Source organism: Oncorhynchus mykiss, chromosome 12, assembly GCF_057628025.1.
Source record: "Oncorhynchus mykiss isolate SJ-2025 chromosome 12, ASM5762802v1, whole genome shotgun sequence".
In the NCBI taxonomy this organism is placed as follows: domain Eukaryota; kingdom Metazoa; phylum Chordata; class Actinopteri; order Salmoniformes; family Salmonidae; genus Oncorhynchus; species Oncorhynchus mykiss.
In genome coordinates this window covers 78,272,489-78,522,888 of record NC_143033.1, presented here as the reverse complement: position 1 = coordinate 78,522,888, position 250,400 = coordinate 78,272,489, and the positions used below count along the sequence as shown (strand labels likewise).

The 250,400-nt window shown below is 43.8% G+C and overlaps 6 protein-coding genes and 1 long non-coding RNA gene across 10 annotated transcripts in view; 4 read left to right on the top strand and 3 right to left on the bottom strand.

Annotated features, from left to right (window-relative positions):
* The first annotated feature begins 6,975 nt into the window (after positions 1-6,975).
* Positions 6,976-15,749, top strand: LOC110538389 (transmembrane ascorbate-dependent reductase CYB561). Of its 2 annotated transcripts, none has more exons than XM_021625181.3 (6): positions 6,976-7,406; positions 8,359-8,576; positions 10,349-10,447; positions 12,527-12,630; positions 12,834-12,991; positions 13,918-15,749. In XM_021625181.3, the coding sequence occupies exons 2-6, from the start codon at positions 8,366-8,368 to the stop codon at positions 14,111-14,113; spliced, it is 768 nt and encodes a 255-aa protein (XP_021480856.3). In that variant the 5' UTR covers positions 6,976-7,406; positions 8,359-8,365; the 3' UTR covers positions 14,114-15,749. The 2 variants fall into 2 exon arrangements, with proteins under 2 accessions (XP_021480856.3, XP_021480857.3); XM_021625182.3 differs by having other exon boundaries at positions 7,044-7,406; positions 8,363-8,576.
* Positions 15,750-15,841: 92 nt separating this feature from the next.
* On the bottom strand, positions 15,842-161,649 carry LOC110538388 (protein TANC2). Of its 3 annotated transcripts, XM_036938417.2 has the most exons (29): positions 161,251-161,649; positions 123,197-123,297; positions 92,905-93,001; positions 62,133-62,315; positions 44,224-44,372; positions 41,138-41,333; positions 40,509-40,766; positions 34,026-34,151; positions 32,633-32,668; positions 31,923-32,204; positions 30,951-31,072; positions 28,948-29,179; positions 28,503-28,753; positions 28,101-28,298; positions 27,606-27,937; positions 27,307-27,415; positions 27,056-27,178; positions 25,091-25,327; positions 24,686-24,871; positions 24,506-24,599; positions 24,276-24,409; positions 23,989-24,112; positions 23,576-23,751; positions 23,222-23,354; positions 22,561-22,590; positions 21,630-21,721; positions 21,364-21,510; positions 20,278-20,378; positions 15,842-19,766 (listed from the first exon to the last, which is right to left on the bottom strand). In XM_036938417.2, exons 3-29 carry the CDS (start codon positions 92,966-92,968, stop codon positions 17,813-17,815), a joined length of 6,069 nt encoding a protein of 2,022 aa, XP_036794312.2. In that variant the 5' UTR covers positions 92,969-93,001; positions 123,197-123,297; positions 161,251-161,649; the 3' UTR covers positions 15,842-17,812. The 3 variants fall into 3 exon arrangements, with proteins under 3 accessions (XP_036794312.2, XP_036794313.2, XP_036794315.2); XM_036938418.2 differs by lacking the exon at positions 22,561-22,590; XM_036938420.2 differs by lacking the exons at positions 22,561-22,590; positions 32,633-32,668.
* LOC149979385 (uncharacterized) lies at positions 144,454-167,865 on the top strand. The gene is made up of 3 exons (XR_016485290.1): positions 144,454-144,592; positions 144,961-145,022; positions 167,754-167,865. It is a non-coding gene; the product is annotated as an uncharacterized LOC149979385 (long non-coding RNA).
* Positions 167,866-175,850: 7,985 nt separating this feature from the next.
* On the bottom strand, positions 175,851-176,905 carry LOC110538391 (gamma-crystallin M3-like). Its single transcript, XM_021625183.3, has 3 exons — positions 176,737-176,905; positions 176,321-176,560; positions 175,851-176,170 (listed from the first exon to the last, which is right to left on the bottom strand). Exons 1-3 carry the CDS (start codon positions 176,761-176,763, stop codon positions 175,895-175,897), a joined length of 543 nt encoding a protein of 180 aa, XP_021480858.1. The 5' UTR covers positions 176,764-176,905; the 3' UTR covers positions 175,851-175,894.
* Positions 176,906-178,148: 1,243 nt separating this feature from the next.
* LOC110538392 (gamma-crystallin M3-like) lies at positions 178,149-179,111 on the top strand. Its single transcript, XM_021625184.3, has 3 exons — positions 178,149-178,232; positions 178,404-178,643; positions 178,794-179,111. Exons 1-3 carry the CDS (start codon positions 178,206-178,208, stop codon positions 179,067-179,069), a joined length of 543 nt encoding a protein of 180 aa, XP_021480859.1. The 5' UTR covers positions 178,149-178,205; the 3' UTR covers positions 179,070-179,111.
* Positions 179,112-182,608: 3,497 nt separating this feature from the next.
* LOC110538393 (E3 SUMO-protein ligase ZBED1) lies at positions 182,609-187,507 on the bottom strand. Its single transcript, XM_021625185.3, has 3 exons — positions 187,164-187,507; positions 186,260-186,604; positions 182,609-186,142 (listed from the first exon to the last, which is right to left on the bottom strand). The coding sequence occupies exons 2-3, from the start codon at positions 186,594-186,596 to the stop codon at positions 184,533-184,535; spliced, it is 1,947 nt and encodes a 648-aa protein (XP_021480860.2). The 5' UTR covers positions 186,597-186,604; positions 187,164-187,507; the 3' UTR covers positions 182,609-184,532.
* A 12,073-nt stretch (positions 187,508-199,580) lies between these two features.
* LOC110538394 (serine/threonine-protein kinase WNK4) overlaps positions 199,581-250,400 on the top strand; it is an 89,896-nt gene continuing 39,076 nt past the window's right edge. Inside the window, exons 1-5 of the mRNA XM_036938415.2 lie at positions 199,581-199,864; positions 200,139-200,827; positions 237,319-237,491; positions 238,211-238,431; positions 239,774-239,931. Of these exons, the coding sequence (XP_036794310.1) occupies positions 200,192-200,827; positions 237,319-237,491; positions 238,211-238,431; positions 239,774-239,931 (1,188 nt within the window). The 5' untranslated portion in view covers positions 199,581-199,864; positions 200,139-200,191. The remainder of the gene's footprint in view (positions 199,865-200,138; positions 200,828-237,318; positions 237,492-238,210; positions 238,432-239,773; positions 239,932-250,400) is intronic.

The window sequence follows — 250,400 nt, the reverse complement described above, 5'->3', positions numbered from 1 at the left end:
AGTCCCATTGTAAATAAGAATTTGTTCTTAACTGACTTGCCTAGAAAAATAAAGGTTAATAGGCGTCCCGCTAGCAGGACACAAGCCGACAACATCTGGTGAAATTGGAGGGCGCGCAATTCAAATAAATAATTGTAACATAAAAGTATCTTATATCATTTAAAAGCTTAAATTCCTGTTAATCTAACTGTGTTGTCTGATTTCAAATAGGCTTTACGACGAAAGCATACCATGCGATTGTCTGAGGACGGCGCCCCACATCAACATATTTCTCAACCAGCACAGGCTTCATAAAATCACAAATAGCGATTCAATAAATCACTTACTTTTGAAGATCTTCCTCTGTTTGCAATCCCAAGGCTCCCAGCTACAACACGAATTATTGTTTGTTAGATAAAATCCATCTTTATATCCCAAAAAGTCTGTTTAGTTGGCGCCATCGATTTCAGCAATCCACTCGTTCAACATGCAGACAAAGGAGTCCAAAAAGCTACCGCTATACTTCGTCCAAACAAGTCAAACAACGTTTCTATCTAATCCTCAGGTACTCTAAAATGTAAATAAACTATATTATTTCATACGGAAAGTAGTATGTTCAATAGGAAAGGAACATTAGTAAGTGCGCACGAGGGAGTGATATTGTTCTGGTGTTCTTCTCACCAAAACTCACCAAAACTCAAAACTCAAAAAACAAGCCTGAAACCTTGAATAAAGACTGTTGACATCTAGTGGAAGCCATAGGAATTGCAATCTGGGAGACGGATTTACATAGAAACAATAGGTTTCCATTATAAGAGCCTGGGAGCTCAACAAACAAAAACATTTCTGGTTGGATTTTCTTTGGATTTTCGCCTGACATATAAATTCTGTTATAGTCTCAGACATTATGTTAACAGTTTTAGAAATGTCAAAGTGTTTCTATCAAATGCTACCAATTATATGCCTATTCTGGCTTCTGGGCCTGAGTAACAGGCAATTTACTTTGGGCACGTCAGTCATCCGAACTTCGGAATACTGCCCCCAAGCCTTAAGAAATTAAGCTGCCTCTGCATCTTCTCCACCACCTCCAGGACTCTGGTGTTGACCTGCTGGGAGACTGCTCTCTTACCTGAGAGGATATCCTCACTGCTGAGCCTAGTTTTGATCATCTGCAGTATTGCACTTAGGACTCTCCTGTCCTGGGCCGACACGGTTGTCAGGTGTGTTTAGGTCAGGGGAGGACATGCTCTGTGATGCAGCATTCGATGAGTTACTGGCACGGTCATCGTCATTTCGAATGACTATGTTTACCATGATCATATCAAGTATTTCATCAGAGTAGCTTCCCAAAGCCTGTTGTGGTAAACAGAGGATGACCTCCAAGGAGTTTTCAGAGAGTTTCAGAGTCACTGCCAACCGGCCTAACTGACACACAGCGTGGTGGGTTCTGACTGAAAGAGGTGGACTAATTAGAAGAATGGTCATCCTGTTCCTCATCCAACAGAGTTGAGGATAAAGTCCCCTGAAATCTCAACACAGAGATGACATTTTCAAATGTTGAATCCACCATATCTTCTCCAAGACGGCTGGTCCTGGAGTGGCTGACAAAAAGCTTGATGGAAGATAGTCTTTAGAGGAAGTAGGGGAGCCACAACACTCATAGGGGGAGATACATCCAGTGATTCTGCTTGACTGAAGCACAATGACACCCTCTCCACAGCTGTCTGAAGCTCCTGCATAGGGATGCTATGGTCTGAACAAGCAGCTGCAATGGAGCCACCAATACGGGAACCAGGAATTTGTATCTAATTTCTACTGTCTGAAAGTTTGGGAGGTTCTGCTGGTTGAACTATGGCTAAGAGGTATGGCCATTGCTAGATCCTCACTGGAAATCAGGGAGGCTCTGCTGCTTAAGCCCTGGTGGGAGGACTTTTTACAGGAGATGAAAGATGTTTGACTGTTTGAATGGCTGGAATTCTGTTTAAGGGAGACCAGAGAGGTTCTGCTGGTTGTGCCTTGGCTGGAGGGCTCTTTTACAGACCAGAGAGGTTCTGCTGGTTGTGCCTTGGCTGGAGGGCTTTTTTTTTACAGATCAAGGAGATTCTGCTGGTTGAACCACGACTAGAGGGCTCTTTTACAGACCAGGGAGGTTCTGCTGGTTGAACCACAACTAGAGGGCTATTTTACAGAGACTAGAGAGGTGTGGCTGTTTGAATGGCTAGAGTTCTGTTTAAGGGAGACTAGAGAGGTTCTGCTGGAGAGTCATGGCTGGAAGGCTATTTTACAGAGACCAGGGAGGTTCTGCTCGTTGAACCATGGCTGGAGCCTGGGAAAATGTAATATCAATCTCATTCCTGTGTGCAGGGAGATGTGACTAGAGCCCTTACTGAGAAGGGGGACATGGCTAGTTCCTCGCTAGAATTACTGGCAGGGTTCTTGAGCAAAGGGAGAGATACATCTGGTGACTCTGCTAAAATGTTCCCTTTCTGTCTGTTTTCAGACGGACTGAGGCGGAATGAAGCCCCGTCACAGCATGCAGTATGTGCATGTTCATTCTACACCTTTCTCTCATTTTCATTCCATTACAAGTAAAAAAGTTCAAACAGGAACCAAATGGCTATTAGTTAATTTACTGATGTTTGTCTCTTTATCAGTTTTTTTCGGCATCATGGTGGTAGTGCCTTCATCCACACACCTAATAAGAGAGAGAGCAATCTTCAATTGAAATATGAAATGTGCCCCACTTACAATATAAAGTAAAATGATGTCATAAGTCAAACATTGGCCTAGACACATCAAATGGAGTTTCAGTAAGGCAAAAGTTGGCTATATTTGTACCTCCCCATTTATGACTATCTACGCTACAGTACATGATACGGTCAGCAAATATAGTTTTTTAGAACAATCGACAGAGTGTGGGAATGATCAGTTTGTCTGTCTGTCTTCACACTAGCCTACTAAAGAGGGAGATCAACCATAGAGTGCAACCTTATACATAGGCTACAATGGTTAGTTCCCTGTGACGCAATATCACTTCTCTGATACCTGACCCAATAGGTCCAATGAACCCAACGTGCTACTCAAATTTTTGGGACTTGAACCTTGGCTCCTGTGGTAGCATACAGAGGCAAGTTTCTAACGGACTATGCCAGAATAACCCAGACCTCTGGACAAGAGCAGCAGGGCCGGCTCCAGGAATAAGCGACATAAGCAATTGCTTACCAGAAAATAACTCTTACAAAAAACATTTTACTACGTAGGGGTCTTAACCTACAGTTACAATAGTAGAATACACAAAGTGCAATTTAGAAATTTGGTTCTGTTCTGGATATAAAAATGAGTCTAGCCAGCTATCTAAACTTGTAGTAACCATGACTGAATACCGAACGGGCAGGCAGGGCATGTGACTAGGGGCCCTGACTTTAAGGAGCCCCCATTCATTTTGTCATTCACTCTCACTCAGATATCATTAACATGGCATGCATCTTGGCAAAATGTGTAGAATTGCAGGAAATTGGCTTTAAGACTGCAAACATTTCTCTCCACCCCATGGCAAAAGGGTTTAAATTGCAGGATATTTGCTGTAAAACTGCAAAAAAAATATCTCTGCCCCATGGCAAAATGAGTACACAGCAAATTCCACAGTGTTAAATCAACACTGACAGTGTCTGTATGGGTCATCATTTTTCAGTGTTAAATTACTTACTTACTTAGTGTAAAGCCTTATTTGTATATTTCCCAGAGTGCCTTGCCTTTCGAGTAACTTGTAGAGTTACCACCCATGACTGTATTTGTTAGTGACAGAGACATGGATTAATGCAACATAATTGTTGTATTCATCCATTTTCAGTCCTGTAGCCTTCACCAAGTGAGATTCTAAGTTAATATGTTGTCATTAAAATGAAAATGATTTAATAACGCAATACAAGTTTTTAATGAGTCCTTATTTTGAGGGCATTGTTTTACTCTAATACAGCTGCCTGAAACTCAAGGTTCAGGCCTGCAAGTCACATTATGATGATTTGCAAAGTGATGTGTAATTCCTATTGTAATCCAGCCAGAGCAGGGATATCCAACATTTTGATTGACTGCTGGGTTTCGAAGACTAAGATATGAGACTACCTAAACCATCTAAACTGGAACAACAATTTCAGTCACCGGTGCAATAAATCCACGTAACAGATTGGATTAGTTTAGAAAAATGTATGTTATTGATATTTGAGTAGTATAAAATAAATTAATCTATGTATATACAAAAACATGGATATTTAAAACAAAACAAAAACAAATCTACCTGCAATAGAGCATGCTGGAAAATATGATAATGATGGGTGTAGTTTTGGTTTAACACTGGTTATTAACACCAAAACTGGGAATATTTACACTATTAATTATACACTTAATAACACCTGAATCAACACTGAAAAAGCAATACTAGGTAACACTGGCAAATTTGCTGTCCTTCAGAAAGTGAACACTTACTACAAAACTTTGAAAGTGTCTGCTTCTATAGTAGCCTATTCGGGAAATCACATTAGGGCTACGGCAAATTGCCTTACGTAAACTATCAAGCGTAACGCGGCCTTTGGTCACGAAGTCTTGAAGTCTTTGTCTCCCTCTTAAGGATAATTTGGGGAAGTGGTATATTCACAAGCGGAGCTTCTGCCATCAAGTGTTTTGCTGAGATGTGTGATTTAAAGGTAGACTCAGCTATATGACGTAGATGCAGAAAGTAAACAGCATAGTGGGTCAATTTCCACAACAAATAAGAGCGCGAGGCTCAACTTCTCCACTGTTTTGGTGCCTTGGCGAATCAGGCTGTGAAGAGCTTGAAGCAAACGCTTACAACATTTGCAGATACTGTGTGTGACAGCGTGAGAGAGAAGTCTTGCATCTCGCTCATCTCAATATCTGTGGTGTTCCTCGTGGCAACATCATTTCGCTGAGTCTACCTTTAATTAACAAAATGTCCTAATTTCATATTATGCAACCAGACAAAATATTTTTTAGACCGATTTGTGTGCTAAACCAAGATTTTCAACATTAAACCCAGCAGATTAAGTTGCCAAACTATTCAGATAAAGTCATGTCCATAATTATTGGCACCCTTGATAAAGATGAGCAACGAATACTGAGCTAGGCTGTATTGTATGCTCAAAACATTTTGGAAATCATATTAATTTATAATAAATAATACAGTTGCTCAGAGACAAAAAATGTGTTTAACAAGTATCATAATCTAAAAAAGATAGGAGTCATAATTATTGGCACCCCTGTTTTCAATACTCTTGTACCCTCCCCTTGCGAGGATAATGACACTGAGCCTTTTTCTAAAATGTTTTATGATATTGGAGAACATGTTGGGAGGGATCTTAGACCATTCCTCCATACAGAATCTTTCCAGATCCTTGATATCCTTCCTCTACGCTTATGGACTGCCCTCTTCAATTCAAACCACAGGTTTTCAATGGGGTTCAAGCCCGGAGACTGAGATGGCCATTGCAAAATGTTGATTTTGTTGTCAATTAACCATTTCTTTGTGGATTTTGATTAGTGCTTGGGGTTATTGTCTTGCTGGATTGTCCACTTGGCCTCTACCTAGCAGAGGCAACCAGGTTTTTGGCTAAAATGTCCTGGTACTTGGTCAAGTTCATGATGCCGTTGACCTTAACAAGGGCCACAGGTCCTGTGGAAGCAAAACAGCCCAATAACATTAAAGATCTACCACCATATTTTACCATATGTTTATAGCCTCAGGATGTAGGGATGCTGAGGGTGCTACAGCACCACCTTAAAAGTCATAATAATAATACAATTAAAACATGTATATCTAAAAATTTATTTTTTGGATGCATTTTTTTCTAATAAAAGTAGGCCTTTAATAGTCATGTATTAGCAGACGGATATAGTCACATGCAGCGTGGGCAAAAACTTACTTTGAAATATTAGTAATTACTTTGAAATAATAGCCTACTTTAATTAAATAAACTGTTCTTTCCTGCATCTTTATTGTTCAACACAAACATCCAAAGCTGGGCTATCTCTCTTTCCACTGGGATTCTCTGCCTCTAACCCTATTACAGGGGCTGTGTCACTGGCTTACTAGGGCTCTTTCATACCGTCCCTGGGAGGGGTGCGTCACTTGAGTGGGTTGAGTCACTGATGTGATCTTCCTGTCTGGGTTGCCCCTGTCTGGGTTGCAGTAGTTTGTGTCGGGGGGCTAGGGTCAGTTTGTTATATCTGGAGTACTTCTCCTGTCCTGTGTGAATTTAAGTATGCTCTCTCTAATTCTCTCTTTCTCTCTTTCTTTCTCTCTCTCGGAGGACCACGCCTCAGGACTACCTGACATGATGACTCCTTGCTGTCCCCAGTCCACCTGGCTGTGCTGCTGCTCCAGTTTCAACTGTTCTGCCTGTGATTATTATTTTTTGACCATGCTGGTCATTTATGAACATTTGAACATCTTGGCCATGTTCTGTTCTAATCTCCACCCGGCACAGCCAGAAGAGGACTGGCCACCCCTCAGCCTGGTTCCTCTCTAGGTTTCTTCCTAGGTTTTGGCCTTTCTAGGGAGTTTTTCCTAGCCACCGTGCTTCTACACCTGCATTGCTTGCTGTTTGGGGTTTTAGGCTGGGTTTCTGTACAGCACTTTGAGATATCAGCTGATGTACGAAGGGCTATATAAATACATTTGATTTGATTTTGATTTGATTTAGGATGCGTTTACACAGGCAGACCAATTCTGATAGTTTCTTCCACTAATTGATCTTTTGACCAATCACATCCGATCTTTTCACGTCAACTCTTTTTTTCAAAAGACCAATTAGCTTAAACAGTTCAGAATTGTGCTGTCAGTCTAAACGAGCAGAGAAGATCGCACAGCCCATCTTTATCCAATATGCATCAGTATCAATTAAAGCAGTCAACTAATTGGTCATTATGCCTTTTTAATGAATTGCTTTGATTCAATGCCGGGTCTGCATCTGCAAGAACGCCCTGAGTAGCCAAGGTAATAGACCTTTGGACATTTTCGTCAGTGCGGTGCCAGACGTCATCCTCTCTGAAGGCTGTTTGTGCTCCTCCCTCCTATATGTTTGGTGCTAATTGAAGGGAGAGAGGGAGTGTATAACGTATTTCTCTGTCAACTCAACATTTAGCTGCGCCACTGTTTCTGTCACGACTAGTCGACAGATCCACCCACCCGCGACGTTTTTGTGAAGCGCGCGTGAGGAGTAAGAAAGCGTATTGTAAAATATTTAGTGGCAAGCTTAGGCTATAGGACTTTATTGCATTTCTTAAGTAATGAGATTACTACGAAAATTGTAGGCGTATCTAGGAATCCTTCCAAAACACACAAAAGGAGCGGAACAAGGATATCCACTCCCTCTCAGACTTGCTGGGAAAGCAGGTTATTTGAGGACCAAACGGTAAGTGGAACATGTCCTACCATACGGATGTTTGCGCTTGAAGTTGTATGATAGGATAGAGCTCCTAGACGTGTGGTATCCAACATTATAGTCGAGGATAGCCTATAAATAGTGTTTTGTTTGTCAATAGTTTGAGTACATTTAATCACAACATGCGCAATATTTGGTTCTTGTTTCTGACCTGCATCCGTCTCAAATCCAATCAGTAGCCAAAAATAAGGGTTTTGACGTTTCGTAGCAGGTTAGGAGAGCTTATTAGTTAACTATTTTCTTAACCTAATTATTCTAACCTGCTAGGTTAATTCTCCTAACTTGCTGCATAAGTTATCCTTACCTACGAAAGTAACTTTCCTCTGTAGCTGTATACAATCTAGTAAAAAAACAAGGTGGTGTAGGCTAAGCTAAGCAACACAATGTTAACTGAATACACATACTTTGAATAAAAACGCTGTCATACTCCTATAACAAATATTCAACTGAATACACAATCACGTTGAATAAACAGTCATACTCATAGCCTATAACAAACTGTTATTCAACTGAAGAGCAGACACCCAGCCATGTAAGTGTTTTTCACATGGATGTGTGTTTCCCCAGTGTAGCGCTCTGCAGTCAAACACGCACATCATCACATGAGCCTAGAAGCAGCGCAGGAAGAGGACGCTTCTGTTTATCTCAATCCCAGAGACATGACTAGACTGATCCAATATTTGGTTATTTCTCTGACTCCTTTAGGGTGGTGACTGGTAAGAGACTAGGTAAAGATTCAGATCACAGGTTTTGTTCATGAGTCCAAGGTCTTTTCAGAAAGCTATAGGTGGGTCTTGACATGGGCCTGGAGGTTTTCCTGGTTGGTTCAGTCAGGAAACTAGTCATCATAACACATACCTTTTTGAACCACTGGACTAAACCATCATTCTCCCCCTCTCTTTCTATCTGTCCCCCCTCCAAGACAGACCATGGAAGATAGCCCTCAGCGGGCCATGCAAGGCCTGGGCTCCTTCCCGTGGTACGTGGGGGGGACTCAGGTTCTGGGCCTGGCCTGTGTGGTGATCACGGGCGTGTGGATGGGCAGCTATCACGGAGGCTACGCCTGGGACGGTTCGGGACAGGAGTTCAATGTACATCCCCTCTGCATGGTCCTGGGCCTGGTCTTTCTCTATGGAGATGGTAAGGCAGAATTAAACCAACTAAAATTTGAATTAAATCAATTCCTCCAGGAATTTAACCTCTTTTTATAAATCGCCTCAATTAATGGCTCATTGTCCCAGTGATCGAACTGGTAATGTAGAGTAATGAAGTAGCTCTCCATTGCTGCTGCCCTATGTATATAGACATGGAACACTGGTCACTTTTAATAATGTTGACATACTGTTTTACCTACTTCATATGTATATACTGTATTCTAGTCAAGGCCTATCCTATTTAACTATTGCTGTAAATATACTATTAATATCAATGTATTCTTCAGATATACTATTTATTCTATCCATATGCTGTCTACACATCCCATCATACATATATACAATGTCGAGTCCGGTGTATATGTATCTCACACACACCGGACTCGACATTGCTCGTCCTAATAGTTCTTATTTTACTTTTAGTTTCGTGTGTATTGTTAGATACTATTGCACTGTTGGAGCTAGGAACACAAGCATTTTGCTACACCTGCAGTAACATCTGCTAAATATGTGAATGCAACCAATACAATTTGTTTTACTGGTAGCATGGAGCGATGGAGGTAGATGAACAAAGGGAAGCTGAAGCCACAGTGTCTCTTCTTTGAGCCACAATGGCAGTTGTCTTCTCTGATGTCTGCTCTGTTAGCCTAGGGGTCTTCTGACCTATTGCATTAGTGTGATGCTAATGCTACACAGGGCACAGGCCTAAAGGCACACTGCAACAGGAATACATTCCTAATGCTATTAGGGTGGGAGGAGCCGGGACTTTATTTTGTTTGTTTCTAGGCCGTTGTGTTTCTCCCCCTCTGTGTGAGAGATATTAGTAATGCAGGGATTTGTTCCCATAAATAGTACTATGATAAACACTTACTGGAAAACAGTTGCAATGAAAGCAAACGTTTTCAAAGGGTCTTCCATTGGTCCCTGAATCATGATTGTAATGAGAAAAACAAGTTATTCAGCCATTGACAATGTAAATAAAGTCTCCTTTGTGGTGTAAAATAAAACAGCTGCTTGTTATTAAGTCAGCTATAGCCTCCTTTATTCCTAACCTTGCTACAACAATTTAATTAGGACATTAAACTGTAAAGGTCACTTACACCTTAATGTGAGCGGTCAGTCCAAATGGAGCTGGGATGAAAACACCCTCCAGGGGAACCAGCTGTCCTTAGTGGGATCAGGAGACAGACAGCAAATACAATTGCCTGGAACATTGTTTCTGTAAGGTTAATATAATTTCTTTATAATTGTAATAATACAAGAACTCAGTTGAACAGTTTGTTCTCATAGCATTTCTGTAACATTTTTTATGCTAACCAACCCTATGTGCTGCTGAGACCTTGGTGGCAGCTACTTGTCAAGTGTTTGTGAAAATGCATTATAGTGGTCTTGTTGAATGACTTCTGCCCCACTCAAAGCCTCACCTTACTTAACCTTCACCTCAAGCTCACTGGGACTAAAACACCCCCATAACTACCCGGATTCACCCTTTCTTTTGTAGCCTCATACCTGTTATTGCCCTTGGTGCCATGTTGGGTGTGATTATGGTACTATGACAAAAGTAATGACTAACCTTTTAAATGGTTACAGCAGATTAAGGTGCAAAAGCAGTGTTTGAAGGTGAACAGTTTTATTTTATTGTGTTAAGTCGGACCACTGTATATTTAGACAGGCTTGACTTTATTATCATCTTCTTGTGGAAATTATTCTATTTGATTAGTCTTATGTGAATGTTAACCAGAATTGTTTCTCTCACAGCGATCCTGGTGTACAGAGTATTTAGAAATGAAAGCAAACGCAACGTCAAGATTCTCCATGCTGTGCTCCACCTTCTCGCCCTCATTATCAGCATAGTGGGTAAGGCCTGTGTGGGTGTCTATGGACAAGACTTGTTGTTTTGGCCCTTTCCCCTTGAACCCAAACATTCTAAACTAATCTAAAGTTGTAGCTACTGTGTATATAAAATGCCTAAGCTAGCTAGTTGAATATATGCGTGTGTGTGTGTATAGACAGACATGTTTGTCCCACCACGCAAGACAAGTGGGCTTAACTATTGGAGGGTCATAAATAAGTTCTCTAGGGCCAGATCAGTCATTCAGACTAGAGGTCTACCGATTAATCGGCTTGGCCAATTAATTAGGGCAGATTACCAATTGTTATGAACTTGAAATCAGCCTTTTTGGACTCCTATTGCATTGCAATCCGAGAGGAGACTGCGTGACAGGCTGACCACCTGTTACGTGAGTGCAGCATCAAAAGGACCTTGTGGCTGCAAGGAGCCAAGCTAAGTTGCTAGTTAACATTGTTTATTTACAAGATAAGTTTAGTCTTCACATAACCACTAGTTAACTACACATTGTTAATGATATTACTAGGTTAACTAGCTTGTTCTGCGTTGCATATAATCAATGCAATGCCTGTTAATTTATCATCGAATCACAGCCTTCAACTTCGCCAAACGGGTGATTTAATAAAAGCGCATTTGCGAAATAAGCACAAATGTACCTAACCTTAAACATCAATGCCCTTCTTAAAATCAATACACAAGTGTTTTTTAAAATATTTTTAAACATGCATATGTAGTTAAAAGAAATCATGTTGCAGGCAATATTAACTAGGGAAATTGTCACTTCTCTTGCATTCAGTGCAAGCAGAGCCAGGGTATATGCAGCAGTTTGGGCCACCTGGCTCTTTGCGAACTGTGAAGACAATTTCTTAACAAAGACCGTAATTATGACATAACATTGAAGGTTGTGCAATATTTAGACTTAGAGTTGCCACCTGTTCGATAAAATATGGAACGGTTCCGTATTTCACTGAAAGAATAAACATTTTGTTTTCAAAATTAGTTTCCAGATTTGACTATTAATGACCAACGGTTCGTATTTCTGTGTTTTTATTATAATTAAGTCTATGATTTGATAGAGCAGTCTGAGCGGTGGTAGGCAGCAGCGGGCTCGTAAGCATTCATTCAAACTTGACTGCATTTGCCATCAGCACTTAGCAATGCTTCATGCACAGTGCTGTTTGACTTCAAGCCTATCAACTCCTGATATTAGGCTGGCAATACTATAGTGCCTATAAAACATCCAATAGTCAAAGGTAAATGAAATACAAATGGTATAGAGAGGAATAGTCCTATAATAACTACAACCTAAAACTTCTTACCTGGGAATATTGAAGACTCGTGTTAAAAGTAACCACCAGCTTTCATATGTTCCCGAGCAAGGAACTTAAATGTTAGCTTTTTTTACATGGCACATATTGCACTTTTACTTTCTCCAACACTATTTTTGCATTATTTAAACCAAATTGAACATTTTCTTTATGTATTATATTAAAATAAGTGTTCATTAAGTATTGTTGTAATTGTCATCACCATCTCTAGCTAACTTGAACTCACAAAATAATGATTTGTGTGTTTGAATTTGGTCGACCGATTAGGATTTTGCAATGCCAATACCGATTGGAGGACCTAAAAAAAAAAGAAGTATTTTTTTCATTCTTTTGTGAGTTCAAGTTAGCTAGAGATGGTGAGGCTCCCAGGGAACTGGCAAAGTCAAAAAAGTCAAAAATGTTTTACAAACGTAGTAGGTTATGAACACAGGTAAGATGAGACTGCGCATGCTAACCACGAATCAGTGGTGCGGCATGGGCGTCTAAAGCTGAATCGCAGTAGCCTGCGTCATGTACTGAGGTCTGGAGTAGTCATGGAAACAGGCAGGTGTATCCAAACCGGTCGTCAGTTTAAACGCTGAAATCGGGCTTCAGGCAATCCTTACTGACTCGAGAAACATTTGGTTTGCAAGCAGTGTCATCATGTAAATAATACCCATATATCCATACTTGGAGGCAGGTAAATTCATAATTGATCAACATTGTTCTATACAAAATTAATGGGAAAGATTGACCGCATGTATCATTGTATCTCCTCAGGTATCGTGGCTGTGTTTGACTTCCATAATCATAACAAGATCCCCAACATGTACTCCCTCCACAGCTGGTGTGGCATGCTCACCTTTGTTCTCTTCTGTGTACAGGTCAGCCCTCGCCTCCTTCTGTGCACACATGCAGTCACGTGCACGCACACAAATCAAGCTAATAATTTAAACTTTTTCCTTGTATCAGAATTCCAATTAATGTACTGTTTGCACTGAGAACCTAGCTGTATACAGGCAGTAGCTCTCATATTACATTCTAATAGGCATAATCGTTTAATAACATTGGTCCTCTACTCCCTCAGTGGCTGATGGGGCTTGGTTTCTTCCTCTTCCCTGGGACGTTAATGGCGCTGCGGAGCTGGTACCTGCCACTACATGTCTTCTTTGGGCTGGCCATGCTCGCTATGTCCCTAGCCACCTGCCTACTGGGCATTTCAGAGAAATTGTTCTTCAGTATCCAGTGAGTATTACTATGCAGGGGCTCAGTTCCAATATACTACCACCACGTACAATGAAGAAATGTATGAAAATGGCATGCTAAAATACACAAATGCACATAATTATTGGGTGAAAAGTAGTTTGGTGGGCCTCCCGAGTGGTGCAAGATACTGCATCGCAGTGCCACTAGAGATTCTGGGTTCGAGTCCAGGGTCTGTTGCAGCCGTCCGCGACTGGGAGACCCATGGGGCGGCGCACAATTGGCCCAGCGTAGTCCGGCAGGGATGTTCCTGTCCCATCGTGCACAAGTAACTCCTGTGGCGGGCCAGGTGCAGTGCACACTGACACTGTTGCCAGGTGTGCAGTGTTTCCTCTGACCCATTGGTGCTGCTGGCTTCCGAGGGGTAAGCGGCTGTTGTGTCAAGAAGCAGTGTGGCTTGGTTGGGTTGTGTTTCGGGGGACGCACTGCTCTCGACCTTCGCCTCTCCCGAGTCCATATGGGAGTTGCAGCGACGAGACGACTAACTACCAATTGGATATCATGAAAACGGTTTAAAAAAAAGTCATATGGTAAGAGACGTGCCAGATGTTCAAGTCAGTGGTGTGTTTGTCACTGGATGATGTTGAAGTGCTACTACTTTACCCAGCTCTACCCTGCTAAATCATAGGGCAGTTAATTATTGTACAGGGTATGTTTGGGGAAAGCTGGGATTTTGCTGTCTGGGCCATCTTTATGACAATGTGGTCAGACATGGATTTGAATTGAGTCTTTGCACATTATGAATCATTCTCCTGTTTGGTGCCATATGTTATGCTTAAGGCCATCTTGATGAGTCGCACAGAAATATTATAACTAATGATTCTTTACAAATGTTAATTCACATTAGGCTGTACTGTATCACAACAGAAACTCCATTGATATAACACAGACATACTTTTTCTTCCCAGGGACACATATTCACAGTTCGTCCCAGAGGGGATCCTTGGTAACATGCTGGGACTGCTGCTAGTAGCATTTGGGATTCTGGTAGGCTACGTGGTGACACGGGAGGACTTCAGGAGACCCCCACACCCAGAGGAGGAGGCCTTATCTGTACATTTTAAGACCCTGACTGAGGGGGGAGGGAGCCCCACCTCGCCTTAAACCAGGAAACACTCTGGTCTGAAAAGCTACTGTGTGCTCAGGCTTTTATTTAAAACAAATCTGGTATGGAACAAAAGCCTGCACACCCAGTATCTCTCCAGATCCAGCTGGAGATCTGGCTGATATGTTGTCTCTATTTCATGTCACATCAAGAGCAGTTCTACACCCTCCTTGTGGTGAAATGGAGGTATGACAGGACTGATTTGACCAATGTATTTGATTGCTGCCACAGATTAGCCATCACAAAAGTGCCATATTAGGTCTCTTAAAAACAAAATAGCCTTTGCTAAGTGTTCAGTGAGGACAAAGCCATGTGTCCAAGCCAATTAGTTGTGCCTTCATCTAGGGCAGCAGGGTTATACTGGAAGTTACTCCTTTTTTAACAAACAACTTCCATGACTTTCAAGCTTGTGATAAATTTAGAAGTTGCAGTTCATTCAGGGATGTTCATTGTGACAAAATAATATTGAATTTATGATAAAGGACCAAAAGTATGCACAAAGTTGTGACTGAACGATGCCTGGATTTTTGGGGTTGAATTCTAAATGACCCCTAGGTACTCTTGAAGCAGCTTCTTCACCATTCCTTATATTTGGCTGGGTTGAATTTTCACCATTGATTCAGGTTTTCCCCAACAGTCTCCCCGGACACACCCAGATGTTATATATTTTAGTTTTAACCCTAAAGCAATTAGTCAAAGGCTCCATGGTTACCTGACTAATTGAATCAGGTGTGCCAGTTAAAACAAATGTGAAACGTTACCTCCTAGGAGAGGGTTGGGAAACCTATCCAATAGTTTCAGGGCCCAGTTCTTCTGATCAGATTAAATCTTAGCATTGGGTAATTTTCTGTCTTGAAATACCCAATCAAATTCTCAAGACTCAAAGGTAGTGATTAGGCTTAGTGCTTTGGATAAAAAGCATCTGCTAAATGGCAAATTTTCACAATCTTGATCACACGTGGATTTAGAAAGGTGAAAGGCACTACAACCAAGGTGGGGAGGTTTAAACATTCTTACATTAAATCGATGCAGTATAGGTATGTGGTCAGTTATATTGAGGTGTCCAATAAATGCATGTTCTTTTGTGATATGCAGACAATTAATCTTAGTTACTTTAATGTGTTTCACTATGACAGTGTAGTAGTAGTTATGACCTGTCCAGTAGAGGGCAAGGTGTAGGCCCACTCAACATTAAATCCAGATTCTGTGATCTTAATATTGTAGGATCTGATCCTTTTAAAATAAAGGCTCAATTGATCTGATCTTATTTGCAAAATATGGGGTTACAGAATCGGGATCATTTATCTGGGATAAGGGGTCGATTCAGTAAATATCTTTATGCTTCTGTGATAAGTGTAAAATGCTCAGAGCTACTGTAATAGAAGGGCGTTATAGTATGTGTGCCAAACTGGATTTAATTGTACAATATGCTGCATCCATGTTTGTCTGTTATGTATTGTTCGAAGCATCTACTTGTCCTCACATGTAATCAGTTTAAAGCATAATGTAAAGATTAGATTAAATATCGCTACCTCTATTTTCACTTGTGGAAACTTGTTCTATACAATAGGTACTGCTGACTGACTTATTAAAACCTATTGCCTTCCTATAACTTATTAAAGATGCATGACTCAATAGGTGTTTTGGGGTGTGCTTTGTTTGATATAGTCTGTGTGAACGTGTTTTAAGAGACGTCGCTACTGATGATGGTGTGAACAAGCTAAAAGTAAAGGAGCCGACCCACATTTATTTTCCTTGAAGTGGTAACCATTTTTAAATAAGTACATTTTAAATCGCTTAACTGGGTTAAAAACGCATGTTTCTTATTACCTTCTCGTTTCAAAACGCCACAACTCACATATACAGACAATTTACAGAACTCTGCTCAGCAAGCCCAAGAGAAAAAAGATGGCTGTTCCCCCACCCTGTACTCTGCCTCCCTCTCCAAATATTGATAAACTGCTATACAAACATATTACATGTTTATATCAGCATGGGAGTAAGCAGAGAACAAACATGCATTTCTATGCAGCACAGCATGTACAATTATTTACACAAACTATATATATATAAAAAAAAAAAAAGTTTCTTGAAAATAAATGTTATTTTGGGTGTTAGACTGAGGGCATTGACAAGTCCCTCCTGCAACAGGCTCAGATTTAGGGTTAACCTTTGATATTAACAAGAGGTGCATCCAATCAACTAGCTCATTAATTTCCTTCAACGTCCTGGTTGGAGTGTTTATGAACCGATCGGAGAACCTCCACCTATTACCAAACATAATCAAGCACACCAATACACATAACTGTTTAAGTGACAAAAATGTAAACTTCACAGATTCATATGTTCTTGTAAGAGAAGTATCTGTTTTCAGCTGATTGTTGTTCATACTAAGTGCCAGTAGAGGATAAAGGGTGTAACCAAACTGGTGGGTAAACTGCACTGTAATTGTGTTGCATTGACTTGCATCAAATCAACGGTATTAAATCCATCACAATTGACAACCTTGTGTAGATAGATCATAATCTAGTCCAACCATGTAATGTAGCCTAGTCTTGACACCACTTTCTTCAGTGTATTGTTTCATGAAAGTGTAACCAAAATGGATGGTTTTGTACGTTTCTGAATATATAGGCTGACCACAACAATTGATAACTCGGTTTACATCCTTAACCTAAATATTAGCTTTGGACCCATTTCTGTTCTATATTGAAGACAACGTCTGACCACCTAATTTCCATTGTTCCATTTTGTGGACAGATAAAACTAGTCCTTCAATGACCACTTGGGTCATTTAAAGTCGTGTGCATGCTGCCAACATCTTTGACCCTTTAGTGGCTAAAACTGTATGTAGTACAGTGTTATGTTTGAATAACTGCAGATTGGGCTGGTAGAGATAATTCAACTGTAAAAGGAAACATTCAAGTTATTGGAAAAGAAGAAATGCCCGTTTCCCAAAAGCTTCACAAAGCCTGCTGCATGTCACTTCTTGAGCAAAACAAAACAAAAGCAAAGAAAATACAATCCAATGGAAATAATGTATTTTACAAACATAACTTAAATGATAAATATTACATTTTTTTTGTTGCTTTTCCTATGTACAAGTATGTTGAAGCCTCTTTTCAGTCACATTTACAGCAGAGAACATGGTCATCTTAGTGAAGGGCGGCCTTCTATTGAGTTGTTCTGAAGAAGGCATTGAGAGTTTGGACTTCAACAGGTGAAGCAGGGAAGTGCCCATGGCTTGAGTGTGACCATCCCAGGACAGGCATTCAGGGGCAGGGAGAAAACGGCAGGCAGCAGTCTCCCCTGCTTGAGATCTGGAGGTTTCCAGGTCAGGGTGTGTGGTATTAGTCCTACATGCTTTTCCAACAGACTCCAGTTCCTAAAGTTGTGGATCATCCCTGTCCCCTCCACTGACTATACAAACTACTCTGCAAACAGAAGGCCAACATATTCTGGAGTACTGGAGGTTTTGGATTCACCTGGCAAACTGCAGTTTTAGGCTTTCTTGTATTCATCCATAGTAAATGGCTGTGAAGGACAGGGGCAAAGAAGATGCATGGGAGGAGAGTTTAAATGTGTTTGTCTGCAGTAGTGTTGCCTTCCCAGTCTCATCACATACCCTTGGGGTTGTCTCTAAGTCACTGCAAATCAAAATATCTGCAGGCTTATCAGTCATCTCCCTCAGTCCCTCCCTACACGTTTGACTCCACGAAAGGTCTCTTTGGTTTGATAGGGGACGTGGGGCCCTGCCTGTCCCTGGAGTGCTGCATGTACTCGCTGTCCTGGTAGGCCTGGGCCACAGGCAGCGTCCGGGCCACCTTGACGTCTGGGTAGGTGGGCGCCTGGCTCACGCGGCCCATACCGTCTGCCCTGCCGTCCCGTGAGCTGTTAGCTGGCGGCTGGTAGTAGTCATCGTCCAGGAGGTGTCCGTTGTGGGCATTGTTGGTGCGGTTGTAGTAGGCTATGTGTCCCAGGCTGGGCTGTTGGCTGTAGCCATGCTGAGGGCCAATGTTCCCTGGAGACGTGGCGGAGCTTGTCACCACCGTGTCCAGGGAAGAGATGGCCCAGGAGCGCCCTATTGTCTGCGGTTGCGGTGGCAGGTACTGGTGAGTCCGCGCCGTCTTGTCGACAACGCCCATGAAAGGTGTGTTTCTGGAGCGGAGGGCCTTGTCTGGGTACGTCCCTCCCACCACCCTTATGTCGCTGCCCTGCGGAGGAGACACAGGTGAGAGGTCGTCGCAGTAGACGTTACCATCCTCGTAGGACAGCTGTAGAGGGATTTCCATCTGCTGGGCTGAGGTGGAGCCCCGGAAGCCTGGGGCTAGATTAGCTGCAGAGACCCCACCCAGGCTTGTGTTGGAGGGGGAGAAGCGGAGGCCTACGCTCTGGGAGTGCATGAGGGGCCGGGGAGTGGGTGCGTGTGGCTTTGGCTCTGTGCTGGTGGCACTGACAGGTCGGCGCAGGCCGTGGGGGTTCTCCGGTGATCCCAGCGCCGCCTGGTGCTCCATCTCTAACTCCATCTCCATCTGAGGTGAGACAGGGTAGTACGCTGCCGACTGGCTGCGGCTGATCTGGGGGGCCTGGCCGTAGCGCGGACCTCCAGGCCGGTAAGCTGAGGAGGGCCGCTGGGGGAGCTCGTCCTCCATTGGGACCATCTGGATCCCACCATGTTGGTACAGTGCTCCTGCACTGAGGCTGGCCTGCACCTGCAGCGTGGGCCTCCCTTCCAGGGCACTGGGGTATATATTCACCCCGTCCCCCAGCTCAGCCAGGTCGGGGGGGAGGCGGGTGCTCATGGAGTGGGCCATTTGGCTGTAGGCACTGGTGCCCAGCACAGCACTGGAGTGCACAGCGGAGCTGGGCTGGTTGGTGCGTACGATCTGAGCCTTGGCAGGCTGCAGCCACTGGCCCTGCTGGGGAGGTTGCTGCTGGGAGAGCAGCTGGAAGGAGCGCTGGCTGCTCATCTTAGACAGCGGAGACTTCGGCCGGCCAGGTATCTGCTCCGACTGGTAGCGGGCTGAGGCCGACTGTGGCCGGTACAGACCTCCTCCGCTCTCTGAGGTGGGGCTGGCGCGGTACTGAGGCCCCCGGCGGAGAGGCGAAGGTGGTGGGCTGAAGTTGTACGGCGTAGCGGAAGCCTGGTGTGCTGGGGAGGTGTGCGGAGGGCTGGGCCGGTAGTGGGAGCTCTGGTGTGTCGGGGAAAGTGACGGGGAGGTGGACTGGTAGCCTTGGCGCGTGGGGGAGGACATGGAAGGGGGGCTGGGGGGCAGCTCGAAAGCCTGGACCATGGAGGGGCCTCCGGAGAGGTAGGGTGAGTTGCGGTGGCACGGAGAGGGGGGCAGGCTCTGGATGAGGGGCAGGCCAGAGGGGCTTGAGCGGGGCTCAGGAGTCATGCCCATGGGGAGGTTCTCCAGGTCCTGCTCCAGGTAGTCCTCGTCCTCTTCAAACAGGTCCTGCACTGGCTCCAGGGACTGGGGAGGGGGCGCGGCCTGCTCTCTGGGAGGGGATGGGGGAGGGTCCAGCTCCTGTTGCTCCTCGAACTGAAGACACTCCTCCTCCACCCTCTGCAGCAGGCGCTGGATCTCCCGGTTGTTAGGGCAAAGGAGGGTGGCCTCATTCAGGTCCTCCAGGGCTGCGTGGAACTGCCTGAGGTGGATACACGAGGGGGTGAAGAGGGGAATATCAAGAGAGAAAAGAGGGAGATTGAGAAAGCATTAATGAGAGAGGAGAAGGAGAGGTGGAGGGGGTACAGATGAACATGACAAAGCATGAAACCAAAGACCGTGAGGGAGTAGCATGTGGTCAAAATGACAACACCACAACTGCTCAAACGACTTGCCCTCACATAGTAGTCAAAGTACACTCTTACGCTAAAACATAAAAAAATGAGCCATGACAATGAGCAAGAGAATGAACAAGTCATAGGGCTAAGGGGATACAGGATGTGTAAGCAGACATAAAAACCACTGAACATGACATAGGGTGAAAAACATGGCCAAAATGCTCATGAACTCTATTATGTCCCCCTGTAGTCATCTGTCTACAGTGCATTGGGAATCTGGTGATCATGTGACATGAGAGGGCCCAATTGGATCCTAAGGCTGAGCTCACTCTGTGCTAGGCACCGCCTCCCTGTTCTCCCCATCGCTACGGTTACCTGCTGCTGCGCTTGGCGCGGGCTCTGGCGTAAAAGGCCTCGTACGATTTGGATTTCAACTCTAGCGCCTTGGTAGCAAACTCCTCAGCCATCCCAAAGTCCTGCAAGCAACAACAGCAACAGGGCCGACAGTCATTCACAGAGCCACGCGTGGAGCGGTACATGAGTCAGAAATGAGTCAGAGGTGAGTCAAGAGATTAATGGAAAAAAGGTTATAGATGAGACGTACATAGAACCATGTACAGAGTCAAACATGAGTCATATGAGAGTCATTCAGGAGTCTTGTATCAGTCATACATATAACCATACAGAGTAATACAGAAGTGAATAACTGAGTCAATGAGATCGATGGAAACTTGGGTTCAGATAGACACCCAAGAAAAAAATAACTGAAAGACAAATGGGCGACACTGACAAATAAAAAATAATACACGAGTCCATGACGATACCATGTAAATTGAGCAATTAAAAACATTGATATGAACACACATATGACACAGACTTTCAGAGACATACAAACACAAAAGACAAACACACATTCACACACACACAGAAACCGCTGTTGCACTGCTCTGTCATTAGAACCTCAGCTGGCCACTATGGCCCTGACCCAAACCAACCTCCACTAGCACCTCCTCTAAAGTTACCAGAGCTACAAACACAAACCAAAACCAAGCAAACTATAAGAGGGAATGGAAGATGCAGGGATATGGGCCTAGGTTAGATGAGGCTAGAGTTGAGGGAGATTTACCTTCAGCTATTATGTTGAAGTCTGATCTACTGTACCATTTTGCACAATGATATTGCCGTCATCAACCTTTTGAAACCAATATTTTTACACTGCTTAAATCCATGTGCGGTTTTATAATCTATCAGAGGAGCTACATATCTTTGTTTGGGTCGTTGTATTGTAAGCACAATGAACAAGCATACATCCCAATGAGGGATAATAAAGTTGTTTTGTATTGTAATGTCTTGGTAAACCTTGCAGATGGTAATGCTGTTGAGTGTAAGCAAAAAAAGCAGCTCCAGTCACAGCCAGGTGGGGTGAGGGGATAGAGGAGGGCGCAGTGGAGTGTCACTCACATTCATTTTCCTCCGACAGCGGGACAGGTTGAGGAGGAGGGACACCTTGAGCTCTCTGAAGGTCTTGAGGTCCTCGCTGAAGCCCTCGCGGGGGAACTTCTTTAAGGCATACTGGTACCGCTGGGCCGCCTCCTTCACTTTACCTTTCTACAGGACGGGTAGAATAAAAAACCCTCAGAAAGGTGAGAGACTAGCACGGTTTGGCACCACAACAGTAGCCCTCAATGACAGCTGTGCTATATTGCTATATTCTAGGAAGGGCTGACCTTGTAGAAGCCATCTCCTTCCTCTATCAGCTTGCTGAGCAGGACGATCATTATGTCGGGTTTGGAGGTGGCCATGGCCCAGGTGGCCGGACCTGGTGGAAGACAGCAGGGGGCATGATGGGTAACGGGGAGTGGCCGGAGGAGAGTGGCAATGACAGGAAGAGGGGGCGTGTCTCAGAGTAAAAGGACCGACAATGAGAAGGACGAGAGAAGGAGCAGGGTGAAGTTGCCCCTAGACGCTGATCTGGTCTGTTTTGTTCATCCCCTCCAGTAATGGTTGAAGTTAGCATTTGGAGAGAGCAAACTGATCCTAGATCTGTAGGTAGGGGCAACTTCACCTCGGAGTGTAGCGAAACCAGTTGACAGGTTGAGATGATGATGAAGCTCTACCCAAGATAAATATGGCGTGACTTACTGAGACAGACAGGTTTGGGGTTTCTTTGCCCCTGCATGTGCCATTTAAGCGCTCAGCTAACAGGTGGATTCATAGATATTGATGTCATACCTGGTGCAGGAAGGATCTGACTCAAGCACAGAATCAGTAACTTAATCTCTAGTAAAGCCACTGGGAAAACGATCAACTTATTTATGTTCCAATGCCAATCTCACCCAACATGAATACACAATAATATGTCATTATTAGTTATTCTGTGTTATTCTGCATGCTGTGTAGGGGGGGACAGGCAAGCACAAGCCATGCCAGAGCAGAGGGGGATCACACATGCATTTATGGCTTCCCAACACCAGGGGGAATGCATGGACTGTGGGCCTTGTTGTGGTGTTTGTGTCATAATCTCTTATTGGGCAGTGGATGACTTGGGTGTTTAGCTTACTTCACAAAGCCACATATAAAGAGTAAGGAGGGTAAAAAAAATAGAGGACGAGATAGTAAGAGCAGAGATGTATATAGAGAGAGGGCAAACTGTGTTACCTCGGGGTCGACTGGGAAGAGTCTGATATCCTGATTACGGAGAGGGGGCGGAGCCAGGGTTATGAGTGACAGGTTAGAGAAGGGAGTTAGGTGGGTGAAATGAGAGGAAACATAATGGAACCAACCCAATAAGCAGAACCAAGAGAGTGAGTGTGTGTGTGTGTGTGTGTGTGAGAGAGAGAAAGTGAGCGAGAGAAAGTGAAGTGAGTGAGTAGAGGGAGTGAGTGAGATGAAGAAAAGAACAGAGAGGCAGAAGTGAGAAGCTGTGGCCAAAAAAGTGTCAGCAAAAGAAAAAGGTGCAACAGCAATGTCAGCAGCAGTAGGAGCAGAGGGAGGGGCCTCACATCCACCATTATAAACATGGTGGAAACAGAGGAGGGGGGTTAGTGGTGACTGGGGAGGAAGGCATGGCGAAGCCTTGGTGAGCACCAAACCACATAGGGAAGAGATTCAGGCAGTAGTTGACAACATTCTAGGAGTCAATGGCCACTATAGTCCTACCGAGGGGAAACACCAGTATACTAAATAGAACTATAACTGACTAAAGTTGTAGCTAAACCACTGAAGCTAATGTAGAACAATATTGCAAAATTAGAAGACAGTCCTATATACCAGTGTTTTTAAATCTGTGTGTGACTAGTGACCTCTAGTCAGTTCGTACCCATCTTGGCTCCCTTCTTGAGCAGAGCCACCACCACAGAGGTGTTCCTGCAGCCCACGGCCCGGTCCAGAGGTCGCATCCCACTGTAGTCCACATGCTCTATCATCGCCCCGTGGTCCACCAGATACTGCACCTAGAGACAGACGGGCGGGCGGACGGACGGGGAATAAGAGAGGGAAGATGGGAGTTTAAAGGATGAAGAAAATTTGAGGGGGAAAATGAAGAGGAGGAGGAGAGAAAGAACAGAATAGCATTCTACCTTCAGGTACTTATTCCAATCAACAACAGTGAAAACTTTCTCCGTGCTGCACTGCCATGGGGAGGTCATCAACGTGGCGACCAGCGACCACTTACCACTTCTGAGTCTCCGTAGAACGAGGCCAGGTCCAGGGGGGTGCGTCCACTCTTATCGGCGTGGGCGGTGGCCGCGCCTCTCTCAACCAGGCAGCGCACCAATGGCATGTGGCCCTTCAGACACGCCCAGCTCAGAGCAGTCAGACCCTCCTTGTCCATCAGGGCCAGAGACGCACCTGCAAGAGGGGGTTAAAGGTCACGTTTTCATGGCAGCCAGGGTCATAACATGGCCACTTGGCAGCTGTTTTGTCCATTACTAAATACTACACATACTTTATGTCTGCTATATGTTGCCCATGTGGAAGTCAAACCTACACTTTGCAGTTGCCTTTGCACTTTTACACTAGGTACTCTGAACCAATGAGATTAGTAGAGTGGGTGGTGGTGATGTTGAGGGTGAACTGAACTCTGACCTTGTGCCAGTAGGAACTCTGCTGTGCCGAGGTGGCCCTCTGAGGAGGTCATCATGAGGGGCGTGCGGCCCTGCTTGTCTGCCATGTTGACGTCAGCTCCATGGTTCAACAGCAGGTCCACTATCTGATGAGCAAGAAACCAAATAGTATGTAGCTAAGTTAGTATTTTTTGTCACCATTGTTCTCTATCATTGCCAGTAGTGTATTTGAATATTTCCAATTTAAGTTGTATGGCTTTGTGACTTGAAATAATGAATGGGTATGAAATTCAAAAAGTGCCCACCCACCTGCCAATGTCCCTGGCGCACAGCGCTGAAGAGAGGCACGATGCCCCGGCGGTTAGGCTGTCCAACCGCTGCCCCTTGTTCCAACAGCAGCCTGCACACATCCAGCTTCCCCCTGCCTGCTGCTGCAGTCAGAGCTACAGTGGGAGAGGGGGAAGCCAGGGTCAGTGTGGGTAAAAGCATTCGACAGACTTTGATACAGTCATACACAAACAAACTAATATAACACGTACCAGTCTCTCCCCAGAGTGTGTCAAAGTTGTTGATCTGTGCTCGCTCCTCCTCCTCCTCATCCTTCTCTGGCAGGTCCAATAGGTAAGAGGCGATCTGTACAGGAGACAACATTCAGACTTAGTGTGTGTACGGTGGGTGTGTGTTTGTGTGTGTGTGTGTGTGTGCACATGCGTGTGTACCTCTGTGTATCCCATGCTGGCCCCTGCTATAAGGGCCTGCTGGACAGCGTGACTCTTGGTGAAGGCTCCTTGGGGCTGTCCGTCAGGGTTCCAGTCACTCTGCATCAGGAACTTGACCACCTGCAGGTGTCCTCGCAGTGCAGCGTGCACCAGCGCACACTGACCGTTCCTGTCCAGGTGGTCCACCTACACACAGGGAGAGATAGGGTCATTATACACATGCACACACACAGAAGTCACATGCAGACACTGTTCAAAAATACCTATTGGTACATTTTGCCCAGTAGGTTCCAACATGGCTGCCAGAGAGTTATATCGTGTTGTGCAAATGCATCATAATGCTGTTGTAATAAACCTCAATTGCCAAAGTGACAGTATGCACAGTAGTGGTGGTTGGTCCCTGACCTTAGCCTTGCAGGCGCAGAGCGCAGTGACGATGGACAGGTGTCCAGCGGCGGCGGCATAGCCCAGCGGGGTGAGGCCGCTGTCGGACTCCCCGTCTACGTGCGCTCCGTTCTCCAGCAGCAGGCCGGCTGTCTCCGTGTAGCCCAGGTGGGCGTGGACACACAGCAATGGGGCATTGTTCAGAACCTCAGAACGGTAGTTAACGTTGGCGCCGCCTAGGACCAACAAACGACTCACCTAGAGGGAGGAGTGTCAGACATATACAGTGCCTTGCGAAAGTATTCGGCCCCCTTGAACTTTGCGACCTTTTGCCACATTTCAGGCTTCAAACATAAATATATAAAACTGTATTTTTGTGTGAAGAATCAACAACAAGTGGGACACAATCATGAAGTGGAACGACATTTATTGGATATTTCAAACTTTTTTAACAAATCAAAAACTGAAAAATTGGGCGTGCAAAATTATTCAGCCCCTTTACTTTCAGTGCAGCAAACTCTCTCCAGAAGTTCAGTGAGGATCTCTGAATGATCCAATGTTGACCTAAATGACTAATGATGATAAATACAATCCACCTGTGTGTAATCAAGTCTCCGTATAAATGCACCTGCACTGTGATAGTCTCAGAGGTTCGTTAAAAGCGCAGAGAGCATCATGAAGGACAAGGAACACACCAGGCAGGTCCGAGATACTGTTGTGAAGAAGTTTAAAGCCGGATTTGGATACAAAAAGATTTCCCAAGCTTTAAACATCCCAAGGAGCACTGTGCAAGCAATAATATTGAAATGGAAGGAGTATCAGACCACGGCAAATCTACCAAGACCTGGCCGTCCCTCTAAACTTTCAGCTCATACAAGGAGAAGACTGATCAGAGATGCAGCCAAGAGGCCCATGATCACTCTGGATGAACTGCAGAGATCTACAGCTGAGGTGGGAGACTCTGTCCATAGGACAACAATCAGTCGTATATTGCACAAATCTGGCCTTTATGGAAGAGTGGCAAGAAGAAAGCCATTTCTTAAAGATATCCATAAAAAGTGTTGTTTAAAGTTTGCCACAAGCCACCTGGGAGACACACCAAACATGTGGAAGAAGGTGCTCTGGTCAGATGAAACCAGAATTGAACTTTTTGGCAACAATGCAAAACGTTATGTTTGGCCTAAAAGCAACACAGCTCATCACCCTGAACACACCATACCCACTGTCAAACATGGTGGTGGCAGCATCATGGTTTGGGCCTGCTTTTCTTCAGCAGGGACAGGGAAGATGGTTAAAATTTATGGGAAGATGGATGGAGCCAAATACAGGACCATTCTGGAAGAAAACCTGATGGAGTCTGCAAAAGACCTGAGACTGGGACGGAGATTTGTCTTCCAACAAGACAATGATCCAAAACATAAAGCAAAATCTACAATGGAATGGTTCAAAAATAAATATATCCAGGTGTTAGAATGGCCAAGTCAAAGTCCAAACCTGAATCCAATCGAGAATCTGTGGAAAGAACTGAAAACTGCTGTTCACAAATGCTCTCCATCCAACCTCACTGAGCTCGAGCTGTTTTGCAAGGAGGAATGGGAAAAAATGTCAGTCTCTCGATGTGCAAAACTGATAGAGACATACCAAAAGCGACTTACAGCTGTAATCGCAGCAAAAGGTGGAGCTACAAAGTATTAACTTAAGGGGGCTAAATAATTTTGCACGCCCAATTTTTCAGTTTTTGATTTGTTAAATAAGTTTGAAATATCCAATAAATGTCGTTCCACTTCATGATTGTGTCCCACTTGTTGTTGATTCTTCACAAAAAAATACAGTTTTATATCTTTATGTTTGAAGCCTGAAATGTGGCAAAAGGTCGCAAAGTTCAAGGGGGCCGAATACTTTCGCAAGGCACTGTAACCAATACACCAAACATGTAATGCAATAGTGCTTTGGTTAGGCCATTGCTGGTGAGAGTGTGTCCAGTACCTTGATGTTGGGTGTGTAAAGGTTCCTCAGTGAGGCCAGAGCAGTGGAGAGCCCCTCTGTGCTGTAAGAGACCCAGAGCCCCTGCAGGACTGACGAGGAGACCCCAACCTTCTTACTCAGGCCCTGTGGAGAAGATAACAGTAATATCAACAGCAGTGTTACTGCACAGTGGGTAGAAGCCATTGACTCAGATGTTGGAGGTGTGTTAGCGTGCTGTAGTGATGTGTTGTGTGGTGGTGGTGTGCCGTTACCTTGAAGATGTGTGCTTTGAGGATGTGGTGGCCCAGGTCTATGGTCTGCTGCCGGTTCAGTTTGCCCTCCTGACGTGAGAACCAGAAGGCCAGGAGAGTGTGGCCACTCCTACAGCCAGAGAGAGATGGAGAAGGGAGGAAGAAAATAGTGAAAGTTGATAAAGATAGATGTAGAGAGAGGGAGAGAAATTAAGAACAGAAAGCTCCACAAATTCCAGCTGTAAATATTGATGTTCCAGGTACACGCTGGCTTTGCAGAGGGTCTGTTGGTTCCTCTCAGTGGACCAGTGTCTCCCTACCTCGGGTCACAGAGGAACTTGGTCTTCTCCCCGTCCTCCCTCCAGATGAGCCACTCCCTGAAGGAGGGGTGTGTGAACATACGTGTTCCGTCCCTCCTCCGCACCAGGAAGGGCGATAGCAGCTCCAGTCTCCCCTGGAAGTCTTCCCAGTCCAGGGCAGGGCCTTGCACGGTGCCAGCGTTCACTGCCCCGTATGCCTGCTCGTCCGTGAGGGGGTGGAGGGAGGCCACGGCCACGTTGAGCAGGGGGAGGGCACGCTCGAAGGACGACTGGGTGGGGAAACGCATGTTGAGCTGCAGCAGGTACACCTCAGCCAGGCTCACCGGCACCACCTGGGGGGAGACATGGAGAAACACCTCGGGTCAGTTTTGTAAGGAAACATCATATGAACTTTTACAGAGAGAGATAAACACACAAACAGGCAGAGTATGGAACACAAGCAAAAACCTTGAGTGACATACAGTATATAGCTCCAGGACTGAGACACAGACTCACCTTGAAGCTGGAGCTCTTGAGCACCAGGTAGCCCTTCTCGATGAGGTCCAGCGTCAGTTTCAGGTAGAGGTAGGAGCCACGGCTCAGGGCCTTAAGGTGGGTGCTCAGCTTGGCGAAGGCTGCGTTGTCCAGACGCCCGTTGAGAGACACGTTGCTCTGGATCTCAGCACTGCCCTGGATCCGCTGCAGCAGGTAGCCCTGCAGGTTGGGAAGACAAAGGAGTTCAGCATCATGATAACTCGGTAATACTATCACCATGACTGCTTTTATCACAATAGTTGACGATAATTGTTTTAAATCACGATCGACTACTTTTACTACAATGATTGAGGTTGAAGTGAGAGATGACTATCAGAGAGTAAAGATGTCAGACAGATGGTTTGGTGTAAACCTGAACCCTACCTGCAGGTCCTGGTCTATGGCATCATTCTCCTCCAGGCGGTCAAGAGAGATACGGTGGAACGAAAGGGGATGTGTGATCTCCTGTAGGGAGGTCCTGACGGTGACCACCAGTTTGAGCCAGGGAGGAAAGCGTTCCATGGTCTTACACAAGAAGGAGGTGATGGTGTCGCCGTAGTCCGGCTTGTGGAACTCTGCCTCATTCAGCCCGTCTACCAGAATGATTAGGTCCTCCTCACATGCTATCTTCCTCTCTGATGAACACAAAGACAACAAGGTTGTTTATCAGGACAAGAAGTGGAAATAACTAACTATTAGCTACTGAGATGGGACATTTAGTTCTTTTTTGGAAAACATGAATGGAGTTGGCCCAAACCCTGAGAGGAAATAACAAGTTATCAAATGACCAGCTCCTATGCAGTTCCATAAAACCTTGAACACCCCTGACCTCTGTGCAGGATGTCGAGGGGCTCCAGCACGCCCCTCCTGAAGGCATTGAGGGGGTCCTGGACACAGGAGCGCAGACTGAGGGTGCTCTGCAGGTGGGGCTCCCGCAGAAGCTGCTCCCTGTAGGCCATGAGCTGGGGTGCCCGGCACAGCAGAGCCGCCACGTTGTGGACAAACTCTGGCACCAGGCACGTGTAGGCGTTGTCTGCCTGGCAGTAGTGGTATGCCACCACCTGGGGGCGATAGAGAGTGGAAGTGAGTGGGGTGGGGGAGATTTCCAAAAAATATATGACTTTTATATAGGTAATCCCATTGAAATTGAAAATATATTTTATATTTTATCTCGATATCTCTGATTATCACACTTTATTTTTCCAAAGAGAGAGGTACATTTAACAATCCACAAGCATTTCCCTACACACGCAATAACATCTGCTAAACACGTGTATGTGACCAAAATAATTTGATTTGAAGAGGGCGCAAATCAAGCCACACAAATATATTCCGTCTTGAATCTTCAGCACGTAACAATCAAATAAAACACGAACCAAACAGGCCTAGGTGACATTCTGTGCCAACTAACCACTATTATCTTTATGACACAAGAGAGTTAACGCAGACTGAAGCACAGCTACAGATTGAGGCTTCATTAAAACAATGTCGAAAAACAATACCATGTTACATTATTCATTGAAGAGTGATGACTGCTGTGTAGCTTGTTGTGACTGTCAGGTTTTTGTCTCTAGTGTGTCAGAGGAGTTGACTGGCACTAAGACCCTGGGGGTGGTGAAATGGTCCAGGATCAGATTATTTTTAACCCCCTTGTTGGATAAGGTTAGGTAGTCTGATCCAAGATCTGTAGATTAATGTATGGTATAATACAGCGCCGCCTTGGATAGATTGGACTTGGAGTGCTGAGGAAAGCCAGTTGTCTTCAGACTGGCTCCAATTTAAAGCTTCGCTCAGGATTATTTCAGACCAGACCAGAGCACTTCACTCAGGTCATACACATATTCATAGCCATATGCTTCTGGCCACTGACATCCACAGGGATGTCTGTAGTATTTGTGATGCTTGTGTGTGCTAGTGTTGTGTGTAGTGTGGGTGTGTGTGTGTAAAGTGTGAGTGTAAAGTATGTGTAGAAAGTGTATGTGCGTGGGTCAACCACTGGAGCAGGCTATCATTAAGAATGCATGTGGCCGCTAAGGGGATCTAATGGCTCGGCTGGAACACTGCTCCCTGGGCCTATGCATATTTCATTAGGTCATAGCACAGAGACAGAGGAAACAAGAGAGAGACAGCAAGAGAGAGAGGGGGGGGAGTGAGAGCTTCCCTTTGTTTTTCTGCTGTGTCTGCACAACACCACCAGTCATGAAAATGGAATGGAAAGAGATAGACAGAGAGAAAAAAAAGAGAGACGGAATGAAGAGCTAGATTGGATAGCAGGAGTTGACAGTGGATGGAGGAAGAGGGAGAGTGCTAAGTGAATAAAGGAAGACATTAGCATCAGTGTTGCTAGACAGGATGGGTTAAGGACATAGGGAGAGAGCATGGCGAGAGAAAAGGATGTAGAACGAACGGAATGCAGATAATGGAGAGAATGAGAGAAGAGCGGCAGCGGATAGAGAGAATGAATAATAGAGTGAGAAGGGAGAGGACAAGGCCACAAGGAGGTCAGAGGGCAGAGACAGCCTCTAGACCAGAGACACTGTAGGAAAGAGCTGCTGACACTGAAGAACAAAGGAGCAGATGTGCAGGCTTTGATTTCAGACCAGTATCAACACACCTTCCCCCTTAGCAATGTCTCAATGACCAGTTAATTAGTTGAATCCGGGCCACGTTCAGTAAGGCACACCGTTGTAGAACGTTTAAATAAAAATAGAACATAGTGTAAACCAGACATGTACCTCTGAGCAAGGATTCACCCAGCTGGTCAGGTGGTCTTGAATGGTACTTAAGACTACTGAGATGCAGCCGTGGTGTGGTGGTGTAGTAGTACTGTACCTGTGAGGCGAGCCGCCGTAAAGCCTCCTCCTGGCGTCTCCTCATCTCGGGGGTGCCAGGGCAGCTGCCCCCCAGGGTGCCATGGGAGTGCTGGGGCTGGGTGAGGGGCAGGGTCTCCCCATCTGTGTGTGTGAGTGAGTGAGTGAGTGAGTGAGTGAGTGAGTGAGTGAGTGAGTGAGTGAGTGAGTGAGAGAGAGAGAAGTACGTTTATAGATCAAGTTGAGTGCATCTACTGTGTGCATTATTTACACAGACACAAGGATGCTTTTTACACGCATCTTAAGACCCAGTACCAGTGGTATAAAATACTTCAGTATCATTTTTAAGTATTTTTGGGGGGTATCTGTACTTTACTATTTATATTTTGGACAACTTTTACTTACACTACATTCCCCCCCAAAAAGGAATGTACTTTTTACTCCATACATTTTCCCTGCCATCAAAAAGTACTCATTACATGCCGAGTGCTTCACAGGACAGGAAAATTGTCAAATTCACACGCTTATCAAGAGAACACATGGTCATCCCTATTGTCTCTGATCTGGCAGATTCACTAAACGCAGATGCATAGTTTGTATCCATCTCAGTGATGGAGTGTACCCCTGGCTATCCATACATTATAAAAACAAGAAAATGGTGCCATATGCTTTGCTTAATATTATGAATTTGGTACTTAAGTATATTTGACCAATTCCATTTACTTTTGATACTTAAGTATATTTAGAACCAAATACTTTTACTCAAGTAGTATTTTACTGGGTGACTTTCACCTAAGTAACTTTCTATTAAGGTACTTTTACTCAAGTATGACAATTGGGTACTTTTTCCACCATTGCCCAGTACAACAGGCCCTTCTAGCTGCAGCCAGCATGGATCATTGCCACACACACACACACACACACACACACACACACACTCACTCACTCACTCACTCACTCACTCACTCACTCCTGTATGACAGTATAAGCGTACGTTTGGGCGAGGCGTGAGGGCTGTCCGAGGCGATCTGCCTCATGCGGTTGCCGTGGCAGCTGAGTGCCACCAGGCGGGAGATGATGGCAGTCTTGCCGAAGCCCACGTTGCCCACGACAACCACACCTCGATTGGCTGCCGAGTCGTCGCCGTGAAGACGGGCGTCCACTTCGTGGAAGAGCCACTCCCTCCCGGTGAAGAGCGAATCAGCTGTCAGGCTGGGCACCTCGAACAGAAGGGGCTTGAGGGCGATATCCGGGGGGCGGTAGGGGGCAAAGCGTACTGGAGAGAGAGAGGAAGGGGACAGATTACAGGTGAGGGAAAAGACACAGGACTTGATGTGTAGAGTCCACTGCACTGTCATTGTCATTTCCTCAGTGCAACGTCAGCTTGTCACCCATAGAGGGGGATGTTCATCAAAATAACACACACCATGGGTGAACGCCACCATTGGGCTTCATACTAAGAACTACATAATGAAACAGAATTACTAAGTGTATGGGTAGATACTGCCTGTATATAACAAGTACATATTGTTAGCAGAGCGGGGTGCAGGGGATTAGATAACATATTGTAGTAGAGGGATACTGTACTCCTACTAATGCAGCACCACTAGTTTAATAAGCACATCATTATAACGTGGCATTAACTGATGTAGAACAGTATAATGCCTTATAATGGGAGAAGAGAAAGAGAGGAGCATCACTTACGTGAATTAGATTGCCAGGCATGGCTGTAAGCAGAAGCTGAGGCAGAGGACAGAGGAGAGAGACAACGCAAGAGAGGAGAGAGAGACAAAGCATGAGAAAGAGAGAGAGAGAGAGAGAGAGAGAGAGAGAGAGAGAGAGAGAGAGAGAGAGAGAGAGAGAGAGAGAGAGAAAGAGAGAGAGAGAGAGAGATGGAAGGTAAGGGGAAGGGGAGGAGAAAGGGGAAGATGGATGGGAGGGTTGGTGCATCTAGCTAGCAGAGGAGAGGGGATGGTGAGAGGGAGGGAGGGAGCAGGGTGGTGGGGAGCCACACCCAATGTTTCATCCCTGATCCTAGGATGAAGCCTCAGACACATACAAATATCGTTTGAGCATATTTCTTGTTCTTGGAGACCATGTTTTCTGTATATGCCTCAGAGCCGAGGTTGTGAGAGTGTGTGCATCCAGTAGTTCTGTACTGAGGAGTAAGAAAGGCAAAGGTAAGGCGATATCTCTGTATGAGTTTTCATTCCCGGTGTGGTCTGATCTTAGGGAGAAAGTGCAGTGGTAAGCATGATAGTGTGACAGACAGGGGGCTAAAAATACAGTCAGCGAGAGGGTAGGGAATAGAGAGGGAGGAATAGAGGGAGAGGTATAGAGAATTGGAGAAAGATAGGGTGTGTGTATTTGTGTGTATACATCTGAATATCTGTGTGTGTGTGTGCATGTGCAAGTCTCTTTGTGTGTGTGTTTGTTGGTGTTCAATGTGTGTTCAGTGTGTGTGTCTTTGCTAGTGTGAGTGTGATTTAAGCCTTATAAAGCCTTGGCCATGAGTGATGGGACCTCAGACAGGACCCCTGCAGTGACAGATGAGCCAGGGAGTGGTGAGGAGGAAAGTCAATAACATTGATCTGGGAGGGGAGACGGATTAAGGTGTACCAGGATGTGTGTGTTCGGTGTACCAGGCCCAAAGGGAGGGTTGCATCACCCAATACCAGGCAGGGATAGGGGTTTAGAGGGTGCACCAAGTATGTCTACACAGATATACACTCACTCACAAATCATACTTACTAACATACTGACTTACATGTATACTCAAAGACACACACAATCTCTCTCTCAAACACACACACCTTGACAGATTTTGGGCGTGGTCAAGGTAGAATGGGAGTAAATAGGAAGATGAAGCAGATTTAGCACACACTACAAAATTACCCCTCACAACCACAGTCCCTAAATCACCCTACCTCCACTCCCTGACCCACACCCCAAAATGGCCCCACCCCCATTTCCTCATCCATCAGTATCCCACACTCAGATCCTAAACCTGCCGACTCAGATCCTAAACCTGCCCACTCAGATCCTAAACCTGCCCACTTATTAACCACACCCCCACCAAGAGAGATATGAAGCGTACCTCTAAGGTCATGTCCGGAGCGCCCGGACCCAGAGTTCTGACGGGGCATCCTGAGGGAGGTCCTCAGGGGAGTGTGTCTCTGCTCATCCAGGTAGGCCAGGTCCTCCAGGTGGGCCGAACTCGTGGCTAATGTGTGTGTGTGTGTGTGTGGTTAATGGTTGCAACAGATGAGAGAGAAGAAAGTTAGTCAAACAAAGCCATGAATCACTGAACCGCCTAAACCTGAATGCTAAATTGCTAATGCTAACGACAGACACCCTTGGAAATAGACAAACATAACAGTTCCATACCTCCCCATTGAGATCCACTACGAACCAGACCCATTTGAAATCCATCTCCAAGCAAACAGAAGTGGTTTAAACTGGTCAGTGTCCAAGACTAATGTGAACTAATGTGTGTAGCTATAGCGTGGTAGAGTGTATGTGTGTGTGAGCCTGTGTGAAAGTGTGCGACCTCATACACATTTCCTTCCTCGGACGACCCCTTTTCCAGATAGTTTGTTTAGTTGTTCCCCTCTCTGATAACAATATTCCCAAGTCTGGAGCTCTTCCAGTTGTCCCAAAAAACCCTGTCTCTCAATAGGGAGAAAAAGAAGAGTAGGAAGATAATGCAGTGAAGAGTTTTTATCTTTAGGATAAGAGCTTTATGGAGAATGACAGAGATAACCTTGTGCTACAGGAAGGGACTGACAACGCAACTCCTTCCTTCCTGCGAGGAAAAGAGTGTAATCCTGTTTTTTTTAATGGGCTTCAATAAAACCCTGCATACCCACATAGCACAAAGTTGTGAACCACTGGGCTAGCTGGCGCTAACAACAATTAAATGGAGGAAAATAAGTTCTATCCACCACTCACCTAAACTGCAACCCGTGATCTGTTTTACCTATGGCAGGGATCCCTCCCAGACTACTACCTTTCCACTGCAATACAGCTAAAACTGTAGCAGGTATGTGGCGAGTAGGATCTCAGATTTACGGTGGTTTGCGGGGACCTTGGTGTGGGAAAGCAGCTATATTAATTAGACTTAGATTTTAGATTAGTTTATTAGTCACATGCGCTCCAACAGTGCAGGTCAAAAATACAAGTGAATGAAACAATAATAAAAATAATAATACATGATTCTCTGGGTCTTCCTTTCCTGTGGTGGACCTCATGAGAGCTAGTTTCATCATAGCGCTTGATGGTTTTTGTGACTACACTTGAAGAAATGTTCAAATTTTCCAGATTGACTGACCTTCATGTCTTAAAAGTAATGATGGACTGTCGTTTGGCTTTGCTTATTTGAGCTGTTCTTGTCATAATATGGACTTGGTCTTTTACCAAATAGGGATTTCTTCTGTATACCACCCCTACCTTGTCACAACACAACTGATTGGCTCAAATGCATTAAGAAGGAAAGAAATTCCACAAATTAACTTAACAAGGCACACATGTTAATTGAAATGCATTCCAGGTGACTGGTTGAGAGAATGCCAAGAGTGTGCAATCTGTCATCAAGGCAAAGGGTGGCTATTTGAAGAATCTCAAATATAAAATATATTTTGATTTGTTTAACACTTTTTTGGTTAATATATGATTCCATACGTGTTATGTCATAGTTTTGATGTCTTCACGCTTATTCTACAATGTAGAAAATAGTAAAAATAAAGAAAAACCCTTGAATGAGTAGGTGTTTCCAATCTTTTGACTGGTACTGTACACATTTAAAACATAATCAATGATAAATGTCCATGGGGTAGCCACTGCCATAGCTCATAGGGCTTGACGTGGAGCTATGGGGACATTTTCACACACTACCACATTGCTTAGGTGGAGTTGGGTTTGTGTTTTATGTATTTTTAATAGTCATTGCTATGTGAGATATGTGCTGGGAGAGAGAGAGAGAGTGAGAGAGAGAGAGAAGGAAAGTGGGAGGAAGGCGTGCGTTTCTGCAGAACATAATGTCAAGGCTCATAAGGTAGCCTCTCTGTCAGTTGGAGTAATCTAGTGCATTTGAACCAGGAGATCAGAGTCATTTTGAAAGTGAGCTTGACTACATAGGATGAAAGAGAGCAGACGGAGATGAGAGAGGCAGGAGGTAGAGATGGAGGAGGAGGTGGTTGGAAGAGGAGGGAAAGAGAGAGGAGAGGTGAGGAGAGAAATAGACAAGCTAGAGGGAAAGGGGAGGGAGCGAGGTAGAGGTAAAGAAAGAGAGGATATATGGAGTGAGAGCAGAGAGCTTCTCGTTCAGAGCCCAGTGTGGGTGGCTGCCCCTGCTCTGCTCCTGAGGCGTGTAGAAGGACAGCAGACCAGAACATCCCTACCTACTGCTCCCCCTGAGCAATGACCCTCACTGAATCACTCCTCTCCTCTCAGTGGCATGTGTGTGATGATCAAAGCTCTCTATACAGTTATTCAATCTACCATTTCACAATGTCCCCAGTTTACAAGATGCCACAGACTAGGGCTGTATTTATAAGCTGACATACTGTTATATTTGACATGACAGTTGTCCCATTATCACTTCCAGGCTTGCAACTGGACTGAGTTATGTTGGGCAGAACATAATCACAACAATCATCTAACCCTACATGAAGTTTGGTGACATCCAACAGAACACTGTCTCTAATTGGATGAGGAACTGTGGCGGCCTATTGCCCAGCTACAACCACAAAGTCCCGAAGGCCAAAGGATTGTAGGTCATATTATTTCCTATACTCCCACACTAAACAGAGAGAATGCTCTCCCTCGCCCTCCATTTGGCAAATCGGACCATAATTCTATCCTCCTGATTTCCGCTTACAAGCAAAAATTAAAGCAGGAAGCACCAGTGACTTGATCAATAAAAAGTGGTCAGATGAAGCAGATGCTAGGCTACAGGACTGTTTTGCTAGCACAGGCTGGAATATGTTCTGTGATTCCTCCGATGGCATTGAGGAGTACACCACATCAGTCATTGGCTTCATCAATAAGTGCATCGATGACGTCAGTACGTCCATACCCCAACCAGAAGCCATGGATTACAGGCAACATCCACACTGAGCTAAAGGCTAGAGCTGCAGCTTTCAAGGAGCGGGACTCTAACCCGGAAAATTGTAAGAAATCCCGCAAATACAGGACTAAGATCGAATCGTACTACACCGGCTCTGACGCTCATTGGATGTGGCAGGGCTTGCAAACCATTACAGACTACAAGGGAAAGCACAGTCAAGAGCTGCCCAGTGACACGAGCCTACCAGACGAGCTAAAATACTTCTATGCTAGCTTTGAGGCAAATAACACTGAAACATGCATGAGAGCACCAGCTGTTCCGGAAGATTGTATGATCACGCTCTCCACAGACGATATGAGTAAGACCTTTAAACAGGTCAACATTCACAAGGCCGCAGGACCCGACGGATTACCAAGACGTGTACTGCGAGCATGCACTGACCAACTGGCAAGTATCTTCACTGTCATTTTCAATCTCTCCATGTCCGAGTCTGTAATACCAACATCTTAAGCAGACCACCATAGTCCCTGTGCCCAAGAACACTAAGCTAACCTGCCTAAATGACTACCGACCCGTATCACTCACGTCTGCAGCCATGAAGTGCTTTGAAAGGCTGGTCATGGCTCACAACACCATTATCCCAGAAACCCTAGACCCACTCCAATTTGCATACCGCCCTAACAGATCCACAGATGATGCAATGCCTATTACACTCCACACTGTCCTTTCCCACCTGGCCAAAAGGAAAACCTATGTGAGAATGCTATTCATTGACTACAGCTCAGCGTTTAACACCATAGTGCCCTCAAAGCTCATCAATAAGCTAAGGACCCTGGGACTAAACACCTCCCTCTGTAATTGGATCCTGGACTTCCTGACGGGCTGCCCCCAGGTGGTAAGGGTAGGTTACAACACATCCGCCACGCTGATCCTCAACACAGGGGACCCTCAGGGGTGTGTGCTCAGTCCCGTCCTGTATTCCCTGTTCACCCACGACTGCATGGCCAGGCACGACTCCAACACCATCATTAAGTTTGCCGATGACCCAACAGTGGTAGGCCTGATCACCGACCACGACGAGACAGCCTATAGGGAGGTCAGAGACCTGGCCGTGTGGAGCCAGGAAAACAACGTCTCCCTCAACGTGATCAAGACAAAGGAGATGATTGTGGATGACAGGAAAAAGTGGACCGAGCACGCCCCCATTCTCATTGATGGGGCTGCAGTGGAGCAGGTTGAGAGCTTCAAATTCCTTGGTGTCCAGCAACAAACTAACTTTAAAAAATATATATATATTATTACCTTTATTTAACTACGCAAGTCAGATTAGAACAAATTATTATTTACAATGATGGCCTAGGAACAGTGGGTTAACTGCCTTGTTCAGGGGCAGAACAACAGATTTTTACCTTGTCAGCTCGGGGATTCTATCTAGCAACCTTTCGGTTACTGGCCCAATACTCTAACCACTAGGCTACCTGCCTGGTCCAAGCACACCAAGACAGTCGTGAAGAGGGCAAGACCAAACCTATTCCCCCTCAGGAGAATGAAAATATTTGGCATGGGTCCTCAGATCCTCAAAAGGTTCTACTGCTGCACCATCTTGAGCATCCTGACAGGTTGCATCACTGCCTGGTATGGCAACTGCTCGGCCTCCGACCGCAAGGCACTACAGAGGGTAGCGCATACGGCCCAGTACATCACTGGGGCCAATCTTCCTGCCATCCAGGACCTCTATACCAGGCGGTGTCAGAGGAAGGCCCTATAAATTGCCAAAGACTCCAGCCAACCTATTTATAGACTGTTCTCTCTGCTACCGCATGGAAAGCGGTACCAGAGTGCCAAGTCTAGATCCAAGAGGCTTCTAAACAGCTTCTACCCCCGAGCCATAAAACTCCTGAACATCTAATCAAATGGCCACCCAGAATATTTGCATCCACCCCCCTTTACACCGCTACTACTCTCTGTTGTTATCATCTAGGCATAGTCCCTTTAATAATGCTACCTACATGTACATATTACCTCAACTAACCGGTGACCCCGCACATTGACTCTGTACCGGTACCCCCCTGTATATAGTCTTGCTATTGTTATTTTACTGCTGCTCTTTAATTACTTGTTACTTTTATTTCTTATTCTTATTTGTATTCTTTTTTTTAAACTGCATTGTTGGTTAGGGGCTCGTAAGTAAGCATTTCACTGTAAGGTCTACACCTGTTGTATTCGGCGCCTGTGACTAATACAATTTGAATACTGCAGTGGTGGACTTGGGGAGCTGCACTCGTTCTCTCCAACATTCACACTTTATCTCGCTCCGCTCCCTCGTTACCAGGGTGCCTCCCTCCTATCTTTCTTTTTCTCTCTGTGTGATTCTCTCGCTCCATCTCCCCCTCCGTCTCTCTCCCCAGTCACCAGAGGGACTATGCCCATGGCTTTGATGTTTCAGTGCTGCCTGGGCCAAGCCTCTCCATGCCCAGTTTATCCTCCCTCCTTTTCTTCTCTCTATCCATCTTTCTTACGCAGACTCCCCTCTCTCTCTACTAAACTAATGTTGCTCATTCCTTCCATCTTACTGTCCTGATGACTGGAATCTATGCCACACATTCTCCCCTTCTCTCCTGTATCTGTTTGACTTTTTTCCTTTTATCAGTGTCCCCCCCTACTGTATATCCTTTCTCTCTTTATTCCTCTATCAGTTTGTCTCCCTCTCTTTACATCTCTATTCCTTTCCCTTTCTCTCTTCTATATCAGTCTCCTCCCCCATTCTCCCACCATGCCCAGCTTTCTTCCCTGACTCTTCAATAAGCTTTGTTTGCACAGTGGCCTCTTAGAGGGCATGTGTCAGAAGTCAAAAGAAAAAGGCCAAACAACGTAAACCCCTGCATGATCGATCCCTTAAACACTGCTAGCCCAGCTCCATTCATCCCACTGGATAGGCCAAGTCAGAGGTGAGGAGCTACAGGCTTTTTAGAACCAGCTTGCTATGCTGCTTTTATATGCCCCGACATAGAGAGGACATTGAAAACACATGTTTGAACACTTTTTTTGAACACACAGGGGAATCTGTGGGGCTTTCCTCACCCTGAAGGAATGTTTTACCCTGGCATCCATGGTATTCACCCCCCATCCTCAGGTACTGTGAGAACATTAACGTTCCCTATTCCTTTAAAGTTAATGTCGGAGGGGCACAGGGGGTTAAATAAGAGCACCTAAATGAGGTGGGAACACTCAGGCAGTCTCAGATGCTGAGAAGGGGGTCAATTACAACTTGGTAACTAGATATTACACATTTATGAAAGTAATATAGCCAAACCCTATAAGGATTTTCAATTAATTCTGAGTTTCAGGTCATTGTCTGAATGGAAATTGATATAGAACAGACCCAAACTTCCAACGGGTAATGAATCTCCTACCTTTAGCGGCACATTCACTTGTGTGCCACTTTGGCGTAAAAGTGTGCAATGAAATGTGGTAAACAAATAGACAAGAGGTGTGGCTGGCACAGTGACTCACCTGCCACAGAGTTGGGCCGGGGCATGAGGTAGAGGGGGATGGAGTGGGCAGAGTGGGAGGAGTGGGCCGTCTCCAGGCTCCTCTCTGGGATCTTGTTCAGGCTGTAGGTGGAGGCAGCCATGTTCTCATCCACGCGGTACAGGAACGAGTCTGTGCCCAAACACTTCTGGGTCTGCCACAGCTTCAGGCTACCCCGCGAGCCCTCCCCATGCTTCCCCCCACCCCGGTCAGCATTCTCAGAGTAGCTGGTCAGTGTGGCTGGCAGATAAAAGGTAGTTTAGACAAATATATGCAGTGTTGCAGTTCTTTAGAGACTCTGCTTAGTTTAAAACTGATTAAGGCCCATGGAGCAAGGCGAGTTTACTCGTCATTCAATTACACGCCTCAAAGTCAATGTTATAACAATAACAAAATCTCCCAAAAGTAGAGCCCATAAGGATATAAAGCAAACATATTTAAAAATGCAGCTAACCCCATCACCTGGCTTTTCCAAAATGTAAAGAATTAAAACATGAGTATATCAAATTGTTACAGAAAACATGGCTTTCAGTGTAAACGTTTGGCATGCCAGGAAATACATGGGAAACATTACATAACTTCCATAAAATAAGTGAGTGTCTGTCCCTCACCGATGATGCCGCTGTCCCTGCTCTCCAGGGTGGAGGTGGGGCTGGTGATGGAACCATAGGCGCAGTCTCCGGAAGCGTGTTTCCCGGGGGCCCCTCCTGGGGGCAGCGTGGAGCAGGGGCTGCTTGCAGGGGGAGAGGCTGTGCTGCTGGCCAGGCTGGAGCAGGGGCTGATCCGCTGGGTCACTGACATCATGCCCTGGTAGGGAGGGAGGAAGGGTCAGGTCAATACTGAAGTACAGTGATACACTGGACTGCATCAACCCATGAGAAATGATCAGGTAAATTAGCCATGATTAAATTATGATAAGGCACAGCCAGTTGACATATCACATGTACAAAGTAGCCTACACACACACACGTGCACCCACATGCACACGCACACCATAGACCGACAAGATGATTGCTGATCCTAGCATTCTTTCTCATTGATACAGTCCTTGCCGGTCATATTATTCCAGTGCATGTGTAACCGTAGAGTCATCTCTTTTTAATATCTTTTGATGACTCATGCAATTATTTTCATGAGTGAACTATTTTTTGCAATATAATGAATTCTAATTCAGTAGAATATCAATACGTTTAGTGAGCCACGCAAGTAGAATAGATCCAGTTATACTTTGATCTATTGAGCAGGGGCAGGGAGAGAGAGAGGCAGGCCCACCTCCGGGCATGCTGGATTCTTATTCCAGACAATCTGTTCATCAATTATCCATGGCCCTGGCTCTAAACGAAAAACAAATTGATTTAGACAGTCATTTGAAAATAAATCGGGAGATTAATCAGAATAGCATAGAAATACACAGAAGTGGCCGGGAGACCAGGATATGAGCAGAGTTGTGAGTGACTTCTTAGGGAAGGTTTGGCGCAAGACAGAGGGCCTCCAAGTGTGGAATGCTCCTTGGTCATGTTAACAACTCTGTTGTGATTCGGATGTGTTAAGGGAGGCGACGTAGACATGAATATAGAACGGGAGGTTCCCGCCTACCTAGCCTACCCAGACTGCATCTGCTTGCGCGGGAGTGGCAGGCATCTAAACTGAGACTAGAGAAAACCAGGGCTGGCTTTTGTTACCACTGCAGTTTGGCACGAAGGACCGAACCAAAGGCATACTGCTGAGCTGTGCAGAACAAGGGGTGTACTCAATAGTCTAAACAAGCTCTCCTCTCCTCATGTCCTTCCACTCACCTCAACAGATCACAAAGACCGATAAAGGCAAAATGAGCCAGAGTCAGATCATTGCTTAAGATGCACCCACGCAGTGGTTAAGGGCGCTGTACTGCAGCGCCAGCTGTGCCATCAGAGTCCCTGGGTTCGCGCCCAGGCTCTGTCGTAACCGGCTGCGACCGGGAGGTCCGTGGGGCGAAGCACAATTGGCCTAGCGTCGTCCGGGTTTGGTCGGTAGGGATGTCCTTGTCTCATCGCGCACAAGCGACTCCTGTGGCGGGCCGGGCGCAGTGCACGCTAACCAAGGTTGCCAGGTGCACGGTGTAGCCTCCGACTCATTGGTGCGGCTGGCTTCCGGGTTGGATGCGCGCTGTGTTAAGAAGCAGTGCGGCTTGGTTGGGTTGTGTATCGGAGGACGCATGACTTTCAACCTTCGTCTCTCCCGAGCCCGTACGGGAGTTGTAGCGATGAGACAAGATAGTAGCTACTACAACAATTGGATACCCCGAAATTGGGGAGAAAAAGGGGTAAAAATTCAACAACAACAAAAAAATAAAAAAAATAAAGATGCACCCAATGTGTGAAGTTTGGAAAAGTGGGTCAGGATTTAAGGGGGAGTCGCTCCAGCACCATTGGATAGGCCTCTGTGGAGGCACACTGCTTAGACAAGAGAATGTGGCATGCGGCGACCGAGGTAGCGGGTTACCTTCCCCTGGTTACCTTCCCCTGCCCTGTGTCACGGTCTGTTGGTTCTGCTCTGCAGGAGTGAAGGAGAGCCTAGAGTCCCTCACTCAGAGCTAGGTTATCCGTAACTCACAGGATTGATCTTTACAAACAGGCCAGATCTTCACAAACATTTTCTGAGCCAGCGCATACTGGTGTCAGGGGCCATTGAGTTTGCCGTAAACAAGTGACGTAATCTACAAAATGGTCCACTTGGTTCCGATGCTTAAGAGGCCTTGGAAAGTGATCTGCACATCCCACTGATTTGGGGTGTGCTTCTATAGCTGTGGGGCCCTTATAAGCTGGACCACATTGTGTGTTGACCACCTACAGTAGTGACTACTCATCTAGGAGAAAGCCTGCACTTTGTATCCTGATGCCATGATGGGTCTTTAAAGACTCCAAAGTATTGACAAACTAATAATAATATACTGTAACTGCATGACAAAAGGGTGTGTAACCTACCTGTCCGTGGTCGTGTTCGTCCATGCTCTTACTGTACTCTAGTGTGTGTGTAGTGTGCGTGTGTGTAACCTACCTGTCCGTGGTCGTGTTCGTCCATGCTCTTACTGTACTCTAGTGTGTGTGTAGTGTGCGTGTGTGTAACCTACCTGGCCGTCGTCGTGTTCGTCCATGCTCTTACTGTACTCTAGTGTGTGTGTAGTGTGCGTGTGTGTAACCTACCTGTCCGTGGTCGTGTTCGTCCATGCTCTTACTGTACTCTAGTGTGTGTGTAGTGTGCGTGTGTGTAACCTACCTGTCCGTGGTCGTGTTCGTCCATGCTCTTACTGTACTCTAGTGTGTGTGTAGTGTGCGTGTGTGTAACCTACCTGTCCGTGGTCGTGTTCGTCCATGCTCTTACTGTACTCTAGTGTGTGTGTAGTGTGCGTGTGTGTAACCTACCTGTCCGTGGTCGTGTTCGTCCATGCTCTTACTGTACTCTAGTGTGTGTGTAGTGTGCGTGTGTGTAACCTACCTGTCCGTGGTCGTGTTCGTCCATGCTCTTACTGTACTCTAGTGTGTGTGTAGTGTGCGTGTGTGTAACCTACCTGGCCGTCGTCGTGGTCGTCCATGCTCTTACTGTACTCTAGTGTGTGTGTAGTGTGCGTGTGTGTAACCTACCTGGCTGTCGTCGTGGTCGTCCATGCTCTTACTGTACTCTAGTGTGTGTGTAGTGTGCGTGTGTGTGTGTAACCTACCTGGCTGTCATCGTGGTTGTCCATGTCGTACTGTGAGCCCGACTGTCCCTCGTTCATCTTGTCTCCCAGGAGGAAGCCCAGGCGCGTCATCAGGGTGTTGGCTGCCTCGTCCACAGAGGGAGGGGGGCCCAGCTCCTGGCTCTCCTCACCTGGAAGGATGGAGGGAGAGATGGAGATGGGGAGGGAGGGAGAGCAAGAAAGGATTCAGATCAACACCACAGTACAGCGATACAGATACCAGGAGAAATATGTATGGATCTGCAGCAAATTAAGCCTGAGGGGATCAATTCTCAATCCGGAACCATAATGAGGCAACCCCTTAATCTAGTCTAGTTGGCTGGCTCTCACTCTCAGTTTAGTTGAATTGAAAGAATCATGTGCACTGCTCTACCACCAAAAACAACCACCAAATCTCTCACCACAACACACACATAACTTAGAGAATAATCTATAGAGCTCATAACAATTCCCCCAGACACAACAACACTACAGTTCCTACAACAAATCCCCTTGGAGGAAGTTACTGTCCCTTACACACCCTGGCTATCAATCTGTCCTTCACAAAAAATGTAAGCTATCCCACAATCCCCTGCGGCAGGACGTCGGGTAGACTGTACATCGATCCTACAGTATGTGAGAAGCAGAGGGATGGAGTGAGGGAAGCACAGCGTTGGGGAGAGCAAACTGGCTCTGGGACACTGAGGAAGACCGGAATAAACAGGGGAGGGCTCGGAAGTATTAAGAACACATTTAAAAAAATGTGTTCTTAAAAAAAAAAAAGACTTAATTTCGCCTCACTGTTAAGGTTGTGTCATGAGCTTTCCAAGCACAATTTCTGCCACGTTTTAGTAGCTTGTGTTCAAGTAGGAGCTGTCCCTGCTTAAATATCCCCCTCTTTCACAAGGACGTCTCTTAATGCTAAGGACAATCTGGCTAATCTTCTTCATTAAACAGCATGTTCATATTACATCAGGCAATCAAGTTAATCAAGCTACTGGAATGCTCTGAGCATGTGCTTAATCCTCTGTGATGTTATTGAACTAGCTAACAGTTGTATTAGCCAATAGAAGACCCTAGAATGGCTCTCATCATCACCACGTGTTTAGCACCCAAACGAGGCAGCAGTCAGTCCAACACAAAGACGGCAGATGGGAGAGGACCAACGCCCCATCTCGTTGAAGGAGTGGAGCGGAGAGAAAGAAGGAAGAGAAAGAGGAGTAGGCTAGGTGACACTTTCTGCTCCTCTGACAGACATGTTGTTGGTCCTATGGGCAGGTCAAAGGAAGTAACGGAAACCAATAAAAACAGGAGACGGCCATCTGGACGACTGGTTACCGCCCCTACACCACCACAGACCATACATTTGTATCAATGTCGACTACTCGGTGTCAAAATAAGACTGCTCAACAATGGGCACACATGGCAATTGACCACACCCCCATAGACAAACAGAGACACAGACAGACAGAGAGAGACAGACACTTGTTTCTTCTAAAGGCTCCAAAAAATAAATCAAATAAATACACCACCAGTGCACATTCTAGAGAGGTGGGAGTGTTATTTACTTAACACATCATAGTACTGTCACTGTTGGAACACACACCTACACTGGCTATAAAACGGCTGATTAGTCACCTATGCCTAAGAGAGAGGGAGATGGCACCACAGCTGAGAAAAGAGACTGCAAAGAATCATTGAGCTTCATTTTAATGTATTCTCTCGACCTAAATATGCCAACTACAAGCACATAGAAAATAGAACAGCTCTGTAGAGATCATCTTTTCTTTCAGAACACGTGAGCCTAAAAATGGCACAGAATGTTTATAATAAACACATAGAAATCCGGACACTACTGTATGATCACAGCTATCGTTCACCAGGATGAAATATATGGACCTGAAAAAGAAGCACGTACATTACAGTGCTCTGGTGGTTCTCCTTTCTCTCCCTCACGCCACAGAATCTCACCCTGCTGAAGGAGTACAATAACGCAGATGGTCGTCATGGCAACAATCAGTGCACTACGGAATGTGCTCCTGGTTGCTCGAGGGCGTCTCACTCTTTCTTTCCATCTCTAGCCCTTTCGCACCGGCTCTCAAGATCTCTTTTCTTTGTCTTTCTTCCACTGGTGGACTATAATTACTGCTGGATCCACTGACACCATTATGACAGTAAATCTCTACAAGGCACATGGCTGTTGTTGTTCATCAAACATGTCTGTTCAGAGGTTTCTCAAGCAGTATCAGGCACTAACAATGACATTCTTTATAGCTGAATAGCGTTGGATCCTTACTAGAACAGAAACGAGCACAAGCATAAGAGTTGACACTTAATGTCCCCCCCCCTAGAACAGAAGAGACACACACATGAACACACATCTATACTAGAGTGAGCAGTTAACCCCTCCTGGAGAGAGATGTAGACAGTGGCCATTAAATAGGTCAGACTGGCTGCAGGGGGCTGGAGACTGACAGGGGTTAGAGGTGGGGGGGTAATTTCAGCAATATGAATTTTAACAGGAGAGCAGGGGAGGTGGATGGATTTATGACCAACAGGTTATTCCTGTTTGAATGACCCCTGTTGCATTCATCTGTCAAGGAAAACACAGTTACAGTGGTCCCGAGAACACAATGCAGACTGGAACTAGCTTGTTCTGGGCAGTTTAGGCCAAGCTTGGGTCACTGCAAGAAACCTCAAATGGCAATCTAGTGCATTGTCAGACAGAACACATCCTCGTGAGCTGCCCAACATTGTGCTAACTAGTGACTGATGTCTGAAGTAGGGGGAGTTGGACAGTGGAGGGTCACAACAGCTAAATTAACTATGTTTTGTTGGTCTGCCATGACACCCACCTTTTCCTCACTAGTTAATCCAAACAATAACAGTAGTAGCGTCTCCTCAGCTCAGATGTTAAAGTCATTCCACTCTGGGATACAAGACCCATGGGGACCCCTCGTAAACATACCAAAGTACCTTGGTCCCCGCCTCCTCCGTCTCCCAGCAAGCTCTACTCTAACCGAGCGTGGTTCCTGTAAGAGACACCGTTAATTACTTGTGTTTACGACAGAAAAAAAAACATCAGTCAGGTTGAGGAAACCTCATGCTTTCTCTCTCGGCAGCTGTAATGCGCAACGGTCTCAAAACATGAGAGGTGACAGCAATTGGCTAAGTGGTTTTTGAGTGACGGCATATTAACCAATGACTGATTTGATCGCATAGCTGGCAGAGGTGGTCAGGCTACATCCTACACATTTGAATGGCAAAGTAAGACCCCTCCTTCCAAGGCCAGTAGTGACAAAGCCTTTTGAAACAGCATGTGAAAAAAAGCTTACGTTGCACTGAAATAGAACGCCCCACCACACAGCAGTGCATTTAATAGCTACAGAACGCTGACTGAACCCTTAATCTAATAATTTTATTATCATTCCAATGGCCCTGACACATTGTTTCCAACTCCTCTGGAGTAGGTTCCCAATGCTTAGAAATCATTACTGTACTTCTACAAATCACAACTATCTTGTAACGCAACTGAAGAAATGTTTTTTTGTTGTTGTATTGAAAATAAAATGCCATCATAGGCAGCAGTTTGAGTGGCGGGTCATCTTAACAACACATACTGAACTTGTTGGCAGGTCACCCATTTTTTGGATTACAATTTTGGTGGCGAGTCGGAGTTGGATCTTTTATTTTTAAGACAGACAGACGCAGACAGAGAGAGACAGACACAGACCTATAGGGGAGGTAAGATCACAATGCCCGTAAGCGCTACGCTCAGAAAGTACATGTCCGAAAATAAGTCAGCAAGCTGGTTTGAGTTAGTGGAGCTGCACAGAGTGGAGTGGCTTCAGAGGTTCTGGGGGTGGGTGGTGGAAGAGATGCAAGGCTGGGAGATGAATGAGATGGGTCTATCTGTATGGAGATCCAGGAATAAATACCCTCAACATATGCTGGAGACAGTATTAGAAACAGTTGTGGAGATAGTAACTTGAGCAATTAAACAATTAAATGCTGCACTTCCTGTGCCAGCAAGAAACACCTATCATTTGTTTACAGTCATCTATGTTACAGTTAAACTGTGTACTCAATATCTCACAAATGAACTGAAATTACATAAAACCTCAGTTCAATACAATATTATTATTTCTCTAGAGACACTATCCGAATTTACACCTCTCTCTCTCTGAACACCATTTATGCTGTGATCTCCCTCCTTTTGTGTCTCCACATCTCCAACTAAATCTCCCTTAATCGAGACGGACGATACCTCAGCCATGCCTCTGGTCCATCTCTCTTCGTGACACACACTCCACACAGAGGCATTCTAATGGATCAAATGTAATGAGCTGACAGAGGCAATAATGCAGGTCAAATATATATAATTATCACAGGGTTTATTACAGACAGATGCCATGCCTCATCATCATCATCCACACCCTCCCGTCTCTCATTCATACCTTGCTCTGGTGAGGGGAGGAACGAGGCCTATGAACTACAGTACACAGTGAGAGGTTATTAGTCAAACGTGCTGTCAATCATTGAGTATTACTATGGATCGTCTAATGGAGTCAGGTGGGGAGAGAGAGAAAGAAGAGCTTTGAATGAGCTGCGATGGACAATTAGACAGCGATTGTCCGCATTCAATAACTCCCCTCCTCTTCTCCTTTCTCTACTTCTTCCCTCTATTCTCACCTCCTCCTTCTCCATCCATTTCTTGTCCATCACTTCCTTCAGTGTGGCCTGTCTCAATGCGAGGTAGCTCTGAGGTGTGCCCATGGGACAAACAGCAGATATCCAACAACAATCTCCGGAGTAACGAGGAGGCATGACCGACTCCTGCTGCCATAGCGTCACCTCCACAACCCTGTTCCCGGCGCCCCTGCAAACACCTTTGTCGCGAACACCTCACCCCTGTGCGGACACACGTCTTCCTCATTGATACGGAGTAATCCATGATAGGTAAGAGTGTTGTACCCCCACAATGAGCGCAACAGCAGCCCTTGCTAAAATGGGTTCCAGTAGTCTGATGTAAAATGAGCTGGGCTGCTTTGTCCTGGTTCTTTTTTCCTACATTGGAGCTGGGATGGGACAGTGGAGGGGGGAGGCGAGGCCTGCGCTGGCGGTTTGGTTGTTCTGTAAGGCTTCAGAGAATACCACTGGCTGAGACTTCAACAGAAACCATAAGGAGTCTGAAAGGGTTGGAGTCCAAACACCACAGAGCAAGGGAAGAAAGGAGGGAGAGAGAGAGGGAGGGAGGCCAGCGAGAAACCACCAAACTCATTCAGCGAGCTCAGCATTGCTCTCTGCCTTTCTTTATGAAAAAGTGCTGTTAAAGTTGGGAGAAACGTCACACACACACGCTCTCTCTCACTCAGACAGATCAGGTCCTGACAGACCGAAGGGGTCAGGCTTACCGGAACAGTGCATATCCAGGTCAGTATTCTTGGCACAGGGAGAGGTTAACGTAGGGAGGGAAAGCTCCAATTCTGGAATGGGAGGACCCCCCCTCCAAAAATGGTCCCACAAGCACACACATACATTCACAGAGAAAGAAAGACAGACATAAAAAGGGCAGGGAGCCACAGAGAGGAGGAGAGAGGGAACCACTAACCAGACAGAGACAGAGAAAGAGAGAGAGGGCTGGCTTGTGAAGAGGAAGACCAGAGCACAGATGGTAATGCTTATGGGAAGTGTGTCAACCCAGGCTGTGTAGGGGGAGGGTAGTTACTCTGTTGTTGGGTCACGGGACGGGGATGGTCAAACGAGGGGCCCAGGGTCATCACCCCTTTGACCTTGCCTCCCCGAGAGCCGTCGGCAGCGGACAAGGGGGTGTCGGAGTCAGGGTGGGTCATGTGTCACTGCTTTTAAGAGACGGCCAATCTGTCATCCCTGCATGTCTGGTAGGGTCAGTGGATGGCCTTGTCTTGTTTATGCACCAAGATACCATACCTGCTGTTTGTTATCTTTACCAAGACATCTACATCCAGCCACAACAGCTGCACTTACAGTAAGCACTGGGTGTCGTCTGATGGAGTTTGCGTATGTGTATAAGTTAACACACAACACATAAGTACGGTAACTATAAAATGTTGTTGCAACAAGCCTAGAGACAACTCTTGAAAACAAGTATAAAATTAGTAGGAACAGACACGGAATTCAAACAAAAATATGTTGTTCCCCGGGGTGGGAATACAAAGGGAGTAATTAGGAAACATGAAACTCATAAAGAGAAAAGTTTAAGACATATTTTGGTGGCAATTCAAGCACACATTCCATTAATTGTGCTTTGAAAAACAAAAGAAACCAACTAAAGCATGTCTGTGTCTTTGACATGTAAAAAGAAAGGGGAATGCCCACAAACTGTTAAGAATAGATGCTCCCTGAGTTTTAATGTAGCAGTATTCTGACCACAACAGGTTTTTGTCCGGCTTTCACAATGTGAGAACAGTGGGAATATTTATAGATGGGACAAGTGATTACAAAGTCAGTCCTTCCACAGTTTGTTTCTTGACAAGCAGATGTGAAGACTATGCGAGTTCACCAGGCAGCTTTTGGAGATGCCAGCCAGTGCACCAAATCGTGGCCTACTATGTGGAGCTGGAGAGAGTTGAGAGACTTATAAGATAATCACACTCTGGGCTGTGGGGAAGCTGTTTCAGATGAGAGTGTCATTCGGAGCAAGAGCCATATCTTCATGACAAACACAACTCCCTAAGAATTTTTTTAAATGGATGAGGGAATAAAATAGACAGGAATATCAGCTAATGGTCAAAGCCCACTCTCCTTTAAGCTTCCAGTGGGCAACAGTTAGGAGGAGACATCATCCTCTCCAGAATGATACTACAAGACAAAAGTACTCCAGCTGTGCTATTGCAGTCCTTTCTTATCTCTCTTTTTAAGGTAACTGTCCAACTTTTCCAGATTTCTATGAAATATGACCTATAATAATTAATTACAATGAGTGAAATAGTTTTCCTTCCTAAATGTTTTAATAAAGTTTGTTAAAAAGCAGCTTTTCTGTGTTGGATGTGGGTGTACGCCGACAACAGAACGGTGTGGTCATGAGTAGACCGCCGAACGGCCAGCTAATCCTCCTCTATGAGGAAATAGTGAGCATTTTTGAAACTGTCTGTTTGAGATACAAGCTTGGAGGTGGGGTTTTTCTAATGTTTTATTTTTTGTTTTGGCCACAAATATGGGTATAGGATGAGTTAACAACATTATTTGGGTATACAGTGCAATTGGAAAATATTCAGACCCCTTGACTTTTTCTCCCCACAAATACATTACAGCCTTATTCTAAAATGGATTAAATAAATGTTTCCCTCATCAATCTACACACAACACCCCATAATGACAAAGAAAAAAAGAGATTTATTTTGTTTTGTTGCAAATGTATTAAAAAATGTAAACAGAAATACCTTATTTACATAAGTATTCAGACCCTTTGCTATGAGACTCGAATTGATCTCAGGTGCATCCTGTTTCCATTGGTCATCATTGAGATGTTTCTACAACTTGGAGTCCACCCTGTGGTAAATTCAATTGATTGGACATGATTTGGAAAGGCCCTGCCAAGCCGCACTGCTTCTTGACTCACTGCTCACTTAAACTGGAAGGCAGCCGCACAAACGTGTCGAGGGAAACACCGTACAACTGACGACCAAATTCAGCATGCATGCGCCCGGCCCGTCACAGGAGTCGCTAGAGCGCAATGGGAGAAGGACATCCTAGCCGACCAAATCCTTCCCTAACCCGGACGACGCTGAGCCAATTGTGCGCCGCCTCATGGGTCTCATAGTCGCGGCTGGCTGCGACACAGCCCGGGATCGAACCTGCATCTGTAGTAACGCCTCTAGCATTGCGATGCAGTGCCTTAGACCGCTGCGTCATTCGCGAGGCTCCGAATGCACTGTAAGTTAACAGAATATTAACTTTTAAAAGTGAGATTTTCACTGGACAATTACTTTAAGATGTGGACGGTACGAATCCCTGAAAAGTGACAGCGGAGTTGATGAGCTGCTCTTGGGTATATAACATTTCTCAAACCGTCTGTCTGCTGGGACAAGCTGTCATTCGTTACATGAGAGAACACCGCAATATGGTTTACCGGGCGAAACTTCAAAGTGTTCAGAGCTCATATACTTCCATCATCCTTAGGCCAGAAAAAAAACTGTGAAATCTGTCATGAGAGCTACAGTAGTTGTCTGGGCAAGAGTAGCCACACTCCTCAAAAGCTAACAAAGAACTATGTGCTGTTTCAAGGTCTCTTGCTTGAGTTTAGCTGGAGTTCAACTCCTTCCTGGGGTTTAAGGAGAGGTTCTGTGAGGTAAACGTTGCCAGAAAACTGATTGCAGCTTGAAGACAACATTAGTCCTGTCATGTAAAAACACTACTCTTGGAGTGGGTGAGACAATTCTCCTCAGGATCCACTAAAAAGTGATACCTCCCCTCGCTTTTGAACCAACCAATGTGTTTACTGAGAGGACTGTGAAAAGGGTTACTTGTTGTCTAAGGAAGTGTCATTCTAGGATTAAAATCGTTCCTGAGGTTAGAACAGCATGGAGACGTCTTCCTGGCGGATTGGCACATGCCTCCATGCTCCACTCTAACCAACACATTTCAAGGTGACAAATCCGGTCTGTCATCTTTGCTCTCTCCTAGCTTCAAGGTCTGGCAACGACATGTGAGAAATCTGTTTAACACTCCCAAGATAACATATTTAGTGTCTATTCTCTGCAATAGCACTACCTCTTCATGGCTGAAGAGCTGAACAATCACAAAAAAGGAGATCTGAATGCCAGATGTTGCATTTCTATTTATAATGGTGAGATATTTAGAGACAGAGAATTGGGTTAAGAACCACTTTCTGGCATGCAACAACAATTTACATAAACCCGCCGAACAGCGAATACACTGGTGCAGGGCACAAAGAGTTGAACCAGTAAACACTGGGCCGCATCGCAGGCACTACTACAAAAACAACTGCTAACAATGCTATGTCCTTGTTCTCTCCTGGCTGCTCCTCATTGGATGGAGATGCTAACTCTGCCCGCCAGCTGTCAAGCCCAGAGAGAACCTCCCCATTGCCCCAGAATGCCAAAGGACACACCTTCCATTAAAGCTTATGCTTACCATTCCCTTTGGTCTCCTCCTGGAGCGCTCAAAGGAAGCCAATGAGAGGAAAGGAGGAGTGTGTAGGTTAGCGGATGGGGGCAATACGAGGGGAATTAATAAAATGGTGTAAGTGCATCATGGGCGTAGAAAATCCCTCCAGGGACAGATGTGACATTTCTCAGCGGCAGCACTTTCCAGGAAGAGAAGGGGCTTTACAATACCCTCCTCTACAGGGGGCTGGGCTGTCACTATGATGGATTCATAAATCCTGCTAACGAGATTACAGAGTACGAAAATATGTCAGTGAGCGAGCGGTCTGCACAGCACGCACAGGCCGGCCGAGAAGCGGGTCACGTGTGCAATCGTACGTGTGCAGCACTCGTTTGTGTGTGAGAGTAGGATATTCCTTATTTGTGACTTCTATAGTCAAGACATAGTTGAGAGATGGATTAAAAAACCAGTGTCCCTGAATAAATATGTCAGCATAGGTACATGTAGCCCAGCACATACTTTGTCATATGTCGTGCATCTCTTCAATATAGCTGGAAGAGCGTGTGTTGAATCCATAATACACCCTAGGAGTAAGAGTCTTGTCTTGATCATTCATTAACAGGAGCTGGTGGGGTTGAATAGATTGCACAATTAGAACCTGCCATCTGCACTGGGCTACAGGATCAAATTAACCACGAGACATGCTGAACGCCAAACCCAATGTCTTGAATCCTAAGAAACAACACTATGACAAAAACAAAGCGCTTCATGAAAGCAGACGTGATGCTACTGTACCGCAAAAGCAACTCCACTTCTTTGATCTAGCATTGCTCATTCACAATGGCAGCTGAAAAAAAATGGCAGTGGTGGCCAGCGAATCTATCACAATCCCATCTACACACCTCCGCTGTCACACACTGACCCATCATCTCCGAGAGGCCTGGGATGTGAGCCGCGGTAACACATGCCCCACATTCCATTACTGAGCCATTAGAGGGCGAATTGTCACACGTGAGGTGGCTACGAGGTGAAGCCTCCTGCATTGGGTCATCCATCAGGCTAGTTGACTGAGGGTCACTGCCATATTGTGTACTGGACTGCACAACGCCATAATGGCCTTTGTAAATGCAGTATAAACTCGCTCACTAGCATACATGCTACAGTACGAGAGCAGCGCTAACAAGCGAGTAGTCACTAGCGCCTGCTCGGTGATAGATGGCAAGTGCAGACAATTAGTCCACTGCTATTGTTGCGGTTATTATCCAATTAGCTGGCATGCTTAGCCAGGTTGACTTACAAGAGCAATTTTCACCAGCATAAGACATTCAGCGGGAATAGCTCTGGTAGGTCATATTACAAAAACAATAATGATGACAGGTCATGTTGAACAGCCCCGGGCTGGTACAATGAGTCATCATTTATGGGGTATTGCAGGGCTATGTAAACAGAACACAACGATAACAATAAGAAACAGATGCTGTGACAATGACATAGACGCTCACTTAAATAGCAATAATGTTTACAGGAAACAAAGAGGAAGAAAACCTACTGACTTTTATGATTGGGCCTAAATAGCGCACTGTATGACTTCAATAGGACTTTAGAGGCCCGTTTCTATGGTTTTCTATCTCCAATAGGGTCGCTGGGAAAGCAAGAGTAAATAGTTTCAAGTTTAAATACCAGAATATCTACTGTACTGTGCATTTTACAGATTTAGTTTCTACAGTGAGAAGACCAATTGAAGACTACGAGACCCTTATGGATCAAAGCAATAAGGTGAAAATTAGGCAATACTCCAGAATATAAAAAGATGAAAGATGAAATTGTGATTAGACCCCAGTTGGGTATGACCTCCACAGTGGCAAAATGACCAACACTAGCTAGGTTTCCATCCAATAGGCGACAGATTTTCATGCAAATATTATAAACTCGGCATAAAAACAATATGCGCATTTTCCCACCAGAGATGTTAACATCAAATTGACTTGTTGCAGATAAAAGGCTGTGCGTGATGACGTAGTGCACATACAAATAACTTGTGCAGTTAAATTCACATGTACCCAATAAAAAATACAAGTCAAATGGGGTTTTATTGCATTTTCAACATTACTGATGCGTTTCCTAAAATGTGTTATATAGCGAATGTTCCCACGTGCGCGCTAGCCAACAGCTTGCAGATACAGTGCGGGTATAGCCTACAGGATGAGATTATTATGGACCAAAGAGCTTGGTTATTTTTATTTGTCAAATAGCAACCAAGCATCGATGATCATGTCACCAGAATATGACCCTCAATATTTATTGGAAAGAAGCATCAAGCTCATCATCTTGCACTTTCACCACCCTGTCAAGTTCATCATAATTTAACTCATCTGTTGCCTAATAAATTGCAGAGTCGTAGTGGGAGGACCACAACATATCATTTGAGAATCCAAGTTTACTTCGATATGATGGTTATTATATAAAAATCTGGACATGAAAATGTGTTTCATCCTCCATTTCTCGCGTAATTAACTTTAGACATAAAAAGATCCCAGTTTGTCTAGCGTATTTTGTTTTGCCGACATTTGGAAAGTTTACCGACAAATTTCTTTTCACGACATGTACTTAACTTGCATAAAAAAGGTTGGATGTAAGGCCGTCATTGAAAATAAGAATTTGTTCTTAACTGACTTGGAAAAGGAAAAATAAAAACGGTCTGCATGTTGTTCTGTAGAGCACATTTCTTTCTTCGGGAAAGTCTTCTTTACATTTGGACATCTGGTCAGTCCATTGCTGCCAGTAGTATGTGTCACTGTTGATACATCTGAGATGTAGTGATGGAGATGGTGTAGCGTGATTAGTCTCCCCAACGAGGACTGACTGTTCCTTTACGTGTGTGAAAGAGTGACAGCTGCCCGTGTCCCTGAGGGTGCCACTGACTTCCTTCCTCCGCGTGGGTTCTTCTTATGTAAGCGGTTTCCTTGACGACCGAGAGGTGCCTCAGAGTGTGTCCTGAGTTGCCATGACCGCCCACACCGGTTCTGATTGGCTTCGGCTTGGCTATAGGATTTCCCAGGGGAATACACCTGTGGGTTGAGGTGGTGGCTTCTCCGAATGTCTACTGGCTACAGTACATTATCTTGCAAAGGCCCAGACACAAGTTTGATTTCTTTAAAACACACAAGTACACACAGTCAGAGAAATATACATAAGACATGCAACAAACTAACATGCAATTATAACATATTCAAATAAAAATCACGGCATCTCCTCACACACTGCCCTCCAGAGTAAGAGAGAGATAGAACGAGAAGAGAAAAGCAGACTTATTGGAAGGGTTCTCACCATTTAACTAAATCCTTCCCTCAGTAAAGCTTGAGAAAATAAAACCCACATTTCTTCCGTTCTGCATGAATTGTTGACAAACAACCCCGGGAGAGGAGGATAATCAACTTTCTATTCAAACCAATCCTCAGCTCTGAGCAGAGTCTTTCCTCTGCTCTCAAACTGAAGCCTAATTCTGTGTCCCTTCACAGATGACGTGTGACGTGGACACAGAGGGGGTGAATGAGAGAGCGGGAGAGAGAGATAGCGAAGTACAGCATGTTTAATGGCAATCACCTGACAGGGGAGGCGAGGGAGGAAGTGAGGCAGTAGCATCCCTCCAATCACGTCATACCCCCCAGGCTCCCCAGCCGGTGATGGAGGGAAAGGTGGGGGTAGAAAGGAACTCGTCCTCTAAACATTCCTTTATTTCCAGAGCCTGCTGTCATTAGTGTGGTGGTTAGTGTGGTGGTGGTTAAAGAGTGTGTGTTTGTACAGGGCATGGATAAATGAGGGAGAGACAATCAACAAGTATACAGAGCCTTCTGAAAGTATTTATTCCACGTTGTGTTACAGCTCGAATTCAAAATGGATTAAATCGTTTTTCCCCCCTCACCCATCTACACACAATACCCCATAATGACGAAGTGAAAACATGTTTATACATTTTTGCAAATGTATTGAAAATTAAATACAGAAATCGAATTTACATAAGTATATACACCCCAGTCAAAACACCTTGGCGGTGATTACAGCTGCGACTCTGAGTAAGTCTCTAGGAGCTTTGCACACCTGGATTGTATAATATTTGCACTCAATAGGCCACTCAGGAACAGTCAATGTCATCTTGGTAAGCAACTCCAGTGTTTATTTGGCCTTGGTGGTTTAGGTTATAGTCCTGCTGAAAATGTGAATTTGTCTCCCACTCTGTTGGAAAGCAGACTGAGACAGGTTTTCCTCTAGGATTATGCCTATGCTTAGTTCTATTCTGTTTATTTTTATCATAAAAAACTCCCAAGTCCTTGCCGATGACAAGCATGCCCATAACATGATGCAGCCTAGTTAAATAAAGGTAAAATAAAAAAAATGTGTTTGCACCAGACAAAGTTTTGTATTCAGAACATAAAGTTAATTTCTTTTCCACATTTTTTTGCAGTTTTACTTTAGTGCCTTATTGCAAACAGGACTCCTGAACTTATTTAGACTTGCCATAACAAAGGGGTTAAATACTTAGATTCAAGACATTTAAGTTTGACATTGTTGATTAATTTTTAAAAACATTTCTAAAAACATCATTCCACTTTGACATTATTGGGTATTGTGTGTAGGCCAGTGACAGTCTCAACGTAATACATGTTTTATTCAAGCTGTAACACAACAACATGTGGAAAAAGGGGTATGAATACTTTGACGGAACTGGATGTCTAAATCCAGCAAAATAAGTGTGCGTTGAACTTCTGTTGTCACAGTAACAATGTGGGAGGCAGAAGAGTAAAGGACAACAATTAGAGAGTAAACAATGCTGAAAGCTATAGCCAATGGCAGGCACAAGAAGGAAGGTGGGAAGAGAGAGCCGGGCAAAGATAGTTAACTAGAGAGGCTAATGTGGTTACCAGGGGAACATGACACCCCTCTTTTCTCAGTCTCTCTCGTCATTCACTTTCCTCAAGCACATAATCAGTCTCATAGCAATAGGTTATCTTTAGGGATTATTCCTAATAGAGCACCACTGAGTCGAGAACATTCAAGGCAAAATCCCAATACCATTTTTCCTTAGGTGGATGGCAACAGGAAAATGGGGACAACAGCATAGCTACATGCGGAGGCTCGCCCCACCTAAATTAGACTAAGGGGAAACACTGCCGCGCTCTGGGCATCCAGGCCTGTGTTGGGTGTGGTCTGGCAGCTTCCAGGGGAGTAGAATGGCTAGGCTACACCATAGTGACTGACTGCCACCAACAGCGAGAGCACTCAAGCGGTCTGCGCCGCATGCCTATTGACTGGCTGCCAGGCTCATAATTGAAATCTCCAGCCCTTATTCCGTTCAGACACTGTTGGATTAGCTAACCCGGCCGCTCCACTAATGGTGTCCGGGAGAGTAGTTCTCCCTGTCTCCTCATCTCTCTCCACCCACTATCTCTGTACCTCACACTCGCTACATGTCTTTCTTTGTGCTCGCATTTCTCTCTCTTGAGCTCTTTTAGATACATCCATCGTTCTTCTCTAGCTTGAAGTAATCAAACATGAAGTAGAAATGAGATTCAGCTTGGTTTTCACTGATTCCAGTCATGTCAGGTGAGATAAGATAATTCATGGAAGGGAGGTAAGAAGAATATTTTTTTTTATAGTCAAAACAATGCTGTTTTATCTCAGTTCTTTCTCCTCTATCTGTGTGCATCTCTGTGTCAAAACAGAACCACAGACAAAGCCTTTAATTCAATCAATGGGGTCAACTTCAGGGGCTAAGAAGTCAAAAGCCAATATTCAGTCCCTGGCAGGAGGCATCTTTCCCATTGATTGCCATCATTAGCGTGTCTGAGCACGCCATATAGCCAACCCTTTTTGTTTCCAAGGTGAAAAATGCGGGAATAATGCCTCGAAAACATTTCAGTGTGAGACGGATAGGAAATCCAATTGGCTATCAGGATCCATCCATCTCAGCTGCCTGCTGGTGTCCAGTGAGAGCTGCTCCACTTAAAACCTAAATCAGTAATCACTGTTTAATTCCCTCCCTAACAGGCCTGACCCAGGACAAAGACATTAAGAGATGATATTATCTTAAGTCCACCAGAGCATATTGGACACGCATGAGAGAATAAAGCTAGATTAGATATGGACGCATGGGAGGTAGTTTGAGATAATACGCTTTGAGAGTTTTATGTTTGTCAAACACAGAAAGCCGTGGACAGATAAACAGACCTTGAAAACAAGGCAAAATGAAACCCCTAACAAAGGCTAGGGCACATAGGATCATTGTCCTCAGTTTAGCCTAACAAGACCATTTCAAAACATTCCAAACGTCAACAATCCCTATAGATACAGGATAGTATATGTACAACAAAACGACCTGAACAAATAAATACCAGATGAAATGAACGATATCTGTGACTGAGCTATCAGGTCACATACTGTATGTTTATTAAACAATCAAATATCCATTAGTCGGCAGAGAAGGCCTTCCAAGCCATAACTATCCTAAAACAGTTCATATCAGTTATGATTCAGGCAGCAACCATTTCACACACACACTCACACTAGCAGACGAGTGGGAAAAGGCTACAAGCAACACACAATATCACGCAATTGTATTTTTTATTTAACTAGACAAATCAGTTAAGAACAAATTCTTATTTACAATAACGGTTTACCCCCGGCCAAACCCTAACCCGGACGACGCTGGGTCAATTGTGCACCGCCCAATGGGACTCCCAATCACGGCCGGTTGTGATACAGTCTGGAATCGAACCAGGGTCTGTAGTTACACCTCTAGCACTGAGATGCAGTGCCTTAGACTGCTGCGCCACTCGGGAGCCCCCATGACGTTTACAAAACATAATTGAAAACAAGTCATTGTAAAGAGGGAGAGTGTTTATGGGGGAAAGCCCAACAGAAACAACAGTTTGGAGTGGAACAATGAGTCTTGATAAGAGGTCAGGAAAAAATTCAGATGTTGGGTGCCTGCCAATACCAGGTGGATTCAGAGGAAGCGGAACAGGGGGAGAGAAAGATAAGAGAGCTAGAGAGAGAGAATGTTGAAATTAAAGACATATATCCTGTATATTAATATTCAAATATGTGTCCTGCTCCACTTCCTCCAAATACACGTCACACCCTTCTGTAACACTCTCGCACATTTGTTTGTGACCTCTATGAGCATGGTGAAAACCCTGACCAATCACTTCATAAGGTGGACAATTAAGAGTGCTTGCAACATTCCCACCACATAATGATCCACTGGCTGTCTCGCCCTCTCTGAGGATGGATGGAAGAGGGAAAAGGGAGAGTGATAAAGAAAAAAGAGAAAACCCAGACTAGTACACCCTGGTGGCCTGAACAGAGAACTACACTGTGAGCTCCATCATATCTTGGTGGAGAAGCTGTATTGAAAATAACTATCCAATTAGAGCCTTTCATCTTCACAAGCCTGTTGTGGTCCTCGCCTTATTTGATGGCCAGCTTGTGAAATGGTGGCCTGTTGCCATCTATGGGGCAGATTTCAGAGATACGCCTTGTTATGTTATCTGGGCTAGACAGTGTCGAGGAGCGATGTCACAGTCGGCTTACCAGCCTCTTTAACAGCCACAGCTTCCCGCCGAGATGTAACATTATGCGTTTCCCACAATGCACCCTGAACTAACCGGGGGTGGGGTAAGTGATTTAGGGTTATGGGGGCTAAAAGGGAGATGTGCCTACTCCACCCTCATTACGGTGAACGCTTATTTGTGAGAAGGATGGAGGATTTGACATGGATAACTTTTGGGCTTCTTGAAAGCCTCTTAACTATGGCATTGCAGGGAGATGAATAATACTGAGGAAAACAAGAACTAACAAGAACTTCTCATGGAAATCCCTCACTTGAAATACCTGCACATGAAAAACCAACACATTGCTATAATAATAATAATAATAATAATGATAATTATAATAGGTACTTTTATAGTGCTTTTCAAGGACCCAATATGCCAGTCTCTTTGTCACACACTTTCCCACCTTTCAGTCATATTACGATGCACCCTGCATAGACAAATACTCTCACGTCACACATTCACATGACATGCCATCAAAAACATGCCATTCCAATCTCTCTCTCTCTCGCACACACACACTTCCATTTTCTCATGCACTCCTATCTCTCGTCTACCTCGGAATTACACACAGCTGCTCCCCTATCGCAAACACCCTGGCATTAACCATCCTGGTGGGTGGGGGGTATGAGTTTACCCCAGTGGAATGGTAAAGCAGTGGGGTGCTCAGCGAGGGGGTGACAGGTCCTCGTTCACCCATTGGGCCTTATCTCAGGACCATAATGAGGAGTCAGCAGGGAGGTAAAACCAGCCTTATGAGGACAGGCGTCGTACTGTATTGTGGGGACAATTCTCAGATAATATGAAAGTGTTGTGATATAAGCAGAGCAGCCCTCTGTGAATCTAATTGGTTCATCTTCAAAGGGGCCGGGAGCCACAGTGAGCTACTTGAATAGGATGAACTGGCCAGAAATGTAATTCAGTTCATTGTGACATGTCTGACTCCTGAGACCCTGAAAACAGTTCAAATGGAGTTAGAATCAAGTGGGAGATGTCGTCAGCGTTAAGCAACCATCTTTTCACCTTCAATACCAAATCTACATGCAGCAGGCACAAAACAAGGCTCCCTGATACTTCTCGCTTTGTCCACGCAGTAGTACTGAACTAAGGACAGCAGGAAGTTTGTTTATGCCAAACCTCCCCTAGTGAGTCTACAGACCAAAACTGAACTAGGACCAGTGGTTGAGTAACTACCTGGGAGCCTTTTGGTGGGCTGCAGTCTCATGTTGAGGGCCTGGTGGGAGAGTAGGGGGGAGGAGGGCAGCGAGCGTGACACACCCTCCATGATACGGATGTGCTGCATGCCCTCGGTCACCGGGAGAGGAGGCCCCCCGTAGTCGCCCTCAAATAGCCCGTCACCCTCTGTGGAGCTGCCGCCTAGGAAGGAGAGACAGAGAGGTGTCATATAGTCATTTATACTACATTCCCACACACCGACAGAATTTGTCATTTGAAATCAACTACTGTTCACAAGAGACCTAAAACCAACACACTGACATATTACATTATTACCACTCACAATATAGTGCAGACACACAGACACACACATCGCTCGCTGACACATTTCATTAACAGCACACTCAGTATCATCTCCGACCGTGTCAACACCTCCAGTTTTAGACACGGTTGAGGCTGCAGTTTCACCGTACAAGCTGGTAAACCTCTGCAACTGTCATCCTAGTGTTAAAGGATGGGTCCATTTTGTTTCTCTCTCAGACAAGCACCTGCCTGTTGTCTGGTAGTGAAACAGCAGGCTAATTAGGATAGGGTAGGATAGCACAGCCACTAGGGATGCTGGAATGTCAGAAAATGTGGAATGAAAATGTCAGCTGGAACATTCAATAGCTCTGACTGTGCCAGATATCCAAATATAGCAGAAACTGATGATCAATAACAATGTATCCAATTGATCAAGAATAAAGGCAAAGACAATGTGGCATTACTCTATCCTCCCTCTCCTTTCTACAGCACACTAAACGTTTCCCCTGGCAAGAGCAGGTAGCCTAGTGGAAAGGTCGCTGGTTCGAATCCCCGAGCCGGCAAGGTGGAAAAATCTGCTGTTCTGCCCTTGTGCAAGACAGTTAACCCCCCAACAACAAATACTCCTCGGGCACCGATGACGTGGACGTGGATTAAGGCAGCTCCCCCCGCACCACTCTGATTAAAAGGGGTTGGGTTAAATGCGGAGCACACATTTCGGTTGAATGCATTCAGATGCGCAACTGACTAGGTATTCCCCTTTCCCTAACGTACTCACAGTACTCTTCAGTCAATCTTCAGTCAAGAAGCACCTGAGTGCCACCGTGTCAGGTGACAGGCACCTCAGACAGGGACACTGGCTGATGACACCAGCATCAGTGTGTCACTGGCAACCCATGTAACACAGCACAAGGCCACACTAATGAACATGTATTAGTAGACAGGGAGAGGGGAAGGTGGGTAGCAAGGTGAAAACAGGTTGTCACAGACAATTCTACACACAGAGGAACCGCAGTTTGATTGGAATACACAGTACAGACACACACGCCCCGCTTGGATTATGTTTTAGCAATTTGCTTCTGTTGATGTTTTAATTGTGTGTGATGTGACTAAGTGTGTGTTCACCCGTGTGTCTGTGTTCGACTGTGCTAGATGTCTTTTCAGACTTTGTATGAGTCATCCTGCGTACAGCATCAACAACCTGCCACTCCCTTCCCAGCAGCCTTAATGCCTTTCACCTTCTCAATCTATGGCTGGATCTGTGCCTATTGGCCAACTCTAATCCAACTGCTTCTACATCACTAGGAGGAGTGGGTATGGTGAGGGGGGCTGAGAGAAAGGGGGTAGGGGTGGTGTTAAGGGGGTGAAATGCCTTTCTGGGTATTTCAATTCACAGCCAATTAAACTGATAATGTTATTACTGTGCTGCTGTAACGAGATATTACAGCAGTATATTTAAGCACAACAGGCCTCCCGTTACGTGTCCCCACCTAGCCCTCTGGCCCCTCAGAGACAGTATATCAGTCCCTGTGCCCGAGGCCTGAGGCAGAGGAGGGGGAATAAGATAGGGATAATGCCGCTGCGCCCTTCAATGTCATGAAAGGTAATCTGCCAGCCAGGGGAATTTGCAGTGCTGCGAAAGTGTAATAAAGAGCATAGCTTTAACCCTATGGGAGCCAAGTGTATCTTACCGGTATGTAACAGCAATGACAGTCTCTCTAGGGTGATGGAGTTAAAGGTATGGAGACATCACACAGATATGGGCGATGACTGTATGTACACTACACCATGCTGAATGTCCATGTTGACAGCACTACATAACCACCAGATGAATTGATACAATAGACCACACCATCACAGAGATACAACGATGAGCTCCACAAGTTGTTTTCTTTGAGATCATACTGTAGATTATGAGCAGAGTGAGCCATGTGTCTCAAATGCACAGTGAACAGGGGAGGGTTACGACCCTGACAGAGAGCGAGAGAGAGAGAAAGAAAGAAAAAGAGGGAGAGAGCGAGAACTGTCTTATTGTTTGAGCTCCGGTTGCACTCCTCCGGTTATGAAACAGTAGATGGAAAGGAAAGGAGGAGTGGAAGAGCGGAGGAGAGGAGAGGGAGTTGTGGCCATCATGTTCTGGTATTTAAGGCTGCTACTACTATAGATCTCTTCAGTACATCTGCATGGGAAGGTAAAGTAAAAGGGACCACATGCACACACACACGTGCATCAGATGGCGTCAGACAGGAAGCTGGCCTGTTGTGTTGAACTCGTCTACTGAACGGCTCGGCCTCCAAACAACAGATGGACCGAGCGGACGGATGGCCAGTTACACAAGAGGGAGGGAGGGTCATGTGGTGTGTGTGTGTGTGTGTGTCTCTGTGTGAGAGTGAGTGACTGAAGTGAGAGAGACATAGAAAGAGATGGGGGGAGATGGAGACCACCATTTTCACCATATGCCCATGTCCGCAATTAATATAATCACTCTCTAACTTTACTGCGGAGGTAAAATGTCACACCCTTTGGCTCCACATGGAAATGCCTTCTGGAGCATCTCTCACAATGTGGAAGAAGAGCCTTAACCACCCGAATGGATGAATGCAGAGACATGATAGGAAATGCACCCCGTCACTAAATGACTTCAGAGTCCCAGGCAGGCAGCTCTAAGCCTGGGAGAGCGAGGAGGGAGCAGACTAATCACCAGTGAGAATTGCCACGAGGGAAGGAGGTAAAAAGTGTCACCGGAGCGGAACCGCAACCGACTTTGTGAAGGAATTCATACGTTGCTTTGATCAAAAACCCACCACACAAACGGCAAAGGATGTCAGGGGAAATCGGATTTGCGGTATGACAGAGTGTTAAAACACTAGCTGTGACTGAGGTGTTTTCTGTCCCCTCAGCGAGATCAAAGGGACTCTAGAGTGGTGTGGCAGGAGAGCTTTCCCCCTAACAAATGGTCCAGTATCAGCTATATTATAATGTCCCTAATGGTTAGGGGTAAGATTTGAGGTTGTTTTATCTGATCCTAACTAGATAAGTGATTATGGGGAAACATTTATTTTGAGTGAATTTTATAAAGGTGACAGTGGAAAGGACATTCAGTCACCCTGACAAAATACATACTGTACTGAACAGTGGTCACAGTTCGGAAGCAGTCAAAAAAACGAGGCAAAGGACAGCAAAGAGTGAGCAGTTGAAAGCAGGGGAAAGGAGGCTAGTTTGTGAGTGTTTGTTCATGCATTTGATCATTTGGTTGCCTGTTTGTGCTGTGTAGCCTAAGCATTGCCACACATTTCCTCTTTTAGTATTGGTTTTGTCAGATGAATGTATGTATTAGAATTAGGCCTAGCTGACCTCTGTGTAATAGCATGAGGAGGACTACCAAGGCCCATAATGCACTGTTTTCCACACACACACTTCGGTGAAATGTAAGGACATTTTGGCGTCATATTATTTTCCCTAACCTAACCCTAACATGAATCTCAAAACCACTAACCCTAAACCTAAGCCCAAAACCTAACCTGTAAGCTTAGCATAGCATTTGAACAAATTCAGGACCTGACTTTTCAAGACATTAAGGTGAAGTGTTAGGACATTGCGGTCTTGAAAATGTAGGAAAACATGTGCGCACACACACAATACCCTGAAAATAATGACTCCACAGGATGGGGGAGTAAGTTAGTGATAGAGAGCGGCAGAGATCTCAATTTATGTACAGTGTGTAAAGCGACTGCTCACCTAATGAAAAAATCACTCCACTAAATCTGAGTACCGATCTGCCTAGTGTCCTTGAGTCTGAAATGGAGCGCAGGACAGGGGTTACAGCATCATCCCACACCATTCTCTCCCTCTCTCTTTATCTTCCTCCCTCTCTTTGCTCTATTACCATAGCAGGAGGAGAGCAGTATTGTGAGGCAGAGGACAGGGAAAGAGAACAAGGGAAAAAGTAAAGATGAAGAAAATAAAGAAATGTTGATCCTATAATTTTTGTTAACCTAAACCTCACAGTTTAACAAATATTTCCCTGTCGTCTATGGACAAGTTAAATAGATTATCTAGGCTAATTACCTCTACAATATGGGTTGACTGGAAAGGTTCCATACAAATTTCTCCTGTAGGCTTGATTATATCAGGTCCAGCATGTTGAAAAGCAATTGTTCTAGTACATTACCTACCCCCCACGCAAAACCCAGCAGCTTGGGTACTAAGCCCAAAGCATGGCCTAAATCTGCTCTGTGTGGCACTGCCCAAAGTCCTATTTCATGGGAACAGCCTCCCCAACACCAGCTGGGATGATTTGGGGGGGGGGGGGGGGGGGGCTATCATGCTAACATCATAGTATAACACCATGGCATGGTAATGATAGCATGCTAACACCATAGCCAACAGTAGGACCACAGAGAGCTATTGGCAGAAAGTGGAGCGCCATACAGTGCTCTGGCATTAAGCCATGTACATGACGCAGCTCTCCATAGTCACACACACACACAGCGTAGAGGGGGCGGTTACGACAGCTGCTTGTGTCATGGGAACACATGTTCCATCCTGTGTTGTCATGTAGCCTTCCCTAAAGGCTGTTGCCTATAACCAACCGACGTGCCTGGGAGCACTACCCTATGGCAGCCTTTCCCACATGGTGTGTCCCAACCAATTACACTGGGTTGCAAGCTTAAGACTGGGCTGTGGCAGAAATAATTGTTTGGTAACACCATTTTTCAGCTGGCACCTAGTAGTTTATTTACACACGTATAGTGGGGTATCAATGGTTACTTTCTGGCACTTCGAATAATTCAACATGCCCGGTGCCTCTTCACATCATTTAGGCTAGCTTAATATTCAGAGACATTCTCTAGTTCTCTCCACTGTGTCTGGTGAGACACACCACATGGATCAATAAGAGAGCAGCTCTGACATCCACGAAGCAGACACTTTACACTGACGGGGTGTTCACTCACATCACTTAATTAGGCAATAAAGGGGCTCTGGGCCCTGTGGAAGCCTTATGTATGACGTATTTACAAGACGGATGGGATTCAATAACTGTAAATGTGATACTAGTAAACTGCAGGTAGTCTCTATTTGAAATAGGTGAACCCAACATTTGCATGAATTCCTCTAAGAATATGCACATTAGGAGTGAACCTATACTTATTTGAAAAGGGCCAGAGACCCCTGATGAAGACAAATGTCTGCTCTGACCTTGGTCTACTCTGAGCTGAAGGTGACCAGCTGTGTTCCTCCAGTTCCAAATCAATCCAATACTTTTTCACATGCTTCATAAACAACAGGTGTAGACTAACAGTGAAATGCTTACTTACGGGTCCTTTTCCAACAATGCAGAGTTGAAGATTAAAACATTTAGGAGGAATAAATACACATTGACTAACAAACAATAAAAAGGAGTAAAAGTAACATGGCTATATACAGGGAGAACCAGTACTGAGTTGATATGCAGGGGTACGAGGTAATTGATGTAGCTATGTACTGTGCATATAGGTGGTGGTAAAGTGACGAGGCAACAGGATAGATAAAACAGTAGCAGCAGCGTATGTGGTGAGTGTGAAAGCGCGTGCGGCGTCAGCATGCATGTGTGCGCGTGTTGTGTGTGTGTGGGCAAACAGTATGTAGTGTGTTGTGGTGTGTGTGTGTGTGTTGGGGTGTTAGTGTAAGTACTGTATGTGTGAGTGCGTGTCCATAGAGTCAGTGCAAGAGAGTTTGTGCCAAAAAGGGCCAATACAGGTAGTCATTTGATTAGCTATTTAGCGGTCTTGTTTGCAGTCCCTCTGAGTGGGACACAGAGACAACAGACCAGACTTCACCAATAGGGCCGGGAATGTTTCCTAGCCCAGGGTTAGCTACACCATCTTTAATCATTGTATTAGAGGTACCGTACTATAACCTTACTTGCCAGGCTTATTTTGTTACTACAAATTATTTTTCTCCACATAGAATTATACATGGGGGAAACAAGACCTGAGGTACCATACCTAAACATACAATTCCAATCCTCTGCTGTTTTCTCTTTGCTGTGGGGAATATTGGCCTGCTTGTTTGGAGCATGTGAGGAGCTAAATGTGCCACATGGTTCCAGATGTTAAAGCCTTGTACAGCCTAGCAAACATTATAAACATGCACTTCCAGTTGTAACGTGTGACGTGCTAAGGGATGCTAGTTAAGGTGTGTGTGCGTGTGTGTGTGTGTGTGTGTGTGTGTGTCTCTGGCCTGGAGAAAGAAGCAATGCTTGGGCGTAGTCTTGCGTTGTTGAATAATTCAGCTTTCTGGCTGGTCAAGGGGAGGGCTGTGTGTGAGCGAGAGCATGAGGGAGTGGGTTAGCCAGCGAGAGGAGGAGAAAATAGAGGAGAGGAGACAAGACAAAACCCCGGGCTGTGAGCCACCACTCCTCCACTCCTGTTTTCTATCGGTTCTGTTTTGTTCCTCCTCTCTGTCCGTCTGTCTCTCATCAAGTGCGCCACTGGGCTCTCTCTCACTCTCCAAACAAAGCATGCTAAAGTTCATCTAGTGGCGTCTGCTACAAGCTAGGCTTTGCTAGCAGAGCACTGTTTATCCCACTTCAATGAAAACGACAAGGTTATAATAGGGCTCAGAGGTTTTCCCAACGACCTGACCTGTTCCTAAAAATACACTGAGAGGGAAGTAACCAGACATTCAGTTTAAATCGAAGGCATCTGTTAGCAGCAGGCTAAAGCTAATGGCAGTGGTGTAGACGATGGCATCAGGCAGTGTCATAATATGGTTTCCTCAATGGACACTACAACATGTTGATGAGAAACAATGTGAGAACATCAAAGCAAAGTTGTGACAACATTATCAACCAGATGATAAGATAAGGGACATGGACACAGTATCAGAGTGTAACAGAAGATAACTCCTCACAAAACCCAGACATAATATACTCTCTGCTAGTTCTAAATGATGGCCCATTTAATACAGAGACATTGCCACAGTAGGCAAGGTAACCAATCCAGCCCTCCTCTTACTCATTGCACATCCAGTAAATCACCAGCAGAATCAATTTTCATATTCACTCTGTTGGTAATGCTTACATATTGGATCCTAACTCTAAAAGTAGGAGAGATCCCACTCTGGAACTTTGAAAGCCCGTAGAATATATTATGTTCAACAATATATAGCAATCAAATGTTGAAATCAAAATACTACTCATATTACAGAGCAAGCGGTAACACCTCATATGAATCCTACAGACGAAGAACCATATATGTCACAATTTTTCAATTTTAAGATAATCAGTTATTTTTATATTATTAATTGTGTGTACCACATGAGGTGTTTTATGGTTGACAAATAATTCACCATACCCATATCTTCCAATAATTGATATTTTTTTGTTATTTCAAAAAAATATTTTTTTTTATTGTCGTTTAAATATTTAGAATGTGGAAGAACAGTATATCTCCAGTGATGATTTCAGTTTGTGGAAGAACAGTATATCTCCAGTGATGATCTCAGTTTGTGGAAGAACAGTATATCTCCAGTGATGATTTCAGTTTGTGGAAGAACAGTATATCTCCAGTGATGATCTCAGTTTGTGGAAGAACAGTATATCTCCAGTGATGATCTCAGTTTGTGGAAGAACAGTATATCTCCAGTGATGATCTCAGTTTGTGGAAGAACAGTATATCTCCAGTGATGATCTCAGTTTGTGGAAGAACAGTATATCTCCAGTGATGATCTCAGTTTGTGGAAGAACAGTATATCTCCAGTGATGATTTCAGTTTGTGGAAGAACAGTATATCTCCAGTGATGATCTCAGTTTGTGGAAGAACAGTATATCTCCAGTGATGATCTCAGTTTGTGGAAGAACAGTATATCTCCAGTGATGATCTCAGTTTGTGGAAGAACAGTATATCTCCAGTGATGATTTCAGTTTGTGGAAGAACAGTATATCTCCAGTGATGATCTCAGTTTGTGGAAGAACAGTATATCTCCAGTGATGATTTCAGTTTGTGGAAGAACAGTATATATGACATTTTGCATGACTCTTGTAAGATGTCCTTTTTTAACACCTGATATATTTTAAGTACATATGCCCTTCATGTAAATAACTTAAATGCAATATGTAGTTAATTCATTTGTATGGAGGTTCATTTAAAGGTGGTCTATCAACTTCAGCACTGATGACTTTTCTTAAAAAGTTGAGTCATGAAATCTTAGTCTCATTTAAAATAAAGCCCTCAATGTGAACATACCATAGAACTACCAAAATAGAATACAATTAAATTAATTCAATCAAAACAAGCACAACTTGTAAATATCAAATATGGATCAATGTGATGTGCCAATATGCATGTCCATTATGCAGGTCCCCAAGGCCAATATTACAAAACGTTCAGAAAACCATTCTCTTTGCGTTTAACACTATGATCAGCAATTAAGTTTTGAATTGCGTTAAACCCATGCTAAAGGCAAGACATGTCCTTCTGTACTGAGGTGACAGCAGTAAATAAGTATTAACTGCTTAGAGTTAATGCTAAATGTGGTGACAGAGAGACGTACCGTATATTGTAATGAATAAAAAAAGGGAATCAAGATCAAATGAATACTCACATACTGTATGTGATGACTTATTTGTTTTTAATTCATTCAGATTTAAAAAAGGTTCAAATTAAAAAAGGTTCACACAAAATAATTCTCAACAGAACACATTGTACATAACATTTTATACACTAGGAACCATCTTAAAATTAAATTAATTCAATATATTGTGCTGGTTCAAATCATGCACAAATTGATTCACATAGAAAACACCTACTTACTATACATTTAATTTCCTACAATAGGGGTGACATGTCTACTGAAATGTATTCAGATTCAATATACTATACAGGTTCAGGGGATCATAAACTCACAGAAAAAACTGTTAATTATGTAGCTTGGTTTAACAACAAATTGTTCACTCTGCAGTGATTTATAAAAAGAGCGTGTAGCAGCTGGCAAGTAGTTGAGCAGGTCATCAGATCTTGGTACTTGTTTTTTTTTGATGGGCAGAGGACTCTCATATGCTCTAGGGTAGTGGCTTGCAAAATAGGGAGGTTGAGGTGTAGCTCCTTGTTTTGATTTGGAGATCAGCCACGATTTCCATCCTTCGAATAGACTGTGGCTCTGTCTGGTGTACAGATTCCAAGGATCCTCAACTGAAATTAGAACAGAAACATTTTAAGTTCCTGACATCAATAAACAACTTTCACAGTCAAGCATTAGGATATTTTATTGTTAGAACAACATGTTGCATGTCGATGGGATGTTAGTAAACTATTCTCTGTGCAATACCTGTGACTTTTAACCACCTCACTGAGGTCATCTGTAGTCCAGCTGGTCGCTTGAGGACAGAATCTGGGAGGTGCCTGAAGTCTTCACATTGCATCCTCATTACCTTGAAGCACAACCAGCAAAACCATTCAAGTATCATCTTTGAAACATCATCGCCTCTTCTCGATGGTGGCAAAAGATCGATCACAAGGAAGAAAAGAATGACCAGAGACCGTGAACTTCTTTAAAAAAAATGTTTTTTCCCTTTTCTTCCCAATTTCATGGTGTTCATTGCTACAACTCCCGTACAGGCTCGGGAGAGACGAAGGTCGAAAGCCATGCGTCCTCCGAAACACAACCCAACCAGCCGCACTGCTTCTTAACACGGCGCGCATCCAACCTGGAAGCCAGCCGCGCCAATGTGTCGGAGGAAACACTGTGCACCTGGAGACCCCGGTCGCTGGTGCGCGATGAGACAAGGATATCCCTACTGGCCAAACCCTCCCTAACCCGGACGACGCTAGGCCAATTGTGCGTCGTCCCACGGACCTCCCGGTCGTGGCCTGGGCGCGAACCCAGAGTCTCTGGTGGCACAGCTAGCGCTGCAGTGCTCTAGACCACTGCGCCACCCAGGAGCCCGACCATAAACTTCTGCTCAACTTGGGTAAAGTAACCCATAGAGACGGGCATCGACATCAGATTGAGCATCCGCCAGTTGTTATTCTGCCCACAGCATCCGTCACTGAAGGTAATCAACTTGCGCACCTCTGGTGAGTGCCGTGAATTTTGTCTTCACCCACTTCAATCTGAAGCTTGCCACCTCAATGGACCCTCGGTGTGCAATCCCTGCAGGATACAGTGTAATGTTACATACAACTAGCTAGCTACTGTAGCCATGTCGAATCATCCGGTGGATGGAGAAAAAGTAGCTAGCTATGTTTCTTCTATAATCTAGCAATAACTTTTGTAACAATAATGTACAAGTTAGTAGCCAACGAACTTCAGCTAATATGTGTTCTCTATAGTTACAAATTAGACAACCCAGAACATTAATGTTAGTTACTGTACTCTATAAATAGCTAGTTTGATTGTTTGATATACGGTTCTTCCACATACCTCTTTTGGGCAGCTTTTCTAGACCCTTACAACTTGTATAGGGTTTTCCCACATCCCGTAAGATCTTACTTGGCCTGTCTTTACATTTTTAGTATTGTTTTATGTCCCTTTCCCACATTTCGGCGATTTTCATCAGCAACAGAAAAGTTGTGCGCTTGTCCGTCCATTCTGAGTGGTGCACATAAAAAAGTTATTCCACGAGAGCCTAATTTAAAATGATTGTTAATTAGCACGTGGAAAGCTTGTGAAACCGATTCACTATAGAAAAGGGGTGTCCAATATAGATTTTTCATGTACAGTGCCTTGCGAAAGTATTCGGCCCCCTTGAACTTTGCGACCTTTTGCCACATTTCAGGCTTCAAACAAAGATATAAAACTGTATTTTTTGTGTGAAGAATCAACAACAAGTGGGACACAATCATGAAGTGGAACGACATTTATTGGATATTTCAAACTTTTTTAACAAATCAAAAACTGAAAAATTGGGCGTGCAAAATTATTCAGCCCCTTTACTTTCAGTGCAGCAAACTCTCTCCAGAAGTTCAGTGAGGATCTCTGAATGATCCAATGTTGACCTAAATGACTAATGATGATAAATACAATCCACCTGTGTGTAATCAAGTCTCCGTATAAATGCACCTGCACTGTGATAGTCTCAGAGGTCCGTTAAAAGCGCAGAGAGCATCATGAAGAACAAGGAACACACCAGGCTGGTCCGAGATACTGTTGTGAAGAAGTTTAAAGCCAGATTTGGATACAAAAAGATTTCCCAAGCTTTAAACATCCCAAGGAGCACTGTGCAAGCGATAATATTGAAATGGAAGGAGTATCAGACCACTGCAAATCTACCAAGACCTGGCCGTCCCTCTAAACTTTCAGCTCATACAAGGAGAAGACTGATCAGAGATGCAGCCAAGAGGCCCATGATCACTCTGGATGAACTGCAGAGATCTACAGCTGAGGTGGGAGACTCTGTCCATAGGACAACAATCAGTCGTATATTGCACAAATCTGGCCTTTATGGAAGAGTGGCAAGAAGATTGCCATTTCTTAAAGATATCCATAAAAAGTGTTGTTTAAAGTTTGCCACAAGCCACCTGGGAGACACACCAAACATATGGAAGAAGGTGCTCTGGTCAGATGAAACCAAAATTGAACTTTTTGGCAACAATGCAAAACGTTATGTTTGGCGTAAAAGCAACACAGCTGAACACACCATCCCCACTGTCAAACATGGTGGTGGCAGCATCATGGTTTGGGCCTGCTTTTCTTCAGCAGGGACAGGGAAGATGGTTAAAATTGATGGGAAGATGGATGGAGTCAAATACAGGACCATTCTGGAAGAAAACCTGATGGAGTCTGCAGAAGACCTGAGACTGGGACGGAGATTTGTCTTCCAACAAGACAATGATCCAAAACATAAAGCAAAATCTACAATGGAATGGTTCAAAAATAAACATATCCAGGTGTTAGAATGGCCAAGTCAAAGTCCAGACCTAAATCCAATCGAGAATCTGTGGAAAGAACTGAAAACTGCTGTTCACAAATGCTCTCCATCCAACCTCACTGAGCTCGAGCTGTTTTGCAAGGAGGAATGGGAAAAATGTTCAGTCTCTCGATGTGCAAAACTGATAGAGACATACCCCAAGCGACTTACAGCTGTAATCACAGCAAAAGGTGGCGCTACAAAGTATTAACTTAAGGGGGCTGAATAATTTTGCACGCCCAATTTTTCAGTTTTTGATTTGTTAAAAAAGTTTGAAATATCCAATAAATGTCGTTCCACTTCATGATTGTGTCCCACTTGTTGTTGATTCTTCACAAAAAAATACAGTTTTATATCTTTATGTTTGAAGCCTGAAATGTGGCAAAAGGTCGCAAAGTTCAAGGGGGCCGAATACTTTCGCAAGGCACTGTAAGTATTTGATACATCAGAAAAGCAGAACTGAATTTTTGGTACAGAAACCTTTGTTTGCAATTACAGAGATCATATGTTTCCTGTAGTTCTTGACCAGGTTTGCACACACTGCAGCAGGGATTTTGGCCCACTCCCCCATACAGACCTTCTCCAGATCCTTTAGGTTTCGGGGCTGTCGCTGGGCAATACGGACTTTCAGCTCCCTCCAAAGATTTTCTATTGGGTTCAGGTCTGGAGACTGGCTAGGCCACTCCAGGACCTTGAGATGCTTCTTATGGAGCCACTCCTTAGTTGCCCTGGCTGTGTGTTTCGGGTCATTGTCATGCTGGAAGACCCAGCCACGACCCACCTTCAATGCTCTTACTGAGGGAAGGAGGTTGTTGGCCAAGATCTCAGGATTGGCCCCATCCATCCTCCCCTCAATACCGTGCAGTCATCCAGTCCCCTTTGCAGAAAAGCGTCACCAAAGAATGATGTTTCCACCTCCATGCTTCACAGTTGGGATGGTGTTCTTGGGGTTCTACTCATCTTTCTTCTTCCTCCAAACACGGCGAGTGGAGTTTAGACCAAAAAGCTATATTTTTGTCTCATCAGAATACATGACCTTCTCCCATTCCTCCTCTGGATCATCCAGATGGTCATTGGCAAACTTCAGACGGGCCTGGACATGCGCTGGCTTGAGCAGGGGCACCTTGCAAGCACTGCAGGATTTTAATCCATGACGTCATAGTGTGTTACTAATGGTTATCTTTGAGACTGTTGTCCCAGCTCTCTTCAGGTCATTGACCAGGTCCTGCCATGTAGTTCTGGGCTGATCCCTCACCTTCCTCATGATCATTGATGCCCCACGAGGTAAGATCTTGCATGGAGCCCCAGACCGAGGGTGATTGACCGTCATCTACAACGTCTTCCATTTTCTAATAATTGCGCCAACAGTTGTTCACTTCTGCTTGCAAGCTGCTTGCCTATTGTCCTGTAGCCCATCCCAGCCTTGTGCAGGTCTACAATTTTAACCCTGATGTCCTTACACAACTCCCTGGTCTTGGCCATTGTGGAGAGGTTGGAGTCTGTTTGATTGAGTGTGTGGACAGGTGTCTTTTATACAGGTAACAAGTTCAAACAGGTGCAGTTAACACAGGTAATGAGTGGAGAACAGGGGGGCTTCTTAAAGAAAAACTAACAGGTCTGTGAGAGCCGGAATTCTTACTGGTTGGTAGGTGATCATATACTTATGTCATGCAATAAAATGCAAATGAATTACTTAAAAATCATACAATGTGATTTTCTGGATTTTTGTTTTAGATTCCGTCTCTCACAGTTGAAGTGTACCTATGATAAAAAATTACAGACCTTTACATGCTTTGTAAGTAGGAAAACCTGCAAAATCGGCAGTGTATCAAATACTTGTTCCCCCCACTGTATATGGTTCTTCGTCTGTAGGATTCATATGACACCAATGTTTGCTTTGTAGCAACTACAGATGAAACACTATGGAGTCTGGGTACTGCCTTAATGTCATAAACATGTCAACTTTGATCAATGTCTCAATTATGTCAAATATACAGTACCGTTCAAAAGTTTGGGGTCACTTAGAAATGTACTTGTTTATGAAAACATACATGAAATGAGTTGCAAAATGAATAGGAAAGACATTGACAAGGATATAAATAATTTAAATAATTGTGTCCTTTGCTTTCTTCAAAGAATCCTCCAATTGCAGCAATTACAGCCTTGCAGACCTTTGGCATTCTAGTTGTCAATTTGTTGAGGTAATCTGAAGAGATTTCACCCCATGCTTCCTGAAGCACCTCCCACAAATTGGATTGGCTTGGATGGGCACTTCTTACGTACCTGCTCCCACAACAGCTCAATAGGGTTGAGATCCGATGACTAGTGGTGTGGCCAGCACAGAATACCAGCTGACTGCTTCTTCCCTAAATAGTTCAGAGCTGTGCTTTGGGTCATTGTCCTGCTGTAGGAGGAAATTGGCTCCAATTAAGCACTGTCCACAGGGTACGGCATGGCGTTGCAAAATGGAGTGACAGCCTTCCTTCTTCAAGATCCCTTTTACCCTGGACAAATCTCCCACTTTACCACCACCAAAGCACCCCCAGACCATCACATTGCCTCCAGCACGCTTGACAGGTGGCGTCAAGCACTACTCCAGCATCTTTTCATTTTTTCTGCATCTCACGAACGTTCTTCTTTGTGATCCAAACACCTCAAACTTAGATTTGTCTGTCCATAACACTTTTCCCCCCCAATCTTCCTCTGTCCAGTGCCTGTGTTATTTTGCCCATCTTAATCTTTTATTTTTATTGGCCAGTCTGAGATGTGGCTTTTTCTTTGCAACTCTGCCTAGAAGACCAGCATCCCGGAGTCGCCTCTTCACTGTTGACGTTGAGACTTGTGTTTTGCAGGTACTATTTAATGAAGCTGCCAGTTGAGGACTTGTGAGGCATCTGTTTCTCAAACTAGACACACTAATGTACTTGTCCTCTTGCTCAGTTGTGCACTGGGGCCTCCCACTCCTCTTTCTATTCTGGCTAGAGCCAGTTAGCGCTGTTCTGTGAAGGGAGTTATACAGGGCGTTGTACGAGATCTTCAGTTTCTTGGCAATTTCTTCTCGCATGGAATAGCCTTCATTTCTCAGAACAAGAATAGACTGACACGTTTCAGAAGAACGTTTTTTGTTTCTGGCCATTTTGAGCCTGTAATCGAACCCACAAATGATGATGATCCAGATACTCAACTAGTTTAAAGAAGGACAGTTTTCTTGCTTCTTTAATCAGAACAGCTTTCAGCTGTACTAACATAATTGCAAGGGTTTTCTAATTATCAATTAGCCCTTTAAAATTATAAACTTGGATTAGCTAACACAACGTGCCATTGGAACACAGGAGTGATGGTTGCTGATAATGGGCCTCTGTACGCCTATGTAGATATCCCATTAAAAAAAATCAGCCGTTTCCAGCTACAATAGTCACTTACAACATTAACAATGTCTACACTGTATTTCTGATCAATTTGATGTTATTTTAAAATGGACAAAAAAATGGCTTTTCTTTCAAAAACAAGGTCACTTAGAAATGTCCCCAAACTTTTGAACGGTAGTGTATGTCAACAATCTTTCCTCCAAAGCACTATTCTATGGCTTACATTTCATGAAAATCCCCCAAATCATGGTCTTTTTTTGTCTGTGTTTCGTGAAGAATCACACAGAAATGTTGTGGGAGTGCAAGCGCAAGAACAGTTTGGGAATGTAATGTTTCTGCTGAGCCATTGTACTGTGTGGTGGGCACTTATCTAACCAGCCGCCCCCAGCAAACACTCAACCATGCCCACCTTCACCAGCCACCCACTATACTCATTACCCACATACTCTACACACTCATACTGGGCTATGGATTGGCCAGAAGAGAACAATACCATTAGCTGTTTTTTCTCTCTGGGTGGTTAATGATGTGAGGATTTTAAAGCAAGTCATTTCCTCTCTATTCAGAAGCCATCAGTGCTTCCCTGCTGCTAGGCATTAGAGCAGAGTTAAAGCAGAATAAGAAGAAGAGCAGCAGAGAAACTTCACAGGCAGAGCAACCTGATCCCACTGTGCCCTGCCTCTCTCTCTCCCTCTCGAGAACCCAGAGTGGGCGAGAGATACTGACAGTGGAGGGATGTGTGTGTGTGTTTAGGAGGGGAGAGGCAGAAAAGGAGAGGGTGAATATGGGTAAGAATGAGAGTGTGTGACTGTGCATCGGAGGGTGAGGGGTGTGTGTGAGTGAATGTGTTCCTGTGTAAAAGAGAAAAAAATAATGCATGTTGATGGGATGAGTGCGTGTACGTGATTGGATGCGTGTCAGACAGTAATTGTATACCTTCCTAATATTGAGTTGCACCCTTCCCCCTTCCCTCAGAGCAGCCTCAATTCGTCAGGGCATGGACTCTACAAGGTGTCGAAAGCATTCCACAGGGATGCTGGCCCATGTTGACCCCAATGCTTCCCACAGTTGTGTCAAGTGGCTGGATGTCCTTTGGGTGGTGGACCATTCTTGATACACACAGGAAACTGTTGAACGTGAAAAACCCAGCAGCATTTCAGTTCTTGACACAGACCAGTGTGCCTGGCACCTACTACCATACCCTGTTCAAAGGCACACAATCTCAAATGCCTCAAGGCTTAAAAATCGTTCGTTAAATCTGTCTCCTCCAAGTGACCAAGGGATCATAGCTTTTACCTAGATTCACCTGGTCAGTCTATGCCACGGAAAGAGCAGGTGTCCTTAATGCTTTGTATACTCAGTATGTGTGAGTGTGTGTGTGTGTAACGTGTGCAAGTAACGTGTGTGAAACGCATCTGTGTGTAACGTGTCTGTGTGTATCGTGTTTAACGCGTCTGCATGTAACGTGTGTAACGTGTGTGTGTGTATCGTGCGTGTGTAACGCGTGTGAGTAACGCATCTGCGTGTAAAGTTTGTGTGTAACGCGTATGTGTGTAACATGTGTAAAGCGTATGTGTGTAACGCGTACGTGTGTGTAACTCGTATGTGTAACGTGTGTAATGTGTGTGTAACGCGTATGTAACATGTGTAGTGTGTGTGTAACATGTGTAACGCGTGTGTGTGTGTAACATGTGTAACGCGTGTGTGTGTGTAACATGTGTAACGCGTGTGTGTGTGTAACATGTGTAACGCGTGTGTGTGTGTAACATGTGTAACGCGTGTGTGTGTGTAACATGTGTAACGCGTGTGTGTGTGACATGTGTAACGCGTGTGTGTGTGTAACATGTGTAACGCGTGTGTGTGTAACGTGGCTGTGCCTTTATCTGCAGGAGCCCTGTGCTGCTAGGAGGGAAGGAAACGGCTACTTCGCATCATTATGCTGCCTGTGCCTGCGACTCGTCAGAGAAAGAAATCATACATGCAGCGCACATAACTCTGTGAGAGAGGCTCCATGTTCTCCACACCCCAGCCCCTTCCCCGCTCATAACCTGTCACACCAGAGAGAGAGGGGAAGGAGGCGCATAATGGGCTGGAGAGAGAAAGCCAGAGTAGTACATGAGGCAGAATCAGAAACCGAGAGAGAAGAATTTCATAGCATAGAATCACACCGAAAAGATCAGAACTGGCAGTCATCCTGATTGACATCCAGTGGGCAGTGCTAGACTAGCTAGCTAGTACTCCGAGGTGTGTGCATCACAGAGCACCTAAAGGACAGTCATCCCAGCAGTCTCAGCAGTAAACACGTACTTCTCTGAACCCGACCACAACTACCTGTCCCTTCTCTATGGCCCCTAGACTCCCCCCACCCCTAGATTCCACCCTCCTATGTAAGTACCCTAGCCAGGTAAAGCTTGAGTCAGTCTCACCTTAGTTAGTAGAAAAGAGCTGCGTCTCCAGCTAGTAAAATCCTGTACCATGGTAAACTACTTGAAGGACGTGGCATAGAGATATGGCAATAGAGGCACACAAATTATGAGGAATAAAAAAGGAGAGGGAAGAGGAGGAGAGGAGTAAGAGAAAGAGATGGAGAGCTGTAGACAGAGTGAGCTCTGCAGTGTTGAAAGCAAGTGCCAGGTATTGGCGCACGCGCAGGAACACATACAAGGACAGACACACAGGAACAGACAGGCGGGCGGGCGGACTCGCCCTCCTCTCTCCATCTCCCACTCGATAGCGGCAAGTTAGCGCTCTCCCTCTTCCCCTCTCCCAGACACAGAAAACACTCGGAAGCTCTAAAAAGGCACACTGACTGCAATGTCCTTCTTGAACAACCACATAAAAGCATCACACTCACAAAACACACAGAAATCCTAATGATTGTATAGACAATAGTACAGACACATACTTGATCCATGCATCCTTATGTAAGCCCACTCCGATACATAGATAGACCCACCCACACAAGCATAATCAAGTAAACATGATTATTCACAAAACAACTCGTCACATCAAAGAGAACGGTGTTTGTGAACACAACATTCAATCCAAGTGAGGGCACATTCAGAATAGCCGTGAATAGGAATTAGAGGTTGACCGATTAATCGGCATGTTAGATTAATTAGGGCCGATTTCAAGTTTTCATAACAATTGGTAATTGGCATTTTTGGACACCGATTACATTGCATTCCACAAGAAAATTGTGTGGCAGGGTGACCACCTGCTATGCGAGGGCAGCAAGGCACCAAATTAAGTTGCTAGCTAGCATTAAACTTATAAAAAAAAGCAATCAATCTTCACATAATCACTAGTTAACTACACATGGTTGATGATATTACTAGGTTAACTAGCTTGTCCTGCATTGCATATAATCAATGCGGTGCCTGTTAATTCATCATCGATTCACAGCTTACTTCGCCAAACGGGGGAGGATTTAAGCGCATACGCGAAAAATGCACAACCGTTGCACAAATGTACCTAACCATTAACATCAATGCCCTTCTTAAAATCAATACACAGAAGTAGATATTTTTAAACCTGCAAATTTAGTTAAAAGAAACTCATGTTAGCAGGTAATATTAACTAGAGAAATTGTGTCACTTCTCTTGCGTTCATTGCACGCAGAGTCAGTTTATATGCAACAGTTTGGGCCGCCTGGCTCGTTGCAAACTAATTTGCCAGAATTGTACATAATTATGACATAACATTGAAGGTTGTGCAATTTAACAGCAATATTCAGACTTAGGGTTGCCGCCCGTTCGATAAAATATGGAACAGTTCGGTATTTAAATGAAATAAAACGTTTTTGTTTTTGAAATGAAAGTTTCCGGATTTGACCACATTATTGACCAACGGCTCGAATTTCTGTGTTTATTATATAATTAAGTCTATGATTTGATAGAGCAGTCTGACTGATGGTAGGCAGCAGCAGGCTCATAAGCATTCATTCAAACTTTACTGTGTTTTCCAGCAGCTCTTAGCAATGCTTGCTTTACAGCACTGTTTATGACTCAAGCCTATCAACTCCTGAGATTGGGCTGGCAATACTAAAGTGCCTATTAGAACATCCAATAGTCAAAGGTATATGAAATACAAAAATGGTATATAGAGAGAAATAGTCAACGTGTCAAAATTCCTATAATAACTACATCCTAAAACTTCTTAACTGGGAATATTGAAGAACTGGGAATATTGAAGCACCAGCTTTCATATGTTCTGAGCAAGGAACTTAAATGTTAGCCTTTTTACATGGCACATATTACACTTTTACTTTCTTTTTTTACTGTGTTTTTGCATTATTTAAACCAAATTGAGCATGTTTAATTATTTATTTGAGACTGAATAGATTTTATGTATTATATTAAGTTAAAATAAAAGTGTTCATTGTTCATTCAGTACTGTTGTAATTGTCATTACTACAAATATATATATATATATATATATATAAAATAATATACAGTGCCTTGCGAAAGTATTCGGCCCCCTTGAACTTTGCGACCTTTTGCCACATTTCAGGCTGCAAACATTAAGATATAAAACTATTTTTTTGTGAAGAATCAACAACAAGTGGGACACAATCATGAAGTGGAACGACATTTATTGGATATTTCAAACTTTTTTAACAAATCAAAAACTGAAAAATTGGGCGTGCAAAATTATTCAGCCCCCTTAAGTTAATACTTTGTAGCGCCACTTTTTGCTGTGATTACAGCTGTAAGTCGCTTGGGGTATGTCTCTATCAGTTTTGCACATCGAGAGACTGGAATTTTTTCTCATTCCTCCTTGCAAAACAGCTCGAGCTCAGTGAGGTTGGATGGAGAGCATTTGTGAACAGCAGTTTTCAGTTCTTTCCACAGATTCTCGATTGGATTCAGGTCTGGACTTTGACTTGGCCATTCTAACACCTGGATATGTTTATTTTTGAACCATTCCATTGTAGATTTTGCTTTATGTTTTGGATCATTGTCTTGTTGGAAGACAAATCTCCGTCCCAGTCTCAGGTCTTTTGCAGACTCCATCAGGTTTTCTTCCAGAATGGTCCTGTATTTGACTCCATCCATCTTCCCATCAATTTGAACCATCTTCCCTGTCCCTGCTGAAGAAAAGCAGGCCCAAACCATGATGCTGCCACCACCATGTTTGACAGTGGGGATGGTGTGTTCAGCTGTGTTGCTTTTACGCCAAACATAACGTTTTGCATTGTTGCCAAAAAGTTCAATTTTGGTTTCATCTGACCAGAGCACCTTCTTCCACATGCTTGATGTGTCTCCCAGGTGGCTTGTGGCAAACTTTAAACACTTTTTATGGATATCTTTAAGAAATGGCTTTATTCTTGCCACTCTTCCATAAAGACCAGATTTGTGCAATATACGACTGATTGTTGTCCTATGGACAGAGTCTCCAACCTCAGCTGTAGATATCTGCAGTTCATCCAGAGTGATCATGGGCCTCTTGGCTGCATCTCTGATCAGTCTTCTCCTTGTATGAGCTGAAAGTTTAGAGGGACGGCCAGGTCTTGGTAGATTTGCAGTGGTCTGATACTCCTTCCATTTCAATATTATCGCTTGCACAGTGCTCCTTGGGATGTTTAAAGCTTGGGAAATCTTTTTGTATCCAAATCCGGCTTTAAACTTCTTCACAACAGTATCTCGGACCTGCCTGGTGTGTTCCTTGTTCTTCATGATGCTCTCTGCGCTTTTAACGGACCTCTGAGACTATCACAGTGCAGGTGCATTTATACGGAGACTTGATTACACACAGGTGGATTGTATTTATCATCATTAGTCATTTAGGTCAACATTGGATCATTCAGAGATCCTCACTGAACTTCTGGAGAGAGTTTGCTGCACTGAAAGTAAAGGGGCTGAATAATTTTGCACGCCCAATTTTTCAGTTTTTGATTTGTTAAAAAAGTTTGAAATATCCAATAAATGTCGTTCCACTTCATGATTGTGTCCCACTTGTTGTTGATTCTTCACAAAAAAATACAGTTTTATATCTTTATGTTTGAAGCCTGAAATGTGGCAAAAGGTCGCAAAGTTCAAGGGGGCCGAATACTTTCGCAAGGCACTGTACATAATTTTAAAAAAAACAACGGCCGATCTATCTGTATCGGATTTTTTTGGTCCTCCAATAAATTGGTATCGCCGTTGAAAAATCATAATCGGCCGTTGGATTGGCTAATAGGAATACAGTTCTACTGAACTACGGAGTGGTAGCAGGTCAATAAACATATTTCCGGGTATTCAGAGGTGTTGAGATGAAATGCTATTTTAAAATGTGAAGCCTTTCCTTCCTCTCCAGCTTGCTCTTCCTCTGAACTAGAGATGTTTCTGTACAGGCACAATGGTGATAAACACACACACAGAGTATGTCTGCTGTGAACTTTATACATTGAATGAGAGTATAAATGACAGTTCCCTTGCTTAAAGTTTGCATATGTGTGTGTCTCTTTGATTGTGTGTGTGTGTGTGTGTGTGTGTGTGTGCATGTAATAACATGTGTATTAGAGGTCAACCGATATATACTTCTGTGTATTGATTTTAAGAAAGGCATTGGTGTTTATGGTTAGGTACAGTCGTGCAACGATTGTGCTTTTTTCGCAAATGTGCTTTTGTTAAATCATCCCCCACTGTTGCATCGATTATATGCAACGCAGGACACGCTAGATAAACTAGTAATATCATCAACCATGTGTAGTTAACTAGTGATTATGATTGATTGATTTTTATAAGGTAAGTTTAATGCTAGCTAGCAACTTACCTCGGCTTCTACTGCATTCGCGTAACAGGCAGGCTCCTCGTGGAGTGCAATGAGAGGCAGGTGGTTAGAGCGTTGGACGAGTTAACCGTAAGGTTGCAAGATTGAATCCCAGAGCTGACAAGGTAAAAATCTGTCGTTCTGCCCCTGAACAAGGCAGTGAACCCACCGGTCCTAAGTTGTCATTGAAAATAAGAATGTGTTCTTAACTGACTTGCCTAGTTAAATAAAGGTGTAAAAAATAAAAATTAAATAAATATTTTTAAAATTAAAATCGGCGACCAAAAATAGAGATTTCCGATTGTTATGAAAACTTGAAAATCGGCCCTAATTAAATCGGCCATTGCGATTAATCGTTTCGACCTCTAATGTGTACGTGCACAAAGTGAATATGGATTGCATACGTATCCATCCGTAACTCCAAGAAGAGTTCCATCCGATAATCTGAGGTGACACTTTCCCACGGGGCTGAATTCCAAAGAGGACAGGTTCACACACACACAAGCGGATGGTGGAGCTTTGTAATGCTGTAAACAACCCTACAAATCTGCAATGCATCAACACCACACCAAAACTGAGACGCTACTTGTGTAGTCTGGCCATGCGTAACCTACTGAAAACTATAGGCATTCTAACGGACCACAATATTACAATGGTAGGTAGTCGGCATCAGAGTCAATACTACAACAGCAAAGTAAAATGCCAACCAAAAGGACTCAATCCTCCTAATCTGATCCTAGATCTGTGGATAAGGGCAACATCTACCTTTACCAATAGAGAAGGGGAATAACACTTTTACAACAGCAGCTCGTCTGGTCTTTACATACTGAATCATCTACTATACAAGTTTGAATCACTTACACATAAATCATGGAGACAGATCTGAATCATCTACTACACAAGTGTGAATCACCTATGCATGAATCATGGAGACAGATCTGAAACACAAATCTACAGGGGTACCAGTCGGTCAATTTTTGTGAGGGCTTACGACCCCTTTGCTACTGGCTGGGTGTGAGGAGGATAGGGTTGACGACATTGATAAACCAGTGAGCTAAGCGAGACTGGGCAAGATCGTATGCAGCCTCGGAGTCACGTGATACTGTGTAAAGCCTCGGCTGGGGAAAGGAAGGAGAGATGAGGTCTCTAATGACTATCAGTCACATGGAGGGCTGGGTGTAACATCAGTCACACACTGGGCCTCCTGGTGCAGAGTTCCATGCCAGAGTCTAGTGTCTGTTACTACTGAATTGGTTTAGAAGGGGAGACTCCTGGTGCAGGCTCTTTGGTGCAAGATTGTATCAGGGTGGAGACTGCTCAGAGAGGGTATTGTTAGCAGGGGAATAAGCTGTACTTAGTCCTCCCATTTTATGTAGCTTGCACTGACTCTCATGAAACCCATTATTTTACAATATAGTTTCTCTCTGTTGTAAACTGACTGCAGTGAGCAGTGCACTCCTATGTCCTCTCCTGTAGCTTGCTCATTTGGGGATTTGAGTGAGCTGTGCTATGATGACCTGCCAAGTTACATAAGGTGATACCTGTGTTGAAGCAACACCTGGTGTTTGAGAAGCATTCAGCTCCTATAATCCCCATACTCCTCTACGTTGTCACTCATCATTCCAAGGGATCTATAGGTTCTACACACAAAGGTGGAAGGAAGGGTTCCCTAGCGAGAGACTGATGTGACGGATGGGAGAAGAGGAAGAGTAGTGAGGTTGTCTTACAGCTGAGCCCCTCAGTAGTGTTGCAGGCAGCCGCACAGTAGCCCCCATCTTCCTGGCCTTGTTCCAGGGATGCTTTCTCTCCACAGGCAGCAGGGACTCTGGGGGGGGGGGGGGGAAATTATGGGCAGTGGGCCAGAGCCTGTCAGCGGGCATGGGCAGGGAGACGGAGAGAGGGAACCATGGAGAGATGCAGATCAGGGAGGTGGAGAGAGGGAGAAGGGGAAGTGGAAGGAGGAGTGTGGACTGATAAGAGTGGTAGATAAAAGCATTAGTGCCAGAGATTTGGCAGAGCAAATAAATAAAATAAAATGTCCCATAGTCTTACTACTCTGGTGGGTAGTAACACTGAATTACAAAAATCAACTCCATTAGCACAATCATTTAGAGGAGGATACGTCTTTGGATAAAAAATTGTGTGTTTGATTCAGACAATGTTAACATGATGCATCTCCTCAATAACAGAAACAATTAGTAGAGCTGCATGTCTTGGTTGTAAATCATACCTGACAAGCTGCCGGCTTCAGCACCATCACTCCCAAAAGTGCTATTTAAAGAGGTAAACTAAATTCTGAGGAAAATAACCTCATAACCAAACAAAACAGGAAGTAATGAATGAACATGGTGAGGATGATGGGAGGGGACAGCCTGCCTAGTAACTAAGGTCCACAGCTGCAATGAAAATCTCTAATTTTGTCAATGTGCACAGCTTCCTTACATAACGCGTGGCTCTGCGCCTGATTGGTCTCGGTTGCATGAGCCTCTAAATTTGATTGGATTTCATTGACGCTGCTGACAAAAAAAGCTTGCAATTAGCAGGCGGTGCTGGGACAGACACAACGGTCTTGGCTGGCAATGACAGTCACCAGAGCCATTGAGCGGCGTTAGCCAGCAAACTTAGATTGCTGCAGCCGACACACACATCCCCTGGTCCCTTTCCATCATCCGCTTTCAAGGCTGCATCCATACAAGCTGCTTAGCCATAGCACACCGCGTGTCCCAGTGCTGTAGTCGTATGCTGCATTTTTGGAGAGGAATATATACAGTTGAAGTCAGAAGTTTACATACACTTAGGTTGGAGTCATTAAAACTCGTTTTTCAACCACTCCACAAATTTCATTGTAACAAACTATAGTTTTGGCAAATCGGTTAAGACATCTACTTTGTGCATGACACAAGTCATTTTTCCAACAATTGTTTCACTTATAATTCACTGTATCACAATTCCAGTGGGTCAGAAGTTTACATACACTAAGTTGACTGTGTCTTTAAACAGCTTGGCAAATTACAGAAAATGATGTCATGGCTTTAGAAGCTTCTGATAGGCTAATTGACATCATTAGTGTCAAATGGATGGTGTCAAATGGAGGTGTACCTGTGGATGTATTTCAAGGCCTACCTTCAATCTCAGTGCCTTTTTGCTTGGCATCATGGGAAAATCAAAAGAAATCAGCCAAGAACTCAGAAAAACAATTGTAGACCTCCACTGGGAGCAATGTTCAAACGCCTGAAGGTACCACGTTCATCTGTACAAACAATAGTACGCAAGTATAAACACCATGGACCCACTCAGCCGTCATACTGCTCAGGAAGGAGACTAGTTCTGTCTCCTAGAGATGTACTTTGGTTCAAAAAGTGCAAATCAATCCCAGAACAGCAAAGGACCTTGTGAAGATGCTGGAGGAAACAGGTACAAAAGTATCTATATCCACAGTAAAACGAGTCCTATATCAACATAACCTGAAAGGCCGCTCAGCAAGAAAGAAGCCACTGCTCCAAAACCGCCATAAAAAAGCCAGACTACGGTTTGCAACTGCACATGGGGACAAAGATCGTACTTTTTGGAGAAATGTCATCTGGTCTCATGAAACAAAAATAGAACTGTTTGGCCACAACGACCATTGTTATGTTTGGAGGAAAAGGGGGAGGCTTGCAAGCCAAAGAACACCATCCCAACCGTGAAGCACAGGGGTGGCAGCATCATGTTGTGCGGGTGCTTTGCTGCACGAGGGACTGGTGCACTTCACAAAATAGATGGCATCATGAGGGTGGAAAATTATGTGGATATATTGAAGCAACATCTCAAGACAGTCAGGAAGTTAAAGCTTGGTCGCAAATGGGTCTTCCAAATGGACAATGACCCCAAGTACTTCCAAAGTTGTGGCACAAAGACCTAAGGCCAACAAAGTCAAGGTATTGGAGTGGCCATCACAAAGCCCTGACCTCAATCCTATAGAAAATGTGTGGGCAGAACTGAAAAAGAGTGTGTGAGCAAGGAGGCCTACAAACCGGACTCAGTTACACCAGCTCTGTCAGGAGGAATGAGCCAACATTCACCCAACTTATTGTGGGAAGCTTGTGGAAGGCTACCCGAAACGTTTGACCCAAGTTAAACAATTTAAAGGCAATGTTAACTAATTGAGTGTATGTAAACTGCTGACCCACTGGGAATGTGAAGAAATAAATCAAAGCTGAAATCACTCTACTATTATTCTGACATTTCACATTCTTAAAATAAAAGTGGTGATCCTAACTGATCTAAGACAGATAATTTTTACTAGGATTAAATGTCAGGAATTGTGAAAAACTGAGTTTAAATGTATTTGGCTAAGGTGTATGTAAAATTCCGACTTCAACTGTAGTGGTATATAGTGAGTGACCAAACCTCTTCTGAATGGGTAGCGGAGGTGAGGCAGTTATTGTCTGACTCTTAACTTGAACACTGAGCTCTACAGCAGTGTAGAAATAGTAACTGAATACAGAACTGCCTTGGCTTGTTCCAGGAAACCCCGGGGATCTGCCTTAAAATCTACACGTGTTATGACATGTTCTAAATGTTTACCGCAGTCTGTTCAGGGTTGGAAGATTATGTTTTTTTTCCCTCGCTCTGCACACAATATCGCACAGTGTTGCAGTTGGCTGTCGCTAACGTCAGCTTTGATTGTTATCCAAGAGGTTGAGGAATCTGGAGGCAAGTAACCATCAATCCCAAGGTGACATCATGTGTTTTCCAGTGTCGCGAGATCGTTCATGTTTACTTGGCAAGTTGCTGGTGGCTTGGATTTCATTTATGCCAAACATATGCTGAGGATATCGAAAGGTTGCTGGATCGAATCACCAAGCAGACAACGTAAAAATCTGTCTTTCTGCCCCTGAGCAAGGCCGTTAACCCACTGTTCCCCGGCCGCCGATGACGTGGATGTCGATTAAGGTAGCCCCCCTGCACCTCTCTGATTCAGAGGGGTTGGGTTAAATGCAGAAGACATATCAGTTGAATGCATTCAGTTGTACAACTGACTAGGTATTTCCCTTTCCCTTTCATTTGTGTACAGGTTGAAGGACAAAAAATATGTATTTGAAACCAACAAAATAACAAGGACATGGGAAGAGAGAATGCTAGTCATAAATGGTTTGCCAGAACTAGTGGGGGGGTATTTTATATAAATAACAAGAGAAAAGCAGCAACTGCATCCCAGGGAAATTTGAAACAGGCCATCCTTGGAGAGAAAAAGACTGCTTTACCAACTGTTGTGGTAGTTTGGTGTCACGTTAGATACTGTGTCACATAACAATCTTGTATTATAAATGCTCTTCGATGTTGGTAGCAGTACAGCATTAGGGTAAACAGCTGGCTATGATTGAGCCCCTAACATCTCAAGAGGGAAAATGATTAGACAGGAGTGCACCTCATCAACCCCAGGCTTGGTACAGAGCCCAAACACCTCTGGCTCTGTGTCCCCCCCACCTCATCGCCCCCTGCCTGCTACCCTCTGCCAGCCCACGACAAAACCACAGTGCATTGCCTTCTTCTGTTTGAATTGGATTCTGCGATCTCTCTCTATTTCAACAGTATTCCAAAAGTATTTTCTGCCTTAAGAGTAAAGCCAGTGACTTCATTTTCAGGCCATTCAACATGAGACTTCTGTGGTACACAGTCATAGTATCTTGTGACCCCTAATAACCGTGTACTACCCTAATTAGCCCTCTATGGCCTTTCATAACTATCTGTGGTCTGACAAGACAAGTAACTGAGGAAATACAAAAATGTATTTCCGGTAAAAAAGATACCACAGGCTTTTAGCGCAATTACCATAACTACCCTGGATAAAGGGAGAGGTTATGAAACATGAAAACCATTTGTTCAGATTTAGAGTCTGGACTACACTTGCTGCTCTGAATGGACTAGCCCGTTTGCTGAATCACGTTTCTCATTCTGTTTGGATGGAATGGAGGAGCTCTTAACACACTGGGGTGGCACTGTTCCGAGGGTAAACATAGCGTAGAGCCGGACACTTTCCTCTCAGCGCTGGCTTTAGGAAGAAAAACATATACACCCGACGAGTAGTGGCCAAGATCTACCACACCTCCCCACTGAGGTGCAGAACACAGTCATGACTGAGGCTGCACGTTGCCACGAAGACAGCCTTTGCTATTAGCAACTTCAACAACTTACAGGGACATGGGATTAAATGTGAGGTACTATCGCTGGCTGGACCCCTGCCTTGAAAACCTTTCTGGCCCTTTAAATGGTGTTTATTAGCAACCTTTCAGCTCAATTGAAATAACAAAGTGTCAAGAGTGGACACAGTGTGGGCTTGTGTGGAACAGAGGGTCTCTTGACACTGTGGCATAGTTTAAAACACTTTGTTACTGTGTGTTTGGTTGGCTCAGGTTCTCTCAGGTCATTTTTATGAGCCTACAGAGCCTACTGCTACACTGTAGCAGAAATATACACCAGTGAATCTCGAGTCTTGAGGAAAGGCAACTCAGTTGATGAGAAAATAGTTCAAAAGTCCAATGGTGGTACAACTTTATTCCTTAAGCCATTGACAGTACGTTCCAACCTAGAGCACAATGTAACACATTTTACAAGTGATGCCTTTTAAGCATTCTAATACAGTTAAATAGTTAACACACACACACATGGACACAGCGGTCTAAGGCACTGCATCTCAGTGCAAGAGGCTTCACTACAGTCCCTGGTTCGAATCCAGGCTGTATCACATTCGGCCGTGATTGGGAGTCCCATAGCGAGGCGCACAATTGGCCCAGCGTCATCCGGGGTAGGCCGTCATTGTAAATAAAAATGTGTTCTTAACTGACTTGCCTAGTTAAATAAAGGTCACACAGACAAAATGTATTTTGTTGGCATTTACGCATGTCCCCATTACCAGTAAAACATCATCAAAACCTATTTATTTCACTTACTTGCTGTTTCGTTGTTAATTTGTTCCGTTGTTTCACTCTCAACCAGGATGTCATCATACATGTCAAGCAGTGACGTTTCAGCTCTGTCTGTCCATGGCCTGTCTTCCTTGGTGCGCACTGTCACTGTGTCCGTTTCCATCTTGTCCAGCTGTGTATGTAACATTTTACATAAACCCTGTTTCTTGTCTGCATCGAAGTAGCAGTCCATGTACATAGCATTGAGCATGGGGGCGACACTGTAAAGAGAGAATGCCACCGAATCGCTGGTTCACAGCCTGTCGGCAGTTTTGTTGAGCAGGCATTTTAATGCCATGAGAGAGGGTATTTCTTGAAGCTAATTGCAGTGACGCTATTACGGTGTAATTCCGGTAGGGCAACATCTGAAAAATAGCGCACTTAGTAGTGTGTACCGGTGCTCGACCAGTCAACGAAAGCCAACATTACCCACAACAGAGAATGGTTGATTGTCAAGGGCAATTAATTCCATTATCTTGGCATTAATGGATTTCGCCTTTGAGTTGTCTCTCTGAAATGTCTTACTTTTTCAAATGACTGCTCACATCGTTGACTGCTCGATCCACACAGCAGACATTGTGGGCTAGGTTAGGAATGCTGTGTTGCACGTGTAGTACAACATTTTACGTGGCGTCATCACGTCCTGTACCTATGTTATATAGGTATGCACGTCAGCTTTGACATCGGTTTTGCACAGACGTTAAACTAGACAGAGCCGATAGCGATGTTGGCATCTTTAGCTAATATCGTCCGATTCCGATATGTTCACCGATATATTGTGCATCCCTAATTTTTACGTTGCTAACATTTTGAGCCTGTAGGAACTACTGTAATGAAACTGCAAAACTAAATTCACTATGCTGCAAAACATGTCCTTGGTCAGACAGTAATAGAATTGTGTAACTTACATTCATATAAAGTTTCTTCAAGTTAAAAGGAACTAATGATGGAAAACAACCCGTCTCCAGTTTCATGGGGACTGAAACCCTTTGCGAATGACCTCAAACCTTCGTTTCCGGGAGATGAGTAACTTGAGTAAGGGAAGAGAGTGTTTGGTGTGTACTGTATTGCTGACTCTGCACCGATTTTTAGAGACGTGAACATAACCAGCTACATTCCAAAGACTTACTTTACCAAGCTTGACACGTCTCTACTGATCGTGTGGCACGCTCCACTCCAAGTCCCTGGAGAGGGTGCCATGGCTGTGTAGTCACAGGTATCTCGCTCTGAACTCAGCAGCAGCGCAATGCCTCCTGTACTGCGAGTCACGTTTTATCAACGTAAAAAAAGCTAGGCAGACGCCAACTTGTGAAAAGAGGCAAGTATAAGTGCTTAGGTTAATGACTTGGTTTATAGTGGCAAAAAAAGACATCACTGGTAGATCTCAGTGACTTCAATAGCAGGCGATAACCACAGTAAGTCATATGTTGTATTATTGAAGCACATAGTTAAAACTGTGGGTGAGCAAGCTTTACACACATACAGACAGACACACCACATACACAACACTGGTCAGACTGACTTACCACTGTTGCGATTTTTGCGGTTGGACTTGCCGCCAAGCAGCATCTTCAAGCTGTTCCTGAACATGACTGCACCGGTCTGCAGCGGCTATAGAGAAATCTGCAGAAGAAAAAGTGAGTGTTTTTAATGTAATGTAGGCTATATTTACTGATGTTGATTATTATTTGTTGTCAGCAGTATTCACTTGGCATCTGCAGCTGGGACCGAGAGACTGAGAAATAGCTTCCATCTCAAGGCCATCAGACTGTTAAACAGCCACCACTAACAGAGGCGCTGCTGCCTACATACAGACTTGAAATCATTGGCCACTTTAATAAATGGATCACTAGTCACTTTAATAATGTTTACATATCTTGCATTACTCATCTCATATGTTTACACTGTATTTTATACCATCTATTGCATCTTGCCTATACTGCTCAGTCATTGCTCATCCATATATTTATATGTATATATTCTTATTCCATTCCTTTACTTAGATTTGTGTGTATTAGGTATTTGTTGTGGAATTGTTTGATTACTTGTTAGATAATGATGCTCTGTCGGCACTAGAAGCACAAGCATTTCGCTACACTCGCAATAACATCTGCTAACCATATGTATGTGACCAATAACATTTGATTTGATTTAAATTGCAAGTGGTGGGATAGTGCAAGGGGCAGATGAGGTAAAGATATTGCAAATTCCAGAAAGATCACCACAGAACACCACAACGGTACAGAAGGTAATTGTACTATTGTCACCTAGGAAATGGTTTTACAGAATTCAGGTTCTTAACAGAAATTTCTCACAGGTAAACTATTAATCCTCTTATACATACCAATGACACATTCGTAGTCTCTATGAGGAAAAGGTGAGTATTACATTAGCAGCCTGGTAGGGGGATCTTGTTCCTTCCTGTGTGTTATAATAACTCTTTCATGAGATCTGTCATTCTTCACTGAATTACTTGAGGAATATTTTAGTACCTACGTCAAACAGCATTCACACCCATACGACTGATAATTACTGGTGTGAACGTATAGGTGTAAGTTTGCTCAACAGAATTTGAAATCATGTTCCTTTGTAATGTGCAAAGTAGTATCAGTGCATATGTATGTTTCTGAGCTTCTTTTTAGCTTGCATCCATCCGGGTGCTTTTGTGTGAGTATATGAGAGAAAGACCAAGAGAGATAAAATGAAAGAGAAAAAGATTGTGTCCTCCTGCCTTTCTTTTCTCTTGCTGCCACGCTGCATAACAATTAAGCAGGAAAAAGAGACAGTTGTGGACTGAGTGGAAACATTGGCTCTCCTCAACGCAAATAGAGGAGGCCTAAAATGCCGCCTGAGCTTCGAACAGCAATCCCTTTACTAAGTATCGAGTAGACCCACGCGTTTAGTGTCTTGGGAATCTTTGGTACCACGCTGTTAAAATCTTCCTCTGCCTTCTTCGGTCACATTACAGCTTCTAGAAAGAGCCGACTGTGGTTCCCTCTCATACTTATCCTCTTCAACTTCATCTTTAGAAAGTTTGGATTAGCCATTTTGGCTTTTCAGGTATTCTCTCGTGTTTGACTAATGTCATACATTTTTCACACAAGGTGTCAAACATTGAGAACGTCGACCACGCCTACTCCAGGTCGAGGCTGAAGACGAGGCGCTTTTTGAGCCGGCACTAGGCTTGGGCGGTATCCAAATTGTCATACCTTCATAATGACCTTGCGCAATCCCTGGATATTTCGGTAATACCGGCACTGAACAAGGGGCGCTGTTTTCAAACCCCACTGAGACTCTGTACTCCAAAAGGTTAGCAATGCTAACAAGTACATGTAACATCCCATAAAGAATGCTAACGAGTGCATTGCTAACATTTTATACAGTCTCTTGACTGTATAGGGGATTCTCTGCTGTTACTAAGCAAAGCTTAATTTTGGAAGAAGCTAACCACTAGATACTGTAGCTAACTAGCTATTAAATTAGCAAACCAAATGCACAACTGCAGAGCATTCAGCAAATTCTAGACAGTTAACTTAATAGTTATAAGACATCTAACTGGCAAACACTTAGTTGTGAATTCCATATTGTAACTACATCACCTGGCGCAATGCTGTACAACAGTGAGTGACTCACAAGGCTCCGGTCTCTCGTCGTTGTGTGCTTGTAAACAAACACCACGTGACTGGGGACTACCGGTAAGCTTCATAATGAAAAATTATGTGACAGGTGAAATGAAGAACGCAATCTTCTTTATTTCCTAAAGTACTGCACAGTTAACTGCAGGTATTTACTTAAAAAGTAGCAACAAATATTGAAATGTCTAAAAATAAAAAAATCTAAAGAAATAGTTAACGGTATTGAAAAATACCCTGGTATACGCTGTATGGACTAAGCCTATCCGACACACAACCAGTCCTGAGCTGAGCGCACACCAAATTGAGGCAATCAGCAGCAGGAGTGTTCCTGATATTTGAGGAAAACCAGAGACCTTTAAAAACTCTTTCAACTGGTGTCAGCCAGTCAGTGCCATAGAGGCAAAGGGAGAGGACTCTTTTTCAGTTTGGCTTGGTGCTTTTGTGTTGTACGGGGAGGGGAGGGGGGGGGGAGTAACTGTACAGTAACAGATGTTCCATGTTAAAGCTGGGGAATGACTCAGCGAGACACTGGGCCCTGTGGCTTCTTCTGGCAGCCCCCAATGCCAAACAACATCAACAAAGACGAGCCAGCGTGAAGCTCCCCCGACCTCGTCTCTCCTACCCTATCCTGTTCTTTTCTTCCTCCACACCCCCACCTGTAGCCTCTCTTTTCCAATGTTTTCATCAAATCGTCATTTCCCCCCCGTTTCTCACGCCAGTCAATCCTCTTCCTCTGTTCAATCTCTAGTGTCTAGTTTGTTCTAGACACAGTCTATTCATCTCCTCTCTTTTTATCCTCCATTCCGCACTCTTTCTCCATGTTTGCTAACAGTACATGTCCATATGTCTGTATTCCAACTGTAACTCAGACCCCCCTCCCTTTGCCTCTCTCTCGCTCTCTCCCACAGGGGGTCTGTGGCCGTGGTCTGACCACAGTCAGCTCTCCCTGGTGCCATTTCCTGGAAGCCTCTGCTTCGCCCCTCTACTTTACCACCACCCCCATGACTGTAGCAGCATGACATGGCAGAAGAAATAAAAACCAACAACCTCCTTCACTTTGGCTCCTTTAATCTGTTCGATACAATCCAGAGCTCCTCTGTTTCACTCTCTCTCGATGTCTAAAAAACAACCCACACAGCGAGCCAGATCGGACTTAAAGCACAGCGAGGGTGGCTGGCTTAAACAAAGGCAGCAATTCTGAGCCGAACAGACTTCCTTTAACGGGCAGAGATACATCTTCAATCGCTGCCGGGAAGTGTCAGTTCTAGCAGGTGCCAGGTATTGGAGGGAACTCACAACGAGTAAACTTTTTTTTTCCCTACACATGTTCAATTGAACGAGCAAAGTTAATAGGAAGTACATACTGTAGTGTGTGTGTATGCATACATACGCACACACACACGTGTGCGTATGTATATATACACACGTGTGTGTGTATATATACACATACGCACACACGTGTGTGCGTGTGTATGCATACGCACACACGTGTGTGCGTATGCATACACACACACGTGTGTGCGTATGTATATATACACACACGTGTGTGCGTATGCATACACACACGTGTGTGCGTATGTATATATACACACGTGTGTGTGTGTGTGTGTGTGTGTATATATATATATATACACACACACACACGTGTGTGCGTATGTATATATACACACGTGTGTGTGTGTGTGTGTGTGTGTGTGTGTGTGTGTGTGTGTGTGTGTGTGTGTGTGATATATATATATATATGGCCTGATTCTGGCAGAAGCCCAGCAAATACAAAACAGATGGGTTGGTGGGTGGTAGGTAGAGAGAGGGAATATCTACACATTTTTGTAGTAAATCAAACCATTTTTCTCATACAATAATCCAATGACCCAGCCCTGCTTCCCAATTTCACAGGGGAAGAGTGGGGAGAAAGGAGGCAAATTCCTTGGCACACTCCAAAAGAAGCACACTGCTTGAAGTCATTCAGAAGCACTTTCACACAATCCTCCCGTTACAAGAACACTATCTGGTGCCCTACAGGACAAGCACACCGACACCTCCAAGCGCCTTCTAGGCTTTAAGTCAACTGCCATGTGATGTCATGGTCCTCCTAGCCATGTCTATGCCGTATGTGTTGCCTTCTCTCTCCTCTTGACGTTGTGCTCTTCATGTGGGAAAGGAAAAGGGTGCCCGGGTGCCCACTGGAGCGTGGTACTGTGTAATTAATGAGCCGCACCGTGGTGGCGCAGCCCTCCACCATGACCTTACACAGCAGCTTCGCGGCTTACAATAACAGCGTCAGCAGAAAAACAGGCCCGGCATCAGAGCCTGTCAGAGACGTGCACCGTCGTCGACAAGGCTACAGGGACAAGAAATGAGAGCTGACGCTGAATACAGATTAGGACATGGGGTGACCTTATCCAAATGGCATAGCATCCGAGAAGAGAAGAAAAGGGGCTAGTTTGACAATCTGTCCCAACAAGTGAAAAGTTAACAGTGATGCATTTGGGCGAGTGAAAATGAGTGACTGGTAATTTACATGCAAGGAGAGTAGCAATCCAAGACCATAACCAGCCTGCTTGGTTGTTTGGTAGCTTGAACACATAGGTGTGTTTATGTGTCTGTTTGCGGTACAGAAATAAGCATCTTCCCTGAAAGCTCAGCAACATGCAATCAGCATCCCATCCTTCCCTCCCCTTGGAGGCCTGATCACAGATGCTAGGCATATGTTCTGGAAAATGGCGATTGGAGGCTGAACCTTCATCAATGCTATTGTGTGTTCACTCAGACAACAACCCATCCACACAGCCCATTCTGAGGGGCACAGTGCATCCTTGGTAGAGGTCGACCGATTAATCGGAAAGGCCGATTAATTAGGGCCGATTTCAAGTGTTCATAACAATCGGAAATCGGTATTTTTGGACGCCGATTTAAAATAAATATATTCTACAATTTTATTTAAGGCAAGTCAGTTAAGAACACATTCTTATTTTCAATGATGGCCTAGGAACGGTGGGTTAACTGCCTTGTTCAGGGGCAGAACGGCAGATTTTTACCATGTCAGCTCAGGGATTCAATCTTGCAATCTTATGGTTAACTAGTCCAACGCTCTAACCACCTGCCTCTCATTGCACTCCACGAGGAGTTACGCAAATGCAGTAAGAAGCCAAGGTAAGTTGCTAGCTAGCATTAAACTTATCTTATAAAAAACAATCAATCATAATTGAGGACTGTCGTTGCTCCAACGTGTACCTAACCATAAACACCAATGCCTTTCTTAAAATCAATAAACAGAAGTAGATATTTTTAAACCTGCATATTTAGCTAAAAGAAAAGTTATCAGGCAATATTAACCAGGTGAAATTGTGTCACTTCTCTTGCGTTCATTGCGCAGAGTCAGGGTATATGCAACAGTTTGGGCAGCCTAGCTCATTGCGAACTAATTTGCCAGAATTCTATGTAATTACGACATAACATTGAGGGTTGTGCAATGTATCAGCAATATTTAGACTTAGGGATGCCATCCGTTAGATAAAATACAGAACAGTTCCGTATTCACTGAAATAAACGTTTTCGAAATTATAGTTTCCGGATTCGACCATATTAATGACCTAAGGCTCGTATTTCTGTGTGTTATTATGTTGTAATTAAGTCTATGATTTGATAGAGCAGTCTGACTGAGCGCTGGTTGGCAGCAGCGGGCTCGTAAGCATTCATTCAAACAGCACTTTCGTGCGTTTTGCAAGCAGCTCTTCGCAATGCTTCAAGCATTGCGCTGTTTATGACTTCAAGCCTATCAACTCTCGAGATTAGGCTGGTGTAACCGATGTGAAATGGCTAGCTAGTTAACGGGGTGCGCGCTAATAGCGTTTCAAACGTCACTCGCTGAGACTTAAGAGTGGTTGTTCCCCTTGCTCTGCATGGGTAACGCTGCTTCGAGTGTGGTTGTTGTCGATGTGTTCCTGGTTCGAGCCCAGGTAGCGGCGAGGAGAGGGATGGAAGCTATACTGTTACACTGGCAATACTAAAGTGCCTATAAGAACATCCAATAGTCAAAGGTTAATGAAATACAAATCATATAGAGAGAAATAGTCATATAATTCCTATAATAACTACAACCTAAAACTTCTTACCTAGGAATATTGAAGACATGTTAAAAGGAACCACCAGCTTTCATATGTTCTCATGTTCTGAGCAAGGAAGTTAAACGTTAGCTTTCTTACATAGCACATATTGCACTTTTACTTTCTTCTCCAACACTTTGTTTTTGCATTATTTAAACCAAATTGAACATGTTTCATTATTTTCTTGAGGCTAAATTTATTTATGTATTATATTAAGTTAAAATAAGTGTTCATTCAGTATTGTTGTAATTGTCATTATTAAAAAACGTTTTTTTTTTTTTTTTTTTTAAATGGCAGATTAAATCGGTATCGGCCTTTTTTTTCCCACTGCTGCTCCATAGTGCAATCGCTACTGTTATTCTTTAGGATTTGCTGCTGCCACAAAACAGGGCTGATATGAGTGTGAAAAGTGAAGGGAGGGAGAGGAGTACAGTAATACCACATTGGTTGAAAGGGTACATATTTGAACGTTTTAACAGGCCTCTGTAGAAAACTAAGGGGGGAGGTTTTAGAAGTGGTCATAATTATCCCTGTTATCCTTACAATTACACGCTACAACATCAACATCCACTAATCACGCTCAGAGGCCCATCGGAACTGTCCGTTTAGGCAGTTATTAACGTTAGTCATTGTTGGTTTTTCAACGTATCTGCTCCTTTACGACATCAAAGGCCACGGCAAAACCATCAAATAACCTGTATGATTGAACATAGTTGTAGGGCATTGTGTCCACCTGCAACCATTTTCGAATGATAATCAAGGGACATCACATATGCTCAACATACACTACTAACATGTTTACCTAAAAGATAATCAGATATTTCAAAAAAAGTGTTTCAGCAGCAAAATCACCCCTAGTTCCAGACTAGACCCCCACAACAAAGAAACAAAAACAACCCATCCAAGTCTGTTGTAAAATCCCCCACTTTAATGGACAAGCAGAAGGGGGGTGGTGGGAGGGATGGGGCTAAACCTACATAGGGTCCGTCCCTAAGCTGCCACGCACAGTGGCAACCGCTCAGATGCCCATTTCAGTCACGCCGCTGCACCTCTTTAGCATTCTGGAGACCCTGCCCAGAGGGACTGGGGGGGGTAGATTTTCGCCTCACACGGCCTCTTAGATTAGGCTTAACTCACGTCACTTCTTTCCCACTCTATACCTGATTATGGAATTCACTGTTCCTCTCACACTAATAGGAAAGCGCTTTAGAGTCTAGCTGAGGGCCAGACAATGATTCGCCTGACACCACCTATCTCTCCCCCATGGAGAGCTAGTGGTCGATACCACTGCCTGGTTTGAACAGTTGGCTTACTGGCTCACCGATCATTACCTGCCTTCCAGTCAAGCATCGCGAGCTCTACTGCACTCAAGGGAAGAGGTGAGGGAAGAGAAAACAAGCTTTAAACTTGACGCAGGGACTTTGAAGTAAACTAAAGTAATGGAATGGATGGTATTGCACAATGAGTTCACATCAGACTCAATATAGTACGTTTTTCAGTAAGGCTTTAGTTTTGGAGAATAGTAATCATTTTTGAACAGGGTATAAAACATGTCATACATAGAGAAGGTTTTACAACCCTGAGACAGGATCCCCTATCTCTCATTTTAAAAAGTTAGTCCTGCCCCGCTTTCTTTGAATACACTGGATGACTTGATGCTGAACTCTCAGAATGTCCTAAAAATATGATTCTTTCCAGTTTCTGAGGAGACTAGTATATCCAAAACTAACAAGAATAAGAAGAAGCACAGGGAGTCTGCACAAAAGCCAGTGTGCTGTGAAGTGCACACACACATTTGCTTCCTCCCATCAGAGTGGGCTACATCTCTGATAACACCACATTTGTACAGGGCACATTAGTGGTGACTAACAATCACCTCTAATCGATGGGATGTAAGACTTTGGTTTCAATGCTGCAATTGCTCATGAGAGAAAATTAGTTTCAGCTCAAGGATTCCATTTTCCAAAACTCTATATAGCTCTTATCTCAGAGTTGGGAGGCACTGAATAAGACCTATATACTCCAAACTCAAATCTGACTTCTATAACAGACTGTGGAGTATTGTTGTGTTTATCGGTCTACAAGAGCTGAGAAGCATTTATGATAATCCGCTATCATGGATCAGGGGCTAATGTGAATATATATGATATTATCAAAATGAATGGGTCCTCCCTGGTTGAAGAGGAAGTTTTAAGCCATGTGATTTTACTCCTGGAGATGATCCCTGAAAGCCTATTTTTGTGGTTGAGTGCTACATACTGTTGTCTCAGTTAAACATATAGGCTAATTTAGCTTAGTTTGTGATTAGCTGGATCCCAGGGACTCTGAAAATATAACAAGAAATGATCAGGCCAGTATGCTGCCTGCATCACAACCTTGCATATTTATTTGACTATCTATGCTCTTGTAGTAGTCAGTGCAGTACTCCCTTTTAAATCACATTTCCTAAACAGATAGCTAGCTAATTAGGCTATATAGTTAGATAGCTTACCTGTCCTAAAACTGTACCATACAAGCATAGCCAAGTGAAGTGATTCAGAGAGACTGTGACAGCAGTAGGGGAGAGAGTCAGTGTGTGTTGCAGTACCCAGCTGCTGTCTCAGCATGACCGTCTCACACTGCCAATCCACTTCCCACGGCAGAACATAGGGAGTACAACAGGAGTGTTACAGCAATCTCAAGTTGTTTGTTTTCAACAGACCGGGAGAGAAGCACCGACTCATAACATTAAAAGAGGTGGAGGAGGTAGTGCAGCTAGAGTACGAAGCTTTACAGGAGGCTTGGTAGAAAGCCAAGAAAGAGAACCAGTATTAAATCAACTTAATACACTTGCTCTCCTCGTCCCTCCTCTATAAGAATATGTTCATTATAAATGCAAGTTATGAAAATAAATTCCCTCCATCTTAATGGTGTTAAATTAGTTCATTGTGAAGGAAATTCAAACAGTAAATGGTTTAGTGTTACAACAGAGAGGACTAGTTCAGGATAAAGGAAGTAACAAAGGACAGCCTCCACAGTGTGCTGTAAGTAGAGGGAGAGCGGGTCAAGGCCGTGTGTCAGGTTGTGATATCAGAGATCCCCATGACAACAGCCTGGCACTGACACCATTAATTTCTCTCTCCAATGGGGGCCTTTTTGAGCTCTGAAAACAAGATGTCACTGTTGACCTCTCGCCCCATGAAACGGCGGGTCATTGTTACGCCCAGGAGGCACTGTGGTGTGTCGCATGATCTGTTCCCTTTGGAGGGTCTCACATGTCGCAATATGACGCCGTTTGCTTTTTGAGCTCATGGGTTATTCTGTTTCTATGCACTGAATGGGGTGGGTGTCATCAGGGGGGTGTACGGACACCAGTGCAAAAGTTCAGATATTGTACAAATGGGGTAATGCTGCCTCTTCTCCTTTACCTGGCGTCTTTGACTTGTGCACACAACCAAACACGGATGATGAAGTCATCTTATCGTTATCCCAACGTAAATACCATTGAATACAGAATCAATGTGCTGACGTTCACACTAGAATGCAATTTAAAATCTCACCTTAACCTCACTGTAGCAGTTACTATACACATCTTTGCGGTGAGACATGACAGCAGAGCGGCCTCAACTTGCATAAACTATTCTACAGTACAGGGCTCCCCGACTAGGTGGGGGACTGGGGGTGTTGTCTCTGTAGACTAGAGCACACTGAGTTGTGCAGGCTTAATGGAGAGCATGCGATCAAAGGGTTCACTTTTCAAAAATAACTGTGTGCTTGTTCCGTTAGGTTTCAAAGAGCTCCACATCTCACTTCTCTACCCCTTTTGATTTTTGTGCATTTCACATAATTGCATTCCTGTGTCCAGCCCAGCCGCTGTATAACATAGGTGTGCAAAGTTTCAGTTTGATCTGTATTGCTGAGGACCATCATAAAAACAAGGTTGTCAATTAACCAAAGTAATGACAACAATAGCAGTAAGGACGTGTCTACATATAACTTGCTTCATCTAATTAGAGGACGCTCTCCTGCATCTTTTCGGATATTTATGGTCTTTTTGATGACGGCTCTGAAGAATGCAGACATTTTCCATTGTACCAACAATAGCTGAAGCGAAACATATTACCGTGCCACACTGGATTTGAATGCTTTATTCTTTTTAGAGGAGAAAGGAGCCTGAACAGATTGAGCTTCAGCCTCATCGTGTCATCAGGTTTCACACTTCCACCTTTGAAGCCACTAGGTGGTGAATGAGAACCCACAGGCTTGAGGAACACACTGGAACAACAAATGGCCCTCTACTGTTATTCTGGGGGAACCTCAAACAATAAATCAGCTGCGGGTGCAGAGTCCAGGGAAATGGGAGGGGAAACGAAGAGGGGTAAAATGTACAGTACTGGTCATAGCACCGTTTCCTGTGTTTGGTTTTTGAATGAGCTCTGGGGAGGATCGAGGTGCGCAGGGATTTGGGCCCTGATCCAGTGAGCAACAGTAAAGCTGATAGGAGAGTGTCATTTTAGAGGGACCTCAAGTTGCTAACGGCAATCAGTTTCTGCAATCTCATGTTGATTGTCTGGTAAGTAGTCATGTGTAGTCTGAATTAGGAATGTGACAAATGGAAAATGTTTCTTAACATCTAAACAGCCATTTATTTGATCAGTTTGCCGTTAAAACAATACGACATTTATAAAATTCCATGCGAATTCACAATGCAGCTGCACTGCTGCCAGCAACAGTTTGGGTTTCACAGTGCATCCCCTTCAGATGGTTAAACATTGCACCTGTCCTACCATTAATGTACCTCAGTTCCACCTCGCAAAGTTTGCATTTCTTTCTCATTTAACTTCTCAAAGTATTCCCATACTTCGCTGCTGTCGCTTGCCTTTCTCTGCCATTTTTCCAAATGTTAACGACGATGACGTAGTGGAGAGTCAACGGCAAAATAATTGATTCCTCGACTCTTGCACGTTGACGACTCCCATTTATAAGTGTCAAGATTGGATTCCAATAGTAATCGACTCCTAAGATGTTATTTTTGAAACGGAGGAGACTGAGTAGCTGCCGTACTTCCAAGAACAAACACTTGCATCTTTAATAGCGAGTTAGCGAGGGACATGAGAGAAAGGGGATGGCACAGCATAGGCAGGTCGGCCATCAGGCAGACAGTCAGAACCGTGTACTAGGCCCATCTATCGGCAATCAAAAACTGTATGTTGCAATGGTACAGATGCAACACTTAGCTCTCACAGTCACACACAGCATCTGCGCGCATCTATGGGTTCACTTCATGCTGTTCACAGCGTGGTAGCCAGGGTACCAAAACCCTGGAGAAGTTGACCTTGCACTTCAACACTCTTAGTTGTTGTGGAAATTTACCCACTATGAGGTTTACTTTCTACATCGACTTCATATCGTTGAGTGAGTCTACTTTTACATTACACAACTTTCCTCAGGCCTTTATAGCCTATCGTCTAGTTAGGCTATGACAGAAAATATTTTTTGTGATAACTGCACTGCGATTTTAATTTTGTAGGGGGGGAAAAAAACTAAACTGTTTTTCGGTTAGGGATTTTTATTAACATTAACAAAAAAATTCACACCCCTCGTCTCAATGCCTTCTAGCCAGGTAATAATGTTAGTACAAGACCAAGGACTTAGAATAGGCAGTTTATCACATCCTTCCCCAAAGCAAAGGGTATTGGTGAGGATTGTCTAGACTACAGAAAACAAAAGGAGGACTGGGAAAAATGTCAGCAATATCGGACATTCCAGCTCCTGACGCTCCAACAGGAAGAACTCTCGTAATCCTCCTGCTGTTGTGATTAACTCATACTCTGGTAGATGACGTATGACAGATGTAATGACATTACCTTCCTGCCGAAGCGTTTCATGTGACATGTCAAACCCATGCTTTACTCACAGGGACACGTCATGTCAGCACGTAGCTTTCTGACACCATCGTTCTCTCAGTGACAGCATTGTGCCCCTCATGCCCCCTGAGTCCTGACACGGTAGCAGCTGACTACTGTAGCAGGCGGAGGGGAGCTGCTTTTTGCTCCCCGACCTTGTGAGGTCTCAGAGTGATCAGTTACAATGGCAGGAGAGCAAGCCTCTATGCCAAACAAAATGGCAGGGGGTGGAAACCGAGAATGTCTTGGTTTAATACATTTTGATGGGTTTGTTCTGCGCTGCGGTTTTCACCACGTGAAGGTTCCTGTTGAGACGATGCCCCGCCGTGAATACATTTCCCACTGTGGAGACATTTCATGACAACCCCAAAAAACGTATCTTTATCCCATCCTTGTGATAGGTTTCTCACTCCACAAAATATTGTATTGTCCTCTCTTTTCCTTGCAATGTGAAAGCAGTGCATGTCTGACAGAGCATGAGCTGGTGCATTTCTACAAAGCAGTGGATAGCAGTAGATGTAGATGGGCAGAAGGGGGGCAGGGTGTGTTCATAACACGCTTACCGTGGAAAGCAACCGTGGCAAAACCTTTCGGCAGAATACAAATATGCCAGCCAAGGCAATTCCAGGAGAAGATAACAATTGTATTCAAATTGAAACTCTAATTAATGCATCAGTTAGCGACGGTGGATGGTTGCATAGCAACAGCGGTACCAGCCTGCTCTAAAATGGAGGGAGATACAGGCTACACTGTGTATGAATGTGTGTCCATGTCAGTGACAGGTTTGTCTAGCAAGAGTAAACACACCAGATGAGAATCAGAGCCATATAGAATCCCCCCCCCCCAAAAAAAAATACATAAAAATAAAATACCTTAAGCTGGAGACTCATATCTCCCTCACTAACTTTAATCATCAGCTAATTGAGCAGCTTACCGATCATTGCAGCTGTCCACAGCCCATCTGTAAATAGCCCATCCAACTACCTACCTCATCCCCATATTGTTATTTACTTACCTTTTTTGCACACCAGTATCTCTACTTGCACATCATCATCTGCACATCTATCACTCCAGTGTTAATTTGCAAAATTGTAATTACTTCACTACTATGGCCTATTTATTGCCTTACCTCCTTATGCCATTTGCACACAATGTATATAGATTTTTTCTATTGTGTTATTGACTGTACGAGGCCAGGTCGCAGTTGTAAATGAGAACTTGTTCTCAACTGGCCTACCTGGTTAAATAAAGGCGGAATAAATAAATAAATAAATAAATAAATATATATATTCCGCCTTTATATATTAAATAGAGTTAGGCCAACTTTTAGAATTTTGAATGTTGGACTATTTCAACACATTCAGTGACATAGCATTGTTGAAATATTCCCCATGTAATGTTAATGGGGCGCTAACATGGCTGCCATAGAATGTTGAAGTGTAATGTAAATGCATCATAATGAAGAAACCACAGTGGCCCAACTTCCTATATGGCTCTGATAAACTATATTTTCCATTACTAGGATAAGAACTTACATTTATTCGTGCCTATATGTATGTGTTCATCTATCCATGTTTCAGGTTCTGAACCGCTGAACTTGTGACCGACAAACAATTAAAGCCATTTGAAGTAGCTAATGAAGTGTAGGCACTTTTTCAAGAAGTCTCATTCCTTCTCTTTATGTGTGGTGTACTCTTTCACTTGTACACTTTTGTCTCTCTCTCTCCCTCTCTGTGTTTGTTTCAAATCCACACAAGTTAGTTCCATTATCCCTGGGCATCCATCTGAATCCTGAGTGCTGCTCTTTAGAGGGGAGTAATTCCTCTGACGTGCTCCTGTCCTCCGCTTTGCATGACAAAGGACTGCAAAATCAACCTTGGGATTATGAAAGGGAGTGGACAGTGTTTTATATAGGTGTGTGTGGCTGGGCCGAGGGGCTGGGAATGTATTGAAACGGACTGATGAGAGATTCTGCAGCGCAATCGTTTTTTTGGGATGGCGCAGATCACTTTAATACTCCCCCCCCACACAGCTGTGTGTGCACTGCACACTCACACACATTGGCACATTAAAGTGCAAATCGATCCACACACAATGCACTATCGTGCCTAAAGTATCAGGTTAAAAACACACAGACCAGACCATCCTCAAAACCCCAATGCGACATGCTACCTTGCAACACTCAACATCGATATAACCTTTGATTTCCAGGATGGGGAAAGCCATTTAAAAAGCTTAGTCTGTACCACCCAGACAAGATTGTTGCTGTGCATCATTGTCTTCTAAGCCAAGCACAAAGCTAAAGCGAGTTTGAGGAATTATACCATTACACATTACACGCTGTCAGGATGGTGCAGCGATACGCTTAAACCGACCATCACCACAACAAGGGTGAAAATCAGAGATCTATCAATCGTACCGGAAGAAATTCAGATACTTTTATGAGTGCAATTAACAGATACAACACGGCGCCCACAACTAATGTCGTTGGCAGAGGAGGCTGAGGGTTTTAGACACTATAATCCTGACATAATGCATTCAGAATTGAGCCTAAGTGGGTGAAGGCCTGGCGCTGAATCAAACTGCTGTGTGTGTTTTCTTTACCTTTCACACTGCTAAGACCCGGCACAGCTGTCTCTTTGATGATGCCATTCCTTTAACACATAAGGACAGGATATCCTTGAGGAGAGTGGGAGTATGGCGGTGTGTATGTGAATGCATGGGGGGTCTGGGAGTCTTTTGCACTCCCTTTTACTACAGTTGGTCGAGCGGATGTAGAACATGGAAGTAAAGACCACGTCCTAAAACCAAATCAGGAAACACTTGACGGTTGAAGGTTCCCCGTACTCTGATCTCACAAATACAATAGTGGTGTAGTGAACCCCTGGATTAGACACAGTATTACTGTATAACAGTAATGAGACAGAAAGCATTAAATGGCTCGCAGTAATTTACCAGTACTAGATTGTAATGTAGCTCTAAGAAAACAAAGAAAGTAAAAATGTAATTGTTTAGTCAACGAGGATGTTAGTTTTGTGAGGACGCAAGCAGGTTTATAGGCCGTCAGTGGCCTCAAGGTGATGTGTGTAATAACTAACCTGGAGTAACAACCCCCACCCCCCGTGGCTAATGACTGTAAATGGACAGTCACCAGAATCAATGCATCATTTTCTGAAACCTGACCTTCTTTCTTTTCTTCATGGAAACCAGCAGATCCAGGGCTATCGATAATACGGTCTTGATTCATTACACCAGAACAAAAAATATATATTTTCCCCAAGACAGCCAGGGGTTTGGAATAAAATGTGGAATGGGCCTTTTATCATCTGGGTTGATGTATAATGTGATTTGGTCTAGCAAGATAAATGGGCAGCAGTGTGCTGTAGTGACTAGGGAGAGGTAAACAAAAAGCTGCATTTTACGTTATGCTGGATCAGCACATTCCCAGAGGGAAAAACTGGATTGAAATAATGTAATTCCAAACTGTATCTACTGGGATACTAGTCAGTAGGGGTGGTGATGTTGGGAGGCAGTACAAACAGGTCCTTTTAGCCAGGCTGTCTGGATTGACAAGCCCCTGATAGACAGGAGACAGGTAGAGAACCTCATTGGATCTGACCATAGCGGCAGTAGATGTCTGCTCCCTTTCAGACCCCCCAAGTGTCACTTGCTTTATCCTCAATGTGAAGGTGTGTTTTGGTGGCTTAGCTGTGATCTATTTAGCGGATTGACTTGTTGAGCCAACATCCTGTTCCAGCTAAGCTAGTAGACCCACCCAAGCAAGGGAAGGCCAACAGCACTGGCCAGAACAAGATAATAATATCATGAGCTGTTATCAAAGAATGGCTCGACTTAGAACACACTTTGTGCAATATAACTCCATTTAGTACTGTATGGTTTTTAGTATTCCTCCGTTTAGATCTTTATCTGTAAGGCGAGACGGAGCACGGCAGGGGAAATTCTGTGCCATATGTTCAGAACTCTAAGCAGTCTGCTGGTAACACAAAGTGTCTTGAACCACTAAAGTCTCGTCAAGCCGTCAACACAAAACCACTACCACAGAATGTGCTATAAAATGCCTTATTCCAGCATATGACAAAATAGGTTGATAAAGCACCCTGGAGTCTGGCACCATCCAGTCTAGCACCCTTTGGCAAAGCACAGCACTATCAGATACAGTAGCAGAGTAAAAAACACCTTCACTGCGCACATTACAGTGCTATGGTGTGTATTGCATTGACAGCTTGTAAAGCCATTTGGCAACATCTTTACCCCTGTCAGAGTGTCCCTACAGATCAACAGATCTGCAGTAGCCGAGGCCTGTACTGTAAAAAGAGAGTGACCTTGATTGCTGCACTGGGTCTCATTAAACAAGATCCAGGATAATACGTTGTGTGTCACTCACTATATGTCCCTCACAACCACACCATAACTCCTGTGGGGCTTCTAGAATCCCATCATGGAATGCTATAATGTCACCAACAATGAGGTGCAGATGAAATGTGTCATCGCCATGGAGATGTCTCAGAAGTGTGCAGATAATAGAACATTTCATTTTCAGCCAGAATAGTTGTTGTCAAGCGCGACATTAAAGACAGGGGGTGTAGGCCCTGTTATTACAGGCTTAGCAGTCTACACTCGAAGTACAAAGAACCGTAGTTGGATTTGAAACAGAGAGAGAGACAGAGAGAGAGCTGCTCTGTGTATAACCCATAAGATTCTAAGACCTGTCTAAGCTGGGGGTACTACTAAGCTATATGGAATTGTTGCTATTTGATTTGGAATTTTAAGACCCCTTGAAGTAACCCAAAAAATATATTTAAAAAAAAATACTTGGCCTTACTACTATTAGCCCATACAAATGCATTGAATAATAGATTCTCTACATGGAACAGCAGATTTTTTGGGGGGACTAAAGGAAGTTTGTTCTGAAGTGTTATAAAAAAGATCAGGAAACATAGTTTTAATTTTATTTTTTTACATGTATTTAACCCCTTATTTTGGCACTAAACAAACTCTATATATACCTCAGATGAGTCTTGTGGGCCCCATGGATGTCCTAAACTGATGTGTTCGTGAGAGTCTCACCTTTCCACAGATGGTTCATATTAGTGTGTAGGCTAAACTGTTCAGACGATTTTGTGAGAACACCGATTGTAGGGATGTCTCATGGTCAGACAAACACCGCTCTAGCTCTGTCACCTTCCACCGCAGTTGCGGAAGTGCGACATCGGCGGATGTGGTAGATTTGAGATGCATCCAATGCAAAAAGAACAGATTTCTAGCTTAAACTGACCATTTTTTATTACGCTAATTATATTTCCATGGGGGAGCGCGGACATCAACCTTAGGGGGATAACCTACCATCCACAATGCCTGTAAGATCGCCCCAAAAAGATTCCCATAACACTTGACAAACTAGGTGCATAGCAGTGTTAGACCCTCGTGCTATACTGTATACCAGAATATGGACTGATATACAAGAATGTAAAACAAAACTTTAAATTAATACCGTATCAAAGGGAACCAATTTGACGCAGTTTGTGTGCCATTATAGCCTGATTTCATGTCATTTTTCATAGAGTAGTGAACTCACATTCAACCAAATTAGATTAGGTAAATTGTGAAAAGCTATGTGAAATCTGATGTCTTAAGGGAGCAGGCCTATATAAAACACCACTGATGGCAACAACATCCCAGGGGGGGGGGGGGTTTAGTACACACAAGCAGTTAATCAATCACATGGGCCGGACGGCATGTCTCTCAAGGCTCTGACAGACACACAAACCCACATCTCACAGACATGAATGTGACGATGCTGAGATAGAGGGAGTGTGTGTGTGTATGTGTGTATGTGTGATATATATATATATATATATATATACATACATACATATACACAGTGCCTTGCGAAAGTATTCGGCCCCCTTGAACTTTGCGACCTTTTGCCACATTTCAGGCTTCAAACAAAGATATAAAACTGTATTTTTTTGTGAAGAATCAACAACAAGTGGGACACAGTCATGAAGTGGAACGACATTTATTGGATATTTCAAACCTTTTAAACAAATCAAAAACTGAAAAATTGGGCGTGCAAATTTATTCAGCCCCTTTACTTTCAGTGCAGCAAACTCTCTCCAGAAGTTCAGTGAGGATCTCTGAATGATCCAATGTTGACCTAAATGACTAATGATGATAAATACAATCCACCTGTGTGTAATCAAGTCTCCGTATAAATGCACCTGCACTGTGATAGTCTCAGAGGTCCGTTAAAAGCGCAGAGAGCATCATGAAGAACAACGAACACACCAGGCAGGTCCGAGATACTGTTGTGAAGAAGTTTAAAGCCGGATTTGGATACAAAAAGATTTCCCAAGCTTTAAACATCCCAAGGAGCACTGTGCAAGCGATAATATTGAAATGGAAGGAGTATCAGACCACTGCAAATCTACCAAGACCTGGCCGTCCCTCTGAACTTTCAGCTCATACAAGGAGAAGACTGATCAGAGATGCAGCCAAGAGGCCCATGATCACTCTGGATGAACTGCAGAGATCTACAGCTGAGGTGGGAGACTCTGTCCATAGGACAACAATCAGTCGTATATTGCACAAATCTGGCCTTTATGGAAGAGTGGCAAGAAGAAAGCCATTTCTTAAAGATATCCATAAAAAGTGTCGTTTAAAGTTTGCCACAAGCCACCTGGGAGACACACCAAACATGTGGAAGAAGGTGCTCTGGTCAGATGAAACCAAAATTGAACTTTTTGGCAACAATGCAAAACGTTATGTTTGGCGTAAAAGCAACACAGCTGAACACACCATCCCCACTGTCAAACATGGTGGTGGCAGCATCATGGTTTGGGCCTGCTTTTATTCAGCAGGGACAGGGAAGATGGTTAAAATGGATGGGAAGATGGATGGAGCCAAATACAGGACCATTCTGGAAGAAAACCTGATGGAGTCTGCAAAAGACCTGAGACTGGGACGGAGATTTGTCTTCCAACAAGACAATGATCCAAAACATAAAGCAAAATCTACAATGGAATGGTTCAAAAATAAACATATCCAGGTGTTAGAATGGCCAAGTCAAAGTCCAGACCTGAATCCAATCGAGAATCTGTGGAAAGAACTGAAAACTGCTGTTCACAAATGCTCTCCATCCAACCTCACTGAGCTCGAGCTGTTTTGCAAGGAGGAATGGGAAAAAAATTCAGTCTCTCGATGTGCAAAACTGATAGAGACATACCCCAAGCGACTTACAGCTGTAATCGCAGCAAAAGGTGGCGCTACAAAGTATTAACTTAAGGGGGCTGAATAATTTTACACGCCCAATTTTTCAGTTTTTGATTTGTTAAAAAAGTTTGAAATATCCAATAAATGTCGTTCCACTTCATGATTGTGTCCCACTTGTTGTTGATTCTTCACAAAAAAATAGTTTTATATCTTTATGTTTGAAGCCTGAAATGTGGCAAAAGGTCGCAAAGTTCAAGGGGGCCGAATACTTTCGCAAGGCACTGTATATATTTTTTTTAAAGAGTGAACAAGAAAATGGCAAAATAAAAATGAAAGGTTTGAGGCAAGTGTTGTCGATAATGTACAGATCGAGAGCTTTGGAATACAGAGGATCTTTCTCATCACTGCGGTGTGTTATTACGGTGACGATGGAATCTGTCAAATGTTCAGATGCTAGGCTATTTGCTAATTATAACATTGGAAATATTGTAATGTCTCGTCTCATTTGAGGATGACTTGGCATAGAATTTCTTCACTAGCCGTACTGTAATCAGAGAACAACGGATGCATAATTTAGATGCAAGTCAGTCTGATGTGCTTCTCCATCAGGCCTTGATCCAAAGAAGAAATGCAATGGTAGAGAAGGGTCTGTAGATGGTTCCTGCAGCCTGGTAAAAGGTCGTGTCCATTCCCTGAGAGACATGTCAAACCCTATCAGGAGGATGAGTCTTCTCTACGTGAGACAGCCTCCGCTTAGGCTATAGGCAAAACCCTTGAACCCGATGGCAGTGAGCTCTGGAGAAGTTGTGGTTGCGAGGTGAACCCTGGTTAAATATGAACTATTACAGACATCCCAGAGGTGAAGTAGGAGACCGAACCTTCAGCCTGATTGCAGCAGAACCACATGAGTGTGTGTATTTCAGCAGTTTAGATAAATTACAGTATGGGATAAGGACCGTCATCGCTGCACGTACTATGGTTGTGGCCTACCAACAAGAATGGTTTGAAGTCAAAAGCAAATAGGTTCCTTTCTTTCTGAGAGGGGCAGGTTGATGGTGAGGAGACTTTGTTGTGTGCAAGGTGTAATTGTAGCCCCGACAAACTGCAGCATTAAAGTCTGGGGGCCTCTGTCGTAAACTCTATTGACTTTCCACATCCTTGCCCCTGGGGCGAAAGACCTAGGCATTCATACAGCAATTAGTGAGGGGTCTGCTTTGAACACTGCTGCTCAAGCGAGTGACACCCATGTTTACAAGATGTATGTGTGGAGCAACAAGCAGGCCACTGACATGATGAGAAGAGTGGGGCTGCAAGTGAAGCCGTTCTTCAAGGATCTCTGAAAGCAGAGCAGGGGTGAAATTAGTTTCCAAAAGCAATCCCCCATTCCGTCCTCTGTCCAGTAGCCCAGCAAACACACTAAGCACAGTCCTTTGGAGCTCAGGAAATGGAAAGAAAAAAAATGTCTGTCCACAGGCAAACCATCAACTGCTACGACTATAACCCCAGCTTTCCCGCTCTTGTGTTTCTCTGAAACAGAATTAGCTTTTCTGCTTAGGAAACTGCATTTAACTTGCTTAAATACTATATATATATATATATATATATATAATTACATTTGCAGTCAGACAAGGTAACCATGGTTCAGAGTTGAGGGAGCAACCATCCAAAACAGATTAACACACCCCCACATACCGTAGTTTGAAGGGTTTATTGACTGAGAATTTGACTATTTCCTCTACAGGCCTAACATGGGCGCAGGTTTGTGTGGATACAAGCAATAGGCTAACCACAAACACATTCAAAACATGAGGCAGAGGGATAATAAGAGGGAGAGGAAGAAGGCGGCCATGTTGTTTGCATGTAAAACGCCTCGCACCCTTTCACTGCTGCTCCAATATTGCTATTAGAGACCTGGCTCTGTCTGGCTGTGTGACAGAGGAGTGACTGAGTGGAACCAGACGAGGCCAGCCAGCACCTCTAATTAAAGTTAAGCAGCACTAAAACATTAAGCTCGTTGAAAAGAAGAGGCAGCGAGGTACAGAAAGGGCCTTGCTTTTTGGTCGATCACTCAAGAGTGGGTGTTCCTGGTAACATATCATTATAGTGAGGTTTCAAATCTGAGGTTAACGCAAAGCTAATTAGCCATCAATGAATTAGCCTTAAGCATAAGATCCAGAAGCTATTTGGGGTAAGGGAATAAGAAATACTATGTTAATAAATGCTTACCCAGTGGACAAAAAGATGAACAGGGAGAAATTGGCACAATTTCCAAAATCAACTTCACTAATGAGCTTCTAAGCACTAAATACATGCTACATTGTTTACAAAGTACCCTACTCAAAAGTGTTAACGACAACACTGGGAGGGGGACTAATTACTTTTAATGTTATAACTTACAACGTGCAAATACCAACCAGAAACCTTCACAAATGACTTATTTTCTAATCTGAAAAAGGAAAAGGAGTTTAGATTTTGGAACAACTGATTGTACAGAATTGTGTGTCTCCATCTGGACAAAGCAACTAGGCCACCTGACAGCCAAGCTATCTTCATTTGGTGATAAACAACCTTGCTTGACATGTGCACTTCTGGACCTCCTAATGGAAACCATGTGTTGATCCGAAAATGAAGTGTCCTTGGCAGGAATAGACACAGTGAGCCAAAAACCACACAGATACAAGGACTGTTTGGATTCCTAGCTAGCCTAAATATTATTTGACAACAAACAGATTACTTTTACCACTGTGATGTGGAACTAAACAAAGGTTCTGTACCTAGCAAGAGCTTCACAGGATCCTCTAGCTGCCATCGTGTGTCCTTTGATGTGAAGTCAATGCCTTTCTACCTGGTAAAATGTGTTCCTTCTCCCCCTGCGAGTACATCTATACGAGCTGGTCAACAGCCACAAACTCCCTGTGGTCACCGAGAGGACCAATAGGAAGACCAATAGGGAGACAACCCTGACCAAGATAAAGGGTTAGAGGCAGTGCTTCATTTAAAACAGGATCCGTCACCTCTCGGATTTGACTTTGTTCCGGCACCTATTTGCCCGAGTCCGGTACCTCATGATTTATTAATTGTTTGCACTGCAGACATTCTAATGAAAGCAATCAGCGTTAAATCAAGTTGCCTTCTAATTATTTATCCCGCCCCCAGAAAGACCATGTAAAAGCACAGTGATCCTATCCTTCTGTGTAATCATCCTCCCCTAACACACTGATTTCAGACCTGCTCTCTTATTTGTACATAGAGGTTATGGGGAGGGCTGGTTGGGTATTTAACTGATCTTGATAGAGCAGGTCTTGGTGGTCAACTAGTGAAGAGTTCCCTACGTAATCACGTTATGTAGCCAAGGCTAGTCGTCTCTCTACTGAATTTGAATCATGGGAAAGCCAAATTAAAAACGGATAAGAAAAGGCAATCGAGCTTAATTACATTTTTGTAGTCCAAAAATCCTGAAAAAGGTTAAAACGAACCCAGAACGAGCCAGAGTACTGTCAGTGCCAGAGGAGAGGAGCATCACCACTGGAAATGACTGGAGGGATTGAACTAGCAAGAGTGGGTGGAATGTACAGTAAATAAAACAAAAAAACAAAGAGCCCTCAGAAAATAGTTTTTTGGACATGCCCGAACCAAGGTGCATTTGGTGGCGACGAGGCTAAAGAGACACCCAGGTTATAGTTAACGCTACATCCAGAGTCTTCAGAACAGCCGTAGAAGGAGGCTAAACGTCACAGCCACTGGTCCAATCATGGCTTTGCGCAAGAAATTGACCCTCAGGAGTTAAATGGACTTAAATGGGAGAGTTAAATGGGAGAGTTATTGTGGGAGGTTTTGAAAACTAAGGTAGGAATTTTTTTTTCCTGTACATGTGAAGGTAATCTGAGGCAGGAAGCCAATATGTGTGTTCTGCTGTAGCCTATATTGATTTATTTTAATTTTAAGTTCTATTCCGAAATTGTGATTTGTTCTACTGCTACATTGAGGTCTTGAAAATGATATGAAAGTCAGGTCTTGTTGTATGCATATGGCAGGTGTTCAGGTGTTCTGCAGTGTTGTCTAAAAATGTTGCTGTACATTGAAGTCTCGAAAATTAGGATAAGAAATTCGGACATGAGTATAGCTGCTGGGTTTACACAAGTATGTGAGCATGCATACTGCAGTGACGTCTAAAATGCTTTGAATTAATCAGCACCTTGGAGAGTGCTGTCCGTTTCACTACCGCATACAGTCGGCTACTTGGCTGTTTACTCTGTCTGCTGCGCTGCTACGGTACCTCAAAGTCCCCAGGATAATCAACACTATGTGTTCCGGGACCTCCCGATTTACAAATAAAGCACTGGTTACAGGGGTTAAGTAGTGGCACTGAAACATGACTAAAATGACACGGAGGCAGATCAAGTTAGTGGGAGTCACTGAGGTACTGGACACTCCATTGAGAGGTCTTTGAGGAGTACTAGATGGGCTGTTGGAATGCATGTCAAGTCTGTCAGTAAGACTTGACTATCAACACCAGCCACTGGCTGATTCAATCCGCTGCGACACAAGGGCATTAGAAGGAAATACAAAAAATATCTGACAGCTAGGGTTCTATTTTTAGTTTAAATTATTCATAGATTTCGATTCTTCCTCTGCGCTGCTGGAGTTTATGTTTTCAGGTGGAGGAGGGTTTAGGGGCTCAGTGGGTTGTCAAATCAGAAATTTCTGTACCCATACACTGGTAGAGAGCAGAGAGTATATTCATCATAATCCCCCATCATCATCATCAATAACAAATGTTATCAACATCAACATTATCCACATTATCATCATCAGACCCATTCAACCCGTAACAGAATGCCCAGGTTCTCAGAAAATAATCTGTCATCTGCAGCCTGGCAGATCATCTCTCAGTACAGTTGTGTTCTGGAGATTACAGGCAATGTGGGAGGACCAGAAGCCAAGGTTTCAGATTACGTAGCCGGTCAGAATGATGCATGACGACAAGATGAGGTAAGGTGAAAAACAGAAGGAGAGATGTGTGTGTGGGGGGGGGGGGGGGGGGGGGGCAGAAAGAAGCAGAAGAAGAGACCTAGAATAGTGACGGATCTTGGACAACTATGAAGTAGAGAAAGTACATTCTTTGTGAGCACTGAACTCAAGGGAAAGATGTACAATGAGATGAGGGAACTCAGGGGATTACTATACCTCCTCTAGTGGCCTATAGATGCATAAGGGCTGTGGGTGTGAAGGGTGATGAGGGGGTTTGAATAGAGTAGTAGTAGGATTACATTGGCTTCATCACTCAAGCGATCAAACAGGAGGGGGAAACGGCATCCATTTGGAAATGTGCCGGTGTGGAGGGGGGGCTTTGTCTATGGTGTGTATATTTCGTGGGAGTGTACTACTACACACCTGAGTGGATAAACCTCCTGACAGTACATATGTCTAACCCATCAACTAAACAGTCACGTCAACAATGTGAAAGAACACCACTGACAGATCTGCTGCAGTCTGCATCAGATGAGACCCCCGCCGAGCGAACGCCCACTCCTACTTCCACTGTGTATCCGACTGCCTCGAAAACAAATCTGCTTCGTGCCGCGGCTCTCCGTACACAAAGCCGGTTGACTGTTATTGCTGTACTCAGACACTCAGTCCACCTGACCATGAAAAACAAGGTGCTCTGTAATTACGCCAATCTTATGTTCGTTCTCCCTCTCCGCACTTCCCCTCCATCATCTCTCCTCACTTGTGTCTGTGCTGTTATGTTCAGTGATTGGGTGAAGAGAAGAGTGTAAGGGAGGATATTAAAAGATAAATAAAAAGGGAATGAGAGAACAGAAACCGAGAACTAGCGAGTTACAGCATGAGAAGTTGCGTGAGAGATGGAAGGAGGTGAGAGCGAATACCGAGAAAGATGTGTGAGAAAGAGAAGGAGGGCTGTGACTATGTCAACGGCCATGATGGCTCGAATTGTCAGACAAAATGTCCACCATGAGCTCCTATCCCTGAGGGCAGATGTAGGGAGCGAGAGTTGTAATTAGAGGTCGACCGATTAATCGGAATAGCCGATTAATTAGGGCTAATTTCAAGTTTTCATAACAAATCGGAAAACGGTATTTTTGGGTGCTGATTAAAAAAAAATGCTTTATATCTTTAATTAACTAGGCAAGTCAGTTAAGAACACATTCTTATTTTCAATGACGGCCTAGGAACGGTGGGTTAACTGCCTTGTTCAGTGGTAGAACGACAGATTTTCACCTTGTCAGCTCGGGGGATCCAATCTTGCAACCTTACAGTTAACGCTCTAACCACCTGCCTGCCTCTCATTGCACTCCACGAGGAGCCTGCCTGTTACGCGAATGCAGTAGAGGCCAAGGTAAGTTGCTAGCTAGCATTAAACTTATCTTATAAAAACAATCAATCATAATCACTAGTTATAACTACACATGGTTGATGATATTACTAGTTTATCTAGCGTGTCCTGCGTTCGTGCAACGCTGGGGGATGATTTAACAAAAGCGCATTTGCGAGAAAAGCACAATCGTTGGACGACTGTACCTAACCATAAACACCAATGCCTTTCTTAAAATCAATACACAGAAGTATATATTTTTAAACCTGCATATTTAGCTAAAAGAAATCCAGGTTAGCAGGCAATATTAACCAGGTGAAATTGTGTCACTTTTCTTGGGTTCATTGCACGCAGAGTCAGGGTATATGCAACAGTTTGGGCAGCCTGGCTCATTGCGAACTAATTTGCCAGAATTTTACATAATTATGACATAACATTGGAGGTTGTGCAATGTAACAAGAACATTTAGACTTAGGGATGCCACCCGTTAAGATAAAATACCGAACGGTTCCGTATTTCATTGACATAATAAACATTTCATTTTCGAAATGATAGTTTCCGGATTCGACCATATTAATGACCAAAGGCTCGTATTTCTGTGTGTTATGTTATGATTAAGTCTATGATTTGATAGAGCAGACTGACTGAGCGATGGTAGGCAGCAGCAGGCTCGTAAGCATTCATTCAAACAGCACTTTCGTGCGTTTGCCAGCAGCTCTTCGCAAGCACAGCGCTGTTTATGACTTCAAGCCTATTAGCCTAATGGCTGGTGTAACCGATGTGAAATGGCTAGCTAGTTAGCGGGGTGTGCGCTAATAGCGTTTCAAACGTCACTCGCTCTGAGACTTGGAGTAGTTATTCCCCTTGCTCTGCAAGGTCCGCGGCTTTTGTGGAGCGTTGGGTAACGCTGCTTCGAGTGTGGCTGTTGTCGATGAGTTCCTGGTTCGAGCCCAGGTAGGGGCGAGGAGAGGGACGGAAGCTACACTGTTACACTGGCAATACTATAGTGCCTGTAAGAACATCCAAAGGTTAATGAAATACAAATGGTATAGAGAGAAATAGTCCTATAAATACTATATTAACTACAACCTAAAACCTCTTACCTTGGAATATTGAAGTCTCATGTTAAAAGGAACCACCAACTTTCATATGTTCTCATGTTCTGAGCAAGGAACACAAACGATAGCTTTTTTACATGGCACATATTGCACTTTTACTTCTCCAACACTTTGTTTTTGCATTATTTAAACCAAATTGAACACGTTTCATTATTTATGAGGCTAAATAGATTTTTATTGATGTATTATATTAAGTTAAAATAAGTGTTCATTCAGTATTGTTGTAATTCTCATTATTACAAATAAATAAATCAATAAATAAATAGGCCGATTAATTGGTATCGGCTTTTTTTAGTCCTCCAATAATCGTATCGGCGTTGAAAAATCATAATCGGTCGACCTCTAGTTGTAATGTGCCTGCTGTATGAAGCGAGAGGCAGGGGGTTTAACAGCGGCTTGGCCTGCTCTGATTTGCAACTAAAAGAATATGATAATTGCTCATGTTGCTGCCGGCCCGATAAGTGACATCTCACCAATCCTGGACCTGGAAAGATTGTCTAATCTTGAGTGGCAGTGTGAGCTTCCAATGACATGAGCATCCAATGACACGACGTAAACGGTTGGAAAACGAGGGCTGAGGCGCTCTGTCAATCCTAAATGCTTTGCTGTCCACCCAGACCCCCAAGAAGACCGATAACTAATAAGCACTCCAACGCCTGAGTGGGTCTGAGTAAACAGACCGGGGCTCATGCAGACAGTCTAATTGGCTATCGGAGCTAAATAAATTGTTAGTTGTAGTGAATGTACATGACAGCACAATCATGCTGGGGGAAATACAGTATGCGTCAAGGACGGCTTGTTTTGCAAATCATACAGGGGAGAAAACAATTCACTTAACCTACAAGATATATGGGTCATAGGTGAAGATTATTTGGTTTGACAGCATTTGAAATTGAACTGCTCAAGACAACAGCGAAGGGTAGAATAGTTAAATCTAAATTAATTAATGTGCATAAAAGCATGCAGACTTGCTTCAAGACAATTAAAAACAGCAGACATTTGAGAAACAGATGCCTGTGCTTAAAATAACACACAATAGCTTAGTCACTTGATCACAGGTGGCGAGCTAACACCTTAATCACAGCGGTGCTCAAAAGTGAGACGTCGCAGTGGTTCTCGGCGGGCAATTTGAACTATTTTAATGCGCCACAATGTTTTAAAGGCTTTAGGCTAATGCTAAATGCTAAGCAGATGAATAGTCCTGCTGATACTTTTCATAAACACGTCATTAGCAAAGGCTTGAAAGCATTTACTAGGTTAATCGTATGAGTAACGCAGCAGCTATGTCATCAAGGAAAGGTATGCAGCAGTGGTGCTGAGTTGGACCACTTGAGCATGGGTTACAAAATCTTACGGAGCGATTTTCTCCATGGAAGTGGACCCTAGGGATCTATCACGCTTACCTGATTGTAAAGGTTGTAAGAAGTCATTATTAACCCCTTTAAAAGGCATTAGGTCAGTCTCTAAACCTTCTCATAAAAGATTGGTAATGTTTACATCCCATCATGTCCTCTTGAGTAACAAACAGATCAAACCACAAGCAAATCATGAGAGGTTTACATCCTAATCTCATGGAATCTCCAAGAAATGGTCAAACAATTAGCTAGGCACCAGCCTGTCTGTCCATTTGACATGTCAATAAAACGAGTCACTGAAAATAGTGAAAGACTTTTCCAATTATTCTCTCCATTAGCCGGTATGATTATATAAAGCATAAGCCTACTACAGAAGTGACTCTAGAAATCAGAATTGTTACATTAATACATATTCATTTAAGATAGAAATACCCCAGAAACCATTCAAATCAGTCTTTGTTTGATGGATTTCCATCTACATATGCACCACCACCACCACCATGAAAATCCAGTCCCTGTCGGTTTCTTTCACACTACCCCATTCAGCCATCAAGTCTTAAGCAAACAGCACAGTATCTCTTACTCCCCTTGACAACCGCCACAAAAGAAAGAAGTCAGTCGGCTGCCTCGCAGCTAATTGCCCTTTGCCTAGCTCCTCCCTCTTCATAACAGATCAAAGGTAATAATCCTCTGCTAATCCACTGTGGTGTGCCTGCCCTCGCTGCTGTTATGCCTATTATGGCCGCCTTGAATTGGCCGGACTGGATACGCCATTCGTTGTCTCCTCCTCCTTGCCCGGCCCTTGTCCGTTCTAAAGAAAAGGGACCTTGCGACGGTCTCTCAAAACGCCAAGGTCTCCTCCAGCCACAATGGCTCCATTTCACAGCAAAACACCAATTTCACGGCTGGGCGGCCACTGGATAATTAGATGAGCCTTGAGTGGACATGGTGACGCTCGCCTCAGCTCTGTGAGAAGAAAACAAGACAGTGTTCTCTAAAGAGAGGCTAGGGAGAGGGCTACTGAGTTCAACACAGGGCTGGCTTTGTTTGGGTCTCACTTGTCGCTTTATTGCATTAAATGAGTACGGGATGTGTGGCAATTCTTGGTGGAGGTTAGTCTTTCTGGTTGTTGCTCCATGCAGTTTTGTGTGTTATTGGAGTTGTTTGATATCCGTGAGCAGTGAGATGTGGAGATGTTTTGATCAGTCACTTGTTGCTTCCTACCCATCAAATAGCAACGTGACTGGATTTTGTTGTTCCCAAAACAATGTCACCAATCAGGACAATGAATTCTAGCTTGTGGCTATAGGAACATTGAAAGGAGAGCTTTTGAAATACCAGGTACATGTAAATGACATAGTCCATCTCTCACAAATGTACACATGCTAAGTGTATGGCTGGATATACAACTGACCCATCATATTTGACAGCTCCAATTTGTATCTTCAATTTTCCAATAGACATCGAAGTTTCTGTAGAGAATGTAACGTTTTATGAATTTAAGGTAAAGTGTATTTAGGCTTAAATGCAAAAAAATAGTGCATTATTTTTCACGAGGAATATAAAACTGCAACACGTGGAATTACCATTGCCTACCTTACCTCTGCCAACAGTTCGATCTGGGAAACTATTACCATTGCCTACCTTACCTCTGCCAACAGTTCGATCTGGGAAACTATTACCATTGCCTACCTTACCTCTGCCAACAGTTCTATCTGGGAAACTATTACCATTGCCTACCTTACCTCTGCCAACAGTTCTATCTGGGGAACTTTTACAATTTCTTGGTCGTAGTGTAGAGAAAGAGTAGTTTGGACCTGAGAGAGGATGTACATTTATAGAAGTTGAACAGTTTCATTCAGACCATATATTGTGACCATACCCTGCTGTTGCTTCCCTATAAAAAAAATGTAAAACGTGGTTTTGTAGAGTTGATAGTTTCATGGATAGTTAAGCTACTCACAACGGACCAACTTCAACCAGATATTCAGTTTCTCACAGTCACGAACACTGTCCCTATGCTCAGACAAAACTGGCATTGTCTGCCCCACACTTTTTCTGTGGCATAACATGACATCTAAACAATAGCACATGACATGCACATTACATTAAAAAAATTGTTTCTGGGATGTAGGCTGTGGGGACTTACCATGAGTAGGAGACAAAGGCCTCACAGTGAGACGGGTGGGGCAGCGACAGGCTCAAGCCTAAGCCCTTCTCCCATCTCCCAACTGATGCACTCTGGTGTATCTGCAAAAGAGAAAACATCAGTAAGTATTTCAGTGTCAACAGTCAGCATTACAGCCAACCTTTGCATAACCCGCTAACTGAATAACACAGTCTCATTTTCCATTAAGGTTTATATTCTCAGACTGCATGGCAGACAACATAGGAGTTTGGGATTTTCAATTAAGACATTAGCTTCATATGAACATGGGGCACAGTAACACATGGTGAAGTCAGCATGAGGACACACCACAGACTCCTGCATTACTTGCTGTTTGGGGTTTTAGGCTGGGTTTCTGTATAGCACTTTGAGACATCTGCTGATGTAAAAAGGGCTTTATAATACATTTGATTGATTGACTCCTCCCCTGGGAGAAAAGAGGGAGAGATTCTGCCAAGGCCGAGCCATGAAAAACATCACAAAGAAAATAAAAACTCAGATCTGTCAGAATAATTTTTCAACAATCTGGCCCCGTTCCTGGACATCCTTCGTTCTTTTACCCTTTCACCTCCCTCTATTTTGGTGTTCATGTCTTTTTTTTTCTCAAAGGAGCACCTTGACCCCTTACATGCTGACATCCCCGCTCGCGTTGCAAAATAAATGTAGACATGCATGTTATTCAATTACTGCACCCACACTACTTGCACGCACCAACAAGCGTCTGCATTGCCAAGAGATAAAGTAGAAGTCAGTTCTATTTGTGACGCTGATTGCGCTGCAAGTCCTGCCTCTCCCATCTCCTCATTGGTTAAAAGAACCATATACCCACGTGCCATCTCCTCATTGCATATACCCACGTGGGTGACTGAAAGACGAATGGAGGTCGGTGGTGGTAATACACCTTTAATGAAAGTTAATTGGCAATCGCCATATACAGTTGAAGTCGGAAGATTATTTACAGATTATATACATATACAAGATTATATAAAACTCGTTTTTCAACCACTCCACAAATTTCTTGTTAACAAACTATCGTTTTGGCAAGTCGATTAGGACATTTACTTTGTGCGTGACACAAGTAATTTTTCCAACAATTGTTTGCAGACAGATTATTTCACTGTATCACAATTGCAGTGATACAGAAGTTTACATACACTAAGTTGACTGTGTCTTTAAACAGCTTGGAAAATTCCAGAAAATTATGTCATTGCTTTAGAAGCTTCTGATAGGCTAATTGACATAATTTGTGTCAAATGGAGGTGTACCTGTGGATGTATTTCAAGGCCTACCTTCAAACTCAGTGCCTCTTTGCTTGACATCATGGGAAAATCAAAAGAAATCAGCCCAAAATTGTAGACCTCCACAAGCCTGGTTCATCCTTGGGAGCAATTTCCAAACGCCTGAGGGTACCACGTTCATCTGTACAAACAATAGTACGCAAGTATAAAGACCATGGGACCACGCAGCCGTCATACCACTCAGGAGACACGTTCTGTCTCCTAGAGATGAATGTATTTTGGTGTGAAAAGTGCAAATCAATCCCAGAACAGCAGCAAAGTACCATGTGAAGATGCTGGAGGAAACAGGTACAAACCTGAAAGGCCGCGTTTGGTGTGGGGGGACAAAATCAACTTGCGCTCGATGGCGCAGGGCCGGTTTGGGTACGGTGTTACAGCGCATGGAAAGTTTCCAAATGTTCCGCCCAAGAGAAGACATGCATAAGGGGTCTTACCTCAGGTTTCTAAAAGTGAACTCACGGGCAACGCTAGGCTCTTTTGTGCATGCAACACACAAGCCCCGTACGTTATTGCGGTGTGTGATACAGATACAACTGAGCTATAGCCAAAACACCAGAGATGACAGATGAGAAACGGAGGAGCAGCCCTGTAGACTGGAGCGAGTCAAGGGATTTTAAGTAAGCGACACCCGAACCTGCTCAACAGCAAGAAAGTTGCACATCCTCTATGATGTCATGATTTCCCCCAAGGCATCAAAGGTCCCCATCTCTTGCAGCACTGGCTTTTATGATAACAAAAGAAAGGCTGCATTACACATGTATGGTTGAGTGAAATATACCTACATGTGGAAGACTAACACAATGCTCAGACTCAAGAGGCTTGCACAAACTGTACTGGCTGACATCTCATGTGGAATTGATGTGGTATTTTCGCATTCAGGTACTAGTCGAATTCAAACAATGTTTAGCAGTATTCTTGGCTATTAAACTGGCCAGGAAAGGCAGAGAGCAGAAGGGAGCGAGAAGAGTGTTATTATTTATGCTTTATAGCTGTTGACAGTGCAGAGTGATCCAATACTAGTCAAAGTGAAGCGATATTTACCCCAAGAAATAAGTTACATATAAGGAGACGCACAAACACACATGTACAGGCGAACACAGAGGGATATTATTCAATACCCTGAATCCACTAGGGGAATGGGGTGATTTTCCAGTTAGGTTATTTGTCTTTGGCTGAGGGAGTAAGCTTAGAGCCCCTCCACTCAGAGAAAGCATACACACTGGGTTAGGGGAATTTAAATCACCCACAAGTTCAGTCATCCAAACCAGAGAATGAAAGTAAGAGGGTGCATCTCAATAGTCTAAAGTAGCTCTCTGACTGAATTTAAAAAGCAGGAAAGATGAAAGAATTTAGCCTAAAAACTACTGGAAATTCTCTTTCACCTCCACACATCAGCACAGATAAAGGAAAGGAAGGTGCTTGGCCAATTGAGTTGAAATCTGGACAACGTACAATAGGTTGGCAGCAAAACTTCAAGTAGCCTACACCATCATCCACCCACCACCAGACAATAGCAGAAGCTCTGAGGACAGAGTTAGCCATATTACAGTATATGCTTCAAACAATACTCACTGACAAAGCATTCGGATTCTTACTCAAGCCACAAAATGGCCGATGTGTTGCGATCTGCGGGTCCCTATTCAGCTGAATGAGAGGGCAACTGAATTGCTGGGAAGGATTGAGAGGCGATAGAGAGATCATTCACTTTGTCTGAGAGGGCAGCCCTTGAGTCCTACATGCTCTGGCGGGTGTTGGCCCCGGGCGGGGAGGAGAGAATATGGGATCTGTCACATATGCAAATCTTGGCTACGAGTCGCTGGGCGCTCTGAACAAAACAGACATTATGTGAAAGGTTTATAGGAAAGAGAGAGAGGGAGATTCGGGTGGTGAGAGCAAGGATGAGTGAAGTGGAGATAAAGTTTTTAAAAAATGAGGGGAAGGTATAAAACAGGCTGCACATGAAGATGAAAGACCCAGATGAAGGGGCAGACACGCACACACCTGGACACACACACACTGTCACGCCCTGGTCTTAGTATTTTGTGTTTTCTTTATTATTTTGGTCAGGCCAGGGTGTGACATGGGTTTATTATGTGGTGTGTTTTGTCTTGGGGTTTTTGTAGGTATTGGGATTGTGGCTTAGTGGGGTTTTCTAGTATAGTCTATGGCTGTCTGGAGTGGTTCTCAATCAGAGGCAGGTGTTTAGCGTTGTCTCTGATTGGGAACCATATTTAGGCAGCCATATTCTTTGAGTGTTTCGTGGGTGATTGTTCCTGTCTCTGTGTTTACACCAGATAGGGCTGTTTTGGGTTTGCACGTTTCTTGTTTTGTTAGTTTGTTCATGTGTAGAGTCTTTATTAAAGAACCATGAATAGAAACCACGCTGCATTTTGGTCCGCCTCTCCTTCAACTCAAGAAAACCGTAACACACACACACAAACGCTATGCTCAAAGAAACCACAGAACTAGACAAGCCACACACAGCACAATGGACAAATAGTCAAAAGGAGAAAAAAAATCTCCACCCACAGACAGATACTCAATCCACACATACTGTACAATTCACACACACACAAACAGCATCAGGAATCCAAAACATGTTGTGAGAGACTGAGCACCCTGGGATTTGAGCAGGGAGCACAGCCGCAGGGTCACGCTACCATTACGACAGGATTGGAAAGAAGGGGGTGAGGGTTTGGAGTTGCTGAGCACAGCACTGGGATTGCCACACTGGAGAAGCTCTGAGGTGTTTGTTTGTCCTGTGTTTAACAGAGCACCTCTCGACCACAGGGCACCAAAAACCTCCAGTCAGTCAAGCGTGGCAACTCCAGTCACAGTCTCTTCTAGAGGTCGACCGATTATGATTTTTCAACGCCGATACCGATTAATCGGCTGATTGAGAAAAAAATAAACTGTATTTGTAATAATGACAATTACAACAATATTGAATTAATGCTTATTTTAACTTAATATAATACATCAATAAAATCCATTTAGCCTCAAGTAAATAATGAAACATGTTCAATTTGGTTTAAATAATGCAAAAACAGTGTTGGAGAAGAATGTAAAAGTGCAATATGTGCTATGTAAGAAAGCTAACGTTTCAGTTCCTTGCTCAGAACATATGAAAGCCGGTGGTTCCTTTTAACATGACTCTTCAATATTCCCAGGTAAGAAGTTTTAGGTTGTAGTTATTATAGTACTATTTCCCTCTATACCATTTGTATTTCATTAACCTTTGACTATTGGATGTTCTTATAGGCACTTTAATATCGCCAGTGTAACAGTATAGCTTCCGTCCCTCTCCTCGCTCCTCCCTGGGCTTGAACCAGCAACACAACGACCACAGCCACCACATCGAAGCAGCGTTACCCATGCAGAGCAAGGGAAACAACCACCCCAAGGCTCAGAGCGAGTGAAGTTTGAAACGCTATTAACTAGCGCTAACTAGCCAGCCATTTCACTTCGGTCACACCAGCCTCATCTCTGGAGTTGATAGGTTTGAAGTGAAAACAGCGCAATGCTTGACGCACAACGAAGAGCTGCTGGCAAAACACACTAAAGTGCTGTTTGAATGAATGTTTACGCGCCTGCTTCTGCCTCCCACCGCTCAGTCAGATACTTAGATGCTTGTATGCTCAGTCAGATTATATACAACAGGACACGCTAGATAATATCTAGTAATATCATCAACCATGTGTAGTTAACTAGTGATTATGATTGATTGATTTTTATAAGATAAGTTTGATGCTAGCTAGCAACTTACCTTGCCTTACTGCATTTGCGTAACAGGCAGTCTCCTTGTGGAGTGCAACGAGAGAGAGGCAGGTCGTTATTGCGTTGGACTAGTTAACTGTAAGGTTGCAAGATTGGATCCCCCGAGCTGACAAGGTGAAAATCTGTCTTTCTGCCCCTGAACGAGGCAGTTAACCCAACGTTCCTAGGCCGTCATTGAAAATAACTGATTTGCCTAGTTAAATAAAGATTAAATAAAGGGGTAAAAAACAAACATTTAATAAATAAATATATAATTTTAAATAAAAAAATATATATATTTTTTTTAAATCGGCACCCAAAAATAACGATTTCCGATTGTTATGAAAACTTGAAATCGGCCCCAATTAATCGGCCATTCCGATTAATCGGTCGACCTCTAGTCTCTTCACAATGGAATCAAGTAGCTCTTACAAAAGCAGCGTCAACTCGTGCTACATATCAAATGTAGGCCTACTAGCTAATTAACATCACGAGATGGGACATGGTTATGGAAGGCTATCCAGTTTGAGTTGTCATCAGCAGTCCTGAGGTAAAGGAGACTATAGGCTGTTCTAGGGCTGCCACACCCAAACCTCTTTCTGCGTGGGCACCATACTCCTACACAGAGTGATGAAAATAATTTCTAAGCTCCAGACGTTTGGGTGGCAGTGTGTATATTGCACTTATGGTATGAAAGCCTCGATTGTTGCTTCCTCAGAGCAGAGCTGGCTGAAGTGAGATGTATAATGGTATGCAGAGAGAAGAATAATGAGGTAAGGCAAAAAAACAAAAACACACAGCCAACAGTGAATAGATGCTCATTCAGATCCTCATTCTTACTGGGGACATTTACTGAAGAATGGAGACGTTAGAGGCAAAGAGTCAATTGTTCCCAGTATCTGGTCTGGTCCCCAGATGTAGCCCTCCAGAAGATGAACAATGGTTAGCCTACATTTGGATCTCTTTTTTTACACTGCAAAAACCTTATCGGTCCATTTGCGTTTTGATACAAAAAACAGCTCAGTATTGAGATGTTACCAGGATTAGATATATTTGTGTTAAAAACATTTTGAAGGTGCTGAAAAAGCCAACACCTTGTAGATACAGTAGGTACAGTTTCAGTAGAGCACAATGACTTGGCACTTCGCCAGCTTAAGTTTCCCAAGTGCTCCACTAATTTTAGCACAGCTCGAGTGCTAGATGGATGATCCCAACTCCATGGTGACTCCAAGGCTCAGTGAAGTGTGTGTGGGGGGGATGAGAGAGGGAGGTGGAGATGGAGGGAGGGTGGGTGTCATTCCGTAAGTCTGGATAACTCTGGTCTAGACACGCATACTAAAGCTCAGGATCGGAGGAAGGGAAGGGGGAGGGGGCTCTCAGGCAAACCATCTGTCTTCAAGCTGATCAAAATCTTGATTACAAGATGATGTGGAGTGGGATTCGGATAGCATGCATCTTTAGGATATTCATCCTAAACACTACTGAATAACCCACAACGCATGGGTCATAGGATGCATTCAACAGATACATCCTGTGTACCATTCATGTTTGTGAGGATAGTATGCTCTGTAGCGTACACCAAAAACTTGCATCCTTTCTCCAGGAAGTGCACTTCAGATTTTAATGGTCCTCGATGTGTCCTGGTTGACCATTTCGATATTTATAGATTTTAGTCCTTTCAATAAATCACAAAATGGTCATGCATCTCCTTAACAGGGGACTTGCCCCAATGCCTGCCCCCCTACTTGCTACCCATAGCATATATATTTAGGCCACTCTTTGTTTGCGTAAAGGGCACTGGGCAATAGAAGGTCAGAGGACAAGCCCGACATGGATAAAAATATATGGGGAAGAAGAATTGAGGGGAGTACAAAACCCCCTCCTTGCTGTCACCATGGCCACATTAGGCCAGTAAGTGTTTGCAGTCACTTCAGCCAAGTATAATTTCTGTGCAACTTAAAAACAAAACTAAATATTTGTGGTGGACAGAGAGAGACACTCATATTTAATATCTCTGGCGAGATGAGCAATCAGAATGTTCTGGTTCCTCATTCTAGTTCTCATGTTCTGACTGCATGATTTTCTTTTCAAAGGGGTTTAATTTATTGCTTGCCTTCTTGGCTATCAGACCGGAGGTGACAGCCAGACAAGAAAACAAATAAGAGAAGACTCATTCCACACAGAATGAAACTCAATGAAGCAGATTCTCTTCCTCCTCAGAGCACCGCTGCTATTCAGTACCCAGTGCCCCCTCGGCAGACTGAATTTGTCATTCCTTAGTATGAAATAACATTGGTCCCCCCACTCCTACCCCCTCATGTTCCCCCTGACACCCCTCTCAGCCATCCAACTTCATCTCTCATTCCCTTAAAAGCAGCATGATCTGCTCCTATTTCCTGTTGGCCTGCTGTGCCCCTGCCAGGGGGGCTTCGCAGGGTTAACACCCCAGGCAGAGGGGCAAGGGGTCTGTGGCGAGGGAAGGGCTTGGCGAGAAGCCAGCCCGGTTCTTTCTGTGGTCAGTGACAGGCCAGTAAAAAGACCCTGTCAGGGCTGATGCACGAGGACAGGCAGAAAAGGGAAGGAGAGGTGACAGGTAGACACCCAGTCCTCCATCCTCTTAGCATTCTGCCAGGACTCACAGAGCCAAGGGTTACGCCTGTCAGATGTGTCAGTCAGGACCGACCTTCCTGCGGTCGCTCCACCAGATTTCCACATCTGTATGTACCGAGCACATTTAATATCAGTCTTTCCCAGCAGGGGGTTCTTGTTCCTGGGCTTAGACCCACATTTTAGCCATGTCTCCCTTCTCCCGGATCCTTGTCTCTGGTGGCACAGCGTGATCTGTGCATTATATCCCTCTGTGCTTTGGTTTCATAAAGAGGTAATCAAGGAAGAGCTCCTCTCGGAGTCCAATAATAACTACTTAATTTTGCATAAAGTTATGTATCATATTCTCAAAATGTTTTGTTTGGAAAGAACATTACTTAGCTTGCTATTAAAACCATTTTAGTGTTACCACATTTAACTACACTGAGGTTGTAAAGCTAGATGTAGTTTCAAACCCCTAGAGAAAGGCTGTCAGTATAAGAGTTACCACAGCTCAGTCCTGCAAATTTAACCCCCCCCCCCCTCCCCCCAAAAAAACACTACATTAAAAAAAAAATGAAAAACTAGTAAGCATCTTTCTCTCACACCTAGCAATAGCAAAATGCAAGGAGCAAACTGAATTACTGTTAACACAGAAAATACCAACCGTGTGCTTGGAGGTACCCATCAGGGCCACAATGATTCTCTCTAGCTCCGATAGCATATGGCACCTGTCATCCTAAACAAATCATTTCAGGAGTTGCTGATCAACACATTGTTTGCTCCGAACTAATATAAAGCCATTATTTAGATAACTCAAAATCAGTGAATTGCCTCGTGCATTTAAGGCTGATGCCTAAGCAGAGACCTGGACCTTCATCTGTGGGGTCCAGTGTACAGCAAAAACAAATTTCTAGATATCTATAAATCCAGTCTCAAATTTGCTGTGAGGTGTTCAGACCAAAAACGTCCCATGACATTGACGGCATATCCAAACAACACTCAACATATATTCCTGGTCTATCCTGAGGACTTGGGTCATTCCTTGAGTGATCCTCAAGACCAACAGTCCAAGATGTCAAGTAGACGATAGGACCCTAGAAATGATGAATAGCGTGAGACTACTTTGTGGGTCAGGAAGTCAGGATGTGCCAGAGAAGGACCAGAGTATGATGATATAAGAGCCTTCTCTGGGCTGGAGGAGCTCTACTGGTGCCTCGTTTTAAAATTAGCCATCCCCCATCCTTTACCATCCCTTCCAAAAATCCATCTCATTAAGTAAATTATACATCAGCGTGCCACCAGAGCGGAAAATTGCAATTTCACAGTCAGTCCCTTGGGACTGTGAGGAGTAGCACTCTGTCTGGCGAGACTGAAGTCTCAGTGTGAGCAGTCAAAGGTGAGGAAAGTCATAGGTGCTGTGTTTAAGACGTCTGAGGATGCCTGTAGAACTTTGACATGTCTTGCTCTGAATAGCCTGAGGGGATACTCACACACGGGAACATACCGCGAGAACGGCAGTACAAGATGGATGACCTTACACACAGAGAAAAGATAGCAGCACACATGTTGGGAAGCTGTGGCCGTGACTGTGTGTGTGTGTGTGTGTGTGTGTGTGTGGTGTGTGGTGTGGTAGGGATGTGTCAAATGAAAAATGTGCATCCATTTCAGATGGTTAAGCATTGCACCTGTACTATCATTACTGTACCTCAATTCCGCCACAAAGTTTACATTTCCTTCTCATTTAAATTCTCAAAGTATAGGACTTCGCTGCTCTCGCTTGCCTTTCGCCACCATTTTTCCAACTGTTAACAACGAATGGTGGAGAGTTTACTCCTTGCTCGTCGACTCCAAGTGTCGACTCCCCATTTCGGAGTGTCAAGATTAGATTCCACTTGGAATCGACTCTTAAATTCCATATTTTTGGAAAGGAGGAGACTGTTCTCGGAAGTACAGCAACTAATCAAAACACTTGCATCTTTCATAGCGAGCTAGCAAGGGACGAGAGAGAGAGGTACAGTATAGGCAGGTCGGCCACCAGACAGACAGGCCTAGAGCATGGTTCTGACTATCTAGTGGCAAAAAAAATAAAATTGGCTGAAAAAACGTGGTGCGCATATGTCTTGGTAATCTGTTTTACATGCCTCCCAAATTCACCAAAGTAGCCTAAGGTTCCTCTTCCTCTCTGGTTTTTACACAACTTTTCCCAGCCCTTTATAGCCTATGATCTAGTTAGGCTATAACAAGGAAAATAAAGTTGTAATAACTGCACCGTGATTGTAATTTTGTGGGGGATCCTGATTTCGTTGAATCGTTTTGACGTTTAAACGTTCACAGCCCTAATGTGAGGCCTAACCCACTGAACAAGATAAGGAGGTGCATGAATTTGTTTCTTTCATTTGCATGACAATTTGTTTGCCACCATCCCCAGAAGGCATTGTTCATGCTAACACGTACAAACAAGCCAAAAATAATTGTGGAAAGATATTCATGGCTTTTTCATTTTCCCTTTGATTGCTCAAGCATTTTACTTTTTTTAATAGACAAGAGAAATAGAATCTACTCTTTTAGGTAAAATAACCATTAAAACCATGAAACACTCACTGTCATTTTTCTCACTGTAAAGGTGAGGATCTTCAGAAACATTGACCTTTGTTAACTCTGTGGTAGACAGACACATAGTGAGCTTCAGTGATGGTTAAAAATGAGATTGAGCTGGAGCTGAGCTCCAATGTTGCTAAGAGATTTTACTAGGCCTAATTCATCTCCTGGAAACAGTCCCTTATCCATTTCCTTTGCCCCTAAAGCATGGGGATATGGTTGGCATGTCTTCCCTAGGTCCATCTTCCTAATGAAACCCACAGTAACCTCAGGGGGACATCTGCTGAGCGGACCTCACCAGTGCTCTCCTGGAGATGGCACTAGATTGGAGTGGGAAAGTTGGAGCCATTCCTCTAAAAGTCCATTAAGAACTCATTAGCCCATACATTAGCAGACATCGGCCGTGAGGCACCCTCTCTCTGTACACGCTCTCTGTGTATAAAAAAAACTAACCAGATAAAAAAAGGGACCATATGCATGATCAGGTAAAATAATAACCCAATGTTCATCTCCCAGGACAAACTGCTAGCGACAGCCATCTAGCGAAATGTCCATGAATGTTTTATGCATTTCAACCTGTCCCGAAATTAATATACAGCATATTCAGAAAGTATTCAGACCCCTTCACTTTTTCCAAAATGTCTTACGTTACAGCCCTATTCTAAAATGAAATAAAAAATAATTGTACTTCAACCTAGACGCAATACCGCATATTAACGAAGCAAAAACAGGTTTTTAGACCTTTTTTTTTTTACAGAAATTAAAAACACAGAAACACATTATTTACATAACTATTCAGACCCTTTGTTATGAGACACAAAATTGAGATCAGGTACATCCTGTTTCTGTTGATCATTATTGAGATGTTTCTACAACTTGCTTGGAGTCCACCTGTGGTAAATTCAATTGATTGGCCAATATTTGACTTAGAATACGTGGATACCTAGGTGTCTGGTTAGACTGTAAACTCTCCTTCCAGACCCACATCAAACATCTCCAATCCAAATTTAAATCTAGAATTGGCTTCCTATTTCGCAACAAAGCATCCTTCACTCATGCTGCCAAACATACCCTTGTAAAACTGACCAGCCTACCAATCCTTGACTTTGGCGATGTCATTTACAAAATAGCCTCCAATACCCTACTCAACAAATTGGATGCAGTCTATCACAGTGCCATCCGTTTTGTCACCAAAGCCCCATATACTACCCACCATTGCGACCTGTACGCTCTCGTTGGCTGGCCCTTGCGTCATACTCATCTCCAAACCCACTGGCTCCATGTCATCTACAAGACCCTGCTAGGTAAAGTCCCCCCTTATGTCAGCTCGCTGGTCACCATAGCATCGGCCGGCCGGCAGGCAGGCAGGCAGGCAGGCAGGCAGGCAGGCAGGCAGGCAGGCAGGCAGGCAGGCAGGCAGGCAGGCAGGCAGGCAGGCAGGCAGGCAGGCAGGCAGGCAGGCAGGCAGGCAGGCAGGCAGGCAGGCAGGCAGGCAGGCAGGCAGGCAGGCAGGCAGGCAGGCAGGCAGGCAGGCAGGCAGGCAGGCAGGCAGGCAGGCAGGCAGGCAGGCAGGCAGGCAGGCAGGCAGGCAGGCAGGCAGGCAGGCAGGCAGGCAGGCAGGCAGGCAGGCAGGCAGGCAGGCAGGCAGGCAGGCAGGCAGGCAGGCAGGCAGGCAGGCAGGCAGGCAGGCAGGCAGGCAGGCAGGCAGGCAGGCAGGCAGGCAGGCAGGCAGGCAGGCAGGCAGGCAGGCAGGCAGGCAGGCAGGCAGGCAGGCAGGCAGGCAGGCAGGCAGGCAGGCAGGCAGGCAGGCAGGCAGGCAGGCAGGCAGGCAGGCAGGCAGGCAGGCAGGCAGGCAGGCAGGCAGGCAGGCAGGCAGGCAGGCAGGCAGGCAGGCAGGCAGGCAGGCAGGCAGGCAGGCAGGCAGGCAGGCAGGCAGGCAGGCAGGCAGGCAGGCAGGCAGGCAGGCAGGCAGGCAGGCAGGTATGTATGTATGTATGTATATATGTATATATGTATATATGTATATATCTATCTATCTCTGGTCACCAACAAAACCAATTCTTTCTTTGGCCGCCTCTCCTTCCAGTTCTCTGCTGCCAATGACTGGAACGAACTACAAAAATCTCTGACACTGGAAACACTTATCTCCCTCACTAGCTTTAAGCACCAGCTGTCAGAGCAGCTCACAGATTACTGCACCTGTACATAGCCCACCTATAATTTAGTCCAAACAACTACCTCTTTCCCTACTGTATTTATTTTATTTATTTTGCTCCTTTGCACCCCATTATTTTTATTTCTACTTTGCATATTCTTCTTTGGAATCTACCATTCCAGTGTTTTACTTGCTATATTGTAATTACTTTGCCACCATGGCCTTTTTTTGCCTTTACCTCCCTTATCTCACCTCATTTGCTCACATTGTATATAGACTTGTTTATACTGTATTATTGACTGTATGTTTGTTTTACTCCATGTGTAACTGTGTCGTTGTATGTGTCGAACTGCTTTGCTTTATCTTGGCCAGGTCGCAATTGTAAATGAGAACTTGTTCTCAACTTGCCAACCTGGTTAAATAAAGGTGAAATAAACATTTGGAAAGGCACACACCTGTCTATATAAAGGTCCCACAGTTGACAGTGCATGTCAGAGCAAAAACCAAACCATGAGTTCAAAGGAATTACCTGTAGAGCTCTGAGACAGGATTGTGTTGAGCAACAGATCTGGGGAAGGGTACCAACACATTTCTGCAGCATTGAAGATCCAAGAACACAGTAGCCTCTATAATTCTTAAAATGGAAGAAGTTAGGGACCACCAAGACTCTTCCTAGAGCTGGCTGCCCAGCCAAACTGAGAAATCGGTGAAGGGCCTTGGTCAGGGTGGTGACCAAGAACCCGATGGTTACTTTGACAGAGCTCCAGAGTTCCTCTGTGGAGCTGGGAGAACCTTCCAGAAGGACAACCATCTCTGCAGCACTCCACCAATCAGGCCTTTATGGTAGTGGACAGACGAAAGCCACTCCTCAGTAAACGGCACATGACAGCCCGCTTGGAGTTTACCAAAAGGCACCTAAATACTCTCAGACTAGTGATGTACTGAAAATACATTTTTGGATGATACTGATAACCGATTTTTATTTTATTTTTAATTGCGGCCTTTTAAGCATTCTAGTACAGTTAAACAGTTAACACACACACACACACACACGGACACAGCAGTCTAAGGCACTGCATCTCAGTGCAAGAGGCATCACTACAGTCCCTGGTTCGAATCCAAGCTGTATAACATCCGGCCGTTATTGGGAGTCCCATAGGGTGGTGCATAATTGGCCCAGCGTCGTCCAGGTTTGGCCGGGGTAGGTCGTCATTGTAAATAAGAATTAGTTCTTAACTGACTTGCCTAGTTAAATAAAGGTTCAATAAAAATTGTGTAGTTGGTTCTGGTATTTGAACCTGTGTATCATGATCACATCTAGTGGATAGAAAAGAGGAAAAAAAACACACACACGGTGTAACCAAGGTGTAAGACTCTCTCTCCTGACTTACTGACCCTGACCTTAGAGGGAGAAGCCTTTTGGGGTAGCCTACTGTACCAGCCAGGAAGATCTCAATCAAAGAAGATCACCTTGCAGAGCTTTGCTCTAATAGCTGCTGCCGAGTGAGCCATCAACATCAAAGAACAGGGAGAGCTAGGTTGCAGTGCATTTACCTATTTTCTTGCAATGGTCTGAAGTTTGTTTTAGGAAGTGGAAAAGCAGATAAGAGTTCATATTAGTGTGGCAAGAATAACATGAATGACGCAAGTTAGTTTTAATCATTTGTGAAACATCATTTTGATTGCATGGCTGCACTAAAGTAGCAGCCTTTATCACATCCAGTGTAAACTGACTTGTTCATGGAAGTGGCCAATCCCTTCTCCACTCCCACATCTATAATGACCTGAGCTTCTGGCTGACAGAGAGGAGAGCTTTGGCAGAGTAGGCTGTGGAACTCCTGCGTTGGAGGTGCTTCAGTGTCTCTGTACTCCAGTGCAACCCAGGGCGAAACGCAGCCTACTCCCCCTCCCTCTTCTATCGCTTCTCTCTACTTCTCTTCCCACTCCCACGCTGAGGATTGGATGCTGGACCAGAGGGGCGGAGGGGTATTTTTAGCCAGCACCGTGTGCTGAAACAGCAGAGAGCCCTGTGCCCTAGCAAGGACAAAATCCACCATCCGGAAGAGGGAGAGGAGAGAGAGATTGGAAGAGAGAGAAAGATATTCAGAAGCAAATGACATTGCTGTAGCCCCTGAGGAAAAGGCTTTAAAGAGGAGAGCCGGTGTCACGTCTAGAGACACCGATAAAGATGAAGATACATTCATCTCTAATATTCTGTCCAGGATGATGTTTAACTGCATTTTCTCTAAGAGGAAAATGTAGGCCTAATCCAATTTATATTTATGCCTCCAAAATGGCACACATATAAATCACATCATCTGCCTATGCCTTGATTCTAATGTTTAAACCATTCTGAGAAGAGCCATAAAGTCTGAAATATCTTATGCTAATATGTCTATAAATAAATGGCCTATGAGAGTGCAGACTTGCGCATCAGCAAGAGTGAAAGCTGCAATATCAGTCTCCAGAAACCCATTTTCTATATTTGAGTGCATCTCGTGTCTGTTCATACACTTCGTACTTATTTGGACAGCGAAGCAAAAACATACATTCTGGATTTGAGATCAAATGTTTAATATGAGGGTACATAATGTCCCCTTTTATTTTAGGGTATTTTCATACATATCTGTTTCACCATTTACAAATGAAAGCACTTGACCTTCTGAAGTTGTCATAGGTATTTGGAAAAATTCACGTGTATTAAAGTAGTCGAAAGTTTAGTATTTGCTCCCATATTCCTAACACGCAATGACTGCATCAAGCTTGTAACTCTACAAACTTGTTAGATTCATTTGAAGTTAGCTAATTTTGGAGTCACTTTTTTTGTGAATAGAATGTTTTTGAACACTTAATGTGGATGCTATAATCATGAATGCAGAGTGGCGCAGCGGTATAAGGCACTGCATCTCAGTGCTAGAGGCGTCACTACAGACCCTGGTTAGATTCCAAGCTGTATCACAACCGGCCGTGATTGGGAGTCCCATAGGGCGGCACACAATTTTCCCAGCGTCGTCCGGGTTAGGGTTTGGCCGGGGTAGGCCATCATTGGAAATAAGAATTTGTTTTTAACTGACTTGCCTAGTTAAATAAAAGGTTCAATAAATAAATGAATGAATACTGACTAAAATTATACCCCCAAGACATGCTAACCTCACCATTAACAATAACATGGGAGGTTCAAATTTCTTTGGGAGGGGTTATGGTATTTCTAAAACAGATATACATGAAAATACCCTCACATAAAAAAGGTGGCATTCTGTACTGTAGTCTCATATGAAACATTTGATCTCAAATCCAAAATGCTGGAGTACAGAGAAAAATTTTAATGTTTTAGCTTCATTGTCCAAATAATTATGTAGGGGAGTGGTAAACAGGTAAACAGCCCTCATTGATTGAGTTTATAGCTGAAACGAGGCAAGCCACCAATGTGTGTCAGTGTGCTAATCTCTACATACAAGAGGAGAGTAGGGATGATAGGATCGCGCCCCTAAGCCTTCTTAGCCTGTGCCCAATGCTAGTGGCTGAGGGAACAAAGCAACAGTAATACTAATCTAATACTAGTCTATGTTCCAAAACAGGACAAAACCGTTTTTACATATCAATGGAAATAGGCCTTGCTATTATGTATGGCCAAAGAATATCATCAGGGCCCTCTGTGTCTGCCTGGTTGGAAGGCTCAGTCCATCTGCCTTCATAACAGATCATTTGTCCTCCTGTATAATTTCATTTTTTGACTCCGGGTCAAACCAAGCTATAAAATCTCTTGGGTACAACGCTGAACAATCCCTCACTCGTGCTCAGAGAACAACGGCCAAGAAAATGAGGGATGTAGCCTAAAGCGAGTAAAAACCAAACGAAAAAGCCCTGGCATCATGTTAGCCTGTCGATTCCCCTGACCAGAACTCTAGCCAGAGCTTCTTAGGAGCCACTGTTTTGAGAGAGCGAGAGAGAATATAAGGCAGCCTTTGAGTGGTGACTTGAGCCACTACAGATGTTATCTGCCCTGGGGCTAATGCTGCTTGTAAGCCTTGGTAAGAAACTCCAGTTTTACCATCTTGTTAAAGTGCACTCTCGCACACACAAAGATATGCTGCTCGCCATGTCTCTGCTCTGCTTCTATCAGAGCAATGTGTCTGAGGGCCAACAGGGTGTTGTTGTTTGTAGTGCTGGCTTCAGACACTGCATGTCTATCTTTTTCTTGTCGTACCAGTAAAACACATGACACACATCTACGAAAAAGCCAAAACAAATGTACCCCCATAACGCACATAAGCCTATATAAAAATATTTATATATAATATATTTTGTGCCTACAACAAAAAGCCATCAAAGATTCCTAGTGACAGCTTGCGGTAGAGCCCTCCGTTTCTCTGTTCTAGTTATGATAAATGCATACTCTCAAAGTTAATGTATCGTCATATCAAAGAGGTCCATTGCGGGCTGGCAAAGACATCTTCGTATCAGATTGGTCAGCTGTTTGACTACAGTGTTGATGAAGTGAGCACACTGCAGAATCAGCAAATTCACCAAGGTTTGACACAGCCAGCACCATAAAGCAAAGATGAAATAGATATTGGGAGATCAATTCCAGTACAGGCTGCAGTGGCTCCATGCTGGTGCCTTCCAGGTCCCTTCTGGCTATTACCCTACTGATTCCAGTCCAGGCAGAAGGATCAGCCCGTGACCGGCGGTGTCCTGTCCGTCTACCTCTCCTCTCTAATCTTAATTTCATCCCCATCTCTCTGTTTGGAGGTGGTTTTAAACCAGAGTGACTGCCTCTCTCCATTACTGTCAGCCCACAAGGAGGAGGAGGAAGAGAGGATGGTGAGGCAATGAGAGGAGGGTAGGGGAGTTAAAGAGAGACAGGGAGCAGGTTGTTTAATAAACAGATTCCAGGAAACAGACATGGGTAGGAACATTATGATTTCTCTCACTGTGGAGTGCGGGGGCATGGTTTGGCCCAGGTTATTAATTTATATTTTGTTTCTTATCAGGCAGTGCTTCCTGCACTTATGTAGACAATACACAGTCCTACATTCACACACACACACACACAATCCACTGTATGACTCATCCTACAGGTCTGCGCATGGTATCTTTAGGGCTTAAGTGCCTGAGAGGGCTTGGTCTTCCAACAGACCCTTGAGAAACTGCAAATACAGACCTGAAAAACCACAGACAAATATTCCCATCTAAACTGCTTTCAGTCAGCTCTATGTGAGTAATTATATCATTCCAAGCTTTGTGGACAAATTTAACAGGGAGTGTGACAATGATAGAAAATGGGCCTAGTAGATTGAAAGTAAATGTAACAAACAGTAACAACAGTGAGCAAGAAGAGTGAAGAATGTGATAAAGGCCTCTGATTAAAGTTGCATTGAGCTCTAAGTATATCACAGTAAATGTAGCAGTAACAATGGTGTGCATCCCAACTCGAAGGATGTCCTACAATATATTGGCCGATAACATTGCATTCCACAAGGAAACTGTGTGGCAGGGTGACCACCTGTTACACGAGTGCAGTAAGGAGCCAAGGTAAGGTGCTAGCTAGCATTAAACTTATCTTATAAAAAACAATCAATCTTCACATAATCACCAGTTAACTACACATGGTTGATGATATTACTAGGTTAACTAGCTTGTCCTGCGTTGCATATAATCAATGTGGTGGCTGTTAATTTATCATCGAATCACAGACTACTTCACCAAACGAGGGATGATTTAACAAAAACGCATTCGTGAAAAATGCACAATCGTTGCACGAATGTACCCAACCATAAACATCAATGTCCTTCTTAAAATCAATACACAGAAGTATATATTTTTTAAACCTGCATATTTTGCTAAAGAAATTCATGTTGGCAGGCAATATTAACTACGGAAATTGTGTCCCTTCTCTTGCGTTCATTGTGCGCAGAGTCAGGGTATATGCAATAGTTTGGGCCGACTGGCTCATTGCAAACAAATTTGCCAGAATTTTACATAATTATGACATAACATTGAAGGTTGTGCAAAGTAACAGCAATATTTAGACTTAGGGTTGCCAGCCGTTTGATAAAATACGGTTCCGTATTTCACTGGATCATTTTCACTTTTGGATGAAAAGCGTGTCCAGAGTAAACTGCTTCCTACTTATTCCCAGATGCTAATATATGCATATTATTATTAGTATTGGATAGAACACTGAAGTTTCTAAAACTGTTTGAATGATGTCTGAGTATAACAGAACTCATATGGCAGGCAAAAACCTGAGAAAAAAATCCAAACAGGAAGTGGGAAATCTGAAGTTTGTAGTTTTTCAACTCAACCAATATCCCACTGTATCTTCAAGAGGGGCTATGTTGCACTTCCTAAGGCTTCCACTAGATGTCAACCGTCTTTAGAACATTGTTTGATGCTTCTACTATGAAAGGGGGCTGAATGAGAGGGGAATGAGTCAGAGGTCTGCCAGCAGTCACGAGCTCAGTCAAGCGCATTCACATGAGAGGTAGCTCCCGTTCCATTGCTTTTCTACAGACAATGGAATTCTCAGGTTGGAACATTATTGAACATTTATGATAAAACCATCCTAAAGATTGATTTTATACATCATTTGATATGTTTCTACGACCAGTAATATAACTTTTTGGAATTTTCGTCCGACCTTTCCACTGGAAGTTGCACGCACGTTTCGATTTGTTTACCAAATGCCCTAACAAAAGGAGGTATATGGACATAAATGATTAACTTTATCGAACAAATCAAACATTTATTGTGGAACTGGGATTCCTGGGAGTGCATTCTGATGAAGATCATCAAAGGTAAGTGAATATTTATAATGCTATTGGCGGATATTTCTTTTGGCTGGTTTGGGCTCTGAGCTCCGTACTCAGATTATTGCATGGTAGGCTTTTTCCGTAAAGTTTTTTTGAAATCTGACACAGCGGTTGCATTAGGAGAGGAGATGTTTATGTAAAGTTCCATGCATAACACTTGTATTTTTCATCAACACTTTTTATAATGAGTATTTCTGTCAATTGATGTGGCTCTCCGCTCAATCACCGCATGTTTTGGAACTACTGAAAGTAACACGCCAATGTAAAATGAGATTTTTGGATATAAAATGTGCACTTTATCGAACAATACATACATGTATTGTGTAACATGAAGTCCTATGAGTGTCATCTGATGAAGATCATCAAAGGTCAGTGATTCATTTTCTCTCTATTTGTGCTTTTTGTGACTCCTCTTTGGCTGGAAAAATGGCTGAGTTTTTCTGTGACTTGGTGGTGACGTAACATAATCGTTTGTGGAGCTTTCACTGTAAAGCCTTTTAGAAATCAGACACTGTGGCTGGATTAACGAGAATTGTATCTTTAAAATGGTGCCTAATACTTGTTGTTTGAGAAATTTGATTTATGAGACTTCTGTTGATTTGTATTTGGCGCCCTGCAATTACATTGGCTGTTCCGCTAGCGGAAGCGGAACCCCATTCCCAGACAGGTTGAACCGGTTGCCCAAAGCTAACATTATTAGCAGCCAGCTAGCTTCATCTGGCTAATGAGGCTCCACCGGACCAGGTTGTGTGCTGTGAAGCTAGCCACAATAAGGATTAGGCACAAGTGGAATTTGATAAATAAAAGTATGTCATTGACAGTGATGCAAATGAACACAAATAGTAGAATTATTGGTGCAACCTAGTTTCAGATGCCTCAAAAGGAGTATTGTTCTCGCTTCATCCAAAACAATAACATGCAGCCTGTTTCAGCTGAATTGACCATACCTCATTTACATAATGGTTTTGGGAAAATATCCCTTCAATCTGTAGTTCTGAAGCTGCAGACCTACATCTTAAGCTCAGCCTCAGGCCTCAAAGCGCAGGATCTGGTAAACACCAGCAGGATATTCATTGGGGGTACCTTTCATAACAACAGTAGTGTCCATATTGATCCAGAAGAGAAGGAACTCTGCAGCCCAGAGCTACAAAACCTGGTGATTGAGCTGATTAGGCCGACCGGCCAAGGGCCAGTTGATTGAGAAGTCATCGAAAACCACCCTGGAGATGAATGATGGGTAATTCAGAGCTGATTCCTAAAGCCATTGCCATCATCCCACCAGGCTGAGAAACAAAAATCAGAGATGAGGCAAGTTGAATAGCTTTCATCGTGGTCGTGCATTACATTGCTACTGTAGCTCTTTCTGGATTGGTACGAACCTGCTGGCAGCAGCATGCATGCATACACACAGTTGAAGTCAGGAGTTAACCTGTTAGAGCTCTAGGGGCGCTATTTCATTTTTGGATAAAAAACGTTCCCGTTTTAAGCGCGATATTTTGTCACGAAAAGATGCTCGACTATGCATATTCTTGACAGTTTTGGAAAGAAAACACTCTGAAGTTTCAGAATCTGCAAAGATTTTGTCTTTAAGTGCCCCAGAACTCATTCTATAGGCGAAACCAAGATGATGCATCACCCAGGAATTAGCAGAATTTCTGAAGCTCTGTTTTCCATTCTCTCCTTATATGGCTGTGATTGCGCAACGAATGAGCCTACACTTTCTGTCGTTCGCCCAAGGTCTTAGCAGCATTGTGACGTATTTGTAGGCATATCATTGGAAGATTGACCATAAGAGACTACATTTTCCAAGTGTCCGCCTGGTGTCCTGCGTCGAATTCGGTGCGCAATTGCCAGCTGCTTCTACTTTACCATTTGATTCAGGGGAGAAAGCATGTGTCCAAGAACGATGTATCAATGAAGAGATATGTGAAAAACACCTTGATGATTGATTCTAAACAACGTTTGCCATGTTTTCAGTTGATATTATGGAGTTAATTTGGAAAAAAGTTTGCGTTTTGAGGACTGAATTTATGGATTTTTTTTGGTAGCCAAATGTGATGTATAAAACGGAGCTATTTCTAATACACAAGGAATCTTTTTGGAAAAACTGAGCATCTGCTATCTAACTGAGAGTATCCTAATTGAAAACATCAGAAGTTCTTCAAAGGTAAATGATTTTATTTGAAGGCTTTTATGTTTTTGTTAATGTTGCGTGCTGGATGCTAACGCTAATGCTAACGCTAAATGCTAACGCGAAATGCTAACTCTAGCTAGCTACTTTTACACAAATTATTGTTTTCCTATGGTTGAGAAGCATATTTTGAAAATCTGAGATGACAGTGTTGTTTACAAAAGGCTAAGCTTGAGAGATGGCATATTTATTTCATTTCATTTGCGATTTTCATAAATAGTTAACGTTGTGTTATGCTAATGAGCTTGCTGATAGATTTACACAATCCTGGATACAGGGGTTTTTTCATAGCTAAACGTGACGCAGAAAATGGAGCGATTTGTCCTAAACAAATAATCTTTCAGGAAAAACTGAACATTTGCTATCTGAGAGTCTCCTCATTGAAAACATCTGAAGTTCTTCAAAGGTAAATGATTTTTTTGAATGCTTTTCTGTTTTTTTGTGTAAATGTTGCCAGCTGAATGCTAATGCTAAATGCTACGTTAGCCATCAATACTGTTACACAAATGCTTGTTTTGCAATGGTTGAGAGGCATATTTTGAAAATCTGAGATGACAGTGTTGTTAACAAAAGGCTAAGCTTGAGAGCTAGCATATTTATTTCATTTCATTTGCGATTTTCATGAATAGTTAACGTTGCGTTATGGTAATGAGCTTGAGTCTGTATTCACAAACCCGGATCCGGGATGGGGAGATCAGAAAGGTTAACATACACTTATGTTGGAGTCATAAAACTAGTTTTTCAACCACCCCACAAATTTCTTGTTAACAAACTATAGTTTTCGCAAGTCGGTTAGGACATACCGCTCGGAAGGAGACTCGTTCTGTCTCCTAGAGATGAACGTACTTTGATGCGAAAAGTGCAAATCAATCCCAGAACAGTAAAGGACCTTGTGAAGATGCTGGAGGAAACAGGTACAAAAGTAGCTATATCCACAGTAAAACGAGTCCTATATCGACATAACCTGAAAGTCCGCTCAGCAAGGAAGAAGCCACTGCTCCAAAACCGCCATAAAAAAGCCAGACTATGGTTTGCAACTGCACATGGGGACAAAGATCATACTTTTTGAAGAAATGTTCTCAGGTCTGATGAAACAAAAATAGAACAGTTTGGCCATAATGACCATTGTTATGTTTGGAGGAAAAAGGGGGATGCTTGCAAGTTGAAGAACACCATCCCAACCGTGAAGCACGGGGGTGGCAGCATCATGTTGTGGGGGTGCTTTGCTGCAGGAGGGACTGGTGCACTTCACAAAATAGATGGCATCATGAGGCAGGAGAAGTATTTGGATATATTGAAGCAACATCTCAAGACATCAGTCAGTTAAAGCTTGGTCTCAAATGGGTCTTCCAAATGGATAATGACCCCAAGCATACTTCCAAAGGTGTGACAAAATGTCTTAAGGACAACAAAGTCAAGGTATTTGAGTGGTCATCACAAAGCCCTGACCTCAATCCAATAGAACATTTGAGGGCAGAACTGAAAAAGGGTGTGCGAGTAAAGGAGGCCTACAAACCTGACTCAATTACACCAGCTCTGTCAGGAAGAATGGGCCAAAATGCATCCAACTTATTGTGGGAAGCTTGTGGAAGGCTACCTGAAATGTTTGACCCAAGTTAAACAATTTAAAGGCAACGCTACCAAATACTAATTGAGTGTATGTAAACTTCCGACCCACTGGCAATGTAATAATATAAATAAAAGCTTAAATAAATCACTTGACTATTATTCTGACATTTCACATTCTTAAAATAAACTGACCAAAAACAGGGACTTTTTACCAGGATTAAATGTCTGGAATTGTGATAAACTGAGTTTAAAATGTATTTGGCTAAGGTGTATGTAAATTTCTGACTACCTTCATTTTAACTAGGCAAGTCAGTTTAAGACCAAATTCTTACTTTCAATAACGGCCTAGGAACAGTGGGTTAACTGCCTGTTCAGGGGCAGAACGACAGATTTGTAAATTGTCAGTTCGGGGATTTGAACTTGCAACCTTTCGGTTACTAGTCCAACACACTAACCACTAGGCTACCCTGCCGCCCCGAGCTACAACTGTATATAGCAACGTAATCAAGGTATGAAATTATTATTTTCAAATACAACCTCTTTTTGGACTTAGTTGTGGTGAATTTGCAGTGTACAAATTATTAGAATCATGTTCTGGACCCCTGAACAGCCGCATCGACAAAAATCTCCCATGGTTCAATCTAGTAGCCTACCCCTGGTCTATACTGTAGTTCCACAGCCTGTTGGCCAATGTCCACAGTCTTTACTGTAGTACTGTTAATATTCATTTAATGGTAGTATGGTACATACTATGATGTTTCTTTGAAAACCTGTATGTTTCTTTCCAAGTAGGCTATAGGCTATTGCAGGGAATAAATTAGAAAAATGACTACGTAACAGCTGCTGCTTTATCAAACAGTAGAAGGACAACATATGCCTCTTTGTGCAGTGCACCAGAAGCCGGTTTTAGGAACAGGTAGAATTCCTAAAATGGCAGCAGGGTAGCCTAGTGGTTAGAGCGTTGGACTAGTAACCGGAAGGTTGCAAGTTCAAATCCCCGAGCTGACAAGGTACAGCTTGGCAAGGCAGTTAACCCACTGTTCCTAGGCCGTCATTGAAAGTAAGAATTTGTTCTTAACTGACTTGCCTAGTTAAATAAAGGTAAAAAATAATTTATTTATTTTTAAAAACAGAGGGCATAGCCTACATCTGTCTATTCTCCTACTGTAGGAGGAGGTGAATACAGGTGAATACTTTAAGATAGTGTTCTGCCTATGGGGCTGGCTGTTGTCAGACCTGCCTGCATTCTATAGAGGAGAAGTCTCCACTGTTTAAAGAGCTATGTATTGTAGGCCAATTGTAACTCAGCCCATGAACCTCCATTACATCACTAAGCTCTCCATCTCCTCCACCATGTTTTTGGGACTGTTTTCTTTTTACCCTGTCTTCTTTTCAGTCCATATTTGCCAGTCTTCTCTCTGTCCCTCTCTGTTCTGTATCTCTGTCTGGGTATTGTATGTTGGCCCCCTCCCTGTCCCTGCCCTTTCTCTGCTACGATCTCATTAATTATACAGCAGAGTGCAGGAATCCACCAGCCCCAGTGGGAGGTCACTGCTCCACTCCACCAGTAGGAGATACAGAACTGGCTGGCTTTCCCCCGTTCATATAGACAAACGGTGGAGAAGCTACAGCAGTAATATAGCCTAGATTAAAATCAGCACTCTTCTGTAATCTAGTGTTAGGTATAGATGGTATGAAGAGAGAAATGCAGCAATGAAAAACAAAGGCTTCTGAAAGAGCCCAGATCCTCCCTCTACTCTGAATTTCAGTAGATCGTCTCCTTTTTTCCTTCCGTCTCCAGCGGAAGCGACAGAATGGGAACGTGGTGGAGCTCACCATATAAACCTGCATAATAAACAGGCCGTGCTGATCACATGGGCTCGTTGGAGGTAGTTCAAAGTCAATGATCACTGGAGGCTTATGGAAGGCTTGGTGGGAATGAGCTGATGAGAAACGTATGGAAGGCTGTGTGCTCAGGGGACAGAGGTTGATGCTATTACCTCTGTAATGAGGGGAGGGAATGGGGAGCAGTGGTCACTGCGGGTTGCCAGTGTATATGGACAATGGCCATCTCCTAGCACCACGCACAAATGGTCACATTATGTAGATGTGGGAGGAAATATAGGAGGCAAAAATCAGCCATTTTATGCAGGGTAATGGGCTAAAAGTGGTGGCCGCTTTCGCAAGGCCGCCATATAAAGCAATTAGGTTCCATGCCCATGTGAGGCATTAAACCTTAAAACAGCATGGCACGGTGGCGCATCCACTCACTGAACCTGATTTGAAGGCATTCTCTCTCTATCCAGTCTTCAGCACTATGATATGGTTTTCCTTCATGGAACAGACAAGAATCCCATGCGTGCACTGTGTCTAGCATAGGGCAGCGTATGCCGTAATATAGAGATGTATCATCCAGCCCTGCTCTTTACAACTAAATCCTGCAGGGGACCACTAAAGCAGATACCCGGACGGTGCTACCGAAAATTATAACAGCTGTCTGTTTGGGGATCATGTCAGTGTCTGATTATCTGCAAAAGGAAACAGATGTCTATTGGTAAAACGCTCATCCTATATAACTACTGCAGTACACACCTTTTCTACTCATATATTGTCCATACACACCATTATCTACATATCCACTGAGTGTACAAAACATTAGGAACACCTTCCTAATATTGAGTTGCACCCCCTTTTGCCCTGGTAAAAAGTGCCCTGGCACCTACTACCGAACCCCTTTCAAAAGCACTTAAATATTTTGTCTTTTCCATTCACCCTCTGAATGGCACACATACACAATCCATGTCTCAATTGTCTCAAGGTTTAAAAATCATTCTTTAACCTGTCTCCCCCCCTTCATCTACACGGATTTAAGTGGATTCAACAGGTAACATCAATAAAGAGACTATAGCTTTCACCTGGATTCACCTGGTCAGTCTGTCATGGAAAGAGTATATTTATATTCCGGCCAGTGTTTTGAGACGGTGTGTATTGTTTTGTTAGATATTACTTCACTGTTGGAGCGAGAAACATAAGCATTTCGCTGCACCTGCAATAATATCTGGAAAATGTGTACGCGACCAATAAAATGTGATTTTAAAACAAATATTCAGGGTCAACTATAAAACTGGAGGGGAAAATAAATAATGGCCACCTTGAGAAGTTTATATTTTTGTTGTTACTTCAGGAGAAGGTTGAAGGGGATGTGAAGTCGGGTGAAGGTCGAAAAGCTCAGATTTCGAAGACTGTAAACACCGACAAAACATGGGCTAGATGCTTGCTGTTTAGGCCTGTCCGTCAGAGAGAATTAGAGAGGTGCAGATGAAAGAATCAATACATGAGCTCATAATTACCCATTTGGAGAACATATTTACAAATTGAGATAGAGGCTGAAATGTACACCCAAAAGAGAAATAGGCTATCGGATTAGATGTTTCTCTAGAACAACACTCAAAACTGATTGTGTTCTCATACTGAGTACGACCAATCATCACAGATTAGTGTAGCCTCCAGATGCACCACAGATAGCCTTCCACAGGATTACACAAGATTTCTCTTTAATGGTCAGGAAGCAGAGCGTTTGAGTAGCCTCTTTAAAAAAAAAAAAACATACAAAAACACACACACACAGCCTTACCTGGTGCATGATGTTCTGAAATCAATAACAGATTATCTATAAATCAGCTTTTCAAATGGAAGTAATTCAGAGCCATGGAGAGGTTGTATATTCAAGTGCAAGGGGAAAGGAAGGCACTGACGTGCTTCAGTTCAAATGTAGGCTAGGCCAATATACATCTGGAAGCAAATTATATGCACTACAGTAATTTTATAAATAGTATCCAACATAGTCTATCTGGTCAAGCGACATATTTTAATATTGCAATGCCAACCACTATGCAAACCCCCACAGGCAAAGGTGTTTAGAAGTGACAGCAATATGTCTGGTAAAAAAAATAAAATAAGAGGTACTGTCCAATGTAACAACTTAGAAAGACCGATGAGGACAATTTAAGACCTGTCCAGTTTGTTCTTCCCTCAGACTCCTTTGTATTGAGTTCAGAGGGTGGATCTGTAGGACCATTTCTATCAAAACAGTGGCTGCAATTTAGCTAAGAAACAGTACCCCCAGTCTTTCTTTACTCACAAGCAGGAGCCATATTAACTTGAGATATTTTTAGATATATAAATAGCCATATTAGCTATTTCTTTCTGGTGTGAGAAAACAAGACTTAAATTCAGAGAGGAAGTTGTTGATACAAAAGTCTCAACCGCGAAGAGCTTCAAGTTCCTCGGTGTCCACATCACTAAGGATCTATCATGGTCCAAACACACCAACACAGTCATGAAGAGGGCACGACAACTCCTCTTCCAAAAGGATCCTGAACTGCTTCCACCACAAAGCCTACATGTACATGAATAGTATTTCAATTGACTGATTTCCTTATATGAACTGTAACTCAGTAAAATCATTGAAATTGTTGCAATCATATTGTTGTTCAGTACATGTACGAGGTCTCTGAAGACGAGGTGGCACCATGAACGAGATGATGGCTTCAGGAGAGGGGAATAGAAGAGGGAGGAATGGGGTCAAAACAGCCCTCTGATCAGATCAGAAGGCCCTGGTGGCACGCTCCATTGGAGATGACATGTACTGGGACTTCAGTGGAGTCCTGGAAGTCTGAGCTAGAGACTGAATAAACCTGGGGGTGAGGTTGCCAGAAAGGATCTGTAAAATACTCCTCTTCAGTCTACCTGCAGTGCTAGGTGCAACATACGCCAGATGACACTACAGTTCATTTTTGTTCTAATCCTGAGCTTGAGTCGGCTTCATTTTAACATGCAAAAAAGACAAAAGGAAAACAACTTTGTTAATGAGGAGACTTGGATTAAATTGGTCTCAAAAAGTAGAATATAAGCAAACGGATCATTTGTGAAACTGAAAGATGTGAATGTTTGAGCTGGGTGAGCTGATGTAAAATAGGCTAATTCCATGATGGAGCCAGCAGCCTTGTCACCTTGACATGGTTGAATCACACTGGCCTCCTGATGAGGAGCGGTGACAAGTGCCGCTTCCTGGAGTGACTGCAGTCATCCCTCACCGATAACATTTATGAGAATTTACAAATCTATTCCATTAGGGAAACGCTGTGGTCCAGTGAAAACGGCTGCATTCACAGCTGTTTTCCCCCTCTGCATAGCAGGTGACACATTACTTGTTGTAGTGTAAACAGTATTGTTCAGTGGTCCATTTAAATTAAACTGCTGTGCGAAATAAAAATAAATATAGGGATGTATTTCTTTAACTCTTTCTAAAAAAAAAATGGGTACTGCACCAGAGACTTGGTTGTCTGACGCTAGCTGAATTATTTTCCCCCCATCATTCAGCTTCAGCTGAGCTCTTATGGTGCAAGTCAACACTTCAAATCAAGTTGTTTTGATATTGCTTACTGAGGAAGAAGAGGATACAATGGAACCACTTATATGTCGACATGCAAGGTAACTCAGCATTCTCTTGAAGTCCACAACTAAATGTGTGCAAACAATGAGACTGGGTTCAGTCAATTAGCAGGGTTCAGTGGTGTAAAGTACTTAAGTTAAATGTTAACTTAAAAAAATGTTTAAGTATTACTTAAGTAGTTTTTTGGGGTAGCTGTACTTTACTATTTATAATTTTGACAACTTTTACTTCCCTACATTCCTAAAGAAAATAATGTACTTTTTACTCAATACATGTTCCCTGACACCCAAAAGTACTCATTACATTTTGAATGCTTAGCAGGACAGAAAATGGTCCAATTCACGCACTTAAAGATAACGTCCCTGGTCATTTCTACTACTGAGAAATGCCACCTTAACTGTGTGGCAACACAAAAATCTTTGGCAATTGAAACAAGAAACCGAGTTTGGTTGACTAGGGCCAATTCTTATATAATTATAAGAGAGGGGTATTGGTCTGTGCTTTAGTAACCCTAAATAATCCAAACATTCTCTCTCTCTCTCTCACTCAGGATGGTGACTCAGGATCCGATATCAGGAAATAATACAGCATTGTAACCAAAAGTCTTGTCTGTTGGTATCTTGGAACCAGATTGATGTTGGCCCACATAGAAGAAACAACAAACGTTAGACATGCGCGCACACACACACACAGCAAACAAAGCATTACTGACCCTGATGTGTGGTCTCAACAGGAACTTTTAGCCTCCTCGTTAGTGTCCTTGATATTATTAGCACTAGTTGAGAGGCACTGACAATTAAATCTAGCCCACATGAATGCATGCTGCATAGCCCTAGACTAGAGAGAAAAAAAAAGTGCCAGACGCCGAACCCCCACCTCCTACTCTGTCTATGGGGCCAGCTGAATTGTGTCCTGTAGGAAGTAAAATTGGGCATGGAGATAAGAGCCAGGCGACAGCAGAGAGCCCACCTGTAGGAGGTTGTGGGTAATTGAGAGTCAGGGGGTCAGGCTCTCTTACAAGTTGGCCTGGTTTCAACTACAAAAAATGGTCACTTACAACAACTTGCTGCTTTTTGAACTTGAAGGACCTCTTTAGGTTATGTTGATGGTTACAGTCAGTTACAATCCCTTTATTGTGATTCCACACAAACATTTTTAAGGAGAGATGTCAATTGTCTTTCCATAGTTTGGATGCATAGGCAGCCAATTCCGTAATAACATTATGTAATAAATGACATAAATGGGAAAACTTCTGAGAAAGACTGTCCTATAACAGTATTCAGCCAAACATATTGAAAGCCCATTTTGGAAGAGTAGGACAAGCCAAACCTGCTGCTCGAACATACAGTCCGTCATACTGCGCTGAGCACAGCAATATGCCATCTCCAAATGTGACTCAAGAGGAAAATCTACTTGCATGTCAGATTCTCAACCATCTTATCGCTGCAGCAAACACCAAAAGGTGAAACAGCTGTGACCATTGATAATCTCATCCCAATCAAATCAAAGGGAGAAAGGTGTGCATGAGTGTGCAGCCAGTAAGATAAACAAGAGGTGGGAGGCTTGGGAGCAATGGGATGAATATAATGTTGTGCAAAGAATCAATTTATATGTATCAATCAAATACTCTACTAGGCTATATGATTGGGCTGCAACTGAGGTATAAAAAAAACATCTAAAAAAACATCTAAATCAATCTTTCATAACAATCTACTGGAAAATGGTTTCAGACATTTTTAAAAGGATGCATTAAATTGCTTGTAACACCTGGCACAACTGTCTTAGTTGTGTTGACTTTACTTTCCCATCAGAGCAGTATATCTTAGTAGCAGCCAGGTGTTAGTGGTAGAGCACCCTTCGCAGGAGAGGTGCTTCCTGAGACTGCATTCTCTTCAGACATTTAAGGAAAACCCATTTAACCTCAGTCAGAAGAGCTTATTAGAGCAATAAGCTTAGGGAAAAAAAGAAAAAATCTAAGGCTGTGCCACTAGAGATGCTGGTTCAAGTCCAGGCTCTGGACACTCATGGGGCGGCGCACAATTGGCCCAGCGTCGCCCAGGTTAGGGGAGGGTTTGGCCGGCAGGGATGTCCTTGTCCCATCGCGCACTAGCGACTCCTGTGGCGGGCCGGGTGCAGTGCACACTGACATGGTTGCCAGGTGCACGGCATTTCCTTCTACACATTGGTGCGGCTGGCTTCCGGGTTAAGTGGGTATTGTGTCAAGAAGCTTGGGTTGGGTTTCGGAGGACGCACAGCTCTCGACCTTCACCTCTCCCATATGGGAGTTGCAGCAATGAGACAAGACTGTAACTACCAATAGGATACCACAACATTGGTGAGAAAACAGAATTAAAAAAAAAATATATATATATATATATATATATATATATATATATATATATATATATATATATATATATATATATATATATATATATATATATATATATATATATATATATATATATATATATATATATATATACTGCTCAAAAAAATAAAGGGAACACTTAAACAACACAATGTAACTCCAAGTCAATCACACTTCTGTGAAATTAAACGATACACTTAGGAAGCAACACTGATTGACAATAAATGTCACATGCTGTTGTGCAAATGGAATAGACAACAGGTGGAAATCATAGGCAATTAGCAAGACACCCCCAATAAAGGAGTGGTTCTGCAGGTGATAACCACAGACCACTTCTCAGTTCCTATGCTTCCTGGCTGATGTTTTGGTCACTTTTGAATGCTGGCGGTGCTTTCACTCTAGTGGTAGCATGAGACGGACAGTACAACCCACACAAGTGGCTCAGGTAGTGCAGCTCATCCAGGATGGCACATCAATGCGAGCTGTGGCAAGAAGGTTTGCTGTGTCTGTCAGCGTAGTGTCCAGAGCATGGAGGCGCTACCAGGAGACAGGCCAGTACATCAGGAGACGTGGAGGAGGCCGTAGGGGGGCAACAACCCAGCAGCAGGACCGCTACCTCCACCTTTGTGCAAGGAGGAGCAGGAGGAGCACTGCCAGAGCCCTGCAAAATGACCTCCAGCAGGCCACAAATGTGCATGTGTCTGCTCAAACGGTCAGAAACAGACTCCATGAGGGTGGTATGAGGGCCTGACGTCCACAGGTGGGGGTTCTGCAAGAGGAAGGCCTTGATGCTATGGACTGGCCCGCCCGTTCCCCAGACCTGAATCCAATTGAGCACATCATGTCTCGCTCCATCCACCAACGCCATGTTGCACTACAGACTGTCCAGGAGTTGGCGGATGCTTTAGTCCAGGTCTGGGAGGAGATCCCTCAGGAGACCATCCGCCACCTCATCAGGAGCATACCCAGGCGTTGTAGGGAGGTCACACAGGCACGTGGAGGCCACACACACTACTGAGCCTCATTTTGACTTGTTTTAAGGACATTACATCAAAGTTGGATCAGCCTGTAGTGTGGTTTTCCACTTTAAGTTTGAGTGTGACTCCAAATCCAGACCTCCATGGGTTAATAAATTTGATTTCCATTGATAATTTTGTGTGATTTTGTTGTCAGCACATTCAACTATGTAAAGAAAAAAGTATTTAATAAGAATTATTTCATTCATTCAGATCTAGGATGTGTTATTTTAGTGTTCCCTTTATTTTTTTGAGCAGTGTATATAAAAATAAAGAATACAAGTAGGCCTATGGCATCAAGACTAGCAACTTTGAGAAATTACACTGCTCGGGACTGCTGGAAGTAGGCTACTTGCCAAAGTCACATTTATTCTACATCAGATCTAATTGGCTTCCCTCAGCAGTCTGTACAAAATCTTTTCACTTACTGCATGTTAAAAGGTAGAATTAATAAAAGTAAGTCAATGTCATAAAACCTTTCACTTGGTCTAGTGGGTTCCCAATTCACTATTGTTTTGCTAAGGCCCTTCCATAGTCATTCATCATAAAGATCCAAGCAGCCACTCCAGCCGGTAAATCAATTGGCTGAACTGAATTATGATTTTGCCATTTCCTCAACAGACACCCCAATCTGGGACAATTTCATCATTGCTGCTGTCTGCTGCGACAGCTGGCTCTATTTCTGTGAAGTACCTTGCTAAAGCCCCCAACCCTAGACTGCACATCCATTTCCCTAATCACTTTTCCACAGCCGCCCTCCGGCACGTAAATGAAAGTTACAAAGAAATTGCTACGTGTCGGTCATAAAAAATCTCACCCTGGAGGCACTGGCCAACTGTGATTATTTAATCTGGGTTGTTTTTTAGTTAAAATAGCATAGCCAGTAGGCTGTCTGACAGTATTTGATTCATGGCCCAACAATGTTTATAAGTAGGAGAAAGGGGGCTTTAGCTGTTTAGAGGGATGGTTCACCCAAAATACAAACTCACCTCATCTTATTGATTTTAGGCTACCTCATTTTATGGCGTCACCATGAGGCAATTGTTTGGAGACTGCAGCTGTTTGGAGACTGCTGTTTGGAAACTGGATTAGCAGAATAAGTAAACAAACCCAAATATTGGGTCCCTGTGTCAGTGTCCATGGACTTCTCTATTGTAGGTTGCCTATCCATAACGGTCACTTCAAGAAAGATGAGTGATTGAGGAAAAGTCTGGGGAATAAAGGAGGTCGCATAGAGTCGTTTGAGTGAATAATTGATCACTGAACGTCAAAGAATGATTGTACAGTAGCCTACTGAAGCATTCTCAGCTGCTAGGTCTAATCACATGGTCAAGCCATCAAGCATGTGCGCAGGTGAATTCACTGTTGAGCGCACATTCCACCTGTCAATCATTTGAACCACTGTCACCTGCAAGCATAGACATTAAAACCAGTAGATAGTGATAGCACTGACATCATCCGCGTATTGCTATGCAAAACTCCCGATGACGCATGAAGCCAGAAGTACTTGAATTTGAAGTGCGCCATACTGCTGAATTGGGCAGAATGGCAACAACAAAAAACCCGCTAAGGATTATGAAAGTGGCAGTAACTAGCAAAGGATCATGATCGATGTAGTCGATTTCATCCTGCCTAAGAGAGTCAACCCAACGCTGCTGGGTGCACATGCAAAGAGCGTGCATGTAGCCTGCCAGTACGTAATAGTTCTGTGTCAGCACGTGGTCCTGTGTGACGACAAATGTAGTAGTCAGAATGGATCAATATTTCATTTAATATCTCGATTTGTAGCGAAATATAAAATAATTTACTGTGGGGATCAAACTAATTTTATAGTACAAAACAGCAGTGCAATATATTTTTTTTAACGGCCAATCTGGCGATCGTAATTTACATAGGCTTTCTAAATTGCCATAAATATTTAATGCTTTTGTTTGTTTTGATATTTCAACTTGTTTGTCTTGATCATGTCTGGTAAAATCAACATGCGTGCGATGGCGCAGACACACGTGCGGTCTGGTCAGCGTTTTAGATTACGCATTTTCAAGTGCAACGTTAATAATGATGGTTTTGGGAAACAGCTCAGAGATTTAACTATGCTCCTACCAATGTTCCAACGATGAACTTAGCCTTAAAGGGACATTTATAAATTGTTCGACTTCATATTCATAATCTCCAGCACAATCCCAACAAAACATAGAAGCGTGTAATTTGACATATATTGATGTTGGAGTGGTGCTGGAGATGATGACTATGAAGTAGATTTTTTTAAATATTTTACATCCCTCTTTAAGATGCTTTTGGGAAACCAGACCCAGTTCTAATATCAGAGCACAAATGGCAGTCTCTCCCCCCCCCAAAATGGCCGTTCTGGCGATGATAATTTACATAGCCTTTCTAGGGCAGATCAGGCCCAGTTTCCCAATAGCGATGGAATTTAGGCTTACGAGTGTTAACCATGTGTCGTTACAATAGTTGCTCCGTGCTGAAAATGATTCCAGAATATAGGCTCAACAGCTCGCTGTAGCTCTTAAAATTATTTATGGCTATTCAAAGTCATCAATACAGTTTTCCCATCAAGAGAAGAAATGTTCTATAGCCTATAACAGTGCATTCGGAAAGTATTCAGACCCCATGACTTTTCCACATTCTGATCCAATACAGCCTTATTCTAAAATCGATTTTTAAAAAGCTACATACAATACCCAATAATGACAAAGCAGTTTTTTTTTTTTGCAAAAACTGAAATAGAAGTGTAAATGTGATTTCTGTATTTGTCTGTATATGGTATGCATGTATGTATGTGTATATTATTGTACTGCTCTAGGGATGCAATTATTGTTTGGATAACCTTACAATTATGTATTGATAAAAAAAAAATATGCGATGTGCAATGCAGAGAACACCAGAAGAAGAATTATAATTTAATTACCATAGTGAATTATTATAATGTTTGTTTATGCGTCAATTAATCCCATAAGGGATGGGCTGCCAATTTGACACGAAAATATATTTTTCTCCATTCATTCATAAATATTCAGACCCTTTACTCAGTACTTTGTTGAAGCACCTTTGGCAGTGATTACAGCTTCGAGTCTACTTGGGTATGATGCTACAAGCTTGGCACATCTGTATTTGGGGAGTTTCTCCCATTCTTCTCTGCAGATCCTCTCAAGCTCTGTCAGGTTGGATGGGGATTGCACAGCTAGGTCTCTCCAGAGATGTTCGATCGGGTTCAAGTCCGGGCTCTGGCTGGGCCACTCAAGGACATTCAGGGACTGCTCCCGAAGCCACTCCTACATTGTCTGTGTGCTTAGGGTCATTGCCATATTGGAAGGTCAACCTTCACCCCAGTCTGAGGTCCTGAGCGCACTGGAGCAGGTTTCCATCAAGGATCTCTCTGTACTTTGTGCCGCTCATCTTTCCCTTGATCCTGACAAGTTTTCCAGTAACTGCCGCTGAAGAAAAATCCCACAGTATGATGCTGCCTCCAACATGCTTCACCATAGGGATGGTGCCGGGTTTCCTCCAGACGTGACGCTTGACATTCAGGCCAAAGAGTTCAATCTTTATTTTATCAGACCAAAGAATCTTGTTTCTCATGGTCTGAGAGTCCTTTAGGTGCCTTTTGACAAACTCCAAGCGGGCTGTCATGTGCATTTTACTATAGAGTGGCTTCCGTCTGGCCACTCTACCATAAAGGCCTGATTGGTAGAGTGCTGCAGAGATGGTTGTCCTTCTGGAAGGTTATCCCATCTCCACAGAGGAACTATAGAGCTCGGTCAGAGTGACCATCGGGTTCTTCGTCACCTCCCTGATGAAGGCCCTTCTCCCCCAATTGCTCAGTTTGGCCGGGTAGTCAGCTCTAAGAGTCTTGGTGGTTCCAAACTTCTCCCATTTAAGAATGATGGAGGCCACTGTGTTCCTGGGGACCTTCAATGCTGCAGACATTTTTGGGAAACCTTCCCCCAGATATGTGCCTCGACACAATCCTGTCTCGAAAGCTCTACAGACAATTCCTTCGACCTCGTGGCTTGGTCTTTGTTCTGCACCGTCAACTGTGGGACCTTATATAGACAGGAACAGGAATTTCCATGTCCATGTTCAATCAATTGAATTTACCACATGGACTTGAATAAAGTTGTAGAAACATCTCAAGGATGATCAATTGAAACAGGTTGTACCTGAGCCCAATTTCATGTTTCATAGCAAAGGGTCTGAATACTTATGCAAATAAGGTATCTGTTTAAGTTTAATACATTTTCTAAAACTACTAAAAACCTGTTTTTGCTTTGTCATTATGGGGTATTGTCTGCAGATTGAGGATTTATATTCATTTAATCAATTTTAGAATAAGGCTGTACTATAACAAAATGTGGAAAAAGTTTAAGTCTTTGTTTTATATGATTGCCATATGTTATGTATTCTAAGTGTTTTCTCATGCTATTTTGTATGCAATGTTTAATTACAGATGGCATACAAGTTTGTTATTAAGGCAAATTAAAGTTAACATATTCCAGAAGGCATGTCTGCCAAAAAAAATATTTTAATTTATTTCTAAAAAAATAAATTAAAATGCCCCTCCCATGAAGTAGTGACATGAAACATATGCCTAGCTTCTTGAAATGGGTCACATATGATTGAAATAAGCCTATAGCCTACTGGATTTATATTTTAATGCAGTCAACTCGGTTTTTTAGGAGCATATACCCCCGTGGGTGATTGAAAGATGAACTAGGGTCCACACTCCAGTCCAGTTGGTAGTGCATAGTTGGTAGTGGTAATGCACTTTAAAGTTGGTTGCCAACCACCATATAAAATCCAAAGAAGAAGAAGCCTGAAAGAGGAGAGATTACTAGAAACAAACTCGGTTTACCCGTTTATCTGTGGATTAATTGTCAGAGTAGAGGACCTTGTGCAGGAGTTTGTGCACTACTGGGGCGGCAGGTAGCCTAGTGGTTAGAGCTTGGACTTGTAACCAAAAGCTTGCAAGATCGAATCCCCGAGCTGACAAGGTAAAAATCTGTCGTTCTGCCCCCTACGCTGTCACTGAAAATAAGAATTTGTTTTTAACTGACTTGCCTAGTTAAAGGTAAAATAACATTTTTAAATCAGGTAAAACCCAATGTCAAATTAAGGCTAACAACAGCAAGCTAGCTAGCTAAATTGCAGTACATGTTTAATGCTTTTCGACCTGTCCCCAAATTAATAGTTGGTTCAAAGTTTGTTTTTATATTTCAACTGGCTTGTCCTGATCGCATCTGGTGTGGAGGGGCAAAAACCAACATGCGCGCGATGGCGCAAACACACATGCGGTCTGGTCAGCATGTTAGATTAATCGTTTTCAAGTGCAACGTTAATAACGATGGTTTTGGAAAACAGCTCCGAGATTTAACTGCTCCTACGAAGATTCGAACGACGAATTTAGCCTTAAAGGGCAATTTCTAAATTGTTCAACTTCATATTCATAATCTCCAGCACCACCCCAACATCAACAAAACCCAGAAACACGCCATTTGGCATATATTGATTTTGGTGTGGTGCTAGAGATTACATTTCTCTTTAAAATGCTTTTGGGAAACCAGACCCAGTTCTGTCACCACTGGAAATGTAAGAAACACATAATCCATAATGGCAGTAATGCATTCAATGTCCTAGCGCCAGTTTGCTTTAAAATGTATGGGGTTGTGAATGCACAAAGATTAAGCATGTATACATTTGGTTTACAGAGCCATTCAGCAAATGCCATGGTATAATTCACCAAGGGCATAATGACTCTTAATACACATACTCTCTATTTAACTAACGTTAGCCAGGGGGGTAGCTGTCATTCTAAATTCAAAGATGTTCAGCAAGTCAGTTTGAGGCGTATGGCGAAAGAATACACAAAAGGGATTTCTTTGTGTAACTAAATGGCCACATTGTTCACTGTGTGGCTTTAGGTTGTCCAGCTAAATATAACTACAGTAAAAAACATGTTCGAAAATTACATGGTTGTCAAATAGCGAATGCTAACTATGTTAGTTTGCTAGCTACCTGCAATACAATAGATGATTGGGACACTTCGATGCGGATATATAGCAAGCGCTAGCTAGCTAAAACAGTGCAGCACAGCAGATACCGAACGCTAAAGAACATCACATTATTTGGCTAGGACTAACGTTATTCAGCCAACTCATTCGAATTTCGTGTTTCAAATGTAGCATTGTCATTCGCTGTCACGTACCTTGATTTTTTTCACCTCCTCCACTGTCAAATAAGCCGAGGCAAGAACGTCCTACTGACCATTAAACCCGTGTCAGTTCGTAGATAAACGTCAGTGCAATGGCTAGCTAACGTTTCAGCAAGATTTCCAATAAGCAGCTGGACCACAACACAGCCTTCGCGAGCGTGCGTAAAGATTCGACGTGTTCGATCGTTCCGTCCTTCTCCCACTGAGGTACCTCCTACTCCAGGTTTTGAGGGAGGAAAAAATCCCAGAATTTCGCTCAATTTGCCTCCAATAATTACCACCCAGTGAAAAAGAACGAGATACTATTCATTATGCGACTGCCTGAGAAGGACCAAACATTGCTAAGAAGATGTGTGTGTGTGTTGAAAACGCTTTCATACAGTCGCATGAGGCACGAGGGGCTGCTGAATTATTCATGAGGGGGCGGGTGCTCAGATCCTGCGTTCAAATTCAAGTGGGAAGGTGGTATTTTCGAGAAGGGTGCAATTGCAGCCCACAATGTGGGGGCGTTCCTGTACGTGGGCATTCCTGAATCTGCAGGAACTCCTCTCTATACTTGTATTGGTCCATTTTTAAGTTAGGACAGGTGGAAGGCAGTAGGTGGCGTTAATGCATAAATAACATAAATAACATATGGATATCAGCTGCCGATAAACCCCACAGAAGAAGGGGCGGGGGCGACAATGGTAGCTAGCTAGCCGTACACCAGTGGTAGACAGCGTCCTTCGCCCCCCCTGTCGGGCACTGTTTTCTCGCAGTTCTGTTGACGAAAGCGAGGGCAGATGTTCGGGAGGTGGGAGTGAAGGACACTGTGTGCTAGCTTAGCCAGCTAGTCCTAAGGAGGACTCATGTACACAGCAGGCGGGAGGCGAGGGCGACACCGTGTGCTAGTGTAACCGATGTGAAATGGCTAGCTAGTTAGCGGTGGTGCACGCTAATAGCGTTTCAATCGGTGACGTCACTCGCTCTGAGACCTTGAAGTAGTGGTTCCCCTTGCTCTGCAAGGGCCGCGGCGTTTGTGGAGCGATGGGTAATGATGCTTCATGGGAGGCAGTTGTTGATGTGTGCAGAGGGTCCCTGGTGCGAACTCGGGTATGGGCGAGGGGACGGACTAAAGTTATACTGTTACACTAGCTAACTAGCAAGCTAGCACATGGTGTCGCTAACTATCAAGTTAGCTTGTTAGCTAGCACACGGTGTTGCCCTAGCCTCCCTAATGCTGTGCTTTAGACAGTGTCCTTCTCCCCCACCTAAGACACAGTTTTCTCCAGTACACAGCTGGCGGGAGGCAGGGGCAACTCCGTGCGCTAACTAACTAACTAACAAGCTAGCACACAGTGTCGCTAACTAGCAAGCTAGCATGTACTGTCACCCTAGCGGGAGGCGGGGAGGCTAGCGGGAGGCGGGGACGACCAGTAGACAGTGTCCTTCGCCCCCGCCTGTCACGCACAGTTTTCTCCGGTACACAGCAGGCAGGAGTGACACTGTGTGCTAGCTAACTAGTAAGCTAGCACATGGTGTTCTGTTTGGCAGGCGGGAGCGAAGGACACTGTTTACCCGCTAGCTAGGAAGGAGGACTCCAGTAGGCGTGGGTGATGCTTTCCTGCAAATGTTAGGACAGGTGGAAGGCAGTAGGTGGCGTTAATGCATAAATAACGTTGGATATCAGCTGCCGATAAACCCCACAGAAGAAGGGGCGGGGGCGACAATGGTAGCTAGCTAGCCGTACACCAGTGGTAGACAGCGTCCTTCCCACATGCAGGAACGTCCCATATAGCTGGCTGCAGTTGCACACTATTGGTATTTACCACATACTGACTGGGAAAAAATCCCACTTGAACGCCCCTCCAACTCTATCATCCCTGAGCTACGACTTCTCCCACATGCTGACCTCTCAAGTCGCCTACTAAGAAAATTAGGATACCTCGATAACAGCATTTTCAGCAGTTAAATGCAACAACAAAATATTATTTATTAAAAGCAATCTATTAATATGGTTTTTGAACACTATAATTTGTTTACAAGCATGATAGTTGTGCTTTTAGTTAATGCTTGAAGTAGATTGTTGGCCATTAGTCAATCGGCGTATCTCAATGAGTTCAAAGCATGTGCACGCATTCAACTAGTATTTACAACTTCACAACGGTAATTTCCACCTTCCCACTTGGTTATGAATGCAGCATTGTCAAAGTAGCATACTGTAAAATGCAAGGTCATGTCAATCAAATGTACATTATTTACGGAATAACTCTGTAGTAACAACATTGTAGGTGCATAGGACCGGCTATGTAATTGCAATTGAGGTTATTTACACAAGTGGAGGGAGGTCTTGTGGGTTACGTAGCCAGTGTCTCCAATCTCGGAATGGGTCATGCTGGCTTCGTCTGACACACACACACTGCTGCAGTCTCAGAGTTTTGTTTTGTCTAGGAAAGCTAACTCTTGATAGATACAGGCATTAATTTGACTTCTGGTCCATCCTTGCTTTGACTTATCATGGAGTTTTCTCATAGCGAAGATGATGATATCTGTCTGAGATCCACATACCTTGCTTACTCCTGCTTTAGATGTGTGTAATCTCTGTGAATCTTTGTGTGGGAAATACTATAATACTCAGATATCGCAATACCCACATTCTATAGAGATGGAACACTACAATGTACAATCTAACAAATGAACATCCTCTCACCCATCAAATCAAACTTCATTTGTCACATGCCCCGAATACAACAGGTGTAGATCTTACCGTGAAATGCTTACTTTGCTTGTCACAAGTTGGAACTTTAAGCTAACTATTTCCTAACTATTTCCTTTTTTCTTTTGATTCAACTACCTCTTACTTATTGTATATTACCAGAATTAATGTGATAATATAATGAGGGTGTCACGACTTCTAGCCATCGCTGATCCATCTTTGATTTTCCATTGGTTTTGTCTTTATTTTCTACACACCTGGTTTTCATTATCCAATTACATGTTCATGTATTTAACCCTCTGTTTCCCCCATGTTTGTTGTGCGTGATTATTTCTATGTTCAGTTCGGTTCATTATGGTTGGTTTTTGACTGGTGCTGTGTTCACCCTTGCGTAATATTTACCTTTGGTTTTTGGTCAAGTGTATTTGTTTATCTTGTGCCTTTATTGTATGAGTAAAGTACATTGCTCACTCATTTTGCTCTCCTGCTCCTGACTTCATGCACCAGCTACACTCAGCTTCTGACAGAATCACGCACCAAACCATATGGAGTCAGCAGGAGCAGACAACCCCGGATTAGGGGTCGAAGAGCGCGTCCAGCAGCATGCGGCCATGTTACAATATCTCGGCATCGCCATGGATCACGTCCTGCAGAATCTGGACCGCTGGGAGAGAAGAGGAGTTCCTCCAGTGCCTCCACTATCACCACCAAGGACACCACTACTCACGCCTCCTTCACCCTGTCCCAGTGGGATTCAGCTCAATCTTCGGAAGGGGTATGATGGGACGGCTGTGGGATGTCAGGGGTTCCTACTCCAGCTGGAGCTCTACCTAGCAACCATCCACCCGGCTCCTTCGGGCCAAATTATCATGTCCGTCCTCGTCTCCTGTCTCTCAGGGAAAGCCCTGAAGTGGGCCAATGCCGTATGGGAGGAAGGAGAAGCGGTGTTGGACTAATTCGAAGAACGGCTCGTCCAACTTAGACAGGGGACGAGGAGCGCACAGGAGTTCTCTCTGGACTTTCAGACCCTGGCCGCCAGCGCGGGATGGAACGACAGGGCCCTGATCGATCACTACCGTTGTAGTTTGAGCGAGGATGTCCGTCGGGAGTTGGCCTGCAGGGACACCACTCTCACCTTTGACCAGCTGGTGGACCTGTCCATCCGTTTGGATAACCTGCTGGCTACCCGCGGACGTCCAGATCGGGGTCTGTCGATTCCATCCCCCAGCACCACAGCTCCTACGCCCATGGAGCTGGGAGGTGCTGCACATAGGGCGATCGGAGGAGGGGCCGGTCCATGCACCATCTGTGGCCGCAAAGGGCACACTGCCGGTCGGTGCTGGGAATCGAGGCAGCAGGCAGGGCACTCTTGTGTCACCCCAGGTGAGTCGGCACCAGGCTCACCCAGAGCCCACAAACACATGTTTGTGTATATTCATTTTCCTGAGTTTTCCCCGCATTCCCAGCATAAGGCGCTCGTAGATTCAAGTGCAGCTGGGAACTTTATTGACAGATCATTTGCCCATAGTTTAGGGATCCCTATTGTTCCAGTGGATATGCCCTTCCCAGTTCACGTCCTAGATAGTCGACCATTGGGGTCGGGTCTATTTATACCCGTGGTGCTGGGTATACCCTGGTTGGCCTGTCATGACCCCACTATTTTGTGGCAAGAGTGCCCTCGTGGGGTGGTCACAAGAGTGCTCGGGTGGTGTTTAGGGGTTTCCGTTGGTGCGACTACGGTGGAAAGTCCAGACCAGGTTTCCACCGTGCGTATCCCCTCTGAAATGCCGAATTGGCTCTCGACTCAATTACCACCCCATCGACGGGGGGATTGTGCGATAAATCTCCTGGTTGACGCAGCACTTCCGCAGCGTGCTTGGTCGACTGTTGGAGCATGACCTGTACGTCAAGGCTGAGAAATGCCTGTTTTCCCAACAGTCCGTCTCCTTCCTAGGGTACCGCATTTCCACTTCAGGTGTGGAGATGGAGAATAACCGCATTACAGCCATGCGTAATTTTCCGACTCCCACCACGGTAAATAAAGTGCAGCAGTTTCTAGGGTTTGCCAACTACTACCGGAGCTTTATCCAGGGCTTTGGCCCGGTAGCGGCTCCCATTACCTCACTGCTGAAGGGAGGACCAGTCCGTTTGCAGTGGTCAGCTGAGGCGGACAGGTCTTTTGGTCAGCTGAGGGCTCTGTTTACCTCGGCTCCCGTGCTGGCTCATCCGGATCCCTCTTAGGCGTTCATAGTGGAGGTGGACGCGTCCGAGGCTGGGATAGGAGCCACGCTCTCTCAGCGCTCGGGCAAGCCACCAAAGCTCCGCCCCTGTGCCTTCTTTTCGAAGAACCTCAGCCCGGCGGAGCGAAACTATGACGTGGGAAACCGGGAGTTGTTGTCTGTCGTCAAGGCTTTGAAGGTGTGGAGACATTGGTTTGAGGGGGCTAAACACCCTTTTCTCATCTGGACTGACCACCGCAATCTGGAGTACATCCGGGTGGCGAGGAGACTGAATCCTCGCCAGGCAAGGTGGGCCATATTTTTTACCCGTTTTGTTTTCATCCTATCCTACAGACCAGGTTCCCAGAACGTGAAGGCAGACGCACTGTCCCGGATGTATGACACAGAGGAGCGGCCCATGGATCCCACTCCCATACTCCCGGCCTCTTGCCTGCTGGCACCGGTAGTGTTGGAGCTGGATGCGGACATCGAGCGGGCGGTACGTACAGAGCCCACTCCCCCCCAATGTCCAGCTGGGCGTCTGTACGTTCCGTCTGCTGTCCGCAACCGTTTGATCTATTGGGCCCACTCGTCACTCTCCTCTGGTCATTCGGGCATCGGTCGGACAGTGCTCTGTCTTAGTGGGAAGTACTGGTGGTCCACTTTAGCTTAAGACGTGAGGGTTTATGTCTCCTCCTGCTCGGTGTGCACCCAGTGCAAGGCCCCTAGGCACTTGCCCAGAGGGAGGTTACAACCCTTACCCGTTTCACAACGGCCATGGTCGCACCTGTCTGTGGATTTCCTAATGGATATTCCTCTATCTCAGGGTAACACCACAATCCTGGTCATTGTGGATTGTTTCTCTAAGTCCTGACATCTCCTCCCTTTGCCCGGTCTTCCTTCGGCCCTACAGACTGCGGAGGCCCTGTTTACACACGTCTTCCGGCACTACGGGGTGCCTGAGGACATAGTATCTGATCGAGGTCCCCAGTTCACGTCAAGGGTCTGGAGGGCGTTCATGGAACGTCAGGGGTTCTTGGTCAGCCTTACCTCGGGTTTTCACCCGGAGAGTAACGGGCAGGTGGAGAGAGTGAACCAGGATGTGGGTAGGTTTCTGCAGTCCTATTGCCAGGACCGGCCGGGGAAGTGGGCGGCATTCGAGCCCTGGGCAGAGATGACCCAGAACTCACTCCTCCACTCCTCCACTCCTCCACTAACCTCTCTCCCTTCCAGTGCGTACTGGGGTAACAGCTGGTCCTGGTGCCTTAGCATCAGAGCCAGATCGAAGCTCCTGCGGTGAATGACTTGTTTAGGCGCGCTGAGGAGACCTGAGACCATCAGCGGGCTGTGAGGCGCCAAAAAACCTGTGCAGATTGCCACCGCAGTGAGGCCCCGGTGTTTGCACCGGGGGACCGGATCTGGCGCTCGACCCAAAACCTGCCCCTCCGCCTGCCCTACCGGAAGCTGGGCCCGCGGTTTGTGGTGCCATTCAAAGTCCTGAGGAGACTGAACGAGGTATGTTACAGGTTACAGCTTCCCCCCAATTATCGAATTAACCCCTCGTTCCAATTGTCTCTCCTCAGGCCGGTGGTAGCTGGTCCACTCCAGGAGTCTGAAGTGCGGAAGGTTCCTCCACCCCCTCTGGACATCAAGGGGGCCCCGGCGTATGCAGTTCGATCTATACTGGATTCGAAGCTTCGGGCGAGGGGCCTTCAGTACCTCGTGGAGTGGGAGGGGTACGGTCCGGAGGAGAGATGCTGGGTGCCGGTGGAGGACGTGTTGGACCCATCGACGCTGCAGGGAGTTCCGGCCTCCGGGTCGCCCCAGAGGCCGGTGTCGGCAAGGGGGGGGGTACTGTCATGAGTTCCGCCGAGGTCGGTCCCTCTCCTTGTACGGGCGGCGTTCAGCGGTCGACGTCACCGGTCTTCTAGCCATCGCTGATCCATCTTTCATTTTCCATTGGTTTTGTCTTTATTTTCTACACACCTGGTTTTCGTTATCCAATTACATGATCATGTATTTAACCCTCTGTTTCCCCCATGTTTGTTGTGCGTGATTATATCTATGTTCAGTTCGGTTCATTATGGCTGGTTTTTCGACGGGTGCTGTGTTCACCCGTGCGTAATATTTAAGTGTATTTGTTTACCTTGTGCCTTTATTGTTTGAGTAAAGTACATTGCTCACTCATTTTGCTCTCCTGCGCCTGACTTCATGCACCAGCTAAACTCACCTTCTGACAGAGGGTAGAGAAATTATCCTTGCCCTGCTGCCAAGTGTAGCCTACAGATCTAAAAGACATAAATCAAATTATTTTAATTTTGGAAAGAATGTAAACATCTGGATCAGTCCTAGGGGTTGATCAAACAACAACGGTTTCTGAAGGCCTGCACCTGGAGGTAAGGTGAAGAGAGACATGCAGACGAGGCTGGGATGCATTTCTGTGCTATCTTCTCATCATAATGCAAATGTATGATTCCCTCATCACAAACCAGAGATAGGAATGCCATTTCCCTTGGTCTCTGGACTATGTTTGAGAGATGCCAATCGTTCATGGGTACACAGTGTACGAAATATATCTGGGGTTGGACATTAATTACCTAACAATGGCCTATTCCCTCTCAGTGGACTCAAACAAACGATAGTTATGTTCTAGAATGTATTTATTCTATTTTTTTAAGTCCTCCAAGGACCACACACATGCCATGCTGTCCCAAAAAATAGACACTAAAGCTTACTGAAGCCATTTTTGCAAACCCACTGAACCAGTTCTTCAGCACACAAATTAACCGTCAACAATAACGTGGCCTACATACTTACTCTTTATGTAAATCAAGTGAATCATGTGACAACATGTCTGGTCAAAGTATCCACACACATCCTTCCATCTGTGATTTACATGCATGCACAGACTAACAAAGAAAGACACATTCCTTTTGAAATGCAATGTGTTGAGTCAAAAGACTGTGCCAGGTCAAAGTAATGGACAAAGTAAGGAAAAAACCTAACGCAAAATAGATTAGATTCCCAGTTGTTCAGTGCCAATGCTTAATTGAATTAAACAGCGGTGATTGATAAGTCGGGTTTGTTGGCTGAGGCTTTGAACTGGCCTGAGAGAATGGATGGGATTTTAATGCTTTACCGCAGTGTTTCCAAACCATTTCTTGCTTAAGACTGATGACCAGTTCCTCTTTGTGAAAGTCCCAAACCAGCTCTTAGCACCTTCAATTTGTGTTTATGATAACCAAGTTGTTCTGTTTGTTAGCTGCTTACACTAATATATCTTAACATTTCTATACACCCAAAACATTGTATTGAATGTGTCAAATTCTATTTATTACGATGTCAATGCATCATTTGCAGCTCTGCTCTATAACCTGGAGTATAGCCAAGTACAGAGAGAGGTTATAGAAAAGAAGAACGCATTAATATGACAATGGAGCCAGGCAGGCAGATAATTACAATAAAAAATGAAAACACCCATAACATGGTAGTGACTTAAATAGAGAGGACAGGGAATGAACCGTGCTTACGTAAATATTATTTGTTGGATATGTTAAACATTGTGTATTTCCCTGTAGATTTCAATAGATTGTTCTCCATTTTACTGTATAAGGTCCACAATTCAACCTATCTTGATTTGAAATTGATACTGGAATTTCCCGGAGTGTTTCCAAACCATTTCTTGCTTAAGACTGATGACCAGTTCCTCTTTGTGAAAGTCCCAAACCAGCTCTTAGCACCTTCAATTTGTGTTTATGATAACCAAGTTGTTCTGTTTGTTAGCTGCTTACACTAATATATCTTAACATTTCTATACACCCAAAACATTGTATTGAATGTGTCAAATTCTATTTATTACGATGTCAATGCATCATTTGCAGCTCTGCTCTATAACCTGGAGTATAGCCAAGTACAGAGAGAGGTTATAGAAAAGAAGAACGCATTAATATGACAATGGAGCCAGGCAGGCAGATAATTACAATAAAAAATGAAAACACCCATAACATGGTAGTGACTTAAATAGAGAGGACAGGGAATGAACCGTGCTTACGTAAATATTATTTGTTGGATATGTTAAACATTGTGTATTTCCCTGTAGATTTCAATAGATTGTTCTCCATTTTACTGTATAAGGTCCACAATTCAACCTATCTTGATTTGAAATTGATACTGGAATTTCCCGGAGTCCAACTCCGCTCAACAGACAATGGCTGCCAGCATGCAGTAGGCAGCCGTTCCATCAACGTCAGTTGGTTGACATTGACTTACTGGTTTAAGTTGCTTCTCTTAATAAAAGTAATACCTGAGAAGGTCACGAGCCCCATATATCTAGTTAAGGGAGCCCTAACAAAATGTCACTTCCCACCTGCCTGGGATGAAAAGGCAAACTCTGATGAAAAATTGAATGGGCTGTTTAAGGAATCTTCGACCCATCCTCCCACATCAATACAACCTGAGGCCAAATTGAATTACGTGTAAGTCTCCTCACACATACACACAACACAACACACACACACAGTAGGCCTCTTCATTCCTCTGAGACACATCTGCAACACACAAAATGATTAAGTTGTTTACGTTTGTTGGTTCCTTTGATCACAGGATAGATTACACATGCTCCAGACCCCCAGTCCCATTACACACACGTTATTAAGGTCTATTATTTTTTTCAGCATTTCCATTTTTAGCACCATTAGGTCCCACAGGTGGGTATCGGGGACTGCTGCAATAATCTAAATTGGATTTCCTTTCCGCAGGGCTGCACGTTTCATCCCCTCCGAGTCAGATCTCCCTGGGTGTCTGACTATCTATTAATCTAGCCCGCCCAGTTCATTTATTTTGCCCTGGCCCCTGGAGAGGAAACCCTGCCAGCCCTCCCTGGATGGATTCAACAAAGCAACATGGCAAAGCAGGTTGCTGCTGTTTACTTCCTGTCCCCTGTTGAACCTTTCCTGAGTCCATGATTAAACAGTACGGTAGCCTTAGTAACAGGCTCAAAATATAAACAAACTTTAAGGCTCACTCAAACACAGTTGGATTCATTATTTGTCAATGATTTGTCATGTGTCTAACATCATCTGTCATGTTTCTATGTCAGATTTGAGGGCTATGAAGATAAATCTTAAAACAATGACATAAACATTCCCATAAACGATTGATCTTATGCCAATATCTAGTTAGGGGATTTAAGGCATGTCTATCAGATGAGTAGAGGAACAAGAGGTCTCCTAGCATCTAGGAGCTAGTTAGTAAATGCTTATGATTACCTTTGCTCACTGTATAGAGGCTGTGTGCCCTTAATCAGTCAAATTCAATCAGTTCAATTCAATCAGGTTATCTCTTCATGACAACATTACCCTTCACGTTGAACTGAGTGGGTTATACAACATGTTGCAGCATTAGCCACAAGATATCAGAAGAAAGGTTGAATATTTTGGGGAGTTTCGGGTGTTGATTATCCTGTTGACATTCTCTTTCTTCCTTGGAAGAACTAACCTCCGGGGTGGTTGAGATGACATTGGTGGAGCCCCCCTTTGTGGGTACTGGAGATAGAAGGCTTATTTTGAGCTCTAGGCAGCATCCTTCCTATTGGTCCATGCCAGCTAAGCACCATCAGACGGAGCACATGCCAATTGATCCTGCTAATCATTTTATCCCACTCTGGTATATCTGTTTTGGAAGAATTTGGGCCAGCCATTAGTGTCACATCAAAAGTTGTGATTGAAATGGGTATAACTGTCTTTTAATTTAAAAAAAAATATTGTCCTTCAATTCATCTTCATTGATATGGTATGCACTATGTAGCCTGTGTATGCATATGACTTTGCTGTTGTGAAGGTCATTGTGAATGCAGTTATTGACTATATGATTTATTTATTTACTACGGTTTTCATCATGACAACCTTGTGTCATTTCACAGTGTGAATGGAGAGGAGGCTAGATTTCTCCCCAAATCATCCAATAAGGCATGCAAAAATGGTTTCATTTGAAGAGTGTCAGGTCAGGTCATACTGCACGCTGGTCCATAAGTCTCTCACAGTCACTTTATGTCTTCTCAACTTTAAAGAGGTGGGGGAAGACAAGGTGTCTTCTCTCTGAATGGTATGCAATAGTGACGGTGTGTGTGGTCAGTGTGTGTGTGATTCTGAGTGTGGGAGAGGTGATCATCACCAACTGTTAAAAAAACATGGCACTCTCTGCATGGAAACGGGGTAGCATAGCAACCAGTTGCTAGGGACTGGGGCTAAGGCGAGCCCCGAGTCCCCCCCCCCCCCGTGGTGTTGATGTGAGTCTCTGGCAAGTGAACCGTTAAATGGAGGAATTCCCCTGTGACAGTGGGCTATCGCATGCCACTAACCTGTTGCCATGGTGACCAGCATGTGGAGGTTGACGGTACAGACAACGGGGACCATTAGCTTCAGTGGAAGAGGGTCCTGGAGGGGGGCAGGATGTGGGCGTCTATCTCATTGAAGGGCGAGATGCCAACACACACAAGTGAAGGTCAACACACAAGTGAGGTTGTGGTAATTGTGACACCCTTTCTAGGTACCACCCAGTCTCCATTGGCACTTCTGACTTCACACTGATAAAAATTATTGTGCAAATGTCAGGACAACATTTGGGTTTATTTTTGGATCAACACTGAGAATAGTGAATTATCTACAGGGCTGTACTTTCTGAATGCTTGGTGTTTTCCCTCTACACATACAGTAGTGTCTGTGTATAGGCATCTATTAGACAGGTTCAAACAACTGATTGTTTGGTGGCACAGTACATTTACCATTGAAGTCTTGTTTTAGTTTTGACTACAGTCAGTGGTAGGAGGGTAAGAGGACAATTGCCATCACTGTATCAGAACAGGAGGAGAGAAGTGGTGACCCTTTGCTGGCCTCCACTGGCGAGAAGAGGAACAGGTGCCGAAAGCCTCTCCACCAAATTCAACCAACCATATGTGAGTCAGTCAGGTACATGAAAAGGCTCTTGTATAAGCCTATCTGGACATCAAGCTCCACATTCAAACATGGGGTGGTTCTGTTTGAGAGGGAAAATCATGGACGGAGCCATTTTTGATTGTGTAGAGAGATGAAAAATAAAAAAAACAAAAGAAAACAAAAAATAAACATTGATTGCCATACTGGGGAAGAATGTTGCTTTTGGCCGGCGAGCAGGTAATTGATTTAGTTGTGAACAAATTGCCTCTTCAGAGGAAGAGGAAGGACTGCATGAGGCCTCTATCAGCACAGTAGAGTGATGACCTGACCTGGCATAACAAAACAATAGGTGCCAAATTTAGCTCCACACCACACCTCTAAATATCTACAGTATCTACATACTGGATCTCTAACTGGATCGGTGCCTAGCACCTGGTCAATCCAGGCGGGTGTTTTTACATAAGAACCTTCCCAGCTGGTAACCCAAACTCCACGGTACATTGTAACACGCCTGGTACTCCGAAGTATCTTGGGAATGTGAGATGTTAAAAATAGTTAAGAAGGGGGTGGTTAATAGAGAGATGGATTAATAGAGAGGTGTGTGTGTGTGTGTGTGTGTGTGTGTGTGTGTGTGTGTGTGTGTGTGTGAGTGTACTTGCTTGCTTGCGTGTATGATTGCTTTGCCTAAATGAGCCCATGAAAATATGTTTTCATAACCTCAATATTGTAAAAACTATCTTAATATTGACTTTAGGGGGGCAGAGAGTACCATTGTGTGTGAATTAACTAAACTGTAAAATCTATAAAGTATTATAACAGTCTATAAAGTATTATTAACCCTTATTAACTATTTACAGACCCTTTATAAACCCTTCATAAAGGCTTCTTTAAAATAAGTGTTAACTCTTTTTTTTTTTTACATTTTGTAACTCAAGAGAAATTTCTGTAGTATCGTGTTATGAACCATAATGTTAGTTAATTCACTCACAATTAATGTGAGTGACAATTCTAAGTCCAGCTTTTTATTCTCTGTCTCCAAATGTCCATATTAAGATAGTTTTTACAATATTGAAGTTATGAAAACATAACATTTTCCCCTGATCTACAGCAAACAATGTGATGAATCAGTATGGGTTTATTTAGGCAAAGCAATCACACACACACACACACACACACACACACAAACACACACACACACACACACACACACACACACACACACACACACACACACACACACACACACACACACACACACACACACACACACACACACACACACACCTCACTATTAATCCATCTCTCTATTAACCACTCCCTTCTTAAATATCCCACACACACATTGTGATGACGGAGAAAGGCATGCTAGAAGGGCTATCTGCCATTGCTTGCATCTTTCACATATTCTCTAATGGGGCCTTTTTATAGAGCGGAAATGTTCTGCTTTGCATCAAGTACCAGCTATTATAAATGTTAACAACGAGGTCATCCGCCCGTTTTTAGGTTATCTACCTAATACAACGTTTTTGTGGATTGAAATTAGCTCTATTTTGAGCAAAATGTATTTAAGGTTTTTTGTTTACTTGGACTGAGAAGAAGTACACAGTTTTCCAATGAGGCAAAGCCATTAAACATCAACATATTGCTGCTTTGGACCCACAATCAGTGATTTCAACTAATGTCCTTGTGTTTTGTATGTGAACATAAAAACAATGAAATTGCCACTGAGAGCTTTTGGAAGTCTTCATGAAATGTAAAAAGAAAATCTAAAATATGAAACTAGTAGTGCAACCACAAACAAAGGCTGTCATAAGGATTATGTTGAAAACATACAGAGGGGGATGTTTTCCATGAACAATTATCGTCCTATGACTTACAACATGAGCGTCATAGAAATCACACCAATACTGCTAATGTTACATATTTTAATATTAATAATAAAATGCCATTTAGCAGACACTTTTATCCAAAGTGATGTACGCTACAGTACATGTAATCCCTGATGGAAACAAACCTAGCACCACACTATTTCCAACTGAACCACACAGGACCGATAATATGGCTGAAGGGTGATTTATCAAACTGAAGTCTCTATATTAGTCTTTTGTTGCTTCATTTACATGTATTTATTTACTTTGTCTTGATTTGACTGTATTTTTCACTGATGATTGGCTTTACTTTTAAATGCAATTGCTAGACACTTTCTTACCTTGTTTAGCGAAAATTATCATGGCACCTTTGTAATTGGAGTTGTATAATGATGTAGAGAAAAAGCTTTCGTAAATTGTATCAACATGTATTAGTGTTTATTGTACACTGGCTCGATGTTGGCCAATCAATTAGAGTAGTATTTGTGGAGTAGCACAACGTGTATGATTAGCTAAGTTTGTTAGCTCTACAAGTTGACTAATGCTTTAGTGTTAACATCAAAATCCCTCTTTATCATCTAAAAGACATTCATTTCAATGCTTTAAAACAGTAAATACGTAATGCAAAAACCAAAACGTGCACCCAGGTGGGTCCCAGGACCAAGTTTGGGATACCCTGGTATAGGGTAGAAGTTAAATGTTATGCATATCTTTCTGGTAAATATGAAAACAGTTATTGGGAAATAGAAATGTCTGAATGATGATGATGAAAGCCCCCTTAACATCAGTTATCAAATGGCAGGCGTCAGTTCTATTATATCATACCTACAGATGGAAACACAAAACACCAAATATTGAAATGATGTAGCACACTCAATTGTTTTACGAATTACGAATTACTTTTATTTGGTCAACATAACATATCTAGCACATATCAGTGATACGCCTCATGCTCATGAACCTCATGCCACTCATGCCCATATCCCTGAAGTTCCTGTACTCTCCGGGCCTCATGTACATCATCCTGCCTCTGAAGTGGGGCTGCTCGTACATCAACCAGTGGCCATCCATCACGTTGCAGGACTGGCAGTCGGACATACGGTAACGGTCCATGATGGAGTCACAGTCGTCCATCATCTCGTGCATCTGACCTCCAAAGTTATCTCTCTCGTAGATCCTCATTCTGTAGGATCCTCTGTGCTGTTAGGAGGAAATAAGAATATGTTGAATGAATTACTGAAGACATCAGACTGTTGGAAAGCGTCACAGAGCCAATGTGATTTATTATGGACATCACAAAGCTACTTCGAGCAGGAATGTTAACAGCAGACTAAGTATCATATTGCCTACCATGGGGATCGTGCGGCAGGACCTGATATCAGTCATTCCCATCATACTCTGGAAGTCAGAGTACTCTCCCCTCCTCATGAAGTACTGGTTTCCCATGTAGTTGTTGCGGTCGTAGACCATGAAGCAGCCGCTCTGAACCCTACAGGAGTGGCACCTGCTCAGGTAGGAGGACATGTCAGCGCAGTCGCTGCTGCACTCATAGGAACGACCCTGGAAGTTTCTGTCCTCGTAGAAGACGATCTGAAAATAAAAAGGGATCATTTCTATGAACTAAAATATTTTCCGAAACAAACATTTTTGAGAAATGTTGGAACTTTAAAGAACTTTAATGTTGTAGTTGGAGGTGCTAGAACACTACAGGTCTTTTGCATGACAATCTATGAAAATTAAAGTATATATTTTGGTTTTAAACTTACCCTGCCCATGTTCATGCTGGTGGACATGTTTGCTCACTGTGCTGCTGGTTGCTGCTCCTGAACTGATTCCTACCTGGTTTAACCCTTTCTTTTATACCTGACCAAACCTAAAGAATTCCCAGCTCCATTGTTCAAACTCCTGACCCAGCAACATGCTATAGAAGCCTGCAGAGGCCACTGAGGTTACGTCCACATTTCCAGTGACTGGACCCCTCAGTGTCTTTAGAAAGACTGTTTCTCAATTGTCTGTTTCTCAAACAAAGTAACATATAGCCTTTTGAGAGTTTACAACAGCTAGTAACAGCCTTGAAAAGGAAAGTTCTCCATACAGTACATGTCACAATGTTTTTCTATGTTTTGTAATCTTATTTGATCAAATATTAATGATACATGGCTCAATGTTATATTGTAAGCTCATTTGATTTAAGACATTTAGCATAAATCACACATATTGAATGAAGAGTGAAAATCTGGGGTTAACCTGTTAGTTCAAACTATGTATTGTTACTCATCTTTTGTTCAGTGTGCTGATTTAACCATTCTTAAACCTCAGTGGACTTGACGTAGACCGACATTCCTAACCAGTGAATACATCATCAAAAGTGAGTCGAACTTAACTAACATTTATGGTTCATAACACGATACTACAGAAATTGTTACAAAACGTTCAATTGTATTAAAAAAATATTTCAAATACATCAATAATCCATCAATTTGTTAATTTCTCTTGAATTGTATAGAAAAACTAAAAAGAAAAGAGTTAACACTTATTTAACGGAGCCTTTATGAAGGGTTTATAAGGGATCTGTAAATAGTTAATAAGGGTTAATAATATTTTATAGACTGTTATAATACTTTTTAGACTTTATAGTAAAGTAGTTAAGTTCGACTCACTTTTGATGATGTATTCACTGGTTAGGAATGTCGGTCTACGTCAAGTCCACTGTGGTTTAAGAATGGTTAAATCAGCACACTGAACAAAAGATGAGTAACAATACATAGTTTGAACTAACAGGTTAACCCCAGATTTTCACTCTTCATTCAATATGTGTGATTTATGCTAAATGTCTTAAATCAAATGAGCTTACAATATAACATTGAGCCATGTATCATTAATATTTGATCAAATAAGATTACAAAACATAGAAAAACATTGTGACATGTACTGTATGGAGAACTTTCCTTTTCAAGGCTGTTACTAGCTGTTGTAAACTCTCAAAAGGCTATATGTTACTTTGTTTGAGAAACAGACCATTGAGAAACAGTCTTTCTAAAGACACTGAGGGGTCCAGTCACTGGAAATGTGGACGTAACCTCAGTGGCCTCTGCAGGCTTCTATAGCATGTTGCTGGGTCAGGGGTTTGAACAATGGAGCTGGGAATTCTTTAGGTTTGGTCAGGTATAAAAGAAAGGGTTAAACCAGGTAGGAATCAGTTCAGGAGCAGCAACCAGCAGCACAGTGAGCAAACATGTCCACCAGCATGAACATGGGCAGGGTAAGTTTAAAACTAAAATGTATACTTACATTTTCATAGATTGTTATGCAAAAGACCTGTAGTGTTCTAGCACCCCCAACTACATTAAAGTTCTTTAAAGTTCCTACATTTCCTACATGTTTGTTTTGGAAAATATTTTAGTTCATAGAAATTATCCCTTTTTATTTTCAGATCGTCTTCTACGAGGACAGGAACTTCCAGGGTCGTTCCTATGAGTGCAGCAGCGACTGCGCTGACATGTCCTCCTACCTGAGCAGGTGCCACTCCTGTAGGGTTCAGAGCGGCTGCTTCATGGTCTACGACCGCAACAACTACATGGGAAACCAGTACTTCATGAGGAGGGGAGAGTACTCTGACTTCCAGAGTATGATGGGAATGACTGATATCAGGTCCTGCCGCACGATCCCCATGGTAGGCAATATGATACTTAGTCTGCTGTTAACAGCCCTGCTCGAAGTAGCTTTGTGATGTCCATAATAAATCACATTGGCTCTGTGACGCTTTCCAACAGTCTGATGTCTTCAGTAATTAATTCAACATATTCCTATTTCCTCCTAACAGCACAGAGGATCCTACAGAATGAGGATCTACGAGAGAGATAACTTCGGAGGTCAGATGCACGAGATGATGGACGACTGTGACTCCATCATGGACCGTTACCGTATGTCCGACTGCCAGTCCTGCAACGTGATGGATGGCCACTGGCTGATGTACGAGCAGCCCCACTTCAGAGGCAGGATGACTTACATGAGGCCCGGAGAGTACAGGAACTTCAGGGATATGGGCATGAGTGGCATGAGGTTCATGAGCATGAGGCGTATCACTGATATGTGCTAGATATGTTATGTTGACCAAATAAAAGTGATTGATAATCCGTAACAATTGAGTGTGCTACATCATTTCAATATTTGGTGTTTTGTGTTTCCATCTGTAGGTATGATATAACATAGGCCAATTATACATACTACCGGTCAAAATCTTTAGAACACCTACTCATTCAAGGGTTTTTATTATTTTTTACTATTTTCTACATTGTAGAATAATAGTGAAGGCATGAAATAATACATATGGAAACCTAAAAAGTGTTAAACAAATCAAAATATATTTTATGTTTGAGATTCTTCAAATAGTCACCCTTTGCATTGATGACAGCTCTGCACACTCTTGGCATTCTCTCAACCAGCTTCACCTGGAATGCTTTTCCAACAGTCTTGAAGGAGTTCCCACATATGCTGAGCACTTGTTGGCTGCTTTTCCTTCACTCTGCGGTCCGACTCATCCCAAACCATCTCAATCTGGTTGAGGTCAGGGGATTGTGGAGGCCAGGTCATCGGATGCAGCACTCCATCACTCATCTTCTTGGTAAAATAGCCCTTACACAACCTGGAGGTGTGTCATTGAACTGTCGAAAAACAAATGATAGTCCCACTAAGCCCAAACCAGGATGGGATGGCGTATCTCTGCAGAATGATGTGGTAGCCATGCTGGTTAAGTGTGCCTTTAAATCTAAATAAATCACAGACAGTGTCATTAGCAAAGCACCCCCACACCATAACACCTCCTCCTCCATGCTTTACGGTGGGAAATACACATGTGGAGATCATCCATTCACCCACACCGCGTCTAGCAAAGACATAGCGGTTGGAACCAAAAATATCCAATTTGGACTCTAGACCAAAGGACAAATTTCCACTGGTCTAAGGTCCATTGCTCGTGTTTCATGGCCCAAGCAAGCCTCTTCTTATTATTGGTGTCCTTTAGTCGTGGTTTATTTGCAGCAACTCGACAATGAAGGCCTGATTCACACAGTCTCCTCTGAACAGTTGATGTTGAGATGTGTATGTTACTTGAACTCTGTGAAGCATTTATTTGGGCTACAATTCCTGCTAACTCTAATGAAGAGATAACTGCAGCAAAGGTAACTCTGGGTCTTCCAGTCCTGTAACGGTCCTCATGAGAGCCAGTTTCATCATAGCGCTTGATTGTTTTTGCAACTGCACTTGAAGAAACGTTCAAAGTTCTTGAAATATTCCGTATTAACTGACCTTCGTGTCTTAAAGTAATGATGAGCTGTTGTTTCTCTTTGCTTATTTGAGCTGTTTTTGCCATTATATGGACTTGGACTTTTACCAAATAGCGATATCTTTTGTATACCACCCCTACCTTGTCACAACACAACTGATTGGCTTAACTTTTAAGAAGGTACACCTGTTAATTGAAATGCATTTCTGGTGACTACCTCATGAAGCTGGTTGAGAGAATGCCAAGAGCATGCAAAGCTGTCATCAAGGCAAAGGGTGGCTATTTGAAGAATCTCAAATATAAAATATATTTTGATTGTTTAACACTTGTTTGGTTACTATATGATTCCATATGTGTTATTTCATAGTTTTGATGTCTTCACTATTATTCTACAATGTTGAAAATAGTAGAAAACAATAAAATCGCTTGAATGAGTAGGTGTTCTAAAACTTTTGCCTGGTAGTATAAAATAATTGACACCTGCCATTTGATAACTGATGTTAAGGGGGCTTTCATCATCATCATTCAGACATTTCTATTTCCCAATAACTGTTTTCATATTTACCAGAAAGATATGCGTGGCGTTTAACTTCTACCCTATACCAGGGTATCCCAAACTTGGTCCTGGGACCCACCTGGGTGCACGTTTTGGTTTTTGCATTACATATTTACTTTCAAAAAGCATTGAAATGAATGTCCTTTAGATGATAAAGAGGGATTTTGATGTTAACACTAAAGCATTAGTCAACTTGTAGAGCTAACAAACTTAGCTAATTATACACGTTGTGCTACTCCACAAATACTACTCTAATTGATTGGCCAACATCGAGCCTGTGTACAATAAACGCTAATACATGTTGATACAATTTACGAAAGCTTTTCTCTCTACATCATTATACAACTCCAATTACAAAGGTGCCATGATAATTTTCGCTAAACAAGGTAAGTTAGTCTACTAATTGCCTATAAAAGTAAAGCCAATCATCAGTGAAAAATACAGTCAAATCAAGACAAAGTAAATAAATAAATGTAAATGAAGCAACAAAAGACTAATATAGAGACTTCAGTTTGATAAATCACCCTTCAGCCATATTATTGGTCCTGTGTGGTTCAGTTGGAAATAGTGTGGTGCTAGGTTGGTTTACATATACTGAAGTGTATGCATCTCCAATCCAAAATTAAATCTAGAAGTGGCTTCCTATTTGGCAACAAAGCATTCTTCACTTATGCTGCCAAACATACTCTCGTAAAACTGACCATCCTACTGATCCTCGACTTTGGCGATGTCATTTACAAAATAGCCTCCAACACTCCACTCAAGAAATTGGATGCAGTCTATCACAGTGCCATCCATTTTGTCACCAAAGCCCCATATACTTCCCACCACTGCGACCTGTATGCTCTCGTTGGCTGGCCCTCGCTTCATACTCGTCGCCAAACCCACTGGCTCCAGGTCATCTACAAGTCTCTGCTAGGTAAAGCCCAGCCTTATCTCAGCTCACTGGTCACCAAGGTAGCACCCACCGGTAGCACGCGCTCCAGCAGGTATATCTCACTGGTCACCCCCAAAGCCAATTCTTCCTTTGGCCGCCTCTCCTTCCAGTTCTCTGCTGCCAATGACTGTAACGAACCGCAAAAATCTCTGAAGCTCGAGACTCTTACCTCCCTCACTAGCTTTAAGCACCAGCTGTCAAAGCAGCTCACAGATCACTGCACCTGTACATAGCTCATCTGTAAATAGCCCATCCAATCTACCTCATCCCCATACTGTTTTAATTTATTTAGCTTCTTTGCACCCCAGTATCTCTACTTGCACATTCATCTTCTGCACATCCTACCATTCCAGTGTTTAATTGCTATATTGTAATTACTTTGCCACCATGGCCTATTTATTGCCTTACGTTAAGAATTATACCTCATTTGCACATGCTGTATATAGATTTTTCTACTATATTATTGATTGTGTTTGTTTATTCCATGTGTAACTCTGTGTTGTATGTGTCGAACTGCTTTGCTTTATCTTGGCCAGGTCGCAGTTGCAAATGAGAACTTGTTCTCAACTAGCCTACCTGGTTAAATAAAATAAACTCACTGTAGCGTACATCACTTTGGATAAAAGTGTCTGCTAAATGGCATTTTATTATTAATATTAAAATATGTAACATTAGCCATATTGGTGTGATTTCTATGACGCTCATGTTGTAAGTCATAGGACGATAATTGTTCATGGAAAACATCCCCCTCTGTATGTTTTCAACATAATCCTTATGACAGCCTTTGTTTGTGGTTGCACTACTAGTTTCATATTTTAGATTTTATTTTTACATTTCATGAAGACTTCCAAAAGCTCTCAGTGGCAATTTCATTGTTTTTATGTTCACATACAAAACACACAGACATTAGTTGAAATCACCACTGTGCAACTCATTGTGGGACCAAAGCAGCAATATGTTGATGTTTAATGGCTTTGCCTCATTGGAAAACTGTGTACTTCTTCTCAGTCCAAGTAAACAAAAAGCATTTCATGAATTTATCTCAAAATAGAGCTTATTTCAATCCACAGAAACGTGCGTGTTAGGTAGATAACCTACAAAATGGGCGGAATAACAAGCTTTTGCTGCATGGATATCAGGCACAACATTGGCAAAAACTCAACAAGCCAAGAAGTATCTCTGATAAGACTGAAAGGCAGAAGCTCAACAGGATTCAGAGCAGTCTTCCAGGATTTTTACTTAGTAAAAACGTATCATCCCAAAAAAATGCTATTGTCACTGACAAATATGAAGTATTCTTGTACACATTTTTACAATGGCCTTCCCATTGAGCATCCATATTACAGTAAATGTCTGTGAAATGTGTATTGTTTTAAGAGTAAATTGAAAATCCATTATTAATGTGTGCTCTTTACTTTTTAGTGACTGGCTCAACTGTTCCCTTGGCAAATAGTCTGGGTAGCCATTTGAGGTATCCTTGGCAACCACTTCATTTATTCACCTGTTGCCATTTCAAACTTGGGTTCTGAGTGGCACAGTGATCTAAGACACTCCATCTCAGTGTAAGAGGTATCACTGCAATACCTAGTTGAAATCCAGGCTGCATCACATCTGGCTGTGAATGGGAGTCCCATAGGGCAGTGCACAATTGGCCCAGTGTTGTCTGGTTTAGGCCATCATTGTAAATAAGAATTTGTTCTTAACTGACTTTCCTAGTTAAAAAAAGAAAGAAAGTGGAACGCCTCCGAGTAATCTTCCCCCCCATAATTTTCAAACATGAACCTTTTCAAACGCACATTGCCCTTTATAAGTGTCAATTGTAAGTTGTATACCAGCTACAGACTTCCTTGTCTGACTTGCATACATCACTAAGGTACCTCCAGTGAAAATGTCATTCAGCATCATCCCCATCTGCATCAATATGCATTGGATAAACCATCAGAAGACAAATAATATTTTCTTGACCTCAAAAAGCACTCAAAAGAACTCCATATGTGGTGATATGAATGTGAAATAACATCAATTTCACTTTGCACAACAACCATCACGATTACATGACAATGCAAAATAGTATTCAGTGATTTTTAAATATGTTTTAAAATATATTTTTAACACTTATAGTGATGTATAGGCAATATTGAATTCAGTCCACCCAGTAATAAATAAAATGTAATTGAGAGCCATAAACCAACCAGTGTTCCCGCACATTGGCTAACCGGGATATCTGCATTGCGTCCTGCCACCCAAAAACCCATATTTTATGCGGCTGCTACTCTCTGTTCATCATATACTTCAACCATATTTACATGTACATACTACCTTAAGCAGCCTGACTAACCGGTGTCTGTATGTAGCCTCGCTAATTTTATGGCCTCGCTACTGTATATAGCCTTTCTTTATACTGTTGTTCTATTTCTTTACTTACCTATTGTTCACCTAATACCTTTTTTGCACTATTGGTTAGAGCCTGTAAGTAAGTGTTTCACTGTAAGGTCTACACACCTGTTGTATTCAGCACACATGACAAATAAACTTTGATTTGAAATGTACACCCAAGTGTGCTGGTTGTTAGCCAGTGCAGCACTGCCCTCTAGTGGTTAAATGGCCCCCTGACAAATGTTCAAAATGTAGAAGACCACTTCTCTTTAAAAGAAAAAAGGCCATTTTAACATACTTTATACACAAAGCAGGAAGAATACATTTACAATGCATTTGGTAAATTTAATAGTCCATTACATACAGGCCAAACAGCATGAGAAGCACTGTGGACAGTATGCTGCTTGTGCTATACTAGACCTTTATTCAACAGCATTATCTGCTCTACAGCCTTCATACTGAGGCAACTCCTCTTTTTATTGAACACATCTCCAGCTTTGGTGAATATGCGCTCACATGGCACAGACGAGGCGGGAACACTGAGGTATTTCCGAGCCAGCTGGAACAGGTGCGGGTACACCTTGGAGTGCTTCTCCCAGTAGTGCATGGGGTTCTCCACTCGGTTCAGGTACGGGTCACTGAGGTAGTGTTGTACCTCCACCGCTGCGTCCGCCGTGCTGCTCTGAACACTCTGTGTCTCGCCCACTTTACTGTCAAACATCTCCCACAGACCCCCATCGTGGGACTTAGACGGAGATGTTGCCATGGAGACGGAAGCGGTTTCCATTGCCCAGGAGGTGTGGGGTGATGTCGGGGGGGGCGTCGTTGACCCGGTGGTGGACGGCGGCAGAGTGTCATCCTTGTCCGGATTTATCCGGATTAACGAGGCGCACTCGGAGGTGAGGAGCTTCACCGCCTCCTGAGCGTAGCCCTGGTTCCCGAAGGCCAACATTTTGAAGCGCGGGTCTAGGAGAGCAGAGAGAGCCAGGATTGGCTCGGTCTCCACCATACTGCAGCTCGTCTGAAGCTCCCTCTGTAGGTTAGATGCCAGCTGTGTAGCCGTAGGGTGTATGATGGCACCGTGCTTCTTCTCAAGGGTTATCTTCAGCATCCGGACAAGAGGAATGACCTTGGAGGCCGAGACGCGTTTCTCTGAGGCGAGCTCAGCTGTGGCCTGGTTGAAGGAACCCAGCACTCCGAGACACTGGTGGATGACCTCGTAGTCAGCAGATCCCAGAGGGATGATGTCCGTGTCCAGGGTGCTGAGAGCAGCAGCCACAGACTCCCTCTGATCAAAGACGCGTTCCAGCATAGAAAAGCTACTGTTCCATCTCGAGTCCACTTCCTGGATCAGCTTCTGCTCTGGCCTGCCTAGCTGCCCTTGCACCTCGGCTAACCTCATCTCTGCGTTCTGATTCGACTTGAAGAAAGACACGATAGCCCGCGCTTGGGAGCGGATGTCCTGCAGCTCCAAAGTAGCCTCCATGGACCTCTTAATCACAAGGTTCAGGACGTGTGCAAAAGAGGGCAACTGGAGGATTCCTAGTTTCTGAACCGTGGCTACCATATTGTCGCTGTTCTCTGTGACAAATGCAGCAACCCTGCTGTGGAGGCCCCAGCTCGCCACCAGTTGGTTTTTGGCCTCCTCAATGTGGATCACTTTGTGGTTTTCAGGGAGCTTAGAAATCCCAAGGAGGAAAGTGGATAACTGGGCATTTTCTGCTACCAAATGCCCTGTCACTGAAATGTAACTGTGCTTATCAATAGAAGTCCACATGTCCGAAGTCAGGCTGACAAAGTCAGAAATTACCATCTGAGATACAACATTATCATTGATGAATTCACACCGAGACCCCACCATTTTCTTCAGCGCTTGTTTGTTTGGAAGATTGTAGCTTGGGTCTAGCTTTTGGACGAAAGCAGCGAATCCCTCTTCCTCGACTACTGAAAATGGCTGGGTGTCTTTAACCAACATGTTGACTAGGGCATCATCCAGGTCTTCTTGTCTGGTGGTCCTGACTGTGAAATAAAACAGTATAATCAATTCAAATTGAATTAGATGTACACTTAATGCTAATCTAAATATAACAATTGATTGAAACAGGATGAAAACCATCTATCCTAAAGGAAACAAACCTTGGATGTGGTGTCCAGCAGCAGCATTGTTTGTAAACATTGAGTTTAGTCCTGTAGTACCAGAGAACGATGAGTGGACTCCAGCACTACTAATTATTGAGTTAGAGAACGTTGAGTGGACTCCAGATGTTGAGTTGCTTGTGCTTGAGTGGGCTCCAGATGTTGAGTTGCTGTACCAGGCCTCGCTTGGGTGCCTTGATCTTAGGTGCCTTAACATGGCGGAGGTGTTTTTGTTGAAGCTAAGCCGTTGTGAACAGAGGGCGCACTGGACCTTATTAGGTGTCACTAGAGTGAAGTGATCCCACACCAGTGAGAAGGCTCTCTTAAACTCAGTCATCGTCTGGCCTGCAAAATAAAATAAAATAAAAAAAACTTCAATAATCTTGCCGCAACAATGTAGTAAACAGATCGAAATTGTTTTGGTTGCTTATGGGAAACAACGGTTACTAGGTGTAAATAATTAGGCTTGTGTGAGCTACGTGTAACGTTATTAGAAAATGTGTAGTGGGCGTGATTTAAAATGAAGGAAAAACTGGAAATCTAGCTAACGTTACATTTCTACTAATCTGAACAGTTCTTGTTTGTAGCTAGCTAGTTGGCTAGCTACATAAATCTCAAACAGGGCAGAAAATGAAATAAAAGGATCAGGATTGGAAGTCACAACGCTTCAGCTGACATGATGGGGTTCACACGTTCAGGTCTGTACTAGACATAGAGATCCATTCTAATGCTATGGTGCTAGTAACTAGTTAACGTTAGCTAGCTGTGTGGGTATGTTGAGCAAGGCTTATAGGTCTGCTGGACAAGGTAAATGTCGGACAAGTAGCTAGCGTTGTGTCTGTGTTTTGGCATCGTCATTTTATTTTAAAACAACAGGAGTGCATGGTTGCAAATATTAACTTACCTTCTTTGATTATTCGTAATTGAATGTAAAATATATAGTCATTGAGCGCTGTGTGCTTCTGAGCGCGCGATTTGATGATGTACGTCGCAGAATTACGTCACCTCCGATTTTCGAACCGCTTACTGCCAGCTGTTTTGACCGATTGAGTGGTTGCGTTCGAGTTTATGTCAAATCCGATGGTCACTGCCATTCAAAGTGAGTTACATTATGGGGATAACATTGTCCGACTTGCGCCTACATATCGACTGCATTAACTTTACAGAAATCATGTGATCAAAGGTCATTAAGTTTTGACTGCTCTTCACCAACTTCATCCTGCAGCCATCGCCTGAATTATGGCAGGCTCTGAATGTGACCAAAGACATGACGGAAACAGTAATTGATTGTACAATGAACACCCATATGATTTCAGTTTGTGAGTGTGTAATATGGGGGTTGAAACCATGTTTATTTCGACATTGTAATGAAAACTTTCTTTATCAACACTTCCATGTTGATCTGAGCCTTGCTGTTGGAAAACCACATTAGTGTCCAACTTTCGGATGTCACAGATGCACCTCCCCCGACTTCACTCCTTGACTTGTCTTTCGCCTTACTACTCAAACGTGTCCCGTGTCTTTTCTGACGTTAGCAAAAGTTGTTTCAAATCTTAGTTTAAAGTTTACTCATATTCATTAAGCTATTGACATCTATTGACTGTAGGTATTGTAAACCTTTGTCACAGTTAGTCTATGTGCTGGGACTGCTCAACCCAGACCCTATAGGCTTTGGCTAAGATTTTTCTCTTTACATTTTATTCCTAACAAAAAATATTGATTTCAAAGTTTACAAACCATACAATTCTATGCACAAGGACTACTTTTAACAATTTACACAGAACATTTCACAAAAGCACATTCACTGTGCAGATGCAAAGTTTGGTAACAGAATTATGGTAAAATCTCCCTCAGTTTTTTATGCAAACATGTTTAAAAAATATATATCTGCTCCGAATTAAAATTCAAAGATGTCTGTAGAAAGAATGGGATGTCAGCTATGACATGACACCTTGAGTTTGAATACATTTAATTTGGTTATTGAATTACAGTAGGTGAAGTGGATTTACATCTGGTAACGGAATTAAGGTAACAGAATTTACACCATGGTTTCCTGATCTGTACAATACAGAAATGCATTATTATGGAAAGGTAAATCTTAATGCTACAGCATGCATGACATTCTAGATGATTCTGTGCTTCCAACTTTGTGGCAACAGTTTGAAGAAGGCCCTTTCCTGTTTCAGCATAACAATGCCCCTGTGCGTAAAGCGAGGTCCATACAGAAATCGTTTGTTGAGATCGATGTGGAAGAAATTGACTGGCCTGCACAGAGCCCTGACCTCAACCCCATCGAAAACCTTTGGGATGAATTGTCGTGAAGAGGGCACGACAAAACTATTCCCCCTCAGGAGACTGTAAATATTTGGCATGGGTCCTCAGATCCTCAAAAGGTTCTATAGCTGCACCATCACTGCCTGGTATGGCAACTGCTCGGCACCACAGAGGGTAGTGCGAACGGTCCAGTACATCACTGGGACCAAGCTTCCTGCCATCCAGTACCTCTATACCAGGCAGTGTCAGAGGAAGGCCCTAAAAATTGTCAGACTCCAGCCACCCTAGACATAGACTGTTCTCTCTGCTACCGCACAGCAAGCGGTACCGGAGCACCAAGTCTAGGTCCACGAGGCTTCTAAAACAGCTTCTTACCCCAAGCCGTAAGACTCCTGAGCACCTAATCAAATGGGTACCCAGACTATTTGCATTGCCCCCACCCCCCCATCTTTTACACATCTGCTACTCTCTGTTGGTATGATCTATGAATGTCACTTTAATAACTCTACCCACATGTACATATTACCTCAACTAACCGGTGCCACCGCACATTGTCTCGCTATAGTCTCGATATTGTTATTTTACTGCTGCTCTTTAATTACTTGTTACTTTTATTTCTTATTCTTATCCGTATTTTTAAAAACTGCATTGTTGGTTAGAGGCTCGTAAGTAAGCATTTCACTGGAAGGTGTTGTATTCAGTGCATGTGACTAATAAAATGTGATTTTATTTGAAAGCTGACTGCGAGCCAGGCCTAATCGCCCAACATCCGACCTCACTAATGCTCTTGTGGCTGAATGGAAGCAAGTCCCCACAGCAATGTTCCAACATCTTGTGGAAAACCTTCCCAGAAGACTGGAGGCTGTTACAGCACCAAAGGGCAGACCAACTCCATATTAATTAAGCTTTCATTTGACACCCAATTTGATATGCTCCTATTAACATGTTGGTGCTCATGGGTCTTTTTAGATGGACATGCCCTAAAGATACGCCTTGTAAGGCCGATTAAATGATGGCTGTATAGTCAACGTTACAGATTGGCTACTGGAAAACGCTGCCCTATATTTTTCTACTAACCTGGGCCGTTTTCCAAAAGCATCTTAAGGCCAAGTTCGGGAGGCAGCGCTCAGGATTCCCTCTGAGGACCAATCTCTCCCGCCCTCACTGCGCTATCAAAATTAAATGAAATGTATTGCATACTCTAATAACCTATGAGATACGCCTACGCAGTGCTATTCCATACATAACTCACTTGAGCACAGTACACAACTCTTCAAACAAGGTTTCACCTATTAGAGTCAAGTGCTTCATTCTATATCTAGAGGACTCCTGATGTCTGCAGGAGTGATAAGTATATTTATTTTTTGTCTTTATCTGTTGTGGTCTAGTACTGTCTTTTTGCTGGCTTGGGCCATCTACTTTAAGTGCTGCCTCTCTTCCCACTGTCCTACTTGGTGTGTGACCTGCTGACTGCTCATAATTTGCAGATAGTTGTTGACACATCAACCAGGATCAAGTGGCAGGGCAATTTGTGACTTGTTTTGGTAAGGAGGGTGGTTTCATCTATTTTCTGAGTATATATAACCATCTCAGTGGGCTTCATGCTATTGCTAGTTATTTACAGATTATCTATTTTGTTCTTTAGTAGCTTTGTCAACTATGTGTGTCATGCCCTGAATTTAGAGAGCATTTGTATGTCTCTATTTGGTTTGGTCAGGGTGTGATTTGGGGTGGGCATTCTATGCTTTTGTTTTCTATGATTTTGTATTTCTATGTTTTGGCCGGGTATGGTTCTCAATCAGGGACAGCTGTCTATCGTTGTCTGATTGGGAACCATACTTAGGTAGCCCTTCCCTCCTTTGTGTGTGGGAAGTCAACTTTGTTTGTGGCACATGGCCCATAAGCGGCACGGTTGTTTTGTTTATTGTTTTTGTCGCCGTCATTTCTAAATAATAGGAATACAGTATGTACGCTCACCACGCTGCACCTTGGTCCACTTCCTTTGACGGCCATGACAATGTGTGTGTTTTCAAAACCTGTTCGCACCTATCTCTGTAGACGTTAAAGACGTTCCTCACCCCTTGGTCTCAACCCTTCTAATTTAGTGTACCCTGCGCGCACAACACACGTAAACACCGAGTTTATCTCAGCCTATGCTGCCCTTTTTCCCCCTCCTTGCCTCTTTTCACCTCACCCTTTCCCAACTCCCTCTAACTCACAAGGCAGGCAATACGCTTGACTTCATCTTTACTAGAGGCCGCTCGCCTACTAATCTCACTGCAACCCCACTCCAGGTCTCTGATCACTACTTTGTTTCGTTTTCTGTCACCCTTTTCTTCAACCCTAACCACTCAGCCCCTACCGAGATGGTCATGTACCGTCGCAATCTTCGCTCTCTCTCTGCCACTACTCTGTCCTCTTCTAACCTATCATCTCTCCCTTCTGCTAAATCATTCTCCCTCCTGTCTCCTGATTCTGCCTCTTCGACCCTACTTTCTTCCCTTTCCGCATCCTATGACTCGCACTGTCCCCATTTCTTCCTGTCAGTTCTGCCCTCCCCTCCTACTCTGTGGCTGAGTGACTCATTGTGAGGGTACAGAACAGGGCTGCGGGCAGCTGAGCGAAAATGGAGGAAAACAAAACTTCTGGAGGACCTGATTCAGAGGACCATCCTACCCATGCTAGGTTACGGAGATGTAAATTATAGATCGGCAAGTAAGGGTGCTCTCGAGCAGCTAGATGTTCTTTACCATTCGGATATCAGATTTGTTACCAATGCTCCTTATAGGACACATCACTGCACTCTATAATCTTCTGTAAACCGGTCGTAAGACCCACTGTTTGATGCTTATTTATAAAACCCTCTTAGGCCTCACTTCCCGCCATTTTAGATTTCTTCTGCAGCCCTCATCCTCCACATACAACACCTGTTCTGTCAGTCACATTCTGTTAAAGGTCCCCAAAGCACACACATCCCTGGGTCGCTCGTCTTTTCAGTTCGCTGCAGCTAGCGACTGGAACAAGCTGCAACAAACACTTAAACTGGACAGTTTTATCTCAATTTATTCATTCAAAGACTCAATCATGGACACTCTTACTGACAGTTGTGGCTGCTTTGTGTGATGTATTGTTGTCTCTACCTTCTTTCCCTTTGTGCTGTTGTCTGTGCCCAATAATGTTTATACCATGTTAGGTGCTGCTACCATGTTGTGCTGCTGCCATGTTGTGTTGCTACCATGCTGTGCTGTCATGCTATGTTGTTGTCTTTAGGTTTCTCTTTATGTGTTGTGTTCTCTTGTCATGATGTGTGTTTTGTCCTATATTTTTATTTAATGTATTTTTATTTCTAAACCCAGCCCCCGTCCCCGCAGGAGGCCTTTTACTTTTTGGTAGGCCATCATTGTAAATATGAATTTGTTCTTAACTGACTTGCCTAGTTAAATATAAATACAAATAATCCTTTAACTTCCTCCTCTTTATGTTCTCTTCCTCTGTATCCGCTGCTAATGCCACTTTCTACCATTCTAATTTTCAAGCTTCTGCCTCTAACCCTAGGAAACTCTTTTCCACCCCCTCCTCCCTCTCTGCGGACAACTTTGTCAACCACTTTGAAAAAAAGCCCTACTCAGCCTATTGAGTCCCCTGGTCTCCCTCACACAGAACTATCCTACGCCTTGACCTCGTTCTCCCCTATCTCTCCAGATGACATCCTGCGACTAGTTAAGTCTGGCCCCTCGACAACCTGCCCGCTCAACCCCATCCCCCCCTCCTTCCTCCAGACCATCTCTGGAGTTCTTCTCACTTCCCTCATCAACTTATCCCTGACCCATCTGACTTCAAAACGGCCCGAGTTGCTCCCTTCCTCAAGGAACCAACACTTGACTCATCTGACGTCAACAACTATAGACCTCTCTCCCTTTCTTTTCTTTCCAAAACACTTGAGCATGCTGTCTCTGATCAACTTTCTCATTATCTCTCTCAGAACGAGCTTCTTGGCCCTAACCGGGTCACTCAACTGAGACTGCTCTCCTCTGTGTCACGGAGGCTCTCTGCACTGCCAGAGCTGACACTCTCTCCTCTGTTCTCATCCTCCTACATCTATCCGCTGCCTTTGACACCGTGAACCATCAGATCATCCACTCCACCATCTCAGGGCTGGGCGTCTCAGGCTCTGCATACTCTTGGATTGCATCCTACCTTGCAGGCCACTCCTACCAGGTGACGTGGAGAGGATCTGTGTCTGCACCACGTACTCTCTCTCACTACTGTGTCCCACAGGCCTCGGTTCTAGGCCCTCTCCTCTCTATACACCGTCACACAGCTCCATCATATCCTCACATGGTCTCTCCTATCATTGCTATTGAGCATAACACTCAACTACTTTTCTCCTTCCCCCCTTCTGATACCCAGGTGGCGACATGCTTTTCTGCGTGCCTGGCAGATATCTCAACCTCGACAAGACAGAACTGCCCGCTCAAAGATCTCTCCATCATAGTTGACAACTCCACAGTGTTGCCCTCCCAGAGTGCAAAGAACCTTGGCGTGACCCTGACAACCCTCTGTCTTTCTCTGCAAACATCAAAGCAGTGACCCGCTCCTGCAGGTTCATGCTCTACAACATCCGTAGAGTACGACCCTACCTCACACAGGAAGCAGCACAGGGCCTAATCCAGGCACCTGTCCTCTCCCGTCTGGACTACTGCAACTTGCTGTTTGCTGGGCTCCCGGCGTGTGCCATTTAACCCCTTCAACTTATCCAGAATGCTGCAGCCCGCCTGGTGTTCAACCTTCCCAAGTTCTCTCATGTCACTCACTCCTCCACACACTACACTGGCTTCCAGTCGAAGCGCGCATCCACTACAAGATCATGGTGCTTACCTACAGAACAGCAAGAGGAACTGCCCCTCCTCCCTCTGAAACCCTACCTCATCAAACAGTATCTTAAATAATCCTCCACCTCACCTCGACCCCCTCACCCCAAAATAAAGTATTAAAATTAAACAGCACTTTTACTTGACCCCACCCCTTTCTAGCTCTCTACTGATAGCTACATTATTGAAGAAAAATGTCCTTTCTATGCCTGTGCTGTGATATGTGGTTGTCCCACCTAGCTATCTTAAGATGAATGCACTAACTGTTAGTCGCTCTGGATAACAGCGTCTACTGAATGACTAAAATGTAAGTACTTCCCTCTGGACAGTGGCCCTGACAGTAGCCTACATTTACAATCACCTGCATCAGGGTCCTGGTAAGTTGGTAACCCTTGACTCTGGCTCACATTTTGCCCTCAAAGCCACTGTGATGGCTCACTAATGTATGCCAAGAATCTTGAAGTTGATGTGTGTAAGCCTACTGAAAACAACACACAATGACGGCCTCCCAAGAGATTGACACAAAATAGTGCTTCATACAGACTTAAAGCAGGCATTGACAGAAATCACCAGTGATACATGTGTTTAGTGTCTATCTAACAATATTGCAATCAAATATGACTTGTTTCCCATTGTCATGTAATTATTTAATCAGTGTTCATAAATTCCAATGATATTGATCTGTCTGATACCCAGAGGTTGTAACCAGAGGTTGTAAAGTTCTGGTCTTAAATAAAACAGACAGAATTCCCAGCTCACAATTGATCAGATCTCAATTTATTTGCGATAGCTCTCAAGTTTTCACAAATACCTTCCTTCTTATACCATCCTAAACTACGCACATACATACACACCAACATGGATTTTCAGCTGACAGTTCCAGGCTCCCCCAGACACCATAACTCTGGAGGGGCCCTCCCGGTCCTCTCTTATTTCCACATACATTCCTTTTTTCCTAGGTACATGCCATATAACCCCTTCCTAATGAACAAACATGATTTAATACTACAAGAAAGACAGGGTAGAATTCTTGCCAGTTATAGTGTAGTATACCTCATTTAGTCATTATTGATAAAAAAATCCCATAACAGCCATGTTCGCTTGTCAGCTGATTATTTTCTCAACATCAAGTTCGGCAAAAGCTAATCAGAATAACAAAACAGAATAACAATTTCCCTCCTTTGAATGTGGGTTTGTTCCAGTCTCATTAGACAGGGAACCATTATCCAAAACATAGTCACAATCTGGATGGACTCTTGTGAATTTCTGCCTCCACAAAAACATACTTATTATTTTCACACATTTGATATATTTTCCCTATGAACATAAGCACACTTTTACTAACGTAAACTCGGTGCTTAATTTGTCAATTGCGCAACGTTGCAGCCCAAGAACGCATGAAAAGAAAAATCACTTTTATAATAAATCATTGCATGCATTATCATCGCCTTTGCGTACTGGCATAGAGCAGTAGAGTATAGAGAGGCGATTGCAGAAGTTACACACATGGGGAAATGTTTAGTCGCCTATGGTCCGGGAAAATGGCCTTCATAAACGCATTTCATACAATTCTACATGATTTTAGATGACTGGAGACTTTAGCCGAATATTTTTGAATACCTCACAAATGATCGAAATGGCAGGCTGTACTTTGACACTGACAAACTGAGAATCGTAAATCAATGACAAAAAAGCTTACCTCTCTCTTGTTTTACTTTGTAAAACGCTCGTGCCAAAAGCTTACCTCTGTTCGCTCAATATGTCTATTTGGAAGTTGATAACTTGCTAGCCTACAGACAGAATAGTCTTCACTATTCGTCAGGATCTGTGTTGTCCCGCGATTTGTATTTGCAATATCGTGAATAGCCTGTTTTGGCTGACAGCAGTAATTCTATAACTTTGGCAAAATGCATTTAAATGTATCAGGGGTTCTGTGATACCTCCAGCATCCTTCCCGCGGCTATTATTCTATAAGGAAATAAATGATTAAGTGCATAGCTGGAGAGAGGAGAGTTGCATGCTGATAACTATCAGAGCAGGGAAAGAGATTATAGAAAGTGACTCTCATTCTAGTTCTGAGGCGCACTTCTCTCATCACAGCAATGGCCACGCGTTGGTCTATTTGGGCTACAACGTTGCGCAAACCATCCGGCTCAAATTAAGCACTGCTTAAACTCAGTATAAAACATTGGTTAATAGGGCTTAATGGTTAGTTCATACATCAGTGAAAGCAAACAACAAAGCCACCTAGCCCTGTTGTTGTAGCTCCAGAGTTGACACACACTCCCACGTGCTGATGTGTGACTTGTTGACTATAAAGAGAAGAGTTGTAGATGTAACCCTACTCCATTTTTTATTTTGTTCTGTCAGTGGTGTAGGCAGACTTTGAGATACAGTCTTGCAACATGGGTCTGTGTTGTTCCAGATAAGCCCACTAGGTGGCAACAACAATGCATTCCAAGTACAAGTGTAGTTCTACATTACAGTACTATGTCATTACATCTAACAAGAGTAAGGAACATATGTCCTTCAGTTACCACATGGGTAGGTTAGGTGGGAATTTCATAGTATTGCTGTCACATACTCAGTTTTATTGGAGTGTTGGTGACCTACAGTAGGAGGCGAGGCAAGGATAGGGAGCCATTTATGAGTATTGGGACACAGCATTGGACACCTTAGGCTGCATTTAGACAGTCAGCCCAATTATGGTATTTTGACCAATCACATCAGATTTTTTTCTCATCAGATCTTTATCAGAGCTGATCTAATTGGTTGAATCTCTGAAAAAGATCTGATGAGAAAAGAGCTGATGAATACCAGTTAGTGGAAAAAATATTGGAATTGGCCAGGGATAATATAGGGTATGTGCATATTGATGGTCATTAGCTTCCAAGGAAAGGAGGCCCACTCACTTTGAATGTATTTATCCCTCTTCTGTCTGAAAGAGCCCTAGCTTTTGTACTTGCATGCGGGCCCTGCTTGAGAAATTGTATGACCGGCGTGCTACTTGTCCATGTTTATTGAGTATGTTAACAACCTGGCAATATTCATCCAATGCCTTGTTTACAACTGGATTATTGTGTTATTACTAGGCTACATATTATCATCCCACCTAAGTGCACACTTTAATATTCTGTTCACACTCAACAGTTCACATTGCTTTCCAACTGGTGAGCTTCCCTCTGTGTATGTTGGAATACACTTTCACAGTCAGGCATTTATGAGGATTGCTAAAGCCCTTGGAAAAGTTGCAAAAGCCACTAAGCTTTTAATGTCATATCATATCAATTTCCTTGACCTTCAAAAAATAGGACCTCTGTTTATTATTCCCCTGTCAAGGCCCAGCCTCCATCCCCCTGCCCCGTGTCAGCTAAAGCCGAAAAGAACAGAGCGTATTGCACTGCCCGCCTCATGACTGGGAGATAAACAAACCATACAGCAGCAGAGAGAGCAGACAGAGAAGGGAGGACGACGCGCTGCTTTTTAGCTGGAATTGTGAAGAGCGCTGCGATTAGCATGTTGTCTACCGTGTGACCCATTTCCATGCTGTTTCATGGGGATTTCTGTGCTACTCTTCTTTTCTGGAAAGATGACTCTGCAGAAGTTCTCATCAAACATGAGTGATTAGCATTCGTGGGTGGCCGTCTGCTGCCATAGGAGCAATGTGTTCCTGCAGATAAGCTCCCCCTCTGACTGCTCCTCTCCCCTGCTCCACACAGCCTCTCTGTGAAGCTCATGTGACAGGTGGGGGATGGCTAGTTTAAGTCTCCTGGCAGTGGTTGTGAGGGCTATATCAGGTGCTGGGACTTGAGCTATCTATCTCCACGGTGCAAGCTCTTACACACACACAGGCGTACACACACACACTCATGAGGAGGGGATAAACAAAGAGTCCCTGGCCCTCTGTCTGTCTGTCGGTCTGTTTGTGTTTTACAGAGGCTACCTGAGCACCTTCATCAGTGTCTGTGTCAGGGATTGTAAGCATATGGCAACACACACCGGTATACCCAGGAATCAAAGCCGTAGCACATGCCCTCACTGGCTGGGGAGACAGTGACTGGAACTTCCCTGGCTGGAATCCTTAGTATGAGGGGAATGGGGTCAGTATATCGCACAAGTCAACAGTAAGGTGTGTGTGGCACTCAGCTAATGTGACCTGAAATCACTTGGCCACACAACGCTAAGCCGCTCCTTCCACTTCGTCCCGGAAACGTGCTAAGATGAGGCCTCCGTCCGTGTCAGGGTGCTCACATTAACCCTGGAATGTCCTGACACGCTAAACCTGGAATGGAGGAAATGTGTGTGTCTGTGGTGGAGAGTAACTGATGACGATAATGTACCTACTGGGTGTGTTTTTACATATCTATTCTTAATCGTTGATTGATATGCTACTACTGTGTTATATCACAAGTAACTGATGAGAATTTGTGAGATGTGTCAAACAGACATCAATAAACACCCTTTCCTATAACCACTATGCTATTACCCTTCCTTGACTAAATCTGCACACAACCCAACCCCCTATTACTGAGTTCATCATCAGACAAAAATACTTGACTGATGAGGACACGGTTGTAAACCTATTTTATAAGACAGTGAAACCTCTTTCAGCTTATCTGTATTGCTTTTGTCTCTGTGATTTAATTTCCTATTGAAGAGATTAGGTAGGTATAGCCTAGATTTAGATGGTCAGCTGTCTTTGTCTTTGGCTTAATCCAGACTTCTTGATGAAGCCTATTTCTACAGTGCCAGGATGGCAGGCTGCCAGGCGATTTTAGTCTGTTGCAACTTGACGTTAAGATGGATTCATTCGTTTTGCTATAGTCCTTATCTCCATTTGTATCCTACCCACTATTTCAACAGTGCAACATTATGTAATATTGCTAAAGATAATCACCACAGTCAACACCACAGATAAGTGGATAGCTCCTGTCCTGGGAGCAATTACCTCAGTAAAACAGTTATTATTATTAAGTTAATAAACGTTTTGATGACTCTTGTCCTCTGTTATCGTAATAATTACCTTACAGTAGGCATACAGTATAGCACAATATACAGGATAGTAAATCCAACATTCTAAACCAAAAGCTGGCATCTAAAGCCTTGGCACATTGCCAGAATGCATTCATATCACACTTTGACCAAGATTCTTGTGACTTATTAGGCTACCTTGAAGAGTAAGTTTGCAAGTACTACTGTACAGTATGTTTAGGCTACTACACACCACAAACTAACAGCTTTCTAATTTCAAAGTAAACTTCATTAGCATGTTTTATTTTTTAGCAAATGTTAACTAAGAAAATATATACTGAACAAAAATATAAACGCAGCATGCAACAATTTCAAAGATTTTTACTGAGTTACAGTTCATATGAGGAAATCAGCCAATTTAAATTAATTAATTAGACCCTAATCATGGATTTCACATGACTAGGAATACAGATATGCATCCGTTGGTCACAGATCTCTTAAAAGAAATGGGCCTCGCAATGGGCCTCGGGATCTCATCACAGCATTTCTGTGCATTCAAATTGACATTGATAAAATGCAATTGTGTTCGTTGTCCGTAACTTATGCCCGCCCATAACCCCGCCGTCACCATGGGGCACTCTGTTCACAACGTTGACGTCAGCAAACTGCTCTCCCACATGACGCCATACACATGGTCTGCGGTTGTGAGGCCGGTTGGACGTACTACCAAATTCTCTAAAACAATGTTGGAGGTGACTTATGGTAGAGAAATGAAAATTTAATTATCTGGCAACAGCTTTGGTGGACATTCCTGCAGGCAGTATACCAATTGCACTCTCCCTCAAAACTTGAGACAACTTCACATTTCAGGGTGGCCTTTTATTGTCCCCAGCACAAGGTGCACCTGTGTAATGAGCATGCTGTTCAATCAGCTTGTTGATATGCCACACCTGTCAGGTGGTTAGATAATTTTAACAAATGAGAACTGCTCACGAACATGGATGTAAACACATTTGTGTACAAAATATGAGAAATAAGCTTTTTGTGGAATGGAAAATAAACGTTTTGCGTGTATGGAAACATTCTGGTATCTTTTATTTCAGCTCATGAAACATGGGACCGACACTTTACATGTTACGTTTATATTTTTGTTCAGTGTACATTCAAGGGAACTATATCTTCTCAACCTATAATAGTCTATGGTTGCAGGCAAAATACAGATCCGAAATGTGTTTTGGGGGGTGGAGCTCATTGAGCGTTCACTGTGCGCTCGAGCAGTCTACCCGTTGTTGATACAGCGTTAATCCACATTGGGAGCGGACAGTTTGAAGACGTGCGACCAGAGACACGGTTTGAGGAATACTAGCATTAATGTCATTTATTTTTCGTCTGTCTATGAGCAAGACCACGAACAAGTAAATTCTATTTGGCGGATTTAAACAAGCACTTTTTACTAGGGAGAACTCGAACGACCTTCATTCAGGTTGAGGTGAAGAGACTTGTCCGCACACTTGTTGATTTTTTTTGTTTTTTGTATTATTAGCCAATAGTCTAATAGCCTATAGTTGAATTGAACATACAAATCGAATGTATAAGCCAAATATGTAGACACATTTTATATGTAGCCGATACTTATTTGTTTCATTAGGATTTTTGTAGCTTTTTGGCAGTTTTTATTTTTCAAAATAATTCACATTCCCTGCAACCTATGATGTTCCCTTTTCCAGTTTATGTTTTTAAATAGCCTTCGTTCGGATTTGCAGATCCACTAGTTGGGACACAAGACCCACCTGTTGCATTTCGCGGCAAAACAGACATGTCACAGCTTGAGGTCGACATGGCCGGACTGGGTTTCTCCAAATTACCTGCTGGGTTCGACGCCAACTCCTGCTTCCCTGGCCGAATACCACCAAGGCGCAGGAGACACTCGGCAAACTCCAGGAGAAACTCGTACAGGTTGAGCAAAATAAATACCTTGGATTTGGAGCCTGAAGTTTACGATGATGCCCCTCTCTCCAAAACTCACTCCTGGTCTGCTGATGATATTTTAGCCGAAACAGCGGCAGAGGAGAAAAAGGTGGACTCATCAGTACCAGCCTCACCTGTCTCAAGCCCGGGAACGAGTACGTGCTCACCTCCTGGTACCCAAGCATCAGACCCCAAACCACCTCTTGATACATGGGACGCGCCACAGCCCAGCTCGCAAGCACAGGGCACAAGTTCAGATTCCGAGGAAGAAATCACTGACAAAAAGGTCATTTTATCTCGAGCTCCATTTGAAAGCAAACGGGAGCAAGAGGAAAAGGATGAAATTGAAACCAAAGCCGTGGCGACGTCACCTGATGGAAGGTTCCTCAAATTCAACATTGAAATTGGGAGAGGGTCGTTCAAGACGGTGTACAAAGGCCTGGATACGGAGACAACAGTAGAAGTGGCATGGTGTGAGCTACAGGTAAATCATTAATATGCTATGTTTTGTGTACAGATGGGGAAAACTCAAAAGAACACACATCATTACCTTAAAATCTCTTTTGGGCCACCGCAAAAAATAGTTTACAAAGGCTTTGGCTCAGCCAAGCAAAGTTCTCTCTAAATTGTGGAGTGGGTACCATGTGTGCTGTCTAGCTTAATTGGCTGGATGCTCTACTATATGCGACAATGACATCAAATTAAATCCCAAATTCAAGAACATTGGTAAACTGAGACAGTAGAAAACATAAAAAGAAGGACAAATTAAAAAAATACATCTGCTAATTTCACTTCTTTATTGTCAGGGCAGGCTCATGTGTTTAGGCAGTTATGCCTTCATCAGATCAAGAAGTGTGCCAAATCCATAGTTCTTTTATACAAGTGTTTAGGTGATAATTACAATTGCCCACACCTTCTTGACATTATCAGCCACTCAGATAAGATGCCATACATGACTTCATTTATAATCTCTGTGCTATTTTGGTTAATGCCTATCAGTTTTTGTCTAATGTTATTGAGAACCTGTGTGGACCTACTGAGTTTAAAGCTCTCAAAGTAATCATACAAATAGCCCTATAAAGGACACTGCGTTTCCACACATGGGTGTCTTACATACAGTGGGTTTTGATCAGAGGCGCTTGCTCTTGAAAATGCTTCGCTCCAGTGCATCGCTTCGCTCGAAATTTACATTGAAGTAGAGTAGAGCAAAAATGTTTCTACCACTCTGCTAGCAGAGTTCTCACTGCTCACCTTCCCACAATCTCCTGCACAATTCTCTGAGTACCCTCGTTGAAAATTAATGGGGGCGGAACTTCTCCTGCTGAATTCATTGTTGGTGAAAACAGCAGGAGAAGTTCCACCCCATACGTTTTCAACGAGTACACACAGAGAAATGGGATTGTGGGAAGGAGAGCGGCGAGAACCTTGCTAGTCGTGCGGAAGAAAACGTTGAGTTGTGCTCTACTTCATGCAAATTTCAAGCGAAGCGAAGTGTTGGAGCGAAGCGTTGGAGCGCAGCGTTGTTAAGAGGAGGCGCTAACTCTGGTCAAAACCCAGGGCTAGGTGGTTACAATTTCGGAGGCCCCCCCCCCAAAAAAAAACTGTTATTGGCAGCAAATAAACAATCTATAACTCCTCGTCTGCATTGTATAATGTGTGAATATCTGTACTTCTCCAAACCGGCACCTATAACTCGGCTGTGATATAGAGAGTGGTAGGAAGCGCGGTTGCGAGCTGTCTACCACAGCGGACTTATCAAGTGATTTGAAAAGTGTCTTTCAAACCACTTGATAGTTGATAATTGCAGACAGAATACCCACCATCATTTCATTGAAAGGATGTGGAAAAAACGTTAATTCAGTCAGTGTGTGCCCAGTGGGTAGGAAACAGTCGCCCCACTTAGTTTTCATATGCAGATCACCTGCAGCCAGACATAATGTGCACTACATTTGCCTGCACAAGGAAGCTGCCATCAGTTGAGGCTTCAGGAGTTGTGTGGTAAGGAAATGTTATGTCTGATAATCGAAAACAAACATTGTATGATTTTAGTTGCAATTTAAACAGTCATCCACAACTGAGTATCAACACTGACGTTGAAGCAATTGAAAAATCAGTTATAGGCCTATTTTCAACTGGGAAGCATATTATAAGTGTCTTTACTTACTTTAACCCCTTCATGAAGGGCATTGTGCTGTCACTGTTAATGCATATAAAGCCTATGACAAGGGGTGAGGTTGGAATGTTTTTCTATCATTGTTTTGCTGAATGCACACTAACAATTGACACAAGGGATTTTAGTCCAGACCAGATGGGGGGTGAGAATGGTCTTAATGATTGTAAAATGCTTGCATTGTCTCAATGATCGTTTCTCGCAAATTGTCACAATCCCCATGTCAAGTGGTATCCTAGCAGCTGTCGTATGACTAGGAAGTGTGGGCAATGGGGTAAAGTGGGAGGTTTGTGGGGGTACTTTACACATTTTGACAAATACAGATGAAACACAGCAAAAATTAAAACAAAGTCTACCCTCAACAGAACAGACTTGGTTTGCTTCTATGAAATCCCCTCCTTGCGCCACTTTCCATGGCCATATACAATCTGTATCTCTTTGACTTTTTCTCTCTGTCTTATCTCTGTGCACTGATTGAACTTCATGCTGTATGTGCTCGTGTAAGAGTAACTCAGTGCATGATATAGAGAAGATATCTGGTTTACCTATCAATGGCAAGGCTTGCTTGCATGTTAAAGCCTTCACTAATCAATCAAAACCTTTAGACACTCATTAAAATGACACAGTTAAAGAAGACTAGATATTGCTTGGGAGATCTTCTTCTCAAGAACACACACTCATACAGCTGTGTTTCCTTTTTCAAAATGTCAAGATGTCAGTGGGAATCAGACCCATATATTTTGCAGTACACGTCAAGTTCGTATACATTTTCAAACCCCCGAGCTGACAAGGTACCAATCTGTCGTTCTGCCCCTGAACAGGCAGTTAACCCACTGTTCCTAGGCCGTCATTGGAAATAAGAATTTGTTCTTAACTGACTTGCCTAGTTAAATAAAGGTAAAATAAAATAAGTCAAATTTACATTGACGGCCTACCCCGGACGACACTGGGCCAATTGCGCACCACCCTATGGGACTCCCAATCACGGCCGGTTATGATACAGCCTGGAATTGAACCAGGGTCTGTAGTGATGCCTTAGACCACTGCGCCACTCGTGAACCTTATTTAGTGACATTTTACAATGGCCAAGGATTCCTAGATACCGTTTCCATGTACTGTAATGAGGAAAAGCCATTTTCATGCTGAGAGTACGATTACATTCTGTAATCTATCTATGTGTGACCTCAGTGTGAAAGCTGAACCTTGTGGTGGTGCTTGGGACAGAGAGATAAGTGGTAGTGTGACACTCAGGGCCTGACTGTCATCTTGCCTGGCCATTTCTCTTTTCATTGAGAACCACTGGCACCAGCCAGCACTCAACCAGAGCTGCTTCTCACACTCAAATTTGAGCAATACTAGTTTAGAACAGATACACAGCAAGCAACTTGTTATTACATGTATTTGTAAAATTTGCAACACAGTCATTCATTCACAGAAATGCTTATTACTGAGACTGACTGCCTGGCCTCCCGTTTATCTTCTAACACCTGCCACTTGCCCAAGATCAAGATTACTCACACCAAAGTGACAATCATTAATTTTCAAGTTTCAAGTTTTTATTGTCACGTGCACAAGTACAGTAAAATGCCTTCCTTGCAAACGCAAAACTAATATCAGCATTGCTGTGCCCAGGAGTTCTACCACCCTAGAAGACAGATTTCATATATTTATGTTTCACTCAAATTATTATGGTAAAGCAATCAGTGTTCAGGACAGATCCACCATCTTTAAAATGCCTTTAACTCATCTTAATCTCCCCCAATGTCCCTCAGCAGAGCCTCCGCTGACAGCTTGCAGAGAGTTGTTTATAGCAGCAGCAGACTCCCTGGCCAGGCAGCAGCCATTGTAACAGGAGCCACCCCCCAACCCTCCAGGGGGCAGCTGGGAAGCTGGAGGGAATAGTAGAGACCAGGAGGTGTCATTCTAAAACAAGCCACATGATACAGTACAGGGGAGTGAAAGACGGCAGAGACTGGTGTATCTTTATGAAACAGGTTTTGTGCACTGAAAGACAAAGTTGGTTGTGCTGCACTGACCTGTTGATTGTCGAAGTTTGTTGGATACAGGGTTTCCAAGCAGGATGAGCAAGGTGCAGGGAGTCAGTGAACTCGGTTGAACAACCTCCTCAGAAATCAATCAAATTTCAATCAAATTCATTTTATAAAGCCCTTTCTACATCAGCAGTTGTCACAAAGTGCTATACAGATACTCACCCTAAAACCCTAAAGAGCAGGCAATGCAGATGTAGGAGGAAAAACGCCCTAGAAAGGCAGGAACCTAGGAAGAAACCTAGAGGAACCAGGCTCCTAGGAGTGGCCAGTCCTCTTCTGTCTGTGTCAGGTGGAGATTATAAGAGCACATGGAAATTAAGGCCAGATTGTTCTTCAAGACGTTAAAATGTTCATAGATGACCACCAGGGTCAAATAATAACCACGGTCGTTATAGAAGGTGAAGCAGTTCAACACCTCAGGAGTAAATGTCAGTTGGCTTTTCATAGCCGAGCATTCAGAGGTCGAGACAACAGGTCCAAGAGAGAGAGAGAGTTGAAACAGCAGGGTCAGGACGAATTAGCACGTCTGGTGAAACCGGTCAGGGTTTGATAGTGGCAGCACAACCAGGTGGTTTGGGGACAGGGACAGGTAGTCCTGATGCATAGTTCTAGGGCTCATAGAGAGAGATCGAAGCTGCGAGAGAGTTCTTCTGACTCGTTGGCCTTAAACAAATCACACTGTGCATAATTACAAGGTCTCTCTCTCGCCCTCTGTTGGGAGTCCTGTAATGGCCCTTGAGTTCCTACCTCCAGAGTAACTAACTACATGAGTAAACCAGAACAACAACCTGCCCAGGCTATGTATAGTGTGTGTGTGTGTGTGTGTGGTGTCCTTCTTTATCTGTCCTATGTTTGTTGGTCTTTTCTGTTCTCCTTTGTTTGCTGTACACTTCACACACTGGGAAGTTCAAGGAGAAGCCCTGCACTGTGGAATGTCACCACAAGATTGATTGTAGCAACACCTGGGTTAGGGTGGTGGTGTTGTTGTTTTTTGGGGGAGGTGAGGAGGTAAAGAATACGAGGCCTGCCATGAATATGTTCTATGTTGTTGTGATGCATTTGATTTGTCATAGCAGTTGTTTATGATTCCCAATGACATCTGTTATGTAAGTATTAAGGCAGCGCTGGCCTTCTGACCGAGGCTTTAGGCCAAGTGTTGACATAATGTCCCCTTATGAGGTATGATCACATCAAAAATAGACCAATGCTTATTTAGGCAACACTGCCTAGAAATATAAAATCCGTATCTCTTCGATTTTTTTCCTTTCTTTGTCTTCTCTGTGCACTGATTGAACTTTATGCTGTCTGTTCCTATGTAAGAGTAACTCAGTGCATGATATAGAGAAGATATCTGGTTTACCTATCCATGGCAAGGCTTGCTTGCATGTTAAAGCCTTCACTAATCAATCAAAACCTTTAGACACTCATTAAAATGACACAGTTAAAGAAGACTAGATATTGCTTGGGAGATCTTCTTCTCAAGAACACACACTCATACAGCTGTGTTTCCTTTTTCAAAATGTCAAGATGTCAGTGGGAATCAGACCCATGGGGAGAGAGAAAGAGAGGCCGCTTATACAAAGTATGAGCTGAACTAACTGAACCCTCCCTTACCCCACCTCTAGAAGAAAACAAGGAGGGCTTTCAGGCCAGAACTGACATTAGCTGTAAAAGCATTTGCAATACTAAACATGAGACTAAGATTTACAAACCCCAGACTGAGGCCAGGAGTCCATTGAATTGTCTCTCAGTCCCTCCGTCACTTGAAGCGTATTCCTGTGCCACACTAAGTGACAAGAGACTTGGTGACTAGTCTGGAACTTCCCTGGCTGGTATCCCCTAATAATAAGCGTCCTTTACCCCTATATATTTCCCAAACAAAGATTTATTTCCCCTCCCGTGGTGTTACTGTTCTCCAGGGGACACGTTCTTCTGCTGCTCCAGCTGGAACCTTTTTTTCCCGTCAGCCTTTTCCACTTCAGAATGTCACTCTTACCGCCTGTGGAGTGATTGAGCTAATCCGACTTTCCCTCTTAATTTATTTTACCCACAATACCCAGTTTAATTAGCCCTGATAAATTGCTGGCGGTCTCTACAAGGGCTACCATGGTGACGGTGGTCTGCTCTCACCCCCCACCTATCCCTAAACGTGTGTAAGTGAGACAAACACTGCCGTACTCATGGGCCTTCAGCCGCAGCTAATGAGACTGCCCAAGGCTACCGGTAGTGATGCCACCGTGGCCACTGCTGACTACGTGGCTCTGATCAAGGATAACACCGACTGGCTGGCTGAGTGACTCAGCCTCTCAGCAGGCTTGCCCCCACACCCCCTGTTCATTCATTACCATGCAGTTTAGAGATCATAATGTTTCATTGCCTTCACTGAGTGTGAAGGAAAACGGAGGGGAGCACTGCACACACTCAAGCAGCACTACATCCGTTTGGCTCTGGTTCATAAGCCGTGCTAACGGTGAAAAAAAGCAAACACCATTTAATTAAAACTGGCTATATTTAGGGGTCAACTGGTTTAATGGGAGTGCTGGCCAATATGTCCAGATGACTTGAATGGAGCCTGCTAGCAGGAAAGCCAATCATCTCTCCTTCACCTGGGGCAGATTCAGTTTGCACAATGTTACATAAAACTGTTGCCATGGAGGTAGAAATTGATTGTAAATGCAGATAACTTCTATGATATCTATCATGCAGTGCTCTTAGTACTGAATATAGTCCTCATTCATCTCAGACTGCTTGATTGGTCGGGGCTGGGTTAGGGGTGGGAGGTGGGGCAAAGGAGGTGGGAACTAGCTTTATCTTTATGTGATGTCTGTGTTTTATGTACGTGTTGACGACAGTCTCCCCCTTACACAAGACATTCTCTGTTACGTTTTGGAAAATGGGGCTTGGACGCCAGTTCTCATGGGGAACGATAATGGACACTGATCCTGTCCGATCCAACTCATCCAACACATCTCATAAATACAGTGCCTTCGGAAAGTATTCAGACCCCTTTACTTTTTCCACATTTTATTTCGTTACAGCCTTATTCTAAAATATATTTTTTTTAAATCCTCAGCAATCTATACACAATACCTCATAACAAAGTGAAAACAGGTTTTTAGAAATTTTTGCCAATTGATTCAATATAAAAACCAGAAATTACATTATTTACATAAGTATTCAGAGCCTTTGCTATGAGACTCAAAATTGATCTCAAGTGCATCCTGTTTCCATTGATCATCCTTGAGATGTTTCTACAACTTGATTGGAGTCCATCTGTGGTAAATTCAATTGATTTGACATGATTTGGAAAGGCACACAACTGTCTATAAAAGGTCCCACAGTTGACAGTGCATGTCAGCCAAACCTAGCCATGAGGTCAAAGGAATTGTCCGTAGAGCTCAGAGACAGGATTGTATCTAGGCACAGATCTGGGGAAGGGTACCAAAACATTTCTGCAGCATTGGCGGTCCCCAAGAACACAGTGGCATCCATCATTCTTAAATGGAAGAAGTTAGGAACCACCAAAACTCTTCCTAGAGCTAGCCGCCCGGCCAAACTGGACCTCAGACTGGGGCGAAGGTTCACCTTCCAACAGGACAACGACCCAGAGCACACAGTCAAGACAACGCAGGAGTGGCTTTGGGACAAGTCTCTGAATGTCCTTGAGTGGCCCACCCAGAGCCCAGACTTGAACCCGATCAAACATCTCTGGAGAGACCTGAAAGTAGCTGTGCAGCAACGCTCCCCATCCAACCCGACAGAGCTTGAGAGGATCTGCAGAGAAGAATGGGAGAAACTCCCCAAATACAGGTGTGCCAAGCTTGTAGCATCATACACAAGAAGACTCGAGGCTGTAGTCGCTGCCAAAGGTGCTTCAACAAAGTACTGAATAAAGTGTCTGAATACTTTTTTTTTTTTTAAATAAATGAGCAAAATGTATATAAACCTGTTTTTGCTTTGTCAGTATGGGTTATTATGTGTAGATTGATGAGGGAAAAAATAACTATTTAGTCAATTTTAGAATAAGGCTGTAACGTAACAAAATGTGGAAAAGGTCAAGGGGGCTGAATACTTTACTAAGGCATTGTACATGCTTTTTTGTTACAAAGAAATGGTTAACTATAGATAGAATGCAGTAGTTGGTGGACAGCAAGTTGCCTTAAAGCGACCTCGTCACATCTCTCTTGTGTAATTCAAACTCAGCATTGCACCACTCCTGTCCCTCCCATGCCTCGGGTTAGTCTCTCTCAGAATCCCTGAAATGGCCCTTGAGGAGGGCTGGGTGAAACCTCCATAGTAACTAACCCTAAACCTGATTGAACCATAACAACGATGTGCCCAGGCCATGTATAGTTTGTGTGTGTGTGTGGGGGTGGTGTCCTTCTTTTTCTGTTGTGTGTTTGTTGGCCTTTCTGTTCTTTGTTTGCTGTACACTTCACACACTGGGAGTTTCAAGGAGAAGCCCTGTACTGTGGAATGTCACCACAAGATTGATTGTAGCAACACCTGGGTTAGGGTTGTGTTGTTGTTGTTGTTTTTGGGGGAGGTGAGGGGGTAAAGAACACGAGGCCTGCCATGAATATGTTCTATGTTGTTGTGATGCATTTGATTTGTTATAGCAGTTGTTTATGATTCCCAATGACATCTGTTATGTAAGTATTAAGACAGCACTGGCCTTCTGACCGAGGCTTTAGGTCAAGTGTTGACATAATGTCCCCTTATGAGGTATGATCACATCAAAAATAGACCAATGCTTATTTAGGCAACACTACCTTTTGTTGGTTATACAGTGCCTTGCAAAAGTATTCATATCCCTTCGATTTTTTCACATTTTATTGTGTTGTGGGATTGAAATTGATTTAATTGTAACTTTTTGTCAACATCCTACACAAATCAAATCAAATGTATTTATATAGCCCTTCGTACATCAGCTGATATCTCAAAGTGCTGTACAGAAACCCAGCCTAAAACCCCAAACAGCAAGCAGTGCAGGTGTAGAAGCACGGTGGCTAGGAAAAACTCCCTAGAATGGCCAAAACCTAGGAAGAAACCTAGTGAGGAACCAGGCTATGTGGGGTGGCCAGTCCTCTTCTGGCTGTGCCGGGTGGAGATTATAACAGAACATGGCCAAGATGTTCAAATGTTCATAAATGACCAGCATGGTCCAATAATAATAAGGCAGAACAATTGAAACTGGAGCAGCAGCACGGCCAGGTGGACTGGGGACAGCAAGGAGTCATCATGTCAGGTAGTCCTGAGGCATGGTCCTAGGGCTCAGGTCCTCCGAGAGAGAGAGAGAGAGAAAGAAAGAGAGAAAGAGAGAATTAGAGAGAGCACACTTAAATTCACACAGGACACCGAATAGGACAGGAGAAGTACTCCAGATATAACTAACTGACCCTAGCCCCCCGACACATAAACTACTGCAGCATAAATACTGGAGGCTGAGACAGGAGGGGTCAGGAGACACTGTGGCCCCATCCGAGGACACCCCCGGACAGGGCCAAACAGGAAGGATATAACCCCACCCACTTTGCCAAAGCACAGCCCCCACACCACTAGAGGGATATCTTCAACCACCAAAATACTTGAATGTCAAAGTGGAAGATTATTATTATTTATTTTTTAAGATGAATAGAAATATAGTTGTTGCATAAGTGTTCAGTCAATACATGTTAGAAACCCCTTTGGTAGTGACTACAGCTGCGAGTCTTCTTGGAGCTTTACACATCTGGATTGTGCAATATTAACCCATTATTCTTTCCATAATTCTTCAAGCTCTGTCAAGATGTTGGTGATTATGGCTAGACAGCTATTTTCATGTCTTGCCATAGATTTTCAAGCAGTTTTAAGTCTAAACTGTAACTTGGCCTTGTGTTGTAGATTATTGATCTGCTGAAAGGTGAATTGGTCTCCCAATGTCTGGTGTAAAGAAGACTGAAGTATTTTTTCCTCTAGGATTTTGGCTGTGCTTGGCTTCATCCCGTTTCTTTTTATCATGAAAGACTCCCCGGTATTTGCGGATGTCAAGCACAGCCATACCACGAAGTAGCCACCACCATGCTTAAAAATGAGGCAGTTACTCAGTGATGTGTTTTGTTGGATTTTGCTACAAACATAAGTCTTTGCATTTAGGCCAAAAAGCATATTAATTTTCTATGTTTTTTCCAGTGTTAGTTTAGTGCCTAGTTGCATGTTTTAGAATATTACTGTTCTGTTTATTTTCTGTCATTATTGTTGAGTAACTTTTTTATTTATCCCTTTTTTTATCAGGTAAGTTGACTGAGAACACATTATTCTCATTTTACAGCAACAACCTGAGGAATAGTTACAGTGGAGAGAGATGAATGAGCCAATTGAAGCTGGGGATGATTAGGTGACTGTGTTGGTATGAGGGCCAGAATGGGAATTTAGCCAGGATACCAGGGTTAACACCCCTACTCTTACAATAAGTGCCATGGGATCTTTAGTGACCACAGAGAGTCAGAACAGCCATATAACATCCCATCTGAAAGACAGCACCCTACACAAGGCAATATCCCCAATCACTGCCTTGATGCATTGGGATATTTTTTTTAGACCAGATAAAAGGTCTCCCATTCAGGACCAACCCTGCTTACCTTCAGAAGCAAGCCAGCAGTGGGATGCAGAGTGGTATGCTGCAATGTTGATTCATCTTCAGTTTTCTCTTATCACCTTCAGCTTTCTCTTATCACACCCATTGAACTCAGTAACTGTTTTAAAATCACCAATGGCCTCATGGTAATGTCCCTGAGCAGTTTAATTATTTTCCTGCAGCTCAGTTCAGAAGGATGACTGTATTTTTCATGTGTCTGGGTGGTTTAATACATAATCTAAAGCATAGTTATTAACTTGATCATGCTTAAAGAGACATCAATGTTTGATTTGTTATTGTTACCCATCAATCACAGCCAACAAGTGCTCAGCATATGTGGGAACTCCTTCAAGACTGTTGGAAAAGCATTCCAGGTGAAGCTGGTTGAGAGAATGCTAAGAGGGTTCAAAGTTGTTATCAAGGCAAAGGGTGGCTACTTTGAAGAATCTCAAATATAAAAATATTTTGACTTGTAAAAAAAAGAAAAGAAGGTTACTACATGATTCCATGTGCGTTATTTCATAGTTTTGATGTCTTCAGTACTATTCTACAACGTAGAGAATAGTAAAAATAAAGAAAAACCCTTGAATGAGTAGGTGTGTCCAATTCCACTTTGTAACAAAATAAAATAAATACAAGAAAGAAATACAAGGGGTATGAATACTTTTGTAAGGCACTGTAGAGGCATGCATGATTTTTTTTTAGTATTTCTTTATAAACTTGTGTAGAAAACATCAACCCCCTTAGGGTACCTCCCATATTGGTCTCTTAAACCGTGAACCAGGCATCCCGTCAACACGTATCCTTTACGTAGAAGAAGAGCAACAGTGCCCCAGCTCTGCACTTTTCCTTTTGTTTTCTGACTCCTTTTGGAAGCTCATTTTAGAAAGAGAGGGTCCAAATTGTCTAGCCCAGCTGATTTGTAGGCAATTCCGATTTTGCAACTCTTCCAGAACATAAGCTATCTGGATTTGGGTGAAGGAGAAGCGGGAGGTGGGGCAAGTTGCTGCGGGGGGTGCAGAGCTGTTGGCCGGGGTAGGAGTAGCCAGGTGGAAAGCATGGCCAGCAGTAGAAAAATGCTTATTGAAATTCTAGATTATCGTAGATTTATCGGTGGTGACGGTATTTCCTAGCCTCAGTGCAGTGGGCAGCTGGGAGGAGGTGCTCTTAGTCTCCATGGACTTTATGGTGTCTCAAAACCTTTTTTGGAATCAGTGCTACAGGATGCAAATATCTGTTTGAAAAAGCTAGCCTTAGCTTTCCTAACTGACTGTGTATATTGGTTCCTGACTTCCCTGAACAGTTACATATTGCAGGGGCAATTCGATGCTAAAGCAGTACGCCACGGGATGTTTTTGTGCTGGTCAAGGGCAGTCAAGTCTGGAGTGAACCAAGGGCTATATCTGTTCTTAGTTCTACATTTTTTAGAATGGGGCTTACTTATTTAAGATGGTGAGGAAAGCACTTTTAAAGAACATCCTCTACTGACGGGATGAGGTCAGTATCCTTCCAGGATAGCCGGGCCAGGTCGATTAGAAAGGCCTGCTCGCTGAAGTGTTTTAGGGAGCGTTTGACAGTGATGAGGGGTGATCGTTTGACCGCGGGCCCCTTACGGACGCAGGCAATGAGGCAGTGATCGCTGAGATCCTGGTTGAAGACAGCAGAGGTGTATTTAGAGGGCAAGTTGGTCAGGATGATATCTATGAGGGTGCCCATGTTTACTGATATAGGGTTGTACCGGGTAGGTTCCTTGATAATTTGTGTGAGATTGAAGGCAATCTAGCTTAGTTTGTAGGACAGCCGGGGTGCTAAACATATCCCAGTTTAGGTCACCTAACAGTACGAACTCTGAAGATAGATGGGGGGCAATCAATTCACATATGGTGTCCAGGGCACATATAGGGATAGTATGACAGAAGGATAGTAGGGATAGTATGACAGAACTCGGCAGGCTATCTCTGCAGCAGATCGCAACTCCGCCCCCTTTGGCAGTTCTATCTTGATGGAAAATGTTGTAGATGGAGATGGAATTTCAGAATTTTTGGTGGCCTTCCTAAGCCAGGATTCAGACACGGCTAGTACATCAGGGTTGGCGGAGAGTGCTAAAGCAGTGAATAAAACAAATTTAGGGAGGATGCTTCTGATGTTAACATGCATGAAACCAAGGCTTTTACGGTTACAGAAGTCAACAAATGAGGGCGCCTGGGGAATAGGTGTGATGCTGGGGGCTACAGGGCCAAGGTTAACCTCCACATCACAGAGGAGGAGTAGAATAAAGGTATGGCTAAAGGCTATAAGAACTGGTCGTCTAGTGCGTTGGTAACAGAGAATAAAAGGGGCAGATTTCTGGGCGTGGTAGAATAGATTCAGGGCATAATGTACAGACAAGGGTATGGTAGGATGTGAGTACAGTGGGGGCAAACCTATGCATTTTCGTGTCTTTGGCTACGCCGGATTAATTGATATGACATGCTATTCTATAAAATAATTTATCCGTAATTAATATCACCTGATTGAGCTAATCATGTAAATGTAATTAACTAGAGAGTCGGGCACCACGAAATAATATTTATAGATCTGTTATCTTCCGAATAAACTCTTAAAGACCTAGTAATATTTTACATCAATAGCAGTCAACATTAATCGTCACCTTAATTCAGTCTCATCTGAAAGTTATAAATTCTTGGTTATCTGCAAGAACCCTGGCTAACAATTTGAATCAGCAATACAAATTGGGTTTAACCTTTCTGATCTCCCCATCCCGGATCCGGGATCGTGAATACAGACTCAAGCTCATTACCATAACGCAACGTTAACTATTCATGAAAATCGCAAATGAAATGAAATAAATATGCTAGCTCTCAAGCTTAGCCTTTTGTTAACAACACTGTCATCTCAGATTTTCAAAATATGCTTCTCAACCATTGCAAAACAAGCATTTGTGTAACAGTATTGATGTCTAACGTAGCATTTAGCGTAGCATTTAGCATTAGCATTCAGCTGGCAACCTTTACACAAAAAAACAGAAAAGCATTCAAATAAAATCATTTACCTTTGAAGAACTTCAGATGTTTTCAATGAGGAGACTCTCAGATAGCAAATGTTCAGTTTTTCCTGAAAGATTATTTGTTTAGGACAAATCGCTCCGTTTTCTGCGTCACGTTTAGCTATGAAAAAACCCCTGTATCCAGGATTGTGTAAATCTATCAGCAAGCTCATTAGCATAACACAACGTTAACTATTCATGAAAATCGCAAATGAAATTAAATAAATATGCCATCTCTCAAGCTTAGCCTTTTGTAAACAACACTGTCATCTCAGATTTTCAAAATATGCTTCTCAACCATAGGAAAACATTTGTGTAAAAGTAGCTAGCTAGCGTAGCATTTAGCGTTAGCATTTAGCGTTAGCATTAGCGTTAGCATCCAGCACGCAACATTTCAACAAAAACATAAAAGCCTTCAAATAAAATAATTTACCTTTGAAGAACTTCAGATGTTTTCAATGAGGAGACTCTCAGTTAGATAGCAGATGCTCAGTTTTTCCAAAAAGATTCTTTGTGTATTAGAAATAGCTCCGTTTTGTACATCACATTTGGCTACCAAAAAAAAACGAAAATTCAGTCCTCAAAACGCGAACTTTTTTCCAAATTAACTCCATAATATCGACTGAAAACATGGCAAACGTTGTTTAGAATCAATCCTCAAGGTGTTTTTCACATATCTCTTCGATGATATATCGTTCGTGGAAGTGTGCTTTCTCTCCTGAATCCCAGGAGAAAATGCCCGCACCTGAAGATTACGCACAAATTTAGACAAAGGACACCGGGCGGACCCCTGGCCAATCTTCCAATGATATGCCTACAAATACGTCACAATGCTGCCGACATCTTGGGGAAACGGCAGAAGGTCTAAGCTTATTCCTGTCGCATTCACAGCCATATAAGGAGACATTAGAAAACAGAGCTTCAGAAATTCTGCTCATTTCCTGTTTGACGTATCATCTTGGTTTCGCCTGTAGAATGAGTTCTGGGGCACTTACAGACAAAATCTTTGCAGATTCTGAAACTTCAGAGTGTTTTCTTTCCAAAACGAAAAGAAAAAAAAGAATATGCATAGTCGAGCATCTTTTCGTGACAAAATATCGCGCTTAAAACGGGAACGTTTTTTATCCAAAAATGAAATAGCGCCCCTAGAGATGCAACTGGTTAATAATTTATTTACTAAATACCTAACTAATCACACAGAATTACACATACACATAATTAAATCATAACTTGATTACGAATTACGCCATAAAGGAAAACGTCCCTAGCAGGCGGAACAGATATGACAGCTTGTTACACAAAAGAAAAGGGCATGTGTTTCAGTGAAAGAGCGGGAAGACTGTGGAACAAAGGGAAGAAGCTGTGCTATCGTAAATACAGTATCTTATGCATTCTAAATTACCGCCCATTTGGAAAAGGAAAATGCAATAAATATTTACTCTGAGCTGTGCTTCAGTACGTTGGTGGTAGATGGAAGGCCGTGTTGCCCAACCGAGTCCTTTGAAGAATGTCTCTGGTGGTCAATTGGATACGTTGTAGTAACGTCGTTGTGTGGTAGACGGGATACTCTGTCTATTCCTTCCGAACCTGCATTTGCAGCTGCGGTTGCTAACTCAACGGCTAGGAGATATCACTTCTGTAGTGAATAAGAGTTCAAAGTTCATACCATACGCAATCAAAGCTCACACTGATGTTGGCTTCGTTCTGTAGGTATTATCTGAACCATTCTGACATAGGACCGTTGTCCTACATCCCCGGAACAGGGGATGTTCTATTGTCGTCAAGGCTTTATATAGGAAGGGAGAAAATGGGTGTGTTTCATAGTTTACAACCTCTCTCTTCACATGAGCGGGCCACTGAGTGAGCAGCCCTATCTTATGAAAACCCACATCTCACATTTTAGAAGCTAAAATCACATTTCATCCCCTCACAAATAATTTAATATTCAAACATTTAAATTGAACAACAATTCCATGTGAATCTGATAAATCTGATGTGTAGACTTTCCACTGTAGAGTTTGTCATCTTATCATTGATGAGAATGTCTCAGATGACAACCAAACTGACATCATATTCATTAAGTACCACCGAATATGTTCCATTGGTCAGATTACCAGAATATAGTTCATTTCCCCCCACCTTCTGACGTTCCCAGAATCTCTATGTTAACCAAGGGTTTTGCAAATGTAACCTGAGTAGGGTAGAGAGAGGAAAAGGGGGGGGGGGAGAGGTATTTATGACTGTCATAAACCTACCCCCCAGGCCAAAGTCATGACAGCATTGAGTGACGATGAGAGAGCTTGCATCTTTGGAGACCCCAGCGAAGCCAGGTGAGGTCTCCCCATGTGTGGGGTGTGTGACAAAAGAGCTATCTAAGGCATGTTGAGCTGGAATTGGGGCTCTACAGTGAAATAAAACGATAACAGCAGAAGACAAGGCATATTGACATTAGAGAGAGGCATGTGTAGCTGAGTGATCATGGGTCCAATGAGCAGCAATCGGTGAGTCCGGGAGCCGTTTGGTAGTCGCTACTATGCTAAGCGAGCGGGAGGCACGGCGTTCAGAAAATTAGCAGGCCGGGGCTAGCTGAAGGGTCTTCGGTGACAATGCAATGGAAAAGCCTGTTGAAACCACATCGGACGATTACGTCGGCAGACCAGTCGTGGTGGATCGGTGGGGCTCCGTGTCGGAAATAAAGGGTCCAGGCCAATTGGCAAAAGAGGTATTGTAGTCCACGAATTAGCGGGTATACTTCTTCGGCTAGCCTGGAGATGGGCCTAGCTCGAGGCTAACTGGTGCTTGCCTCGGGACAGAGGCATTAGCCAGTGATAGCCACTCGATTGAAGCTAGCTAGCTGCGATAATCCGGTGTAATGGACCAGTGCTTGCGGCAGGAGTCCTGTGATGGGGTGGAGAAAAGCAGTCCGATATCGTGCTGTGCAGACTGGCAGGTACTGACCGAGCTAAAGCTGGCTGGTGACCAAGCTAAAAGTGAAGTCCGCTAGACGTGGCTACGTCCGACTGCGTGGCTACGACCGACTGCTATGACATTTGGATTCTCAAACATTCTATAAATGTGCTTGGGATAATGGGTGAGATTCTGTTTAGTATGCTTTGCTAATCCTCCACTGGCACCTTTGCCAGTTGAATAACATTATCATATTCCCTTAGCATTTTTTCACTTTTCACATCACTTTTTCCCTCCTTTCATATTCTTACAGAGCAGCATGGATCAGAGGAAAGTTTTTCAGAGCTTGTTTTTTTCGAATGACGATTGGGTTCTGAAAGCCTCCATTCCCATAGCTGCGATTTCCATGGTTACCTTAAGAGATTTCACCTGTTCCTTAAACAAACAGTGAACAACTGCCATGATTCAAGAGCTGCGTTAGCAGACCAGAGAGAGAGAGAATTTCCACAAAGCTGTGAGTGATCTGAGAGACAAGGCAAGAAGGGCATTCTAAGCAAGCTCGTCCTAGGGGCTCTGTTCACAAACACACCCCACAGAGCCCCAGGACAGCAACACAATTAGACCCAACCAAATAATGAGAAAACAAAAAGATAATTACTTGACACATTGGAAAGAATTAACAAAAAAATTGAGCAAACTAGAATGCTATTTGGCCCTAAACAGAGAGTACACAGTGGCAGAATACCTGACCACTGTGACTGACCCAAACTTAAGGAAAGCTTTGACTATGTACAGATTCAGTGAGCATAGCCTTGCTATTGAGAAAGGCAGACCTGGCTCTCAAGAGAAGACAGGCTATATGTACACTGCCCACAAAATGAGGTGGAAACTGAGCTGCACTTCCTAACCTCCTGCCCAATGTTTGACCATATTAGAGACACATCAGATTACACAGATCCACAAAGAATTTGAAAACAAACCCGATTTTGATAAACTCCCATATCTACTGGGTGAAATACCATAGTGTGCTATCACTGCAGCAAGATTTGTGACCTGTTGCCACAAGAAACGGTCAACCAGTGAAGAACAAACACCATTGTAAATACAACCCATATTCCTGCTTATTTATTTTCCCTTTTGTACTTTGACCATTTGTACATCGTTACAACACTGTATATATACATAATATGACATTTGTAATGTCTTTATTCTTTTGAAACTTCTGTGAGTGTAATATTTACTGTTAATTTCTATTGTTTATTTCACTTTTGTATTTTATCTACCTCACTTGCTTTGACAATGTTAACATATGTTTCTCATGCCAATAAAGCCCCTTGAATTTAATTTAATGAGAGAGAGAGAGAGAGAATAAAACAATATTACCAGCCATATCATGTTCAATGAGAGAGTCCAGTTTTTTCAAGTTCTCTACTGGAATTTGGAACTGCTGGAACTTTATCAATTAATAGTACATATTCATAGTACATATTCCAGATGGACAAAGGTTACTGGCTTCAAAGAACAAGAGCCACAGGTTTGACAGCTCATTTTGAATCGGCCTGTTTTAACACCTTGGAGGATGCCTTGTCCGTCGGTTGTAAATGTTTTTCATATTTCTCTTTTAGCTTGACATTAATTACCTTTGCCTTCAGAAATATATAATTAATGTTTCTCTGATCTGCTGTCTTTTAGAGTATTTTCCCTCCTTCAGTATCTTCTCAATAGGGATCCTAAATTCACTATAACTTAATATGGATGATAAAAGCTATTTGTGTTACCCATAGACCCCTTTGACATGTCTTCCTAAAAACAACGACTGGATGTAGACCAGTTATTTTTCAACCCACCATCCATCTTTCTTGAACTCTGTCCTCCCCTCTCCTCCTCTCTCATGGTCTTTGTCGCTGTCTCTTTTCCCTCTCCTCCCATTGTATCTATCTCTTTACTGCGTTTATTGCCTATACTGTTATTACCTCCCAAATCATATAGTGTAAGGGGAACAATCTTGTACAATATATTCATCGTCACATATGAGCCTGGCTATATACCTGTATAGTGTGTGGATAGCAACAGTTCCAACGGTTCCAACGGTATCATCCTTACATGTCCCTGACCTTAACACCCTATTGGTTTAACAGGCTCAGGGGTCCTTATTAGAGGTCGACCAATTATGATTTTTTTCAACACCGATACCGATTTATTGGAGGACCAAAAGAGCCGATACCGATTTATTTATTTATTTATTTGTAATAATGACAATTACAACAATACTGAATGAACACTTATTTTAACTTAATATAATACATCAATAACATCAATTTAGCCTCAAGTAAATAATGAAACATGTTAAATTTAGTTTAAATAATGCAAAAACAAAGTGTTGGAGAAGAAAGTAAAAGTGCAATATGTGCTATGTAAGAAAGCTAACGTTTCAGTTCCTTGTTCAGAACATGAGAAAGCTGGTGGTTTCTTTTAACACGAGTCTTCAATATTCCCAGGTAAGAAGTTTTAGGTTGTAGTTATTATAGGAATTATAGGACTATTTCCCTCTATACCATTTGTATTTCATTAACCTTTGACTATTAGATGTTCTTATAAGCACTTTAGTATTGCCAGTGTAACAGTATAGCTTCCGTCCCTCTCCTTGCTCCTCCCTGGGCTTGAACCAGGAACACAAGGACAACAGCCACCATCGAAGCAGCGTTACCCATGCAGAGCAAGGGGAACAACTACTAGAAGGCTCAGAGCAAGTAATGTTTGAAACGCTATTAGCGCGCGCTAACTAGCTAGCAATTTCACATCGGTTACACCAGCCTCATCTCGGGAGTTGATAGGCTTGAAGTCATAAACAGCGCAATGCTTGACGCACAACGAAGAGCTGCTGGCAAAACGCACTAAAGTGCTGTTTGAATTAATGTTTACGCGCCTGCTTCTGCCTACCACCGCTCTGTCAGGTACTTAGATACTTGTATGCTCAGTCAGATTATATGCAACGCAGGACACGCTAGATCATATCAAGTAATATCATCAACCATTTGTAGTTAACTAGTGATTATGATTGATTGTTTTTTATAAGATTAGTTTAATGCTAGCTAGCAACTTACCTTGGCTTACAGCATTCGCGTAACAGGCAGTCTCCTCGTGGAGTGCAACGAGATAGAGGCAGGTCGTTATTGCGCTGGACTAGTTAACTGTAAGGTTGCAAGATTGGATCCCCCGAGCTGACAAGGTAAAAATCTGTCGTTCTGCCCCTGAACGAGGCAGTGAACCCACCGTTCCTAGGCCGTCATTGAAAATAAGAATGTGTTCTTAACTGACTTGCCTAGTTAAATAAAGGTATACTGGGAATCCAAGATGGCGTAGCAGTAAGTCGTCCTGTCGTGTCCCTTGTATATATCGTTTCTTTTTCGTTGTTTTACATATTTTTCTAAGCATATCTCTTTAAAAACATTTTGCTAAACCTAAGCTTCCAATACTCTCCTGCAACCCGCCTCACCCAACGTAGCTATTTTTCCTAAAGTATTTATATTTACTTCGGAACCCCTCAACTGAAGCTAGCCAGCTAACCACCAGCTGTGCTAGCGGTCTTCAGCTAACCGGTCATCAGCTAACCTTTAGCTCGGAAAGCTCTCGCCAGTTCGAACAACGCGACTCTAACCAGAGCACAACGGACCTATTTATTTTATTTTTTTCATCGCCGGATTCATCCCCGGATTCCCACCGCAAACGGAACATTTCTCAGCTGGATCTTCACAACTAGCTATCTAGCTGAACCGCAACCCCGGATGATTGCTCCTGGCTAGCGTTTCCACCCACTTAGCTTGAAGCTAGCCCGGCCAGCGCACCTGTGCTACCACCGTAGCATACTCCTGGGCTACAATACCCGGGCCCACGACCGGTCTATCGATGTCACCGCATGAAGAGGAATAAACAGACTCACCCCATCGCGAAGTCCCCCAAAGGCTAACTCTCTAGCCCTCGCTATCTCCCTGCTTGCTAATTAGGCCTGCTAACTGCTTGTCCAGCTCCGGTCCGCTAACTGCTACCTTGTTTAGCCCGGGCCTACAAACTGTTAGCTTGTTAGCACAGGCCTGCTAACCGTCTGAATCGCCGCGTCCCAAACACTCACTGGATCCATATTTACTTTCCATCTCTTTTTGATTTTTAACTTGTTTATACCTTCCGGAAACCTGCCTCACCCAATGTGATACGGAATCGCTATTATTTTTAATTTTTAGTACACACTCAAGAACCCCCAGAAGCTAACCAGCTAACTAGCTACAAGCTATTTAGTCATTGTTAGTTTTTTTAACCTGGATAACACTCGCCAGTCCAGCTTCCCTGCCCCATCCACCGCTGCCCCCTGGACACTGATCTCTTGGCTACATAGCTGATGCACGCTGGACTGTCCATTAATCACGGTACTCCATTCTGCTTGTTTGTTTTATCTGTTGGCCCCGTTGCCTAGTCAACGCCATTTTACCTGCTGTTGTTGTGCTAGCTGATTAGCTGTTGTCTCACCTACTGTCTAGCTAGCTTTCCCAACTCAACACCTGTGATTACTGTATGCCTCGCTGTATGTCTCTCTCAAGTGTCAATATGCCTTGTATACTGTTGTTCAGGTTAGTTATCATTGTTTTAGTTCACAATGGAGCCCCTAGTTCCACTCTTCATACCCCTGATAACTCCTTTGTCCCACCTCCCACACATGCGGTGACCTCACCCATTACAACCAGCATGTCCAGAGATACAACCTCTCTCATCATCACCCAGTGCCTGGGCTTACCTCCGCTGTACCCGCACCCCACCATACCCCTGTCTGCGCATTATGCCCTGAATATATTCTACCATGCCCAGAAACCTGCTCCTCTTATTCTCTGTCCCCAACGCTCTAGGCGACCAGTTTTGATAGCCTTTAGCCGCACTCTCATACTACTCCTTCTCTGTTCCGCGGGTGATGTGGAGGTAAACCCAGGCCCTGCATGTCCCCAGGCACCCTCATTTGTTGACTTCTGTGATCGAAAAAGCCTTGGTTTCATGCATGTCAACATCAGAAGCCTCCTCTCTAAGTTTGTTTTACTCACTGCTCTAGCACACTCTGCTAACCCTGATGTCCTTGCTGTGTCTGAATCCTGGCTCAGGAAGGCCACCAAAAATTCAGAGATTTCCATACCCAACTATAACATCTTCCGTCAAGATAGAACTGCCAAAGGGGGAGGAGTTGCAGTCTACTGCAGAGATAGCCTGCAAAGTAATGTCATACTTTCCAGGTCCATACCCAAACAGTTCGAACTACTAATTTTGAAAATTACTCTCTCCAGAAATAAGTCTCTCACTGTTGCCGCCTGCTACCGACCTCCCTCAGCTCCCAGCTGTGCCCTGGACACCATTTGTGAATTGATCGCCCCCCATCTAGCTTCAGAGTTTGTTCTGTTAGGTGACCTAAACTGGGATATGCTTAACACCCCGGCAGTCCTACAATCTAAGCTAGATGCCCTCAATCTCACACAAATCATCAAGGAACCCACCAGGTACAACCCTAACTCTGTAAACAAGGGCACCCTCATAGACGTCATCCTGACCAACTGGCCCTCCAAATACACCTCCGCTGTCTTCAACCAGGATCTCAGCGATCACTGCCTCATTGCCTGTATCCGCTACGGAGCCGCAGTCAAACGACCACCCCTCATCACTGTCAAACGCTCCCTAAAACACTTCTGTGAGCAGGCCTTCCTAATCGACCTGGCCCGGGTATCCTGGAAGGACATTGACCTCATCCCGTCAGTTGAGGATGCCTGGTCATTCTTTAAAAGTAACTTCCTCACCATTTTAGATAAGCATGCTCCGTTCAAAAAATGCAGAACTAAGAACAGATACAGCCCTTGGTTCACCCCAGACCTGACTGCCCTCGACCAGCACAAAAACATCCTGTGGCGGACTGCAATAGCATCGAATAGTCCCCGTGATATGCAACTGTTCAGGGAAGTCCGGAACCAATACACGCAGTCAGTCAGGAAGGCTAAGGCCAGCTTCTTCAGGCAGAAGTTTGCATCCTGTAGCTCCAACTCCAAAAAGTTCTGGGACACTGTGAAGTCAATGGAGAACAAGAGCACCTCCTCCCAGCTGCCCACTGCACTGAGGCTAGGTAACACGGTCACCACCGATAAATCCATGATTATCGAAAACTTCAATGAGCATTTCTCAACGGCTGGCCATGCCTTCCGCCTGGCTACTTCAACCTCGGCCAACAGCCCCGCCCCCCCCGCTGCTCCTCGCCCAAGCCTCTCCAGGTTCTCCTTTACCCAAATCCAGATAGCAGATGTTCTGAAAGAGCTGCAAAACCTGGACCCGTACAAATCAGCTGGGCTTGACAATCTGGACCCTCTATTTCTGAAACTATCCGCCACCATTGTCGCTACCCCTATTACCAGCCTGTTCAACCTCTCTTTCATATCGTCTGAGATCCCCAAGGATTGGAAAGCTGCCGCAGTCATCCCCCTCTTCAAAGGGGGAGACACCCTGGACCCAAACTGTTACAGACCTATATCCATCCTGCCCTGCCTATCTAAGGTCTTCGAAAGCCAAGTCAACAAACAGGTCACTGACCATCTCGAATCCCACTGTACCTTCTCCGCTGTGCAATCTGGTTTCCGAGCAGGTCACGGGTGCACCTCAGCCACACTCAAGGTACTAAACGATATCATAACCGCCATCGATAAAAGACAGTACTGTGCAGCCGTCTTCATCGACCTTGCCAAGGCTTTCGACTCTGTCAATCACCATATTCTTATCGACAGACTCAGTAGCCTCGGTTTTTCGGATGACTGCCTTGCCTGGTTCACCAATTACTTTGCAGACAGAGTTCAGTGTGTCAAATCGGAGGGCATGCTGTCCGGTCCTCTGGCAGTCTCTATGGGGGTGCCACAGGGTTCAATTCTCACGCCGACTCTTTTCTCTGTATACATCAATGATGTTGCTCTTGCTGCGGGCGATTCCCTGATCCACCTCTACGCAGACGACACCATTCTATATACTTTCGGCCCGTCATTGGACACTGTGCTATCTAACCTCCAAACAAGCTTCAATGCCATACAACACTCCTTCCGTGGCCTCCGACTGCTCTTAAACGCTAGTAAAACCAAATGCATGCTTTTCAACCGATCGCTGCCTGCACCCGCATCCCCGCCTAGCATCACCACCCTGGATGGTTCCGACCTAGAATATGTGGACATCTATAAGTACCTAGGTGTCTGGCTAGACTGCAAACTCTCCTTCCAGACTCATATCAAACATCTCCAATCGAAAATCAAATCAAGAGTCGGCTTTCTATTCCGCAACAAAGCCTCCTTCACTCACGCCGCCAAGCTTACCCTAGTAAAACTGACTATCCTACCGATCCTCGACTTCGGCGATGTCATCTACAAAATGGCTTCCAACACTCTACTCAGCAAACTGGATGCAGTCTATCACAGTGCCATCCGTTTTGTCACTAAAGCACCTTATACCACCCACCACTGCGACTTGTATGCTCTAGTCGGCTGGCCCTCGCTACATATTCGTCGCCAGACCCACTGGCTCCAGGTCATCTACAAGTCCATGCTAGGTAAAGCTCCGCCTTATCTCAGCTCACTGGTCACGATGGCAACACCCATCCGTAGCACGCGCTCCAGCAGGTGGATCTCACTGATCATCCCTAAAGCCAACACCTCATTTGGCCGCCTTTCGTTCCAGTACTCTGCTGCCTGTGACTGGAACGAATTGCAAAAATCGCTGAAGTTGGAGACTTTTATCTCCCTCACCAACTTCAAACATCAGCTATCTGAGCAGCTAACCGATCGCTGCAGCTGTACATAGTCTATTGGTAAATAGCCCACCCATTTTCACCTACCTCATCCCCATACTGTTTTTATTTATTTATTTTTCTGCTCTTTTGCACACCAATATCTCTACCTGTACATGACCATCTGATCATTTATCACTCCAGTGTTAATCTGCAAAATTGTAATTATTCGCCTACCTCATGCCTTTTGCACACATTGTATATAGACTCCCCCTTTGTTTTCTACTGTGTTATTGACTTGTTAATTGTATACTCCATGTGTAACTCTGTGTTGTCTGCTCATACTGCTATGCTTTATCTTGGCCAGGTCGCAGTTGCAAATGAGAACTTGTTCTCAACTAGCCTAACTGGTTAAATAAAGGTGAAATAAAAAAATAAAATAAATAAAAAATATATTAAAAAAATCCCTGCCTAAAAATACCGATTTCCGATTGTTATGAAAACTTGAAACTTGGCCATTCCGATTAATCGGTCGACCTCTAGTCCTTATACACTTACAGTTTAACATGTGTACATGGCTGTATCATGTTCTGTCTAGACATTGACATACTCAGAAGGGAGTTGTAACAGACCATTCAATCTAGATATTCCTGGCAGTCGACACTCGACAGATTGAGCAAGAGCGACGCATATCGGAAATATCATGTGTCAGTACAGTAATGGGCTACATACATATGAGCGAGATATTCAGGTCTTATAAATATGTGACAAAAGATATTGCAGTTGAATAATTTTATGACCTCACTAAACTCAAAGAAATGGGTCACTTTACTTCTTATCATTCAGAGCTCCTCTAGGTTATCTGTGAATGACCCGGGGTCATAGTTCCACAACTCATACCATTTAATTTTAACTGCTGAGTATTTTATTCTATAGTTCTACCCTTTACTTTCCAAGTGAACTGCATTAAAGGTGTCTCCAAGTGTCACAAAGGGTATAATGAAATAATAATTTCATGGTCGTTGAGCTTTGTTTTGCGCTATTAAAAGAGTGGGCATGGTTTTGCAGTAGTGTTCTTTACTTGAGCAGACTGCTGGTTCTTGCCAGTTGCCATCACCTGTATATGTAATCACTCATTAAACTTCCCAGTTTCACATTCAACACACCTGGACATTTTATCACAAACACCTATGAGCTGTCATGACGTTTACAATGATGTTTGCAAACAACAGAATATCTCAAACTTCATTCATATTCATGATTCACTCCAATTACAGGCCTGAAAGTCCCATTGTTTTTAGCATGGAAGCGCGCCTGAAATATGCCCATTGTTTACTTCAGTGTAATGAAAAGAAACAGCTGTTTGTGAGATTGGGATTTGGTCCACGCTCAGCATTATTAACCTATTAAACCATGTGACTGCCCCGGCAGAAGCCCAATATACAATTAAGAGAGTGTACACACACACACACACACACACACACACAGATTGGCACTGTAGAGAAAGCTTGAAAGCAGAGACACTCAGAGACTGACACACAGGGCCGGCTCTAGCCTTTTAGGGGCCTTAAGCGAGATTTGGTCCCCCCGCCCCCCTTTTTTTTAAAAGTGAATTTCCTGCAAGTGTACACATTTTACCATTGGGCAGAGATTATTATTTTTTGTGCAATTTTATGACAAATTTCATCCAATTTTACTCATTTTGCCATTGGGCAGAGAGAAATAAATTGCAGTTTTACAGCTAATTTCTTGCAATTCTACACATTTTGCCAGGACTTATAATATTAATAATATCTGAGTGAAAGTGACTAACAAAATCAATGGGGCCCCTAGGTATTTGGGTACCTCCTGCCCTGCGTGCCTCCTGCCCTGCGTGCCTCATGCCCTGCGTGCCTCATGCCCTGCGTACCTCATGCCCTGCGTACCTCATGCCCTGCGTGCCTCATGCCCTGCGTGCCTGGTCGATATTTGGCCATGATTAATACAATTTTAGATGACTGGCTATAATTTACCAATCAAGGAATTGTTAACTGACATGGCTAATTGACTGACTGTCAAGTGACTGAAAAAACAAGAGAAAAATAGCTGATCCATAACCAAATATCGAACTTATGCCTTGTATATTCTGCTATTCTAACTCTCAACAATAAGTTGAGACCCCAACTGAGATCCTAAGAAATGTTTTATGATGTATGTGTATGTTGGGGGCCCCCTAGCGGCTTGAAGCCCAAAGCGACCGCTTATGTTGCTAATGCCTGGAGCCGGCTCTGCTGACACCTCATACACATCCTCTGTTTCAGATCATCATGCTCCATTACTCATTGACAGGACAGGACGGATAGACTGCACCGTTACCACTGCAGGTGTTGTTCCTGTTGCACTTGTGTATCTGTTTGGGTGCAAATATCCATCTGAGGGTATTTCTGTTTGATTTATGGTAGCGGAAGGAAGTCTAATGCGACAGTTGCAAAGAAATAACTCCTAGTGAATCCAAATCTTAGGAGCTAAGGGCTTTTTTATATTAGCTGTGAGTGTTATCAGCTTAGCCAAGCTGCTTTATCAAGCCACAGCTCTTATTTTTAGGGTCTGCAGTGCATATACAAACAGCCCAGGATTGGGAGTGTTACAAGGAACACAAACTGGCTGCACGCGTGCACCGTCGTGCGCAATCGTGGATAAATGTATTTTGTCCCTGTAAGGATCTGGGTGTAGCTGGTGCAGAGGAGTCAGGCGCAGGAGAGCAGAGATGAGTAACACAAGGAACTTTACTCAAAATAGAAAGCCGGTGAAGTCGACTGCCGAACGCCGCCCGAACAAGGAGAGGGACCGACTTCGGCGGAAGTCTTGACAGTCCCCCAAGGACCAAACGCGATCACGACACGCAGGTTAAAATATCAAAACAAACTCTGAACCAATTACATTCATTTGGGGACAGGTCGTTAAGCATTTAACATTTATGGCAATTTAGCTAGCTAGCTTGCACTTGCTAGCTAATTTGTCCTATTTAGATAGCTTGCTGTTGCTAACTAATTTGTCCTGGGATATATAAACATTGAGTTGTTATTTTACCTGAAATGCACAAGGTCATCTACTCCGACAATTAATCCACACATAAAACGGTCAACCGAATCGTTTCTAGTCATCTCTCCTCCTTCCAGGCTTTTTCTTCTCTTGACTTTATATTGCAATTGGCAACTTTCATAAATTAGGTGCTTTACCACCACTGACCTCGTTCGTCTTTCAGTCACCAACGTGGGTATAACCAATGAGGAGATGGCACATGGGTACCTACTTCTATAAACCAATGAGAAAATGGGAGAGGCAGGACTTGCAGTGCGTTCTTTGTCACAAATAGAACTGACTTCTATTTTAGCCCTTGGCAACGCAGACACTTGTTGGTGCAATAATTGAATAAAATAGATTTCTACATTTATTTTGCAACGCTCGCGCACCCGACGCGAGTGGTGTAGTCAGCCTGTTACTGTGTGGTAGAGTGGAACTTGACTATGAGTGTATCTCTTTCACCCTGAATTAGGATACTAGGTGCTAAATGTATTTTCCCAAGTTTCCAATGTAGGTGCACAGGTCGAGAGAAAAATTTGAGTAATCAAGGTGACAGGCAGTGACACGTTCAATACCACCTTTCACACTCTTGTCTGCATCTAGCTGATCTAGGGTGTCATTAGTCCAACAGTTGCAAAATATACTTTCTTTTGGACGAATTCAAGTATGTTTATCCCCGTTTCGTTCCAGTTGCTTACGTTTTTAAGAAAAGTTTTTGGATAGAATCGGCGGGATGAATACACCCGTAATCCCACGCAAACACAGTTCACTTTCATAGCAGCCACATAAAAACAGCATGATCATTTTGCTCGTTGTAAAATTCCTTCTCGCATCTACGCACTCTCCTCCTCTCACCTTTTCCCTTTGCTTGTGGACTTCAGTACACAACTCATTAGTTGTCTGTGACCAGGCGAAAAAACCTTTCCAAGCCAAACCTTCATATCATAACCATTTAACTGCTACACACAGCCTACATTGTCACCATATTAACTAATGTCATAGCTAGTCAACATAGCTACTAGAACTAACATGTTAGTAAACCCGCTACAGTCAGCCAGCAGTTTAGCAATTACCCCGAAGGGCCCAGTGGCAATAAATTAATAAAATCAAAAGCTTACCTTGACTTGGAAGAGTTCCAGTATTGGATAGCCATAGTAAGCTAGCTAACATAACATCCCTCTCTGTTTGAGCCGAGTGTTTGAGTAGGCTAAACTAGCTAGCTGCATTCACTAACTAAGTGAAAGTGGAAGAAAACAAATACAACAAAATATAGCTGTCTCTCTCTCTCTTGCTTCTCCTTCATTTTTAAATAAATACTCACCACATTTTATGCACTGCAGTGCTAGCTATCTGTAGCTTATGATTTCAGTACTAGATTAATTCTCTGATCCTTTGATTGGGTGGACAACATGTCAGTTCATGCTGCATAGGTTCATAGGTTGGAGGGCATACTCTGGAAGTTATCATAATTAGTCTATGGAAGGGGGTGAGAACCATGAGCCTCCTAGGTTTTATATTGAAGTCAGTGTACCCAGAAGAGGACAGAAGCTAGCTGTCCTCCGGCTACACCATGGTGCTACCATACAGAGTGATGTTGAGGCTACTGTAGACCTTCATTGCAAAATGGTGTTTTAATCAATTATTTGGTGACTTGTGAATATATTTAGTATAGTTTTCTCTAAAAAGGATAACTTTTTAAATGTTTCACTTAATGTTTCACTAAATTCACTGAGGAGGATGGTCCTAAGCCTCCACTGTCCCACATGTCTTTTGTGTTTCTCAGTGTAGCTTCACTCCTGTGACTAGAGGTTGACTTAACATTTAGCACAAATTGATCTCCTTTAAAAAAATCTGCAGATGGGGAATCTGGTCATTTTTTAACTTATTTTTGTGCCTTCATTTTCAACATCCTTCTTGCAGTGACAGTGTTATGTTTGATGAGGCATAATCGTAATTGGAGGTGGCCTCTGGCTCCATCCATTTGAGGTCAGAGTGAAAGCTGAACAGGAGGAAGTGGTGTGAGCCGAACAGGAGGAAGTGGACCTCGCTAAGCAGGCAGCGTGACATCCTTTACACCAGCATGATCCCATTCAAATCATACACCCTTTAGTTCTGACGCTAAATGGCCTATCTAGGATCAAACTCTGCAGATCAATAGTTCTTAACCTCAGACTTATCATTACACATTTACTATTAGTTGCTAGTTGTTAACCTATTTCTAGTTTAGTTAAACTTTGATTCAAAGTGGCAGGTGTGAAATTATCTGAAAATTCTATCTGCTACAAACTACCTATCAAAGTAAAGCCCTACAATATTTACAGTATCAGTGTTCAATAACTCCTGGATCTGGTAGTTCAAAGCGAATCTTATCGCCCTGTGTTTTAGTGTTTAACAGACACATTCTTGTTTCTCTGTTCTTCCTTTGTTCTCCTGGTGGACATAGTAATCCTATAGCCTTGACAGGCTCTGCTTCCATACCTCCAAAGGCACTAGTTAAAGCCCTTGACGGGGAACATCTGTGGGGTATAGATGCACCAGGCTTTTCCAGAGAACCCGGTGGCTTTACGAGACAGAGGCCGGTTTTTTGAGACATTCTCCACTGCTCTGGCCAGGGCTTTGGAGTTGCCCGTCCCTGACACACCCTCGCACAGCTTGATTTTCTATGGAAAATCCCTCCTGCCTTGCGGAGGGAATAGCTACACTGTTTGTATTTGGTCATGTTTCCGGTCACCTTTCCCTGGTTAAAAGCAGTGGTTCGCGCTTTCAGTTTCACGTGAATTCTGCCATCAATCCACGGTTTCTGGTTTGGGAATGTTTTAATCGTTGCTATGGGAACCGAATCACCGAATCAGCGTATTCGTCAATGTTGTTGTTGTTGGACGCAATGCGGAAAATATCCCAGTCCGCGTGATCGAAGCAGTCTTGAAGCGTGGAATCAGATTGGTCGGACCAGCGTTGAACAGACCTGAGCGCGGAAGCTTCTTGTTTTAGTTTCTGTCTGTAGGCAGGGAGCAACAAAATGGAGTCGTGGTCAGCTTTTCCAAAAGGAGGGCGGGGGAGGGCCTTATATGCGTCGCGGAAGTTAGAATAGCAATGATCCAAGGTTTTACCAGCCCTGGTTGCGCAATCGATATACCTTGTCTCTGGTTGGCTCTTGAGATTCAGGAAGGAGAAAAGTGGCTGTAGGTTAAAGAAGTACCCTGAGGCACTCCGCACAAATACAAAAAGACCCAAACACTTGGCATGATAATAATCGGATGTCCATTTCATGGCCTTTCACTGTCAATAGTGAATGTCTGTCAGTTTGAACTGCAATCACGTGCAAATCACTACAGTAGTGCAGCAGGTTTCTTAGCAAATCTCTGCAGGTGGATTTGACTGGTTTGTTTTCATGGGAATTAAGATTTGTAATTTACCGGTAGTTAAATAGTTTAATACTATTAGCTCACGAGTCTCTAATCTCTACCAGCCCCTAACCTCTAGTTAGTAGACTATGTATGATGAATTGCCTAATAACCTGTGAACACATTCATTTCCATGATGGCTTCATAGCTAATTAGCTGCTAATAGGCTACATACAATGTGCCTTATTCTAAAGTGTTACTTATCAGGATCTTTGACACCCACCCTTCCCACTCCCACCACACTCTCTCCCCTCCCAGCTGGTTGTGGGTTGCCAGGCCCTGCAACCCACAAAACAGTGCTTATGTAAGGGTGAGATGGCGTTCGCCGGCCAAATATGTAAGGGTGAGATGGCGTTCGCCGGCCAAATACCTCCTGGCTTTGCGGCGCATGCCGAGATCCTCTGGGACTAGTAATATCCCCCTTCAGCGTCCCAGAAAAGGGGGCCAGGTCCCTCCCCTCTCTGGGTTAGAGAGTACTAGGGTGGTCTGAACTGTATGCAGTTCAGACAGCAAGCAAAGTGACCCTATGCTTCCTTGGGATTACATAGTGGCAACTAGCTGTCCAGAACGGTCTGGATTTGGAGATTCACTTTGATTCTTTTGGGATAGATCCAGGCTGAATCACATCCGGCCGTGATTGAGAGTCCTATAGGGCGGCGCACAATTGGCCCAGCGTCGTCCAGGTTTGGCCGGGGTAGGCTGTCATTGTAAAATAAGAATTTGTTCTTAACGGACTTGCCTAGTTAAGTAAAGGTTAAATAATTAAACTCTGATTGTCTGTAAATATAAGTTAGTACATAAATGTTATGATATTAGTTAGATTAAAGAAGATATGCAAGCATGTTTTTGGACAATTAGTTGTTTTTAGCTGCTTGAGTTGTAGTTCCTTGTGCTCCTCCCTGAAGCTATGGTGGTCTTATACAGATTCATACTGATTTATACAGTAACTGACTGCACTACAGCTAGTTGCCGCTCAATCAGTAATCCTGCCTAGAAAATAGCTAAATGTTCTTCTGCCTCAGAGGCAAACCTAAAGCACAGTCATCTGAAGTAAATCGATTTTTCCTAATTGTAACGTAATATACAATGAAGCATTGTTTCTCTACTAATTTCAAAAAGATTGCAGTGTTTAACTAGAAATGTTTCACAGAGTCTCATCTGTAACTGCTGGAGTTCTTAAAAGAACCTGATGGTTCAGACTGGACTCGCTGAACAGACATTTGGTATTTTAGATAAATCCAATAAGTATGATATGTTACGTTTGGTATGGTTACCAAATACATAAGGTTCCTTCAGACAGAAACGATAGGAGAGAGGTTGGTCAGGGAGGATGGGTGGACGTATACTTCAACCATCTAGCAATCCAAAGGTTGCGTGTTCGAGTCGTGTCGGAGACAACTGTAGCATTTCGCTAACTCTTCCCCTAACCCATATTCTAACCTTAACCCAATAAACCTTTTCTGTAAATTCTCCTAACCTTTGTCTTTAGTTCTCCAAACCACCAACATAAATTCTCCCTATAATTCTCCTTTGTTATTCCGATGCAACATGCAACCTGGTCTCAGAAAAATATGTATAATACAAGACCATCAGAGATGTATAATAAGTTACATCATCCAATTTGTATGCTATTGTACAACTGGGTATGACGTATGATATTGTACGACCGCTATTCCATTCATAATGTAACCTAACCTAACATAAAGTATCATACTAAATGGGAGGACAGATTTCCGTACCAAATCTTACAAATTGCCCTGAGGTCAGGTTGCATGGTTGAAGAAAAGGGGCATTGGTGTCAACTCCCTCAGGTTAAAATCAGTGTGTCCTCGAGAAAAACAGGTTGTTCCTGATAAAGGTTAAAACATCCACTCCTTCATTCTCTCTCACATACATTACACACAAACATGCACAGGCTCCATGGTGCTGCATTTGTGTTTCTGGTATTACTTTTCTGCTGCAGTCTCTACCTCAGGAAAGAAGGCATTAACAGTTATTAAAGGGCTGTTTTTTTCTGCTGCCTTGCCAGGGTTTTTTCTGGATCAAACTGGGGCGTAGGTGGTGGGTGTGGCGAGTGCGTGGCCATGGTCATGGCCAATGGTGCGGTCATCAACCAAACATTTTCGAGGCACTCCTGTTGGCCATAGTGACACATTTTTTCATGTGGCGGAGATAAAATGTTGCAGTTTTAAAGCTACTTTTCTGCAGTTCTACACATTTTGTAGAACTGTTATTTATTGTTTTGCTCCTTTGCACCCCAGTATCTCTACTTGCACATTCATCTTCTGCACATCTATCACTCCAGTGTTTAATTGCTAAAAAGTAATTATTTCGCCACTATGGCCTATTTATTGCCTTACCTCCCTTATCTTACCTCATTTCTACATACTGCGTATAGACTTTTTCCCCCTATTGTGTTATTGACTGTATGTTTATTTATTAGATGTGTAACTGGGGGCGGCAGGGTAGCCTAGTGGTTAGAGCGTTGGACTAGTAACCGGAAAGTTGCAAGTTCAAATCCCCGAGCTGACAAGGTACAAATCTGTTGTTCTGCCCCTGAACAGGCAGAACACTGTTCCTAGGCTGTCATTGAAAATAAGAATTTGTTCTCAACTAGCCTACCTGGTTAAATAAAGGTGAAATATTATTTTTTTTGCCATGCTTTCTGAGTGACTGAAATATTATAACAAAATCAATGGGGGTCCCATGTCATGACAAAAATACTCCTGAATGCATAGTTTGGGAAGTTTTTATTCTCCCTGATTGTCTAGCTTTTATTTTGGTGATTGTAAGTTGTTAAATATGATCTTATTAAAAAATGTAAAGGTCCATTATATTTTCTGCATAGTTTTTATCTGGTTTTAGTCATTTAAGTTTACAAAACATTTTTCCATACCGAAAATTACTGTTTGGACATAGGCGGCCCGCCAAGAGTTTTCTATGCAGAAAAAACCCTGTGTGCTCTTGGTATCTTTCTGCCGGAATGTGTTCAACAGCACCGTCATCCAAGAAAAAACGATTGAGAATTCTCCAAAACCACAGCCACTTGGACTGATCTCCTGCTAATGATTCAGACATAGACTCTATATCCACTCTGTAGGCATTGACAAAAAAACATCACCTATTTTGGGCTGAATTCTGGCATTCTCTCAAAGCTCCTGGGCGCTGTTCTCGTTCTTAAAGATCTTTCCCTCCTAAAAGCTTGACTTTGTCCTGGTCAAGTTTGGCACAGCAGGACATGGGTATATTAAACCACAACTTTGAAAGGCCTAATAAAATGTGAGCAGTATTTTATTTGAGTTATGGAGCCAGTGAGTTCCCCTCGCTTCCATTCACTTAACAAAAAAATAAAAAAAAATAAAAGCTCAGTTTCCTGTTAGATAAGTCATACTCAAACTAGCAGGTCCAGGAACAGGCGTGGAGTGCACCTCTTTCTATAGGCAGATAAGATCCAATGTTGTTTGGCTAGTCTGTGGTCAGATCATCATAGCAGCCCACAAGATACAGTATACTCTACATATCTCTATTTGGAGCCGAACAGTGATTTGACACTTACAGAAAAAGCATTTTCTGATGAATACAGCCATTCATTTTTTCTTAGGCAGCGACCCAACATTTTTACATTACAGTGTTGGCAGCCAACTCCATGGAAAACAACTGACAAAAGAGGATCTGTCAATTTCTCCTAAGAAGTGAGCCATCCTGTCTGTATATATAGTGGGGCCTGAGATTATTGACACCCTTGATAAAGATCCGCAATAATTATATTATTTTATACTAATACAATTACTCAGATAAATACATTTTGTTGAACAAGTGTTTATTTTCTCAAAGTTAGGGGCCAAAACTATTGACACCCCTAAAGATTCTTATAAATGAAGTAGTCAAATGTTTGTTCCCTTATTCCTAACAAACAATGAATACATCAACCTTGTGACTCTACAAACTTGGATGCATTTGCAGTTAGCTTTGGCTGTTTTAGATTATTTTGTGCCCAATAGAAATGAATGGTAAATAATGTATTGTGGGGGCGGCAGGGTAGCCTAGTGGTTAGAGTGCTGGACTAGTAACCAGAATGTTGCAAGTTTAAACCCCTGAGCTGACAAGGTACAAATCTGTCATTCTGCCCCTGAACAGGCAGTTAACCCACTGTTCCTAGGCAGTCATTGAAAATAAGAATTTGTTCATTAACTGACTTGCCTAGTTAAATAAAGGTATAAAATAAAAATATCAGAGTCACTTTTATTATAAATTAGAATATGCTTCTAACACATCTTCGTTAATGTGGATGCTACCATGATTACTGATAATCCTGAATGAATCGTGACTAATGATGAGTGTTAGACACACACACTCAAACACACTCTTACACATCATCTTCATGAAATTTGCCAATGGAGCCAGATCAAAGTTGCAGCAAATCAAAGTACCCGTCTTTTACTAGAATTGGTGGCAGAGAGCTAGAGGTGGTAAGTTCACTGCTTCTGACGGCTCCCTGCTGAATGATTTCACTGGCTGGTGTTTGATCACCAAATCCGTTCCTGGTGGGTTGAAAGAGATCTAGAGAGATGGGGAGAGTGAGATGAAGTGACTGAGTGAGGAGCCTCACACCGCTGTTTTTCTTTATGTGGGGTTCATTCCTGGAAGCGGCAAACCCAAAAATAGGTTGTCCAGTGAAGGAAGAAATCAACCCCCTGTTCTCTACCCCCATCACCCCTTCATCCCCCCACCAGCCAGTCATGACCTGCTCCCACTGCCACTCTTACATAAGCTAGGTGTCGTCGTTGGACATCCCGCATCATCCTGGCTCTCTGTGAACTTAGTAAAATGGCCCTAGTGTGTGCTGTAAACAGGACAGGCTTCATTCAGGTTGACTTTGGCACCCACTTTGCACTGTCACTGTGCGTTAGTGTCACGATGCCCGGGTGCCAAATTCTACCAATAGTGCTCCTTGTTGTTGTGAGCTTGGCTCCTGGATCAGGACACTTGACAGAGAATGACAGCTTGGTGTTTGTGGACAGAGCAGGCATGCAGTAGGACAGCCTGTGTTCTGAGTGGGACAGCAGAGGGCAGTGAGAACTACTGGCCTGATATCCCCGCCTTATTGTTGTGTAATCTTTAGAGTGAGTGTGGACAGTTGGTCTCCTACAGCACTTGTCTCCTGGGAGAGAGAGTGAGCGAGAGAGGCGTCTGTCACTTTGTACTGAAATGTTGTCGTGTGTAAAAAACCCATCCAGCATTTTGGAAACACAAACAAACACAAGCTGCTAAACCTCTCTGAAACAATCACTTTCCTTTTCTCTATAATTGATGCATTGATTTCTGAGAACTCTGCTCTAACCCCCTCCAACAACATTGAAGCTAGAGAACACTTGGTGCCATTAGAGAACTGTTACGCGTCAGTGTTTCCAAGCCCCTGGTAGAGTAATGCGTGCCTCATGAGAGGGCTGGGGTTGGCAGGTTTCTGGCTTGGCACAGCTCTTCCTCTTTGGTCTCTGGCACTGGTCTTTTACGTCTCCTCCCACCACAGGCTGATAGTTAGAGTACTGGCTACTGTATCAATACCGTCATCTTTTCACATCTAGATTTTTGTATATATATTTAAAGCTTTATCTGTTTATCTGCAAATATTATGCAGTAAACTCACATGATTGTGTAACCTTATGCAATGAAACCCAGCCCCCTATAATTACATTGAGGGGCCTAGATGCATTTGCAGCGTTGCATAATAGATGACTTAGCATTGGCCTGTACATTGTGTATTATATACTGTATGTTTGTGTCTCGTTCATTTAACCTCTAATTTCAATACTTCTGTATATAACAATGTATTCCCCTCTTCCCTCTCTTATTGATATATTTGTGTTTACTCTATTTTACCTCCATAACCTACTATGTCTCACCACTATAATAATGTATTCTCCTCTTCCTTCTCCAGACGCGGAGGCTGACGAAGGTGGAGCGCCAGCGTTTCAGTGAGGAGGTGGAGATGCTGAAGGGGCTGCAGCACCCCAATATTGTCCGCTTCTACGACTCCTGGAAGGACAACTGCAAGGGCCACAAGTGCATCCTTCTGGTCACCGAGCTCATGACGTCAGGCACCCTCAAGACGTGAGTTAAAGGGATACAAATTGTATGTATCTACGTCCAGTTTGAAGGAAGTTAGAGGTAGTTTCACAAGCCAATGCTAACTAGCTTAGCACCAAGACAGAAAGTATGCTAGCTGTACCCGAAGACTTACAGTCTTTGTGCTAAGCTAGTTAGCATTGGCTCACCAAACTTTTAACTTCCTTCATGCTGGACTCAGATACATAAAAATGGTTTCCATGAGTTCATCTGACTCTCGGAAAATAGATAAAGGTCTTCATTGCCAAAATCCCAAACTATCCCTTTAAGTCCATCCCCCCTGCCTGAGTAAATAGCAGATGGGGAAAAGTATGTGCCATTTTCCTATGTTATCTTCTTGTAAAAGGGTGTGCAAAAGACTCAAAGCAGTTATGCTTTCTTCTGTTCATGTTAGTGAATCTACTGAATTGGTGTGTTAACCATGTGGCTAACATCTGTCGAAATGAAGTGTCACTCTCAATTTGAGCATGACAGGAGAAAATTGTTTCCAGAGACAGATGGAATGGAAAATGCTACCTCATCCTCAGGCTCTCAGATTCAGTGTGAGCACCCCTGGTCCGTGGTGCTCTGTAACTTAGTAACACTTGTTGCTTACACTGTTGTACCCCAAGGTTCCAATCGCTCAGTTGGTTGGACACCAGGGTTTTGGGTTTGAGTCCTGCATAGGCTGCATGTACAGTACTCATATCAGCCTCACCCTGCAGGTACCTGAAGAGGTTCAAGGAGATGAAGCTGAAGCTGCTGCAGCGCTGGAGCCACCAGATCCTGAAGGGCCTCCACTTCCTCCACACCCGCAATCCGCCCATCATCCACAGGGACCTCAAGTGTGACAACATCTTCATCACCGGCCCCACAGGCTCCGTCAAGATCGGCGATCTGGGCCTGGCCACACTAAAGAGTGCCTCGTTCGCCAAGAGTGTCATTGGTGAGTCTCCCAACTACCCACAGCCACTTCAACTGACACTCAGCATGATGGAGTGCATCAGGGCTCTATTCTAGACCCTGTGACTATAGAATATATCTCAATGTAGGATACTTCTAAGGTTTTAAAGTGAGACGTACGTAATAGCTGAAACCTCATATAGAATGTTAAAACGTTTTGTCACCTACAACACTTTACTCTTTGCTATTTGCTTTAATGTCTTTTTAAAATGTTATTACAGAGATACAGTATTGTGTGAAACGGTTATTCAATATTTCAATGAATAAATCATACCTTCCAGTGGCAGTCACTCAGTGTCAAATGGAGTCCCAGTCCCACTGCTACCTGTGTACTGCAGTCCCTTTAGTGTGCTGTGACCTTAAACTGGAGCAACTGTAAATAAAGCCTTCAATGCCATGTTTTATGCTGGCCACTGTATTTATTTGGCGAGGTGTTTATTTTTATACTGTCATGGTGCATGGCGGCTAGTCTTTGGAGTGACGTCACCACGGCTGCCCAACATGTTCTAACCTATCTCACTGCTATCAATCAATCAATCAAATGTATTTATAAAGCCCTTTTTACATCGATGTCACAAAGTGCTGTACAGAAACCCAGCCTAAAACCCCAAACAGCAAGCAATGCAGATGTAGAAACACATGCCTCTATAGAAGGTACGAATCAAAGGGTGCGTTCATAAATTCACTCTGGCTATGTACTCAGGTTTCAGAACACTCATCTGAGTGTGCCAGAGCGCAGAACTACTGATGGATTTACGAACGCGGAACACCCATTGAATATGGCTGGTGTCAATAAACTTCGGCAAAAACTATTAAATTGTTGCCAGCAGCACAGTTAGTCACCAACGCTCTGGATAACCAGCTCTGCTAGGGCAAGTAAAATGTGTTTGGTCTCAGTAATTTTTTAATAGTGTGGGTCATCTAAGTCCCATTTGGAAACCTTCAAACCTACAGACGTTTAACATTTGTTTTACATTATCAAGCTAGTATAAGATTTGGTGTTGTATCAATAAATAACTTATCTTTTGATTACCTCCTGCATTGTTTCTGTACTGCCTTGATTATTTTTTCCATTTGAATACACTTGTACTGTAAATGAATACCAGAACAGTTGGTTGCCAATACACATTTTCCGCACTGTATTACAAGGCACACAGTTGGCTACTTGTTCCAAAGTGGTCAAAGTGAGAATGAATAAAGCCACTGTATTGTGAAGTGTAACTGCAGTTGTCAGTGAAGTAGGACCAGATTTTGCGCCATTCTCATAACCACTACCATTATACCCCCTCCTCACCTCACTCTACCCCCCACCCCCCTCTCTGTAGGGACTCCTGAGTTCATGGCTCCAGAGATGTACGAGGAGAAGTATGATGAGGCGGTGGACGTCTATGCCTTTGGGATGTGCATGCTTGAGATGACCACGTCTGAGTACCCCTACTCCGAGTGCCAGAACGCTGCCCAGATCTACCGTAAAGTCACCAGCGTGAGTGGATTTCTCTGTCTCTGGTGGTTTCTGTGTGTCCAGTCCATGTTGTTCAGTTTGTCTGTTGTTTCGCTAGATGTCGGTCAGATCTGAAGAGAAATTTGGCCATCAGTTTGCAGTTTGACAGCACCACTTGTTCAGTGTAGTGCTGCTTGCCTCTGGGAAGAGGTAAGCAGGAAAGAGGCATTCAAACGGCGTGCAACATGTGCAAGGATCATCATCTCTTGTTCCTTTCAACTAACTGCTGTTCTCTCTTTCTCTATCCACCCCCCTCTCAGTCTTTCTTTTGAAGTTGCTTGCTCTGCATCACTAATGTGACACAAAAACACTCTCAATTACATACTCTCAATTGAGCATTTTGTAGGTCTCGCTTCATTGTGAATGCTACCTACGTTCTCACTTCCATCCGGTCTCCTAAAATAGAAACCCTCCCTTTGTACCCAATCCTGTTATCTCTGTTACTGAGTGTTTATCACACCACTAATGCTAATCTAACATCTCTCATTCTATGCAATGCTGCTGGGACATTTCTCCTCAGCAGAGTCAATTACAGGGTCTCTGTGGAGCTATAATGGTATTTACCAAATGGACGCCTCTCTTTCACTGCTATAATCAGTTGTTGCACCGTAACGACCAGATTTGGAAGAGCTGAAGGGCTCGGGCTTGATTGCTAATTACTGGAATTGGAATTATGCTTTAAGTCTTTTACTTGTCGGAGAACGAGGTCCACATGCAGGAATGGGGACGTCTCCACAATGCTGGATTGTCTCCACTCCACAATGCTGGATTGTCTCCACTCCACAATTTTGGATTTCTTTGCCGTCATTTTGCCAAACATACTGAAATCCCCAAGGACGATCATGCACGTTGTGGATTAATTTACATGCAGCTCTTCCAACTTGATTGACGCAGTAAGAACCCACGTGTTAGCTGTGTGTGTGTGTGTGTGTGTCTGAGCTCGCTACAGCCCTGGAACAACATGAGCAGTATTTAGTGCTAGAGTCCAAAGGAGTTATAGCTTTGAGGAAGCAAGGCTCTTACTCCGTTATGGGTTTTCTGCCAGAACCACAAAAGCAGTTCTCCAACCTCTGTATTCAGATGTTCTCTAGCCAGACTCTGTATTCAAATGTTCTCCCCAGCCAGCCTCTGTATTCAGACGTTCTCCAGCCAGCCTCTGTATTCAGACGTTCTCCAGCCAGCCTCTGTATTCAGACGTTCTCCAGCCAGCCTCTGTATTCAGACGTTCTCCAGCCAGCCTCTGTATTCAGACGTTCTCCAGCCAGCCTCTGTATTCAGACGTTCTCCAGCCAGCCTCTGTATTCAGACGTTCTCCAGCCAGCCTCTGTATTCAGACGTTCTCCAGCCAGCCTCTGTATTCAGACGTTCTCCCCAGCCAGCCTCTCTATTCAGACGTTCTCCCCAGCAAGCCTCTGTATTCAGACGTTCTCCCCAGCAAGCCTCTGTATTCAGACGTTCTCCCCATCCAGCCTCTGTATTCAGACGTTCTCCAGCCAGTCTCTGTATTCAGACGTTCTCCAGCCAGTCTCTGTATTCAGACGTTCTCCCCAGCCAGTCTCTGTATTCAGACGTTCTCCCCAGCCAGTCTCTGTATTCAGACGTTCTCCAGACAGCCTCTGTATTCAGACGTTCTCCAGCCAGCCTCTGTATTCAGACGTTCTCCAGCCAGTCTCTGTATTCAGACGTTCTCCCCAGCCAGTCTCTGTATTCAGACGTTCTCCCCAGCCAGTCTCTGTATTCAGACGTTCTCCAGACAGCCTCTGTATTCAGACGTTCTCCAGCCAGCCTCTGTATTCAGACGTTCTCCAGCCAGCCTCTGTATTCAGACGTTCTCCAGCCAGCCTCTGTATTCAGACGTTCTCCAGCCAGCCTCTGTATTCAGACGTTCTCCCCAGCCAGCCTCTCTATTCAGACGTTCTCCCCAGCAAGCCTCTGTATTCAGACGTTCTCCCCAGCAAGCCTCTGTATTCAGACGTTCTCCCCATCCAGCCTCTGTATTCAGACGTTCTCCAGCCAGTCTCTGTATTCAGACGTTCTCCAGCCAGCCTCTGTATTCAGACGTTCTCCAGCCAGCCTCTGCATTCAGACGTTCTCCCCAGCCAGTCTCTGTATTCAGACGTTCTCCAGACAGCCTCTGTATTCAGACGTTCTCCAGCCAGCCTCTGTATTCAGACGTTCTCCAGACAGCCTCTGTATTCAGACGTTCCCCAGCCAGCCTCTGTATTCAGACGTTCTCCACAGCCAGTCTCTGTATTCAGACGTTCTCCGGCCAGTCTCTGTATTCAGACGTTCTCCGGCCAGCCTCTGTATTCAGACGTTCTCCAGCCAGTCTCTGTATTCAGACATTCTCCCCAGCCAGCCTCTGTATTCAGACGTTCTCCCCAGCCAGCCTCTGTATTCAGACGTTCTCCCCAGCCAGCCTCTGTATTCAGACGTTCTCCCCAGCCAGCCTCTGTATTCAGATGTTCTCCCCAGCCAGCCTCTGTATTCAGACGTTCTCCCCAGCCAGCCTCTGTATTCAGACGTTCTCCCCAGCCAGCCTCTGTATCCAGACGTTCTCCAGCCAGTCTCTGTATTCAGACGTTCTCCAGCCAGCCTCTGTATTCAGACGTTCTCCAGACAGCCTCTGTATCCAGACGTTCTCCCCAGCCAGCCTCTGTATTCAGACGTTCTCCCCAGCCAGCCTCTGTATTCAGACGTTCTCCCCAGCCAGCCTCTGTATTCAGACGTTCTCCCCAGCCAGCCTCTGTATCCAGACGTTCTCCTGCCAGCCTCTGTATCCAGACGTTCTCCAGCCAGTCTCTGTATTCAGACGTTCTCCAGCCAGCCTCTGTATTCAGACGTTCTCCAGCCAGCCTCTGTATTCAGACTTACATTCTTACTTGCACTGTTGTTTCTTATTTGTGTTGACCTCAGCAGATAAGGATCTCCATGCTCCATTCATACCACAGTTCAAATTCAGCCGTGGGGCTTGACCTATAAAGGAAATTAATAGCAGATTATTACTGAGACTACAGCAAATGGCCACCATTCTCCTCCTACACTTGGCCACAGTCTGACATCATTTTATGACAATGTCTGTGTCATCAAATTATCTTGTTCCCTTTCTCAGAGCTATATATTTATGCTATGATAGGAGAGCTGTATATCTTTGTTTACCTGATGGTGAAAGAGGAACGAAGTGGTCTATTGGTGGAATGATATCACTGTCATGTTTATTAGCCTTCACCAACAGGACAAACAGTGGGTATTATATATGGCTCAAGTGTCCCCTGTGCTGTGTGACGTGTGAGATGAGATATTATACGGTGTCTGCACAGAAAGACCGATTTTGTTTTTCCTTCAGGTGAGATACATTGCCTTTTCAAGTAGGTGTAAAAGCTTTGTCCTCCCTCATTCCTGTGTGTGTGTGTGTGTTTTGCATGTGTGCAAGTGTGTATTGTGTGTGTTTGTGCATTCTCAGACATATTCGTTGAAATGTGTGTCTGTGTGTGTGTATTTGTGTCTGAACATGTATCAGTATGAGCATGTGTGTGGGCGGCGGAATGACGCCAGTGTGTGGGTGCACAAAAGCCAAGACAATGCCCCCAAGTAACTTTCAAAAACAACAGAGTAAATCCTTTAGCCAATACACCTACAGCAAGTTAACTTGGACAGTAACACTGTCTTGTCTGGAAGTTTACATAAGTTCTTACAGAAGCAGAACATTACCCAGTGCGTCAGCTGAGGAGGGGTTGCCGCCGCTGACAAAGGACATTGATACGGTGAACTGGCCCAGCATCTCTCCTCCAACTCGTCAAAGCCGTCTCTGTGCTGTGGTCTGACTGAGTGTGTGAGGAGACATACACAGCCTTGTGACCAAGGCGTTAGCGGATGCCCGCTGCGCCTCTTAAAAAGTATGTACTACCAGTTTACTGCTGTGTATCTGGCCTGTTAAATGTCGTCATAAAATCTATGATTGTAAGGTGGTCCTCATAAGAATGTACTCTAATTGGTTAAGGATATGTACCTGTAAAGCCACCTAGGGACTTCCTAGGATAGGATAGCTGGTGCCAGCTATACACAGTACAGTACCAATTGGATACACAGGTCCTTCCCTAGGACAACAGTACTAAGGGAGGGGTTTAAAGAGGTATACTCAAGGAGTGGCATACAGGTTATAGTAATCCTTTCTGGAGGGAATCACAATTTCAAAGGTTCATGTACACAAGATTTGCCCCTATGTTATCTTGAACAAGAGGCATGTATTGACTGTGTACTATCTACTCAATAATAGATACACTACATGACCAAAAGTATGTGGACACCTGCTCATCGAACATCTCATTCCAAAATCATGGGTATTAATATGGAGTTGGTCCCCCTTTTGCTCCTATAACATCCTCACTCTTCTGGGAAGGCTTTCCACTAGATATTGGAACATTGCTGGGGGGAGGGGGGCACAAGAGCATTAGTGAGGTTGGGCACTGATGTTGGGCGATTAGGCCTGGCTTGCTGTGGGCGTTCCAATTCATCCCAAAGGTGTTTGATGGGGTTGAGGTCAGGGCTCTGTACAGGCCAGTCAAGTTCTTCCACACTGACAAACCATTTCTGTATGGACCTCGCTTTGCGCACGAGGGCATTGTCCAAACTGTTACCACAAAGTTGGAAGCAAGTGTACCTATGATGAAGATTACAGTCCTCTCTCATCTTTTTAAGTGGGAGAACTTGCACAATTGGTGGCTGACTAAATACTTTTTTGCCCCACTGTACCTGTCAGCAATGGGTGTGGCTGAAATAGCCTAATCCACTAATTTGCAAATATAGTGTATGTTCATTCAATGTGCAGAATACAGAATATTATACATTTCCATTGATCCTACCAACAACCTCAACATATTCGTGATTTCACATGGTAAGGAGAAAATTGCATTCTAGGAATTCCAGGAACCTTTGTTCCACACAACAAATTACCATTAAACAAGAAGTCACCAGGGTTTAATGAAGGCTTCAAGGAACAGGAGTTCCTGGCAGCTTACCAGAGTGTGTAGTTAACATGGCTACCAGCCCTCTAACCCTCCCCCCTCTATCAATTGTCCAATGAGTAACAAATGGCGAGAGTCACCTCTGTGATGAATCTTGTTGAATCAAATGAGTAGATCTCAAGCACCACTGAGCCATTCATTCACCTTTCTGTAACAATTGCTAAGAGGATAAAGCTAAGAGGCTTGTGTGATTTCAGTAGATCTGTGTGGTAAGGTGACGTTTACGTCACAGTATTGGGAGGTGGGATTGAAAGTCATTGCCTGAAGCCCCATACCTAAGCTCACAGTCTTCACTGAGTGGCAGTCATATTGTTTTCAACATGGGGTCCAACTATGGGGTGAACAAGGTCTTACCATGCCTTGATTCAGATGGGTTGGGTTAAATACGGAAGACACATTTCAATTGAATGCATTCAGTTGTACAACTGATTAGGTGTCCCCCTTTCCCCTTATTGAACATGATCTGACTCCATACAATGACATCTTGAGGGCCAATTAAAGTCAATGGGAGAGTCAGACTAATCCGTACATTGCCAATTCCCTACGTACTGCCCACAAAACCAAAACCCTCATGTGCTGCTATGGGGGTACATTGCCTGTTGCCCTTTTTAGTGAGGGTGTGAGGAAACAGACACCCCTGGCCATACCCTCTCTCCAACACCCCTGGGCTGACCCTCTCTCCAACACCCCTGGCTGACCCTCTCTCCACCACCCCTGGGCTGACCCTCTCTCCAACACCCCTGGGCTGACCCTCTCTCCAACACCCCTGGGCTGACCCTCTCTCCAACACCCCTGGGCTGACCCTCTCTCTAACACCCCTGGGCTGACCCTCTCTCCAACACCCCTGGGCTGACCCTCTCTCCAACACCCCTGGGCTGACCCTCTCTCCAACACCCCTGGGCTGACCCTCTCTCCAACACCCCTGGGCTGACCCTCTCTCCAACACCCCTGGGCTGACCCTCTCTCCAACACCCCTGGGCTGGCCCTCTCTCCAACACCCCTGGGCTGGCCCTCTCTCCAACACCCCTGGGCTGGCCCTCTCTCCAACACCCCTGGGCTGACCCTCTCTCTAACACCCCTGGGCTGGCCCTCTCTCCAAAACCCCTGGGCTGGCCCTCTCTCCAAAACCCCTGGGCTGGCCCTCTCTCCAACACCCCTGGGCTGACCCTCTCTCCAACACCCCTGGGCTTGACCCTCACTAGTCTCTACTATTTTCTGCCTCCCAACCAGCCAGTGTTGTGTAGATGTTGTAACTCCACAGCCCCTCCTCTACCTCTCTACTCCACTGCTGGGTTATAATTAGCTAGCAGAGCCATGGACGCCACCACACCACCACTGTCCCTCCTCCTCCACATGTTTCTGCCCAAACACCGAACACACACCAGGCAATAAGGAGCTCTGACGCACTTCCTTTCTGTGTTTGTGGTGGAGGGGGGGGGGGTTAAAGGATCTGCCGCTGATCCAGAAATGTTCTGTTCATCCTGATTGTGTTTGAAATCAAATCGAATCCAATTTTACTTGTCACATGCGCCGAATACAACAGTGTAAAGTAAAAAATAGATAAGTAAAACATTTTTTTAATAATAATAATGAAAGAGCAGCAGTAAAATATCAATAGCGAGGCTATGTACAGGGGGTACCGGTACAGAGTCAATGTGCAGGGCACCGGTTAGTCGGTTACTATGTTTCAGCGCTTGTTTCCAGTGACAAAGAGAGGGAGGAGGGAGATTGGTGAGATGAAGAGAGACATAAAGAATAGAGAACTTAATTAAGGTGTTATAATTGACATAGTTATCCCTGTTTTAGTGGTCATCTCCCGAGGCAGACCATACTAACACACGTGCTCTACACACACGTACATTGTAATATTGTATGGTGGTATTTTACATTTTGTATTGTAGATATGTAGTGGTGTAAAAATGTTGTACTGTTTTATCTTTTGTTTTATATGTAATGTAAGTGCCTTAATGTGTTTGGACCCCAGGAAGAGTAGCTGCTGCCTTGGCAACAGCTAATGGGGATCCCTAATAAATACAAAGGCCCCTCTCAAAGAGAAAAATAATAACAGTGTGAAAAACAAACATAGAAGGAGCTCTCTCTGTCTCGCTGTCTCTCTCTCGCTGTCTCTCTCTCTCTGTCTGTCTCTCTCTGTCTGTCTCTCTGTCTCGCTGTCTCTCTCTGTCTCGCTGTCTCTCTCTGTCTGTCTGTCTCTCTCTCTCTCTGTCTCGCTCTCTGTCTGTCTCTCTCTGTCTCTCTGTCTCGCTGTCTCTCTCTCTGTCTCACTGTCTCTCTCTGTCTGTCTGTCTCTCTCTCTCTGTCTCGCTCTCTGTCTGTCTCTCTCTGTCTGTCTCTCTGTCTCGCTGTCTCTCTCTCTGTCTCGCTGTCTCTCTCTGTCTGTCTGTCTGTCTGTCTCTCTCTCTGTCTCGCTGTCTCTCTCTCTGTCTCGCTGTCTCTCTCTGTCTGTCTCTCTGTCTCGCTGTCTCTCTCTCTGTCTCGCTCTCTGTCTGTCTCTCTCTCTCTGTCTCGCTCTCTGTCTGTCTCTCTCGCTGTCTCCCTCTCTCTGTCTCGCTGTCTGTCTCGCTGTCTCTCTCTGTCTGTCTCGCTGTCTCTCTGTCTCGCGCGCTGTCTCTCTCTGTCTCGCTGTCTGTCTCGCTGTCTCTCTCTGTCTGTCTCGCTGTCTCGCTCTCTCTCTCGCTCTCTCTGTCTCGCCGTCTCTCTGTCTCGCCGTCTCTCTCTCTCTGTCTCGCCGTCTCTCTCTCTGTCTCGCCGTCTCGCTCTCTCTGTCTCGCTCTCTGTCTCGCCGTCTCTCTCTGTCTGTCTCGCTGTTTCTCTCTCTGTCTCGTTCTGTCTCTCGCTGTCTCTCTGTCTCGCCATCTCTCTCTGTCTGTCTCGCTGTCTCTCTCTCTGTCTCGCCGTCTCTGTCTCCCTGTTTCTTTCTGTCTGTCTCGCTGTCTCGCTCTCTCTCGCTGTCTCTCTCTCGCTGTCTCTCTCTGTCTGTCTCGCTCTCTCGCTGTCTCTCTCTCTGTCTGTCTCTCTCTGTCTGTCTCTCTGTCTCACTGTCTCTCTCTCTGTCTCACTGTCTCTCTCTGTCTGTCTGTCTCTCTCTCTCTGTCTCTCTCTCTCTCTCTCTGTCTCGCTCTCTGTCTGTCTCTCTCTCTCTGTCTCGCTCTCTGTCTGTCTCTCTCTCTCGCGGTCTCCCTCTCTCTGTCTCGCTTTCTGTCTCACTGTCTCTCTCTGTCTGTCTCGCTGTCTCTCTGTCTCGCTCGCTGTCTCTCCCTGTCTCGCTCTCTCTCTCTCTCTGTCTCGCTGTCTCTCCCTGTCTCGCTCTCTCTCTCGCTCTCTCTGTCTCTCTCTCTGTCTCGCCGTCTCTCTGTCTCGCCGTCTCTCTGTCTCGCTCTCTGTCTCGCCGTCTCTCTGTCTCGCCGTCTCTCTCTCTCTGTCTCGCCGTCTCTCTCTCTGTCTCGCCGTCTCGCTCTCTCTGCCTCGCTCTCTCTCGCCATCTCTCTCTGTCTCACCTTCTCTCTCTCTCTGTCTCGCCGTCTCTCTCTCTCTGTCTCGCCGTCTCTCTATCTCTATCTCGCCCTCTCTGTCTCGCCATCTCTCTGTCTCGCCGTCTCTCTCTCTATCTCGCCCTCTCTGTCTCGCTCTCTGTCTCGCCGTCTCTCTCTCTCTGTCTCGCTCTCTGTCTCGCCATCTCTCTCTCTGTCTCACTCTCTGTCTCGCCATCTCTCTCTCTGTCTCACTCTCTGTCTCACCGTCTCTTTCTCTCTGTCTCGCCGTCTCTTTCTCTGTCTCGCTGTCTCTCTCTGTCTGTCTCGCTGTTTCTCTCTCTGTCTCGTTCTGTCTCTCGCTGTCTCTCTCTCGCTGTCTCTGTCGGTCTCGCTGTCTCTCTGTCTCGCCATCTCTCTCTGTCTGTCTCGCTGTCTCTCTCTCTGTCTCGCCGCATTTCTCTGTCTCGCCGTCTCTGTCTCCCTGTTTCTTTCTGTCTGTCTCGCTGTCTCGCTCTCTCTCGCTGTCTCTCTCTCGCTGCCTCACTCTCTGTCTCGCCATCTCTCTCTGTCTGTCTTGCTGTCTCTCTCTCTGTCTCGCTGTCTCTCGCTCTCTGTCTCGCTCTCTCGCTGTCTCTCTCTCTGCCTCACTCTCTGTCTCGCCATCTCTCTCTGTCTGTCTTGCTGTCTCTCTCTCTCTCTCGCTGTCTCTCTCTCGCTGTCTCTCTCTCGCTGTCTCGCTCTCTGTCTCGCCGTCTCTCTGTCTTGCTGTTTCTCACTCTGTCTCTGTCTCTCTGTCTGTAACGCTGTTTCTCTCTCTGTCTCGTTCTCTGTCTCACTGTCTCTCTCTCTCTCGCTGTCTCTCTCTCGCTGTCTCTCTGTCGCTCTCTCTCTCTCGATGTCTCTGTCTGTTTCGTTGTCTCTCTTTCTCTCTGTCTCGCTCTCTGTCTCGCCATCTCTCTCTGTCTGTCTCACTGTCTCTCTGTCTCGCCGTCTCTCTCTGTCTTGCCATCTCTGTCTCGCTGTTTCTCTCTGTCTGTCTCGCTGTCTCGCTCTCTCTCTCTCTCGCTGTCTCTCTCTCGCTGTCTCTGTCTGTCTCGCTCTCTCTCTATCTCGATTTCTGTCTCCCTGTCTCTTTCTGTCTATTTCGCTGTCTCTCTCTCTCTGTCTCTCTCTGTCTTGCTGTCTCACTCTCTGTCGCCCTGTCTCTCTCTCTGTCTCGCTGTCTCTCTCTCTGTCTCGCTGTTTCTCTCTCTGTCTCGTTCTGTCTCTCGCTGTCTCTCTCTCGCTGTCTCTGTCGGTCTCGCTGTCTCTCTGTCTCGCCATCTCTCTCTGTCTGTCTCGCTGTCTCTCTCTCTGTCTCGCCGCATTTCTCTGTCTCGCCGTCTCTGTCTCCCTGTTTCTTTCTGTCTGTCTCGCTGTCTCGCTCTCTCTCGCTGTCTCTCTCTCGCTGCCTCACTCTCTGTCTCGCCATCTCTCTCTGTCTGTCTTGCTGTCTCTCTCTCTGTCTCGCTGTCTCTCGCTCTCTGTCTCGCTCTCTCGCTGTCTCTCTCTCTCTGCCTCACTCTCTGTCTCGCCATCTCTCTCTGTCTGTCTTGCTGTCTCTCTCTCTGTCTCGCTGTCTCTCGCTCTCTGTCTCGCTCTCTGTCTCGCCGTCTCTCTGTCTTGCTGTTTCTCACTCTGTCTCGCTGTCTCTCTGTCTGTAACGCTGTTTCTCTCTCTGTCTCGTTCTCTGTCTCACTGTCTCTCTCTCTCTCGCTGTCTCTCTCTCGCTGTCTCTCTGTCGCTCTCTCTCTCTCGATGTCTCTGTCTGTTTCGTTGTCTCTCTTTCTCTCTGTCTCGCTCTCTGTCTCGCCATCTCTCTCTGTCTGTCTCACTGTCTCTCTCTCTGTCTCGCCGTCTCTCTCTGTCTTGCCATCTCTGTCTCGCTGTTTCTCTC

Excerpts from the sequence above, each read along its gene's own strand:
- LOC110538389 (XM_021625181.3), top strand. The coding sequence starts at position 8,366 with ATGGAAGATAGCCCTCAGCGGGCCATGCAAGGCCTGGGCTCCTTCCCG. Across the intron at positions 8,577-10,348 it reads GGTCTTTCTCTATGGAGATG|CGATCCTGGTGTACAGAGTA; the intron begins GTAAGGCAGAAT and ends TTTCTCTCACAG. Across the intron at positions 10,448-12,526 it reads CCTCATTATCAGCATAGTGG|GTATCGTGGCTGTGTTTGAC; the intron begins GTAAGGCCTGTG and ends GTATCTCCTCAG.
- LOC110538388 (XM_036938417.2), bottom strand. The coding sequence starts at position 92,968 with ATGTTCAGGAACAGCTTGAAGATGCTGCTTGGCGGCAAGTCCAACCGC. Across the intron at positions 28,754-28,947 it reads CCTCGACATCCTGCACAGAG|AGAGGAAGATAGCATGTGAG; the intron begins GTCAGGGGTGTT and ends TGTGTTCATCAG. Across the intron at positions 21,722-22,560 it reads TCTTCCCAGTCGACCCCGAG|GTCCGGCCACCTGGGCCATG; the intron begins GTAACACAGTTT and ends GTCTTCCACCAG.
- LOC110538391 (XM_021625183.3), bottom strand. The coding sequence starts at position 176,763 with ATGTCCACCAGCATGAACATGGGCAGG. Across the intron at positions 176,561-176,736 it reads CCAGCATGAACATGGGCAGG|ATCGTCTTCTACGAGGACAG; the intron begins GTAAGTTTAAAA and ends TTTTATTTTCAG. Across the intron at positions 176,171-176,320 it reads CCTGCCGCACGATCCCCATG|CACAGAGGATCCTACAGAAT; the intron begins GTAGGCAATATG and ends TCCTCCTAACAG.
- LOC110538392 (XM_021625184.3), top strand. The coding sequence starts at position 178,206 with ATGTCCACCAGCATGAACATGGGCAGG. Across the intron at positions 178,233-178,403 it reads CCAGCATGAACATGGGCAGG|ATCGTCTTCTACGAGGACAG; the intron begins GTAAGTTTAAAA and ends TTTTATTTTCAG. Across the intron at positions 178,644-178,793 it reads CCTGCCGCACGATCCCCATG|CACAGAGGATCCTACAGAAT; the intron begins GTAGGCAATATG and ends TCCTCCTAACAG.
- LOC110538393 (XM_021625185.3), bottom strand. The coding sequence starts at position 186,596 with ATGACTGAGTTTAAGAGAGCCTTCTCACTGGTGTGGGATCACTTCACT. Across the intron at positions 186,143-186,259 it reads TGCTGGACACCACATCCAAG|TCAGGACCACCAGACAAGAA; the intron begins GTTTGTTTCCTT and ends TTTATTTCACAG.